General features: G+C 44.2%; 5 protein-coding genes and 1 pseudogene across 6 annotated transcripts in view; 3 read left to right on the forward strand and 3 right to left on the reverse strand.

Annotated features, from left to right (window-relative positions):
• Positions 1-16,750: 16,750 nt before the first annotated feature.
• Positions 16,751-44,777, forward strand: LOC311134801 (G2 and S phase-expressed protein 1-like; annotated as a pseudogene). The gene is made up of 8 exons: positions 16,751-16,849; positions 39,158-39,210; positions 39,406-40,072; positions 40,201-40,460; positions 40,514-40,931; positions 41,072-41,141; positions 42,759-42,878; positions 44,755-44,777. The product of its transcript is annotated as a G2 and S phase-expressed protein 1-like (transcript).
• Positions 44,778-48,606: 3,829 nt separating this feature from the next.
• Positions 48,607-137,821, forward strand: LOC311134578 (cadherin EGF LAG seven-pass G-type receptor 1-like). Its single transcript, XM_084168307.1, has 35 exons — positions 48,607-52,202; positions 95,175-95,846; positions 97,335-97,557; positions 98,646-98,761; positions 99,366-99,454; positions 116,126-116,283; positions 117,407-117,570; positions 117,678-117,803; positions 120,691-120,857; positions 122,336-122,521; positions 122,677-122,790; positions 122,901-123,075; positions 123,194-123,335; positions 123,727-123,847; positions 123,961-124,144; positions 124,247-124,348; positions 125,015-125,109; positions 125,193-125,402; positions 126,394-126,577; positions 126,752-126,901; positions 127,181-127,409; positions 127,925-128,089; positions 128,208-128,334; positions 128,440-128,640; positions 129,141-129,315; positions 130,843-130,955; positions 131,050-131,129; positions 131,228-131,354; positions 131,501-131,626; positions 132,874-133,001; positions 133,294-133,400; positions 133,546-133,689; positions 135,417-135,632; positions 135,857-136,196; positions 136,305-137,821. The coding sequence occupies exons 1-35, from the start codon at positions 48,683-48,685 to the stop codon at positions 136,327-136,329; spliced, it is 9,201 nt and encodes a 3,066-aa protein (XP_084024433.1). The 5' UTR covers positions 48,607-48,682; the 3' UTR covers positions 136,330-137,821.
• A 2,759-nt stretch (positions 137,822-140,580) lies between these two features.
• LOC311134704 (gamma-crystallin M2-like) lies at positions 140,581-141,549 on the reverse strand (the record flags this gene model as incomplete). Its single annotated transcript, XM_084168472.1, has 3 exons — positions 141,442-141,549; positions 141,036-141,275; positions 140,581-140,865 (listed from the first exon to the last, which is right to left on the reverse strand). The coding sequence occupies exons 1-3, from the start codon at positions 141,472-141,474 to the stop codon at positions 140,581-140,583; spliced, it is 558 nt and encodes a 185-aa protein (XP_084024598.1). The 5' UTR covers positions 141,475-141,549.
• A 9,678-nt stretch (positions 141,550-151,227) lies between these two features.
• On the reverse strand, positions 151,228-152,196 carry LOC311135155 (gamma-crystallin M2-like; the record flags this gene model as incomplete). The annotated part of the gene is made up of 3 exons (XM_084169055.1): positions 152,089-152,196; positions 151,683-151,922; positions 151,228-151,512 (listed from the first exon to the last, which is right to left on the reverse strand). The coding sequence occupies exons 1-3, from the start codon at positions 152,119-152,121 to the stop codon at positions 151,228-151,230; spliced, it is 558 nt and encodes a 185-aa protein (XP_084025181.1). The 5' UTR covers positions 152,122-152,196.
• A 2,886-nt stretch (positions 152,197-155,082) lies between these two features.
• On the reverse strand, positions 155,083-217,744 carry LOC311135376 (receptor-type tyrosine-protein phosphatase eta-like; the record flags this gene model as incomplete). The annotated part of the gene is made up of 30 exons (XM_084169315.1): positions 155,083-155,241; positions 155,438-155,573; positions 155,715-155,875; positions 156,315-156,431; positions 158,754-158,888; positions 159,187-159,260; positions 159,537-159,627; positions 159,774-159,864; positions 160,057-160,101; positions 161,890-161,977; positions 162,644-162,797; positions 162,920-163,062; positions 163,364-163,630; positions 163,807-164,079; positions 164,314-164,577; positions 167,993-168,259; positions 168,419-168,685; positions 168,893-169,147; positions 169,618-169,878; positions 170,533-170,796; positions 170,992-171,258; positions 171,619-171,897; positions 172,110-172,370; positions 177,641-177,901; positions 178,567-178,824; positions 179,048-179,306; positions 179,448-179,452; positions 179,604-179,816; positions 180,033-180,048; positions 217,667-217,744. The coding sequence occupies 30 exons, from the start codon at positions 217,742-217,744 to the stop codon at positions 155,083-155,085; spliced, it is 5,409 nt and encodes a 1,802-aa protein (XP_084025441.1).
• Positions 217,745-284,061: 66,317 nt separating this feature from the next.
• The window catches only part of LOC311134764 (tyrosine-protein phosphatase non-receptor type 5-like), a gene marked incomplete at both ends in the record, with an annotated part of 20,948 nt that continues 16,651 nt past the window's right edge, over positions 284,062-288,358 (forward strand). The window contains 3 exons of the mRNA XM_084168542.1: positions 284,062-284,340; positions 285,059-285,181; positions 285,899-285,991. Of these exons, the coding sequence (XP_084024668.1) occupies positions 284,062-284,340; positions 285,059-285,181; positions 285,899-285,991 (495 nt within the window). The remainder of the gene's footprint in view (positions 284,341-285,058; positions 285,182-285,898; positions 285,992-288,358) is intronic.

Here is a 288,358-nt window from a genome sequence, read left to right on the forward strand (position 1 = left end):
ACTGATCATAGGCACTGACCACTGATCCATTGAAAGGCTCATTATGAATCAGGGATAAGATACATACATTACAGAAAAAGAGAGGAGAAACCAGTTACTGTTTCAGATTTTTCTGTGGAGAAAATTGTGTAAAGCCAGTAGATTGTTGGTTTTAAGTCATTTTTAGGATTTAGAAATCCAGAGAACGTTGTCTGATAAAACATAACCTAATTCAAATAATGCTTTTGAAGAACTGGGTGGTATTTCACAAAATAGGATAGCTAACTGAAATAACTTGATTAATTGATACTCATTTCATTTTGATCTCTCTCGTGACCTGGGAGAATTTTATATTTTATAGCTGACTAACATATTGATACTGCTTTGTGAAATACCCTCCAGGAAACAGAAAATACTCAAGACACAGGAGACTTTGGACTCTCAGCACAGAGTACTTTATTGCACTAAACCTCCTTTAGGGAGACTTACATTTTGTAAAATATAGCCTAGCTTTGTGTCTTCTTAGAGAGAACTAAGTAGCTTTCATCCGTCACAAAAGTCAAGGTATCATCAGCTGGGAAAGGATTCAAAACATTTTCCTACAGTCAAAATACCCTCACACTGTCATTGGAAATAGCCTACATGTTTACCAAGTGTATTGCTTTTGTTTGACAGGATCGTAGGGTCCTGTGTCATTGGGTGCTATTAAAAAAAAACACAAAAACCTAAAAACCTGGAATGCTAGAACATAAAAAGTGGTCCTGGGCTGTGGAGAACTGTATTTCAAAAAATGTTTTGTTACATTACAGTCTACAATTGTTCACATTACAGGACCAATGTTATTTTTCTGGAATACAGTTCAGGGTCTCAGTTAATTTGACGACATATTTATTTTGGATTTCTTCACTGTGTTGCAATTACAAACTGCATCTAAAGATAGGCATAAATCCAAAGAAAGTACTTTAGGTGTTTAAAATGGGAGAATGATTCCATAGGTCACTTTTGTGTTTCTCTATAGTTTCATTCCACAATTGGGAATTAATGTTTATTTATCTCTTTATGGATTATACATTTTTATATATCAATATTTGGTAATAAAGTACTTAATGTCTGTTTATTTTGAGCAGTGTAAATGGTTTTTGTGGTCAATATTCATTTTTGAAACTTGAGTAATGTGTATGGTTTTTGAAAATAAAAGATGAATATTTAGCTTACCTAAAAATGGTTTTGAATCTGTCCTCTATTTTTATATATATTTTCTCAACAGTCAGTCATTGTTGCAACATACGCAATTAATTGAAAAATGCTATTGAATTTGGCCATCAGTGCCCTAAGAAATGTAGGTGCAGCAAGACATGTCTCTGAAAAAAGCCACACTATATGTAGACCTATTGGTATGCCAGCATTACAATAGCCTATTTTTGAAATACCCATGTTCATACCTGAGTAAAAGTCCCAAAATAGTTTTTTTTTATGTAGCCTAAATAAAAGTGAATTCTGAAAATCCAAATCCCTTATAATACAATGCAATCTTTATTGGTCCATATAGACATACATTGTTTTTGGTGTCACAGTACCACACGACAGGCTGGAGCAGCACGGTCAGAGCAGCGCCCCTGGAGCATCTTAAGTGTTAAGTGCCTTGCTCATTGGCAAATCGACAGTTACTGGCACAGGAGGTTGGTGACACCTTAATTGGGGAGGACGGGATTGTGGTAATGGCTGGAGCGGAATTGGTGGAATGGTATCAAATACAGTGCATTTTGTTACGTTACACTCTTATTCTAAAAAGGACAAAATTGTCTTGTTTCCTCATCAATCCACACACAATACCCCATAATGGGCAAAAAAATTTGAAATGTTAGTAGAAATAAAAAAATGGAAATATCACATTTACATAAGTATTCAGACCCTTTACTCAGTACTTTGTTGAAGCACTTTTGGCAGTGATTAGAGCCTCAAGTCTTCTTGGGTATGACGTTACAAGCTTGGCACACCTGTATTTGGGGAGTTTCTCCAATTCTTCTCCCCCGATTGCTCAGTTTGGCCAGCTCTAGGAAGAGTATTGGTGGTTCCAAACTTCTTCCATTTAAGAATGATGGAAGCCACTGTGTTCTTGGGGACCTTCAATGATGCAGACATTTTTTGGTACCCTTCCCCAGATCTGTGCCTCTACACAATCCTGTCTCGGAGCTCTACGGACAATTCCTTCGACCTCATGGCTTGGTTTTTGCTCTGACATGTAATGTCAACTGTGGGACCTTATATAGACAGGTGTGTGCCTTTCCAAATCATGTCCAATCAATTGAATTTACCACAGGTGGACTCCAAGTTGTAGAAACATCTCAAGGATGATCAATGGAAACAGGATGCACCTGAGCTCAATTTCGAGTCTCATAGCAAAGGGTCAGAATACTTATGTAAATAAGGTATTTCTGTTTTTATTTTTAATACATTTGCAAAAATGTCTAAAAACCTGTTTTCGCTTTGTCGCTATGGGGTATTGTGTGTATATTGCTGAGGATTTTTATTTATTTAATCCATTTTAGAATTAAGGCTGTAACGTAAGAAAATGTGGAAAAGTCAAGGGGTCTGAATACTATCCGAAGGCACTGTAGGTTCTAATATGGGTTTTTTTCTGGATTGGCTTCCCCTGTGATTTTACGCATCGCTACTGCTGAAATGACAGCAAACTATGTGCATTTTCGTTTGTTTTACCTTCGTTGTTATTGTCAATTCTTTGGATATACACATTATTATAATGATCCTGATAAATTAATTTGCCTGGATCAGAGAAGCTGTCTGTCTCGTCACATTCATATACATGGCACAGTGGAGATGACAAACAAAACAACTGCACCATGTTGCATATGTCTGATTGGCACACAGTGAGGCTTATATTAACCCCTGCTGTACCAAACCAACTGCTTTAGCAAGGCTTGTAGCATGGGGAAGTAATTTTCCAGGGGAGATTAAGTTTACAAATTGACTGGCTGGGCTGTGGGACAGTGGCTGCACATTGATACATCTACCTGAACTGTTAACAGGCATTACCCATGGAATATGGGGATTGTGGTGCTATAACTCCCTGCTATCAACCAATCAGTATCAAGGATCCAAACAACTCATTTTATAACTGTTCTTTTAAATTAAGATGAATGTTTGCCTATGTTATATCTAATGTAATATGTTTTCTCATTCCATAAGGTTGAGGAGTGCCCAGAGTGTCAACTCTACGATAACATGAAAACGTGGTCCCTTGTGATGCATCCTATCGAAGTTAGACAGGCATGGTCTGTCCTGGGCGTTGATCTCATAGGCTCTTTTGAGAAGAGAACCATGGCTGGTAACCAGTATGCCCTAACCATGACTGACCTCTTCAGCAAATGGGTGATTGCTGAACCCTTGGAGGGCAAATCGGGAACAGAGATCGCTTCAATAGTCACAAACAAACTTCTTGATTTTGGACTTGTGGACAACATCATCACTGACCGGGGAGGTGAGTTTGCAAACGATGTACACTATACATACAAAAGTATGTGAACACCCCTTCAAATTAGCTGATTCGGCTATTTCAGCCACACCGTTGCTGACAGGTGTATAAAATTGAGCACACAGCCGTACAACTCCCATAGACAAACAGTAGAATGGCCTTACTGAAGAGCTCAGCGACTTTCAATGTGGCACCGTCAAGTCAGTTCATCAAATTTCTGCCCTGCTAGAGCTGCCAACTTTAAGTGCTGTTATTGTGAAGCGGAAATGTCTATGAGTAAAAATGGCTCAGCCGCGAAGTGGTAGGCCACCCAAGCTCACAGAATGGGACCGCCGAGTGCTGAAGTGCATAGCGCGTAAAAATAGTCTGTCCTCGGTTGCAACACTCACTGCCGAGTTCCAAACCTCCTCTGGAACAATGTCAGCACAATAACTGTTTGTTGGGAGCTTCATGAAATGGGTTTCCATGGCCAAGCAGCCTCACACAAGCCTAAGATCACCATGCGCAATGCCAAGCGTTGGACCATTGGACTCTGGAGCAGTGGAAACATGATCTATGGAGTGATGAATCACCATCACCATCTGGCAGTCCAACGGAGTAATCTGGGTTTGGCAGATGCCAGGAAAACGCTACCTGTCCGAATGCATAGTGCCAACTGTAAAGTTTGGTGGAGGAGGAATAATGGTCTCGGGCTGTTTTTCATGGTTTGGGCTAGGTCCCTTATTTCCAGTGAATGGAAATGTTAGTGCTTCCAACTTTGTGGCAACAGTTTGGAGAAGGCCCTTTACTGTTTCAGCATGACAATGCCCCCGTGCACAAAGCGAGGTCCATACAGAAATGGTTTGTCGAGATCGGTGTGGAAGAACTTGACTGGCCTGCACAGAACCCTGACCTCAACTCCATTGAACACCTTTGGGATGCATTGGAACGCCGACTGCGAGCCAGGCCTAATTTCCCAACATCAGTGCCCAACCTCACTAATGCTCTTGTGGCTGAATGGAAGCAAGTCCCAACAGCAATGTTCCAACATCTAGTGGAAAGCCTTCCCAGAAGAGTGGAGGCTGTTATAGCAGCAAAGGGGGACCAGCTCCATATTAATGCTCATGATTTTGGAATAAGATATTCGACGAGCAGGTGTACACATACTTTTGGTTATATAGTGTACATAGTCTTACTGTCACTGATGTCAAACATTGGTCATTAAAAGACTAACTTTCGAATCATAACCATTCATGTGCTATGTTTGTCACTTTTTATTTTTCTGCTCAACAGATCCATATATAGGCACAAGGTTTGCCACAAGAAAAAGCCATATCTCAGACTGGCCAATAAAAAGAAAAGATTAAGATGGGCAGTCTGAGATATGGCGTTTTCTTTGCAACTCTGCCTAGAAGGTCAGCATCCCGGAGTCACCTCTTCACTGCTGACGTTGAGACTGGTGTTTTGTGGGTACTATTTAATCAAGCTACCAGTTGAGGACCTGTGAGGCGTCTGTTTCTCAAACTACTCTAATGTATTTGTCCTCTTGCTCAGTTGTGCACCGGGGCCTCCCACTCCTCTTTCTATTCTGGTTAGAGCCAGTTTGCGCTGTTCTGTGAAGGGAGTAGTACACAGCGTTGTACGAGATCTTCAGTTTCTTGGCAATTTCCCGCATGGAATAGCCTTCATTTCTCAGAACAAGAATACACTGATGGGTTTCAGAAGAAAGTTATTTGTTTCTGGCCATTTTAAGCCTATAATCGAACCCATCTGATGCTTCAGATACTCAACTAGTCTCAAGAAGGCCCGTTTTATTGCTTCTTTAATCAGCACAACAGTTTTCAGCTGTGCTAACATAATTGCAAAATAGTTTTCTAATGATCAAGTAGCCTTTTAAAATGATAAACTTGGATTAGCAAACACAATGTGCCATTGGAACACAGGACTGATGGTTGCTGATAATGGGCCTCTGTGCGCCTATGTAGATATTCCATTAAAAATATGCTGTTTCCAGCTACAATAGCCATTTACAACATTAACAATGTCTACACTGCATTCCCGATCAATTTGATGTTATTTTAATGGACAAAAAATTATATTTTCTTTCAAAAACAAGGGCATTTCTAAGCGACCCCAAACTTTTGAACGGTAGTGCATATAATAATGTCAGACACACACTGGATACTCTAATCATTTAATGAACATGTCAAACTCTTTCCAAAAAGGGCTGAGTGTCTGCGGGTTTTCATCCTCCCTTGTACTTGATTGATTGAAGGAACTCCCCTCACCTGGTTGTCTAGGTCTTAATTGAAAGGAAAAAACTAAAACCAGCAGACAGTAGGCCCTCCATGGAATGAGTTTGACACCCCTGATTTAATGGAAAGAACCTACATTTCAGCACCTTCTTCAGGGAGGGTTGAGGAAGCCACCTAGGCTGTATTTACACAGGCAGCCAATTCTGATTATCTTCCTACTAATTGGTATTTTGACCAATCTAATACCTTGTGGACAGATTCACATGTTAAATGGAAAGTGACAACTTTTGCAAGAATTTTACTTCTGTGTAACTGAGATTAGACCAATCAAATGAGCTATTTTGCCTATAAGGCAAAATATCAGAATTGGGATGCCTGTGTAAACACTGCCATAGTGCAGAACCTTGGTGCTGAACCTCTATTACACTAAATGGTTGGAAATATACAGACGATAGAATGTATGACTATTTTTGTTTGTCATCTATCTACTCATTTGATTAGTTTTTTAAAGAGTCATAAACACCTGCTATAAGACAGCAGATCGCTGTCTGATATCTGCCAGGGGGGAGGATGATCGTTTTCTTTTGGATAGCCTGTAATGTCTCTTCCCCTCATACCCTGAAATAAAATCTGTTCACTCAAATATTTCACTGTTACATTTCTGTTATCAACCTACTAATTAAGCATAATTATGGGCATAAATGACATCAAGGACTTGCTTTCTCCTTGACAATATTCTGGTGACAGACTTAGAAGACACACTCGCTGTCAGAAAACGGCAACAGTGAAATGCGGTAGGCGAAGTCATACGCAGGACACGGAGCTACTGGAAACCGTACTTTTAATAAACGTCGCCAGTGAAATACACAGTCTCCAAACAACGGAGAAAATGAACGACCTGTACACTGTTGATGACACAAACAATAACACACAATGCACGACAGAGGGTTAAATAGGGAATACAATACAACATAATGGGGAACAGGTGTACACAATCAGACACAACAAGTCAAACACCGAAACATAGATCGGTGGCAGCTAGTACTCCGGGGACAACTCCTTGTGGTGGCTGTGTGGAGATTGGAGTAACAATGGAACTAGTGTTATCATTTGTTTGTGCTTATGACCTGACACATAGCCACATGCACATAATCTCAAGGGTCCTTGGGATTGGCTTAAATGTATGTGGTTGAGAATGGGTTATGGCCATGACATGTTTAAACCATGTTTAAGTATTAATTGATATGTTTTATAATGTGTTATGAAATGATGAAGGTAAAACAGAATGAACATGATTGATACTTTGTACTTCAGATGCATGTCTGGATAGTGAATATAGTCTATACAGAGTGTGATTGTTCTTTAACGTAGGTATGTATATCATTTTTTGAGTCACGCTGTCACGATCGTCGAACAGAGATGAGGACCAAGGCGCAGCGTTGCAGGCAAACATATTTATTGTTAGAGAGTAAACACTCGAACAAAACAACAAACGATACGTGACAGTTCACGGTCTAACATAAACAGACTTGAAACAAGATCCCACAAACACAAATGGGAAACAGACAGTTTAAATATGGCTCCCAATCAGAGACAACCAACGACAGCTGACACTCGTTGCCTCTGATTGGGAGCCACTCAGGCCAACATAGAAATACACATACTAGATAAACAAATTAAATGCACACCCTGGCTCAACATACAAGTGTCCCCAGAGCCAGGGCGTGACAGTACCCCCCCCCTAAAGGCGCGGACTCCGACCGCGCCCACCAAACACCACAGGGGAGGGACCGGGTGGGCACTCCGCTTAGGCGGCGGATCCGGCTCCGGGCCTGATCCCCGCTCCCTCTCCAACCCCCCAAAGTACCCCTGGTCCGGTCTGGCCCCGCTGGCCGGAGCTGGACTGCACACTGGTGGAGCGGATTGCTCTAGCTCCGGCGTGAAGCATCTGACCGGTGCCGGACCAGCCACCGGTGGAACAGGCACGGGCCGTGCCCGAATGACGACGCACACCACTGGCTTGGTGTGGGGAGCAGGAGCGGGCCGCGCCGGGCTGACGAAACGCACCACTGACTTGGTGCGGGGAGCAGGAGCGGGCCGGACCGGGCTGACGAAGCGCACCACTGACTTGGTGCGGGGAGCAGGAACGGGCCGTGCCGGGCTGACGAAGCGCACCACTGACTTGGTGCGGGGAGCAGGAACGGGCCGAGCTGGGCTGACGAAACGCACCACTGACTTGGTGCGGGGAGCAGGAATGGGCCGGACCGGGCTGACGAAACGCACCACTGACTTGGTGCGGGGAGCAGGAACAGGCCGCGCCGGGCTGACGAAACGCACCACTGACTTGGTGCGGGGAGCAGGAGCGGGCCGGACCGGGCTGACGACACGCACCTCTGACTTGGTGCGGGGAGCAGGAACGGGCCGTGCCGGGCTGACGAAGCGCATCACTGACTTGGTGCGAGTGGCAGGAACAGGCCAGACCGTACTGGGAACACACACCACTGGCCCTACGTGGGGATCAGGAACAGGCCGGACCGGACTGGTAACACACGCCAGTACCTCTCGCCGTGCCTCTACATCCTCCTTCCCCCTGGTGACCAGTGACTCCCGTAACCTGGCGGCCTCCTGCTGCCCCGTCGTCCACGGCGTTAGCCCCCCCCCTAAAAAATGTATGGGCTTCACTCCTACCCGTGGACCAGGTCTCCATGTCTCTAGCCAGACATTCACCCCACTGCTCCAAAGTCCAACCTTTCTGCTCTTCACTTGGCTTGGCCCAGTCGAGACTCCTACTCCACTGATCCCAAGTCCTTCCTCTCTCCTCTTCACGCTGCTTGGTCCTGTCTTGGTGGGATCTTCTGTCACGATCGTCGAACAGAGATGAGGCAAACATATTTATTGTTAGAGAGTAAACACTCGAACAAAACAACAAACGATACGTGACAGTTCACGGTCTAACATAAACAGACTTGAAACAAGATCCCACAAACACAAATGGGAAACAGACAGTTTAAATATGGCTCCCAATCAGAGACAACCAACGACAGCTGACACTCGTTGCCTCTGATTGGGAGCCACTCAGGCCAACATAGAAATACACATACTAGATAAACAAATGAAATGCACACCCTGGCTCAACATACAAGTGTCCCCAGAGCCAGGGCGTGACACACGCCACTAATAAGAGACAGAAGCCCCACTTAGAGAAATGCACGTAGCCTCGTGAGTAGCCAATAATAATAATAATAATAATAATAATAATAATATGCCATTTAGCAGACGCTTTTATCCAAGCCAACATGTGATACTGAAAGATGTTATTCATTCACATAGAGAGGAGTAACTATGTATGTTGTATAAGCATGACTATGCATTTGTGTCTGTATAAAAGGAGAGCTCCGGGTCAGGGCAAGCAGTTGTTCCATGGAGTGGCTCGGCTTTGATACGCAATAATAAAGTCTAATTTTTTGATTCACAAGCTCCAGTTTCTTGAGAGATATTTTTGAGTTGACTACTTTTGAGTCAAATATTTCTATGACATAAATGGCGAGCATTGCCAGGAGTTGAAAACAGGGACCAGAGACGGTGGACATCTGCGGCTGTGAAACGGCTTGGACGGACCATACAAACAAAGCGGCCACTTTTAAAAAAGGTAAGCCAAGTTCTTACTTATAGAGTATAAAGTTTGTGTGGTTCGATCCGGGGCCCGGCCTCAGCTGCAGAATACCAAGTAGGTCTCTCCAAATTTAAGAACCAGAAAATTAGAGACTGGGAGCTTTTGGATTTTAAAATGCATGTTAAATGAAAAAGCCTCGAGGGTTGCAATAAATAGGAAATAGCTTAAGTAAGAGTAGATCTGCTCGGTCCGAGTGGGTGGATGGTCTGCTTGGGTCGGTGTGGTTCATTCATTGTGGTTAAGTGGGGTGGGTTATCTGTCTTGTTTGGGTTGATCATTTGGTCAGTGTGATTGCATCCGTTTGACTAATTCGACTGTTTTGTCTGACGCGTCTTGTACCCGTCAAATGTCACTTGGCTGCTCATCTGACGCGTCTGTTCGATTCGGTTGATTCATTTGATTCATCTTGCTGATCATTTTGTCTGGGTCATTTCGGCACGGGCGGCTGTCCATCTGTTTGAACGATCAGAAAATAAATTGGTAGAAGCCCTACAGATACCGCTCTAAATGTGTCTAGGAAGTGTATCATTTAGAGGACTGCTTAGGTAGGCAAAACATCCCGTATAATACCGCTTTTCCTGTGTCGAGGAAGTGAATCAGGAAAAGGGCTGCATTTACAGGTTGCTTAGGAAAGCATAGGTAGAAGTCATGCAATACCACTCTAAATGTGTCGAGGAAGTGTATCATTTAGAGGACTGCTTAGGAAGGCAAAAATCCTGTGCAATACCGCTTTTCTCTGTGTCGAGGAAGTGAATCAGAGAAGAGGGCCGAATTTACAGGTCGCTTAGGAAAGCGTAGGATAGGTAGAAGTCCAGTAAAGGTGTGTCGAGGAAGTGAATCACCTAGAGGGCTATATAGGTAGATAGTAATCCTGTACAAAACTGTTTTTCTTGTGTCGAGGAAGTGTATCAAGAAAGGGGTAAATGTACAGGTAACTTAGATAAGTGTGTGAAAGAGTGAGAGTGCAAGTGAGTGTGAAAGTTTCTGTCCTCAGTGGGGAAAGGTTGACGCACCTTTCCTGGACCGTTGCTTAAGTGTAACCTGGTAGGAAGGACGCACCCGGTCTCACACCAGGAGAGGAAGAGTGAATGGTGTGTGGATGCTCATAGGGGTAGAAACACACATATAGCTGAGGGGTTTCAAGTTAAGAAAAACACTAGCAAGGGAAAGATTCATGAGGTGTTCCACACAAAAGAAAAGTGGACATCAGGAGATATTATATTAGTGTTAAGAAAAACACTAGCAAGGGAAAGATTCATGAGGTGTTCCACACAAAAGAAAAGTGGACATCAGGAGATATTATATTAGTATCATATAAAGAGATTGTCAAATGACCATTAATAATAAATAAGTTCTGACCAAACAATAATTAAAAAAGCACTAATAAGTTTAACAGCAAAAGCGAATACTAATATAAAAATAATTAAGAAGGAGAAATAAATAAATAGGACGAATACTAAAATAGATTAAAAAGAAGTAAAAAAATACAGGCCATAAATATGAATAAAACGGCGGTAGAAATACTGAGTGCTAGGTATCCCTTAGGCAAGGGAGAAATAGCGAAAACATCTGAAAAATGGGAGAAACGCACCAGGAAAATGGGCACCAAATGGCCATTTGGAGGAACGTTTGATGTCACGGTGTGTGAGGAAATGAAAACACTGATAAAGGACCATAAAGCAAAAGACACAGGAAAGAAGAGAAGCGCCAAAAGAGGAAGAGAAAAATAAGTACTCAACATGTTCAAAATGGAAGGAGAATGATTGCTAAAGAACATGCAAGAAGCCAGAAACATGTTGAGAAAAGATGATGAGAAAACAAACAAAAAGAAAGCAGATTGGTCTACGGGGCCCCCACCACATGTTGGTGGACAATATCCCCAGGTGTCCGGAGTAGTATCAATAAAAGGAGAAATAGAAATGGAAGAAGAAAGACCCTTGTTTACATCCTCCCAAAGGATGGAAAAAGACTCAAAGAAAACAGAAGGAATCATGCGAAGGGCAGAAATCAAGCCAAACAGATTGGATTGCTATGGAGAGCTGAGGGAAGCATTGGGAAGAATGAAAATGATGAAAAGAGATGATGGAGAACTCTCAGATGAAGAAATGGCAGATATTGAAGCAACAAACGAACTAATAGAGAAAGAAATGGACAGGATGAGGAGAATATCGAGAGAAAAGGAAGAAGTAGAGAGGGAGCAGAGTGAGGTAAGACAGTGGACAGGCAGAGACCTAGAGGAGGAAGAAGGAGCAGCAGCTGAAATATGGGGAGATTGCAATCAAGGTGTAAGGGAAGAAAGATTCAGGAATTGGAGAACATTGAGAAGACTTGAAAAATACAAGGGACAATATCCAATTCTAATAAAAGGTACCCAGGCTCGCTATGTTCCATGGGGATCACAGGACCTGGAAGGATTGGTTGCCCGTCTGCCAGATTTGCATGATGGGGCAGGAAAATGGATAAGGATTTTTGAGGAACAAACCATGGGGAAACTGCTGGCTGTGGGGGATCTGAAGGCACTGTTGGCAAGGGTGGTTGGAAAGGCAAAAATGGAGGATATACTGGGGAACAGTGACCTGAGGAGAGAAGTGATGTGACCCACAAGGAGATGGGATGGACTTTGATTCACACCGCCCTGAAGTCTGGAGAGCACTGAGACTGGAATATCCGGCAAGAATTGACCCCAAGTCACTGAAAGGGGGGACACTGGGAGAAACTGAGAATCCAGCTGCCTATCTACATGAACAGATGAAACGATGGATACTGGAAACAGAACGAGATCCAGAAGGGGACCCACTGATGACAACTCTATTCCGAAACTCAATAATAGAAGCCATGCCTCAATCAGTGAGAAGCAGGCTGGAGGATGTGGTGGGACTAACCTCAAAGACACACAAAGAATTCTGTGACCATGTGATACATGCAGTAGAAAAACACAGAAAAGATTAACAGAGACTTAAAGAGCAGGGGAAAGACATTCAGAGGAAGCTGACTCAACTCCAATTGGAAGAATTAACAAACAGAGGGAAGAAGAAAATCCAGGCCCCAGTAACAGCACCTATGACTGAAACAGGAATGGTGACTGCAGTCACTCCAGGAGGGCCATATCCGCCTCCCACGCCGCAGGCCCAAGTGCAACCCACATCACCAGTAGTGAATGTGTATGCACAACAACCCCGACAATGGAATAATAATTAAAAAACAGCAACATTTATTGTTCTAGCAGCCCCAGATTACACAAAACCATTCTTGTTGTATGTGGCAAATAGATGTGATAGGTATGCAATGGCGGTACTTATGCAAGAGACGTGCAGTGGAAGACGAAAACAACCCATTGCTTATTATAGTTCTAAACTAGATTCTGTTGCTCAGGGATATCCACCCTGCTATCAAGGTTTAGCTGCATTACAATATGCATATGACAAAGCGTCCACAATTACTATGGGATACCCGGTAACAATACATACCCATCATAAAATAGCGGAACTGATAGAAAAAGGGAAGTTCTTACCAATGCTAGAACTTTAGAATACATGACTCTACTGACCTATCCAGATGTTTCCATTAAACGATGCAGTACAGTATATCCAGCTGAAATAATCCCTTTGGAGTTTGAGGGACAAGCACACGACTGTGTAGCAGACTCATTGACATTTACCCGACTAAGGCCAGACTTAGAGTCAACCCCGTTGTCCAGCCTGGGGGAAGAGTGCATAGAAGAGTATTTTGTGGATGGATCCTGTTATAAAGATCATGTGGGAAATCATGCAGGTTATGCAGTAGTACAAAAGCAAGGAGAGGATTTGAAAGAGGTAATAGCAGAATACTGTCCACAGCCATGCTCAGCCCAATTAGCTGAACTAAAAGCACTCACTGCAGCTTGCATCCTGGGAAAACGAAAAACGGTTAATATCTATACTGATTCAGCATATGCACATGATGTGTGTCACTTATTTGGGGCAGTCTAGAAGCAGCGATGGTTCAGGAAAAGCGATGGTACACCCATACAACACCACGAGCAGATTGTGGAATTAATGACGGCGTTAATGTATCCCACTAAATTGGCGATAGTGAAATGTCAGGCGCATAGGAAAGGAAAAGGATATATAACCAAAGTAAACAATGCAGCTGATGAAGCTGCAAAGAAGGCATCTAGATGCACCGTCCCAGTGTTAACAGCACCAGTGGTCATTATTGAATCCATATCACAACCAGACGATATAATAAGGATGCAGGAAAGAGCAGGACCTTATGAACAGACTATGTGGCACCAAAGAGGGGCCACCAAAGATGTGAAGGGATTATGGAGGTCTCATGAAGGAACCATAGTAGCACCCATTGTGTTGCTCAACTTACTGATAACTGATGTGCATGGTTTTGACAATTGCGCAAGGGGGGAGATAGTAAGGAAAATAAAAAAAACAAGGATACTGGTCTCCATACCTACAGGAAACAATAGATGAGGCATTAGCAAGATGTAAGGTGTGTGCACAAAACAATGTAAGGAAAGGAATAACAACGCCTATAGGGCACATACCAGTTCCTGAAGGACCATTTCGACATTTAGTCATGGACTATGTAGATATGATAAAAAAGGTGAATGGCAAAAGGTACATGCTAGTGATAATAGATAGATTCAGTAGATGGGTAGAAGAGGTACCATCAGCAGATCTAGGATCAGGAGCAGTAATCAAATTTCTAACCAGAGAAGTAATACCCAGATTTGGAATAACAACAGAAATCAGCTCAGACAATGGATCAGCATTTATTCAAAAAACTGTGAAGCAAGTATTACAGCAGCTAAGGATTAAGCAAAGACTAGGGTGTATGTATCATCCGCAATCTCAGGGGATTGTTGAGAGGATTAATGGGACCCTCAAGGCTAAACTGAATATAATCTGTGCCGGTGCAAAGCTCAATTGGGTGGATGCACTACCACTAGCTTTGATGAGTTATCGCATGCAAACTAACAGAAATACGCATCTAACCCCGCATGAAATGCTTACGGGTCGACCCATGCCAGTGCCAGTTCTAAGAGGGCCCTACAAAGGACCCCCATTGGAACAATTATAGATGGAGCTTAAAGCATATGTAAGACAACTACCTGCTATACATAAAGTGATCTATCTCCAGGAAAAAGGGCGAGAACCGGAACCTGGACCAGAGGAGCCAGGGCCGGTGATTCCAGGAGATTGAGTCTACATCCGAGTGTTTCGCAGAAAGTGGAATGAGCCCAGGAGAGAAGGACCATACAAGGTGATCCGAGCGACGCCCATGGCGATACAGGTGGAAGGAAGCACAACGTGGTACCATCTGAACCACTGTACCAGGGTCCCGAGGAGAACTGGCCTGCCGTCAGCGAGTCATGAGGAAGCGGAGGATGTCGAGGCACCAGATGGAGTCCAAAAAGAAGAAGCAAGCACGAGTCCAAGTGCCAACGTCGAAGAACAGCAGGCACTCCCACCTGAAAATCCGGAGAGTCGGGAGGTGGGGTCTGATGGTGTGGGGAATACTACTAATAGGATACCTGCTATGGCAGATGCCCCAAACACAAGCAGCGACCCAGGGAATGGAGAGACAACAGGAGAAGGAGGAGAAAGTGACCTTTCTACCATTGAGGGGGGTGACGTCTCCACCGGTGAAGGAAGAGACTCCTTAGCCGTTGAGGAAGGGGACTTTCCCACAATTGACTTCTCTGCCCTCACATGGTCTCCAACAACTTAAGAACTGTGGAATTGCTTTAACTGTAATAGCAGTTAATCTAGGAGAGATGGTGGTGAGTCTGCCTACAACTATACAATATTCTAGAGATAACCTTACTGAACCTGGAAGAATTGTTGTTGTGAATAAAGAACAAGTATCGTACATAAGATGGCCTAGATTGAGGAAATGTCAGATTGAAGGATATGCAATGTTTAAAATAAAATGCCAAAAAAATCATTGTGTAGAAGTAAATAGACATGGGAAAATAATTGATATAAAACAAGCTAAACATCTCATGATTCCATCAGTGCTTAAGAAATTGGCCCCTAAAGTTAGATTGAAGAATAGAATAGAAAAGCATGTACCATTGGGGATAGCTCGAACTAGTATTTCTATTCCAGCCTAAGAAAGGACAGTTGAAGAAACTCAAAGATCCTTTTCAATATGAAGGGTAAAACCTTTGCCAGAAACAGCACTTTGTGGGTGGGCTAATCATCAAACAATGGGAGAGGTGATCTGGGATGAATATGGATGTCTAATAGAAATTAACAAAGGAAACATTACTTGGGAAATTATCTTAGAGGAATTGACACAAGAAAATTATGCAAAAATATGTTTTGGAATTAGTTAGCACAAAGTGGCCAGAAGGAAATAATTTAACAACAATCAATATTATTTTTGTTCCCACACGTCAAACTAGACAGGAAGGAGAAATAGAGACAGTCAATGTAACTATGGCAATCACTCAAGGACCATCCATTGTTGTAACAACTAAAGCAATGAAGGAAGACTCAGAAACAACAGAATCAACTGGGTTCTTTCAAAATGTATGGGAATCTTTGACTAATTGGGGAAACCAGGAAAATAAACAATCTAGCTCAGCACCAGCAGTAATACCGGAAATAATGAAAGCACCAACAAAACTAAGTAGACTATGGGAGGGAGCATTACAAAATGATTGGTACAGATGGGCACAGTATTCAGCTAAAGTAATTAATAAGAAAACGGATTGTCTAGTATGCTCCCCCTCCCCATTAAAGGAACTGATGGTAATACCAAGTCCACATAGCCACAGGGACTGTGCTGACTTTAAACGAAACTTCTGTCATCTCAAAAGATCAGAGAGACCCTATTGCCCTGCAGAATGCTTATCCTTCTTAGGAAGTCCTGACCATCACAAATACTATAATCAAACAGGATGGGGGTGTCACGGTTTCGGCCGAGGCTGCCTCTCTCCCTTGTTCGGGCAGGCTTCGGCGTTCGTCGTCTCCGGAATTCTAGCTGCCACCGTTCTATGTTCTGTGTTTCCTGTTTGATTAGTTTTGTCTGTTAGCCACACCTGTTTTGTGTTAGGTCTCATTATGCACCCTATTTAGTTCCCTGTTTGTGTGTATAGTGTTGTGTGTAATTGTCGCTTGTCAGATGGTTGCGTAGCTGTGTTGTTTTTCCAGTACGCCAGGATTAGTAGTGTCCTCCTCTGTTTAGGAGAGTTTTGCGCACTGTGTTTTCGTGCGATCGTGTGTTGACGCCTGTGCGCGTCTGTTTGGCATCCTGCCGTTTGTGGATTATTTTTGCATAGTAAAGTCTTGTTGGACTGTACCTCTGCTTCTGCGCCTGATTCCCCACCACACCATCACTACATCGTTGACAGAATTACACACCTTAAACATGGAATCAGCGGGAGCCGAAGCAGCGCCGACGAGATTGGAGGTCCAGGTTCGGGAGCAACAGGAACAGATCCTCCAGATGGGAACCGCCCTGCAGGAGGTAATCACCACGCTCCGAGGCTGGGGCGCACCTCCAACACCTTCCTCACCGCCAGCCCAGCCAGCACCATCGGCCAGCCTGCCCATTCCAGCGCCAGAACACCGAGGGATCCGACTCGCTCTCCCGAGGGCCTACGACGGAACCGCGGCTGGGTGTCAGGGATTCCTCCTCCAGGTGGAGTTGTACCTGGCCACCGTACACCCGGCACCCTCGGGGCATGAGAGCGTGTCTGCCCTGATATCCTGCCTGTCCGGGAAGGCGTTGGAATGGGCCAACGCGGAGTGGAGGAAGATCGACGCCGCGAGTATCACCTACGACGAGTTCTCCCGCCGCTTTAGGGCGGTGTTCGACCATCCCCCGGAGGGGAAAGCGGCGGGGGAGCGTCTGGTCTTCCTCCGGCAGGGGAGGAGGAGTGCTCAGGAATTCGCGCTTGAATTCCGTACTCTAGCGGCTGATGCAGGGTGGAATGAGCGGGCCCTCGTCGATATATATCGATGTAGCCTAAGAGAGGACGTCCGTAGGGAGCTGGCCTGTAGGGACACCAGTCTCTCTTTCGACCAGCTGGTCGACATGTCAATCAGGTTAGATAACCTATTGGCCACCCGCGGACGTCCTGAGGGGGGTCCGTCCATTTCACCCTCCAGCGCATCCGAGCCGTGTCCTATGGAGCTCGGGGGCGCTGGCGCTAGAGATAGGAGGAGTCGGCAGGTGAGGGGGTCCATCCACTGCACCAACTGTGGTCGGGGAGGACACACCGCGGCTAGGTGCTGGGGATGGCCTCCTCGGGGAGATGACGACAGGTCCCGCACTGGGGATTCCCTCCAGGTGAGTAGGCGCCCCACTCACCCAGAGCTCACTGTTGCCCATTTTTGTATGCCTGTGCGTTTTCCGCAGGTGGCACCTCATTCCCAGTATAAGGCGCTGGTAGATTCAGGCGCGGCTGGGAATTTTATTGATAAGAAGTTTTGTTTAGAGTTAGGGTTTCCCCTTCTCCCTGTTGATGTTCCTTTTCCCGTTCACGCCCTAGATAGTCGTCCGTTGGGTACGGGCTTAATCAGGGAGGTCACGGCGCCACTTAGGATGTGTGCGCAGGGGAGTCATCAGGAGATAATTCAACTGTTTCTGATTGACTCTCCTGCGTATCCGGTGGTGCTGGGCATGCCCTGGTTGAGTACCCATAACCCCGTTATTTCGTGGCAGGAGAGGGCTCTGATGGAGTGGTCTGCTCAGTGTGTGGGTAGATGTTTGGGCGTTTCCATAGGGGCTACCTCGGTGGAGAGTCCAAACCAGGTGCCCGCATTGCACATTCCACCTGAGTATGGGGATTTGGCTATTGCGTTTAGTAAGGCGAGGGCGACGCGGTTGCCACCCCATAGGCAGGGGGATTGTGCGATAGACCTTCAGGCAGGAGCTGCGCTCCCACGGAGTCATGTGTATCCTCTGTCTCAGGAGGAGAAGAAAGCTATGGAGGTTTACATAGACGAATCACTGAGACAAGGATACATACGGCCGTCCACTTCCCCCGCGTCCTCGAGTTTCTTTTTCGTGAAGAAAAAGGATGGGGGTTTGCGTCCGTGCATCGATTACCGTGGTCTCAATCAGATTACGGTGAAGTATAGTTATCCACTCCCGCTGATTGCGACCATGACTGAGTCGTTGCATGGGGCGCGTTTCTTCACGAAATTAGATCTCAGGAGCGCGTACAACTTGGTGCGCATCAGGAAGGATGATGAATGGAAAACAGCCTTTAGTACCACCTCGGGCCATTACGAGTATCTAGTCATGCCATACGGGTTGATGAATGCTCCGTCAGTTTTCCAATCATTCGTGGATGAGATCTTCAGGGACATGCAGGGACAGGGAGTCGTGGTGTACATAGATGACATTCTCGTGTACTCACCTACCCGTGTCGAGCATGTGGCCCTGGTGCGCAGGGTGTTGCGGAGGCTGGTGGAGCACGACCTGTATGTGAAGGCAGAGAAGTGTCTGTTTTTCCAGGAGTCGATTTCCTTTTTGGGGTATCAGTTGTCTGCGTCAGGGGTGAAGATGGAGGTAGACCGAGTGTCAGCCGTGCGTAATTGGCAAACACCAACCACTGTGAAAGAGGTGCAGCAGTTTTTGGGGTTTGCGAATTACTACCGGAGATTTATCCGGGGTTTTGGGCAAGTGGCAGCTCCCATCACGTCTCTCTTAAAGGGGGGCCCGGTGCGTCTGCAGTGGTCCGTCGAGGCGGACAGGGCGTTTGAGAAGCTGAAGGACCTGTTCACCTCGGCTCCGGTGCTGGCGCATCCGGATCCCTCTTTACCATTTCAGGTAGAGGTGGACGCGTCTGAGGCCGGTATTGGCGCCGTGCTTTCACAACGGTCAGGCGCGCCACCTAAACTCCGCCCCTGTGCCTTCTATTCCAAGAAGCTCAGCCCGGCGGAGCGAAATTATGACGTAGGAGACAGGGAGCTGTTAGCTGTGGTACAGGCCCTTAAGGTGTGGAGGCACTGGCTTGAGGGGGCTCAACACCCTTTCCTCATTTTGACGGACCACCGTAACCTGGAGTACATCCGGGCAGCGAGGAGGCTGAACCCTCGACAGGCTAGATGGAGTATGTTTTTGACCCGTTTCTCTTTTAAGATCACCTACATCCCTGGGTCACAAAACGGTAAGGCAGATGCGCTGTCTCGGCGGTATGACGGGGAGGAGAGGTCCATGGAGCCCACTCCCATACTGCCGGAGTCGTGTCTAGTGGCACCGGTGGTGTGGGAGCTCGATTCTGAGCTCGAGCGGGCATTACGCACCGACCCTAGTCCACCACAATGCCCGGAGGGTCGGAAGTATGTTCCGCTCGAGTGTCGGGATCGATTGATCTATTGGGCTCACACGTCACCCTCCTCTGGACATCCGGGTATCGGCCGGACAGTGCACTGTCTTAGTGCCAAATATTGGTGGCCCACGTTGGCCAGGGATGTGAGGGTTTATGTTTCCTCCTGCTCGGTGTGCGCCCAGTGTAAGGCGCCTAGACATCTGCCTAGGGGTAAGTTACTGCCCCTGCCCGTTCCACAACGACCATGGTCCCACCTCTCGGTGGATTTTATAACTGACCTTCCCCTCTCTCAAGGGAATACTACACTCCTGGTCGTTGTGGACCGGTTCTCTAAGGCCTGTCGTTTGCTCCCCATGCCGGGTCTTCCTACTGCCCTACAGACCGCCGAAGCACTATTCACTCATGTGTTCCGGCACTACGGGGTGCCCGAGGACATTGTGGCTGACCGGGGTCCCCAATTCACCTCCAGAGTCTGGAGAGCTTTTATGGAGCGGTTGGGGGTCTCGGTGAGCCTCACCTCGGGTTACCACCCGGAGAGTAATGGGCAGGTGGAACGCGTAAACCAGGATGTGGGCAGGTTTCTCAGAACATACTGCCGGGACCGGCCGGAGGAGTGGGCGAGATATGTGCCCTGGGCCGAGATGGCACAGAACTCTCTCCGCCACTCCTCCACCCAACTAACCCCTTTTCAGTGTGTTTTAGGGTACCAGCCGGTTCTGGCACCATGGCATGAGAGCCAGATCGAGGCCCCCGCTGTGGATGAGTGGGTGCGGCGCTCGGAGGAGACGTGGAACGCTGCACACGTCCATCTGCAGCGTGCCATACGTCGACAGAAGACGAGCGCCGACCTACACCGCAGTGAGGGGCCTGTGTACGCACCTGGAGATCGAGTCTGGCTCTCTGCCAGAAACCTGCCCCTCCGCCTGCCCTGTCGGAAACTGGGTCGGCGGTTTGTGGGGCCATTTAAAGTCCTGAGAAGGTTGAACGAGGTATGTTATAGATTACAGTTACCAGTTGAGTATAAGTGTATTAACCCCTCGTTCCATGTGTCCCTTCTCAGGCCGGTGGTAGCAGGCCCGCTCCAAGAACATGAGATCTTGGAGACCCCCCCGCCCCCGTTGGACATCGAGGGGGCACCGGCGTACACCGTGAGATCCATCTTGGATTCTAGACGTCGGAGAGGGGGTCTTCAGTATCTAGTGGAGTGGGAGGGGTACGGTCCGGAGGAGCGGTGCTGGGTGCCGAGGAGAGACATCTTGGACCCGTCGCTCCTGACGGAATTCCATCGGGGGTATCCGACGCGCCCTGCGCCGCGGCCTCCGGGTCGTCCCCAAGGCCGGAGTCGGCGCGCGTCTGGAGCCGCGCGTCAAGGGGGGGGTACTGTCACGGTTTCGGCCGAGGCTGCCTCTCTCCCTTGTTCGGGCAGGCTTCGGCGTTCGTCGTCTCCGGAATTCTAGCTGCCACCGTTCTATGTTCTGTGTTTCCTGTTTGATTAGTTTTGTCTGTTAGCCACACCTGTTTTGTGTTAGGTCTCATTATGCACCCTATTTAGTTCCCTGTTTGTGTGTATAGTGTTGTGTGTAATTGTCGCTTGTCAGATGGTTGCGTAGCTGTGTTGTTTTTCCAGTACGCCAGGATTAGTAGTGTCCTCCTCTGTTTAGGAGAGTTTTGCGCACTGTGTTTTCGTGCGATCGTGTGTTGACGCCTGTGCGCGTCTGTTTGGCATCCTGCCGTTTGTGGATTATTTTTGCATAGTAAAGTCTTGTTGGACTGTACCTCTGCTTCTGCGCCTGATTCCCCACCACACCATCACTACATCGTTGACAGGGGGGAGTGGTGTAAAAAATTAGATGTCAGAATAGAACCCAGAAAAATGGAAGCACCGGAAAGATATCGTATACATTATAATCAAGATTATGAATGCTACAACAAAACAGATGGGGAGCATGATTTGGGAGAATTTAGGGGAAAGTGTGAGACCACATGGCACCTAAATAATGATATGTCTTGGAATGCAGATAATCCACGCAGAGCAGTTTATCAGGCGGTGGGATCGAGCACTGGAGTGATAGCTACTAGTGGAGGGCCTGGTGACCCTGGGGAATGTGAGAAGCAAACACTGGAAATGCCACTGATCTCTCCATATGAGGATCAATCGGTGGCAGTGGCAGATTTATTTTGGATTTGTGGAGGACAAAGAATTAGAGCCACTTTGCCTAAAGGATGGAAGGGAATATGTGCTAGGGTACAAATGCTTCAGGAAGTGGATATATCAGAATGAGAGGTGGAAAAAACAACAAATCAGGACACCCAGGACAATAATAAAAGGGTAAAAAGAGCGTATGAACATGACCCCAATGTATACTTAGATGCAAAAGGTCAACCCAGAGGAATTCCAAATGAATATATGTCACGTACGTTGATGAACGGGACGGACCAAGGCGCAGCGTGATATGCCAACATGTTTATTAAACAAATAAACACAACGACAAAACAATGAACTAACGATACGTGACGTCCTAAGGTACACACAACAAACCTCACACGGAACAAGATCCCACAACCCACTAGTGCCAATAGGCTGCTAAGTATGGTCCCCAATCAGAGACAACGAGCGACAGCTGCCTCTGATTGGGAACCACACCGGCCAACATAGATCTAGACATACTAGATCTCAACATAGAAAATACAACATAGAAAAACACAACAAGGAAAATACACACCCTGACTCAACATATAAGCGTCCTCTGAGTCAGGGCGTGACAATATAAGGCAAGAGATGAAATTAAAGCAGGATTTGAATCAATATTTGTCTGGATATCACCTAACAAAAACCTAGAATGGATCAATTATATTTATTATAATCAACAAAGGTTTATTAATTACACAGACTCTGCGTTAACAGCTCTGGGAGAGCAAGTACAGGCTACAAGTAGAATGACATGGCAGAATAGGCAGGCTTTAAACTGGCTGTTGGCAGAAAAAGATGGAGTTTGTGTTATGTTTGGGGATGAATGTTGTACCTTCATTCCCAATAATACTGCTCCGGATGGTTTATTCACTGAAGCAATGACTAAGCTCAAAGGACTACGAAAAGAAGTTAAGGACAATGCTGGGCATGACGCTCACACTTGGGATTGGATGGACTTAACTTTGGGAAAGTGGGGAGCAATGTTTACAAAAATGGCAATCATGATAGGCATAGCACTTGTAGTAATGGGAACGGTCTTTTGTTGTGTACTGCCTTTGTTGAAATCACTTTTGATCCAAACCACAGTAAAGCAAATGACTGTACAGACAATTGTTAATAAGTCAACCAAAGAAATATACCCTGTTCAGGGAGCTCCAGGACAGTATGTTAATGAATATGGAAAGCCCTGTAACATTAAAGGAGGACCAATGGACTGCCCATTTGGGAATCCTGAATGTCTGTATGGTGTTGTCCCTCGGGGTGGATGGGCCTGTCATGGTTACAAAGTTCAACAGCAACAATTGGAGGTTAGCTTAGAGGGAAACCTTCCGGATTTGTACCCAGTACCCGACTGGGCTCCTTGTCCTCATCGGGATGGGTCAGACAATGAGGAAGATACATTGGTCTGAATATATATTCTTATAAAAATGTAACCACAGATGGCAAGGCTATGAATAAGTATATGCACATGCTTACACTCATTTTATGTTAACTTTTGTTTTATTGGTTGGGACTTAGAAAGTCCCAAAGGGGGGACTATATGGATGATTTTCTAGTACATATGTTGTAGAATTAAACACCTATATGCCTTAAATGCTTATGGATTGAGAACCAGTTGAAGGGTTAAAACAGAGCAGAGACATTTCTTTAGTGCAAACGCTGTGCTTTTGATAACTCCCTGCAGCTGGTCTGGGTATGTCAATGACATGTGATGGAGATACAACTCCTCGTGGTGGCTGTGTGGAGATTGGAGTAACAATGGAACTAGTGTTATCATTTGTTTGTGCTTATGACCTGACACATAGCCACATGCACATAATCTCAAGGGTCCTGGGAGGATGCTTTTTGGGATTGGCTTAAATGTATGTGGTTGAGAATGGGTTATGGCCATGACATGTTTAAACCATGTTTAAGTATTAATTGATATGTTTTATAATGTGTTATGAAATGATGAAGGTAAAACAGAATGAACATGATTGATACTTTGTACTTCAGATGCATGTCTGGATAGTGAATATAGTCAATACAGAGTGTGATTGTTCTTTAACGTAGATATGTATATAATTTTTTGAGTCACGCCACTAATAAGAGACAGAAGCCCCACTTAGAGAAATGCACGTAGCCTCGTGAGTAGCCAACATGTGATACTGAAATATGTTATTCATTCACATAGAGAGGAGTAACTATGTATGTTGTATAAGCATGACTATGCATTTGTGTCTGTATAAAAGGAGAGCTCCGGGTCAGGGCAAGCAGTTGTTCCATGGAGCAAGCTCGGATTTGATACGCAATAATAAAGTCAAATTTTTGGATTCACAAGCTCCAGTTTCTAAAGAGATATTTTTGAGTTGACTACTTTTGAGTCAAATATTTCTACGACAGTTTCTGTGTGTGGCGTAAAGGTGTCCTAGAGTTTTGTTGTCTCTAGTTGCACAGGTGACATGCTGGTAAAAATGTGATTAAACGGATTTCAGTTTCCCTGCATTAAAATCACTGGCCACGAGATGCGCCGCCTCTGGATGTGCATTTTCTTGTTTTCTTATGGCCCTACGCAGCTCGTTGAGTGTGGTCTTAGTGCCAGCATTGGTTTGTGGTGGTAAATAGACCGCTACAAAAAATATAGATGAAAACTCTCTTGGTAAATAGTATGGTCTGCAGCTGGCTGTGTGTCGTTATTTCTTGAATTCAGGCCTGACTGCTTTCAGGCTGAACTGGGGAAAGGTTGTGGGTACCACTTCCGTGATTTTCGTTGAAAACATCACTTTCCCGTGTGGACCTATGCGGCCAGTGGAGTGCTAACGACATCCACATTAGCTAGCAACATTATAATTTAAATGCATTTAATCATAGCTAAATATGACGATGATCATTCGTAATTGCCAGCTATATTTTCCCAATCGTATACCTCCACATGTGTTGTTGTCGTTGTCGGTGCTTAGCATGTTTTTCAGCAAATGGAAAAGCTCATTATTGTGAATAAATTAGTGTAAGGGGTTAGAAGAAGTGAGGCTTGACTAGAGCAGGGGTGTTAACTTACCAATGTTGAGGACGTTTGACGCTTGACTAGTGTAGGGTTGATACTTGACTAGTGGAGGGGTGAGGAAGACGGGTGACATTTGACTAGTGCAGGGTTGATACTTGACTAAGGGGGGGGGGGGGGGTGAGGGTTGAGGAGAAGGGGTGACACTTGACTAGTGCAGGGGTGAGGTCTGAGGAGGAGGAATGGCGGAGTTCCTAATATATGTATTCTGTACAACTGTGTATCATGCTCTGTGCTGATCACAGTGGTCAGGTGATTATGGCTGAGAAAAATATCCTGCTGTAGCCTGCTAAAAATATCCTATGTTTTTTACTTTATTCTCAAAATAGAATTTCGATTTTATTCAGGAAATATTACGACTTTACTTTCTAAACATTGCGACTTTATTAAAAAATTATAATTTGGACTTTATTCTCAAAATATTTTCCACTTTATTCCCTAAATGTCAACTTTATTCTCTGAATTGTGATTTCATTTTCGAAACTTCAACTTCATTCTCGAAGTATTTCGAGTTTTTTTAAAGTACTATCTGTGCCAAAAAAATCTAAGTACAACCACTTTTTTTTTTCTTCACTTGGCCCTTATATTTCTCCATAATAGAGCACGGCAGATTGTAGTCCTAAACACCTGAAATGAGTTACCTCTGGTTTGTTCAGCCATTCCTATAGGGGAATTTAATGCCTAAAGAATGGGGTTTTGGGATAAAACACAGAAAATAAGGAATTGAGGTTAACACAGGCTTAGGAGATTCTGTTCTATGAGATAATATCAGTTTTGATTACATAAATGCTTAAAAAGTCACTAAAAGTGACGTTAGCTGATGAAGATTATCTCATAGAACAAAACGTAAAAGATCTCCTAAGCCTGTGTTTACCACAGACCGGTGTCGTCATTAGGCCACTTTTTTAGTCTGATATGAGTTTCACTTGCGCTATACAGTATAAAAATACAAATAAATCACAGAATAATTTGTATGAAAAAAATAAACAATACAATATACTGCGCTACGCAGTAGCAGGCACTGCAAGAAGCCACTGGAGTGACGCGGTGCCTGCTGTGATTGGTCGAGATTTCACAACGCAGTGGACCGTCACGTCCCTTGACCCCTCCGACACCCTCACAGCACTGGTTAGATGTAAACGTCATCACTCAGCAAAACGCCTGTCACTCAGTGAAGAGTGTGCAGCATAGCACAGAGCAAATATGGATTTTCTGAACTGGAGTGGCAAAAAAGCGAGCAGGTTGAGGCAGCAGTGAATGAAGTGGAGATGGCAGAACAGCCAGCAGCAGCAGCAGTTAGCCACATGTTTGTGCAGGGTTGGTCGTAGCTAACTAGCTAGTCTCCCTCAGTTTAAGGGTTGGCTAATGGTAATAAGCTAGTGTTAGTGATCAGCATCTTTAACCTATTGGGTGTAAGTCAGAGTTATTTAACAGTATATTTAGTGAATGGGCAAGCCAAGGATGTTGATATAAGTCATGATATTAGGAAAAGTGTTTATTTGATGGGTTTTCCTTTCTGCAGCTAGCTTGGCTGGCTAGCCACTTCAGTAGCTACTGGCTGGCTAGATAGCTGAGACTGCCTGTGTAAATGCAGCCATAGTCCTTTATTCCGGCTTCAGTACACTGGCAATGGTGGGCTGGGGAAGCTGAGACTCTTTGTGCTTATGACGATGGGCTTGTCCTGTCTGCGGTGAACGGCCAGCTGGATAAGACTGCCGAAAGTGGTGTAGGGCTTCTTAAACACCAACTGTTTGGTCCTCTTGCAGAAGATTTGCTGGTACTGCACGTCTCCTGGAAAGACATGGTTGTGGCCTTAGCATTTTACTATTTTTGTGGAAGGGACATAGGGCAACACGCTTTTGTTGGTAAAGGTATCAACCGAATGGGACAGGCTAGCGTATTGTTTAGGGACAATGAGGGGACATTGGGAGCTGCTTTTGAGAGGAAAAATCAGTTAACAAAGTGAATGGACTGGGGGGCTAAAGAAGGTGTGAAAAGTCTTAGGAAGGCAGTTCTTACACAGTATGAATTGTTGTGAATGGGAGATTGAGGAGAAATGGCACCTCAATCGCTCTCATACACAACACATTTAATGTGTAAGCACAACCCTGCACAACCAAAACCCCCTTCATCATCTCAAAGTACTGTCTGTAAATTTCCCAAAGCCAATTCACAGATAATTCTTGTCAATAGTAGCCCTTTGCATGGGAATCTTTGTATTGTGTTTTGAGAATCTGCCTAGAGAATAATCCCCTGTAGCTCAGTTGGTAGAGCATGGCGCTTGCAACGCCAGGGTTGTGGGTTCGTTTCCCACGGGGGGCCAGTATGAAAAATGTATGCACTAACTGTAAGTCGCTCTGGATAAGAGCGTCTGCTAAATGACTAAAATGTAAAATAATGAGGTGATTGTGTCATTACTGTTGTAGTCTTACTGGTTTCTGTCCCACAATCTTGTTGTGTTCCATAACCATAAGGTGTGTCCACTCTCTCATGCTTGTGTACCCACAATGCCCTTGCTTTGGGATATTTTTCAGCAGGGCATTGTGGAATGACTCCAGATACAGTGCATTCGGAAAGTATTCAGACCCGTTGACTTTTTCCACATTTTGTTACGTTACAGCCTTATTCTAAAATGTGTTAAATTATTATTTTTTCCTCACAATACCCCATAATGGCAAAGCGAAAACAGGTTTTTAATTTTATTAGCAAATGTATTAAAAATAAAGTATTCAGACCCTTTGCTATGAGACTTGAAATTGAGCTCAGGTGCATCCTTTTTCCATTGATCATCCTTGAGATGTTTCTACAACTTGATTGGAGTCCACCTGTATTCAATTCAATTGATTGGTCATGATTGTGAAAGGCACACACCTGTCTAAATAAGGTCCCACAGTTGACAGTGCACGTCAGAGCAAAAACCAAGCCATGAGGTTGAAAGGAATTGTCTGTTGAGCTCCAAGACACGATTGTGTCAAGGCACAGATCTGGGGAAGGTTACCAAAACATTTCTGCATCATTGAAGGTCCCCAAGAACACAGTGGCCTCCATCATTCTTAAATGGAAAAAGTTTAGAACCACCAAGACTCTTCCTAGAGCTGGCCGCCCGGCCAAACTGAGCAATCGGGGAGAAGGGCCTTGGTCAGCGAGGTGACCAAGAACCTGATGGTCACTCTGACAGAGCTCCAGAGTTCTTCTGTGGAGATGGGAGAACCTTCCAGAAGGACAACCATATCTACAGCACTTCACCAATCAGGCCTTTATTGTAGAGTGGCCAGACGGAAGCCAATCCTCAGTAAAAGTCACATGACAACCCATTTGGAGTTTGCCAAAAGGCACCTAAAGACTTTCAGACCATGAGAAACAAGATTCTCTAGTCTGATCAAACCAAGATTGAACTCTTTGGCCTGAATGCCAAGCGTCACGTCTGGAGGAAACCTAGCACCATCCCTACGGTGAAGCATTGTGGTGGCAGCATCATGCTCTGAGGATGTTTTTCAGCTGCAGGGACTGGGAGACTAGTCAGGATCGAGGCAAAGATTGTCACGATCGTTGAAAGGAGTGGACCAATGCACAGCGTGGAATGCGAACATCTTTTATTTATATTTCACCACACCAACAAAAACAACAAAACGATACGTGAAGTCCTTGGTAACAAACACAAACCAACACGGAACAAGATCCCACAAACACAAATGCCCAAACGGCTGCCTAAGTATGGTTCCCAATCAGAGACAACAAGCAACAGCTGATTCTCGTTGCCTCTGATTGAGAACCACCCCGGCCAACATAGAAACACAATGAACTAGATCCTGAACATAGAAACACAAAACATAGACTCTACACACCCTGGCTCAACATAACAGAGTCCCCAGAGCCAGGGCGTGACAGTACCCCCCCCCCCCAAAGGCGGACTGCGACCGCGCCAAACATAAACCGAACAGGGGAGGGCCGGGTGGGCATTCCTCCTTGGAGGCGGATCCGGCTCCGGGCGTGACCACCACCCTCTAATAACCCCCCCGTAGTGCCCCTGGTCTGGTCCCGCTGGCTGGAGCTGGACTGGACATCAGTGGAGCGGATTGCTTAGGCTCTGGTGTGGAGCAGCTGACCGGTACCTGACCAGGCACCGGTGAACCGGGCACGGGCTGTGCCGGACTGACGACACGCACCCCAGGCTTGGTGCGGGAAGCAGGAATGGGCCAGACCGGGCTGACGACGCGCACCCCTGGCTTGGTGCGGGGAGCAGGAACGGGCCGGACCGGGCTGACGACGCGCACCATTGGCTTGGTGCGGGGAGCAGGAACAGGCCGGGCCGGGCTGGCGACGCGCACCATTGGCTTGGTGCGGGGAGCAGGAACAGGCCGGGCCGGGCTGGCGACGCGCACCATTGGCTTGGTGCGGGGAGCAGGAACAGGCCGGGCCGGGCTGGCGACGCGCACCATTGGCTTGGTGCGGGGAGCAGGAACAGGCCGGGCCGGGCTGGCGACGCGCACCATTGGCTTGGTGCGGGGAGCAGGAACAGGCCGGGCCGGGCTGGCGACGCGCACCATTGGCTTGGTGCGGGGAGCAGGAACAGACCGGGCCGGGCTGGCGACGCGCACCACTGGCCTTACACGGGGATCAGGAACGGGCCGGACCGGACTGGCAACACACCTCAGTACCTCTCGCCGTGCCTCTACACTTTCCTTCCCTCTACTCACCAATGGCTCCCGTAACCCGGTGGCCTTCTCTCCTCGTCCACTAACTCGCCCTTTTTCTGCCTCCAGCAGCCCCATTGGCTTGGTGCGAGGGGCAGGAAAAGGCCGGACCGGGCTGGCGACGCGCATCACAGGCTTGGTGCGAGGGGCAGGAACAGGCCGGACCAGGCTGGCGACGCGCATCACAGGCTTGGTGCGAGGGACAGGAACCGGCCGGACCGGGCTGGTGACGCGCATCACAGGCTTGGTGCGAGGGACAGGAACAAGCCGGACCGCAATGGGAACACACACCACTGGCCTTACACGGGGATCAGGAACGGGCCGGACCGGACTGGCAACACACCTCAGTACCTCTCGCCGTGCCTCTACACTTTCCTTCCCTCTACTCACCAATGGCTCCCGTAACCCGGTGGCCTTCTCTCCTCGTCCACTAACTCACCCTTTTTCTGCCTCCAGCAGCCCCATTGGCTTGGTGCGAGGGGCAGGAAAAGGCCGGACCGGGCTGGCGACGCGCATCACAGGCTTGGTGCGAGGGGCAGGAACAGGCTGGACCAGGCTGGCGACGCGCATCACAGGCTTGGTGCGAGGGACAGGAACCGGCCGGACCGGGCTGGCGACGCGCATCACAGGCTTGGTGCGAGGGACAGGAACAGGCCGGACCGCACTGGGAACACACACCACTGGCCTTACACGGGGATCAGGAACGGGCCGGACCGGACTGGCAACACACCTCAGTACATCTCGCCGTGCCTCTACACTTTCCTTCCCTCTACTCACCAATGGCTCCCGTAACCCGGTGGCCTTCTCTCCTCGTCCACTAACTCGCCCTTTTTCTGCCTCCAGCAGCCCCGTCGCCCATGCCATGTGCCCCCCCCTAAAAATGTATTGGGGGTGCCTCTCGTCTGTCCGACGACGACACTGTTGGCGCAGTACCTCCTCTCTCGCCAGGGCTTTAACCCTTGCCCATGGTCCTCTACCCTCGAACATGTCCTCCCAGGACCACCATTGGCCCACCTGGGCCATCGCCAACTTCTCCAGCTCCCTACCCGGCGTTTGCTCCGACACACGCTGCTTGGTCCAGTTTTGGTGGGATCTTCTGTCACGCTCGTTGAAAGGAGTGGACCAATGCGCAGTGTGGAATTCGAACATCTTTTATTTATATTTCACCACACCAACAAAAACAACAAAACGATACGTGAAGTCCTTGGTAACAAACACAAACCAACACGGAACAAGATCCCACAAACACAAATGCCCAAACGGCTGCCTAAGTATGGTTCCCAATCAGAGACAACAAGCAACAGCTGATTCTCGTTGCCTCTGATTGAGAACCACCCCGGCCAACATAGAAACACAATGAACTAGATCCTGAACATAGAAACACAAAACATAGACTCTACACACCCTGGCTCAACATAACAGAGTCCCCAGAGCCAGGGCGTGACAAAGATGAACAGAGCAAAGTACAGAGAGATCCACAATACTAACCTAACTGACAGAGTGAAAATAAGGAAGCCTGTACAGAATAAAAATATTCCAAAATATGCCTCCTGTTTGCAACAAGTCACTAAAGTTTCTAATTTGATCATTAATAATCAGAATAATTCGAGAGTGCTCTTATTGACCATTGATGGCCTGATAAATCCTACCCCCTCAAACATATATGAACTTTCCTCCACATCTAAATGTGATGACTTTGCGGCATATTTCAGAGATAAGATAACAAACATTAGGCTGTGTATCAGTCAAACAAGACCTGATGAAAGATTGATGATGCAGTGTGTGCCCTAGCCTACCACGCAAAGGCACTATGGATTTATTTTCCCTGGTTGACACAGACATGCTCAGGAAAGTGATATCACAACTTAAGCCTTCTACCTGCCTTCTCGATCATATCCTCACCACCTTCTTCAAAACAGTTTTTAATTGCATATCTGAAGAAGTGCAAGCTATTGTTAATCACTCCCTGTTCACAGGCACTTTCCCCACTGCACTAAAAATTGCTATGATGAAACCCCTTCTGAAGAAAAGTAAACTACATAGATTCTTCAGCTCATAGCCTTTTTCAGCCAATCTCCAACCTTCTATTGTTAAGCAATCTGGTTTTTAGCCCTCCACAACACAGAGACAGCCTTAGTTAAAGTTGTAAATTATCTTAGAGCCAACACAGATGCCAAACAGCTCTCTGTCCTTGTACTCTTGGATTTAAGGGCTACATTCGACACAGTTGACCATGATGTCCTTCTGGACAATTTAACCTTTGGTGAACATAACTCAGAGAAAATACATATCACATGTGGCATTCCACAAGGTTCAATATTGGGTCCGGTACTGTTCAGTTTATATACACTGCTCAAAAAAATAAAGGGAACACTAAAATAACACATCCTAGATCTGAATGAATGAAATAATCTTATTAAATACTTTTTTTCTTTACATAGTTGAATGTGCTGACAACAAAATCACACAAAAATGATCAATGGAAATCAAATGTATCAACCCATGGAGGTCTGGATTTGGAGTCACCCTTAAAATTAAAGTGGAAAACCACACTACAGGCTGATTCAACTTTGATGTAATGTCCTTAAAACAAGTCAAAATGAGGCTCAGTAGTGTGTGTGGCCTTCACGTGCCTGTATGACCTCCCTACAATGCCTGGGCATGCTCCTGATGAGGTGGCGGATGGTCTCCTGAGGGATCTCCTCCCAGACGTGGCATTGGTGGATGGAGCGAGACATGATGTCCCAGATGTGCTCAATTGGATTCAGGTCTGGGGAACGGGCGGGCCAGTCCATAGCATCAATGCCTTCCTCTTGCAGGAACTGCTGACACACTCCAGCCACATGAGGTCTAGCATTGTCTTGCATTAAGAGGAACCCAGGGCCAACCGCACCAGCATATGGTCTCACAAGGGGTCTGAGGATCTCATCTCGGTACCTAATGGCAGTCAGGCTACCTCTGGCGAGCACATGGATGGCTGTGCGACCCCCCAAAGAAATGCCACCCCACACCATGACTGACCCACCGCCAAACCGGTCATGCTGGAGGATGTTGCAGGCAGCAGAACGTTCTCCACCGCGTCTCCAGACTCTGTCATGTCTGTCACATGTGCTCAGTGTGAACCTGCTTTCATCTGTGAAGAGCACAGGGCGCCAGTGGCGAATTTGCCAATCTTGGTGTTCTCTGGCAAATGCCAAACGTCCTGCACAGTGTTGGGCTGTAAGCACAACCCCCACCTGTGGACGTTGGGCCCTCATACCACCCTCATGGAGTCTGTTTCTGACCGTTTGAGCAGACACATGCACATTTGTGGCCTGCTGGAGGTCATTTTGCAGGGCTCTGGCAGTGCTCCTCCTGCTCCTCCTTGCACGAATGCGGAGGTAGCAGTCCTGCTGCTGGGTTGTTGCCCTCCTACGGCCTCCTCCACGTCTCCTGATGTACTGGCCTGTCTCCTGGTAGCGCCTCCATGCTCTGGACACTACGCTGACAGACACAGCAAACCTTCTTGCCACAGCTCGCATTGATGTGCCATCCTGGATGAGCTGCACTACCTGAGCCACTTGTGTGGGTTGTAGACTCCGTCTCATGCTACCACTGGAGTGAAAGCACCGCCAGCATTCAAAAGTGACCAAAACATCAGCCAGGAAGCATAGGAACTGAGAAGTGGTCTGTGGTCACCACCTGCAAAACCAGTCCTTTATTGGGGGTGTCTTGCTAATTGCCTATAATTTCCACCTGTTGTCTATTCCATTTGCACAACAGCATGTGAAATTTATTGTCAATCAGTGTTGCTTCCTAAGTGGACAGTTTGATTTCACAGAAGTGTGATTGACTTGGAGTTACATTGTGTTGTTTAAGTGTTCCCTTTATTTTTTTGAACCATTGGCAGCGTTATCGGAAAGCTCAGCATTGATTTTCACTGCTAAGCAGACGATACACAACTTTACATTTCTGTGTCACCATAGGATTTTAGCTACACGGATAAATTATTGGACTATATTAGTGATTTAAATACTCACAACTTCCTCCAGCTAAATCAAGACATGACGGAGGTATTTATTGTTGGAGCCAAAGCACAGAAACAGAATCTGGCCGCACATTTTAATTCACGGGCAATAAAGATAAAACACCAGGTAAAAAACGTAGGTGTTATTTTAGATTCTGAACTCAATTTCGAATAACTAATTAGGAATGTGACCAAATAGCTTTTTACCCCCTGAGGAACAAGGTGCGGCAGTTTCTCACTCAGACTGATACAGAGAGACTCATCCATGCTTTTATTACAAGCAGGTTTGACTACTGTAATGCGCTCCTGTCTAGTCTACCTAAGAAAGCCATTGGTCAACTGCAAAACAGACAGAATGCTGCAGCACGGGTACTGACCAAGATCAGACGAGGAGCACACATTACATCGGTTTTAAGGTCTCTGCACTGGCTGCCTGTGAGTTTTTGAATTAATTTTAAGATTATTCTATTGGTTTTAAATCATTCCACGATTGTGCACCCCAATACATGTCAGGCATGCTTTTAAGTTATTTACCCTGTAGGTCCCTCAGGTCCTCTGGCACTGGCCTTTTAACTATCCCAAAGCCTAGGACCAAGAGGCATGGAGAGGCAGCCTTTAGTTACTATGCCCCCCAGCCTCTGGAATAGCCTGCCAGAGAACCTGAGGGGGGCCAAAACTGTGGACATTTTTAAAAGAGATCTTAAAACACACCTTTTTAGCTTTGCTTTTCTTTAGGGTGCTTTTTAGTCCTTCAGTTTTTATTGTTATTCTTTTGTTTTTTATCCTCATGTTTGTTGTGTAGTTTTTATTTTCATTGTTTTTCATTGTTTTTTGTCCTGTGAAGCACATTGTGTTGCATTCCATGTCTGAAATGTACTGTATAAATTTGAAATTTGATTTGATATTAAAGTAATACTGCAAAAAAAAATGTGGCAAAGCAATTAACATTTTGTCCTGCATACATTGTTATAAAGTGTTATGTTTGGGGCAAATCCAATATAACACATTACTGAGTACCACTCTACATATTTTCAAGCATAATGGTGGCTGTATCATGTAATGGGTATGCTTGTAATCGTTAAGGACTGGGACGTTTTTCAGGATCAAAAAGAAATGGAGCTAAGAACAGGCAAAATCCTAGAGGAAAACGTGGTTCAGTATGCTTTCCACCAGACACTGGAAAATGAATTCACCTTTCAACAGGACAATAACCTAGAACACAAGGCCAAATCTACACTGGAATTGTTTACCAAGAAGACTGTGAATGTTCCTGAGTGGCCGAGTTACAGTTTTGACTTAAAACTACTTGAAAATATTTGCCATGACCTGAAAATGGTTGTCTAGCAATGATCAACAACCAATTTGACAGAGCTTGAAGAATTTTGAAAAGATGACCTGTATATGACATGTCAGTGTCTGCTGTTGCAGGTGGGAAAGTGCAAATTACCTGAAAAATATCTAATCTCTCAATGTTCTAATCTCTCAATGTTCATCTCAAAGTGCACCAAATACATACATAATGTTTGGGGTCTGGGTATCTGTGTTTTTATATAAATTATATTGATGACTACTTTTCAATGTTACTTTTGACCCCCCTAATTGCTTTGGGCTAATCCCAGAATTTCTTAAAATCCCAGAAATGCCGTTGCCAGAGACCTCATTTTCGGCGTTATCCATTTTACCAATGAACCATGGCGGAGTTAGTGTCTACAAAAAGACGCTATTGCTCTCTATACTCAAATAGGTAGGCTACTCCAACACTCAGGCCTTTTCTCGTTTGGGCAAAAGTCCAGCCTCTGTCCTCTCTCCTCCGTCCTCTTTCATCCATGACCCGGACGACAAGTGGTTGAGTGGTCGAGGAGGGTGTCAATTCGTTAGTAGGCAAACGGAAGACGGTCCTCCCCTCCTCAATAGCCTCCTTTTGACGAGGAAGCACAAGTGTACCCTACCATGGAAGAGTTGATATCTGCCACACCGCCTTTGATTGAGCTGTTGTTTTGTCGGAGGAGAAAAGCATGCACACATTTAAAGACAATATACTACTTATCCTTTTATCTATAAAATATCTTGCACAACTAACGTAATTTGTTTTATCACTTTACACATTTATTTTGCGATCCACCCTGTAAACGTAATTTACCTGATGACGCGCGAGTGGAGAAGGAGCTTCTCATTTCATACAAGCTCATTTTCATCACTCTCCACTGCGCCTCTCCTTGAGTACCTTTGACATTTTTCAAAAGAAGGCGAGAGAGGATGGAGAGAGGACGCAGGAGTTGAGCAAATCGAATTGAGAAAAGGCCTCAGATGCCATTTACCAATGCAGCATTTATGTCAGAGGTGAAACAAAAGGGATCATTGCCATTCTCTTGATTATCGTGTGAATGGGGGCGCCTTCAAGCGGATCACTTTTGTCATTTCGGGGGCCATCGGTCACCGCCTTCCAAATTGTGTTGCATTATGGGGATAAAAATTGTCAGACTTACGCCTACATGACAACTGCATGAACTTAATAAAAAAACATGTGATCAAAGGTCATGAAGTTTTGACTGCAAGTTTCTGCAGTTGCTCTACATCAACTTCATCCTACAGCCAGAACCTGCATTGTGGGAGGCTCAATTGTCAACCAATCATTAGGGTGCTTCTGTTTGACCCACGTGAGCCTGACAAAGACGTGATGAAACAGGAACAAACTTTGCCTTGATTCATGTATAGACTTCAATGTACAAATTAATGTGATATTTGACGCTCTCTCACCAACTAAATTGATAGTACATTGTACACACATACACTCCTGACCAGTTTATTAGGTACATCCATCTAGTACTGGTTCGGACCCTCTTTGTCTCCAGAACAGCCTGAGTTTTTCGGGGCATGGTTTCTACAAGTCGGAAATGTTCCACAGGGATGTTGGTCCATGCTGACGTAATGGCATCACGTTGCTGCAGATTGGACGGTGGTACACCACTGCCACCAGCCTGTACTGTTGACACCAGGTAGGATGGGTCCATGGACTCATGCTGCATAAGCCAAATCCTGACTCTACCATCAGCATGACGCAACAGGAACTGGGATTCGTCGGACCATGCAATGTTTTTCCACTCCTCAATTGTCCAGTGTCCACTGGAGTCACTTCTTGTTGTTTTTAGCTGATAGGAGTGGAACCTGGTGTGGTCTTCTGCTGCAGTAGCCCCACGATGCCGTTCTGCACACCACTGTTGTACTGCGCTGTTATTTGTCTGTTTGTGGCCTGCCTGTTACCTTGCACGATTCTTGCCATTCTCCTTCGACCCCTCTCATCAACAAGCTGTTTTCGCCCACAGGACTGCCACTGACTGGATGTTTTTTGTTTGTCACACTATTCTCTGGAAACCCTAGACACTGTCGTGCGTGAAAAGCCCAGGAGCGCAGCCTTTTCTGAGATACTGGATCCGGTGTGCCTGGCACCGACAATCATACCACGCTCAAAGTCTTGGTCACTAATTTGCCCATTCTAACATTCAATCGAACAGTAACTGAATGCCTCGATGTCTGTCTGCATGCTTTATATAGCAAGCCACGGCCACGTGACTCACTGTCTGTAGGAGTGATCAATTTTCGTGAACACCTAATAAAATGGCCGGTGAGTGTGTGATATGAGGGTTGGAGACATGTTTATTTTGACATTACAAAGAAAAACGTTTATAAACAATGGCAACACTGCAATCTTGCATTGAGCCTTGCTGTTGGAAAACCACGTAAGTTTCCGACTTTAGCTGTCGCAGATGCACCTCCCCCAACTTTACTCCTCGACTTTCGTCTGCAGTCGGTTGCTTAAACCTTACGACTCAAATGAGCCCTGGGACTATTGCTTTCCTACATGAGTATTCCAGGGAAAATAAATGAATGGGAGTAAAAAAAAAAGTTAACATTTTCTTTAGGAATGTAGCTAGTTGAGTAAAACTAAAAGTATTTAAGAGTATAAATACTCAAGTAAAGTACAGATACCCCCCAAAACAAAAGTATTTGTCTTTACTTTATCCCTCTGTTCTTGACCAAGGATACAGCGCAAAATGACTACAGTTCCCATGAGCGCTCTGGTGCTGCTTCCGCCAGACGTTTCAGCCAATGACGATGCAGCCTGCATGTCACATGAACTTGTTTGGGTTTCCGCTAGTTACCACAGCCACAGAGTAAACATTGGCTATATCGTAAACATTTATGAAAACAAAAAAATCATTTTTTGGTCTTAATTTAAGGTTAGGCATAAGGTTAGCAGTGTGGCTAGGATCAAGGTTATGTTTAAAATCACATTTTAAGAAGATAAATTGTAGAAATAGGCAGGGTTTATGACTTTGTGTCTGTGGTAATTAGTGACGACCACTTCTTTGTTTACGAAATTTGAAATATCCACCAAAGCCATGTTTTTTTTTTTTTTGACAGATTTTGAACTGAGTGACATGATTCAGCAGAAGATAGCTAGCTACAACGTGTAGAAATAATACTATCATGTGGGTATTTTGTCTCAAATTGTCTTGAGCAGCTGAAAGACAAACCACACAGACAACCAGTAGAGTAGGTTTAAATGTAATTTTATTAAACATTCTGGCTCATAAGGAATATTTCCACGATTTTGCACACAATGTCTCAGGTTGTATATATCAAATCAAATCAAATGTTATTTGTCACATGCGCAAAATACAACAGGTGTAGACCTTACAGTGAAATGCTTACTTACAAGCCCTTAACCAACAATGCAGTTTAAGAAAGAATACCAAAAACAAATCACCAAAAAATACAAATAGTCTGGGCAGCCATTTGATTAGATGTTCAGGAGTCTTATGGCTTGGGGGTAGAAGCTGTTTAGAAGCCTCTTGGACCTAGACTTGGCGCTTCGTTACCGCTTGCCGTGCAGTAGCAGAGAGAACAATCTGACTAGAGTGGCTTGAGTCTGACAATAGGGGTCCTGGATGGCAGGAAGCTTGCCCCCAGTGATGTACTGGGACGTACGCACTACCCTCTGTAGTGCCTTGCGGTCGGAGGCTGAGCAGTTGCCATACCAGGTAGTGATGCAACCAGTCAGGATGCTCTCGATGGTGCAGCTGTAGACCCTTTTGAGGATCTGAGGACCCATGCCAAATCTTTTCAGTCTCCATAGGGGTAATAGGTTTTGTCATGCCCTCTTCGCGACTGTCTTGGTGTGGTTGGACCATGTTAGTTTGTTGGTGATGTGGACACGAAGGAACTTGAAGCTCTCAACCTGCTCCAATACTGCCCTGTCAATGAGAATAGAGGCGTGCTCGGTCCTCTTCTTTTTCCTGTAGTCCACAATAATCTCCTTTGTCTTGATCACGTTGAGGGAGAGGTTGTTGTCCTGGCACCACACGGCCAGGTCTCAGACCTCCTCCCTATACCAATTAATTGTATATTGCAGCCTGATTAAGCCGACTACTAGCTAGCTAACTATATTATTTGTCATTGATATTTACATTGTCGACTCTTTAGTAGCGAGATAAACACTGTCCTTCCTATCAAATTAATAAATGTTGTATTAATTGACTTGTTCATTTTCCACAATAATTATTCTCATTGGCTGAAAATAAGTTTGATTTTGACGTTTCACTGTCACCTGCCAGGTTGGTGTCATAGCTATCGTTGATTTCCATTTCTTTGTCTTTGGTTTGCATATATTTCTACCTTGAATGCATTGCCATTGAACACAATCTGTCTGTGTACCTGACACTACCATTGTCAATACATTTTTACTTGGGAAATTGTGCTTCACTTACATATGAAAATAACATTGTAAAATAATTCCCCCTTGTTTAAAGCTCAAGAGGCGATGAAGATGATGACGAGGTCTTTGTGGGGCCTGTCCGTCACAAGGGAAGGTGCATGTCGTGTCGTTCGGTCTGGAGACCATTGTCAAGGAAAGCGTTAGCCGTGGGTCTTCAATGGGGGAGTGGCCCAGCTGGAGTCCTTTGGCTGGGGACAAGTTTGAGGAAATCTGCAAGGAAGCCCACCTACTAGCCAGTCAACTAGTAATCAACCAGCAGCACCCAGATGTAGGCGAAACCAATGGTAACCTCACAGTGAGTAAGGAGGAACCGAAAGAGGACTTTGTGCTGGATGCTGGAGCCAAACTGGGCATGTTCAGCAAGCCAGTTGATGCTGTGCTCAGCCCTATCAAAAGGGAGACCTTCTGTGTCCAGGATCGTCCGTTGAAGCAGCTCCCTCCTGCTATTCAGCAGCGGCTTTTAAGGGCTGGTGGGGTTTCTAACTCCACTAAGAGACGTGTTAGCACCTCCAGCCCTGTGAGAGCAGGGACTACAACTCAGCCCAAGATGGTGCTCAGAGGCAGGGAATGCCTGCAACACCAGGGTGCTACCTAGCAAACAACAACCAGCAGCCCGAGTAGCGACCATGAAGACAGCCCTGCATACTGCCAAGACTAGACCACCTGCTGAGAGGACCACCATGCTGCCTCCGCCAAGCAAAGTATGGGCACTAGGGATCTTAGAAGATATCTAGCCAGTAGCCAAATATAGCAAATTTTAATTATCTAGGTTAAGGTCAAATCAATATAGGAGAAAGTTTTCTCATCCTATGTAGTTTGTTTGTTTCAGGGTAACTTGGGATTGAGGCGTAGCCCCGGGTGGTCGTAACTCCAGCAGAGCAGCCTCCAGTGAGGACCTCCTCTCTGACACAGCCAGCGTTGCCTCCGACATCAGCGACACCTCACTCAACTCCAGTCTGCAGGGGAAGAGGACCCTCGTACCCCCTAGCAAGGTAACACGGAGGGATTTGCTAATATATTCAAGAAACTGATGTTTATACAGGATCCTTCATTCATATGTATGACACTTCAGATCAGATGATAAAAGATGTGAATGCCGTCTGATAAAATGGCAGATGTTGAAACATGAATGTCCTGTTCAGATTTTAGGTGAACTCAAAACGTCCCTCAACTCCAGCATGAGTGGCCTTAATGGCCGCCTGCCCACCGGCATGAGCCGACCTGCCACCAAGACCCTCAGGTCCACCCTCATCAGCCGAGCTCCGGAGCCGCCCTCCACCACAGTAGCACGCCGCTCCATCTCAGCCCATGGAAGGAAACCTTCAGAGCCAGATCAGTCTAAACCGGTTCAGGCCACCCCTATGAAGAGTGTTGAACCGGCGGCCACAGCCACCCCCTTATACCAGAACCCAGCCAAGAGGGACATGGAGAGAATGTCCTCTGTGCCCAACATCCCCACCTCAACTTCAGTGAAGACGGAGCACGTCATCAGGGGCAACCCCAAACTCAAGGCGTTCATTGCTCCAACCCCAACTAGTCAGTTCAAGATGAGGTCGGAAGGTGAGGATTGGTCAACTGTTGGCTAACAATGAGCAGCTTCTACAGATCGCTGGCTTGTCTTACTGTATGTACATGGAAAGGCTCAGAATTGTTTGCTCGCAAAAAATGTAAACGTATTTATCTCTGTCTTTCCTACAAAGTGGTTTCATCCCCTGATGCCCCTCAGATCATGAAGCCAACTAGATCGTTGTCTGCTTGCAGTGTGGAAAGGTACTGAAATTGGGATGTACATTTTTATCCTAAGCATCTGGAGTGGGAAATTGTACAACATTGAAGTTGATTAGAATACCAAAGCTGTGTTAATCTTCCTAATCTAGCCCACACTGTACAAATATGATTCAGGGGTGAATTGAAATTGACGAAAAACAACTGCCAACGTATACTTAATAAAAATGAATGCAATGATCCTTTCAATGATTTGTTCATTTCATTTTACAAAAAATTAAGAGTCAATTCAACTTAATATGTTGCTAAAATGTATTTTAAGTGATTTAATTTACTGAATGTAATATTTATATCTACTTAATAATTACATTTCTTGCAACAACTTGCCACGTGGTTCTGTTTTTAGAGGATTGTGGGTAATTCAACACTTTTATACTTTATGATTATTTTACCCAATGTTGTATGCATGTTTGAAGAAAGAAAACTATATTTCTATACTAGTATTAAGCAGCTTGTTGTACCATGAGGTGTAATGGATCATGATGAACGAATATCAAAACCGTCAAGCAAATTTACGTTCAAGACCACCCATTCCCACCATCCCCACTCTTAATGACTGAGACAAATGTAGTGTCCTACAATGCTTGCAATTGTATGGCCATTTACTGCTGGTGGATTGAGCACTGAGCTCAACAATGCCTGCCAAAGTGGGTTAAAATTGCAAATGATCAAATATACATTCAACAATGTTATACATTAAGTGTTTGTGAAACACTAATATGTTGGGTTTACTAAATATTTGAATCATCAATTTATTTAACCATATTATCAGTAAATCCAACAATTGTATGGCTATTATGAATTCCCTGGACTTACTTTATTTGTAAATTCAAACAACTTATTCAAATTTTTGTCAAAAACATAGGGAATTACATCTACTCAATAATATTGTGGCATATCAAGAAGCTGATTAAACAGCATGACCTTACACACGGGCACCTTGTGCTGGGGACAATAAAAGGCCATTCTAAAATGTGCTGTTTTGTCACACAACACAATGCCACAGATGTCTAAAGTTTTGAGAGAGCGTGCAATTGGCATGCTGACTGCAGGAATGTCCACCAGAGCTGTCGCCAGAGAATTGAATGTTAATTTCTCTACCATAAGCCGCCTCCAATGTCGTTTTAGAGAATTTGGCAGTACGTCCAACTGGCCTTACAACTGCAGACCATGTGTATGGCGTTGTGTGGGCAAGCAGTTTGCTGATGTCAACGTTGTGAACAGAGTGCCCCATGGTGGCGGTGGGGTTATGGTATGGGCAGGCATAAGCTATGGACAACGAACACAATTGCATTTTATCGATGGCAATTTGAATGCACAGAAATACCGTGATGAGATCCGAAGGCCCTTTTATTATTTTTTCTTTTTTTTTTTACATCTGTGACCAACAGATGCATATCTGTATTCCCAGTCATGTGAAATCCATAGATTAGGGCCTAATTTATTTATTTCAATTGACTGATTTCCTCATATGAACTGTAACTCAGTAAAAAAATTGAAATTGTTTCATGTTGCGTTTATATTTTTTGGTTCGGTATAGATTCAATACTTCATTTTTTACAGTGCATTAGCATTGAACATGCCCCATCTTCTATCCAACAGTATCCCCCACAAACCAGCGCTTCCAGCTCTAGAGCTTCTCCAAACACCCTCTCCTGGCAGTGCAGCCCAAGATGAGACGCCCATATGCCCAGCCCACCCCTGTGAACTGGAGGATCTCTGGTATAATAATAATAATTATAATAATATAATAATATGCCATTTAGCAGACGCTTTTATCCAAAGCGACTTACAGTCATGTGTGCATACATTTTTACGTATGGGTGGTCCCGGGGATCAAACCTACTACCCTGGCGTTACAAGCGCCATGCTCTACCAATTGAGCTACAGAGGACCACCCCGAAGAGCGTGTCGTGGCCAGGCAGGCCCTCCCTGAGCACTCCTCCATCTGCAGGGCCAGCCACCGGAGGTGAGAATGCAGCTGCCGTACTTGGACCACTACATTGGACTCTGCCTAAAGGGGCCAAGCTAATAGTCTTGCTTGCCATAATTGACATACTGAACCAGGGTTAGGTGTTATAATATAAATAGGCACATTAGCTGTCAGTGGCATTTTTGTTGCTAGATTATGTTTAAACCGTGTGAATTTTGAAAGGAAAAAGCTTGAATGGAATGGCTAGCCAACATGAACAATGACGAGTCAATTAACACAAAGAACCCTACTAGGGTTATTTAACCCCTCTGCAATTTGAAATGAAAGTGAGTCCGAGACTGAGAGAGACTGTGATGGAGAATGTGAAAGAGAATGCAGAGACAGCCAGGGTAGAGAAGAATTCTGCAGCTAATGCTAATGGGCCACAGAAACGGCAAGCGCAATACAGAGAAGAATGGAAGGGAGAATTTAGATGGCTTCACGTGAAGGAAAAGTAGTAGATGGTGTGTCAGGGACACGTATATTTAGCTCTTTATGTGAGAAGTGTGGGGAAAATAATTCATTCACCATTGGCTGCACAACATGTCAGAAAAGTGCATTACAACGCCACACAGAGCAGAGTGACCACTGGGATGCAGTGTTACTTCAGAACTTACAAAATGAAATTTGAGTAACATTGGAAGAGGCAGAAAAGCAAACAAACGACTCCAAAACTGTGTGACTGTATACTGTATGGCAAAAGAGGACATACCAGACAGCAAGTTTCCAGTGTTGAAAGAGTTGCATAAAGAAAAGGGCTGCCCTTCCCTTCAGTCAGGTACCTCCTACACACATCACTCCAGCGTTGCGTAAATGCAGAACGCCATAGGTCAAACACTGACTGAGAAGGACATACCGGAAATAGAACGTAGTCCGTATGTTGGAATAATCATATACGAGTCTGTGACAGTTGCAGTCGAAAAGAAACTTGTGATGTTCGTGAGGTACAGTATGTGCATGAGGGCCAGGCGATGACTGTGTTCTTAGCAAATGTAATGATACCGCATGGAGATGCCGAAACAATCACAAATGCCATTCTAGCAACATTTGAATCAAAGGGTATTGATTTTAAGAATGTGGTGGGCCTGGGCAGCGACAGTGCAAGTGTCATGACTGTTTATGCTAAAATGTTTTTGTTTAAAAGGCAAATTGGTGCATTCTCTGTTCTCTCTTTCCCATGCGCCTCACACACACAAACAAAGACACACACAGCACAGTTTCAACAATTCCTGTTGTAAGTGTTACATCAACATATAGCAATACACATTTTTTGTTTAATGAGCAATTGATGTTTAATAATGTGACTAATATGTGTGACTAATACGTGTTTAATACATGGTTTTGTGCACACACACACACACACACACACACACACACACACACAAAGCCTCCATCCCCTTCCATTGGAGCACAGTTTCCACAGTCCACGTTGTAATTGTTACATCATTTATTAAATGCAGTGATGGCTTCTTGCAATAACAACCCCTTTTTCTTCCCCAGGTGAAACATGTATTAAAACACCAGGGCTACAGAACAATGGCAGAAGCATGCAGGGCTCTCATTCAAGAGTTTGCAGACGTGTTCCCAGCGCACGCTCAGCTCTCTTGTGGTCCTCCCCTTGTCCAGTGTTCCTGCTGAAAGGGGATTAACCTGCCAGAACTGAATTCTGACGAAGAAATGGTCCTGCATAGGCAATGGTCACTTAGACATTAATGACCATTTCGATGGGAGCACCGGAGTCCCGAAAATTTGATTTTGTTAGGGCACGCGCCATTTTTGACCAGGGTGCCAAAGGGAGAAAATAGAGCGCAACTGAGGGAAGTGTGCGCACATTTGCGCAAAATGTATGTCGCCAATGTAATCTGTCAGTTTTCACAGTAGGCTAGTTCGTTTGCTAAAGTTCGAACCAGAATTCGATGTATTTGTCACGTGGTTACAATGAATAATGTAAAAGAATAATCAAATAATGTATGTAGTTCTGTTCTTGTCTATTAATGTTCTGTATTATGTCATGTTTCATGTGGACCCCAGAAAGAGTAGCTGCTGCTTTTGCAACAGCTAATGGGGATCCTAATAAAATACCAAATCCTATTCATAATGAATTAATCGGATGCGTGTTGAGTGCTTGTCATTTTTCCAACGCACCTATAGCGTTCTTATTTCATCAACTCTATCGAGTACAAGCATATTGAGGCTAAAATATCCCTCAGATTAATTATTATTATAATCACATAGGAGTTTTCACATTGTACCCTCTTGAACTGACCTGTATTTCCCTGCATTCTAGAACACTGAGTATGTATTTATTATCAGTTTGTTTAATTAGAACGCAGGTGAAATCTGATAAAACGCAGATTGTTTAGGGTCTGTGTTTTGAAGATGCAGACTTTTGAAAGCTAATGGGACCCCTGGGGATGTGCATCTTTCCCTTTCAATGTGATTCCATTCAGATCTAGATACATGGGCTCTGATACGATACAGGAACGATATGTTTTATTTTGAAACTATCGTTTGATTCGGTTTGATTAGAGGAACGATGCGATTGGGTTCGATGCCTAATGATCCAATGCACTCATATTTGTTGTGTAAATACATACATTTTACATTCTAAATTAAAATCCGTAGCAGATGGAGCTCATGAGCTGGGTCTCTGATTTTTTTTTTTTTCTTGTGTGTAAAATCAAATCAAATCAAATTGTATTGGCCACATGCGCCGAATACAACAGGTGCAGACATTACAGTGAAATGCTTACTTACAGCCCTTAACCAACAGTGCATTTATTTTTAATAAAAAAGTAGAATAAAACAACAAAAAAGTGTTGAGAAAAAAAGAGCCGAAGTAAAATAAAATGGCCCCGAGTGGCGCAGTGGTCTAAGGCACTGCAGCGCAGTGCTAGCTGTGCCACTAGAGATCCTGGTTCGTATCCAGGCTCTGTCGTAACCGGCCGCGACCGGGAGACCCATGGGGCGGCGCACAATTGGCCCAGCGTCGTCCAGGGTAGGGGAGGGAATGGCCGGCAGGGGTGTAGCTCAGTTGGTAGAGCATGGCGTTTGCAACGCCAGGGTTGTGGGTTTGATTCCCACGGGGGACCAGTATAAAAAAATAATGTATGCACTCACTAACTGTAAGTCGCTCTGGATAAGAGCGTCTGCTAAAATGACTAAAATGAAATGAAAATGAAAATAACAGTAGGGAGGCTATATATACAGGGGGGTACCGGTGCAGAGTCAATGTGCGGGGGCACCGGCTCGTTGAGGTAGTTGAAGTAATATGTACATGTGGGTAGAGTTAAAGTGACTAAATGGTGTATGTAAGCCATAAGGGAGAATGGGCATATACCACCCCACTATCAGATTAGGAGGAGCAATCTGACTTTTTGTCCCCCGCTTTTGATCTGAAATCACCATCACCCACTAATTAGTCATTTTTGCAGATTAAAAGTGTTTGAGCTAGTAATATATTTATCTTTAAAAAAGTAGATATGACATGGCTAATGAATATATATAGCACCATTTTGGATTTCAGCCCTGTCTCAAAATCTAATAGTTTTGATGGTGAACATGAACAATCGAAATATAATGTAAGGCCTAATCAGCAGGTAGGCTATAGCAGGATGAGACTCGTCTCCTTTAGCTTAGTTTTATTCTAGTAAAACACAATTTTCAACAGTGCATGTGATAATAACCTAGCAAATTACAGTGGTTGTCATTCAACTAATAAAGCCTAATATTGCGTAAGCCGTTTTACAAACATTTTAATGCTGAAGGCGCACAGATGTGCAAGATCAGTAATAGACCTCTCTTTGGTCAGAGCGCAGTTTGATTAGGCTACTGATATTGTCGGGGGTTGTTCGGCATACAAAATGATTTGTAGATAAATGGCTGTCAACGCATCAGTTGTCACAAAATATTAGGTATTTTCAAATGGTTGAAAGAAAGTAATATGCTAATTTCCTTTAGTGAACCGGCCGATTTTCTGACTGAAGCTTGCTGCATTTTGATAATAATAAATACATTGCCGTAATATCCAGTTGACTCATAACATCATGGTGTCTGACGGTTCTATGGTGAAATATTGTTTTGCATTAAGCATGAATTAATATGATACTTTTTAGATTGTTACATACCGGTTTGAAAATGGTGTGTGAATGCAAATTGCCTACGTCAACTAGTATGTGAATTCAATACTGTTCAGTGGATATGTTGTCAGGATTTAAATGACCACACTGATTACAGGTAATGGTATGTATATTTTTTTCTGCTTACAGACCTGAGCTCTCCCCTGATCAAATGGAGTCAGGAAAATGCCTTAAAGGATGCAACCCTGATCAATTTATCCTTTTCATCAATGTTATTATAGAGCTATATTTGAAATGTTTCTCTACATGTACATTGATTCAAATAGCCTTCCTGCTGACGCTTGTGCGTATACCACACACTAGTTGTATTTATAATGATAAAACTAGGTGTTGATGATCAAGGATTTTAGAAAAAAAGATTGTGATTTAAATCAAGACAGTTAATATAAATACTATGCAAGTAACCAATCTGATTTATTTAAAAGAATGGTACTGTAACTTTTATTTTTGTTTGTTGCCATCTTGCTGCTCTGTGTGATTATTTAAAATGTTGAAATAATTGTTCTTAATTCAATATTACTGTGATGCTGAGTCTTTTATGTAAATGAATGGCCAGAGAGTTGACCTGTCTGCTCACTGCTATCGGAGACGTATACCCCACCATTGTCTCGAAACCCAGACGTTTGACCTCAACTGAAGAACATCTCCTGCCAACAGACAGAGATTTTCTCGTGCTCTCATAATAAGGGATTATACACTTGTACATTTACCAAATACTTGGTATAAGTTTATTGAAAATGTTCATTAATGTGCTCTGTCAAATGTGAGATATATTAAAGTATCCTTGTATATTTGGTTGAGCATCTTATTATATATACTTGTGATCTATCTACCCTGTCTGTACCAAGAATGATCAAAGTCTGATGCATTTTAGAACTGCCAAACATTTGATCATATATAAAGTTAGATCATTTGGAGTGGATAGATACTAAGGCTACATGGTTCTAGATACTGCGTATTGTTAAGTTTGTCCACTAGGTGACAGCATTTATTAAGTTTCAATTTTCTGTGGATTTTCGGGGGATTTTGATACAATGAGCACATGCTTAAAATGTTAATGTAATTGGCAAACCTAAGTCTGAGTCGCCCCAAAAACAATAGACTTGCACAAATAAGAGGTTTTTGAATATCATTACGCGCATCACTTCATGGCACATTGTGGTCAGCTGCGGAGATTTGGGAATCTGCATTTGACTGACAAACAATCACCGGGGAGCAGGGTTGCTTTCAGAGGAGGTGTGGTGAAAGAGCGAGACCACTTTGAATTATTCCATGGGCAAGCTATCCTGCACTAGGATCCTCGCAACATTCTAACTAATCATGGAACGGGACAGGACAGCGAGGCCCCGGGAAAAACCTCAGTGGTCTTTATAGGTGTTCTTGACCGATTCGGTGGATGCCATGTGTTTTAAACCATGGAATTACAAATGCTTTGGCTATGGATATGTTTTCTGTCACACGTTCCAGTATTAGCATTTTTTGATGTACACGTTTCTGATACATTTCAGCCTGGAGTAGTGCTCGGAAATGTATCTCTTGGACGGGGTTGGATCTATCAAATAGACAGGACTTTAACTCCTAAATACGTAAGACACATTTTCAATATTGAGAGACAACACGGAATTGTATATTTCTCAGGAAAAGTGAATTGTGCGCAGTTGCCGAGGAACCCAGCGCCGCTTTACATTCAGATAAAATCAATTACCTCGGAAAACTTTATTTTAATTCACTTCAATACTTTTGTGCATGGACAAAATTGTTTAATTAAATATAGGAGAAAGAGCGCCGAAGGTAACCCCGATATTTACATGAACGTTCTCACAAAAGTAGAGACATCGCCATGCGTCTCCACCAGTATTTTGCTGTTGAACATTTATGAACATTTACCACTATTTACTCGAAAACCTCACTCTTATCGTTCATTATGTAAGGGAGGGAACTGGAAAGTTGTTTTTGATAACGGGAGTTTTTCTCCAAACTGTCTGCAATACAATGAGCGGAACGAGTTGGATTTATTCTGCAGAGTGCAACATCTATGGAATTACACCACTGTCCGTGTGAAAATGCGATTTAATTCTCTACATAGTCATGCCATGTTTACAGACAGGGATTTGGGGAGACTGGATTCATTGACCAAACGTAAAAAAAGAAATGTGAATACTGCTCCCCAGTTTCAACTGCCCAACTATCAGGTGTCTGTCCCGGAGAACGAACCCGCGGGAACTCGCGTAATTACGCTCAAAGCACTGGATACCGACAATGGAGATGCTGGTGAGGTTGAATATGATATGGAAGCTCTGTTCGATAGCCGATCCAATAATTATTTCCAAATAAATTTGCAGACCGGCAGCATCACAACTTTGCAGCATTTAGACAGGGAGGTCAAGGATACACATGTATTCAAAGTTATTGCTACAGACAATGGCATCCCTAAAAGGTCGGCCACTGCTTACCTCACTGTCACTATTAGTGACACTAATGATCATGGGCCTGTGTTTGAGCAGACAGAGTACAGGGTCAGCATTAGGGAGAACGTGGAGGTAGGCTTTGAAGTGTTGACTATAAGGGCAACAGATGGGGATGCCCCATCAAATGCCAACATGATCTATAAGATTGTGAATGAGGAAGAAGATAATGCTGGTTTTGAAATCGACCCTAGAAATGGACTAGTCAAGATTAGGGTTCGGCCTGACAGAGAAACCTTGACCCAGTATCAGCTGATAGTGGAGGCCAATGATCAGGGTAAAGACCCAGGCCCCCGCAGTGCCACAGCTACAGTGTATATCTCTGTGGAGGATGAGAATGATAACTACCCCCAGTTCAGTGAGAAGAGGTATGTAGTCCAGGTGCTTGAGAGTGTGGCAGTGAACACGAAAGTGGCCCAGGTGAAGGCCACAGACAAAGACGAGGGTAACAATGCAAAAGTCCACTACAGCATCATCAGTGGCAACGTGAAGGGCCAGTTCTACATCCATTCCCCTACAGGTGACATTGAAATAATCAACCCCCTAGATTATGAGATAATCAGGGAATATAATTTGAGAATAAAGGCACAGGATGGGGGCAGACCACCTCTGATTAATGGCACAGGGATGGTTGTAGTACAAGTTGTGGATGTCAACGATAACGCACCTATGTTTGTTAGCACACCATTTCAAGCCACAGTATTAGAAAATGTGGCTGTTGGTTATTCTGTGATCCATATTCAGGCTATTGATGCAGACTCCGGTGACAACTCTCATTTGGAGTACAGACTAACAGACATGGCTCCAGGCTTCCCCTTCACCATCAACAACAGCACAGGGTGGATTACAGTCAGTGTAGAGCTGGACAGGGAAACCACTGACTTTTACACTTTTGGCGTAGAAGCAGTGGATCATGGGGTTCCTGCCATGTCTTCCTCGGCCAGCGTCAGTGTGACGGTGCTTGACGTGAACGACAATGTCCCCACTTTCACTCAGAGATTGTATAGCCTGAAAATTAATGAGGATGCTGTGGTTGGTACCAGTGTGCTAGCACTTTCTGCCATTGATCGGGACGCCAACAGTGTGGTAACATACCAGATCTCCAGTGGCAATACGCGGAACAGGTTTGCCATCACCAGTCAGACTGCTGCGGGAGTTATCACCCTGGCACTGCTGCTGGACTATAAACAGGAGCGCCAGTATGTCCTGACGGTGACCGCCTCAGATGGCACACGCTACGACACAGCGCAGGTCTTTATCAACGTCACTGATGCCAACACTCACCGGCCCGTGTTCCAGAGTGCCAACTACCAGGTGATGATCAGCGAGGACCGGCCGGTGGGCTCCACGGTGGTGGTAATCAGTGCCACAGATGAGGACACAGGAGAGAACGCCCGCATCAGCTATGTCATGGAGGATAACGTGCCACAGTTCAAGATCAACCCCGACACAGGCTGCATAACCACGCAGATAGAAATCGACTATGAGGATCAGGCCTCCTACACGCTAGCTATCATTGCCCGCGACAATGGCATCCCCCAGAAATCTGACACCACATATGTGGAGATCATCATTCTGGACGCTAACGATAATGCGCCACAGTTCCTCAGGGACATATACCAGGGGTCCGTGTTTGAGGATGCACCTGTGTACACCAGCGTCCTCCAGATTTCTGCTTCTGACAGGGACTCAGGGTCTAATGGGAGGCTTAGTTACACCTTTCAGGGTGGGGATGATGGAGAGGGGGACTTCATCATTGAGCCGTACTCTGGCATCATTAGAACAGCCAGGAAACTGGACAGGGAGAATGTGCCTGTGTACAACCTGAAGGCCTTTGCTGTGGATAAGGGGGTTCCGCCTCTTAAGGCAGCCGTGGACGTCCATGTATCCATCCTGGACATCAACGACAATGCTCCTGTGTTTGAAAAGGACGAACTGTACGTCTGTGTAGTGGAGAACAGTCCTGTGGGTTCCATCGTAGCCCGCATCACCGCTACAGATCCCGACGAGGGAACCAACGCGCAGATCCTGTTCCAAATAGTGGAAGGGAACGTCCCAGAGGTCTTCCAATTAGACATCTTCAACGGGGATCTAATCGCCCTTACTGATTTAGACTACGAGTCGAAGATGGAGTACACAATCGTCGTCCAGGCAACCTCTGCACCGTTAGTCAGCCGCGCCATCGTGCACATCCGCCTGCTAGACGTCAACGACAATTACCCTGTCCTACGTGACTTTGAGATCATCTTCAACAACTACATCACCAACAGGTCCAACAGCTTTCCGGCTGGGGTGATCGGGAAGGTTCCGGCCCAGGACCCAGATGTCTCAGATAACCTCCACTACAGTTTTGTGGAAGGCAACCAGCTGAGTCTACTCATCCTGAACCAGGACACAGGGGACTTGAGGCTGAGCAGAGACCTGGACAACAACCGGCCCCTTGAGGCCACCATGAAGATATCAGTCACAGGTAATGAAATGCATTAGCCTTTTAAATGCGTCTCCATATGCATGGCAGATATTTGTATATTTTGTTTGTCCTTTCCACCTCCTCTCTTCATTCTTCCATGCGTTTGATGTTGTTGCTGTTGTCTTGCAATGAGACCTCTACTAATTGTGCTAGTTGTAAATCAGTTTTATTGCTTGTACTTGTCTCTACTTTGAAAGGGAGTCTGTTGCATGTAAGACTGGTGTTTGCGCCTAAATCACCACATTGCCCATTACTGGCTGGCTATCTACTAAAAGATCCACAAAATGTTATCCAACAGCATTGTTGCCGTGACAACTACCCCCCTTTGTTCTCTTTGATGTGATTTGCACCCCTATTCTTTGGAACCCCTCTGTCCAAAAAAGGAGGCACAGCAGCATACCCAGGCTTAGCTGGATTCTGTCTGTCTTCTTGTTCAACTTTAACCATATGGCTTGACTTGAAGTATTCAATATCAGTGCTCAGTGCTGTGCTTGTAACAGAAATACAACGGCATTGCATGAAGTTGTCCAAATTATACAGTATCTGGATGTACCCACTTGCAAGACCATACTCAGGCACTGTGCTCTTTAATCTCATGCTATTTCATATCTTGTGACAGTAGTTACCATGTTATTGTTTGCGCGTCTTCTAGAGAAATGGTTTTCCTGAAGTCGTTGACACTAGTTTTTGTTATCCATTTGTTAATTTTTAGTCAATTTTGGCAACTTGTTTATTGTTTTCCCAGAGAGCCCCATGCTATTTATTACTCAAGCTTGTTGTATTGGTACATTTGCAATCTGAAGAACTAAGGTGGGACTCTTTCAAAGTTGATGCACTTGTTACCGGTAGCAGTGCGTGTGTAAAATCACTGGGGAAGCCTATGTGTTGTGATAATTGGTTGTTTGCTCTATAGCTGTTCATTCATATGCCTTGCGACCATGATATACAGTATAGGCCTAAAGGCTGACACAATAAGAAGACACTGTGGCAGAATACATTTAACACACCTTTGTTTTATCACAAAACCGGGTAGCAACCTCTGTCCAGTGAAGTCCACAAAGCATATTGCATGTACAGTAACAGACAGTTACATGACCTACAGCATGGTCAAACAATTTAATGTTTCCGACATTTTCGGACCACTAAACAACTATTGATTTAGAACCACAGAGAATTACCACAAGTTGCAAAGAAAACAGGAGCTGCCTCCACTATACCAGCACCATTTAAACTTCAACATTTTAACATCATCAAATCACCTCTGCTTAGTCTAATACAGTGACAACTAAAAGATACCAAAAACAATTTAGTCCAATCAACACAAGCTAATTATGATGTGGCTGTTCATGGTTATGATGTGTGTGTGTGTGTGTGTGTGTGTGTGTGCGAGTAGAAAACATGTTGACTCACCCAACTTGTAAAGACACGCCAATGCCATCCTCCTCTCTTTCATCACTCTGTCATACAGTACACACTTTTTTTTGTTGTTGTTCTAGGCTACCTGGCTAAAATGCTTGCTCGCTAGCCAAACTTCCATTCTTGGGCAACATTAGCTAGTTAACTTCTACATCTAGCTACATATTGAACTTCCATCCTCTCAGGCCAGGGGCACAATAATGACTGAATTAATGGTTGGATCAGAATCGCCGTTATAGTAATTGGCCAGTACAGAGAATTAAGTGAAACCACAAGTCCAATTTTAGCTAGCTGGATAGCTAGCCACCAGAGGATAACAACACGATTGCAACAATTCCAGTTTTTCTGTCAATTACTTATGCTCTCAATGGGATTTGATAGGAGTGACGCCAAATCCAAGATGGCTTCCCTTGACACTTTTTTTTGGTGCGACGGGACCATTCACAGTTGAGCTCGCTCAGTTTAACTCAACGCTGATTGGCAAATGTTGTATACTTTTTTTGGCAAGGGAGGCCAGATGCTCGCTGGCTTCCTTTGCCTTCAATGCTACGGGCGGTAACAATGTCATACTCGTTTGGACTAGACAGCATCAGATAGATGGCCTACACGTAGAGAAATGGTTTAGACACACCACTGCTTGTACCACAATTCTGTTTTAAAACGCAAACCTAAAAGCTAAACCATTTCAAGACAAGACAGGCGTTGAAGCACATTAGAGCGACTACCCCTAAAAAACATTGAATGGGGCTCAGCTGTTTCATCGCCCCCAACGCATTCAAAGGATCACGTCCGTTTTAGACTGAAAAGCTCTATACGGATTTACCATGCATTGCATGCTTCCAGCAGGATGCACAGCCAACTGGTTTGCATGCCCTGCCGTAGCTAGACCATAGACTGCTGGTTATGTATCAGGTTATGTATATTTTGATAATCATTATCGCTAGCATAGCAGATGTTAGCTAGCTAGTTACCCTAACTAGCTAGCTAGCTGGCTAATATGTAACTCGTTTCAGGAAACTAGGTGTATGTCACACGTCACTACTTCACAGGAGAGCCATTTGAACGTAAACCTTTTTTTAAATCAAAATGCATTTTTTGGCAGAAATGCCTTCTGGAACATGTGAACTTTCATGTGCCTTAATAACAAACATGTATGCCATCTGTAAATATGAATACAATTGTTAAATTACGAGCCTAGTTGGTTTAACCACAGAAAAAAACAGGAACCTTCCCGCTAGCCATGATAGGCTGAGATAATGGACGGGCTGGACATGCCTAGAGATGAATTCAGATTGGTCTGCCATGTATCACGCTTCTGTCTATAACATGAGCTGTTCAGTATGTGTAGGTAATCCTTTCTAATGTGGCTTTAAAAAAAGTTATGACATAGTAGAACTGCAAAAGTGTTGCTCTCCACTTTCTGGAGGACCGACTTTTGAAATCAGTGGATTGCCCGGTGGAATTAGAGTATGATAGTTAAGGAGATGCTGGCGTTTGATTGCAAATATGCAGAGGGAGTCAAAACGAGAACACACAGAAGGCTGTTGTATAAAACACCTGTCTCCGGATTACATCTTCAAACTAAGGGCAACCATGGCATCCGTGACAGAGCGGGAAAAGCATCCATCCATGTATACAGGTAAGAGAGTCTAGCTAACTACATTTTCAGATATTATACGTTTCTAGTTTTGTCAGAAAGTTGTTTTCATTTCAAATTAAAGAATACTGTTAGCTAGCTAGCTAACGTTAGCTGGCTTGCTAGCTAACGTTACGTGTATGATCTGTGTAGTAATAGTACTTGTGTCTGAGCCATTTGCATTGCTAGTTATAGCTTAATGTTAACTAGCTATCTAACATTGAACCTGGTTGGTTAGCTATCTGCAGATTCATGCAGGGTAGTAACATTATGAGTTGGAATAATTGTTCAGCTAGCTACATGTCTAAACAAAAGACTCCACTATGCAAGTAACCATTTCACTACACCTTCTGTATCCTGTGCATGTGACAAATAAACTTTGATTTTATTTGATATAGTATGTGTTTACCAGAGACAGTAATGTGAAGAACATGACCTGCACAATAGTCAAATTAGGATATGATGTTAGGCCAATGAGACAGTGTCCAAGTTCAAACATTCTCTGGTAGAATGCCCTGCTTTTATTTAGTCACACTCACAACCATAAGCTATTTTCTGTAATTGGCTCGCCATTAACTTGTAAATAATGATCTTGTTGTGAGTTTGTTTTCCTGTAATAATGAAGACGTTGTCAGCTATATTATGATATGGTCATTATTTGAACTGGCTAGCCAGTTAACTTAACATTAACTTAGCTAGCTAACAAGTTTGAAACTAACCCAAACATTGTTTAGAAAGTTGCTTTTTGTTTCCTGGTTTACTAGATTGACATATAATTTAATTTTTTTAACGGGTGGGTTGGTTAGTGTTAAAATACACTAGTTATGATATTTTGGACGACCAGACTGCTGTCATGCAGCCTGTTGTTTTTGTGTTTATACTTTTTCATAATGACAACGACAAGTTTGATGTCGGATGACAATAGAATGTTCACGATGTCACTGCGACAACTGTTGATAGACGTTGTATAAACAGCCTTTAGTCTTGAAATCTTTGGTTGTTTAGTACATGGCCTCACATGTGAATCCTTAAAGAGATGGGTGGGGCTAAGGCCTAAGAAGGTGTGAACGATGCTGAATGGGTGTAGACAAAGAAGAGCTCTCCAGTAGGTTTACCAAAACATTCAAGGGCCATTTTCTCAAAAGTTTATCAACTTTCAAAGCAGAATTACTTTCCCATTGTTCCTCAACTGTAGTGTATGATATACAATGTTCTAGCTCGGAGTCTCTACTTTTATCCAATGTAGAAAAAAAAACACAATTTCAAATTTTGCTACATAAGATTGAGCCGGTCGGTCACATATGGCAAAGTTGTTTCCTACTAATTATTTGCCTACTTTAGCAAGTCATCATATTTCCATGCCACTCTAAATTAGTGTAATTTAGACAACAGTCACATTAGCCTCTGAGCTGCAACCCATGTCTAGGGCACAAATAAATATTGGATGCAGCTATGGTTGTACTATCTAACTCATGTCTGACTACAACAGTGTACTAATTAGCAGCAACAAACCAACCCAGGGCGATAGCAAAACATATCACAGTTGGTTGCATACTGTAACGGCGTCACCGGCCTGAATCTAATCTGGGTGCCAGACTGATCCCCTGGTCATGAACGGATGCCGGGACCTTCCAGAAGAAGCGAAGGTGGGTATCATGTAGTGCTGAGTGATTAGTGCTTTTTGAGGTCATTTCAGTTAGATTACTAAAAAATATCACGGTTTTGGGATTTTTAAAATGTAGACATGAAATGCAGTATTCATTATGTGGGTTGAATGCTGTAACAACACAGAATAAAACAATTAATTAAAGTACAAAACAATTAATAGTGACTGCCCATTGCTGCTAATCACTTATTAACCATAATTTATTAACATTTCACATTACTTCAAATATTTGTTTAATTTGATGACTTTGTTTCATTCCAAGTCATCGTCTCATCTCTATAGAGCTGCCTATGCCATCTGGCAAAACCTCTGTTTTACTAGTTCTTCAAAGTAAATAAGGCATGCTTTTAGGACTGCTGAATACCAACTATCAATCACATAGATCATATATTTTCAGGTAGACATACTTTGCAAAACAACTGCTTTCTATCCCTTTTGATCGCACGTTCTCTGTTCTATCAATCTCCGTGGGTCTCAGTGCTCCACACAGACCGGGCAAGTAGTTGGGCACGAAATGGATTATCGTCATTGTTGTTAATTACCACGTTTTCTGCACTAAACTATGTAGAATATTGGCCTGTTGGAAACTACAACTCCGTTAATTGCTCAGCACTAGTATCATAACATGTCCAGCAATGTGATTTGATCTCCAAAAATAATTTAATTCACTGTTCACTTGCTATTTTCACAGCTTGTCAGACCTCAAAAACAAGTACCCTTGTGACACTTCCTTCATTGTTGCCAGAGTCTCCCTCAACTCCTATGAAAAGGACACACCATCATGAAGCCTCTGATAGTGGCCTGTGTTACTGCCCTGATGACACAGATGGCTTCATCGACAACGACAGGTAATGTGTGTTATGTGAAAAGTAGTATTAAAAAAATACCCAGCTTGATAAACTAGTAAGCTAATTCCCCAGCCAAACTAATACAACTCGTTTTCATTTTGGTTGTGAAGTGCATTAGCAAAAAGCTTTGTCCTTTATTTAGAACGAAATGCAATTCACCACTTGGCTGTCTATTATATCACCATGTCACAGGCCCTCCTAGTCAACACCACCTCATAAGATTGCCTGCTGCAGTTGTTCGAGAGATGTCCAGTTTGCAGCTGAAAATGCATAGAAAAGACCAGCAAGGGGGCCGTCATCAGCATCATGCAAACATGACCTCGCTGTGAGCATTCCTATGAATGGAACAGTCAGCCACATGTTGGCAAGTATCCGACCAGCAACATTCACCTGTCAGCAGCAACAGCTTTCACAGGCTCATCGTTTGTACAAATACAGAAAGCAACCCACTTCATTACTTTGATACATTTGATAACCCAATTATTAAACATAATTTATGTCAACTGACATTATGTGTTGCTCATTTTCTACTTCTTAGGTGCATATAATGTCCAGAGCATAACCTAGTAGAACCAACCTGATCACTGTGTTCACCATTCTATTTCACATTTTATGATAACTGAAGTGAAATAGAAAGCTGAATGCAGCAATCAGGTTGTTTCCACCAGGCTAATCATGACCACCATCATTAATAATGTAATCAGTGCTCTGTGTGTGTGTGTGTGACAGACCACTATCTTTGGTGAAGGGCCAGGGACTGATCTACGCTGCCATGCCCATCAATGGGGCGCTGGCAAAGACCTCACCTCCAGCCTCACCTCTTGCCTGCTCACCAACAGAATTAGGTAGGTTTAGTCTGACCCGTAGTATTTATTTGTGTGTCAGATATCACCTATCCCTAACTGACATTGGTAATAGAACAGTGACTGTGTATGTGTTCACAGAAACATGTATGGAGCCAGCACATGGAGAATTGCAAGATGATGTGATGAAGTCCAGACTGACAGACGGGCCTGATTCTGATGTCTCTGAATAGAGAGAGACTTTGCATAAAAGTTTTACTAGACACAACTTTTACTTGTATTGTCTTTTTTTATTATTGAATTGAATGGTATCAGTCAATATGGGGAGGGAGAAACCCTGTGTATTCTGCACCAGGATCAGGGAACTCCTATTGTATATGGGACACCACACTCTGACATGTTTGCCAAGGTAGCCCCATTACCACCAGACAAAATGCAGATAGGCACGGTATCTGTATCGGCTGGGAATGACAATGAAATATGAAATGTGCACATTGTTATATTAGCAGAACACTGATTCTATGGTATTATGTAAAGTTGTCTACATTTGAAATTGATCAAAACCCTGTAAAAACAACACATTTCACTGCACCTATCTGGTGTATGTGACAATAAAACAAGGGCACACCCAAGAAACACCCACATCAAACCACACCCCCAAGCCAACTCACATTTGGCTTCTATAATGGGAGCAAGCCAAAAAACGAGGCCAAATCAGCGGGTGCAGTTCCCCTTTAAAACCAGCATAAACAAGTAATAGCAATGTAGAGAAAATATTTGAACTCTTTTCAGCTAACCAGACGTTCCTTTGAGGCCTACATTGTAGACATGCTCCCTACACAAACGTTGCCCCAAACTCTGGCTTACATCTTCGTTATGAAACAATGATTGATTAGGCCTATGTTACAGGAAGAAATTCAGCTTAATTTATGATTCCTATACACACTCCAGTCTAAGATCAAAGCATGCTGCAACTCGCCCACTCTTGGGTTAATTTGAGTGTCTGGGCATCAGTACTCACACACACATGTGTGCCTTTATTTTTTATTTTTCACAAACATACATAATCACTATCTTTCCCCTTCATCAGAGATCTGTTTCTCCATTAGTGCGAGTCCTGCTACTACTAGATACAAACAAACAATTTTGTCCTGCTCATGTACTCCGTTATCTTCAAAAAATTCTGAGTGGGCGTAGTTATCTTGAATCAGTGGGCATTGCTTCTCTAACCATGAGAATTGGATTAGCCGTCCATGCTTAGCTCAGAATACTTGGCGGGTCTTAGTGTCTGGGTTCACTGGAACTCTCTCTATTAGACCCAATGCCCCCCCCCCCCCCCCAATTCAATTTGGGGAAATTACCAACAGCATGCTCTGCCGCTTAGGACATGGTCCTAATGCAAACCAATGGCCTTCATTTCTAAAAGTGGGTTTGACAGCGATGTGGCATTTAGTGAACCAGGCAAATGTATTTTTTCAGAGTTTGTTTTGCAGACAGAGACAAACTCATGCAACCTCAGGTTGACTTTTAAACTAATGGAGATTATGTTTTGTCTTGCGATGTGGTTTGAGAAAGGGAGCGTTGAGATTGTAGGACCTTAGGCAAGGGAAACATCAAGGCCAGTAAGTAGGGACCTAAACTCAGACTGGGTTGTGCTACTTTTTTCCACTCTACAAAAGGTGTTAGTGGACGTTAGAATATCTTGAGACGATAGCTGTCAGCTACACATTTCTCCTCTGTGACTTCACAGTGAGTGGCAAAGGAAATGTCCCATAGAGAATGATCAATGATGACTGTGTCACTGTTGAAACATTTGTTTACAGTGGAGATTTAATATTTCCTTGATCTTTATTGACAGTCCCTGAAGGCGAGCCAATGACGAAAAGCAGGTAATTGCATATTTGCATAATTTGTCATGCTCTTCCTGTAATGTGAACAATGGTGTACATGCACTGGCCAACAAAAGCATGTCTGTTTGGAATGTACAGATGTCGCCACAGAGGTTAAGTCATTTTGTGGGTGTCATTATGTTGTATGTCATTCTATGATGGAATTTGTTTAATTTGATGTTGGCTGCCCAGAGCGTTAGTCATATTTTATACTCACCAGGATCATTAGCCTAAGTGGAGAACAGTGTCTCTATGTCTTGTTTTGTATGCACATCCTGCCTGCAAACCACATTTTCTGATAGGACAGTAAAGAGTAACAATTTACATTGACTGCAGGGATTCTTCTGCCATTGTAATCACTGGGCAGGTCGCCTAAGTCCAAACAGTGTCATTTTTTAATTATTATTATACATTTTTGTAATTATTATTATACATTTTTGGGATGGAAAAATGATTTAGTGAAAACTAAAACGACTAAAACCAGATATGAAGTATGCAGAAAAGAAAATGGACCTATACACTGAGTGTACAAAACATTAAGGACACCTTCTCTTTCCATGACACAGACTGACCAGGTGAATCCAGGTGAAAGCTATGATCCCTTATTGATGTCACTTGTTAAATCCACTTCAATCAGTGTAGATGAAGGGGAGAAGTTAAAGAAGGATTTTTAAGCCTTGAGACAATTGAGACATGGATTGTGTATGTGTGCCATTCAGAGGGTGAATGGGCAAGACATAAAATGTAAGTGCCTTTGAACGGGGTATGGTAGTAGGTGCCAGGCACACTGGTTTGTGTCAAGAACTGCAATGCTGCTTGGTTTTTCACGCTCAACAGTTTCCCATGTGTATCAAGAATGGTCCACCACCCAAAGGACATCAAGCCAACTTGACACAACTGTGGGAAGCAACTCAATATTATTAAGGTGTTCTTAATGTTTTGTACACTCAGTGTATATTTCTTAATAAAATAATATTTGAGAACCAACAAGCACCAAACTAAAAGCTAGACTGGGAGAATTGAAAATTCAAAAAACAATGAATTAAGCAGTATTATTATGTTTGAGCAAAAGAACACAGCCTTATCCATAGCAAAATGCATAGAATTGAAGGAAACTAGCTTTAAAACTGCAACATTTTCTCTCAACTCCATGGCAAAATGTGACTGATAACCTGCATTCGGTCCTATGTAGCAACATTTTTATTTTTTTAACGTTGGATAAAAGTTGAGGAACAATGGGAAAGTAATTCTGCTTTGAAAGTTAATAAATTTGTAACCCCACTTTTGAGAAAATGTGCCTTGAATGTTTTGGTGCACCTACCCATTCAGCATCGTTCACACCCTCTTAAGCCTTAGCCCCATCCATCTCTTTAAAGATTCACGTGAGGCCATGTGCTAAACAACCAAAGATTTCAAGACTAAATGCTGGTTTATACTACGTCTATCGACATGTCTGTAGACAGTTGTCACAGTGACATCATGAACCTTCTATTGTCGACCTACATCAAACTTGCCGTTGTCGTTATGAAAAAAGTATAAACACGAAAACGACAGGCTGCATGACATCAGCAGCCTGGTGGTCCGAAATAGCGTAATTGGTGTATTTTAACACCAACAATCTGTTTAAAAATGAGTTTAGGATATGTAAATCTAGCAAACCAGGCAACTAAAAGCAACTTTCTAAACCATTTCTGGGTTAGTTTCTAGCTCGTTAGATAGCTAGCTAATGTTAAGTTAGCTGGCTAGCCATTTCAAATAATGACCATATCATAGCAGAAAATCACAGGAAAATAAACTCACAACAAGATCATTGTTTACAAGTTAATGGTGAGCTTATTACAAAAAATACCTTACGGTTGTGAGTGTGATGAAATAAAAGCAGGGCATTCTACCAGAGACTTTTAGAACTTGGACACTGTCTCGTTGGCCTAACTTTATATCCTAATTTGACTTTGGTGCAGGTCATATTGTTCTTCGCATTACTGTCTCTGGTAAACACACACTATATCAAATAAAATCAACAGTTATTTGTCACATGCACAGGATACAGAAGGTGTAAACGGTACAGTGAAATGGTTCCTTGCATAGTGGAGTCTTTTAAACAATGAACCATAATCCCAACTGATAATAATAATATGCCATTTAGCAGACGCTTTTATCCAAAACGACTTACAGTCATGCGTGCATACATGTTTGTGTATGGGTGGTCCCGGGTATCGAACCCACTACCTTGGCGTTACAAGCGCCGTGCTCTACCAGCTGAGCTACAGAGGACCACCCATACTGATAACGTTACTACCATGCATGAATCAGCAGGTAACTATATTTAACCAACTAGGTTCAATGTTAGCTAGCTAGCTAACATTAGGCTTTAACTAGCAATGCAAATTGCTTTCCGAGATACGAATAATATTACTACAAAGATCATACACATAACGTTAACTAGAGAGCCAGCCAGCTAACGTTAGCTAGCTAGCTAACAGTACACTTCAGCTTGCAATGAAAATGACTTGAAACATATAATATCTGAAAATGTAACAAGCTAGACTCTCTTACCAGTATACATGGATGAATGCTTCTCCCTCTCTGTCACTGATGCCATGCATGGTTGCCCTTAGTTTGAAGATGTAATCCAGAGACAGGCATTCTCTTTTCGACTCCCTCTGCATAATATTTGCAATCAAACACCAGAACTTTCTCCATCTACATAGCTATCATACTCCTCTTCCACCGGGCATTCCACTGATTTCATAAGTCGGTCAACTTCTTTGTTGCAGATCTTCGTGATATCTTTCAAAAAAGCCACGTTAGAAAGGATTACCTACACATACTGAGCAGCTCATGTTATAGACAGAAGCATGCTACATGGCAGACCAATCCGAACTCATCTCTCGGCATGTCCAGCCCATCTATTATCTCAGCCAATCATGGCTAGCAGGACGGTTCCTGTCTTTTTCCGTTGCTAAACCAACTAGGCTCATAATTTAACAATTTTATTCGTATTGACAGATGGCATACAAGTTTGTTATTAAGACATATGAAAGTTCACATGTTCCAGAAGGCATTTCTGCCAAAAAATGCATTTTGATAAAACATTTATGTTTATGGTCAAATGCCTCTCCTGTAAAGTAGTGATGTGCGACATATGCCTAGTTTCCTGAAACGATTCACAAATGTGTAGAATTGCAGGAAATCTCCTTTAAAACAGAAAAAAACAGTTCCATGGAGAAATTTGTAGAATTGCAGAAAATTGGCTTAAAAATAAAATGCCAATGTGAGGGCCTCTAAAATGTAGCCATGCCAACGGCTGGCGGCTGCTACGTCCACCACCTAAACCCCTTTTTGATCCAGAAAAAAAAACCTGGAGCGTAGGCCTATATCATAAAGCATAGGCTACATTACACATCTACAAGAACAACATATACATTACATATTGGCAGAAGCTTAATGAGTGTGTGAATAAGAGACACAGTGACATTCTCAGAACTAACTGGACTTGTTTAATGTGAAACGTATTGTATTCAGAGCTTTCAAAGCTTGCTCTTTGTAGCTATAATGACAAGTTTATGAACATTCAGGCACATACAGTTGAAGTCGGAAGTTTACATACACTTAGGTTGGAGTCATTAAAACTTGTTTTTCAACCACTCCACACATTTCTTGTTAACAAACTATAGTTTTGGCAAGTCGGTTACTTTTTGCATGACACAAGTAATTTTTCCAACAATTGTTTACAGACAGATTATTTCACTTATAATTCACTGTATCACAATTGCAGTGGGTCAGAAGTTTACATACACAAAGTGCCTTTAAACAGCTTGGAAAATTCCAGAAAATTATGTCATGGCTTTAGAAGCTTCTGATATCATTTGAGTCAATTGGAGGTGTACCTGTGGATGTATTTCAAGGCCTACCTTCAAACTCAGTGCCTCTTTGCTTGACATCATGGGAAAATCAAAAGAAATCAGCCAAGACCTCAGAAAAACAATTGTAGACCTCCACAAGTCTGGTTCATCCTTGGGAGCAATTTCCAAACGCCTGAAGGTACCACGTTCATCTGTACAAACAATAGTACGCAAGTATAAACACCATGGGACCACGCAGCCGTCATACCGCTCAGGAAGGAGACGCGTTCTGTCTCCTAGAGATGAACGTACTTTGGTGCGAAAAGTGCAAATCAATCCCAGAACAACAGCAAAGGACCTTGTGAAGATGCTGGAGGAAACAGGTACAAAAGTATATATATCCACAGTAAAACAAGTCCTATATCGACATAACCTGAAAGGCCGCTCAGCAAGGAAGAAGCCACCGCTCCAAAACCGCCATAAAAAAGCCAGACTACGGTTTTGTCACGCCCTGGCTCTGGGGACTCTTAAATGTTGAGCCAGGGTGTGGATTTTCATTGTTTAGTTTTCTATGTTTTTGTTCTAGATCGTTTAGATCTATGTTGGCCAGGGTGGTTCCCAATCAGAGGTAGCTGTAGCTTGTTGTCTCTGATTGGGGACCATACTTAGGCAGCCTGTTTTGCACCAGTTAATTGTGGGATCTTGTTCCGAAAGGTTTGTTTTGTATTAACCTAGGACTTCACGTATCGTTTGGTTTGTTGTTTTGTTCGTGTTGTGTACTAAATAAAATGTACGCTTATCACGCTGCGCCTTGGTCCGTGTTGTCTTCCGGTAACGATCGTGACAGAAGATCCCACCTTAAGAGGACCAAGCAGCGTGCACAGGAGGAGAAGATGGCGATGTCCCAGGTGGGGAAATGGTGGTCCGGCCCGGCCCGTTCCGGCTCCCCGCACCAAGCCAGTGGTGCGTGTTCCCAGCCCGGTCCGGCCTGTTCCTGTCCCTCGCACCAAGCCTGTGGTGCGCGTCGCCAGCCCGGTCCAGCCTGTTCCTGTCCCTTGCACCAAGCCTGTGGTGCGCGTCGCCAGCCCGGTCCGGCCTGTTCCTGTCCCTCGCACCAAGCCAGTGGTAAGCGTCGCCAGCCCGGTCCGGCCTGTTCCTGTCTCTCGCACCAAGCCAGTGGTGCGCGTCGCCAGCCCGGTCCGGCCTGTTCCTGTCCCTCGCACCAAGCCAGTGGTGCGCGTCGCCAGCCCGGTCTGGCCTGTTCCTGCTCCTCGCACCAAGCCAGTGGTGCGCGTCACCAGCCCGGTCCGGCCCGTTCCTGTCCCTCGCACCAAGCCAGTGGTGCGCGTCGTCAGCCCGGTCCGGCCCGTTCCTGCTCCCCGCACCAAGCCAGTGGTGCGCGTCGTCAGCCCGGTCCGGCCTGTTCGTGTCCCTCGCACCAAGCCAGTGGTGCGCGTCGTCAGCCCGGTCCGGCCCGTACCTGCTCCCCGCACCAGGCCAGTGGTGCGCGTCGTCAGCCCGGTCCGGCCCGTTCCTGCTCCCCGCACCAAGCCAGTGGTGCATGTCGTCAGCCCAGCACGGCCCGTGCCTGTTCCACCGGTGCCTGGTCCAGCACCGGTCAGCTGCTCCACTCCGGAGCCAGAGCAATCCGCTCCACCGGGGTCCGGTCCAACTCCGGTCAGCGGATCCACTCCGGAGCCAGAGCAATCCGCTCCACCGGTGTCCAGTCCAGCTCCGGCCAGCGGGGCCAGACCAGACCAGGGGCGCAACGGGGGGGTAGAGAGAGAGTGGTGGTCACGCCCGGAGCCGGATCCGCCTCCGAGGCGGAATGCCCACCCGGCCCCTACCCTGTTGTGTTGGTGTGGCGCGGTCGCAGTCCGCGCCTTTGTGGGGGGGGGGGGGGGGGGGGGGTACTGTCACGCCCTGGCTCTGGGGACTCTTAAATGTTGAGCCAGGGTGTGGATTTTCATTGTTTAGTTTTCTATGTTTTTGTTCTAGATCGTTTAGATCTATGTTGGCCAGGGTGGTTCCCAATCAGAGGCAGCTGTAGCTCGTTGTCTCTGATTGGGGACCATACTTAGGCAGCCTGTTTTGCACCAGTTAATTGTGGGATCTTGTTCCGAAAGGTTTGTTTTGTATTAACCTAGGACTTCACGTATCGTTTGTTTTGTTCGTGTTGTGTACTAAATAAAATGTACGCTTATCACGCTGCGCCTTGGTCCGTGTTGTCTTCCGGTAACGATCGTGACAGGTTTGCAACTGCACATGGGGACAAAGATCGTACTTTTTGTAGAAATGTCCTCTGGTCTGATGAAACAAAAATAGAACTGTTTGGCCATAATGACCATCGTTATGTTTGGAGGAAAAAGGGGGTTACTTGCAAGCTGAAGAACACCATCCCAACCGTGAAGCACGGGGGTGGCAGCATCATGATGTGGGGGTGCTTTGCTGCAGGAGGGACTGGTGCACTTCACAAAATAGATGTCTCTACTATTATTCTGACATTTCACATTGTTAAAATAAAGTGGTGATCCTAACTGACCTAAGACAGGGAATTCTTACTAGGATTAAATGTCAGGAATTGTGAAAAACTGAGTTTAAATGTATTTGGCTAAGGTGTATATAAACTTCCGACTTCAACTGTATTTTCCACTAATGCTTACTTAATTTACGACCACCTGGATGAGTTGTATCACAAACATACTAAATCTATTGTGGTTTTGGTGTGTTCTCCTTTGCCTTTGTTAGTCCCAAAATGCCCTTCTCTTTTAAGTATGGGGAGAGAGTGGCTGAGGAGGGAATTCTCTGTAATCTGTCATTCCAATGGGGAGCCAAAGAGACCATACTATTTCAACCTAAGTTTAGTTCTAGAATTAAATTATGAATATCAGTTGAATTGCAGAAGGATATGTTTATATTACGCCTTTATTAAATGAAATATAAATATTATTTAGGATATGCATGGAGGTATAAATATGTTCCTCTTAAGTCACAATGTTCAACTGGAAAGATGTTCCGGGTTGGAGTGATTTTAGATGATGAAAGGTGAGGGCCAATGTAAGGGACCGATGTGTCACTTCCTAACCACAAAAACTGTCATGATAATCAACTGTCATGATAATCAACCAAGCTTCTGCTAAGCCCACTAAATATTCTCAGATCACTCGCTCATTACAAATAAGGATTTTCCCAAGTTTTCTTTAAGGCATTCCCATTCCCTGGGGAAATGGCCTTCTTTATTTGAGCAAGTTTTAGTAAAATCCTAGCCTTTTATTGTAGTGAATGGTACTACGGGATAGTATCACACACTACAGCATGCCAGACTTAGCGCATAGGAAAGATGACATCATCGTGGCTTAAAGTGCTGACAGTTGGTGATTGGGGGAGAATCTCAATTGCATTTCCTTGATTCCTTGCATCCTCTAATTTTAGGATGTGACTCACCTTTTATTTATGGAGCTTTCTATGGCGAAACAACTTATAGCCAACCTTTTTTTTTTTTACTGTAGTTAATGGCCCTTTTTTCAACTCTCTGGACTACCCCAGTGCAAGAAGTGGTTAACCTGGCCGTCCCTCCTAAAGAAACTGTGGGGGAGGTTTCTATCTCCCACTAGACCCAAAGTGTTTCAACCTTGGAGAAAGGGGCAAAGGGGGAATTCAGAGGCTGAGAGGCTTTGGCAATTCGTGGGGTGTCACTATAGCAACCGGAAGCATTCTCGCTCCTTGGGACATTCTTGGGGAGGGGTGGGGGTTCTAAAACGGGTCCCTTTTTTGGGAGTTACAGAGATTGGGACTTCTCAGACCCTTTAGAAGCAGGGCATTGGGAGCTATTGTCCTTATGCAGATTTCTGTCATGCTCACACAAAGCTGTTTGTGGGACAGCAACTCGGAGGAAAGACAATCGCTGAAAGAACGGATTTGTTTTTCTCTTCTTCGTGTCTGGGGCTCAGTCAGACCAGGATCAGACAGTGGGCCTGTCAAAACAGGTGTTTCATCTAACTAGCTCACATTTGCTCATATAGGCTAATTCACACTTGGCTTCAAAGTAAAAGTTCCACTTTCTCTTGTGAGATGCTGAACAGCATTTGGTTTCACTGTTCATCACGAAACTGCAATGTATTGACACCATTGATTCAGAATATATTAGGAAATTATATTTTTTAATGACACGGCATTGGTTGCCTTTTTCAGCTGAGTTGCATCTATTGTTCCCCTTTCCCTCAGCTACCCATTTACCGAAGAGGGGCTTTACTTTCAAATGGAAAAAGGTTGCTGCGGGATACAAAAGGAACAGTTGAAATCTGAGACAGAAAGCATGAGTTCTATGAAGGTATTTCCTATGAGATTACACAAATCGCTGGGGCCAGTAGGGCATCACCCACTGCTGGAACTAAACTCTAATCTCTGAATTCCTCAAACAAAACACAATTGTGGGAAACAAGTCCAGAACATTTAAATTAAACATTTTGGTTGAGGATTTTTAAGAGAAAATTATGCAATTTGTTTCACAATTGCATGTATGACATTCCACAGTAAATTACTAAATGTAATTTTACCTGAGAGATAGATAAGAGAAAATAAAATGCTGATGGTTAACACCCACTCACCCCTCTGTTAAAGTTCAATTCAAATGAATTTTTATTTGTCACATGCGCTGAATACAACAGGTGTAGTAGACCTTACCGTGAAATGCTTACTTACAAGCCCTTAACCAACAATGCAGTTCAAGAAATAGAGTTAGGAAAATATTTATTAAATAACTAAAGTAAAAAATAAAATAAGAAGTAACACAAAATTACATAACATTTTTTTTATTTTACCTTTATTTAACTAGGCAAGTCAGTTAAGAACAAATTCTTATTTACAATGACGGCCTACACCGGCCAATCCCGGATGACGCTGGGCCAATTGTGCACCGCCCTATGGGACTCCCAATCACGGCTGGTTGTGATACAGCCTGGAATCGAACCAGGGGGTCTGTAGTGACGCCTCAAGCACTGAGATGCAGTGCCTTAGACCGCTGCGCCACTCGGGAGCAATAACAAGGCTATATACAGGGGGTACCGGTACCGAGTCATTGTGCGGGGGTACAGGTTAGTCGAGGTAATTTGTACATGTAGGTAGGGGTAAAGTGACTATGCATAGATAATAAACAACGAGTAGCAGCAGTGTAATGGCTTGGGGGTAGAAGCTGTTAAGGAGCCTTTTGGACCTAGACTTGGCGCTCTGGTACCTCTTGCCGTGTGGTAGCAGAGAGAACCGTCTATGACTTGGGTGACTGGAGTCTTGACAATTTTTTGGGCCTTTCTCAGACACCGCCTCTGCTACCAGTCAGGATGCTCTCGATGATGCAGCTGTATAACCTTTTGAGTTCTGGGGAACCATGCCAAATCTTTTCAGTCTCCTGAGGGGGAAGAGGTGTTGTCATGCCCTCTTCACGACTGTCTTGGTGTGTTTGGACCATGATAGTTTGTTGGTGATGTGGACACCAAGGAACTTGAAACTCTCGACCCGCTCCACTACAGCCCTGTCGATGTTAATGGGGGCCTGTTCGGCCCTCCTTTTCCTGTAGTCCACGATCAGCTCCTTTGTCTTGCTCACATTGAGGGAGAGGTTGTTGTCCTGGCACCACACTGCCAGGTCTCTGACCTCCTCCCTATAGGCTGTCTCATCGTTGTCATTGATCAGGCCTACCACTGTTGTGTCGTTAACAAACTTCATGATGGTGTCGTGCTTGGCCACGCAGTCATGGGTGAACAGGGAGTACAGGAGGGGACTAAGCACACACCCCTGAGGGGACCCGTGTTGAGGATCAGCGTGGCAGATGTGTTGTTGCCTACCCTTACCACCTGAGGCGGCCCGTCAGGAAGTCAAGGATCCAGTTACAGAGGGAGCTGTTTAGTCCCAGGGTCCTTAGCTTAGTGATGCGCTTTGTGGGCACTATGGTTTTGAACGCTGAGCTGTAGTCAATGAACAGCATTCTCACATAGGTGTTCCTTTTGTCCAGGTGGGAAAGGGTAGTGTGGAGTGGGATTGAGTTTGCGTCATCTGTGGATCTTACGGGGCGGTATGTGAATTGGAGGGGGTCTAGGGTTTCCAGGATGATGGTGTTGATGTGAGCCATGACCAGCCTTTCAAAGCACTTCATGGCTACCGACGTGAGTGCTACGGGTCGGTAGTAATTTAGGCAGGTTACCTTCGCATTCTTGGGCACAGGGACTATGGTGGTCTGATTGAAACATGTAGGTATTACAGACTCGGTCAGGGAGAGTTTTAAAATGTCAGTGAAGACACTTGCCAGTTGGTCCGTGCATGCTCTGAGTACACGTCCTGGTAATCCGTCTGGCCCCGCGGCCTTGTGAATGTTGACCTGTTTAAAGGTCTTGCTCACATCGGCTAAGCAGAGTGTGATCACACAGTCGTCCAGAACAGCTGGTGCTCTCATGCATGTTTCAGTGTTGCTTGCCTCGAAGCGAGCATAAAAGGCATTTAGCTCGTCTGGTAGGCTCACGTCACTGGGCAGCTCGCGGCTGGGTTACCCATTGTAGCCCGTAATACTTTGCAAGCCCTGCCACATCCGATGAGCATCAGAGTCGGTGTAGTAGGATTCAATCGAAGGCCTGTATTGATGCTTTGCCTGTTTGATGGTTCATCTGAGGGCATAGCGGGATTTCTTATAAGCATCCGGATTAGTGGCAGCTTTAGCCTTTAGTTCTGTGTGGTTGTTGCCTGTAATCCATGGCTTCTGGTTGGGATATGTACGTATGGTCACTGTGGGGACGACGTCGTCGATGCACTTATTGATGAAGCAGGTGACTGAGGTGGTATACTCCTCAATGCCATTGGATGAATCCCGGAACATATTCTAGTCTGTGCTAGCAAAACAGTCCTGTAGCGTAGCATCCGCATCATCTGACCACTTCCGTATTGAGCGAGTCACTGGTACTTCCTGCTTCAGTTTTTGCTTGTAAGCAGGAATCAGGAGGACATAATTGTGGTCAGATTTGTCAAATGGAGGGCGAGGGAGAGCTTTGTATGGGTCTCTGTGTGTGGAGTAAAGGTGGTCTAGAGTTTCTTTCCCTCTGGTTGCACATGTGACATGCTGGTAGAAATTAGGTAAAACTGATTTAAGTTTGCCTGCATTAAAGTCCCTGGCCACTAGGAGCGCAGCTTCTGCATGAGCATTTTCTTGTTTGCTTATGGCCTTATACAGCTCGTTGAGTGCGGTCTTAGTGCCAGCATCGGTTTGTGGTGGTAAATAGACGGCTATGAATAATATAGATAAAAACTTTCTTGGTAGATAATGTGGTCTACAGCTTATCATGAGGTACTCTACCTCAGGCGAGCAATACCTCGAGACTTCTTTAATATTAGACATCGTGCACCAGCTGTTATTGACAAATAGACACACACCCCCGCCCCTCGTCTTACCAGACGTAGCTGCTCTGTCCTGCCGATGCACGGAAAACCCTGCCAGCTCTATATTATCCGTTTTGTCGTTCAGCCAAGACTCGGTGAAACATAAGATATTACAGTTTTTAATGTCCCGTTGGTAGGATAGTCTCGACTGTAGATCCTCCAGTTTGTTTTCCAGTGATTGCACGTTGGCCAGTAGAACGGATGGTAGTGGCGGTTTACTCACTCGCCTATAAATTCTCACAAGGCACCCCGACCTTCTCCCCCTGTATCTCCATCTTTTCTTCATGCGAATGATGGGGATTTGGGCCTGGTCTCCAGGAAGCAGTATATCGGACTCATTAACGAAAAAATCTTTGTCCAGTTCGAGGTGAGTAATCGCTGTTCTGATGTCCAGAAGCTCATTTCGGTCATAAGAGACGGTAGCAGCAACTTCATGTACAAAATAAGTTACAAACAATGTGAAAAAACTAACAAAATAGCACAGTTTGTTAGGAGCCCGTAAAACGGCAGCCATCCCCTCCGACGCCATTCCCTTTCAGTTGTGGAAATCCCCATGCATTTTATTCAACTTTTGGCCATTTGTCATAACCATATGCCAAGTTATACAGTGTACATGCAAACCTAGTCATTTGTAGTAATATGAAGAGTGGTACTCAGTGATGTGTTGTGTTGGATTTGCCCAAAACATAAAGCTTTGTATTAATTTCTTTACCACAATTATTGCAGTTTTACTTTAGTGCCTTGTTGCAAACAGGATGCATGTTTTTGAATATGTTTATTCTGTACAGGCTTCCTTCTTTTCACTCTGTCAATTAGGTTAGTTTTGTGGAGTAACTACAATGTTTTCTCCTATCACAGCCATTAAACTCTGTAACTGTTTTAAAGTCACCATTGGCCTCATGGTGAAATCCCTGAGCGGTTTCCATTCTCTGCGGCAACTGATTTAGGAAGGACGCCTGTATCTTTGTAGTGAATGGGTGTATTGATACACCATCCAAAGTGTAATTAATAACTTTACCATACTCAAATGGATATTCAATGTCTACGCTTTACATTTTTACCCATCTAGGTGCCCTTCTTTGCGAAGCATTGGAAAACCTCCCTGGTCTTTGTGGTTGAATCTGTGTTTGAAATTCACTGCTCGTCTGAGGGACCTTACAGATAATTGTATGTGTGGGGTACAGAGATGAGGTAGTCATTCAAAAATAATGTCAAACACTATTATTGCACACAGAGTGTGTTCATGCAACTTATTCTGTGACTTGTTAAGCACATTTTTACTCCTGAACTTATTTATGCTTGCCATATCAAAGGGGTTGAATACTTATTGACTCAAGACATTTCAGCTTATCACTTATCAAAATAGCTAAAAACATAATTCCACTTTGACATTATGGAGTATTGTGTGTAGGCCAGTGACAAATCTCAATTTAATCCATTTTAAATTCAGGCTGTAACACAACAAAATGTGGAAAAAGTCAAGGGGTGTGAATACTTTCTGAAGGCACTGTTATTTTATTTTATTTTTTTTATTGTTTTTTTTAGGGCACTGTGCTTTGTATTTCCTTTTATTTTTGCAGTTACCAGTATGCCTACATTCCGGAAGGCCACAATTTGGCCAGCACTACAAATTGGATACCACGAAAAAAAAGATTTTTTAAAACACACACAAAAAAAAAATATCTGCCTATGTCTTCTGTCATGTAAATTACGTAGAATTACATGAAATGCGTTTATAAAAGGCCCACATTTCTTCTGACCCTGATTTTAAAAAATCCCCTATGTGTGGACATTCTAAAAATGTCTCTGCTCAACTGCCACATCACAAGTGTTATTATTGCTTGATTATAAAGGGACTTTTTGTTCAACAGTACGTTTACCATGCACCGCTAACGCTACTGTGTTTGCTCTTTAAATACCCACAAAATATCGACATCATAAGTAGTGTAGATCTAGGTCAGGGCTCTCCATCCCTGTTCCTGGAGAGCTACATTTTACATTTTAGTCATTTAGCAGACACTCTTATCCAGAGCAACTTACAGTTAGTGAGTGCATACATTTAATTTTTTTCTCGAGCTACCGTCCTGTTGTCACGATCGTCTATGAAGTAGGACCAAAGCGCAGCGTTGGTAGCGAACATATTGACTTTAATGCAATACACGAGAATACAAAACAAAACACGATCATGAAGTCCTCAGTGACAACGACTGAACATAGAACAAAAACCCACAACCCCAAGGTGAACAATGACAGTTTAAATATGGCTCCCAATCAGAGATAACGAGCCGACAGCTGACACTCGTTACCACTGATTGGGAGTCACTGGACCAAACAATGAAACAACCAATAACAACCCAACTAATCCCCAAACACAACAAAAATGAACACACCCTGGCTCAATAATACAAAGTCCCGGAGCCAGAGCGTGACAGTACCCCCCCCTAAAGGCGCGGACTGCGACCGCGCCTCAAAGAACCCAAATAGGGGAGGGCTGGGTGGGTGTTGCTCCTCGGAGGCGGCTCCGGCTCTGGCTCCGGGCTTGACCACCTTCCTACATCCATCCCCCCGTAATGGCCCCGGTCCGATCCCACCCAGCTGGCTGGATCCGGACTGATGACGCGCACCCCTAGCTTGGCGCGTGAGGCAGGGACGGACCGGACCTGGCTGACGATACGCATCCTCGGCTTGGTGCGTGGAGCCGGAACGGACCTCCTCAGGCTGACGACTCGCCTCCCTGGTTTGGTGCGCGTAGCAGGAATAGGCTGAACCAGGTTGACGACTCGCCCCCTTGGTTTGGTGCGAGTAGCCGGAACGGGCTGACCCAGGTTGACGACTCGCACCCTTAGCCTGGTGCGAGTGGCAGGAACAGTCCGGGTTGGGCCGGCGACGCACACCGTAGTTTTGATGCGTGGAGCAGGAACCGGCCGGGCTGGGCTGGCGACGCACCCCTTTGGCTTGGTGCGTAGAGCAGGGACAGGCCGGGCTGGGCTGGCGACGCGCACCATTGGCTTGGTGCGGGGAGCAGGGACGGGCCGGACAGGGCTGACGAAACGCACCACAGACTTGGTGCGGGGAGCAGGAACAGGTCGAGCTGGCCTAGCGACGCACACCGTTGGCTTGGTGTGGGGAGCAGGCACGGGCCGGACAGGGCCGACGAAACGCACCACAGACTTGGTGCAGGGAGCAGGAACAGACCGAGTCGGGCTGGCGGCGCGCACCACAGGCTCCATGCGAGGAACAGGAACAGACAGGACCGCACTGAGGACACACACCCCTGGCCCTACACGGGGATCAGGAACGGGCCGGACCGGACTGGTAACACACCCCAGTACCCTTCGCCGTGCCTCCACACCTTCCTTCCCCTTCGTGACCAGTGGCCCCCTTAACTTGGCGGCCTTTTCTGCCAACCTACTGCACTCCTCTAACCCGTACTCCTGCTGCCCCGACGTCGTGAGCCCCCCCCTAAAAATATTCTGGGGGTCTCTCCTCTCGGTGGACCAGGCCTCTATAGTCCTCTCCCAACCTTCGCTCTTCTGTCTCCACCACTCGTCATCCAACTCCTGGAAACGCTGCTTGGTCTCGTTGTGGTGGGTTTTTCTGTCACGATCGTCTATGAAGTAGGACCAAAGCGCAGCGTTGGTAGCGAACATATTGACTTTAATGCAATACACGAGAATACAAAACAAAACACGATCATGAAGTCCTCAGTGACAACGACTGAACATAGAACAAAAACCCACAACCCCAAGGTGAACAATGACAGTTTAAATATGGCTCCCAATCAGAGATAACGAGCCGACAGCTGACACTCGTTACCACTGATTGGGAGTCACTGGACCAAACAATGAAACAACCAATAACAACCCAACTAATCCCCAAACACAACAAAAATGAACACACCCTGGCTCAATAATACAAAGTCCCGGAGCCAGAGCGTGACACCTGTAGGTTTCCAACCCTAATCTAGCACACCTGATTCAAATAATTAGCTGGTTAATGGTACCCAAACTATCTGCACTGACCCTACGCACACTCACTAGACTATATATGCAAACCATATACACACTCACCCACACACACTACATTGGCACTCCCACACAAAACCCACACACATTCACATACACTACTTTACTTACACGCTGCTGCTTTGTTCTTTACTTTACTCTATCTATCCTGATGCCTAGTCATTTTAACCTGCCTTCATTAATACTGAACAAAAATATAAACGCAACATGTAAAGTGTTGGTCCCATGTTTTCTATACGCACAAAAAGCTAATTTCTCTCAAATTTTGTGCACAAATTTGTTTACATCCCTGTTAGTGAGCATTTCTCCTTTGCTAAGATAATCCATCCACCTGACAGGTGTGGCATATCAATAAGCTGATTAAACAGCATGATCATTATACAGGTGCACCTTGTGCTGGGGACAATAAAAGGCCACTCTAAAATGTGCAGTTTTGTCACACAACACAATGCCACAGATGTCTCAAGTTTTGAGGGAGCGTAAAATTGGCAAGCTGACTGCAGGAATGTCCACCAGAGCTGTTGCTAGAGAATTGAATGCTCATTTCTCTACCATAAGCCGCCTCCAACATTGTTTTAGAGAATTTGGCTGTACTTCCAACCGGCTTCACAACTGCAGACCACGTGTAACCACGCCTGCCCAGGACGTCCACATCCGGCTTCTTCACCTGCAGGATCGTCTGAGACCAGCCACCCGGACAGCTGATGAAACTGTGGGTTTGCACAACCGAATAATTTCTACACAAACTGTCAGAAACCGTCTCAGGGATGCGTGCTAGTCATCCTCACCAGGGTCTTGACCTGACTGCAGTTCGGCGTTGTAACTGACTTTAGTGGGGAAATGTTCCCCTTCGATGGCCACTGGCATGCTGGGGAAGTGTGCTCTTCATGAATGAATCCCGGTTTCAACTGTACCGGGCAGATGGCATACAGCATGTACGGCGTTGTGTGGGATGTTTGGGATGCTCTGGATCGACGTGTACAACAGTGTGTTCCAGTTCCCGACAATATACAGCAACTTCACACAGCCATTGAAGAGGAGTGGGACACACCAGATACTGACAGGCCAAAATCAACTCGATGCGAAGAAGATGTGTTGCGCTGCATGAGGCAAATTGTGGTCACACCAGATACTGACTGGTTCTGATCCACGCCCCCAAATTTTTTTTAAGCCATCTGTGACAAACAGATGCATATCTGTATTCCCAGTCATGTGAAATCCATAGATTAGGGCCTAATTAACTTATTTACAGTGGGGAAAAAAGTTTTTAGTCAGCCACCAATTGTGCAAGTTCTCCCACTTAAAAAGATGAGAGAGGCCTGTAATTTTCATCATAGGTACACGTCAACTATGACAGACAAAATGAGAATTTTTTTTCCAGAAAATCACATTGTAGGATTTTTTATGAATTTATTTGCAAATTATGGTGGAAAATAAGTATTTGGTCAATAACAAAAGTTTCTCAATACTTTGTTATATACCCTTTGTTGGCAATAACACAGGTCAAACGTTTTCTGTAAGTCTTCAAAAGGTTTTCACACACTGTTGCTGGTATTTTGGCCCATTCCTACATGCAGATCTCCTCTAGAGCAGTGATGTTTTGGGGCTGTCGCTGGGCAACACGGACTTTCAACTCCCTCCAAAGATTATCTATGGGGTTGAGATCTGGAGACTGGCTAGGCCACTCCAGGACCTTGAAATGCTTCTTACGAAGCCACTCCTTCGTTGCCCGGGCGGTGTGTTTGGGATCATTGTCATGCTGAAAGACCCAGCCACGTTTCATCTTCAATGCCCTTGCTGATGGAAGGAGGTTTTCACTCAAAATCTCACGATACATGGCCCCATTCATTATTTCCTTTACACAGATCTGTCGTTCTGGTCCCTTTGCAGAAACACAGCACCAAAGCATGATGTTTCCACCCCCATGCTTCACAGTAGGTATGGTGTTCTTTGGATGCAACTCAGCATTCTTTGTCCTCCAAACACGACGAGTTGAGTTTTTACCAAAAAGTTCTATTTTGGTTTCATCTGACCATATTACATTCTCCCAATCCGCTTCTGGATCATCCAAATGCACTCTAGCAAACTTCAGACGGGCCTGGACATGTACTGGCTTAAGCAGGGGGACACGTCTGGCACTGCAGTATTTGAGTCCCTGGCGGCGTAGTGTGTTACTGATGGTAGGCTTTGTTACTTTGGTCCCAGCTCTCTGCAGGTCATTTACTAGGTCCCCCCGTGTGGTTCTGGGATTTTTGCTCACCGTTCTTGTGATCATTTTGACCCCACGGGGTGAGATCTTGCGTGGAGCCCCAGATCGAGGGAGATTATCAGTGGTCTTGTATGTCTTCAATTTCCTAATAATTGCTCCCACAGTTGATTTCTTCAAACCAAGCTGCTTACCTATTGCAGATTCAGTCTTCCCAGCCTGGTGCAGGTCTACAATTTTGTTTCTGGTGTCCTTTGACAGCTCTTTGGTCTTGGCCATAGTGGAGTTTGGAGTGTGACTGTTTAAGGTTGTGGACAGGTGTCTTTTATACTGATAACAAGTTCAAACAGGTGCCATTAATACAGGTAATGAGTGGAGGACAGAGGTGCCTCTTAAAGAAGAAGTTACAGGTCTGTGAGAGCCAGAAATCTTGCTTGTTTGTAGGTGACCAAATACTTATTTTCCATCATAATTTGCAAATAAATTCATAAAAAATCCTACAATGTGATTTTCTGGAGAAAAAAATTCTCAATTTTTCTGTCATAGTTGACGTGTACCTATAATGAAAATTGCAGGCCTCTCTCATCTTTTTAAGTGGGAGAACTTGCACGATTGGTGGCTGACTAAATACTTTTTTTCCCCACTGTATATTGACCTTTCCCTATATGAACTGTAACTCAGTAAAACCTTTGAAATTGTTGCATGTTGCATTTATATTATTATTCAGTGTACATGTCAAACCTCAGCACATTGCTACTTCCTGTATATAGCTCCATTCTTGTGTATTTTATTTGATTCCTCTTGTGTTACTATTTTATTTATATTTTTAAACTCTGCATTGTTGGGAGGGGCTCGTAAGCAAGCATTTCATGGTAAAGTCTACACCAGTTGTATTCACTGCATGTGACAAATAAGATTTGATTTGGTTGATAAGCTGAATCAGGTTAGTTACTACTGGGGGTTGGAGTGAAAATCTACAGGAGGGTAGCTCTGCAGGAATAGAGTTGGAGAGCCCTGATCTAGGCTATATTATTAAAACTATGCTACTGAGTTTAACCCAGTAGCCATTAGGTCTAATACTGTTTTCTATATCTACCCCTGTCCACGTTATTCCATATAGGCCTAGTGGTTTTATTCACCCGATCCCTGTCTGCAGTAGCATCTTCTTATGACAATGTTGAACAGACATGCCCATAAACTAAAATACGGTGGTTAGTTGAGAGCCACCACATGCTATTCTCACCTGGTGTTTAATACCTTTGCCATGATCAAAGCCTCGACGTTCCCCACCAACGTTGTTTAGAGCCAGAAGCGGTTGAATAGGGAAAGGCTATATGGTCCTTTCCCCTCTCTCCACCCATCTTTCTCTCCTCTCAATTGTCTCTTTTGTTTCTTTCCCCCCATTCTCTTTTCCCTTTCTCCCTCCTGTCCCTTTAACGTAGGGCTCTCCAACCCTTTTCCTGGAGAGTTATCCTCATGTAGGTTTTTACACCAACCCCAGTTGTAATTAACCTGATTCAGCTTATAAACCAGCTAATTATTAGAATCAGGTGCGCTAGATTGGGGTTGGAGCGAAAACCTACAGGACGGTAGCTCTCCATGAACAGGAGAACCCTGCTTTAACATACAGTGAGGGAAAAAAGTTTTTGATCCCCGCTGATTTTGTACGTTTGCCCACTGACAAAGACATGATCAGTCTATAATTTTAATGGTAGGTTTATTTGAACAGTGAGAGACAGAATAGCAACAAAAAAATCCAGAAAAACGCATGTCAAAAATGTTATAAATTGATTTGCATTTAATGAGGGAAATAAGTATTTGACCCCTCTGCAAAACATGACTTAGTACTTGGTGGCAAAACCCTTGTTGGCAATCACAGAGGTCAGACGTTTCTTGTAGTTGGCCACCAGGTTTGCACACATCTCAGGAGGGATTTTGTTCCACTCCTCTTTGCAGATCTTCTCCAAGTCATTAAGGTTTCGAGGCTGACGTTTGGCGACTCGAACCTTCAGCTCCCTCCACAGATTTTCTATGGGATTAAGGTCTGGAGACTGGCTAGCCCACTCCAGGACCTTAATGTGCTTCTTCTTGAGCCACTCCTTTGTTGCCTTGGCCGTGTGTTTTGGGTAATTGTCATTCTGGAATACCCATCCATGACCCATTTTCAATGCCCTGGCTGAGGGAAGGAGGTTCTCACCCAAGATTTTATGGTACATGGCCCCGTCCATCGTCCCTTTGATGCGGTGAAGATGTCCTGTCCCCTTAGCAGAAAAACATCCCCAAAGCATAATGTTTCTACCTCCATGTTTGACGGTGGGGATGGTGTTCTTGGGGTCATAGGCAGCATTCCTCCTCCTCCAAACACGGCGAGTTGAGTTGATGCCAAAGAGCTCGATTTTTGTCTCATCTGACCACAACACTTTCACCCAGTTCTCCTCTGAATCATTCAGATGTTCATTGGCAAACTTCAGACGGCCCTGTATATGTGCTTTCTTGAGCAGGGGGACCTTGCGGGCGCTGCAGGATTTCAGTCCTTCACAGCGTAGTGTGTTACCAATTGTTTTCTTGGTGACTATGGTCCCAGCTGCCTTGAGATCATTGACAAGATCCTCCCGTGTAGTTCTGGGCTGATTCCTCACCGTTCTCGTGATCATTGCAACTCCACGAGGTGAGATCTTGCATGGAGCCCCAGGCCGAGGGAGATTGACAGTTATTTTGTTTCTTCCATTTGCAAATAATAGTACCAACTGTTGTCACCTTCTCACCAAGCTGCGTGGCGATGGTCTTGTAGCCCATTCCAGCCTTGTGTAGGTCTACAATCTTGTCCCTGACATCCTTGGAGAGCTCTTTAGTCTTGGCCATGGTGGAGAGTTTGGAATCTGATTGATTGATTGCTTCTGTGGACAGGTGTCTTTTATACAGGTAACAAACTGAGATTAGGAGCACTCCCTTTAAGAGTGTGCTCCTAATCTCAGCTCGTTACCTGTATAAAAGACACCTGGGAGCCAGAAATCTTTCTGATTGAGAGGGGGTCAAATACTTATTTCCCTCATTAAAATGCAAATCAATTTATAACATTTTTGACATGCGTTTTTCTGGATTATTTTGTTGTTATTCTGTCTCTCACTGTTCAAATAAACCTACCATTAAAATTATAGACTGATCATGTCTTTGTCAGTGGGCAAACGTGCAAAATCAGCGGGGGATCAAATACTTTTTTCCCTCACTGTATAGCCTTCAATTTGTACCTTTTACCTTCTTTATTTCCCACCCTCCTTCTTTTGCCCCTCTTTTCGCTCAGATCTGAATGAAAAGCAGTCGACATGGACAGGTTGACTTCCAATGTGAGCCTCACCCATTCCTGAGTGCCTATAAGACCCTTATCATGAGCTCCTTTCACAGGGCTTTATGGCACAATATGGACACTTTTACTGGTACAGGCTTCATTAATTATAGCGGTGCCTCTCACTGCTTTTATGGCATTCTTCTGGGGTTTTGTTGGGGCGGGTATGACCATGTAAAGTCAGTATTGAGGCAATAGAACTCAGCCCAAACATGCAAGGGAGGTGTGGTCCTCTGTAGCTCAATTGGTAGAACATGGCGCTTGTAACGCCAGGGTAGTGGGTTCGATACCCGGGACCACCCATACGTAAAAATGTATGCGCACATGACTGTAAGTCGCTTTGGATAAAAGCGTCTGCTAAATGGCATATTATTATTATTATTATTATTATTATTATTATTATTATAAGGTAATAGCATAACCACCAGTAGTGTGTCAGCAAATGAAGGGACCTACCCTAAATTAGCCATATTCAATCAAAGCTGATAGTCTTGTTTCCAGGACAAAGCTAAAGACATGTTAGAGCTCTGATGAAGCCAATGCGGCTGAAAGGTTGGCACAAAATAAGAATGTACTTTACAAGCTCAGTGTGTGCGAGCTTCTTTTAATGGAGCTACTGTATGTGTCAACATATCCTAAACATCTCCTGCAATCCCTAGATGTTCTTGATTTTTAGATGTTTGACAAAGGATTCAAGTAAGATGTCAATACTTGTCTCACCCTGTGCTGCTGAAGAAATGTTGTGTCACGGTTTCGGCCGAGGCGGCCCCTTCTCCTTGTTCGGGCAGGCTTCGGCGGTCGTCGTCTCCGGAGTACTTTAGCTGCCACCGTTCGATGTTTCTTGTTTGATTGGTTTTGTCTGTTTGTCACACCTGTTCGTTGTTTAGTTTCATTAGGCACCCTATTTAGTTCCCTTGTGTTAGGTCAGGGGCTGTGTGTAATTGTTCTGCTGTCGTGTGGTTGTTTGGTCCTCTGTATTTTGTTCTCTCTTCTTTTCGGGTTGTAATAGAGAGTCCTGCACGTTGTGCATACTTACTTTGGACTGTCTAGTGTGCTTTTGTTTTCGCCTGTGGCCTGTTGCCGGTTTTGGCGTGCACTACGGACTTCACTAAAGAGCTTTGGATTTATATCTCTGTGTCCTGCGTGTGATTCCACATCCCACTACACTCCACCCCTGACATGTTGCCACATTTATCTCTGACAGGCTGGGTAAAGGCCATGTTTGGGTGCTGCTCTATGCTCAGTGAAATGTGCACTTGGGGAGGCAGATTGGCACACTGACATTTTAGTAATTTAGCAGACATCTTATCCAGGGCGACTTAAAGTCAGTATATTCGTCTTTAGATAGCTAGGTGGGACAACCACATATCACAGTCATAGTAAATACATTTTTCAATAAAGTAGCTTTCAGCAAAGTCACAGTTAGTAAGGAGGAAAAAAGTACAAATGTTAGTTCACAAAAACTTTTTTTTTTGGGTGTGTGGGGGGGGGGGGGTGCTGTGGGATTATTTAAAATACTCTTTGAAGAAGTAGGGTTTCAGATGTTTTCTGAAGATGGGCAGGGACTCTGCTGCCCTAGCTTCAAGGGGAAGCTGGTTCTACCATTAGAGTGCCAGGACAGAGAAGAGCTAGGACTGGGCTAAACGGGAGCTGCCCTCCCGTAGGCGTGGAGACCAGAGACCAGAGGCGACAGAACGGAGTGCTCGGGTTGGTTGTAGGGTTTGAGCATAGCCTGAAGGTGGAAGGTGGGGAGGGGCTGTTCCTCTTGCTGCTCCGTAGGCAAGTGCCATGGTCTTGTAGTGGATGCAAGCTTCGACTGGAAGCCAGTGGGGTGTGCGGAGGAAGGTTGAACAAAAGGCGTGCTGCAAAGTTCTGAATAAGTTGCAGGGGTTTGATGGCACAAGCGGGGAGCCCAGCCAACAGCGAGTTGCAGTAGTCCAGACAGGAGATGACAAGTGCCTGGATTAGGACCTGCACCGCTTCCTGTGTGAGGTATGGTCGTACTCTACGGATGTTGTAGGAGCGAGTCACTGCTTTTATGTTTGCAGAGAACAACAGGGTGTTGTCCAGGGTCATGCCAAGGTTCTTTGAACTCTGGGAGGGAGACATCGTGGAGTTGTCATCTGTGATGGAGAGGTCTATGAAGAGCAGCTCAGTTTTGTCGAGGTTGAGCTTGAGGTGGTGGGATGACATCCAAGCTGAGATATCTGCGTGTCACCACCTGGGTGTCAGAAGGGGGGAATGAAAAAAGTAGTTAAGTGTCATCCGCAAAACAATGATAGGAGAGACCATGTGAGGATATGACGGATGTCGTCAACCTTCTTTTCAAAGGTGTTGACAAAGTTGTCCGCAGAGAGGGAGGAGGGAGGGGGAGGAGGATTATAGAGAGAGGAGAAGGTGGAAAATAGTTTTCTAGTGTTAGGAAATTTGAATTTTAGAGTGATATAAAGTGGCTTTAGCAGTAGATACAGAGGAAGAGAAGGTAGAGAGGAGGGAGTGAAAGGATGATAGGTCCTCCTGAAGTTTTCCTCCATTTTTGCTCAACTTCCCACAGTCCAGTTCTGTAAGCTTGTAATGGGTCACTCAACCACGGAATAGGAAGGGAGGGCCGAGCGAGCCGGGAGGAAAGAGGACAGTGCGAGTTATAGTTTGAGGAAAGGGAAGAGAGTAGGGTCGAAGAGGCAGAGTCAGGAGATGGGAGGGAGAAGGATTTAGCATAAGGGAGAGGATAGGATAGAAGAGGAGAGAGTAGTGGGAGAGCGAGAGCGAAGATTGCGATGGTTCATGACCATCTTGGTAGGGGCTGAGTGGCTATGGTTGGAGGGAAGGGAGACAGAAAAGGAAACAATGTTGTGATCAGAGACTTGAAGGGGGTTTGCAGTGAGATTAGTAGGCGAACAGCCTCTAGTAAAGATGAGGTCAAGCGTATTGCCTGCCTTGTATTTTACTACATTATATACCAGTATTGATGTTTTTACTTTACCTTTTATAACGATATTTCAATGTTTGGTTTGTTAAATGTGATATGCAACTCCGGCGTGTATAATAGTTTTTATAGTTTACTCCGTTTGCTACTTGAGTCATTTCTCCACCTTTCCTTCTGCTGCTGCATGCCGCTAACCACATCAAGTCCTGCCCCCTGTCATTCAAGGAGAGAGCAGTTGCTCCACCACGGAGTCACAAGCACTTTCTTGCTGTTCACTCTGCATGGTCAGATGAATGCAACAATGTTGGTGACATGCTGCTTTCCACAAGCGTTCTATAATTACACTTAGTTTGTGTATTTTACTGTCTGCAAACTACTGTTTGCTAGTTTATTTTCTTAGCAAGGTGTTGCAAAAGCAATTTGTGTTAGCCTCTAATACTAATCACTAGTTAGCTAGCTTGCTAAATGTACTCAGAGTCAGAGCAAATGTAGCTAATACTGTCAGGTACCAGTGCTGGTGTAGGCCTAGACAAGCATTTTTGTTTAACGGTATCTTATCAGAGAAGAATAGGCGAAGCATGAATATGTTGGTTAGCTAGCTACGTGAAGTAAGAAAACATGTAATGTAACATCTAATTAGGGTCACCTGGAAACACTGACCAACACTTTGGTTCCTACCCTGTCAATAATTCCTCACAGGCTTATTAATTCGTTGTCATGCCAAACAACAATTTATTCAAGCTGCTGCCCATTATATTCCAACTATATCATTATTTTTTTGCCCACATGCTGCGTGGCACAGTGTGGAAATTATAATAAAAGTGCAGGAAATGCAGAAATTTATGAAAATGCAGTAAAACATTTTTGGAGTTGGATTGAAAAGTATAGATGGAGAAAGCCCATTGAAATCACTTATAATTTATGTGTTGCCACCCTAGGGTCATAAGATACTCCAAAAGCATATTTAGAACATTTATTATTCAAAAACATAAAATACTATAAAATGTGAAAAATATATATGATATTTTGTCCATATCGCCCAGCCCTAGAAGGGACTGGGAAAAGGTGAGGTCAAAAGAGGCAAGGCGATACCTAGTCAGTTGCACAACTGAATGCATTCAACTGAAATGTGTCTTCTGCATTTAACGCAACCCCTCTGAATCAGAGATATGCGGGGGGCTGCCTTCACCAACATCATTGGTGCCCGGGGGAGCAGTTGTTATTGAGGGTCAAGGGCTGATTTTTCCACCTTGCCGGCATGGGGATTCAAACCAGCAACCTTTATGTTACTGGCCCAACGCTCTTAACCGCTAGGCTACCTGCCTACCTGGAAATAAATTAATCCAAGGCAGATGTTGGGAAGTTGAAGTCGCCTAGTATGTAGAGCGGTGAGCTATCGTCAGGAAATGAGCTTATCAAGGTGTAAAGCTCATTGAGGGAACTCTCTAAGGACACCTGGTGGGCGATAGATGACAATGTTAAGCTTGAGTGGACAAGTGACAGTGACAGCATGGAATTCAAATGAGGAGATGGACCGGTAAGAGAGGGAGAAAAGAGAATCTCCATTTAGGAGAATTGAGTAGCCCTGTGCCACCACAGCGACGATCAGATGCTCTCAGACTTTGAGAGAAAACGTAGTCAGATGAAGAGAAAACAGCTGGGGTAGCAGTGTTCTCTGGGCTGATCCATGTCTCCATCAGGGCCAAAAGGTCAAGGGACTGAAGGGCAGCATAGGCAGTTCCAAACGTTGCCAGAGACCAGGAATTACACATGGGTTGTGTGCACAGGGTACACTCAATTAGAAGGCTTGCAGCCAAGGGATGGGGAGCATCTGTAAAGCCTACAGGGAGAGGAGTGAACAGGTATAGAAAACCCACACATAGTTGCCAAAGCTACAAAAGAGGAACATGAGATCATCTGAAAATAATTAGGTAAGATACTAAAGTGAGAGAGTGGTGTGGAGCCTTCCTCTTATTCGTTCCTCGAATAACTCGGCAGAATGGTCTTAGTTTTGCGACGAGACCGCCGCTGACACGGCCGCCGCTGAGAAAACAGGGGAGGCTGAAGTACTAATACTAATTGCTAATTGCCTTGCAAAGGTGAAGAGCACACCTCCCGGTACTAATTGCTGATTGCCTAGGAGAGGAGAAACCACTCCCCCTCGAATCCAGCCACTGATTACGAAAACAACAACAGTCACATATTGCCCTGCACCTTAATCCTGGTTGATGTGTCAACAATCATCTGCAGGATATGAGCAGTCAGCAGTTCACACACCAAGTAGACTACTGGGAAGACAGGCAGCACTTAAAGTAGATGGCCCTAGCTAGCAGAAAGACAGTACTACACAACAACAAATGAAGACGCAAAATATACTTATCACTCCTGGAGATATCAGGAGTCCTCTAGCTTCCCAGTGCTCTTTGTGCGATGACAGGGCACTGGCCCAGCTCTAATCAGCAAGAGATTATTTGGGTCAACCACCATCAATGCTGTTGCCAATGGCTGTTTTGGGGAGGTAGAACATCTAGTATGTTGTGCTACTGATCCAGAAGACATCATCTTTCTTCAAAAAGAGTGATTGACAGAGCCGCAATGGGAGACACCTGGATGTGTGGAACATTGACCCTGTTATGATGGGAAGTGAATGGATGTAATTTGATTAGCTCCAATTAAGATGCAGAAGGGTACAATGCAGAGACAATCTATTAAGCTGAAAGAGATCTTTGATTTCTCACAGTGTTAGCCTACATCCACCCAAATTACTTTTACGGTATTTTCAAACCTGGGGATTCAATGATGGGTAATGCCATGGATTAGTGTGCTCATATGGGTTACATTCCAACTGTGAGGACTTGAACTTTGAACATTCACAGGGACATTCATTTATAAAAGTATCTCACTCTTCATCTTAAACCCTTACTTTCAACATTGTTTCAACCTAAGCCCTATTATTTATATCAACCGTCTTGCCTGCATGATCAATTGCTATAATAAAACAGACCACAGCTAAAAGCTAAATGAAGTAGCTAACCTCAAGCCTCCCAAGAGTAATTAAATATTGTAGTTAGCCCCTCTGTTCAATAGCTTGTTATTTGGGTGTAACAGTGCGCTGCATGGCTATAACAGAGGTCCTATTCTTCCTTTCATCGCTAAACGAGGGCACGGACCCTTAGGAGCGCTTCCCGTCTGCCTAAATGCAATGCCTAAGCCTGTGAAGGGGAGTAATGGAGTTGATTGTCTCTTAATTGAGTTTTTAGACCCTGAGAAAAACATGCCAAAATTATCAGGTTATTGTATTTGAAAATATTTAACTGTCTCTGCCTGTTGTAAAGACCGGCTTGATAAAAAAAAGTGAATAGGATGTCCAATACATCCCAAGATCCCTGTGCCATTTAAGATGAATTGATTTGTGTTTGAGGTGGTGAATCAAATTTTTATGTTGGGTCTGATGTCTGTCGTTGGAAGCAGAAACACCTTTTTCCAAAGGACATTTCTGTGTGCTAAATTCCATGTTCACAAGGAATAAAGCTATTGTAAGGAGGGACGATGTCTTGTCAGAGAAGAGCTAATGTTGACGTTTGACCCGTCTCCCCCTGCCTGTGGAACTCTCTCTGTCACTCCCCATTCCACAGTGTATAGTAGTCTCTCAATCCCACACACACAACTCACCTTAACCATGGGAGTATGATAACACACAATCTGTATTAATCCTAGCTTGGTAAATGAAATGATCGGGCATCAATCGATCAATGTATTTATTTATTAGCTTTACCTCCAAGACACTAATTTCCAGAATTCCATTTCAAAGGTCTCGATTCTTAAAAGTCTAAGCAGTCGGGTATCAAACAGAATATACAAAAATAATATGATAAAATATTGAATTTGGCCTTTACTACTATAGCCCAGAGAAACACATTGAATAACACATTCATACATGGCAAAAAACAGTCAAAAAATTAATCATAAGAAACAAGGTCTTGAAGTGTTTGTCCTATATCTAGGAGATACAGTGGGGGGGAAAAGTATTTAGTCAGCCACCAATTGTGCAAGTTCTCCCACTTAAAAAGATGAGAGAGGCCTGTAATATTCATCATAGGTACACGTCAACTATGACAGACAAAATGAGAAAAAAAATGCAGAAAATGACATTGTAGGATTTGTAATGAATTTATTTGCAAATTATGGTGGAAAATAAGTATTTGGTCAATAACAAAAGTTTCTCAATACTTTGTTATATACCCTTTGTTGGCAATGACACAGGTCAAACATTTTCTGTAAGTCTTCACAAGGTTTTCACACACTGTTGCTGGTATTTTGGCCCATTCCTCCATGCAGATCTCCTCTAGAGCAGTGATGTTTTGGGGTTGTCGCTGGGCAACACGGACTTTCAACTCCCTCCAAAGATTTTCTATGGGGTTGAGATCTGGAGACTGGCTAGGCCACTCCAGGACCTTGAAATGCTTCTTGCTTGTGTCCAAACTTGGGTAGGCACAAAACTACCTTCATCCTTCCATATAAAAATAAAAAAACGGTACCGGTTACCTTCAGATGAGTCCCATGACACTTGTGTGGAGAACAGCATCATGTTCGTGAGAATCTCCCCTTTCCACAGTGGGGTCACATTAGTTTGTAGCCCAAACCGTACAGACGTTTTCATGAGAAGACCGATTTTCGGGATGTCTCATGGTCTGACAAACACCGTTCTAGCTTTGCCACCTTTCACCGCAGATATCTCTAGCTTAAACTGACAGATTTTGATGGGCATTTTTGTATTATGTTACTTAAATTGACGCACAGGTGCATCAATCGACTCTAGGGGGCTAATTACTGCATTTGATAACTACACATTAATGTTATTAATGTAACTTTAGTTGTTCTACAATCGTTGGGGTATATGTTTAGATTTTTATTACATTCTAAGGCTGCATGATGCGACTTGAAAGGCATGAGCTCTGCTTTGTTTTTTTGCGCAGGCTGTACACACTTCATTAGTCTCTCATTCACAATTTGACAAGCTCTTGATAATGCCTCGAATTCCACTGGCGGCATCCCCTTTGTGGCCATAATGCACCCTAAAAAATCCATGCCCTTCTCCCTGAGTGTGCGCTCCTTCACATGATCAGGTCTTTCTCACAGGCTACAAGTGAAGACAGACACATCGGGGACGCAACTGTGCACGTCCTTATCCAATTCTGAGGTGCATATTGAAGATATTGGAAGAACTGTCCACATTTACTTTTCGTCAGCCAACAAGATGAGTAGACCTAATGAACAGCAAAACACTAGCCTTTGTCAGTTTACTATCCCCCATAGTACAAAAGTCGACCTATTCTATTCTGTGCGAGAAAGAAATATTCCAAACATAGTCTGGGACAGTTGTGTAGTAGATTCCAAATTAATATAATCACTAGCATATATAAAAAATTATTTGATACAACAGATCAGAACGTTTAACTTAACATTTTGATAAACTATTAGGCTATTTCTTCACATTATAAGCGCAGCAATGCGCACATGGCATTAGGCTATAAGCGGCAATGTTCCATTATCAAAAGTGACGCAAATGTGATTACCCATGTAATGCTTTTATTATAAAGGTGCATTTTTATGGTGAAAATTATCTTCCCCAAACTTGAAGCTCACACTTTAGAGCCAGTTATAGCCTTATCAAAATATATAGGCCTATGGGCTAGGCTACATGAGGTGTGTGACTATCATTTGAAAAAGTCTGCAAAAAAAAGCATTTTTCTTATGCTGGGCATCATTCACAAGTGATAATATATAATTCACAAGTGATAGGCTAATATTGTCACCCGTCAGACAATTCTTGATTTAATGTTGTCTTTACATATACTAAATAATATATGTGTGAAATTTGTTTTGATTTAGAATGGACCATTATCATGCACCTGTCTCAAAACAGGGGCAGCGGGAAAAAATACATGTCATCTACGCACTTAAATAGCGGATGGAGGACACTTTTCCCGTGATTCATTTTCATGCCAGCCAGGTAGGCTATACTCCTGTTGTAAAGATAAGCAATGTGCTTAATATTAGGAAAGTTGAGAAATAAATATAGTAGGCCTAGCCTATAGAAAGCTGATGAGATCATCCTCTATTTAATAGAGGCCATCACTCTGTTTTCTCACGCAATTGCATAGCCTAATGAAATGTTGCGCAACATGAGCTCATGGACTCTCATGAAGTGTTTGATTCGATTTTCGATCACATTTGCATTGATGTCAGTGTGATTAGAGGGACAATAGAGTGCTGAGTACCAGGCAGTTAGCAAGTTTGGTAGGCTACTAATGACCATGAGCAGCATCAGAGCGTGGAGAAGCCTAATTACCATGACTAAATGGTTCATGACTCGTGACCGCCGGTGTGGCGGTAATACGGTCACCGCAACAGTCCTAACGCTAGCTAACGTTTCCAAAAGCTAACCAAACAAAAACAACATTACTTTTACAATTAGGTTTGTGTCGTCATGTGCATTAGTAGCACAATTTCTAACTTATTGATGTTCATTTTTACTAACACTTGTACGTTGACTTCTCCATATTGATGTTGGTTTTACGTTTTGGCTGACTTTTCATAGCGGATGTACAATCATTGCGAATTGAATTATGGGGCGTTTCAGGCCCCGGAGTGAACAGAATTGTGCACTCGCAAACTCGATCACAAAGGAGGGCTGAGGGGCTTACTTTACCAACTTCCCTTGCTTGGCTAATGGTTTGGACCGACAACAAAGATGGCCGTGGGGATTCCTCCAAGGGCATAAGGCAAGAATAAGTGGAGGAGGGTGTGTCTTTTATATATATTTTTATTTTATTTTACCTTTATTTAACTAGGTAAGTCAGTTAAGAACAAATTCTTATTTACAATGACGGCCTACACCGGCCAAACCCGGACGACGCTGGTCCAACTGTGCGTCGCCCTATGGGACTCCCAATCACGGCCGGTTGTGATACAGCCTGGAATCGAACCAGGGGGTCTGTAGTGATGCCTCAAGCACTGAGATGCAGTGCCTTAGACCACTGCGCCACTCGTTTGAAACACAGCCACTGTACATTTCGTAAGTAGACTTCACCCTGTTCCCTGCTTTAGCATTTATTTTTAAGTTGTTAGGTGGGGTAGGAACAACATTTGATTTGGACTGAGGAAGAGTTTCCCAGATGTGAGATATTTAATATACACAAATACACATTCATTGTAATTGTGTGGTGCATATCAAGGCCATAAGCACTGAAAATCTCTCTTTTGTCTGCAATCCTTTATGTGCGTCTTGGCATCCTGCTGTCTTTGTATAACCAGCTGCTACTTGAGAACTTTCTCGCTCTTTGTGTGTGTGCGTGTGTATGTGTGTACATATTTTATGCTGCATGTATGTGCATATCAATTATGTGTGAATATATTAATAAGAAAGGGTGTGTGCGTGTGTGTGAGGAGGAGTGGGAGGCTCTTGTTGTGTCTATCCCTGCGTGTCTGGCTGAGTTGACAGTATGTGAGAGGACAGTGTAACAGACTGGAAACCTTGTCCTCTTTGTTTGGTAATTATAACACACTGCGTTCACATGATAGAGGGGCCAAATGTGTAGAGCCATCAGGGGAGAGAGAAAAGAGCATACCAAACAAAGGAAATAATTGTCTTGATCCTCTTCAACCCACTGGTTTTAGGGATAGTCCTTTAACTCTTACCAATAGTACTATGGTATATCTATACATTTACATTTACATTTAAGTCATTTAGCAGATGCTCTTATCCAGAGCGACTTACAAATTGGTGCATTCAACTTAGGATAGCCAGTGGGACAACCACCACTGGGGGAAGGGGGGTACATATGTCTGTCAGATACTCTGACAATGAACACTACACCATGTCATTTATTCATGCACTGTATTGTTAAAGTGCTGCAACAGTGGATTTGTCAGTGCTTCCACCTACTTTGCTATATCCCAAATCCCCAAACTCTCTGTATTAGAGTGAGACAATGCTTTCAGTATTAAGCGTCAGTTGAACACTGTTTGTCAAGATATTGCAGTTTAATACGTTTGATGTCCGCGCCCCTGTGGAAATTGAATTAGCATAATAAACAAATCCCCATACAAATCTGTCAGATTAAGCTAGAGATATCTTTTATGCATTGGCTGCGTCTCAATCCACCGCATCCACCGATGTCACACTTCTGAATCTGCGGTGAAAAGTGACAGAGCTAGAGTGGTGTTTGTCAGACCATGAGACATCCCGAAAATCGGTCTTCTCACAAAATCGTCTGTAGCGTCCGAATGGTTTGGCCTACAAACTATTATGACCCATCTGGAGAAGCTCAGACTCACGAACACGATGGTGTTTCCGTTTTGCTCTACGACCCGCACAAGAGTCTTGGGACTCGTATTAAGTCGGTACAGCCAATCTGCCAACTTCTGTAGCATCCGAACTGTTTGGGTTACACACTAATATGACCCTTTTGTGGAAAGGGGAGACTCACGAACACGTACACATTGCTCTAGAACGCCCACAGGCCTCATAGGACTCGTCTGAAGGTCCCCTGGTACCAGTTGAAGAAATGACTGGAAGGACTGTATACAGTGCATTCGGAAAGTATTCAGACCCCTTCCCTTTTTCCACATTTTGTTACGTTACAGCCTTATTCTAAAATTGATTAAATAGTTTTTTCCCCTCATCAATCTACACACTACACCCCATAATGACAAAGCAAAAACAGGTTTTTATAAGTTGTTACAAAAAAAGAAATAATTAAATTGAAATATAACATTTACATAAGTATTCAGACCCTTTACACAGTACTTTGTTGAAGCACCTTTGGCAGCGATTACAGCCTTGAGTCTTCTTGGGTATGACTACACCACAAAGGCCTGATTGGTGAAGTGCTGCAGAGATGGTTTTCCTTTTGGAAGGTTCTCCCATCTCTGGAGCTCTGTCAGAGTGACCATCGGGTTCTTGGTCACCTCCCTAACCAAGGCCCTTCTCACCCAATTGCTCAGTTCGGCCGGTCGGCCAGCTCTAGGTAGAGTCTTGGTGGTTCCAAACTTCTTCCATTTAAGAATGATGGAGGCCACTGTGTTCTTGGGGACCTTCAATGCTGCAGAAATTTTTTGGTACCCTTCCCCAGATCTGTGCCTCAACACAGTCTACGGACAATTCCTTCAACCTCATGGCTTGGTTTTTGCTCTGAAATGCAATGTCAACTGTGGGACCTTATATAGACAGGTGTGTGCCTTTCCAAATCATGTCCAATCAATTGAATTTACAACAGGTGGACTCCAGTCAAGTTGTAGAAACATCTCAAGGATGATCAATGGAAACAGGATGCACCTGAGCTCAATTTCGAGTCTCATAGCAAAGGGTCTGAATACTTATGTAAATAAGGTATTTCTGTTTTTTATTTGTAATAAATTAGCAAACATTTCTAAAAACCTGTTTTTGCTTTGTCATTATGGGGTATTGTGTGTATTGATGAGGACATTTAATCAATTTTAGAATAAGGCTGTAACGTAACAAAATGTGGAAAAAGGGAAGGACTCTGAATACTTTCCAAATGCACTGTACGTAGCTGATCTCACTCCACTGTTTACTTAGCTGCTGCTCAGTGCTCCGCTGCCGCTTCCCCCTCCTTGATCGGCGATGAACGCCTTTGTCTGGTGTAGCACTTCATGTTGTACACAGAAGACATGGCCGACATGTTCAAACTATTGCAGAAGAGTAGGCTAATAAGCATAATTTTGTGTTCTTTTTTCAGGAGGGGCGATGCAAGTGAACTCGCCCATTGTCAGACTCTGGTTTCCGGTCCGGATTAGAGCCCTGCACGAGCATTAATTTTAAGCCTGAGCCCTACCAATGACCGCGTCATTCAGGCCCTACCCTACCTGGGCCCGATTGCTTCTGCCATATTTAAGACCCGGCCCTGCCAGAAACCAGAAATTAGAAATAAATTAAGAAATAAAGTAAATCTATTAGCTTCTCCTCTCTGTCTGTCACTCTCTCCCTGCGCTCTGCTTGCTCGGCATGCACTCTGCTAATGGCGGCTCTGGGTCTGTGAGTATCCATAGCAACGGCTCCGCTTGGGCTGCTCTGCTCAATGACAAGACATGAGAGAGCAGTTAGCTGTTAGCTACTTTTCGTCACTCTAAACTCTGACAATACTCAAGGAACATTATTATTTTCAGTGAAATAATCTATCCTGTCTTATACTTGACGAGGTTGAAGCACTTCTGACATCATGTTATGATCTAAATCAGATATGACTGTACTGCGCAGCAAAGCACTAGTAAATGGCGCAGATTCAAAATGTTAGTGATCAATTTAGTGATACCTGAGCCCTGCCTGTACCCTAGTTATTGTTGAAAAAACAGGCCCTACCCGGCCCTAACCCGATGTATAATGTCGGGGCCCGTCCGGCTCGGGTCGGGTAGCAGAGTTCTAGTCCGGATACACTCTCGGCACCCTAGAACGTTCGGCTGCCCAGAGGTGGAACAGCTAGGTAGCCTACTTGCATGATCATTAAGAAGCAAAATAGCAGTTGTGTTGTTAAAAGGCAGATGGTTTTTCGCCACAATGCAAAACTTGAGTGGGGAGTTAGTATGCAGCTATTTAGCATATCAAACAAAAGCAAGGCACAGACGCGCAGTCTAATTAGCAATTGAATGTTCTTTTTTCATCATCATTGCATACATTGGCTAAGCAGGAGGCAGACAGGCAGTCAAAGTAATAGTGTTATTTTTCCAGGAACAGTAGCTAGTGGCTACGATTTCGCAGCCACAGCCTTACTTTAAAGCGTAAAAAACCAGCAGAAGTTAAAAGCAGTGCTTTGTTTCTAATTAGGTTTAATATTTTTAAATGTTGAATGACATGACCTTTGTGTCTTTAATGCATCTTGCAAGTGTTATTCTGTGACCCTGGTTGACCCTGGTTGTCTCTGATTCCAGACGGTGTCCACCGCGTCATGGCCCTCTGCACCCTGCGTGTCACCATCATCACCGACGAGATGCTGACCAACAGCATCACTGTGCGCCTGGAAAACATGTCCCAGGAGCGCTTTCTGTCGCCGCTCCTCGCCCACTTCATGGAGGGTGTGGCGGCCGTCCTGTCCACCAGCCGCACCGGTGTCTTCGTCTTTAACATCCAGAACGACACCCACGTCCAGGGGAGCATCCTTAACGTCACCTTCTCCGCCCTGCGCCCTTCTGGGGGAAACAAAGTTGGGGGGTCCGGGGGCACCATCTCCACTGGAAGATTTTTCCCCTCAGAAGCCCTGCAGGAGCAGATTTACCTGAACCGGACTCTGCTCACCCTGGTGTCCAGCCAGCGTGTGCTGCCTTTCGACGATAACATCTGCCTCCGTGAGCCCTGTGAGAACTACATGAAGTGTGTGTCAGTGCTGAGGTTCGACAGCTCGGCGCCCTTCGTGTCCTCGGATACGGTGCTGTTCAGGCCTATTCAACCGGTGACGGGGCTGCGCTGCCGATGCCCAGCAGGCTTCACGGGGGACTACTGTGAGACGGAGATTGACCTGTGCTACTCAGGGCCCTGCCAGAACAACGGCAAGTGCCGGAGCAGGGAAGGCGGGTACCTTTGCGAGTGTCCGGAGGACTTCACAGGTGAGTGTTGTTATCCACTTTTTGGTATCCTACTTGACTCTTTTTCTTTCACGCCATTCTCAACCTGCTATTTTTCACATCAAAATCTTTCACCTTTTACTCTGTGTTCAACTCTTTTCTTTCTTTCCCCTCTCCCTGTCATTAGTACTTAGATAGAAATGTGCCTACCCACATCAGGAACTTTCATCTGCTTTCACAGAACCTCTGTCTATAGGGTTTAATATTCCCACTATATTAAAGACACGGCCCACAGCCAAAACCCTGATTCTGCAGAGAGATTATTACCTGTTAATCAAACTCTAGCCGTCAATGCTTTGAAGGCTCTTGCCCAGCTCCAGGTAATCTCAAGTCATAACGAGGGTGATGATGGTTGACCTGACAGTGCTGGCCTCAGGTTTCTCACACTTTCGGGAAAAAGATCCCTCGTAATTCCCTTCAAACCGGAGATTATCTGTCTTGCAGTTGGGTCATTACCCGCTGGAATTCCTTGCCCTGTAAATCATAGGTGTTCTCTTTATCCAGATCGTGTCAGGATCATTTGCGACACACAACACCCCACACTATGAGCTGGACATAAATATGATAGTGGCACGTTGGAATGCAAAGACCTTGTGGGGTTGACAATTGTTCATTTTGACCAATGGGAAAATCATCTCTTGACTCTTTGGTGCTCTCCTTCATAATATGTATGTTGACCCTTAAAGGGTGACATAATCACACCACACTTTCCACAGACTTTTCTCTAGTCTTCCTGTCTATCTTCTCTGTCTCTTCAATATAAAAGCCTGTTCATGCAAAATATGATTTAACCATACATCATCCTTTCCTTATTTTTTCATCGACAGCTATCTTTCTGCTCAGTATGTGACCCCTTAACGGTCACCCCAAGCTGTTAGGGAAAGCAAATCAGAGTGAAGTCATCACTACTGACATCAGCGTCCATTTGAAAGCTGTCATCACCGGAACACATCTCAGGTCTAGTTAACCAGACAGGACAGTATCAGGGTGGGTGGCTGGTGGGTCGTGACAGGTGTCTTACCACCGAGGTGGCCTGCTGCTTGTCCAAAGACACTCCATTGTCCTGTTGTCATTATGCCACAAGCCGTTTGGTTCCAGTGAAGAGCCAGTGTCAGTGTGGGTCACAGAGCAAAGCTGTGACAATCCACTGTGTTTTGACATGCTTGTGAAGGGGGGTTGAGCCCCCACCGCCCTCTCTCTGAGTCCATTCAGACTAGCTTTTAGGTTGTGTGGTAATGGATTTGAACTTGTGAGAGGGATGTGTCTGTTGTGAACCTGCCTGGTTTCAGCTTGTTCACAAAAAACATATTTGGGGGGCTTTGTCCTGTACACATCATAACATAAAAGCCTGAATGGAGGATTTAAAGGAGAACATGTGTAACTGCTTTCACACCTACCCCAACTTATGTCTCTAGAGGAAATACCCAGCAGATATTTCTGCTCACCTGTACTGTTCTTCCCTTCCTACAGGTGAGCATTGTGAGGTGAACTCACGCTCTGGCCGATGCGTCCCGGGGGTGTGTCAAAACGGGGCCAGGTGTGTGGACCTCCTGGTGGGGGGGTTCGTGTGCCAGTGCCCCCCGGGGGAGTACCAGAAGCCTTACTGTGAGATGAGCACCCGCAGCTTCCCCGGCCAGTCCTTCATCACCTTTAGAGGGCTACGACAGAGGTTCCACTTCACTGTGTCCTTCATGTGAGTACACCTATGTATCTTATAACATGTCTGTATAATAATGTGTGTATGTGTGTATGCGTGACTTTTTCTGGTGGGTGTATATTTGTGTCTTCCTCTGGTTCTCTCACGAACACCTGGAGCTTTTTTGACATAGTACTGAGCCATCTATACACACCCATATCATACACATCTAGCGCCATGTCTGGATACACAAACAACACCTTTGTAATAAGCAGTAATGGCTGTATCCATGGCAACACAAATAAGCAGCGCCCTGTCGTCATTGTCTCACCAACTGGACATGTTTAGGCACATCTGAACCTCAAATCACAGAAGTGCTGAATCACAGGGCTGCTACATCAGCCATGACATTTGCGTTCCGTATCACAAAGGAAGAGCAAGCCATTTGATCCAGTGGTTAGATGCAGATCTGGGTTCAAATAGTATACATTTTCTTTGAAATACTTTGAGAGTTTGATTGCGCCTGCTGCCCTGCCTGGAGTGATGTGGGATATATAAAGGCTGTAGTTAAACATCTCTTTCTAGTGTCCAGCTCACTTTCCCTGGCATAGATAAAAACAGGAAGTGATGCGTGGAGCCAGAGTGCCCTTTGGCTTTGTTGATCATTTTCTTGTCACGCTGCCCTGTGTCATGTTGCTTCTGACTCCTGTGCCCATACCCACTAAGTGTCAGAGGGTTAATGACACACAGCGGCATGGCTTCCAGTACTATCCCTGGTTCTATGTCTGTCCACACCAGTCCTCCTTCCCTCTGTCATTTTCCAAATCCATTTTGCTCCTCTCATTGTCCATAGTCCAATATGATTCTTCTTTCCATTTTCCCTTTTTCTCTCTTATTGTCCCTCATTTCCTAGGTTAATTTGTCTCTCAATGTCTCCCCCACTCCCCCGCCCCGCACACAACTGATATTGTTCTCGCGTTACCTCACGAGATATCTCTACACTCTGTGGACTAATTAAATGGCCATTAAATGGCTCCATTAAATAGCTCTCCTGTGCACATTTCCCTCCTCTTCATAGCCTTCATGTGCTGATAATATACTGTACTGTACAATCAAAGTGACCTTTGGTCCTGTATGACCTGCAGGTTTGCCACCAGAGAGAGGAATGTCCTACTGCTTTATAACGGAAGGTTTAACGAGAAGCACGACTTCATCGCCTTGGAGATCATCGAGGAACAAATCCAGCTCACCTTCTCAGCAGGTGAGGACATAAAGGGTTCAGAGAAGAGATAGCCAGACTTCAATTTCCTCTGTTCCCTTTGCTTCTCTTTGCTTCACTTCTCTCTCCTACCCCCCTCTATGTGAAATACAAAATCTCATTAACAGGGAGGTTCTAACCAACTGAGGGAGGGGTCAAAGTTTATGTAGCCAACCCTCAGATACCTGGGAAAATTGAGGGTAAACAGTGATCATGCAGTTCACCCAGTGTTAGTGTGTTGAGTTTGGCAGGGAATTCATGCCATGGAGGTACTAGCAAAACAATCATTAACTTGCCTTCCATTTAACTATAATTGTGTTCTGGATGAGTAGCATCGATATTGAAAGACCTCCACAGAGGTCCAAAAGGTTGTGTTTTTCTTAGTCTTCCACAGCCCAATCCCTCAGCTTTATACCAAACCAAGTGACAGGGCTGCCATTGGGTGAAACACATACTCAGGGTTTTCACTTTAAAGAAAGAATGAGAAGTGAGATAGAGTGAACTTCCTTAGAGGAGGTATCTATGAAAGTGGCCAAACTCAGTTGGAGTGGATTCCATGTTGATTTAACGCGTTCCTGTTTCCTATATCCTATTTCCTTCCCTGTAGGAGAAGTCAAAACCAAGGTATCACCCTTTGTCCTAGGTGGGGTCAGTGATGGCCAGTGGCATAGAGTACAGCTACACTACTACAACAAGGTAAGCGCGCTTCCTGGATAGGTGGAGTTATCATAACATAATAGAATGATGCATGTCCCTGTCCGAGGGGTAAGTGACGAGGCGTGTGGTGGGGTGGGGGAGAGGGCAGGGGGGTCAATAGTTTGGGCAACAGTAGGATACTAGGGCACCAGTAGGATAAGGATATAATGAACCCAGATGAAGTGCCCTCATAAGCCTCCAGGCCTCAATCTAATAGGTCAAAGGTTATTCAAGTAGGGCACCCATACTATCCCCCCACCCCACTCCAACTCCATACAGAGTTCAGATTTTGAAAGGATTGTCATGGGAACGGACACGCTAGTCTTTGTTTGGGGCGATTTGAAGTTCAGGGATGAGTTGAGTTGAGGCCGTCATATTCACAAAGACAACAGAAGGGATTATTGAGATTCTATTTGAGCATTGTACTATTGTTTTGAAAGACAATCTGGTTTAGGCCTGTGTAACTAAACAGGAAGGTCTCAACATACAATTATTTCTGGACCCAGGGCTTTCTATGCAGGGTTTTTATGTTTATGGGCATTGGAAATTATTGTGGTCACCCACTGAGAGACCTGTTCCTGGAAATATATATTAGTTATTTTTCAGAAAATGTAAAGCTTTGCTAAGCCTTTGAAAACAACACAGTAATGTGACAATGCACTAGGGTACCCCTACTTACAGTGCATTCGGAAAGTATTCAGACCTCTTGACTTTTTCCACATTTTGTTACGTTACAGCCTTATTCTCCCGAGTGGCGCAGCGGTCTAAGGCACTGCATCTCAGTGCTTGAGGCGTCACTACAGACTCCCTGGTTCGATTCCAGGCTGTATCACAACCGGACGTGATTGGGAGTCCCATAGGGCGGCGCACAATTGGCTCAGCGTCGTCCGAGTTTGGCCGGTGTAGGCCGTCATTGTAAATAAGAATTTGTTCTTAACTGACTTGCCTAGTTAAATAAATATATATTTTTTTTAATCTAAAATAGATTAAACAGTTTTTTCCCCTCATCAATCTACACACAATACAAAAGAAAAAACAGGTTTTTATAAATTGTTGCAAATTTGTTATAAATTCAAAAATGAAATATCACATTTACATAAGTATTCAGACCCTTAACTCTGTACTTTGTTGAAGCACCTTTGGCAGCGATTACAGCCTTGAGTCTTCATGGGTATGTCGCTACAAGTTTGGCACATCTGTATTTGGGGAGTTTCTGCCATTCTTCTCTGCAGATCCTCTCAAGCTCTGTCAGGTTGGATGGGGATCGTCGCTGCACAGCTATTTTCAGGTTTCTCCACAGATGTTAGATCGGGTTCAGGTCCGGGCTCTGGCTGGGCCACTCAAGGACATTCAGAGACTTGTCCCGAAGCCACTCCTGCGTTGTCTTGGCTCTGTGCTTAGGGTCGTTGTCCTGTTGAAAGGTGAACCTTCGCCCCAGTCTGAGGTTCTGAGCGCAAGGGAGCAGGTTTTCATCAAGGATCTCTCTGTACTTTGCTCCGTTCATCTTTCCCTCGATCCTGACTAGTCTCCCAGTCCCTGCCGCTGAAAAACATCCCCACAGCATGATTCTTCCACCACCATGCTTCACGGTAGGGATGGTGCCAGGTTTCCTCCAGACGTGACCTTGGCATTCAGGCCAAAGAGTTCAATCTTGGTTTCATCAGATCAGAGAATCTTGTTTCTCATGGTCTGAGAGTCCTTTAGGTGCATTTTGGCAAACTCCAAGCGGGCTGTCATGTGCCTTTTACTGAGGAGTGGCTTCCATCTGGCCACTCTACCATAAAGGCCTGATTGGTGGAGTGCTGCAGCGATGGTTGTCCTTTTGGAAGGTTCTCCCATCTCCACACACAGACGAACTCTGGAGCTCTGTCAGAGTGACCATCGGGTTCTTCTCCCCTTTGACCGGGTGGCCAGCTCTAGCAAAAGTCTTGGTGGTTCCAAACTTCTTCCATTAAAGAATGATGGAGACCACTGTGTTCTTGGGGACCTTCAATGCTGCAGACATTTTTTGGTACCCTTCCTCAGATCTGTGCCGACAGAATCCTGACTCGGAGCTCTACGGACAATTCCTTCGACCTCATGGCTTGGTTTTTGCTCTGACATGCACTGTCAGCTGTGGGACCTTATATAGACAGGTGTGTGCCTTTCCAAATCATGTCAAATCAATTGAATTTACCACAGGTAGACTACAATCAAGTTGTAGAAACATCTCAAGGATGATCAATGGAAACAGGATGCACTTGAGCTCAATTTCGAGTCTCATAGCAAAGGGTCTGTATACTTAATAAACAGTAAATAAGCTATTTCTGTTTTTTATATTTAATACATTTGCTAAAATTTCTAAAAACCTGTTTTCACTTTGTCATTATGGGGTATTGTGTGTAGATTGATGAGATGTTTTATTTATTTAGTCCATTTTAGAATAAGGCTGTAACATAACAAAATGGGAAGGGGTCTGAATACTTTCCGAGTGCACTGTACGTTCATAGTTGGTTATATGCAGACATACTGTATCTGTAAGAGCATGAGCCTGGTCCTGGATACAGCAGGGTTGGGGTCAATTCCATTTCAATTCAGGTCAATTCAGGAAGTATACTGAAATTCCAATTCCAATTCTCTTCAATGCTTTTCAAAATTGGAATTGGAATTTGGTTGACTGGGATTGAAATGGAATTGACTCCAACCCTGTGGCACAGTATCTCAATATGGGTTTCGTCAACTTTACAGACATATCCGGATATCTTTCTACAAACAAATGGCTCAATGTTCGAAGAGGAGTTAAACTAGCCTAACTAGAGCAGTCTGTAGATAACTACCTGACAGAGGCTGTTGGGTGTGAATTTATGTATTGTAGTTATTAATTAACACCCTTCCCCCCTAGCCTGTTTTCTTTCTTTGTTGTCCTGTGACAATGAGGGAAGCTGAGGGAGTACTTCCCCCCCTCTCCTCAATTCATATTCTCCCCCCGTGGAGCCACACAAACAAGCTGGTCCTCCCCTGTGGGGTCATTCTCTTACCGACAATGAATGGCTTGGGGTCCCACTACGACACCAGCGATCACCTACTTACTCTGTCATACACCACCAAGTCCTGGCTGGGTGAATCTACTGCTAGAACTGATATTGTCCCCCCTAAGATTTTGAAATATCATCATTGATCGGGAAAGAGGACTAAATGTGGTTTGGTTTGAAACTTCTGTTGAATACCTTTTTTTAGGCTGTTGATTCAGAGTTTTCTTTGTGACTATCCAGCAGAACTTGAAATATTTTCCCTATCCCCAGCACCCCTTCCTCTCCACATACAGTGCATTCAGAAAGTATTCATACCCCTTCACTTTTTACACATTTTGTTACGTTACAACCTTATTCTAAAATGGATGAAATATTTTTTCCCCTCATCAATCTACACACAATGCCCCATAATGACAAAGAGAAAACAGGTTTTTAGAAATTTTAGCAAATGTATAAGAAAAAAAGAATACATACCTTATTTACATAAGTATTCAGACCCTTTGCTATGAGACTCAAAATTGAGCTCAGGTGCATCCTGTTTCCATTGGTGATCCTTGAGATGTTTCTAAAACTTAATTGGAGTCCACCTGTGGTAAATTCAATTGATTGGACATGATTTGGAAAGGGACACACCTGTCTATATAAGGTTGCATGTCAGAGCAAAAACCAAGCCATGAGGTCAAAGGAATTGTCCGTAGAGCTCCGAGACAGGTTTGTGTCGATGCACAGATCTGGGGAAGGGTACCAAAAATGTTTTACAGCATTGAAGGTCCCCAAGAACACAGTGGACTCCATTATTTTTAAATGGAAGAAGTTTGGAACCACCAAGACTCTTCCTAGAGCTGGCCGCCCGGCTAACCTGAGCAATCGGGGGAGAAGGTCCTTGGTCAGGGAGGTGACCAAGAACCTGAAGGTCACGCTGACAGAGCTCCAGAGTTCCTCTGTGGAGATGGGAGAACCTTCCAGAAGGACATCCATCTCTGCATCACTCCACCAATCAGGCCTTTATGGTAGAGTGGCCAGACGGAAGCCACTCATCAGTAAAAGGTACATGATAGCCCGCTTGGAGTTTGTCAAAAGGCACCTAAAGGACTCTCAGAAACAAGATTCTCTGGTCTGATGAAACTAAGATTGAACTCTTTGGCCTGAATGCTAAGCGTCATGTCTGGAGGAAACCTGGCACCATCCCTACGGTGAAACATGGTGGTGGCAGCATCATGCTGTGAGGATGTTTTTCAGCGGCAGGGACTGGGAGACTAGTCAGGATTGAGGGAAAGATGGGGCCTCCCGAGTGGCGCAGTGGTCTAAGTCACTGCATCGCAGTGCTAGCTGTGCCACTAGAGATCCTGGTTCGAGTCCAGGCTCTGTCGCAGCCGGGCGCGACCGGAAGACCCATGGGGCGGCGCACAATTGTCCCAGCATCGTCCAGGGTAGGGGAGGGTTTGGCCGGCAGGGATGTTCTTGTCCCATCGTGCACTAGCGACTCCTGTGGCGGGCCGGGCACGCTGCACGCTGACTCGGTCGCCAGGTGTACGGTGTTTCCTCCGACACATTGGTGCGGCTGGCTTCCGGGTTAAGTGGGCACTGTGTCAAGAAGCAGCGCGGCGCGGCGCGGCTCGGTTGGGTTGTGTTTCAGAGGATGCACAACTCTCGACCTTCGCCTCTCCCATGTCCGTACGGGAGTTGCAGCGATGGGACAAGACTGTAACTACCAATTGGATAGCACGGAATTGGGGGAGAAAAAGGGGGTAAAAAAAAGGATTGAGGGAAAGATGAACAGAGCAAAGTACAGAGAGATCCTTGATGAAAACCTGCTCCCTTGCGCCCAGGACCTCAGACTGGGGCAAAGGTTCACCTTCCAACAGGACAACGACCCTAAGCACACAGCCAATACAACGCAGGAGTGGCTTCGGGACAAGTCTCTGAATGTCCTTGTGTGGCCCAGCCAGAGCCTGGACTTGAACCTGATCGAACATCTCTGGAGAGACCTGAAAATAGCTGTGCAGCGACGCTCCCCATCCAACCTGACAGAGCTTGAGAGGATCTGCAGAGAAGAATGGGAGAAACTCCCCAAATACAGGTGTGTCAAGCCTGTAGCGTCATACCCAAGAAGACTCGAGGCTGTAATCACTGCCAAAGGTGCTTCAACAAAGTACTGAGTAAAGGGTCTGAATACTTATGTGTGAAATGTACGTTTTTTATTTTTAATACATTAGCAGCGATTTATAAAACCTGTTTTTGCTTTGTCATTATGGGGTATTGTGTGTAGATTGATGAGGGGGAAAAAACAATTTAATCAATAAGGCTGTAACGTAACGAAATGTGGAAAAAGTAAATGGGTCTGAATACTTTCAGAATGCACTGTACATGCACGTGCACACAGACACACATCCCTTTCCCTCATGGCTTGTGGAGGTCATGGTTTCTTGACCTCCATGTTGCAGGCCACCACCCCCCCTTTGCCAGGGTCAAAGGTTGTGCAATCATGTAATGAGTCAAGTACCCCAACAAGTATAACCAGTGATGGTGTTCACAGACAGGAAATCTAAACATATACTTTGTCTCATGTCTGATTGCGCCGCCCCTTAATCTCATAGGTCGTGATATCAATGTCATAGTTTGCAAACTTCATATGTTTTATCAATGAACAATTGCCCACAGCTGTGGTAAGTTAACCTTGACTTACCCTTTGTCACGATCGTCGTATGGAATAGACCAAGGCGCAGCGTGATGAACGAACATGTTTATTTATCTATAGTGATAAATACTGACAATGAACAAAACAACAAACGACTCGTGAAGTCCACGGTACTAAACACAAAACCAACTGGAACAAGAACCCACAAACACAAAGGGAAAAACAGACAGTTTAAATATGGCTCCCAATCAGAGACAACCAGCCACAGCTGACAGTCGTTGCCTCTGATTGGGAGTCACTCCAGCCAACATAGAAATAAACACAACTAGAACTCCCAACATAGAAATACAACACATAGAATGAACACACCCTGGCTCAACATATAGAGTCCCAGAGCCAGGGTGTGACAGTACCCCCCCCTAAAGGCGCGGACTGCGACCGCGCCTCAACTAGAACAAAACAGGGGAGGGCTGGGTGGACATTCCTCCTCGGCGGCGGTTCTGGCTCCGGGCTAGCCCACCACCCTCCAATAATCCCCCCATAACGCCCCTGGTCCGGTCTGGCCCCGCTGGCTGGAGCTGAACTGGACGTAGTAGGAGCGGATAGCTTCAGCTCCGTTGTGGAGCAGTTGAGCGGTACCTGATTAGGCACCAATGACCCAGGCACGGGTTGTGCCGGACTGACGACGCGCACCCCTGGCTTGGTGCGTGAGGCAGGAACGGACCGGACCGGGCTGACGATGCGCACCCCTGGCTTGGTGCGTGGAGCAGCAACGGGCCGGACCGGGCTGACGATACGCACCCCTGGCTTGGTGCGTGGAGCAGGAACGGACCGGACCGGGCTGACGATGCGCACCCCTGGCTTGGTGCGTGGAGCCGGAACGGGCCTCACCGGACTGACGACTCGCACCCCTGGCTTGGTGCGTGGAGCAGCAACGGGCCGGACCGGGCTGACGATGCGCACCCCTGGCTTGGTGCGTGGAGCCGGAACGGGCTTTACCGGGCTGATGACTCGCACCCCTGGCTTGGTGCGTGGAGCAGCAACGGGCTTTACCAGGCTGACGACTCGCACCCCTGGCTTGGTGCGAGTAGCAGGAACGGGCTGGACCAGGCTGACGACTCGCACCCCTGGCTTGGTGCGAGTGGCAGGAACAGGCTGGACCAGGCTGACGACTCGCACCCCTGGCTTGGTGCGAGTGGCAGGAACAGGCCGGGCCGGGCTGGCGACGCACATCGTAGGTTTGGTGCGAGGAGCAGGAACAGGCCGGGCCGGGCTGGCGACGCGCACCGTAGGCTTGGTGCGAGTGGCAGGAACAGGCCGGGCCGGGCTGGCGACGCGCACCGTAGACTTGGTGCGAGTGGCAGGAACAGGCCGGGCCGGGCTGGCGACGCACATCGTAGGTTTGGTGCGAGGAGCAGGAACAGGCCGGGCCGGGCTGGCGACGCGCACCGTAGGCTTGGTGCGAGGGGCAGGAACAGGCCGGGCCGGGCTGTGGAGACGGATAGGAGACCTGGAGTGAAGAGCGGCCACAACCCATCCTGGCTGAATGCCTACCTTCACACACTCTGTGTGAGGCATCCGCACAGGACGTACAGGGCTGTGTACCCGTACTGGCATAACAGCACGTGCCACTGGAGCAGGATATCCGGGACCGCGGAGAGGCATTGGAGACCACGAGCGTTGAGCTGGCACACTCCGTCCTGGCTGCATACCCACCTTCGCACGACACGTGCGGGGTGCTCGCACAGGACGTACCGGACTATGCCGGACCACTCGTGGCACAGTACGCCGCTCCGCATACCGCGGAACCTGCCCCGTTCCATGCTGCCATGCCTGAGTACGGGAAGTTGGTTCCGCTCTCCATCCAGGCTCCGCCAACCTGCCTTCTGGACCCCCAAACCGGGTGGCCTTCTCTCCAAATCGCCCTGTGGCAGCCTCCTGCTGCCCAGTCGCCCATGCCGTGTGCCCCCCCCCTAAAAAATGTTTGGGGTTGCCTCTCGTCCGTCCGACGATGACACTGCTGACGCCGCTGCTCCTCTCTCGCCAGGGCCTTAATCCTAGCCCATGGTCCTTTTCCCCCGAGCATGTCCTCCCAGGACCACACTTTGCCCACCTGGGCCATCGCCAACCTCTCCATCTCCTTTCCCGGCGCTTCCTCCCATGTCCAGTCTGCCTGCTCCTGGACACGCTGCTTGGTCCTTGTATGGTGGGTTCTTCTGTCACGATCGTCGTATGGAATAGACCAAGGCGCAGCGTGATGAATGAACATGTTTATTTATCTATAGTGATAAATACTGACAATGAACAAAACAACAAACGACTCGTGAAGTCCACGGTACAAAACACAAAACCAACTGGAACAAGAACCCACAAACACAAAGGGAAAAACAGACAGTTTAAATATGGCTCCAAATCAGAGACAACCAGCCACAGCTGACAGTCGTTGCCTCTGATTGGGAGTCACTCCAGCCAACATAGAAATAAACACAACTAGAACTCCCAACATAGAAATACAACACATAGAATGAACACACCCTGGCTCAACATATAGAGTCCCAGAGCCAGGGTGTGACAGTACCCCCCCCCTAAAGGCGCAGACTGCGACCGCGCCTCAACTAGAACAAAACAGGGGAGGGCTGGGTGGGCATTCCTCCTCGGCGGCGGTTCTGGCTCCGGGCTAGCCCACCACCCTCCAATAATCCCCCCATAACGCCCCTGGTCCGGTCTGGCCCCGCTGGCTGGAGCTGAACTGGACGTAGTAGGAGCGGATAGCTTCAGCTCCGTTGTGGAGCAGTTGAGCGGTACCTGATTAGGCACCAATGACCCAGGCACGGGTTGTGCCGGACTGACGACGCGCATCCCTGGCTTGGTGCGTGAGGCAGGAACGGACCGGACCGGGCTGACGATGCGCACCCCTGGCTTGGTGCGTGGAGCAGCAACGGGCCGGACCGGGCTGACGATACGCACCCCTGGCTTGGTGCGTGGAGCAGGAACGGACCGGACCGGGCTGACGATGCGCACCCCTGGCTTGGTGCGTGGAGCCGGAACGGGCCTCACCGGACTGACGACTCGCACCCCTGGCTTGGTGCGTGGAGCAGCAACGGGCCGGACCGGGCTGACGATGCGCACCCCTGGCTTGGTGCGTGGAGCCGGAACGGGCTTTACCGGGCTGACGACTCGCACCCCTGGCTTGGTGCGTGGAGCAGCAACGGGCTTTACCAGGCTGACGACTCGCACCCCTGGCTTGGTGCAAGTAGCAGGAACGGGCTGGACCAGGCTGACGACTCGCACCCCTGGCTTGGTGCGAGTGGCAGGAACAGGCTGGACCAGGCTGACGACTCGCACTCCTGGCTTGTTGCGAGTGGCAGGAACAGGCCGGGCCGGGCTGGCGACGCGCACCGTAGCTTTGGTGCGAGTGGCAGGAACAGGCCGGGCCGGGCTGGCGACGCACATCGTAGGTTTGGTGCGAGGAGCAGGAACAGGCCGGGCCGGGCTGGCGACGCGCACCGTAGGCTTGGTGCGAGTGGCAGGAACAGGCCGGGCCGGGCTGGCGACGCGCACCGTAGACTTGGTGCGAGTGGCAGGAACAGGCCGGGCCGGGCTGGCGACGCACATCGTAGGTTTGGTGCGAGGAGCAGGAACAGGCCGGGCCGGGGTGGCGACGCGCACCGTAGGCTTGGTGCGAGTGGCAGGAACAGGCCGGGCCGGGCTGGCGACGCGCACCGTAGGCTTGGTGCGAGGGGCAGGAACAGGCCGGGCCGGGCTGTGGAGACGGATAGGAGACCTGGAGTGAAGAGCGGCCACAACCCGTCCTGGCTGAATGCCTACCTTCACACACTCTGTGTGAGGCATCCGCACAGGACGTACAGGGCTGTGTACCCGTACTGGCATAACAGCACGTGCCACTGGAGCAGGATATCCGGGACCGCGGAGAGGCATTGGAGACCACGAGCGTTGAGCCGGCACACTCCGTCCTGGCTGCATACCCACCTTCGCACGACACGTGCGGGGTGCTCGCACAGGACGTACCGGACTATGCCGGACCACTCGGGGCACAGTACGCCGCTCCGCATACCGCGGAACCTGCCCCGTCCCATGCTGCCATGCCTGAGTACGGGAAGTTGGTTCCGCTCTCCATCCAGGCTCCGCCAACCTGCCTTCTGGCCCCCCAAACCCGGTGGCCTCCTCTCCAAATCGCCCTGTGGCAGCCTCCTGCTGCCCAGTCGCCCATGCCGTGTGCCCCCCCCCTAAAAAATGTTTGGGGTTGCCTCTCGTCCGTCCGACGATGACACTGCTGACGCCGCTGCTCCTCTCTCGCCAGGGCCTTAATCCTAGCCCATGGTCCTTTTCCCCCGAGCATGTCCTCCCAGGACCACACTTTGCCCACCTGGGCCATCGCCAACCTCTCCATCTCCTTTCCCGGCGCTTCCTCCCATGTCCAGTCTGCCTGCTCCTGGACACGCTGCTTGGTCCTTGTATGGTGGGTTCTTCTGTCACGATCGTCGTATGGAATAGACCAAGGCGCAGCGTGATGAACGAACATGTTTATTTATCTATAGTGATAAATACTGACAATGAACAAAACAACAAACGACTCGTGAAGTCCACGGTACAAAACACAAAACCAACTGGAACAAGAACCCACAAACACAAAGGGAAAAACAGACAGTTTAAATATGGCTCCCAATCAGAGACAACCAGCCACAGCTGACACTTGTTGCCTCTGATTGGGAGTCACTCCTTAGTACTAGAGAGGGATATAGCAGCTAGTTGTTTTGTGTACAGTCGTGGTCAAAAGTTTTGAGAATGACACAAGTATTGGTCTTCACAAGGTTTGCTGCTTCAGTGTTTTTAGATATCTTTGTCAGAAGTTACTATGGTGTACTGAAGTATAATTACAAGCATTCCATAAGTGTCAAAGGCTTTTATTGACAATTACATTAAGTTTATGCAAAGAGTCAATATTTGCAATGTTGACCCTTCTTTTTCAAGACCTCTACAATCCGCCCTGGCATGCTGTCAATTAACTTCTGGGCCACATCCTGACTGATGGCAGCCCATTCTTGCATAATCAATGCTTGGAGTTTGTCAGAATTTGTGGGTTTTTGTTTGTCCACCCGCCTCTTGAGGATTGACCACAAGTTCTCAATGGGATTAAGGTCTGGGGAATTTACTGGCCATGGACCCAATATTTCGATGTTTTGTTCCCTGAGCCACTTAGTTATCACTTTTGCCTTATGGTAAGGTGCTCCATCATGCTGGAAAAGGCATTGTTCGTCACCAAACTGTTATTGGATGGTTGGGAGAAGTTGCTCTCAGAGGATGTGTTGGTACCATTCTTTATTCATGGCTGTGTTCTTAGGCAGAATTGTGAGTGAGCCCACTCCCTTGGCTGAGAAGCAACCCCACACATGAATGGTTTCAGGATGCCTTACTGTTGGCATGACACAGGACTGATGGTAGCGCTCACCTTGTCTTCTCCGGACAAGCTTGTTTCCAGATGCCCCAAACTATCGGAAAGGGGATTCATCAGAGAAAATGACTTTACCCCAGTCCTCAGCAGTCCAATCCCTGTACCTTTTGCAGTATATCAGTCTGTCCCTGATGTTTTTCCTGGAGAGAAGTGGCTTCCTCGCTGCCCTTCTTAACACCAGGCCATCCTCCAAAAGTCTTTGCCTAACTGTGTGTGCAGATGCACTCACACCTGTCTGCTGCCATTCCTGAGCAAGCTCTGCACTGGTGGTGCCCCGATCCCGCAGCTGAATCAGCTTTAGGAGACGGTCCTGGCGCTTGCTGGACTTTCTTGGGAACCCTGAAGCCTTCTACATAACAATTTAACCTCTCTCCTTGAAGTTCTTGATGATCCGATAAATGGTTGATTTAGGTGCAATCTTACTAGCAGCAATATCCTTGCCTGTGAAGCCCTTTTTGTGCAAAGCAATGATGATGGCCTGTGTTTCCTTGCAGTTAACCATGGTTAACAGAGGAAGAACAATGATTTCAAGCACCACCCTCCTTTTAAAGCTTCCTGTCTGTTATTCTAACTCAATCAGCATGACAAAGTGATCTCCAGCCTTGTCCTCGTCAACACTCTCACCTGTGTTAACGAGAAAATCACTGACGTTGTCAGCTGGTCCTTTTGTGGCAGGGCTGAAATGCAGTGGAAATGTTTTTTTGGGATTAAGTTTATTTTCATGGCAAAGAGGGACTTTGCAATTCATCTGATCACTCTTCATAACATTCTGGAGTATATGTAAATTGCCATCATAAAAACTGAGGCAGCAGACTTTGTGAAAATTAACATTTGTGTAATTCTCAAAACTTTTGACCATGACTGTAGTTCATCCTGGCCTTCACTGCCTTGGCATGCATCATCTGTGTTACCAGCACACACATGAGTGCACATATGCAGACACATGCACGTGCACACACACACACACTTACATATACACACACAGTTTGGAATTTCCTCATTCAGCTCATTTGCCACATGCTAAAATCATTGTTTTAGTCTTTGTTTTGTACTTTGCTTTCCTAGAGAACAGGAACCTGGAACACACTTGATTTATCTCTGTGGATTTATGAGTGTTTAGATTGTGTGGAAAAGAAAGGGAACAGGTGTCACTGAGTTCCTGTTGTTGACGTTGATATGGTGGCATAATGTGAATAGAATGTGGCCTGAATATGGCAATAACAAGGAGCATCTCGTAATACTCTTTTGGTAGTTTTGCTACACTCTATATACAAAAGTATGTGGACACCCCTTCAAATAAGTGGATTCGGCTATTTTAGCCACACCTGTTGCTGACATGTGTATAAAATCGAGCACACAGCCACACAATCTCCGTAGACAAACATTGGCGGTAGAATGGCCTTACTGAAGAGCTCAGTGACTTTCAACGTGGCACCGTCATAGGATGTCACCTTTCCAACAAGTCAGCTCGTCAAATTTCTGCCCTTGTAGAGCTGCCCCGGTCAACTGTAAGTGCTGTTTTTGTGACGTGGAAATGTCTAGGAGCAACAACGGCTCAGCCGTGAAGTGGTAGGCCACACAAGCTCACAGAACGGGACCGCAGAGTTCTGAAGCACGTAGCGCATAAAAATAATCTGTCCTCGGTTGCAACACTCACTACTGAGTTCCAAACTGCCTCTGGAAGCAACGTCAGCACATTAACTTTTCATCGGAAGCCTCATGAAATGGGTTTCCATGGCGGAGCAGCCGCACACAAGCATAAGATCACCATGCGCAATGCCAAGCATCGGCTGGAGTGGTGTAAAGCTTGCCGCCATTGGACTCTGGAGCAGTGGAAACGCGTTCTCTGGAGTTATGAATCACGCTTCACCATCTGGCAGTCCGACGGACGAATCTGGGTTTGGCGGATGCCAGGAGAACTCTACCTGCCCCAACGCATAGTGCCAACTGTAAAGTTTGGTGGAGGAGGAATAATGGTCTGGTGCTGTTTTTCATGGTTCGGGCTAGGCCCCTTAGTTCCAGTGAAGGGAAATCTTAACGCTACAGCATACAATGTCATTCTAGACAATTCTGTAGTTCCAACTTTGTGGCAACAGTTTGGGGAAGACCCTTTGTTGTTTCAGCATGACAATGCCCCCGTGCACAAAGCGAGGTCCGTACAGAAATGGTTTGTCGAGAACTTGAGTGGCCTGCACAGAGCCCTGACCTCAACCCCATCGAACACCTTTGGGATGAATTGGAACACAGACTGCGAGCCAGGCCTAATCGCCCAAAGTCAGTACTCGACCTCACTAATGCTCTTGTGGCTGAATGGGAGCAAGTCCCTGCATCAATGTTCCAACATCTAGTGGAAAGCCTTCCCAGAAGAGTGGATGCTGTTATAGCAGCAAACGGGCGACCAGCTCTATATTAATGGCCATGATTTTGGAATGAGATGTTCGACGAGAAGGTGTCCACATACTTTTGGCAATGTAGTACATATGCACAAACTCTTTTGAACTGTTTCGGCTGGGAAGCATGCGGACGCCTTTAGCATGAATAATTTCAATGGGGTTTGAAAGGCCAACAGTGGCAAGTCCTCTGTTTTCCATGAACGCAGACTGGAGAGTGATAGCAGGACCAGATCATAGTACTGATATCTGATTCCTCTATTGTTCCCAGAGTCACCCATATCTCAGACAGACAGGCAAATATGTTATCAGGGAAACTGATATGCTCATTTTGTTGAATGTCATCCTTGCTACAGTAATCAGTTGCCTGAAACTCGACTCTCAGCACCTAATAGGCATCCCCCGTTTGACTTGTGACAGCTGGAATGCCGTCATCGATCAGGCCCACGCAGGAGGACTAGAATGTCTCAGAGATTGATTGTAGTCTATGTGAATGCATTGGGGGAAGTGGGTGTGATGGGGATGTGATTAGTGTTTTTGAACTGTGTGGACTGGTGCAGGCAACTCTCCACGCATGGTTACTTGATATTTCTACTAGGGACAGAAGTCATTATAATGAGCCATTCAGTTTGGTTTGTACTAACGTACCAACACGCAGAAACAGCTGTTCCACTATCTCTGCTCCCACAATATTGTACCTCTTCCTGTTGTCACACCTGCAGTGGCATCCACGGGTCATCCTCCCTGCACTATCACATCCCCACAGGAAGGAGATCAAAGGTCCAGACACACACACACACACAAACACCTATGCACACACTGACAGATACACACTCATACAGATGTATTCACATAGGAGCCGATTCCGACCCTAGTTAAGCGTAAAATAACTTAATTCCCTTTTCATGCACTTTTCTCTCTACACTTCCTCTATTCTGACCTTGAACTTAAGCACGGGAATAGCATGCTATTCACCCGCTATTCGTTTGGGGTGGAGATCGAATAACTGAAGGTGTGTCTACAGATACGCCGTATTCTGACCTTGATTTAATTCCCTAATAATTCCACCACTTTTATGCACGAGGAAACCATTAGTAGTGGAAAAAGCATCTACTTTATTTTTAAATAGCACCATTCTCCATGCACTGTAATTTACAACTTGATAAGAGCTATTGATAAGAGCTAGTTAAATTAATATCCGTTTGGATAAGAGAATTGTAAATATACATGAAACTTTTTAGATATATTTTACCTTATAATTGCTGGAGACAAATGTGAAACCAGTCATTTAGCAGCAAACTGAAGCATATTAACATATCAACTTTCCCACAGTAAAGTTAATGAAATGCTGTGCCATTATGCAGAATTTAAAGTGTGCGGCCTTTTAACTTGCAGGGATGAGCACTCTCTAATGTCTTAATTACAGGCTACCCCGACTTCCTCTGTTTCCTTTTTCTATCATGTTAAATATTAGCCACTATCAGTATTGACCGTCAGTAGACCTAACAAAACCACACATATTCAACTACCAATTTACTGTTAGTTCCCTTCAGTTGGTATAGCTTACATCAGGGTTCTTCAATTCCGGTCCTGGAGGGCCGAAACACTTCTGTTTTTTATTTCTACCTGGTAGTTAATTGCACTCACCTGGTGTCCCAGGTCTGAATTAGCCCCTGATTAGAAGGAGAGGATGAAAAACAGAGGTGTTTCGGCCCTCCAGGACCGGAATTGAAGAACCCTGGCTTACATTATCATTCCATTTAATTACATTGTTTAGTTTACCTTCATTTGCTTCCTCTGTAAATGCCGTCACGGCCGTGTGGTTGTTGCTGAGAATCATTAGTAACAGTTGATAATATCGTTATGGTGCTGAGTGCAGACCAAGCCGTAACAGTTTGAACCCGATGCGTGGCGCAATACTTGCGCCATGGTTAGTGCAGTCAATAGACGAGGAAATAGCCAAATATTGAACACTATTCTCCCTATTATAATTATATGTACACTAATCTTCCAACATTAACATGGGTTGAAGAACTGTGGCAATTTTCAGAATGAATCAAAGCCCCGCTTTCTTTCTTGAGTAAAGGCTCTCCAAACCTGTTTATTATGATTCATAAATAATTTCCTAACCCTAAATAATCTACAAGATCAGAGTATTTTTAAATCTACCAATTGGTGCTGAAACAGAGTCAAATATGCATATATTTAGATGGCTTTCTTTCATTGATCCCTAATATTCTGAACCTATTCTCTCAATATATTCTAGTGTCTGTCGACAAAAGTCAAACTAAAAGGTACACCGTATTTAAAGGGATGGCTTGAGATAAATGTACTGAAAACTCTATTGAATGAAAACTCCATGAGAAAACCTGTTGGCCAGCAAGTGGGATGGTTTCAGCGATTGAATGTAGCCACACATGCAGACCGTGTTACGTGACTGAATAAGGTCAGTCTGAATACCAAATACTGAGAAGTGTGTAGTAACGGCATAAATTCCTAAGTCGGAATCGGCCCCATGCAAATTCTGGATCTGCACGCACAGATTCACAGTGAGGGGAAATAAGGTCACTGAACATGACGCCGTTTGGGGACAACTAGGTGGAAAATGTGAATGTGGTGTTAATAGCTTGAACAAGGTCAGAGCCGTGAGATGAGTTGCAGTGGGGTTAACACTAACAGTTGCTGACAATGTCTCCAATTGTTGTTGCCGCTTGGTGGAAACTGTGGTCCCGGGGGTGGGTTTGACACGAAATGTCATCCTCAATCTATGGTATCTCTTCACCCACCAGTGTCCTGCTCCCATAATTCAATTAGGCTCCAACAATCAACGGTACTTCAGTTTCACTGCGCAATAACATCCTCTTCACGCTGGGTTTGAGCCCACAGGTCTGCTATCCCAAATAGGCACCCAAAAATAGTAATGTGCTTTAAAAAAAATAGGAAACTTGTGTGCCTCTGTGATGCACATGAATCTAAATATCAGTCTATCAGACCATGACCTCCTTCATTAGTCATCGAGAAGCTATTCACCTTCCAGGAACTACGGTATGGTTCCTAAATTGTACGGCTGAAAGCCCCAATTTTCTCACTGGATATTCGTACCTTAGTTTAGTAGCTGCTGTCTCCTTAAATGTCATGTGACCTCCCTTCTCTTTCCAGCCCAACATTGGTCGCCTTGGCTTTCCTCACGGACCATCAGGTGAGAAGGTGGCAGTCGTTGCCGTGGACGACTGCGACATCGCCATGGCGATTCGCTTTGGTGGCCAGATCGGGAACTACTCTTGTGCCGCCCAGGGCATGCAGACAGGACAGAAGAAGTGAGTGCAGAGTCTCATAGGGTTTATCCAGCCACCTATCAGGCCAACCTTAGCTTTTCAGTCATCATGCAACCCTGCACTACAAGTAGAAAGTTGTGACAGCAATTGCTATTTGGTTTTCCATGTTACATCTTCGTATACAGCAGACATAAAACCTACATCAGTATAAGTATTCTTAAACGTGTTTATTCTTACGCAAATCCCCATATCTAAATATATTTCTTATTCAAATGTAAAGCTGCCCCCTGCTTTGGACAAGTTTGTTGGCTATTAGTATATCACAAGACTTCACAATAGAGGGTATTTTATTATATGCTTGTGGTGCATTTTTCACAACTTGTGTTGAGTGTCAGTTACGCCAGCACTGGTCACACTAAATCAAGGTTTTAATGCAAGGGTTAAGTAGTTGTAAGAGGCTTGACCAGCCTCTCTCTGTGCCTTTGGTTTTGTGTGTTTATTGTGTGTGGCGGCATATTGTTACAATATGACCACAATGTTACTATGTTAATTTAATGTTCTAGTGTGGCTGTAGCATAATTGCACTGCAATGTCACTCAAATCATGCTCATACCGGGCCTACCGAGTGGCGCAGCGGTCTAAGGCACTGCAGTGCTTGAGGTGTCACTACAGATCCGGGTTCTATCCCGGGCTGTGTCGCAGCCGGCCGCGACCGGGAGACCCATGAGGTGACGCACAATTGGTCCAGCGTCGTCCGGGTTAGTGGAGGGTTTGACCGGCTGGGAAGTCCTTGTCCCATCACGCTCTAGCGACTCCTGTGGCGGGCCGGGTGCATGCACGATGACACAGTCGCCAGTTGTACGGTGTTTCCTCCGACACATTGGTGTGGCTGGCTTCCAGGTTAAGCAAGCAGTGTGTCAAGAAGCAGTGCGGCTTGACAGGGTCGTGTTTCGGAGGATGCATTGCTCTCGACCTTCGCCTCTCCCGAGTCCGTACGGGAGTTGCAGCGATTGGACAAGACTGTAGCTACCAATTGGATATCACGAAATTGGGAGAGAAAGGGGTAAAAAAATTAAATAATAATAAATAGAAATCATGCGCATACCAAATGTCCTTAACTCTCGATCCACCCAGGTGATAGTTGTTCTATGTTGTCCATCTCTAGGTCCCTGGACCTCACCGGTCCCCTACTCCTGGGTGGCGTTCCCAACCTGCCGGAGGATTTCCCTGTCCGGAACCGAGACTTTGTGGGCTGCATGAGAGACCTAACCATAGACAGCAAGACTGTGGACATGGCCAGTTTTGTGGCCAACAACGGCACGGCCGCCGGTCTGTTCTAATACTCACATATGTGATATTAATATTGATATTTCTACATATTATTTTTATATTTTTGTCTCTATTGATGCCTCTGATTATTATATGCCTGTATTCAGGGTGCACAGCGAAGAAGGACTTCTGCACTAAAAGTGTGTGTCTGAACGGAGGAATGTGTGTGAACAAGTGGAGTACGTACTCCTGTGACTGTCCCCTAGGCTACGGAGGGAAGAACTGTGAACAAGGTAAAGGATTTTAGGAAAAGTGCATGTATTGGATATATTTTGGGGGGTTTCCTGTAAGTGTGTGTGTGTGCCCTGTGAGTATGTGTTTTACTCTGTGTCTCATAATTCAAAAATGTTGCAGCCACGCTCCACAAGGCTAGCGGTGAGGAAACAGACAATTGAGGTCAATGTGGCCAAGTTTCCTCTCAATCTCGACATTCCTACATTCCACACACACACTGACCCTAACCCTGGCCCTGTTGGAATACTTTAATAATGCATCCTTCTGTCCCAGCCGGCTTGAGGTAATCACAGATCTCAATTGGCCTGATTGATAGAAGTAATACCTATCCTCAAGGAAACAAGGACGGAAGAAAGGAAGGAAGGATGCATTTCTAAATTATTTACACTTGGTCCAGGGCCACACCACATGACCACTACTACATCTCATTGGTGATCTGATTATTACCCAGAAGCATATGGTGCAGTGGTGCTTGTCAGTTGCAAGGCTTGTTTTTTTATGTCTCTAGTTGAATAGCTCAGTATTATGAGGTAGGAGAGTAGTTCATGGTACAGTATGCATTTGTTGACAAATTTGTGGGGCCAATAGGGCGATTCCGTGCTAGCGTAGCCCGAAAATACTTTTGTTATCTCAGATTGTTCAGGCAATTTTCACATAGAAACTTTATTGGGAGGAAAGATGTTTGAATGCTATTTACATTTGTATCACAAACCATAAAAATATAAAAATCAAATGGAAACAGAAATAGCTTATTTACTGTGCATTAAGTATTCAGACCCTTTGCTATGAGACTGAAAAATTGAGCTCAGGTGCATCCTGTTTCCATTGATCATCCTTGAGATGTTTCTACAACTTGATTGTAGTCTACCTGTGGTAAATTGAATTGATTGGACATGATTTGGAAAGGCACACACCTGTCTATATAAGGTCCCACAGTTGACAGTGCATGTCAGAGCAAAAACCAAGCCATGAGGTCGAAGGAATTGTCCGTAGAGCTCCGAGATAGGATTGTGTAGAGGCACAGATCTGGGGAAGGGTACCAAAAATTTCTGCAGCATTGAAGGTCCCCAAAAACACAGTGGCCTCCATCATTCTTCAATGGAGAAAGTTTGGAACCACCAAGACTCTTCCTAGAGCTGGCCGCCTGGCCAAACTGAGCAATCGGGGGAGAAGGGCCTTGGTCAGGGAGGTGACCAAGAACCCGATGGTCACTCTGACAGAGCTCCAGAGTTCCTCTGTGGAGATTGGAGAACCTTCCAGAAAGACATCCATCTCTGCAGCACTCCACCAATCAGGCCTTTATGGTAGAGTGGCCAGACGGAAGCCACTCCTCAGTAAAAGTCACATGACAGCCGCTTGGAATTTGCCAAAAGGCACCTAAAGACTCTCAGACCATGAGAAACAAGATTATGTGGTCTGATGAAACCAAGATTGAACTCTTTGGCCTGAATGCCAAGCGTCACGTCTGGAGGAAACCTGGCACTATCTCTACCGTGAAGCATGGTGGTGGCAGAATCATGCTGTGGAGATGTTTTTCAGCGGCAGGGACTGGGAGACTAGTCAGGATCGAGATAAAGATGAACGGAGCAAAGTACAGAGAGATCCTTGATGAAATCCTGCTTCAGATCGCTCAGGAACTCAGACTGGGGCAAAGCTTCACCTTCCAACAGGACAACGACACTAAGCACACAGCCAAGACAACTCAGGAGTGGCTTTGGGACAAGTCTCTGAATGTCCTTGAGTGGCCCAGCCAGAGCCCAGACTTTAACCTGATCAAACATCTCTGGAGATACCTGAACATAGCTGTGCAGTGATGCTCTCCATCCAACCTGACAGAGCTTGAGACGATCTGCAGAGAAGAATGGGAGAAACTCCCCAAATACAGGTGTGCCAAGCTTGTAGCGTCATACAAGAAGACTTGAGGCTGTAATCGCTGCCAAAGGTGCTTCAACAAAGTACTAAGTAAAGGGTCTGAATACTGATGCAAATGTAATATTTCAGTTTTTTATTTGTAATAAATTAGCAACATTTCAAAAAACGTGTTTTTGCTTTGTCATTGTGGGGTGTTGTGTGTAGGCTGTAACCTAACAAAGTGTGGAAAAAGTCAAGGGGTCTGAACATTGTATATCAGAAAACACTTCCCCTAGTGGCATACCAGTTGACAGTAAGGCACAATGTGAGCCAATGCTTTCCATTTTTCTAACGCAAGTCATGTTAGCAGGAAAAGGAAATAACATCTCTGATGGCTTTATGTTTTCAGAAAGCTTAGTTTGAACTAATTCATAGAAGTACCTCAAAAAGGGCACAGTGGGTGTAAACGCTGTTGCAACCCATGACCTGGCGGGGTTGTCTCCATATGTCTCAGGCTATGAAATACAGCTAATTACTGAGTGTGCGTGTTTCCCAATCCCACCTAAATGTATGTTCTTACGAGACTGTGATACTGATGATTTGTGTGTATGTACAGTATGTATAATGAACAATAGCATGATTGTGAATCACACCCATATTAATCCCCATTTAAGCACACACACGCACAAGTATTAATCACCATTTCCTGTAGAAGGCTCAGCTGTGATTGTAGGGGAAGCAATAAACAAGTACAGACTCTATCCACAACTTTTACTTCTGAGCTCATCCTCTTCAAGACCAAACACACAGAATAGCTACCTGTAAGGCAATGATAGCCCCTGGATATGTTGCAATGGCTTTGTGGTAAGGGTTTATCCGGATGTTTGGAACAAGGCCTAGAACGGGCCTAGTCATTCTGGCCTCTCATGTGGTATTATCAATGTCATTTTGTGATTAAGTAAAATTGTACTTGCATTCCTTTTAATCTATTTGGTTCTCCAACTGAAATCTCCCTATCTGTTTCCCTTCCTCCAGTCATGCCATCCCCTCAGCACTTTGACGGCCAAGCCCTGGTGTGGTGGCGCGAGCCAGAGGTAACCATCGCCGTGCCCTGGTACATGGGTCTGATGTTCAGGACCAGGCAGAGCTCTGGCACCCTGCTGCAGGCCAACGCTGGAGACTTCTCCAAGATACACATCCTGGTTAGTGGAGCGGGGCAGTACAGTATTTTTTTTTATTTCACCTTTATTTAACCAGGTAAGCCAGTTGAGAACAAGTTCTCATTTACAACTGCGACCTGGCCAAGATAAAGCAAAGCAGTGCGATAAAAAAAACAACGCAGAGTTACATATGGGGTAAAACAAAACATACATAAAGTAAAAAAATACAACATTAAATATATATACAGTGTGTGCAAATGTAGCAAGTTATGGAGGTAAGGCAATAAATAGGCTATAGTGCAAAATAATTACAATTAGTATTAACACTGGAATGATAGATGTGCAAGAGATTATGTGCAAATAGAGATACTGGGGTGCAAATGAGCAAAATAAATAACAATATAGGGATGAGGTAGTTGGGTGGGCTAATTTTAGATGGGCTGTGGACAGGTGCAGTGATCGGTAAAGTGCTCTGACAACTGATGCTTAAAGTTAGTGAGGGGAGATAAGAGTCTCCAGCTTCAGAGATTTTTGCAATTCGTTCCAGTCATTGGCAGCAGAGAACTGGAAGGAATGGCGGCCAAAGGAGGTGTTGGCTTTGGGGATGACCAGTGAGATATACCTGCTGGAGCGCATACTACGGGTGGGTGTTGCTATGGTGACCAGTGAGCTAAGATAAGACGGGGATTTGCCTAGCAGTGATTTATAGATGACCTGGAGCCAGTGGGTTTGGCGACGAATATGTAGTGAGGGCCAGCCAACAAGAGCGTACTGGTCACAATGGTGGGTAGTATATGAGGCTTTGGAGACAAAACGGATGGCACTGTGATAGACTACATCCAATTTGCTGAGTAGAATGTTGGAGGCTATTTTGTAAATTAGGAGGCTTTGTTGCGAAATAGGAAGCCGATTCTGGATTTAACTTTGGATTGGAGATTCTTAATGTGAGTCTGGAAGGAGAGTTTACAGTCTAACCAGACACCTAGGTATTTGTAGTTGTCCACATACTCTAGGTCAGACCCGTCGAGAGTAGTGATTCTAGTCGGGTGGGCGGGTGCCAGCAGCGTTCGATTGAAGAGCATGCATTTAGTTTTACTAGTGTTTAAGAGCAGTTGGAGGCTACTTAAGGAGTGTTGTATGGCATTGAAGCTCGTTTGGAGGTTTGTTAACACAGTGTCCAATGAAGGGCCAGATGTATACAACATGGTGTCGTCTGCGTAGAGGTGGATCTGAGAGTCACCAGCAGCAAGAGCGACATCATTGATATACACAGAGAAAAGAGTCGGCCCATGAATTGAACCCTGTGGCACCCCCATAGGGCCTCCATGTTATCAAAGCTGGGTAAAGGCTAAGCTAATGCTATTATAAGGTTAAGCTAATATGCTGGCATTAAATTACTAAACCTCATGTTCTCTTTCTCTCTCTCTCTTTCTTTTCCCCCACTTTCTCTCCTGCCATCCTCTCTCTTTCTCTTGGTTCTTTGCCTTCCATCTGTTTTTTCCCTCTCTCCCTGACTCCAGATCAGCGGCAAACATGTGCGTTTCCAGGTGTTCCTGGGGGTGAAGCGGGTGGCCCTGCTGGACTTCCCTCAGGTCAGGGTGAACGATGGGGAGTGGCACCACGTCCTGGTGGAGCTGAAGAGTATCAAAGACGGAAAGGACATCAAATACATGGCCCTGGTGTCACTGGACTACGGCATGTTCCAGGTACTCGCTGACTGACTGGCAGCACTGTATTTGTTTATAGTTTTCTGTTCTGTACTTGTGTTTGTGAATGCAATGTATGTATTATCTATTGTAATATGATACACAAATACACATGGTCTCTGTAATAGTGTTTTATGGGTGGGTGCCTTTCACAGAGGTCAGTGGAGATAGGCAATGAGCTGCCAGGCCTCAGGCTGAGGAGTCTGTTTGTGGGGGGCCTGATGAAGAAGGATGGGACGGTCCAGAACGGACTCAAGGGCTGCATGCAGGTGAGCCTCACACACACACACCATTTGTCTATATTATACTCATTTTTGGAAAGCAAAATCATTCTAAGACAATACAACACTGATGGTCCTTCCCTCTCCTGTGTTGCCAGGGCGTGCGGATGGGTGAGACTTCCACCAACCTGGCCAATGTTAACATGCGTCAGGGTCAGAAGATCCGGGTGGAGGAGGGTTGTGAGGTGGCTAACCCCTGCATCGCTAACGCCTGCCCTGAGCACAGCCGCTGCACCGACAACTGGAGCTCATACACCTGTGTGTGCCACCCCGGTAAGCCCCCCAGACAAGACACTTTTCACTACCATTAAAAAATACCTTTAGAAAGCTGCAGCAAGCACACACATTTTCATCAGGAAATGTACCTATTCATGTTATAATTTTTTCCCAGGATACTTCGGGAGTGACTGTGTGGATGCATGTCTCCTGAACCCCTGTCAGCATGTGTCCACCTGCGTCCGCCAGCCCAGCTCCCCCCACGGTTACAGCTGCCAGTGTGGCCACAACTCCTATGGGCAGTACTGCCAGAACAAGTGAGGACCAAAAGCCCTAGAAACTGATCTAACTAGTTTTTAGTTTGGGGCTTTTTTAGTTTCCGTTTATTAACTCACCGTGAGTTGGTGCTGATGTTTGTGCCACGTTCTTGAAACGATCACATTGTTTCCAAACTTAACCCAGTAACCCCACTTAATTCCTACTGTACCACTCAGCACCTTCCATCAACATCTGCAGTAATCTGGTTTTGTAAGTTGTTGCCCCTTGGCTTTGGGATTGGTTGGTGTCAAACAGCTTTATAGTAGTTTTGGCATTGGCTTAACATTTCAAGTCCCTTATGATTTGCTCACGGTTTCCATTCATGCATCCTTGCTTGCTATGATAAACTAGGTTCTATGTGGATTAAAACCTTGTTCTGTTGTTCTCCAGAGCCAACCTACCCTGTGCTCGCGGCTGGTGGGGGAACTCTATCTGTGGCCCATGTAACTGTGATGTCAGCAAAGGGTTCTACCGAGACTGCAACAAGACCACTGGGGAGTGTCGCTGTAAGGTACTGAAAAGTATTTACCATACTTAGTCCTTTCTGTCGAAGTTCAATGTGGGCTAGCTATCCCCATTCCCTCCTGTGTTCTATGCTCAGTTTATGCTCTCTCCTGCCCTCAGGATAACTACTACCGGCCCGGGGGAAGGGACACCTGCTACCCTTGTGAGTGTTTCCAGCTTGGCGCGATGTCCCGCTCCTGCCACCCCCACACGGGCCAGTGCCAGTGCAGGACAGGCGTTATCGGGCGCCAGTGCAATCGTTGTGACAACCCCTTTGCTGAGGTCACCTCCAGCGGGTGCATGGGTAAGGCAATCTATGACCTGTAAGCTCGCATAGCATCTTACTAACTCATTCAATTTCTGATCTAAGATAGTTTATTCTTGGTTGTTCTCATCACTGCACTAGTTGTGTATGAGGGCTGTCCCAAAGCCTTTGATGCAGGGATCTGGTGGCCAACGACCCAGTTTGGACAACCTGCTGCCATGAAGTGTCCCAAAGGATCCACTGGTAAGCACAACAACCCTTTTTAGAAGGGGAAAATGTATTGGAAATACATACATTTTACTGGAATTTTACCAGACTTTATAATGTTTATGCTGTGGTTGTTGTTGTTGATTTCCCCACTGTGACAGCTAAGAGGCAATAGAGTTCAACAGAGAATCTTCACGATCAGTTTACTCCTGTGTCGAGTGATTTTGTAGGAGTCAAGCGCAGGAGGGTAAATCACAGAATAAAAGGGTTTATTCCGAAAACACAGTGGTATGCAGCAATGCGTCAAACACTTCAGTGTATAATCAGGCGCACTGGGAAACAACATGGCACACGGGTGAAATATCCAGGCGAAAACAAAATACAAGGAGCTCCACCGAGCTAAACTAACCTCCACAATAAACAATCACACACAAAGACAAGGGGGCAGAGGGAACACTTATACAGGTACTAATGAGGGGATATGAACCAGGTGTGTGTAATAAACAAGACAAAACAAATGGAGTGATGAGATGAGGAGCGGCAGGGGCTAGAAGGACGGTGACGACGAACGCCGGAGCCTGCCCGAACAAGTCGAGGAGGCAGCTTCGGAGGAAGTCGTGACAACTCCTCTTCCTCACCCTTCTCTCCCCCGTTCTTTTTCCTCCCCTCGATCCCTGTTTTACCCTCGCTCCTCCCCATTAGGCACGGCCATCCGCCACTGCAGCGACGAGAACGGCTGGCTGCCTCCCGATCTCTTCAACTGCACCTCTCTCGCCTTCTCTCAGCTGAAAAAAGAGGTATGCTTTGATTTAACCAAGATTAAAACCCTCCTTTACCATTGAGACACCTGTCTGATCTCTCCCTGACCTCTGACCTTCAGGATGAGGAGCTGCACCTCAATAGCTCCAGGATGGATGGAGAGAGGTCAAAGGGGATGGCCAGCATGCTGAGGAGTGCCACCAACCGCACAGCGGCCCTCCAGGGCAACGACGTGAAGACGGCCTACAGCCTCCTGACCCGCCTGCTGCAGTACGAGAGCCAGCAGCTGGGCTTCGACATGGCCGCCACAAGAGACATCCACTTCCATGAGGTGGGTCGCTGGAAAAATGCTTCAACTAGTGTTGAATGCTAAGTGCCATGTGTTGCACTTCCTCAGCTCTCAAAATGATGTTTGAAGGTGAAATAAGAAGATAGACAGGATAGCAATTCTTTGGCCTCAGCAACCCAACTCTTTTCGATGACATCAGGAACTCATATGAACTCATAGAAATATACCCTCAAATACCCTCAAGTTCTCTATCATACATCCACCCTAATTTTCTCTCACAGCACAGTTTCAGAGACTCTCTCAGAGTTGAAAGAATGACCCACATTGTTCAGTAACATAGCTCAACTGCTTAAGTATCCTGCTAGCTTTAAGTAACTAATAGTTTCCCCAAATCCTGCTTATAGCTGGTACAGGTTTCCTAAGAGCCTGTTTTCCCAGTTGGATATTTCTCTCCCTATAGGGAATGTGATCCGGAGCCTATTATGTATAAGTAATACAGTGCAATGATTAGCATGTTCTCTATTAACTTTATTAAGGCCATGACCATGCTGGGCGCTAATGGCTAACTGTGTGCATTCTTGGCACCAGCCCCAGGGTATTAGTGTGTGTTAGATACCAGAAGGTGCAGCTGGAAGGGTTTAGGGGGTCAAGGACCAATCAGAGTGGAGTTTTCTGAGTGATTGGACCAATGGGTGACTTGGGAGTAGTAGTTCCCCAGGGGTGGCTGGGCGTGGGGCCAGATTGCACAGGTGATGTTAAGAGATAATGTCTGTACAGTGACCCCCCTTCCTTTATAGGGCAGCTCGCCTTTCCTTCTTTTGTTTTCTTTCCTTCTTTCTCTCTGTTCTGTTGGCATTGATTTCACATGCTTAATTTGGGATATATGATACAGATTATGGATTCTGTTTGTCACTGATGTATGCTGGAATGATACCATACTAATCGGTATGGCACGGTATGGCATTGGTGAATACAGAGTTTTGCATAGTATATAATGATGTAGGTGTATGACTAATATGTGTAAATATTCTAGAACATCGTCCGAGCGGGCAGTGCCATCCTGGACCCTGCTAACAGGGGGCACTGGGAGCAGATCCAGCGTTTCGAAGATGGCACGGCCCTACTTCTGCATAGCTTTGAGGAGTACGCCCAAACACTGGCACAAAACATGAGGAAGACCTACCTGAAACCCTTCACTGTTGTCACAGAAAACATGAGTGAGTCCACCTGCAGTGCAATGACACAATTATTTCACTGCAGTAACCTGATTTGCATGACTAATTAATGCAAAGTAATGTTACATTGTGCATATCAAAGACAACCTACTGTACCACTCTTGTGTGTGACAAGCATAATTAACAACCATTCTCCTTCTCTCTCTGTGCTCCCAGTTGTTTCTGTGGATTACTTGGACCCGTCCAATCCAGAATGGACAAACATCCCGCGTTTCCAAGAGATCCAGGCCTATCCCAAAGAGATGGAATCCTCCGTCCGCTTCCCAGAGTTCCCAACACAGCAGGAGCAGCCAGAGGAGGTTAGAGGTAGGCTTAAAGGAGTGGATACGGCACGGACATTGTGTGGTTCATTATGGAGCCTTCATAACGTAAATAGTCCTTGAGTGAAGTCTGAGCTGTTGTACCGCGTAAACAGTTTGTCAAGTTCTTCAACCAGTCTGGTAGTGTTTTTATGTGTGTGTGATTGATTGATTTCATGAATTTATTAATTTATTGTCATGATATCGTTTTCAATCATTACAGCAGTCTCCATAGCACCAACCACAGACGCAACAGCCACAGATGACCCCATAGCAACAGCCACAGACGACCCCATAGCAACAGCCACAGACGACCCCATAGCAACAGCCACAGACGCCTCTCCTGTCCAGAGTCCAGAGTCCACTGAATCCTCCACTGTCGGTCACCAGGCGTCTGCCAAGAAGAAGCGTCACGCTGAGGTCCCAGGCCCTCTCCCTGTTGCTGTGGTGATCATCTATAGGACCCTGGGACAGCTCCTGCCTGAAAACTACGACCTTGATCGTAGGAGCCTGAGGTACTTTTTACATTTCCTCCTCACTCTTACTACATAAAACAAGTTGGTTGTCTTTAACATATAATGTCTAATGTATAATTCAAAGATCTTACACAGTGCCATGTATACAATATGTGATGTGCTTCGCCGTACACATAACATATAAACACCATTTAAATAATTGCCAGTAGTAAATTTATGCACAGGTTGTATGTCCAAATATTTAGGTCTAATATTTCAACTGTTCTCTCTGGGTCTTACAAGATCTTGACAGTTCCCTTGTATAGAATGTGTGTGCATTTATGCGGTTGTGTGTCTACAAGGAGGTTCAATTCTATCATGCTGTTAGTGCTGTTAGTACTGGATGTCCTTTGTTTTGGACTAGTTTTTATTGTGAAAGATGTTTTTATGCTGTTGTCCTGCCTCACTGTTGTAGCTAGGCCCTTATGGTAAGTCACTCTCAATAAGAATGTATTTTGGATGACTACAGTCAATGTAAACTCACGTGTCATCTGTGTATGTGAATGTGTGTTTAGACTCCCCAACCGGCCCATCATCAACACCCCAATTGTGAGCATGGTGGTTTACAATGAGAGGGTGCCCTTGACCACTCTTGCACAACCCATCACACTGGAATACAGACTCCTGGAGACAGAGGAGAGGACCAAACCTGTCTGTGTCTACTGGAATCATTCCATCGCGTAAGGATGAGTATAGCTATCAATACTCTTATTCATATCATAGGTTTAGAATGGGGTTTAGCTAGATTCTGTTGAAAAGGAAATAAATCATACCCAACGATCTCTATTTTGGGTCCAGGGTTCATGGAACTGGAGGCTGGTCTGCCAAGGGGTGTGAGCTTGTGTTCAGGAACAGCACTCACATCAGCTGCCAGTGCAGTCACATGTCCAGCTCTGCTGTGCTCATGGACATCTCCAAGAGAGAGGTACCGCCCTGAGCCCTCTACCACACACACTAGGGCAGCTTTTAGATTGTTATTTTATTACTTTGAATATTTGATCTTACCTCTGGTCTGTGTTTACATCCTCAGCATGGGGAGGTCCTGCCCCTGAAGATCATCACCTACACCACTGTGTCAGCCTCGCTAATGGCACTTCTCATCACCTTCCTCCTGCTGGCCATCCTCCGGAAGCTCCGCTCCAACCTCCACAGCATCCACAAAAACCTGGTGGTGTCCATCTTCCTCTCCGAGCTTGTCTTCCTCTTCGGAATCAACCAGACTGAGAATGTGGTGAGGGCCTAGCACACGACCCTGAGGCACACCCCAAAAACACTATATTTTGTCTTATTGCTTTATTATAGACTCTCTGATATACCTGCAGGCTAAAACGTATTAAAAGTCTCTACTGTAATACATGGGTTTACAGCATTGTGTGGAGGGGAACTTTAATTTGTCGAAAAATTGAGGGATTTCCAAGAGGAAGGCTACAGAGCTAGCCTTGTGGCTCCTCTCCCCTCCACAACTTTGAAATGCATTTGTCTTTTATGGTAGTGAGTAGTGACTGTATTGGCTGTGCCTGACCATCTTAGTGGCTTTATCTTGGATAATAATAGTTCTGTTTCCGTCTGGCAATGTGTGGAATTGGCCTTAGCGATTGCATTGTGTTCTGTTGTTATAGATTAGAAGTTACTGAACCAGACTTACTTCACAGACAGCCCAACTGACAATTAGCACAGTTATCTTTTAAAACGGGGGCTTTAATCATCTTTCCCAACCTCTCTGTCCCTCAGTTCATGTGTACAGTGGTAGCCATCCTGCTGCACTACTCCTACATGTGTACATTTGCCTGGATGTTTGTGGAGGGACTTCACATCTACCGCATGCTGACTGAGGTCCGCAACATCAACCATGGCCACATGAGATTCTACTATGCCATTGGCTGGGGCATTCCTGCCATTATCACCAGTGAGTGAGACACATACACACACTCTCTCTCTCAAACACACTCCTCCCCCCCTCGCCCAACAACACACACACAGATATACATGCATGCAAACAAATACATTCCCGCTCATTTATGCACACAAAGACAGAGAGGGACACAGATGCATGGAAACAACATACAGAAAGAAATCACACCCCTTGACTTTTTCCACATTTTGTTGTGTTACAGCCTGAATTAAACATTGATTAAATTGAGATTTTGTGTCACTGGCCTACACACAATACCCCATAATGAACGGACATTGAATATCCCATTGAGCATGGTGAAGTTATTAATTGCCCTATCAATACACCCAGTCACTACAAAGATACAGGCATCCTTCCTAACTCAGTTGCTGGAGAGGACGTAAACCGCTCAGGGATTTCACCATGAGGCCAATGGTGACTTTAAAACAGTTACAGTTTAATGGCTGTGATAGGAGAAAACTGAGGATGGATCAACAACATTGTAGTTACTCTACAATACTAACTAACCTAAATGACAGAGTGAAAAGAAGGGAGCCTCTACAGAATAAAAAATATTCCAAAACATGCATCCTGTTTGCAATAAGGTACTAAAGTAAAACTGCAAAAAATGTGGCAAAGAAATCATCTCTTTGTCCTGAATACAAAGTGTTTGAGGCAAATCCAACACAACACATCGCTGAGTACCACTACATATTTTCAAGCATGGTGGTGGCTGCATCATGTTATGGGAATGCTTGTCATCGGCAAGGACTAGGGAGTTTTTTAGGATAAAAATTAACGGAATAGAGCTAAGCACATGCAAAATCCTATAGGAAAACCTGGTTCAGTCTGCTTTCCAACATACACTGGGAGACACCTTTCAGCAGACACCTTGCAGCAGGACCATTACCTAAAACAGGCCAAATATACACTGGAGTTACTTACCAAGACGACATTGAATGTTCCTGAGTTGTCTAGTTACAGTTTTGACTTAAATCGGCTTGAAAATCTATGGCAAGACTTGAAAATGGCTGTCTAGCAATAATCAACAACCAACTTGACAGAACTTTAAGAATTGTTTAAAGAATAATGTGCAAATATTGTACAATCCAGGTGTGGAAATCTCTTAGAGACTTACCCAGAAAGACTCACAGCTGTAATCCCTGCCAAAGGTGATTCTAACATGTATTGACTCGGGGGGGGGTGAATACTTATGTAAATAAGATATATTTGTATTTTATTTTCAATAAATCAGCAAAGATTTATGAAAATATGTTTTCACCGTCATTGTGAGGTATTGTGTGTAGATTTAAGAAAAAATAAGTCAAGGGGTATGAATACTTTCTGAAGGCACTGTACTCTGCAAGCCAGGGTTGGTGTCAATTCCATACAAATTCCAGTCAATTCAGAAACTAAAACAAATTCGAATTCCAAATTCTCCTCATTGAAAGCATTGAAGAGAATTGGAATTTCAGTGTACTTCCTGAATTAACAGGAATTCAAATGGAATTGACTAACTGTGTATGTTTTCCTCTCTTGTAGGCCTGGCAGTAGGGTTGGATCCTCAGGGTTATGGTAACCCAGACTTCTGTTGGCTTTCTGTCCACGACACACTCATCTGGAGTATCGCTGGGCCCATCGCTATAGTAGTTCTAGTGAGTGTAGGCACTCTTTATTTGTTGTACTATACTGTATTGGTTATGGCTCGTGGATTCTGTTATTCATCTCCATCTCATGTATCTCCCTTAGGTCAACATTACTTTATTCTTCCTGGCAGCCAAGGCCTCGTGCGGAAAGAGACAGTGGACATTTGAGAAGTCTGGAGCAATGTGAGTACTTCGAAACAGGATAGGGTTAGAAAACAGTTTGCACATAACATAACATGTTGGCTGGATTCCATTAAAAAATAACAACCTCTCCTCTTCAGCTCTTCTCTACGCATAGCCTTCCTCCTCCTGTTACTCATCAGTGCTACCTGGCTGCTGGGCCTCATGGCAGTCAATAGTGATATACTCTCCTTCCACTACCTCTTTGCCATCTTCAGCTGCCTCCAGGTATTTGTGTTTTTGTCTTGTCACAAAAAGTACTTCAAAACCCCTGAGATGTCTCAAATACATCGGCTCTATTTATCTGATTTGCAATTCTCTCTCGCTCTCTCGTTTTGTCGCTCTCTCTCTCTCTCTCCCTCTCTCTCTCTCAGGGTGTGTGCATCTTCTTCTTCCACTGTATTTTCAATAAGGAAGTGAGGATCAACCTGAAGAACGTCCTCACAGGGAAGAAGTCCATAGTGGAAGATTCTACTGCCACCCGCACCACTTTACTCACAGTATGTACACATAAGTCAATATCTAAGTGTACTAAACCTGTGTACATTAAAATCCCCTAGAGTCGATGTCCACACCACCGCAATACTCTAATTAGCATAATACAAATGTCCCATCAAAATCTGTCTGTTTTTTGCACGGGCTGTGTCTCAATCCACCGCATCCACCGATGTCGGCCTCCCACATCCGCGGTGGAAGGTGGCAGAGCTACAGCGGTGTTTGTCAGACCAGGAGACATCCAGAAAATCAGTCTTCTCACGAAAACGTATGTAGCATCCAAATGGTTTGGCCTACAAACTAATACGACCCCTCTATGGAAAGATGAGACTCTCACGAACACGATTGTGTTCTCCGTACTGCCGATCTGCCAACTTCTGTCTGTAGCATCCGAATAGTTTGGTCTACACACTAATATAATACCCCACCATCGAAAGGTGAGACTCCCACGAACACGGACATGTCAGTTGTTTTGCTCTAGGAAGCCCACAAGCCTCACAAGACTCGTCTGAAGGTAGCCCGGTATCAGTTTGAAAAATGAATGACAGTACTGAGTGTACAAAACATTAAGAACACCTGCTCTTTCCATGACATAGACTGACCAGGTGAATCCAGTTCGAAGCTATGGTCCCTTATTGATGTCACTTTCAATTCAATCAGTGGAGATGAAGGGTAGGAGACACGTAAAGAAGGATTTTTAAGCCTTGAGACAATTGAGACATGGATTGTATATGTGTGCCATTCAGAGGGTGAATGGGCTAGACAAAAGATTTACGTGCCTTTGAACGGGGTATGGTAGTAGGTGCCAGGCGCACCGGTTTGTTTCAAGAACTGCAACACTGCTGTCTTTTTCACACTCAACAACAGTTTCCCGTGTGTATCAAGAATGGTCCACCACATCCAGCCAACTTCACAGAACTGTGGGAAGCATTGGAGTCAACATGGGCCAGCATCCCTGTGGAACGCTTTCGACACCTTGTATAGTCCTTCCCCCAATTAATTCAGGCTGTTCTAAGGGCAACAGTTCATACCTACAGGGGTCCTAAAATTCTAAATCAAATAGCTAAATGATCTTTGGTATGACCTTCTTAAAACAATTCCATATGTTAGCTTAGTCGAAACCCAGCCCCGGGCCCTTTGACCTTATGGGGATAGATATTAGATATTAATCCAAAAGGGGATCACATAAACCTTATCTGATGCTGCTGATGGTGACGATGCAATCCACATTCTACCTCTTTGTTGCCCCCAGCGTTCTTTAAACGGTAAGTACTCGTTCACGGAGGAGGACGGTCTGTACCGCACGGCCATTGGAGAGTCCACTGCCTCCCTGGACAGCACGGTCAGATCAGCCCACAGCCTCAGCAGCAGCCAGGCCAGGTAACTCACTGGGTGGCAGTTGGGTTGTACTGAAACTGGGTTTTAATTAGGGTTGCAAAGCTCCAGTAACCTTCCCAAAATTCCCAGCTTTCTAAGAAAGCCCTGTTGAAGGATTCTTGATTTCCTGCTTATTCCCCCCTGATTCCAGGAATATTCCAACCGGTATTTTGGGAAAACCTGGGAATTTTGGGAAGTTTACTGGAATGTTGCAACCTTAGATCTACTGGAACAGAATTGTCATTCATATTCAAATGATTATTTATATACTCATCATGTTTCTTTCTTCGTACAGGAATGACTCAGGGCAAAAGCACACTACATCCTCCCGCTCAGCCAAAAATAGTTACCGTGGAGAGGGAGACTCCTCCATCTTCATCCGCAAGCGTTCCAAGAAAGATAGTATGAGTCTTATGCACAAACCGCATGCAAACTGCATGTAATTTGTTTTAGTCTAATCTCTATACTTGACGTGCCATTGGCTGCTTGGGCCTAGACTTCAGATGTCCAATAGTAAGTAATAGCCCCTGTGTTTCCATGGTGACAGATTCGGATTCGGACAGCGAGCTCTCGGTGGATGAGCACAGTAGCTCCTACGCCTCGTCCCACTCCTCAGACAGTGATGATGACAGAGGGAGCCGCAAGCATAGGTGGAACAACAAGAGACAGCCCCAGCACAGCACACCCAAAGGTAATGGGACTCACGTTCAAACACACACACACACATACGCATATGGATTTCAATAGAACTACAGTGGGGCAAAAAAGTATTTAGTCAGCCACCAATTGTGCAAGTTCTCCCACTTTAAAAGATGAGAGAGGCCTGTAATTTTCATCATAGGTACACGTCAACTATGACAGACAAAATGAGAAAAAAAAATCCAGAAAATCACATTGTAGGATTTTTAATGAATTTATTTGCAAATTATGGTGGAAAATAAGTATTTGGTCACCTACAAACAAGCAAGATTTCTGGCTTTCACAGACCTGTAACTTCTTCTTTAAGAGGCTCCTCTGTCCTCCACTTGTTACCTGTATTAATGGCACCTGTTTGAACTTGTTATCAGTATAAAAGACACCTGTCCACAACCTCAAACAGTCACACTCCAAACTCCACTATGGCCAAGACCAAAGAGCTGTCAAAGGACACCAGAAACAAAATTGTAGACCTGCACCAGGCTGGGAAGACTGAATCTGCAATAGGTAAGCAGCTTGGTTTGAAGAAATCAACTGTGGGAGCAATTATTAGGAAATGGAAGACATACAAGACCACTGATAATCTCCCTCGATCTGGGGCTCCACGCAAGATCTCACCCTGTGGGGTCAAAATGATCACAAGAACGGTGAGCAAAAATCCCAGAACCACACGGGGGGACCTAGTGAATGACCTGCAGAGAGCTGGGACCAAAGTAACAAAGCCTACCATCAGTAACACACTACGCTGCCAGGGACTCAAATCCTGCAGTACCAGACGTGTCCCCCTGCTTAAGCCAGTACATGTCCAGGCCCGTCTGAAGTTTGCTAGAGTGCATTTGGATGATCCAGAAGAGGTTGGGAGAATGTCAGATGAAACCAAAATATAACTTTTTGGTAAAAACTCAACTTGTCGTGTTTGGAGGACAAAGAATGCTCAGTTGCATCCAAAGAACACCATACCTACTGTGAAGCATGGGGGTGGAAACATCATGCTTTGGGGCTGTTTTTCTGCAAAGGGACCAGGACGACTGATCCGTGTAAAGGAAAGAATGAATGGGGCCATGTATCATGAGATTTTGAGTGAAAACCTCCTTCCATCAGCAAGGGCATTGAAGATGAAACGTGGCTGGGTCTTTCAGCATGACAATGATCCCAAACACACCTCCCGGGCAACGAAGGAGTGGCTTCGTAAGAAGCATTTCAAGGTCCTGGAGTGGCCTAGCCAGTCTCCAGATCTCAACCCCATAGAAAATCTTTGGCGGGAGTTGAAAGTCCGTATTGCCCAGTGACAGCCCCAAAACATCACTGCTCTAGAGGAGATCTGCATGGAGGAATGGGCCAAAATACCAGCAACAGTGTGTGAAAACCTTGTGAAGACTTACAGAAAACGTTTGACCTGTGTCATTGCCAACAAAGGGTATATAACAAAGTATTGAGAAACTTTTGTTATTGACCAAATACTTATTTTCCACCATAATTTGCAAATAAATTCATAAAAAATCCTACAATGTGATTTTCTGGAAAAAAAATTCTCATTTTCTCTGTCATAGTTGACGTGTACCTATGATGAAAATTACAGGCCTCTCTCATATTTTTAAGTGGGAGAACTTGCACAATTGGTGGCTGACTAAATACTTTTTTTCCCCACTGTATATGACATAAAATCTATCATTCATTTTTGGGCGAATCTCATATAAACTGTTTATTTTTCTACTTTTGTAGTGGATACGGTGGCCAATCACATGAAGCCTTACTGGCCAGTTGAGCCGCCGACAGTCAGTGAGAGTGAGGAGCCCTGCGGGTTGGAGACGCTACGTATGGAGACCAAGGTCAACGTGAAGCTCCACCAGGACAAAAAAGTCAATGGGCAGTCCCCCTACCAGAACGGTAGTGCCCCTCCCAGCTCACCTGACAGCAACCAGACAGAGAAGAGAAGGGGTGAGAAAGAGAGACAGACTCCAATCTGACCATTCAGGCCCTTTATAATTAACCTTGGTCAGGAATGTCCCAAATCAAATGAAATGTGTGATTGAATCAACATGTCAACATTCTGCGTCATGTTTTGCTATCCAAATAAGTTGCGTGTGTCTCTGTTTGTGTTTGCTTGCATGACTGACTGTGGTTTGCACATTCACCCTCTGTGTGTTTGCATCCTCTGTCAGGCATTCTGAAAAACAAGATCACCTACCGTCCTCCGCTGACTGACAAGAATATGAAGAATCGCCTGCGGGAAAAATTGAGCGACTACAACCCCCCCACCATCTCCCCCAGAACTACCCCAGTCCCTGTCCCCCCATCTCCCGTCGCCCCCCGTCTCTGCACTGTAACCGTGGGAAACGGGGTCCTTATCAAAACCCCACCTCGCCCACCCGTGCCTCCACGTCCTCCGTTGTCTCCACGGGACCTGCGCAATGGGGTTGTCATGACAACGTCGAGGACGACGATGTCGCCATTGGTCAATGGTGTCAACGGGGTTCAACACGCCCAAGACTCGGACTCAGAGTGAGTGGTCACGAGATACTGGCAGCTATGTTGCATGTCTAACAGATATGTTGGATAATATGTCAATCACTTTCTGACTTTAGCAACTCTCTCTGTCTCTCTCAACAGTGGTAGCAACGAAACCTCAATCTGACCTGGATGGAATTCCAGGTAGACAACCAAGGAAGAGAGCTACTGCGCTCATACCATATGTGGGATTCAAGGGTCACTATGACCATCCAATAGGCCACAGGACCCCTAAGCTCATATGGAAATCAGTGTTACCACAGACAGTTGCCTGCCCAAGACAAAAAGGGAAGTGTCAGACTAAATCCCACAGGAGAGGGCCTGAGAACTACATGTCCCAGCACGCAGCAGTGAGTTGGAAAAACAAAACAATGCACTTCACGGCATAGCCACCAAGTGGCGCTGTCTGTAGTTATTCAGTGCAGGTGGCATCAGACAGCAGGTTGGGATTGAAGACTTTTCTATCACCAGATGTGCCATGATGTGACGTTGACCTCATGAATCAGTAAGACCTCACTAAGTGCCCAGCTGTGTTTGCCCACAGAGACAGAAACATCAAAACAAATCAATGCCTTTGGTCCGTGTAATTATCTTGTAGATATTTTGTACTTTTTTGACTTGTTTATAGGACAGGAATAACTAATTTGTACATTGTAAGTATTATTATTGTAATATGATATTTTTGGGACATCATGTGTAGATATGACAGTCAACAAGGTTTTTTACAGATGTTTACGAATTTGGCACCTTTTAAGAAAACAATCCATAGCATGTAAAGTACTCCCAGTCTGAAAATCCTCTGCTGAAAATAATGTGATTTTTAAGTATTAAAACACTCACATAGTAAGTGTAGTTGAACAAAAGCCATCTTAAAATCGTAATCGTAACATAGGGAGGTGCATTCATCTCTGTATTAAAGTGAAGGTCTTGTCCATTCCAATGGGATCTAAATCATGTCCTGATCATTGAATGACTTTGAATGAGGAAAATGCACTGAAACCTTAATACTTGCATTACAAGTTCCAGTCAATATCAGAGTAATATGTAGAAATAAATTGCTACTCTAGAATGATTAGTAGAAGCACGACGGTGTGTGCCTTTTGATTGTTAACCTACCATGTTGTGTCATTGTAAACCTTTTCGCATTTATGCTTCTGGGTTTTTTATATTTGATCATTTTACCTTTCCATCTACATATCTCTGGAGATCCTCAAGATAGAGCTTTCTAAGTGTTCAGCCAGTAACATGTCTGCATTCTGATTTTAAACTCATTAGAATAGTAAGTTACAGTATTATTTCCAAGAAAACAGTATTCATTTTAAGTATCAACTGGGTGCCTTTCTCCCTGCCACCACATAGCATAGTGTCTAAATCCAAGGTAACCAGTAACTATTGCTAGTTTTAGTATACTGACCTTCCCTTTCCATTCCACTCTTGAGCTGTAAAAACCAGTGTACATGATCTACTTTAATGATACGTTCATCTCTCAGTTCTCCTTCCGTTATTTCATGTTTACAGATGAGTCATGTCTCTATAAATCTGTTCACTTTCAAAAACTTGTTTAGATGTATCACATATGGGGATTCACTGGAGGTGGATCACTACGAAGAACCAATCACACAATGCCTGTCGGAGACAGACAGGTCGAGTGGCGAATGAGGTGAGCCCTCCCTCCTTATAAGGCGCCACTCACCGGCCTCTGGTCATTCTGATATCTTAAGTGCTGACAAGAAGCCGGTGTAGAGGAAGAAGAAGAAAGAGAGGGGAGGGGAAATGCAGAGAAGATGGTGGAAACGGAGGTTTTGTTTGAAACTGCTAGTGAGTCGGCCGAAGCTAATAGTACAGAAAGTGAGAATGAGTGGGTTACCGTGGCAAAGAAGAGGGGAAACAGAAGTAAAGCTGTGGTGGAAAATAGCAAACCACTAGACTTGTTTTTAGGGTTTTGGATCAATGTTACTTGGGAAATCCGTTTAACGTCTCGAGTAAAATCTGGAGTGTGTTGGAGGAAAGTGTTGAGTTGGTGAGAGTCACAAGAAGTGGTCTTATTTATATGTTTTGTGTGTCCGCGGAGCAGAAGAAGCGTGTTTTAAGACTAAAAAAGATATCGGAGTGGAATGTTTCCTGTATGGGTTTTCATAGCAGGGCGCCTATCAAGGGAGTTATTTCTGGCGCAATAAATAAAGGCAGTAGATATTACTGATGACATCGATGGAGTGGTTGGTGCACGTTGACTGACCTGTATGGTGGATGGAGAAAATAAATTAACTTCATCCATGCTACTGTTCTTTGATGATATAAAGTTAGGATTCATGAGATACCCTGTAAGAGCTTTTGTGCACAAGCCCCTTCAGTGTCATACATGTAAAATATTTGGTAATGTATCAAGTGTGTACAGAAGAAGTGAAATGCTGCAACTGGAGGTGAACATGCACCTGAATTATTGGACTGCCCTGTTAGGGTGAAGGAGAATCAGGTGGCAAGGGTAAGGAGTGTCCACCATGTCTCCTATCTGGAGGCGGTGAGAAGATTGGAAGGAATCAGTGGCGGGGATGAAACGATGGTAGCAGAGCCACCACGACCAGTGAAGGTTTCCCATCAACCGAGGGATAGTGAAATGTTCCATGCTAAAAAGGTGGACTTTGTATTATTTATTGCAATGGTCATAAACTGTACAGCACACGCAGAGAAGAAGTCTAAGAAAATTGGAATCATTGTGAATGCAGCTGAACGTTTTTTGGGTCTTCGTGATTTTACAGCCGAGGCCGTGCAAGAAATCCTGTCGGTGAATGTTCCGCCATCACAGGCCCCTGAGCCTGCGTAGGGATGTATTTTGGAGTGGACTGTGATTGAAGAAGTGGGATGGGTTTTGTTAGTTGATGTGTTTAATTTTGTATTTTGTATGATCTCGTTTTCCCTCTTTCCCACAATGTTTTTTTTGTTTCTTATTCAAAACCCTGTCCAGCTGGTGGCGGTAATGCATCATTAACATTGGATGCTAACCGCCGTTAAACCCCATCGAAGAAGAACACTGGTCATTTTTACCTCTCTTCATTGCTGAACAATCAGTACGGCTCCTGAAGCTCTCCTCAGCACGAATATAATTCTCTTCCTATTTAACCGTTCTCAGGCGTACCGTGAGGTTAATGCTGCTGAACGTATGACCTCAGCTCCTGTCAATAGTGGTTTTTTACTGCCTCCATTTCTGCCTCCGTTTTTCCTGCCTCCCTTTGGATAGTGGAGGCTTTTATATTGACCTATAATAGCAAGGGTTTATAGCCCCCGGAGGGCCCTCTTCACAGGCACTCTTTGCAAGAGATTTACAGTGCGACATGTCGGGCCGCCCCTCATACGATTATGAGGTTTTACTGACTGGACATCAATGCACCTTCGTTGGCGCATACTATCCACAGTGTCAGAGCCTCTGAGGGGTAATGCAGATGGGATTACCCTGGCCATATCCCCATATGTAATACATCAAAACGGGTATTTGTAACCCCGGTTCTCTGATAATATGAGTGAGATATATCACCGCATTTCCCTGCTTACAAGAGCGCAAGGAATAGTTGACGTGGTCCTCTGTAGCTCAGCTGGTAGAGCACGGCGCTTGTAACGCCAAGGTAGTGGGTTCGATCCCCGGGACCACCCATACACAAAAATGTATGCACGCATGACTGTAAGTCGCTTTGGATAAAAGCGTCTGCTAAATGGCATATTATTATATTATAATAGAGGCATGCTTGAGAATGACCAGAGGGCGGGCGAGTGGCACCTTATAAGGAGGGAGGGCTCATCTCATTTGCCACTCGACCTCTGTCTCTTGTGTGATTAGTTCTTCATAGTGATCCTTCAAAAATAAAAGGAAAGCCGCACACTAGGAGCTCAGATGCAATAATTTAATATCTTAATAACCAACGTTTCGACAGACAAGTTGTCTTCACCAGCACCTCGCCTAAATAGGTGTGCGTTTCTTTCGCCTTTATCTTCATAGTGATCCACCTTCAGCGAATCCCCATATGTGATACATCTCACTCATATTATCAGAGAACCTGGGTTACGAAAGTAACCTTAAGTTATTGGCACAGACACTGGAATCATTATTGTAACATGCATATATTTATTTTTTGTGAAAAGTCACTGGAAATCAGACTTTAGGAACAGTAAAATAAACCACATTTGGATTTTAGTATAATATGTTTTAGTGTTTTATATATTTCTTGGGCCATTAAGAATTGGTAGGTAAATTACATATTTGCATGTTTTCAGTATGGCCTGTCAAGGTGTTTGGGTAAAGAATAAACAAGAAACGTGCAAGAAATGCTTCTTTTTTTAAATACATTTTATTCAATGGCTTCTCTTGTTTACATCAGTAAAGCAATATCTAGTAACAGGACTCGTTGATACGCCTCATGCTCATGAATCTCATGCCCATAGAGCCCATGCTCATCTGATTGAAGTTTCTGTACTCTCCAGGCCTCATGTACATCATCCTGCCTCTGTACTGGGGTTGCTCATACATGAGCCAGTGGCCGTCCATAACGTTGCAGGACATGCAGTTGCTCATGCGGTAACGACCCATGACGTCGTCACAGTCGTCCATCATCTCGTGCATCTGACCTCCGAAGTTCTCCCTCTCGTAGATCCTCATCCTGTAAGGTCCTCTGTGCTGGAATATGATGAACAACATGTTTTAGTGAGACATCTGCACAGCTCAGGAACTTCCTAAAAAATGTGTAATGTAGTATCATAGATTGTAGACATATTGAGGAATGGACACAGGTGTATCTCAAAAATCAACGCTGTAAAAGGCTACAAACTAAATGTTATTGGGTTTACCATGGGGATCATGCGACAGGACCTGATGTCGTTCATTCCCATCATGCGCTGGTAGTCAGAGTACTCTCCCCTTCTCATGAACCACTGGCTTCCCATGTAGTTGGGGCGGTCATAGACCATGAAGCAGCCGCTCTCAACCCTGCAGGACTGGCAGCGGCTCAGGTAGGAGGACATGTCAGGGCAGTTGCTCATACACTCATAGGAACGACCCTGGAAGTTCCTGTCCTCGTAGAAGGTGATCTGAAAATAAGCAGGAATCATTTTTATTAACCATTCAAACTTACAAAAACACATTGCTACATTTTGGGCCCTACCCAATCCGACTAGTAATCAGGTTTCTGCAATTAAGGTTGTCTTGTGCTCTGACACTAGGAAAATGTATGTTTATATTTGCACTAAAATATACTTTGCTGTTCATGTTCATGCCGGTGGAGGTCATTTTGTCTCTCTGTGCTGCTGCTTCTGCTCTTGCTGTGGAACTGATATCCTACCTGTTTAAAACCTTCCTTTTTATACCTGTCGCTACATTGTACTAACCCCTGACTCAGCAACATGGCCTAGAGGCCCATAGAGCACTGAGGTTTGCCCACATGTCCAGGGACATTGCTCCATCAAAATACCTTAAAAATGCTGTTTCTCTCAGAACAAAGTAACAATGAGCCTTTGTGAAAGGGTTAACAATAAACAGTCCTACCCTTGTCCTGTTTTAGCTGATGTTCATGAGGAATTTACAAATGATACTTTCTGGTACTTCAAAGAATTCAACAACAACTAACTACCTGGTTACCAAATGGTACAATTTGTTGCGTGTTTCAATGAATCTTTTGTTGAAGTATTTTATCCCAGTTAGTGTAGCCTAATTGCACAAAGGCTTGGGCTTTTGTCTCAATCAACACTATGGACATGGTGGGCAAATAGTGAAACAGAGAAGCTCACAGACACTTCTAGAGAGAAAAGAGTGCAACATCTTTAATCCCAGTATCGACAGATGGAAGGATACAAATAGTCAATCTTTACCTTTCCCTCCTTTGCATTGTACCAGAAAGCATCACATAGTGTATCACACAGCATTGTAACAAAATTCCTACACCACTCCATAAAACTTCCTGAAACTCTGAGGAAAACTATTTTCGATGTAAGCAATGTACATTATGATACAAAGACAGTACAACAATATCAGGATAGTGGCTTTAAATTAAACCACAGCTGGTCTGTAAATCTATGACCTATATCCAGAAACATCCCTTATTCCCTTGGTCTTTATAGATATTTGTGTAGATTTGGCAAAAATTCCAACTAGCATATCACTATCAGATAATTAGGTAGAGCAACTACCATATTGCTTTTACCAATACAACTCTTTCTGATCTGGTGAGTAGAGGTTGTTTCTGGACGGGGCCCATGAATACAGTATATATAACCACATATTTCCAAAAAGGGCAAATCGCCTCATATAAAACTGCCATCCCAATGACTGCAAACCTTTTCCAGCTCCTATGATAGAAACATCACAGATAGACATTATGACAGCATTACATTAACCACTTTCTATAGAACATACAGTAGGTCAACAACAAACAGTACGGAAACGTTTCATAATGCGTAACCTCTGAGTATTTTAGGGTGAGAGATGAGCTGAGTTTACAGACGGAAGTGTGGTGAATGGTGATTTCGTATTGAATGGTGATTTCGTATTGCACAACATAGCTTTCAACAGTCAGGAGGGCCACAGGCTCACACAGCAGTTTCTCAATCATTTCTCATGATCACCTCAAGAATATGTACACCAACCTTAATTAAACATCAATAGGATAATTTAAAAAGTTACAGTGTAAAAACGTAAATGCATCCGGTGCATTACGCAGAACAGTGCATAAAACCCCAAAGGTTCTCATGAAACTCCTCGTTTTAAACTTGTTTAGATATCCAAATTCTCTGGAGTGAAAGTTTAACATTTGACTTTAGATATCTAATATTAACTAATATTTGTATAGGCCTATTGCCAGTAGTAGTTATCTTTCCTCCTATAAAACGGTGTACTGTAATTGTCCTGTCACTGCACATAAAGAAGAATGTATTTGCACCACCTAGTGGAAACTCTTGGGAGGGCACATCAAGGCAAAGAAGGGAGGAGAGGTTATTTGTTTGTTTAAGATTTTGTTGTGTGGATAATTGTTATGTTGGGTGCTAATCCCTACCTAAAGATGGAGATACATGGCAACACAACATTGGGCCCATTTAACAATACATGAGATCTGCATTTAAATGTATATTTATATATATATATATATATATATATATATATATATATATATATATATATACACTACCAGTCAAAAGTTTGGACACACCTACTCATTCAAGAGTTTTTCTTTATTGTTAGTATTTATTACATTGTAGAATAATAGTGAAGACATCAAAACTATGAAAAAACACATATGGAATCATGTAGTAACCAACAAAGTGTTAAATAAATCAAAATATATTTTATATTTGAGATTCTTCAAATAGCCACCCTTTGCCTTGATGACAGCTTTGCACACTCTTGGCATTCTCTCAACAAGCTTAATGAGGTAGTCACCTGGAATGCATTTCATTTAACAGGTGTGCCGCCTTAAAAGTTAATTTGTGGAATTTCCTTCTTAATGCGTTTGGGCCAATCAGTTGTGTTGTGACAAGGTAGGAGGGGTATACAGAAGATAGCCCTATTTGGTAAAAGACCAAGTCCATATTGTGGCAAGAACAGCTAAAATAAGCAAAGAGAAACGACAGTCCATCATTACTTTAATACATGGTCAGTCAACACTTTTTTGTTACTACATGATTCCATATGTGTTATTTCATAGTTTTGATGTCTTCAATATTATTCTACAATGTAGAAAATAGTAAAAATAAAGAAAAACCCTTGAATGAGTAAGTGTGTCCAAACCTTTGACTGGTTGTATATATCTTTGTATTCATTTACAAAGGCATGGCACTTCTCACATAGTATAACCACACATAATTTCACATATATTACCTGAGCAAGTATTCTTAAAATGTTGGCAATCCTACCACAATCATAATAAGAGAGCAAGCAGATATTCAAAGTATCAGCAATATAAAAATATGGAAATATAAGAATTACATCTCTACAATATAATTTTATGTACATTCCATTGTTGGTCTTTGGATGAAAATTGTGCATTGTTCCTCTGAAAAAACAGTTACCTCCCTTGTTATTTTTCCAACTTCCACAACATGTTTACCAAATAAATACTACAAAAACTAGATCAATAAAAAAAAGTGTAAGGCAACATGATAAAGTAGATCAATAAATACAGTGAGAGACTTAAAAATACTTTCCCTTTTCTAAACTCGTCTCTCCAGGCCTGTCTGCCTGATACTGGAGAAGGGGAGTGGAGGAAGAGTGGGGAGGAATAGAGAGAGGAAAGAGTGGACGTGAGGCCTATGCGTTGTGGTAGCCATTCTTAAATGTATCTTTCCTCGGTTCTACGTTCTCGTAGATGGTGAGTGCAGCTGTGTTCTGGTAGATTAAATCCACGTTGGTTCCAGTTCTGGATCGGATGATGTCCATGGCGCACTGGTTTAGGAACACATACTGCTCCTGTAAGACAATAACACAATGTACTCCAATAGGATGAAGCAAACTGACTGTTCAGATGTCATAACATTTCACCTACTGACCACATAAGCACCTGTAGCATAACTTCCACTTTTAACCACAGTGATGTATTGTACAGCAGGCCTGTAATAAACCCAGAAACATGCTGAAATGTAGACCAGTGTAGGCAGTGACTGACCTCTGTCTGCACCATGAGGGGCCGGTGCATGCGCAGTTCATGGATGGTGCCGTACACGTCCACCATACCCTCCCTCTCTATCTGGAAGATCAGCCGGTCGATGGCAATGAAGGTGCCTGTACGACCCACACCCGCACTGAATGGAGAGAGAGGAGAGAGAGAGCAAGAGGGAGAGGGAGAGAGAAATAATGTTAATTTACTTTCCAAACCAATAACACTTCTTGAAGTTAACTAAGATAAACAATGTTTGTGTGTGTGTGTGTGTGTGTGTGTGTGTGTGTGTGTGTGTGTGTGTGTGTGTGTGTGTGTGTGTGTGTGTGTGTGTGTGTGTGTGTGTGTGTGTGTGTGCGTGTGCGTGTGCATGTACCTGCAGTGGACGACAGTGGGGGAGTGGCGTGAGTACTGGTCCATGTGTTCTCGAACCAGGTGTCTGAAGTTGATGAGCAGTTCGGTGGTCTCGGGGACGCCGTGGTCTGGCCAGGCTGTGAAGTGGAAGTGACGTACCGAGCGTGTCTCTGCCGTCTTCACCTGTCAGCCAATCACAAACACAGGGACACTTACTGATAAGCACTAAGGTATGCATAACATGTAATGAATGAACCCTTCCAGGATCCATAGTCGGATCTGAAAATATCTGCTAAAATTAATTTTCAAAATGCTAGCTATAAGGGATAGTTTTTCCCAGAGCCATGTATATTGCTCTGGTTTTACCCACTAAGCAGCAGAAGAGGAAAATATTTGTCTCCCTCATTATCACACAGTGGAGGCTGAGAGGAGCTATAGGAGGACGGGCTCATTGTTATGGCTGGAATGGAATAAATGGAACGGTATCAAACACATCAAACATGTGGTTTCCATATGTTTGATGTGTTTGATACCGTTCCATTTATTCCATTCCAGCCATAACAATGAGCCTGTCCTCCTATAGCTCTTCCCACCAGCCTCCTCTGTTATCACAGCAACTTACATTTTTTACGTCAAAGTCCCTGATGGTCCAGTCTTCTAGGGGGATCTCAGAGGTGGTTGTCACGGTGATATACTCAAAGTGCTTGGTCTCAGATGAATAGTATTCCTCACATTTGACCTGAGCAGAGAGAGGTGGGTGGGTGAGAGACAGGTGTGTTGTTATGAATTGGGGTAGCTTAGTGTGAGGACATGTGGGTCAGGAGGTCCTCCCATAGAGTTATATAGAGGACTCATCTTTGTATCTTTGCCATTATGGTGTCTGTGACCGCATGGTAAGTGCCATTGAGGCTCTCCCCATTTTAAAGTAGTACATTTTCTTCTTCTTTTGTGGTTGAAAAAAGCGCAACACTAATATTGGTGATATACCTCTTCCTGCAGTGCCGGAGTCCTAAACCAAATTGTGTTTGTCATTCATTTATTGTGGCCACTAGATGATGGTGATATACAGTACCAGTCAAAAGTTTGGACACACCTACACATTCAAGGGTTTTTCTTTATTTTTACTATTTTCTACATTGTAGAATAATAGTGAAGACACCAAACGATGAAATAACACGTATGGAATCATGTAGTAACCAAAAAATATTATCCAAAGTAGCCACCCTGACACACCCTGACCTTGAGAGCCCTGTTTTCTCTAGTTGGTTTGGTCAGGGTGTGAATTCTAGATTTTCTATTTCTATGTTGGCCGGGTGTGGTTCCCAATCAGAGGCAGCTGTCGATCGTTGTCTCTGATTGGGGATCATACTTAGGCAGCCATTTTGCCTACCTTAGTTGTGGGATCTTGTTTCTGTTTTGGCTTGTGTTGGTGTAGCCTGTTGAACTTCATGTTCGTTTGTATTTTGTTGTTTTGATTCTGTATTCAGTTAATAAAGGATTATGTACGCATACCACGCTGCACCTTGGTCTGATCCATCTATCAACGAGAGTGACACACCCTTTGCCTTGATGACAGCTTTGCACACTTTTGCCATTCTCTCAACCAGCTTCATCTGGAACGCTTTTCCAACAGTCTTGAAGAAGTTCCCACATATGCTGCATATGCTAAATATGCATATTTTAATATGTTAACATTTTGTGTGTTGCTACATGATTCCATGTGTTATTTCATAGTTTTGATGTCTTCACTATTATTTTATAATGTAGAAAATAACACAAATAAAGAAACCCTAGAATGAGTACGTGTGTCCAAACTTTTGACTGGTACTGTAGCTTAAAGCCATTTACTAACAATAAGCAACCCAATTTTGAAGAAGAAGACAATGCTCCCTGTTTTTCATCTAGTCGTTCAGTACAGCACAGTTTCCATTTAATTGAACGTTCCACACATTTATTTTCGTACTGAAAGCAGCCCTTGATAATTGATCATTGCACAGGTGTGTTGGTTTGGCACTTAGTGAGAGAGAGGTGGGCAGGTTAGTCTTTCGGCCTGGTGGCCTGCCAGTGTTTGTTTGTGTAAATACTCTTGTCCTTTTGCAATTTCTGTTTGTGTAAATATTTTCATTTTGGTCACCATCCTTGCTTGGGCTTGACGACTGGCGTCGAGACTGATCCGGCCCTGAATCTGGTAGTGTGCTGTCTTGTGTGTGTCTGTTAGATTTGTTTTCAATTAACAAGGAAATTCCCATTGAGACACAGTCTCTTTTACAAGGGAGACCAGACCTGGCCAAGAAGGCAGCAGCAGTCAGTACAACATTACAAAGTATAAAACGTACCGCACAATCAGCACAGCAACACGTCATCATGCCAATCTGAGCCCGATTTCCCAAAAGCATCTTAGGCTAAGTTCCTCGTTAGAACCATAGGTTGTATATGAACACATAAAGTACCAATGTAGTTGTCTGCACATGTAAAGCAAGGTCCAGCCCACCATTTGATAAAAGGTGCAATTGGTGGGTCAGAGACTTGGCATTTGTTACAAAGCGCAAGGATGCATGATAGACTGAGTCCAGTCTCTGTAGCACAGAGGAGACTGCATGCATGTACACCATAATCAATTACTGAAAGAAACATGGCTTGAACAAGCTTCATTCTAGCCTCAAACAGAAAACAAGCCTTGTTGTGAAAAAAACAACACATTTCAGTTTAAGCTTCCTCACAAGACTATCCTTGTGAACTTTGTAGAGAGCTTCTGGTCCAACTATATACCAAAGTATTTGTAGGATGACACCTTTTCAATGGATGTGCCCCCAGATGTGAAAATGCTAACCTTCTCTGGCTGAGATCGGGCTATGGTGAAATTCATGAATTTCATTTTTGGTGCATTCAAGACTAGCTTGACACCATATAGGGAGGTCTGCAGTGACTGAAAGGTAGTCTGGAGCACTTCAACAATCTGAACCAGAGAAGGAGCATTTGAGTAGATGACTATATATTCTGCATGCAGATGGTTACATCCCCTTTCCCACAAACAAAATGGTGTCTGCGTATGTGTACTCACTCGTCCCTGTTCGTTACAGCGTGTCAGCATGACCAGAGTCTGGACGTTCTTCTCCCAGATCATCCTCCAGAACTCGTTGACAGTGCCGGGCAAAGGACCCTGGGCCGCAATAAACTCCTTCCTGGAGTTGTAACCCTGGCAGTGGGAACATATTGACCCAGAACGTAAGCATCTACTACAAGCACTAACTAACTTTTCTAAATATTTTCATTCAACTCTGTATATCCTGGTAATGTGAGACAGATGTGATATAACAGATTAGATACTTCTATAACCTGAAAATAAATACTTATATCTGAGTGTTAATTGAAGTTATCTAGCTATATTGACCTTGCTCTGTGAAATAACCCCAGAGCAGAGCTGAAGCACAGATGGTCAGAGAAAGCTGATTATGATAGCAATGAAAATTATGATGATGGGTCAGTACGCACCGGGATGTATCCCCATATGTGATACATCAAAACGGGTATTTGTAACCCAGGTTCTCTGATAATATGAGTGAGATATATCACCGCATTTCCCTGCTTACAAGAGCGCAAGGAATAGAGGCATGCTTGAGAATGACCAGAGGGCGGGCGAGTGGCGCCTTATAAGTAGGGAGGGCTCATCTCATTTGCCACTCGACCTCTGTCTCTTGTGTGATTAGTTCTTCATAGTGATCCACCTTCAGCTAATCCCTATATGTGATTCATCTCACTCATATTATCAGAGAACCTGGGTTATGAAAGTAACCTTAAGTTATTGGCACAGACACTGGAATCATTATTGTAACTTGCATATATTTATTTTTTGTGAAAAGACACTGGAAATCAGACTTTAGGAACAGTAAATAAACCACATTTGTATTTTAGTATAATATGTTTTAGTGTTTTTTATACACTGCTCAAAAAAATAAAGGGAACACTAAAATAACACATCCTAGATCTGAAAGAATGATATAATCTTATTAAATACTTTACATAGTTGAATGTGCTGACAACAAAATCACACAAAAATCATCAATGGAAATCAAATTTATCAACCCATGGAGGTCTGGATTTGGAATCACCCTCAAAATTAAAGTGGAAAAACACACTACAGGCTGATCCAACTTTGATGTAATGTCCTTAAAACAAGTCAAAATGAGGCTGAGTAGTGTGTGTGGCCTCCACGTGCCTGTATGACCTCCCTACAACGCCTGGGCATGCTCCTGATGAGGTGGCGGATGGTCTCCTGAGGGATCTCCTCCCAGACCTGGACTAAAGCATCCGCCAACTCCTGGACAGTCTGGTGCAACGTGGCGTTGGTGGATGGAGCGAGACATGATGTCCCAGATGTGCTCAATTGGATTCAGGTGTGGGGAACGGGCGGGCCAGTCCATAGCATCAATGCCTTCCTCTCGCAGGAACTGCTGACACACTCCAGCCACATGAGGTCTAGCATTGTCTTGCATTAGGAGGAACCCAGGGCCAACCGCACCAGAATATGGTCTCACAAGGGGTCTGAGGATCTCATCTCGGTACCTAATGGCAGTCAGGCTACCTCTGGCGAGCACATGGAGGGCTGTGTGGCCCCCCAAAGAATTGCCACCCCACACCATGACTGACCCACCGCCAAACCGGTCATGTTGGAGGATGTTGCAGGCAGCAGAACGTTCTCCACCGCGTCTCCAGACTCTGTCACGTCTGTCACATGTGCTCAGTGTGAACCTGCTTTCATCTGTGAAGAGCACTTGGCGCCAGTGGCGAATTTGCCAATCTTGGTGTTCTCTGGCAAATGCCAAACGTCCTGCACGGTGTTGGGCTGTAAGCACAACCCCCACCTGTGGACGTTGGGCCCTCATACCACCCTCATGGAGTCTGTTTCTGACCGTTTGAGCAGACACATGCACATTTGTGGCCTGCTGGAGGTCATTTTGCAGGGCTCTGGCAGTGCTCCTCCTGCTCCTCCTTGCACAAAGGCGGAGGTAGCAGTCCTGCTGCTGGGTTGTTGCCCTCCTACGGCCTCCTCCACTTCTCCTGATGTACTGGCCTGTCTCCTGGTAGCGCCTCCATGCTCTGGACACTACGCTGACAGACACAGCAAACCTTCTTGCCACAGCTCGCATTGATGTGCCATCCTGGATGAGCTGCACTACCTGAGCCACTTGTGTGGGTTGTAGAATCCGTCTTATGCTACCACTGGAGTGAAAGCACCGCAATCATTCAAAAGTGACCAAAACATCAGCCAGGAAGCATAGGAACTGAGAAGTGGTGTAGTGTATGGTTATTGGAAGGTGTTGTCGTCAATCAAGAAGTCTGCTTAGGTTGGATCGGGTTCAAAGGCCTTTATTCAAACCACGAGGTTCCAGCGTAAGTACGGACACAATATCCGGAGAATCAGACCCCAAATAAATCTTGCTGCATTCTAACTCTTCGTCACCGCTCCCCCCTTTATATAGCCTTCCAAGAGTTGAATAGCTCCCTCTACTGTTCAATCCCCGTATCTTACCACCCACTTCCTGTTTGTCATATGTGACGTCACGCTAAAACCTTCCCTCTGGATAACAATAATCAACCTTCCATTTCTTCATGAAAAACCTTTAACAAAGACATAATTTTAATATACTACAGTGGTCTGTGGTCACCACCTGCAAAACCGGTCCTTTATTGGGGGTGTCTTGCTAATTGCCTATAATTTCCACCTGTTGTCTATTCCATTTGCACAACAGCATGTGACATTTATTGTCAATCAGTGTTGCTTCCTAAGTGGACAGTTTGATTTCACAGAAGTGTGATTGACTTGGAGTTACATTGTGTTGTTTAAGTGTTCCCTTTATTTTTTTGAGCAGTGTATATTTCTTGGGCCATTAAGAATTGGTAGGTAAATGACATATTTGCATGTTTTCAGTATGGCCTGTCAAGGTGTTTGAGTAAAGAATAAACAAGAAACGTGCAATAAATGCTTCTTTTTTTAAATACATTTTATTCAATGGCTTCTCTTGTTTACATCAGTAAAGCAATATCTAGTAACAGGACTCGTTGATACGCCTCATGCTCATGAATCTCATGCCCATAGAGCCCATGCTCATCTGATTGAAGTTTCTGTACTCTCCAGGCCACATGTACATCATCCTGCCTCTGTACTGGGGTTGCTCATACATGAGCCAGTGGCCGTCCATAACGTTGCAGGACATGCAGTTGCTCATGCGGTAACGACCCATGACGTCGTCACAGTCGTCCATCATCTCGTGCATCTGACCTCCGAAGTTCTCCCTCTCGTAGATCCTCATCCTGTAAGGTCCTCTGTGCTGTAATATGATGAACAACATGTTTTAGTGAGACATCTGCACAGCTCAGGAACTTCCTAAAAAATTTGTAATGTAGTATCATAGATTGTAGACATATTGAGGAATGGACACAGGTGTATCTCAAAAATCAACGCTGTAAAAGGCTACAAACTAAATGTTATTGGGTTTACCATGGGGATCATGCGACAGGACCTGATGTCGTTCATTCCCATCATGCGCTGGTAGTCAGAGTACTCTCCCCTCCTCATGAACCACTGGCTTCCCATGTAGTTGGGGCGGTCATAGACCATGAAGCAGCCGCTCTCAACCCTGCAGGACTGGCAGCGGCTCAGGTAGGAGGACATGTCAGGGCAGTTGCTCATACACTCATAGGAACGACCCTGGAAGTTCCTGTCCTCGTAGAAGGTGATCTGAAAATAAGCAGGAATCATTTTAATTAACCATTCAAACTTACAAAAAGACATTGCTACATTTTGGGCCCTACCCAATCCCACTAGTAATCAGGTTTCTGCAATTAAGGTTGTCTTGTGCTCTGACACTAGGAAAATTTATGTTTATATTTGCACTAAAATATACTTTGCTGTTCATGTTCATGCCGGTGGAGGTCATTTTGTCTCTCTGTGCTGCTGCTTCTGCTCTTGCTGTGGAACTGATATCCTACCTGTTTAAAACCTTCCTTTTTATACCTGTCGCTACATTGTACTAACCCCTGACTCAGCAACATGGCCTAGAGGCCCATAGAGCACTGAGGTTTGCCCACATGTCCAGGGACATTCCTCCATCAAAATACCTTAAAAATGCTGTTTCTCCCAGAACAAAGTAACAATGAGCCTTTGTGAAAGGGTTAACAATAAACAGTCCTAACCTTGTCCTGTTTTAGCTGATGTTCATTAGGAATTTACAAATGATACTTTCTGGTACTTCAAAGAATTCAACACAGACTAACTAACTACCTGGTTACCAAATGGTACAATTTGTTGCGTGTTTCAATGAATCTTTTGTTGAAGTATTTTATCCCAGTTAGTGTAGCCTAATTGCACAAAGGCTTGGGCTTTTGTCTCAATCAACACTATGGACATGGTGGGCAAATAGTGAAACAGAGAAGCTCACAGACACTTCTAGAGAGAAAAGAGTGCAACATCTTTAATCCCAGTATCGACAGATGGAAGGATACAAATAGTCAATCTTTACCTTTCCCTCCTTTGCATTGTACCAGCAAGCATCGCATAGTGTATCACACAGCATTGTAACAAAATTCCTACACCACTCCATAAAACTTCCTGAAACTCTGAGGAAGACTATTTTCGGTATAAGCATTGTACATTATGATACAAAGACAGTACAACAATATCAGGATAGTGGCTTTAAATTAAATCACAGCTGGTCTTTAAATCTATGACCTATATCCAGAAACATCCCTTATTCCCTTGGTCTTTATAGATATTTGTGTAGATTTGGCAAAAATTCCACCTAGCATATCACTATCAGATAATTAGGTAGAGCAACTACCATATTGCTTTTACCAATACAACTCTTTCTGATCTGGTGAGTAGAGGTTGTTTCTGGACGGGGCCCATGAATACAGTATATATAACCACATATTTCCAAAAAGGGCAAATCGCCTCATATAAAACTGCCATCCCAATGACTGCAAACCTTTTCCAGCTCCTATGATAGAAACATCACAGATAGACATTATGACAGCATTATATTAACCACTTTCTATAGAACATACAGTAGGTCATCAACAAACAGTAGGGAAACGTTTCATAATGCGTAACCTCTGAGTATTTGAGGGTGAGAGATGAGCTGAGTTTACAGACGGAAGTGTGGTGAATGGTGATTTCGTATTGAATGGTGATTTCGTATTGCACAACGTGGGTTTCAACAGTCAGGAGGGCCACAGGCTCACACAGCAGTTTCTCAATCATTTCTCATGATCACCTCAAGAATATGTACACCAACCTTAATTAAACATCAATAGGAAAATTTAAAAAGCTACAGTGTAAAAACGTAAATGCATCCAGTGCATTACGCAGAACAGTGCATAAAATCCCAAAGGTTCCCATGAAACTCCTCATTTTAAACTTGTTTGGATATCCAAATTCTCTGGAGTGAAAGTTTAACATTTGACTTTAGATATCTAATATTAACTAATATTTGTATAGGCCTATTGCCAGTAGTAGTTATCTTTCCTCCTATAAAACGGTGTACTGTAATTGTCCTGTCACTGCACATAAAGAAGAATGTATTTGCACCACCTAGTGGAAACTCTTGGGAGGGCACATCAAGGCAAAGAAGGGAGGAGAGGATATTTGTTTGTTTAAGATTTTTTTGTGTGGATAATTGTTATGTTGGGTGCTAATCCCTACCTAAAGATGGAGATACATGGCAACACAACATTGGGCCCATTTAACAATACACGAGATCTGCATTTAAATGTATATTTATATATATATACACTACCAGTCAAAAGTTTGGACGCACCTACTCATTCAAGAGTTTTTCTTTATTGTTAGTAGTTATTACATTGTAGAATAATAGTGAAGACATCAAAACTATGAAATAACACATATGGAATCATGTAGTAACCAACAAAGTGTTAAATAAATCAAAATATATTTTATATTTGAGATTCTTCAAATAGCCACCCTTTGCCTTGATGACAGCTTTGCACACTCTTGGCATTCTCTCAACCAGCTTCATGAGGTAGTCACCTGGAATGCATTTCAATTAACAGGTGTGCCTTCTTAAAAGTTAATTTGTGGAATTTCCTTCTTAATGCGTTTGGGCCAATCAGTTGGAGGGGTATACAGAAGATCGCCCTATTTGGTAAAAGACCAAGTCCATATTATTGCAAGAACAGCTCAAATAAGCAAAGAGAAACGACAGTCCATCATTACTTTAATACATGGTCAGTCAACACTTTTTTGGTTACTACATGATTCCATATGTGTTATTTCATAGTTTGATGTCTTCAATATTATTCTACAATGTAGAAAATAGTAAAAATAAAGACAAACCCTTGAATGAGTAGGTGTGTCCAAACCTTTGACTGGTGTTGTATATATCTTTGTATTCATTTACAAAGGCATGGCACTTCTCACATAGTATAACCACACATCATTTCACATATATTACCTGAGCAAGTATTCTTAAAATGTTGGCAATCCTACAACAATCATAATAAGAGAGCAAGCAGATATTCAAAGTATCAGCAATATAAAAATATGGAAATATAAGAATTACATCTCTACAATATAATTTTATGTACATTCCATTGTTGGTCTTTGGATGAAAATTGTACATTGTTCCTCTGAAAAAACAGTTACCTCCCTTGTTATTTTTCCAACTTCCACAACATGTTTACCAAATAAATACTACAAAAACTAGATCAATAAAAAAAAGTGTAAGGCAACATGATCAAGTAGATCAATAAATACAGTGAGAGACTTAAAAATACTTTCCCTTTCCTAAACTCGTCTCTCCAGGCCTGTCTGCCTGATAGTGGAGAAGGGGAGTGGAGGAAGAGTGGGGAGGAATAGAGAGAGGAAAGAGTGGACGTGAGGCCTATGCGTTGTGGTAGCCATTCTTAAATGTATCTTTCCTCGGTTCTACGTTCTCGTAGATGGTGAGTGCAGCTGTGTTCTGGTAGATTAAATCCACGTTGGTTCCAGTTCTGGATCGGATGATGTCCATGGCGCACTGGTTTAGGAACACATACTGCTCCTGTAAGACAATAACACAATGTACTCCAATAGGATGAAGCAAACTGACTGTTCAGATGTCATAACATTTCACCTACTGACCACATAAGCACCTGTAGCATAACTTCCACTTTTAACCACAGTGATGTATTGTACAGCAGGCCTGTAATAAACCCAGAAACATGCTGAAATGTAGACCAGTGTAGGCAGTGACTGACCTCTGTCTGCACCATGAGGGGCCGGTGCATGCGCAGTTCATGGATGGTGCCGTACACGTCCACCATACCCTCCCTCTCTATCTGGAAGATCAGCCGGTCGATGGCAATGAAGGTGCCTGTACGACCCACACCCGCACTGAATGGAGAGAGAGGAGAGAGAGAGCAAGAGGGAGAGGGAGAGAGAAATAATGTTAATTTACTTTCCAAACCAATAACACTTCTTGAAGTTAACTAAGATAAACAATGTTTGTGTGTGTGTGTGTGCGTGTGCATGTACCTGCAGTGGACGACAGTGGGGGAGTGGCGTGAGTACTGGTCCATGTGTTCTCGAACCAGGTGTCTGAAGTTGATGAGCAGTTCGGTGGTCTCGGGGACGCCGTGGTCTGGCCAGGCTGTGAAGTGGAAGTGACGTACCGAGCGTGTCTCTGCCGTCTTCACCTGTCAGCCAATCACAAACACAGGGACACTTACTGATAAGCACTAAGGTATGCATAACATGTAATGAATGAACCCTTCCAGGATCCATAGTCGGATCTGAAAATATCTGCTAAAATTAATTTTCAAAATGCTAGCTATAAGGGATAGTTTTTCCCAGAGCCATGTATATTGCTCTGGTTTTACCCACTAAGCAGCAGAAGAGGAAAATATTTGTCTCCCTCATTATCACACAGTGGAGGCTGAGAGGAGCTATAGGAGGACGGGCTCATTGTTATGGCTGGAATGGAATAAATGGAACGGTATCAAACACATCAAACATGTGGTTTCCATATGTTTGATGTGTTTGATACCGTTCCATTTATTCCATTCCAGCCATAACAATGAGCCTGTCCTCCTATAGCTCTTCCCACCAGCCTCCTCTGTTATCACAGCAACTTACATTTTTTACGTCAAAGTCCCTGATGGTCCAGTCTTCTAGGGGGATCTCAGAGGTGGTTGTCACGGTGATATACTCAAAGTGCTTGGTCTCAGATGAATAGTATTCCTCACATTTGACCTGAGCAGAGAGAGGTGGGTGGGTGAGAGACAGGTGTGTTGTTATGAATTGGGGTAGCTTAGTGTGAGGACATGTGGGTCAGGAGGTCCTCCCATAGAGTTATATAGAGGACTCATCTTTGTATCTTTGCCATTATGGTGTCTGTGACCGCATGGGAAGTGCCATTGAGGCTCTCCCCATTTTAAAGTAGTACATTTTCTTCTTCTTTTGTGGTTGAAAAAAGCGCAACACTAATATTGGTGATATACCTCTTCCTGCAGTGCCGGAGTCCTAAACCAAATTGTGTTTGTCATTCATTTATTGTGGCCACTAGATGATGGTGATATACAGTACCAGTCAAAAGTTTGGACACACCTACACATTCAAGGGTTTTTCTTTATTTTTACTATTTTCTACATTGTAGAATAATAGTGAAGACACCAAACGATGAAATAACACGTATGGAATCATGTAGTAACCAAAAAAGATTATCCAAAGTAGCCACCCTGACACACCCTGACCTTGAGAGCCCTGTTTTCTCTAGTTGGTTTGGTCAGGGTGTGAATTCTAGATTTTCTATTTCTATGTTGGCCGGGTGTGGTTCCCAATCAGAGGCAGCTGTCGATCGTTGTCTCTGATTGGGGATCATACTTAGGCAGCCATTTTGCCTACCTTAGTTGTGGGATCTTGTTTCTGTATTGGCTTGTGTTTGTGTAGCCTGTTGAACTTCATGTTCGTTTGTATTTTGTTGTTTTGATTCTGTATTCAGTTAATAAAGGATTATGTACGCATACCACGCTGCACCTTGGTCTGATCCATCTATCAACGAGAGTGACACACCCTTTGCCTTGATGACAGCTTTGCACACTTTTGCCATTCTCTCAACCAGCTTCATCTGGAACGCTTTTCCAACAGTCTTGAAGAAGTTCCCACATATGCTGCATATGCTAAATATGCATATTTTAATATGTTAACATTTTGTGTGTTGCTACATGATTCCATGTGTTATTTCATAGTTTTGATGTCTTCACTATTATTTTATAATGTAGAAAATAACACAAATAAAGAAACCCTAGAATGAGTACGTGTGTCCAAACTTTTGACTGGTACTGTAGCTTAAAGCCATTTACTAACAATAAGCAACCCAATTTTGAAGAAGAAGACAATGCTCCCTGTTTTTCATCTAGTCGTTCAGTACAGCACAGTTTCCATTTAATTGAACGTTCCACACATTTATTTTCGTACTGAAAGCAGCCCTTGATAATTGATCATTGCACAGGTGTGTTGGTTTGGCACTTAGTGAGAGAGAGGTGGGCAGGTTAGTCTTTCGGCCTGGTGGCCTGCCAGTGTTTGTTTGTGTAAATACTCTTGTCCTTTTGCAATTTCTGTTTGTGTAAATATTTTCATTTTGGTCACCATCCTTGCTTGGGCTTGACGACTGGCGTCGAGACTGATCCGGCCCTGAATCTGGTAGTGTGCTGTCTTGTGTGTGTCTGTTAGATTTGTTTTCAATTAACAAGGAAATTCCCATTGAGACACAGTCTCTTTTACAAGGGAGACCAGACCTGGCCAAGAAGGCAGCAGCAGTCAGTACAACATTACAAAGTATAAAACGTACCGTACAATCAGCACAGCAACACGTCATCATGCCAATCTGAGCCCGATTTCCCAAAAGCATCTTAGGCTAAGTTCCTCGTTAGAACCATAGGTTGTATATGAACACATAAAGTACCAATGTAGTTGTCTGCACATGTAAAGCAAGGTCCAGCCCACCATTTGATAAAAGGTGCAATTGGTGGGTCAGAGACTTGGCATTTGTTACAAAGCGCAAGGATGCATGATAGACTGAGTCCAGTCTCTGTAGCACAGAGGAGACTGCATGCATGTACACCATAATCAATTACTGAAAGAAACATGGCTTGAACAAGCTTCATTCTAGCCTCAAACAGAAAACAAGCCTTGTTGTGAAAAAAACAACACATTTCAGTTTAAGCTTCTTCACAAGACTATCCTTGTGAACTTTGTAGAGAGCTTCTGGTCCAACTATATACCAAAGTATTTGTAGGATGACACCTTTTCAATGGATGTGCCCCCAGATGTGAAAATGCTAACCTTCTCTGGCTGAGATCGGGCTATGGTGAAATTCATGAATTTCATTTTTGGTGCATTCAAGACTAGCTTGACACCATATAGGGAGGTCTGCAGTGACTGAAAGGTAGTCTGGAGCACTTAAACAACCTGAACCAGAGAAGGAGCATTTGAATAGATGACTATATATTCTGCATGCAGATGGTTACATCCCCTTTCCCACAAACAAAATGGTGTCTGCGTATGTGTACTCACTCGTCCCTGTTCGTTACAGCGTGTCAGCATGACCAGAGTCTGGACGTTCTTCTCCCAGATCATCCTCCAGAACTCGTTGACAGTGCCGGGCAAAGGACCCTGGGCCGCAATAAACTCCTTCCTGGAGTTGTAACCCTGGCAGTGGGAACATATTGACCCAGAACGTAAGCATCTACTACAAGCACTAACTAACTTTTCTAAATATTTTCATTCAACTCTGTATATCCTGGTAATGTGAGACAGATGTGATATAACAGATTAGATACTTCTATAACCTGAAAATAAATACTTATATCTGAGTGTTAATTGAAGTTATCTAGCTATATATCGATCTTGCTTTGTGAAATAACCCCAGAGCAGAGCTGAAGCACAGACGGTCAGAGAAAGCTGATTATGATAGCAATGAAAATTATGATGATGGGTCAGTACGCACCGGGATGTAGTTAGAATTGATGTAGTCATCGAATGGACTCCCATGGATGGACAGTTTCACTCTTGAGGAATCATCTGGAATGTGGGAAAGAGGAGCAATGAGCAATTGATAGAACTGAAAGATAATTCCTGTCACTCTGCCCAGAGACAGAGCATCATGCTCCCAACCACTCTAGTGTAAACACTTGCTTGAATAAACAGCTAAGCTATTGAATAAACAAAGGAGTTAGTCTGTTCGGCAATGAGGATGGAGGATTAGATATGATAAGCAATGGTAACTATGGTAAGCAGTGGCAGGAGAACAGGGGTTGTTGTCATGGAGACAGGGGTCAGGGGTCATGGTTGACTCACAGGGAAGCACATTGTTGTAGCGGTTCTTGGACTTGTTCTCCATGGCCAAAGCGCTGGTTTTTGCTTGGGCTGTTCCCACTAGCTTCAGGTCCTAGAGGGAGAGGGAGACGTTAGGCCACCAGGCACGAGTAGCTAACAAAGAAACACAGGCATATTTACAGAATACAGAACATCAACTGATGCCTGATGGAACATCCATAATATGTGTATGAACGAATAAATAGCTTTATATTTTACCTCAAACTCCTCGGCAAAGCCACAGTTGGAGTCTGCTCTCTGCTTCTTGTAATACGCTTCATAGTCCTCCACCCTCACAGCCACGGTACTGCTAATAGAGACACAGGAGACAAGCATTAACACAAACACATGAGTGACACCAAGAGACAGTAGCATCATTCAATGTGTCAAGTCTCCTAATAGGTTACCATAAGAGTTGATACTCACACTTTAGCCCTGAAAAAAATGCATTCAATTTCAAACTGAGACGGATCAGAAACAAGTGAAGAATCATCATAATAACCTCATAGAGTGAATCTGGATGTCTGAAGAGTCTTTCTTGGTTTGTCTGTAAAAACAAATGCATACAAAAATCATATGACCATCCCCCAATTTTTTTTTTTAACCATCTAAATTATCGAGTGATGATGAGCACGATGATGATTATGATGATCCTGTATGGCTCAGTTGGTAGAGCATAGTGCTTGCAACACCAGGATTGTGGGTTTGATTCCAGAGGCCACCCATAAGTAAAATGTATGCTTTGGATAAAAGCGTCTGCTAAATGCATATACACTACCGGTCAAAAGTTTTAGAACACCTACTCATTCAAGGGTTTTTCTTTATTTTTACTATTTTCTACATTGTAGAATAATAGTGAAGACATCAAAACTATGAAATAACACATATAGAATCATGTAGTAACCAAAAAAGTGTTAAACAAATCAAAAAATATTTTATATTTGAGATTCTTCAAATAGCCACCCTTTGCCTTGATGACAGCTTTGCACAATCTTGGCATTCTCTCAACCAGCTTCATGAGGTAGTCACCTGGAATGCATTTCAATTAACAGGTGTGCCTTGTTAAAAGTTAATTAGTGGAATTTATTTCCTTCTTAATGTGTTTGAGCCAATCAGTTGTTCTGGAACAAGGTGTGGGGGTGTGGGGGTTTAGGGGGTATACAGACCCATTTGGTAAAAGACCAAGTCCATATTATGGCAAGAACCGCTCAAATAAGCAAAGAGAAACGACAGTCCATCATTACTTTAAGACATGAAGGTCAGTCAATACGGAACTTTTCAATAACTTTGAAAGTTTCTTCAAGTGCAGTCGCAAAAACCATCAAGCGCTATGATGAAACTGGATCTCCACAGGAAAGGAAGACCCAGAGTTACCTCTGCTGCAGAGGATACGTTCATTAGAGTTACCAGCCTCAGAAATTGCAGCCCAAATAAATGCTTCACAGAGTTCAAGTCACAGACACATCTCAACATCAACTGTTCAGAGGAGACTGTGTGAATCAGGCCTTCATGGTCGAATTGCTGCAAATAAACCACTACTAAAGGACACCAATAAGAAGAAGAGACTTGGTTGGGCCAAAGCAATGGACATTAGACCAGTGGAAATTTGTCCTTTGGTCTGGAGTCCAAATTTGAGATTTTTGGTTCCAAGAGCTGTGTCTTTGTGAGACGCTGTGTGGGTGAACGGATGATCTCCGCATGTGTATTTCCCACCGGAAAGCATTAGGAGGAGGTGTTATGGTGAGGGGGTGCTTTGCTGGTGACACTGTCTGTGATTTATTTAGAATTCAAGGCACACTTAACCAGCATGGCTACCACAGTATTCTGCAGCGATACGCCATCCCATCTGGTTTGGGCTTAGTGGGACTATCATTAGTTTTTCAACAGGAAAATGACCCAACACACCTTCAGGCTGTGTAAGGGCTATTTTACCAAGAAGGAGAGTGATGGAGTGCTGCATCAGATTACCTGGCCTCCACAATCCCCCGACCTCAACCAAATTGAGATGGTTTGTGCTCAGGATATGTGAGGACTCCATCAAGACTGTTGGAAAAGCATTCCAGGTGAAGCTGGTTGAGAGAATGCCAAGAGTGTGCAAAGCTGTCACCAAGGCAAAGGGTTGCTATTTGAAGAATCTCAAATATAAAATATATTTTGATTTGTTTAACACATTTTTGGTTACTACATGATTCCATATGTGTTATTTCATAGTTTTGATGTCTTCACTATTATTCTACAATGTAGAAAATAGTAAAAATAAAGAAAAACCCTTGAATGAGTAGGTGTTCTAAAACTTTTGACCAGTAGTGTATGTATTACGACGATGATCTCTCACCTCCTCCAGTAGATGATGAAGCCGGCAGTGATGATGAAGAGGATGGCAAAAACTCCAAGCGTTACCCCGACAGCCACACTGGTGACCACTACATAAGAATGACCAGAGAAGAAGGGAGAGAAATGTAAGAGAAGGCCTTGTGAACGCAATATATTACGAATACATCCATCATTTATTTTATCATCGTAAGACATCTATAAGTACTCATAACAGCTCATAGCACCTTACAGGTGTCTACATACATGACTATGAATCATTGTATAATGTATTAGGTGGTTTATACAGTCAACACATAGTGTAAAAGTGCAATAGCTACCTGGGTCCTGAGGGAGGTACACTGCATTTGGTGTTCTTAATGTTTGGTATACTCTGTGTATGTGAGTTTTATAAAGTATTCTGAAGTTTGTCATTTCCACTTAGAAATGTTTGACTTGATTTTCCCTTACGAAAAAATATTACAACCCTTACAAAAATGTCCATTAATTATAATCCACATAATTCACATTTCCTGTTGCTGCAGGATTATTTTCCTGTCGTAGCAAACTGGCTCAAATGAAGATCCTACATCTTTACACGGGCAACACATATTGTAGAGGTAAAGAAAATCCATGTACAACACATAACGGTTTTAATATTGTCAATGTCATTGTGTGAAAAACATAAATGTTCTAATGGTGAGGGTAATTAAGTTGTGATATCGTATTCCATCAAATTTGAGCCTACATTGCAATTGAACTATGCTTCTATCACATACCAGTAATGCCAGTCTTGCAGGTGAGGCTTTGGACGGTGCTGGTTTCCCCACAGCCCAGAGTGGTCACGGTCAGGGTGTAGTCCGTATTGTGCTTCAGGCCAGGGACTGTGTGACCACAGGCTGGGTTACAGTCGCCACTTGTCTCATTGTGTACCTAAACCAATCAATTAATAAATTAATCAAGCAATCGTTCAGTCATTCATTCAATCAATAAATTTTTTGATTCGGTGACCAATATGTACTGTACTGTTTGAGAAATACATTGTGTAGCCTCACCTGGCCCTGGGGGAGTTGGATGGTTTCATAAGCAGTGATCTGAAAGCCCTGGTTCAGTCCTTTGGGTTTGGTCCAGGACAGAGTCAGCTTGGCGTCGGGGTCGTTAGGAGAGTAACACTTCAAGTTGGACACAGGGCTGGCATCTATGGCACAGTGAGGGAGAGAGAGAGGTTTTCAGGTTTCAGGTTTGATTGTATTACTAGAAAATGTGCAGACCATGGCTGAATGACATTTTTATTTACAAGAGATCAAAACTCAGTTCAAAAATCCTATTTACAAGAGACCAAAACTCAGTTCAATAATACATCTAAAATAGGATCCCTATCTGGATCAGTGTCTGTAGATGATAGTTGCGATAGTACGTCCTTTATAAATCCCTATATGCATTCTTAATGCATCACACACTGGTGGTACAGTATGGTAGTCTACATGCTATTATCTTACTGGTGCAGCTGGAGGTTGAGACTGGAGCGCCCTCTGTTCCATCATCTGTCTGTATTGTTACAGCGAAGTTATACAGACTACCCGGGACCAATCCATTGATGAGCAGGCTTTCCATAGCTGTGGTCGTATTACTGATGATGAACCCAGTGGAGTTTGTCCAGGTCACTCTGTAGCTGTAGCCTGGTTTGTGACCCACAGGCTTGGACCAGGTCAATGTTACGTGCTCCTCTGCTGTCACTGCACTGAGTGACTGGACACTCTCTGGTCCTTGGAAATTCAATCAAAGACAGCATAGAGAGGTTAGTAAAGCAATAGTTATGAATACAGAAAACAAAAGTCTCAGGATTGTATTTGGGTGTATGTGTTTGGAAATGATTGTGTGTGTCGGTTTTCGAATGCTCGCATGTGTATGTACGTGTGTGTGTGTGTGTGTTGACACTCACTGGTTGTGACCAAACTGCTCCAGACCTCCTCACTGTGGAACCATAGCACTCCCACTGTAACCACAGAGATATTGTAGGGTGTTCCAGAGGAAAGGCTTGGCAGTGTGTGACTTGTATTTGTGGTATTGACTGTCTTTTCGTCTGTCTGTGTTGACAGGTACTTCACTAGGTAACTGAAGGTGGTGTTGGCCATCAGAGGAGCTTCACCCCACTCCACAGTGATGGAACTAGTAGTCTTCTCCAGGATCACGATGGGCCCAGGCGGGTTGGGTTCTGAGAGAGACAATTGACAGCAATTTATCTTGAGTTGTAAATAACATCCGTGAATTGAATGTCCTTGCGCAAAGTATCCTGAAAGCTAACTCTGGACTGGTGCGAAATAAACATTGTTCTTTGTCTTAGACTAAACAGTTAAAACAAATGAATGAACTCGGACAGACAAAGGAGGCATGCTACTGTAAGTAGAACTCTGGGCCCTTTTCCCCTTGGCTCCTCCCTTATACTCACGAGTTGCTGTAGTTACAGGTCCTGAGGTTTCATCGAAGGGCCCACTGATAGTGGTCACCACGGCTGTGTACTGTCTCCCAGCTAACAGGTACATGAAGGTGTGTGTCTGCTGGTTGGAATTCAGCCATACGGGGGTAAAGACTTGGTCAGTGCTGTTCAGATGGACCACATACTGCCCCACATTCCCTGGTGGTGCCGCCCAGCTCACCACCATGGTACTGGTGGTACCGTTGTTGGAGATGGATGGCTGGACAGATTCAGGCTCTGGTAGAGAGGAACAGAGATGGGGGCGAAATTAGGTATTGGGTATTGCGCACATTGCGCGCTGCCTGATGACCCTGTCCCAGCTGTAAGCACGCTGTGGGCTACACTGGGAGCAGTGACATCCAAGCAATAAAACCTCAAAAAAGTGTGTGGTGATGCCCAACTATCCGCAGCACAAATATCCACTACAGTCAACCCTTTAAATAACACCCAAGACACTGCCAGACGCCTGGTGGAGTGCCCCTTGCTGCTATATGCCAGGGAGATAGCCTCCACAATCGAGTGGGAGAAATGCTGTTTAGAAAGCGCCCTGCTGCCAGCTGGATTAGCAAAAGAGACAAAAAGCTGGTCACCGGATATCCTGGGTCCGCCCAAGGTACGCATGTAAAGCTCATACTGGAAAGAGGGCATGTAACCTCTGTTGCTCTTCAGAAGAAAAAGGAGGCGAAAAGGGAAATACCTTGAAAGCTAAGGACATAACCATGACTCTCGGGACGAAGGCTGCATTCAGACGTAACGTCACCTTTGAGTCGCCAGGGGTGAAATGAGTACAGGAAGTGTGTATGGATAACGTGTGGAGAACCTAAACGCGTTTAGCCGAGGCCAAAGCCACAAGCAAGGTGGTCTTGTAGGAGAAGATCTTCAGATCCACAGACTCCAGTGGGTCAAAGGGGACTAACCCACAGCATCCAAAACTAAAGCTAAATCCCAAATGGGCGCAATAGGTTTAGAGACCCGTCTGAGACGGCACACACCTTTTAGGAACCGCACCGCCAGGGGATGAGCCTCTGGACTGGCGCCATCAATTCCTACATGACACGCTGAAATAGCCGCCATATACACTTTCAAAGTGGAGAATGAAGCACCCTGCTCAAAATGCTCCTGTAGGAACATTAAAATGTCCCCCAGAGAACTTTGAATAGGAACAATTCCTTTATTTTGGCACCAAAGCTCAAACGCGTGCCACGTATACGTATACAGCCCTCTCGTGGATGGCGCCCTTTTGGACTGAATAGTAGCAATCAAGTTCAGACGTAAACCTCTAGCCGTCAGATTAGACCTCTCTGGGGCCAAGTCCAGAGGTGTAGCCTCCACTCCTGAGGGAGAGAGCCCCACCTGGATAAAATATCTGTACCAGAGTTGAGGCAACCGAGGTATGCATCGCTCGATTCTTTTTCCATTTCCACCTTTGACAACCGTGTGTCTGAACGTGGAGAAGGGGCACTTTTCATTTAACTCACATGCTGGAGACACAACACTTATGACACTCGTGAATACTGTGGACCTCAGGGTTGAAAAAACAGGTACACTCTAGGTACAAGGGCTCCGGTGATCAGTGACGTACCCCGATTGACAGTGCTACTTAGGGGAACTGTTGTCACAACGAGCCTCATTCGGTTTAGGAAGTAAGATGTATTCCGGTAACCGGCTGGCACCCAGTGCTGGACCATACGCATTAAACATAGACCCAAAGAAAAAAAGTTATAATGGAGGTTACCCTACCGACCAGTCATAGGTACTGGCGACAGAGCGCCTTGTAACCTAGCTGAGAATGGGACAGACTGCTCTGAAAAACTGACCCCTTCTGTGTTAACAGACAGGGGCGATTCGGAATTGAATATCATTCACAGGAATGAAAAGCGTTGAGCTGGAGACAGACAGCTCATTTCGGGGTTCATACGAACCACAGAGACTGTGGGATAATAGCATGGTTGTGCCCAAGCCTACTCGTTCCCTCGACTCCGCCACCAACAACTACTTACGGGCACAGGGGGCTCCGGCAATGGCTGATATAGGGGCACTGTTGTCACAATAATGTTTTTGTGGAGGGTCTCAGACCCGTGCAAGGCCACTTACTCCGGGGGTTACTAGGGCCGGGACAATACCAGTATAGCGATACTCATTAGTATCGTGGCAAGGAAACAAAACACAAAGCGGATTTAACTTCTTTAGGAAAAAAGCCCTAATGTTGAAAACAAACATTATGTGTCATCCAGAGACACATTTATTTAAAAAAGACTGTATAAAACAAATAATACAAATACTAAGCTATATTGTATGCTCCAAAACATTTGAATTTATACTAATACAATTGCTTAGAGAAAGGGATTTTTTTTGGAAGTAATACAAAAAAACTAAAAGATACTGTAGGTGTCAAATTTATTGCCAACCTTGTTTTCAATACTCTGGCACCCTCCCCTTGTGAGGATAACAGCACTGAGCATATTTCTAAAATGTTTTATGAGATTGGAGAACACATTGAGAGGGATCTTAGACCATTCCTCCATACAGAATCTTTACAGATCCTTGATATTCTTCGGTTCAATTCAAACCACAGGTTTTCAATGGGGTTCAAGTCCGGAAACTGCAAAATGTTGATTTTGTTGTCAATTAACCATTTCTTTGTGGATTTTTATGTGTGCTTGGGGTTATTGTCTTGCTGAAGATCCATTTACGGCTAAGTTTCAGCTTCCTGGCAAAGGCAACCAGGTATTTGGCTAAAATGACCTGATACTTGGTAGAGTATGTGATGCCGTTGACCTTAACAAGGGCCCCAGGATCAGTGGAACCAAAACCTGCCAATAACATCAAAGATGCACCACCATATTTTACAGTAGGCATGAGGTTATTTTCTGTATATACATCCTTCTTTCGAGGACAAACTCACCACTGGTGTGCATGGCCAAAGAGCTCTTTGCACCGGTTCCATTCCAAGTGCCAATGCTATTTACCAAACTCCAGGTGTTTACATTTGTTGGTTGCTCTCAATAAAGGCTTTTTTCTGGCAACCCTTCCAAATAGCCTATTGGCATGGAGGTGGTGTCTAATTGTAGATTTGGAGACTTGGTGACCCAAAGATGTGACTAAGTTCTGTAATTCTTCCTCACTGTGCATGGGGACAAGATACACTCGTGTCCAATACCAGGCAATTTTTTCACTGTTCCAGTGGTTTTAACTAATTCATTGTTGCCCTAATAGTGGTAAGTGGTACATATTTATATATTTTTGTGATTTTCTTGTACCCATTGCCTGATTTATGAAGGTCAACAACCATTTGTCTCTTTCATTTGTGAGCCGTTTGCCTTTTCCAATGGAGATGGATGACAAAGGGATATTCCATGCGTATTACCAAATGTTATTATATCCCAGTGAAACAGGAAGCCATGCAGATTTATTTTGTTTGATTTTATTTATTAGAATATTTAGGGTTGCCTATAATTTTGACAACCATCTTTTCGAGAATTTTTCAAAAACGTTCTCTAAGCAATTGTATTGTAAAATAACATAATTTCAATTTTAATTTCCCTCGCTTTTCTTTGAGCATATAATTTTTATATAGCCTTTTTTGCTCATATTTATCAACGGTGCCAATCATTTTTGACCATCCTGTAGGTGAAAAGGAAGGAGGTCTCACCTGTGTACTGAAAGATTGAGACGGTGCCTCCCTCTATACCGTCCTGTGCCTTGACGGAAACACTGAAGGTGCAGTTGGTTCCTGGTGTGAGTTCTGTAATGACGGCCACCTCTCCTGTCACTGTGTGGTTTGTGGGAGTAGACACGCACCCCTCGGTCTGGATACGGTATGTGTAACCACTCTGGTACTGAGGTGGCTTGGTCCAGGTCAGATGTACAGCAGTTGTGTTTACTGTCGGGGCCACCAACCCACTAATGGGATATGGTCCTGGATACAAAGGATCTTAGGTTTGACTTGAGTAATACAAAGAGGTGAATACTGTTCAACATATGCTGGTTCCTAATATGTACTCTTATTGACACCAATTTAGAAAGATAAATAACTCTTAAAATGACATTGAGAATTGTTATTGCCATGGGAACATACTTGTGTAATAGAACACTTTCACAGGGGTTGCCATGGTGCCGTCCTCTGTGAGCGTTGTCACGGTAAAGGTGTAGTTGCTCCCCGACTGTAGTCCGGTGACAGTTGTCGTGGTGTTGTTGACAGTGACGGAGATGAAAAGGGACCCGTTGGGGTAGGTTACCTCCACCTTGAAGGAGTAGTCTGCTTTGTTCTCCGGCTGATCCCAGACTAGAGTCACATCGGTGGGGGTGATTCCTGCCTCTGTCAGCCCGCTCACAGAGTCGGGCCCTGGGACAAACGAACAGCAAAGATAATTTATGAACATGTTCAATCTGTGTGTGCGTACATACGAGTGTGTGTATGTAACGGACTAGCTATTCGGCGGCGCAAGTGGGGACACTTCAGGCTGAGAAGTGAGTTTCACACATCCCCATGTGCTGCAGGTACATGCATGTGTAGATACTGTGTAGTTGTGTGTGTTCAGTAGTCACTCACTGGTATAGCTGGTTGTCATCACCACTGTGCTCTGGTAGTCCAACGGCCCTACGGTTACCACAGCAATGTTGTAGAGTGTTCCAGACTGGAGGTTCTCCAGGAGGATCCAGTTGTGTTCTGTCAGGTTCTGCTGGTCCAGGTGGAACACAGAGAACCAGTACTGACCCAGGTCCATGTCCAGGGGCCGGGCCCAGCTGATGTTGATGGAACTAGTGGTCTGGTCCTCCACCGTCTGGGTTCCAGGAGGGTTGGGATCTGGGAACAAACCAGGGAGACTTTAGTTATGGAGGATATTGCAGGTGGAGTGATTCAGGCATTTTTTAAACATTTTTAGTCATTTAGCAGTGAATGCATACATGTGTTTTTTTTTTTTTTTCTTCATACTGGCCCCCCGTGGGAAACGAACCCACATCCCTGCCGGCCAAACCCTCCCCTACCTTGGACGACGCTGGACCAATTGTGCGCCGCCCATGGGTCTCTGGGTCTCGGCCGGCAGCGACAGAGCCTGGACTCGAACCAGGATCTCTAGTGGCACAGCTAGCACTGTGATGCAGTGCCTTAGACCACTGCGCCACATTAGAGAACATTCCATCTAGATTATGATCATGTCTCTGTAATTGTATATGCTCTTCAGAAAAATATCTAATTATCTTTACAGCAGCAGCAACTAAACAAATGGAGTACATCTGGAAAGTTGGACTTTACTAAAACATTGACTGACTTACACGTTGCATTTGTAACATTCAGTGATGCATCAGTGAGCGGTCCACTGTTGGTGACCACTCTGACAACATAGACTTTGCCTGGTTTCAGGTTCTGGAACACTACTTCTAGAGAGTCATTGGAGATGGTGAGGTTGTTTTCCATCACGTTGTCATTGTAGATTGTGACGGTGTAGGAGTCCACCTGTCCCACAGGGGCATCCCATGTCACATTCATTGTGGTTGTTGTTCCTATTGCGGCGATGTTTGTCACCACCCCAGGTGCTAAATGTTGGATACAACAAAAACATTACATTAAAGGCCCAGTGCAGTCAAAAACGTGATTTTCCTGTGTTTTATATATATTTCCACACTGAGGTTGGAATAATACTGTTAAATTGTCAAAATTATGATAATGCCCTTTTAGAGTAAGAGCTGTTTGAACATAGCGCCAGAAAATTCAGCATGTTTTGGTGAGATGGAGTTTTGGCCTACCTAGTGACATCACCAGGTGGTAAATTAGTTAATAGACCAATAAGAAAGACAGTTACAAACCTCTGTTTTCCCCTCCCCACTCAAACCACTCCCAGACAGTCCTAGCAAAATTCTTGCTTGATAACTTGCTCGTTGCATAGAAGCAATTTTTGTTTCTTTTTGACCATTTTGAAACAATCAGAGTAAGGTACTTCATTGTTACCCAGAAATGATTTGCTATTGAGATAAAAACAGCTGCATTGGACCTTTAACATTTCAGATTTTAGTCTAGAGATATAGAGAACTTAAAAGTGTTGTGGTAAATGTTTATTATGAAAATTAGTCTTTAATTTGGTTTAGATGTGAAACACGCACTGTCAGCCATCTTATATTAAATCAACTTTGCTATGTAAAGAAGGGGAAGTGAGAAAGGGACGAGGGGGAGGGGCGTCTTTGGAACCGTACTTGTGTAGCTAGACGTCTCTACTGAGTCAGACTTAATCCCCTGGACGACCGTGACCACAGAGAAGGTGTAACTGTCCCCAGGCTGGAGATGGGTGAAGGTGTAGCTCTCGACCGTGGTTGATACGTTCTCAACCATAGAACCACTCTTGGAGACGGTCACCAGATAGGAGTAGGTGGGTTTGTGGTCATCCTGTTTGGACCAGGAAAGCCTGATAGCGGTTGTGTTCAGATCCTCGATCATGAGGTTACTGACCGCCTTGGGTTCTGAATGGCAAAAAGGGCAGATATTGTATTAATATAATCTGTAAAACAGGATCATTTAGCAGCCGGTGTTATACGCCTCTTAACTATGCAAGAGTAACTGCAGTTTGCTGGATGACTAGAGTGCACTTGGATTACCCTTGCATTACTCTTGGATTACTCTATGACTACCTTTGGAAGTTTAGAATATTGGCTTACTTGTGTAGCTGAACGTGTTTTCTGGAATTCCGTCGCTTCCCGCTGCTGCTACCGTTGTAACCGTGAAGTTATAGCCAGTCCCAGGTTCTAGGCCAGGGACGTCCGTGAAGTTCGTATTGACTGTTTCCTCTTCAACAGGGCCTGTATTGTTGCTGTACTGGACTCTGTAGGAGTAGTAGGACTTAACATCCACAGGGTCAGTCCACTGTAGCTTCACTGAGGAGGTGGACAACGGGCTCGCTGTGAGGTTCACCACTGGTTTGGGCACTAGGAGAAAAAAGTAACCTTAATCAATGATCTTAATAGGATATGAAATTTGGTAAGGCATTTAATCTGAAGTATTTCAAATAATATATAATATAAATAATAGCGTATATGCCATTTAGCAGACGCATTAATCCAAAGCGATTTACAGTCAAGTGTGCATACATTTTATGTATGGGTGGCCCCGGGAATCGAACCCACAACCCTAGGAGTGCAAGCGCCATGCTCTACCAACTGATCCATACAGGACCATGCATCAACCGTGCATAGTATTGGAAAGAATTCAGAAGACTTCTGCAACAATTTCACATCGTCAAAAATGTCACCCTAAGCACACTATGCAGTTGTTACAAGTGTACTTACAAGTATATCCAGATGTATTAACAGGGGCGCTTCCCAGATCCTGTGGTCCCACGGTTATCACTGTGATGGTGTAGAACGTTCCAGAGGACAGAGAGCACAGGTTATGGCTGAGATTAGAGGTAGACTGGGTGCTTGCTCTAATACCAGTCCCAGTAGGCTGGTGGCTAATGTTATAGGAGATGGCTGGAGCTCCAGTCATTAGACCTGGGGTTGTCCATTGTACAGAGAGGGAGCTGGTTGTCCTCTCTGTGATGTTGAGGGGTCCAGGTGGGTTGGGCACTGTGGCGGAGAAATACGAGCGATGTTAGGAAAGTTGCAAAAACAAATTGACATTCACACAAACACACACAAAGTACATTTGCTTTTCCTGAAACACAGAGAGAACCTTCTCACACTCTCTCATACAAACTCTCAGAAACGACAAACTACTATGAAGCCTTCAGAAACTCTACAATAAATGCATAGTATAGCCACCATTAGCCATGACTTACCAGTGGCTAACTGGCCCCTAGCAGACTGGTTACTGAAGGGTCCAGCTACAGCAGTCACTGTGACCTCATAGAGCATCCCTGACTGTAGCCCAGTGAAGCTGGCCATTGTGGTCTGTGTGGTTTGGCTGGATGTATAGCTTAAAGCAGCATTAGAGATATTCACGTTGTATTGGTCCACGCTCCCTCCAGGCAAGGTCCAGGTCACATTCAGCTCACTGGTTCCTCGTCCCATAGTCACAATGTTCACAGGTTGTACAGGCTCTGTCAGGGCACAATCGAGAAGGTTCATTGCAATGACGGAAATATAGACTGTATAGAAAAGACAAAAACAAGGTCAAATTTAGCCCAAGAATGTACTCTTAAGGAGTATAGGCGAGCCTACCGTTCCTCCTTAATGTATAAACAGTGAATACGTACAAAATATACCACAAAATGTGCGTGCACCAGTTTTCACGCAAAAGTTGGCATTTATAAAAATGTCGCTTGACGTGAGAATGTACTCACCTCCCCCCAAACGTTATACCATGTGTACGCACATTTGGTAGTAGTTGAAATATTGTATTGCAAGCTGGTAAGTAATTATTTTGTGAAAATGGCGTATGATGAAAAGCTTATAAAAAAAACAGGAAAACATATTAACAAGAATTCAGCCAGTTGTCATTAGTGAGAAGAGCAAAAATCGGTGTTTTATTTTTAGAATATAAAATAATTAGACATAGGAATCTTTTTCCTATTTTATTTTCATAACCATTGCAGAATAAATACCTCACCGTTTCTGGCCGTGATTGGTTCATATTCCCAAAGTAGGCATACTACCATGCACAGCTCTCATTTAATTGGGCCTAGTAGTCTAGTAAATAGATAGGAAATATGTATTTCAAGTTTTGCAATCCCATAGGTATTCTGACCCCTTGACTTTTTCCACATTTTGTTATGTTACAGCCTTATTCTAAAATTGATTAATTTGAGTTTTTTTCCCTCAACAATACCCCATAATGACAAAGCAAAAACAGGTTAAGAGTTTCTCCCATTCTTCTCTGCAGATCCTCTCAAGCTCTGTCAGGTTGGATGGGGAGTGTCGCTGCACAGCTATTTTCAGGTCTCTCCAGAGATGTTAGATCGGGTTCAAGCCCAGGCTCTAGCTGGGCTACTCAAGGACATTCAGAGACTTGTCCCGAAGCCACTCCTGCTTTGTCTTGGCTGTGTGCTTAGGGTCGTTGTCCTGTTGGAAGGTGAACCTTCGTCCCAGTCTGAGGTCCAGAGCTCTGGAGCAGGTTTTCTCCACGGAGCTCTCTGTACTTTGCTCGGTTCATCTTTCCCTCGATCCTGACTAGTCTCCCAGTCTCTGCTGCTGAAAAACATCCCCACAGCATTAAACTGCCACCACCATGCTTCACCGTAGGGATGGTGTCAGGTTTCCTCCAGACGTGATGCTTGGCATTCAGGCCAAACAGTTCATTGTAGGTTTCATCAGACCAGAGAATCTTGTTTCTCATGGAGTATTTTAGGTGCCTTTTGGCAAACTCCAAGCGGGCTGTCATGTGACTTTTACTGAGGTGTGGCTTCAGTCTGGCCACTCTAGCATAAAGGCCTGATTGGTGGAGTGCTGCAGGTTGGTTGTCATTCTGGAAGGTTCTCCCATCTCCACAGAGGAACTCTGGAGCTCTGTCAGAGTGACCATTGGGTTCTTGGTCACCTCCCTGACCAAGGCCCTTCTCCCTGATTGGTCAGTTTGGCCAGGCGGCCAGCTCTAGGAAGCGTCTTGGTGGTTCCAAACTTCTTCCATTTAAGAATGATGGAGGCCACTGTGTTCTTGGGGACCTTTAATGCTGCAGAAATGTTTTGGTACCCTTCCCCAGATCTGTACCTCGACACAATTGTGTCTCAGAGCTCTATGGACAATTCTGTCGACCTCATGGCTTGGTTTTTGCTCTGACATGCACTGTCAACTGTGGGACCTTATATAGACAGATGTGTGCCTTTTCAAATAATGTCCAATCAATTGAATTTACCACAGGTGGACTCCAATCAAGTTGTAGAAACATCTCAAGGATGATCAATGGAAACAGGATGCACCTGAGCTCATTTTCAAGTCTCATAGCAAAGGGTCTGAATATTTATGTAAATAAGGTATTTCTGTTTTTATTTTTAATACATTTGAAAAACATTCTAAAAACCTGTTTTCACTTTGTCATTATGGGGTATTGTGTGTACATTAATGAGGGAACATATTTATTTAATCAATTTTACAATAAGGCTGCAACATAACAAAATGTGGAAAAAATCAAGGGGTCTGAATACTTTCCGAATGCATTGTATGCTATGGTAATTACTGTAAATTCATTTTTTTTTGTAGCCTGACCTAGACAATGTTTCAGAATTCACGTACAGTCCATCATATTTAGGTTGGGGGAAAAGCAGATGCAAAACATTATTGAAGTGAAACTTTCTGCTGACAGGTCCACAACTATTTACCATTGTTTTCTCTTTCAGAAACGGACACAGTCCTTTTCCAGATACAGCATAAGTTACTGCTAAAGATTAAAACATTCTGCCAACACAGTAAATAGACCAGTAGCTTATGTACACATTTTGACAGTATGGGTAGGCAACAGTATTGCTGTGCGATAGGAGCGCGACATCATTGCCTATTTAGTCTTAGAGCCTATACTAAGGCGGGGCTTTTACAAACTACAAAGGAAAGCACGGCCGCGAGCTGCCCAGTGACACAAGCCTACCAGACGAGCTAAATTACTTCTATGCTCGCTTCGAGGCAAGCAACACTGAAGCATTCGTGAGAGCATTAGCTGTTCCGGACGACTGTGTGATCACGCTCTCCGTAGCTGATGTGAGTAAGACCTTTTAACAGGTCAACATTCACAAGGCCGCAGGGCCAGACGGATTACCAGGACGTGTACTCCGAGCATGCGCTGACCAACTGGCAAGTGACTTCACTGACATTTTCAACCTGTCCCTGACTGAGTCTGTAATACCAACATGTTTCAAGCAGACCACCATAGTCCCTGTGCCCAAGAACACTAAGATAACCTGCCTAAATGACTAACGAACCGTAGCACTCACGTCTGTAGCCATGAAGTGCTTTGAAAGGCTGGTCATGGCTCACATCAACACCATTATCCCAGAAACCCTAGACCCACTCCAATTTGCATACCGCCACAACAGATCCACAGATTATGCAATCTCTATTGCACTCCACACTGCCCTTTCCCACCTGGACAAAAGGAACACCTACGTGAGAATGCTGTTCATTGACTACAGCTCAGCGTTCACACCATAGTGCCCACATAGCCCATCACTAAGGACCCTGGGACTAAACACCTCCCTCTGCAACTGGATCCTGGACGGGCCGCCCCCAGGTGGTAAGGGTAGGTAACAACACTTCTGCCACACTGATCCTCAACACAGGGCCCCCTCAGGGGTGCGTGCTCAGTCCCCTCCTGTATTCCCTGTTCACCCATGACTGCAAGGTCAGGCATGACTCCAACACCATCATTAAGTTTGACGACGACACAACAGTGGTATGCCTGATCACTGACAATGATAAGACAGCCTATAGGGAGGAGGTCAGAGACCTGGCCGTGTGGTGCCAGGATAACAACCTCTCCCTCAACGTGATCAAGACAAAGGAGATGATTGTGGACTACAGGAAAAGGAGGACCGAGCACGGCCCATTCTCATCGACGGGGCTGTAGTGGAGCAGGTTGAGAGCTTCAAGTTCCTTGGTGTCCACATCACCAACAAACTATGATGGTCCAAACACACCAAGACAATCATGAAGAGGGCACAACAAAGCCTATTCCCCCTCAGGACACTGAAAAGATTTGGCATGGGTCCTCAGATCCTCAAAAAGTTATACAGCTGCACCATCGAGAGCATCCTGACTGGTTGCATCACTGCCTGGTATGGCAACTGCTCGGCCTCCGACCGCAAGGCGCTACAGACGGTAGTGCGTATGGCCCAGTACATCACTGGGGCCAAGCTTCCTGCCATCCAGGACCGCTATACCAGGTGGTGTCAGAGGAAGGCCCTAAAAATTGTCAAAGACTCCAGCCACACTAGTCATAGACTGTTCTCTCTGCTACCTCACGGCAAGCGTTACCGGAGCACCAAGTCTAGGTCCAAAAGGCTTCTTAACAGCTTCTACCCTCAAGCCATAAGACTGCTGAACAATTAATCAAATGGCTACCCGGACTATTTGCATTGTCCCCCGCTTTTGCGACTCTCTGTTTATTATCTATGCATAGTCACTTTAACTCTACCTACATGTACATATTACCTCAATTACCTTGACTAACCGGTGCCCCCGCACATTGACTCTGTACCGGTATCCCCTGTATATAGCTTCGCTACTGTTATTTTACTGCTGCTCTTTATTTATTTGTTATTTCTATTTTATTTATCTTATTTTTATTTTTTACTTAACACTTATTTTTCTTACAGCTGCATTGTTGGTTAAGGGCTTGTAAGTAAGCATTTCATTCTATGGTCTACACCTGTTGTATTCGGCACATGTGACAAATACAATTTTATTTTATTTTATTTTATTGATTTGATTTGATAAGGCAGGACATAGAAACCCAATAAACTACTGATAAACTAAATATTGAACAACAATTCGTCTTTTGCATCAAAGTGTGGGCTGTAGCATTTAGTCTACTTTTAAATTGTTTAGAATATACAATAAATCTTGCAGAATGTGTGGACAGGCACTCACTATATGCAGCATGAATGTTCAGTTTGAAAAAGTCACTGCAAAATATAGCTCTACAGAAATGTGATCAAAATTGCCATTTCTCTTTCTTTAAGAAACTGTCGTTGCCGAATGCCAATAGTTATTATACAGCAAATAAAGTACGTTATTGTCACCATAAAAGGTGAATGGAGGGTGATTTCCAGGCAGAGTTTAAATGCTTGATCACGCGAGCACAGTTTTACAACAGGTCTGATTTCAGAAATGTTGCGGTACGGTTCTAGAAACATAAAGACCTTTACTTTCATATCACATCAAAATTATTTTACAAATGCAAAATATACACCTTTTTAACCGGGTTTAACACCATTGCAGCCGACAACACTTTTCTAGCATCCTTCCATCCGTTACACACAGCTGTTCGGAGCAGTCTGTCTTCCGTAAACAAGCACTGTAAGAAGGAAATATGGCCGTGTGGGAACCCTTACCCTATAAAGGTGTGTAGTAATTCAACATTTTTTATAATTTTTTTTCTCGCTAATATGAAAGATAAGGTACTTATGTTTCCAAAACCGTACCGCAAGCGATACATGTTAACGTTCAGACCGAGCGTCGGGGCTCTCAACAAAATCCCTCCGGATGGAAGATACCTTATTGAATAGACGCTAACGTTAGTTACCGTCTATGGATAGGCTAGTCCACAACCAATAAATTGTTTAGTCATTTTCGACAACTACATATTCGCCTTACCTGTGTATCCAAATCCTTGTGTATCCAAATCCTTTGAGTCATTCAATACTCAACTTGAAAGAGGACTTACTTGTAAAAGCGGTTGTTTCACTGCCTTGTCCTACAGTTGTGTTATCTCCAGCCACTGCAGTGACTGTGAAGTTGTACTGCACTCCAGGAGTCAGCCCAGTGATGGTAGTGGAGGTTTCTGTGGTATTCTTACTGCCAATGTCACTGCCATCAGTCCATTCTACTCTATAGAATGAACTGTTTCCCTCTGATTGAGTCCAGCTCAGATAGACAGACGATGTTGTGGATCCAATCACATTGAGGTTGTCGACATCTCTGGGCTCTGTAGAGCAAAATGGAGGAAAAGGGGTCAGAAAAAAACATTTAGCTCTACTTATTAACCAAGATAAAGTAAATATACACTGAGCGTACAAAGAATTAGGAACACCTTCCTAATATTGAGTTGCACCCCCTTTTGCCCTCAGAACAGCCTCAATTCGTCGGCATGGACTCTACAAGGTGTCAAGCGTTCCACGGGGATGCGGGCCCATTTGGACTCTAATGCTTCCCACAGTTGTGTCATTGGCTGGATGTCCTTTGTGTGGTGGACCATTCTTGATACACTCTGGAAACTGTTGAGCGTGAAAAACCAGCGCGCCTGGCACCTACTACCATACCCTGGTCAAAGGCACTTAAATCTTTTGTCTTGCCCATTCACCCTCTGAATGGCACACATACACAATCCATGTCTCAAGGCTTAAAAATCCTTCTTTAACCTGTCTTCTCCCCTTAATCTACACTGATTGAAGTGAATTTAACAAGTGACATCAATAAGGGATCATAGCTTTCACCTGGATTCACCTGGTCAGTCTATGTCATGGAAAGAGCATGTTTTATACAGTCAGTGTATTTGGTATTTAGTGTACTCTATATAGTATGTTTATATTCAACTAAATCATTTTACATTTAGTAATAGACCATTTCGGCATCATTAAGCTTTAGCCGTACTTGTGTATACGTATACTGTGCGAGGGTCGCCTGCTGTTGAGTTGTCCTGAGCGATGGCAAAGACCTGGAGTGTGTACTGGGTCCCTGGGGTCAGGCCCTCTATGATGGCAGAGGTTGTGGATGTAAGTTGTCTCATCACTGTTCCTCCGTTTTGCCACTCCACCCTGTAGCCTGCCGCCTCTCCTGTAGGCTTGGTCCAGCTCAGAGAAAGCGACGTGGTGGTCTGAATGACAGTAGGGGGTGCGATGACAGCAGGTTCTGTTTGTGAAATAGAAGGAGTAAAGGAGGGGGAGAGAAGGAGAAGGGGAGAAAGAGGGGAGCGAAAGAGAAGGATGTCGGTGACAGGAACAATAGAGAAAGGGATGAACGTCAGAGAAGAGTCATCTGATGTTTGAAGAAGAGTCGTCTGATGTTTGAGGTTAGTCTCCAGCTCTGTTTGAGGCAAACAAGTCAGCATAAAGCAACTTTCAGTGAGACTTACTTGTGGCTTGATTTGTTACATAAGCAACTCCTTCAGTCATGTTATCTTCAGCCACTGCAGTGACTCTGAATGTGTACCAAACTCCAGCAGTCAGCTCATTGATGTTGAAGGCTGTCTCATGTGTAGTTGTATTAATAGTTTTACTGCCATCAGTCCACTCTACTCTATAGAAGGAGCTGTTTCCCTCTGGTTCAGTCCAGCTCAGAGACACAGATGATGTTCTGATTTCAGAGACAGTAAGTTTCCTGATGATTGTGGGCTTTGTGCGTGCAAGAGAGGGGCATTTGGGAAAAGATACAGAATTTCAACTGAATCAAGTCCAATATTATCAAGTGAGCCTAAATGAGAGCCATTCAATGTGAAATGCATGAAAACTGCAACAGACATGGCAACTTTTCACATGTTCTTGGATGCGAACAAGTAATACGTTGATGTTCTCACAGTAATTAAACTAGTTGTTTAAGGAGAGCTTGTCAGGATCAATACTGAAAGTTATTTTCATTCCAGGACCAGGCTTAATCTGGGTCAAAACCAGCCCTTAGAGTGAGATACTTACTTGTTATGAAGTCCCTGCAAGAGTTGAATTTTGGGTAATCATTACACAGGACATACACACTGTGTATGGACCCAGGAGACAGTCCAGGCAGGATGGCCGTAGATGAGTTGGAGAAAACTGAAGTATTGCCAGTGCTCACGTTGCAGTTGGCAAGTACCTGAACGGTAATCTCTGTTGCTGTTGCAGTGCCTTTGAAATCAATACCGGAAGTGCCTAAAATGGAAGGAAAGTTCCAGATTGAGGGAAACCAACTCAGAACTTATTTGCACATTAAATACTGTACCTGTTTGAAAAACAATTATGACCTTGACTACATTTCTGGAACTTTAAAATAAAGTATACTTCAAATCAGTCATCATCTATTGAGATAATATATTTACTTCAGATTTATCTTTCATAAATTCTTGAAGTGGAAAAGGCTATACTTACATTGAGCTTGTGAGCCCTGTAAGGAAGACGAATAGGACAGTTAGCAGTCATACCAGTAGAGGTCAGCATTGACTCAGAACAGTGATCAAATTGTTTCCTCCACAAGTCCTGGCCTATTCTAGCAGTCTTATTTTCTAGGGCCACTTAGTACAGTACGTGCCATCGTACATTTTACATGAGGATTCTGTGCAATAATACACAGGACACTTCTCTTGCTCTAGTAGTCTCTACATAAACAGCTTTTCAAACAAAATGGTCCTCTCTAGCTCAGCTGGTAGAGCACGGCGCTTGTAACGCTAAGGTAGTGGGTTCAATCCCCGGGACCACCCATACACAAAAAAATGTTTATGCACGCATGACTGTAAATCGCTTTGGATTAAAGCGTCTGCTAAATGGCATATTATTATTATTAAAATCTGTGGATAAAATTAAGCTACATCCTGATTTGAGTATGTTTAATAGGTGTGCCCCGTGTAGCTCAGTTGGTAGAGCACGGCGCTTGCAACGCCAGGGTTGTGGGTTCGATTCCCACGGGGGGCCAGTATGAAAAAAATATATTTAAAAAATGTATGCACGCATAACTGTAAGTCCCTCTGGATAAGAGTGTCTGCTAAATGACTAAAATGTAAAAAAATAATGTGTGTAGAGAACCCAAATATTGAAGCACCTTTTGTTAGGATCGAAAACCAGATTTAAAAAATCAACAATCATCTGACCATTTTCACAACTTGTTACTTTCATTACCTGACATCAGCTAAAGGTTCTCTAAGGCTATGGGTGGGGAAAGCCTGTTCTCTCCAGAATGATAGCCATGCAGGGCAATAGATTCAGGCCTACCTGTGGCTCCACATTTCTTGCTCCTACAGATGCCACAACCTGGATAAAGTCATTCTACAGTCACATCCAAAATTATTGGCTCCCTTGATAAAGATGAGCAAAAAATAGTATTAATAAAATAAATAATACAAATACTGAGCTATATTGTATGATCAAAACATTTAGAAAATGATATTATTTTATACTTATGCAAAGTTGTAAAAAATCTAAAAATGATAGGTGTCAAAATTATTGATTACTTTAAATTACTTTCATGTTGCGTATATTTTTGTTCTGTGTATACACTGTCTATACACGCCACATACAGTATTTATATTCTGGATTCTGACACATGCTCACTAATATATCGACTAGATTATTAATTGGACCCATTCTGTCTCCTGATTTCTTGTTTAGATTTCTTGTTTAGAAACATACACTGTTGGAGCTAGAAACAAGCATTTCACTGCACCTGCTATAACAACTGCAAATCTGTGTACATGACCAATAACCTTTTATTGGATTTTTAGTAGATTTTTTGTATGATGGTAACTCGCTAGTTTCCTAGTCCAGTCCACCACTCTGTATACCAGACGACTTAACATTACACCCACATTATCCCGTCCCACTGGTGAAGCCCCTGTACAAACCCTGTCCTCTCCCAGACAGCCTCAGCTATACAGTCCAGCAGATGAGGAGATTCATTAACTCCACTTAACATACTGGTTATGGTCTGGTTAGAAAATATCCTTCATTACATTAGCCACAGTTGGGCACACTTAACACACTTACGTTACAACATTGATGAGGAAGTTGACTGAATTGTTGTAATAAAAAGATAGACCTGGACTCAGACCAACACCCAGACCTAGATGGAGAGCAGATCCAGATCTCCAGATAGCAGCCCATCCGTTGTGACATTCAGTTGGGACAGGAAGATGTCCTCTCTAGGCCTACAGTCACCACTGCCTCCCCTGGTACTCCCTGGAGACCCCTCCCCCCTCCTGCCTGCCACCCCTCCCAACCTCCCTCTTCTTTCAATCCCTTTTCTTCTCCTATTCGTCCTAAAGGCCAGGGGTACAACACAGGGTATTTTATTTATTTATTTTATTTATTTATTTCACCTTTATTTAACCAGGTAAGCCAGTTGAGAACAAGTTCTCATTTACAACTGCGACCTGGCCAAGATAAAGCAAAGCAGTGCGATAAAAACAACAACACAGAGTTACATATGGGGTAAAGAAAACATATAAAGTCAAAAAAAAAATACAACAGAAAATATATATACAGTGTGTGCAAATGTAGCAAGTTATGGAGGTAAGGCAATAAATAGGCTATAGTGCAAAATAATTACAATTAGTATTAACACTGGAATGCTAGATGTGCAAGAGATTATGTGCAAATAGAGATACTGGGGTGCAAAATAGCAAAATAAATAACAATATAGGGATGAGGTAGTTGGGTGGGCTAATTTCAGATGGGCTGTGTACATGTGCAGTGATCGGTAAGGTGCTCTGACAACTGATGCTTAAAGTTAGTGAGGGAGATAAGAGTCTCCAGCTTCAGAGATTTTTGCAATTCGTTCCAGTCAATGGCAGCAGAGAACTGGAAGGAATGGTGGCCAAAGGAGGTGTTGGCTTTGGGAATGACCAGTGAGATATACCTGCTGGAGCGCAGACTACAGGTGGGTGCTGCTATGGTGACCAAAGAGCTAAGATAAGGCGGGGATTTGCCTAGCAGTGATTTATAGATGGCCTGGAGCCAGTGGGTTTGACGACGAACATGTAGTGAGGACCAGCCAACAAGAGCGTACAGGTCACAGTGGTGGGTAGTGTATGGGGCTTTGGAGACAAAACGGATGGCACTGTGATAGACTACATCCTATTTGCTGAGTAGAGTGTTGGAGGCTATTTTGTAAATGACATCGCCGAAGTCAAGGATCGGTAGGATAGTCCGTTTTACGAGCTCATGTTTGGCAGCATGAGTGAAGGAGGCTTTGTTGCGAAATAGGAAGCCGATTCTAGATTTAACTTTGGATTGGAGATTCTTAATGTGAGTCTGGAAGGAGAGTTTACAGTCTAACCAGACACCTAGGTATTTGTAGTTGTCCACATACTCTAGGTCAGACCCGTCGAGAGTGGTGATTCTAGTCGGGTGGGCAGGTGCCAGCAGAGTTCGATTGAAGAGCATGCATTTAGTTTTACTAGTGTTTAAGAGCAGTTGGAGGCTACTGAAGGAGTGTTTTATGACATTGAAGCTCGTTTGGAGGTTTGTTAACACAGTGTCCAATGAAGGGCCAGATGTATACAAAATGGTGTCGTCTGCGTAGAGGTGGATCTGAGAGTCACCAGCAGCAAGAGCGACATCATTGATATACACGGAGAAAAGAGTCGGCCCAAGAATTGAACCCTGTGGCACCCCCATAGAGACTGCCATAGGTCCAGACAACAGGCCCTCCGATTTGACACATTGAACTCTATCTGAGAAGTAGTTGGTGAACCAGGCGAGGCAGTCATTTGAGAAACCAAGGCTATTTAGTCTGCCAATAAGAATGCAGTGGTTGACAGAGTCGAAAGCCTTGGCCAGGTCGATGAAGACTGCTGCACAGTACTGTCTATTATCGATTGCGGTTATAATATCGTTTAGGACCTTGAGCGTGGCTGAAGTGCACCCATGACCAGCTCGGAAACCGGATTGCATAGCGGAGAAGGTACGGTGGGATTCGAAATGGTCGGTGATCTGTTTGTTAACTTGGCTTTCAAATACGTTTGAAAGGCAGGGCAGGATGGATATAGGTCTGTAACAGTTTGGATCTAGAGTGTCACCCCCTTTGAAGAGGGGGATGACCGCGGCAGCTTTCCAATCTCTGGGGATCTCAGACGTGACGAAAGAGAGGTTGAACAGGCTAGTAATAGGGGTTGCGACAATTTCGGTGGCTAGTTTTAGAAAGAAAGGGTCCAGATTGTTTAGCCCAGCTGATTTGTAGGGGTCCAGATTTTGCAGCTCTTTCAGAACATCAGCTGTCTGAATTTGTGTGAAGGAGAAGCGGGGGGGGCATGGGCAAGTTGCAGCGGAGGGTGCAGAGTTGGTGGCCGGGGTAGTGGTAGCCAGGTGGAAAGCATGGCCAGCCGTAGCAAAATGCTTGTTGAAATTCTCGATTATTGTAGATTTATCGGTGGTGATAGTGTTTCCTAGCCTCAGTGCAGTGGGCAGTTGGGAGGAAGTGCTCTTATTCTCCATGGACTTTACAGTGTCCCAAAACTTTTTGGAGTTAGTGCTACAGGATGCAAATTTCTGTTTGAAAAAGTTAGCCTTTGCTTTCCTGACTGCTTGTGTATATTGGTTCCTAACTTCCCTGAAAAGTTGCATATCGCGGGGGCTATTTGATGCTAATGCAGTACGCCACAGGATGTTTTTGTGCTGGTCAAGGGCAGTCAAGTCTGAGGAGAACCAGGGGCTATATCTGTTCTTAGTTCTGTATTTTTTGAATGGGGCATGTTTATTTAAGATTGAGAGGAAATTACTTTTAAAGAACAACCAGGCATCCTCTACTGACGGAATGAGATCTATATCCATCCAGGATACCTGGGCCAGGTCAATTAGGAAGGCCTGCTCGCTAAAGTGTTTTAGGGAGCGTTTGACAGTGATGAGGGGTGGTCGTTTGACCGCGGACCCGTTACGGACGCAGGCAATAAGGCAGTGATCGCTGAGATCCTGGTTGAAGACAGCGGAGGTGTATTTAGAGGGTAAGTTAGTCAGGATGATATCTATGAGGGTACCCATGTTTACGGATTTAGGGTTGTACCTGGTAGGTTCGTTGATCATTTGTGTGAGATTGAGGGCATCTAGTTTGGATTGTAGGATGGCCGGGGTGTTAAGCATTTCCCAATTTAGGTCACCAAGCAGTACGAACTCTGAGGATGAATGGGGGGCAATCAATTCACATATGGTGTCCAGTGCACAGCTGGGGGCTGAGGGGGGTCTGTAGCAAGCGGCAACAGTGAGAGACTTATTTCTGGAAAGTCGGATTTTTAGAAGTAGAAGCTCAAACTGTTTGGGCACAGACCTGGATAGTATGATAGAGCTCTGCAGGCTATCTCTACAGTAGATTGCAACTCCACCCTCTTTGGCAGTTCTATCTAGATGGAAAATGTTATAGTTGGGGATGGAAATTTCTGAATTTTTGGTGGCCTTCCTAAGCCAGGATTCAGACACTGCTAGAACATCAGGGTTGGCGGAGTGTGCTAACGCAATGAATAACTCAAACTTAGGAAGTAGACTTCTGATATTTACGTGCAAGAAACCAAGACCTTTGCGATTACAGAAGTCAGCAAATGATAGCGCCTGGGGAGTAGGAGTGATACTGAGGGCTGCAGGGCCTGGGTTAGCCTCTACATCACCAGAGGAACAAAGGAGGACTAGAATAAGGATACGGCTAAAGGCTTTAAGAACTGGTCTTCTAGTGCGTTGGGTACATAGAATAAAGGGGGCAGATTTCCGGGCGTTGTAGAAAAGATTCAGGGCATTATGTACAGACAAGGATATGGAAGGATATGAGTAAAGTGGAGGTAAACCTAAGCGTTGGGTAACAATGAAAGAGATAGCATCACTGGAGGCACCAATTGAGTCGATCTCTGCGTGTATGGGGGGTGGGACAAAGGAGCTATCTAAGGCAGGTTTAGCTGGGCTGGGGGATCTACAGTGAAATAGTACAATTAGAAATAACCGAAACAACAATAAGCTAACCATATTGACAAGGGAGAGAGGCATAAAGCAATCACAGGTGTAATTTGAGAGAGCTAAGACAACAGCTGGTAATGACGACACAGTTTGGGCTGAGGCTAAACAAAAAACAGGATGCAGTACCGTAAAAAGGAACAGTCCAGCAGACATCAGCTGTATAGCTGAGTTATCATAAGGTCCGGTGAAATAGGATAGTTCGGAGGTAGTTCGGGGGCTGCTAAAGCACTAGCGAGCAAGAGGCCACGGCTAGCGTGTGCTAGCGGGCCGGGGCTAGCAGATGGAATCTTCGTGGTCGATGTCATAACGGGAAGCCTGTTGTAACCACATCAGACGATTTCGTCGGCAGACCAGTCGTGTAGGATCGGCGGGGCTCCGTGTCAACACTAGGTGGTCCCGTCCGGTTGACAGAGAGGTAGATAGCCGGGAGATGGGCCTAGCTCAGGATGATTAGCCAGACCACAATGTCCATTTTGTTGCAGCCAGCTGGTAGCGATGAATCCGGAGTTAAAGGTCCAGTGATTCAGTGATTCCGGCAGAAAAACTGATATGTTCTGGGTCGATAACGCGCTGTGCAGACAGTGCAGACTGGCCGAATAATAGTCCAGACTAGAGCTGGCTGGTAGGTGGTGCAGGCCACGGACAATGGTGAAAAACCGCTAACGGTAGCTGATAGCAAGTAGCTAGTTAGCTGGCTACTCCCGTCCGGTAGACCTAGAGGTAGATAGCCGGGATATGAGCCTGGCTCTAGGCTAGCTCGAGGCTAACTGGTGCTTGCATCGGGGGCAGTGGTGATTAGCCAAACAGCAACATCCATTCGGTTGCGGCTAGCTAGTTGCGATCCGGTGATTAATGTCCAGTGATTAAATTATTCCGGCAGAAAAATCCAATGTTCTGGGTGAAACAGCAACTGTGGCTAATAGCAAGTAGCTAGTTAGCTGGCTAGCTAGTTTCAACTGGAGATTCTAGATAAAAGGTAAGTCAATTATAGAATCCGTTCCACATTGAGTGAGGCGGGTTGCAGGAAAGTATATTTTGTAGAAGGATGAAAAGTCTGATAGGAAATATGTACGAAAAATAAAATAAAAAAACAGGGTATTTACAGGCTATTTACAGACACACGACAAAAACAGGACTGCACTACTTCGCCATCTTGGAACCTGGGCTGGGGAGGTTAGGTTCCCTGATGTAATTAAGTTCTGGCAGCGCTTCCATTGTGAGAAAGTGAGGAGTCAGAGTTGCTGGCGACTTGAAATACAGCTATAGATGTTATTCATTAACTGGCATGAACATGACCCAACAATCTATGTTCCCCTGAAATCACAAGTGTTTAATTCTGAGAAACATTTCCATTCCTCATATAGAAGCGAATTTAGAGGGTACAGTAGTCCAAATGGGACTTGAACCCACAACTTTGAGATTGTCAGTCAAAAACTAGTCCCGTGTAGCTCAGTTGGTAGAGCATGGCGTTTGCAACGCCAGAGTTGTGGGTTCAATTCCCACGTGGGGCCAGTATGAAAAATTTATGCACTCACTAACTGTAAGTCGCTCTGGATAAGAGAGTCTGCTAAATGACTAAAATGTAAAAACCTAAGACATATCAAGAGGTCTAAACATCTTCATGGGGTTGTAATAATATGATAAGTATATGTTCCAGATACTTGTGTATCTTGAGATGTAGGAGGAAGTCATCCACTGTAGTTCTGCTCTCTGTCAATTGTTGGGTGACAACATAGTGTGAATACTTTCTGAAGGCACTGTATCTTTAAAGATACTGTTCTGTGAGCCTTTACTGACCACTGAAGGGTTTTTGCTAAACACAAGTGGAAGTGGGAATGAAGAGGAGTTAGAAAGAGATGTGTAATGGGCGAGTGACACACTATCAGGACTTAAAATGTTATGTAGCGCTATTGCATCGGCAGATACAGTGGGGAAAAAAAGTATTTAGTCAGCCACCAATTGTGCAAGTTCTCAAAACTTAAAAAGATGAGAGAGGCCTGTAATTTTCATCATAGGTACACGTCAACTATGACAGACAAAATTAGAAAAGAAATTCCAGAAAATCACATTGTAGGATTTTTAATGAATTTATTTGCAAATTATGGTGGAAAATAAGTATTTGGTCAATAACAAAAGTTTCTCAATACTTTCTTATATACCCTTTGTTGGCAATGACACAGGTCAAACGTTTTCTGTAAGTCTTCACAAGGTTTTCACACACTGTTGCTGGTATTTTGGCCCATTCCTCCATGCAGATCTCCTCTAGAGCAGTGATGTTTTGGGGCTGTCGCTGGGCAACACAGATTTTCAACTCCCTCCAAAGATTTTCTATGGGGTTGAGATCTGGAGACTGGCTAGGCCACTCCAGGACCTTCAAATGCTTCTTACGAAGCCACTCCTTCGTTGCCCGGGCGGTGTGTTTGGGATCATTGTCATGCTGAAAGACCCAGCCACGTTTCATCTTCAATGCCCTTGCTGATGGAAGGAGGTTTTCACTCAAAATCTCACGATATATGGCCCCATTCATTCTTTCCTTTACACGGATCAGTCGTCCTGGTCCCTTTGCAGAAAAACAGCCCCAAAGCATGATGTTTCCACACCCATGCTTCACAGTAGGTATGGTGTTCTTTGGATGCAACTCAGCATTCTTTGTACTCCAAACACGACGAGTTGAGTTTTTACCAAAAAGTTCTATTTTGGTTTCATCTGACCATATGACATTCTCCCAATCCTCTTCTGGATCATCCAAATGCACTCTAGCAAACTTCAGACTGGCCTGGACATGTACTAGCTTAAGCAGGGGGACACAGCAGGATTTGAGTCCCTGGCGGCGTAGTGTGTTACTGATGGTAGGCTTTGTTACTTTGGTCCCAGCTCTCTGCAGGTCATTCACTAGGTCCCCCCGTGTGGTTCTGGGATTTTTTGCTCACCGTTCTTGTGATCATTTTGACTCCACGGGGTGAGATCTTGCGTGGAGCCCCAGATCGAGGGAGATTATCAGTGGTGTTGTATGTCTTCCATTTCCTAATAATTGCTCCCACAGTTGATTTCTTCAAACCAAGCTGCTTACCTATTGCAGATTCAGTCTTCCCAGCCTGGTGTAGGTCTACAATTTTGTTTCTGGTGTCCTTTGACAGCTCTTTGGTCTTGGCCATAGTGGAGTTTGGAGTGTGACTGTTTGAGGTTGTGGACAGGTGTATTTTATACTGATAACAAGTTCAAACAGGTGCCATTAATACAGGTAACGAGGGGAGGACAGAGGAGCCTCTTAAAGAATAAGTTACAGGTCTATGAGAGCCAGAAATCTTGCTTGTTTGTAGGTGACCAAATACTTATTTTCCACCATAATTTGCAAATAAATTCATAAAAAATCCTACAATGTGATTTTCTGGATTTTTTTTCCTCAATTTGTCTGTCATAGTTGACGTGTACCTATGATGAAAATTACAGGCATCTCTCATCTTTTTAAGTGGGAGAACTTGCACAATTGGTGGCTGGCTAAATACTTTTTTTCCCCACTGTAGTTCCTCTTTAAAGGAAGAGAATATGGTCACGTATTACAGTACGTTACTTTCCACACTAATGTCTAAGACTAGCTGGACTGTGAGAATGAGGGACGATAACAATTGTGATTGTTTCTACTATGGCAACCTTTTGCGTTGATATAAATATGAATTGACCTCTGGGGATATGAGACCCAAGAACAACTGACTTGGGCTATTTAGGAGACACTAGCTACTGTACTAGGGAGTGACAGTAGGCCCCTGTAAGGATAGGCTCATGTTTACAATGCCCTGGGAACCTTATTATCCTCTTTACCCCCAGCCCTACTCTACTGTCCCCCTGGGTCTTACTGACCGTTGAATTATGTCCAGACAGACATTTTCCAAGGTCTAACTGCCAATGGGCCAAAAGCTAAAGGCTTAACCCCCTTAGTCTTTCTGTACAAGGGTTGGATGAGAATTTGTGCAGGAGCACTTTCAAACACATTTCTTTAAGATAAATATTTCACTGTGATCTTTTAATACATTTGGCTCAGACTGTGCATGTGACCTCCTTTATGGGGGCACATCAAGCCTGAGGGGGGCTGCTCCGCCCTGCCGCCCTACCCGCTGTCGGGTTTGCTCTCTCTCTCTCTCTCTCTCTCTCTCTCTCTCTCTCTCTCTCTCTCTCTCTCTCTCTCTCTCTCTCTCTCTCTCTCTCTCTCTCTCTCTTGCTCTCTTGCTCTCTCTCTCTCTCTCTCTCTCTCTCTCTCTCTCTCTTGCTCTCTCTCTCTCTCTCTCTCTCTCTCTCTCTTTCTCTCTCTCTCTCTCTCTCTCTCTCTCTCTCTCTCTCTCTTGCTCTCTCTCTCTCTCTCTCTCTCTCTCTCTCGCTCTCTCTCTCTCTCTCTCTCTCTCTGCCTAGCTTCTGATAGCATTTCAGTTCCTTCCTTCATAATAACGGTCCCAGTCGAGAAACAATGAGGAAATCACTTTCGAGACGTTTAATCAACGATCAAACCCACTCAACCCAATTCCTCATGTCTAGATAACATAACAAGAGGGAAAGAACACAGAGGAAAATCGTTTGTTTCTGATTGCATAGAGTGAGTGCCGGCAGGGTCAACGTGGCAGCAGGGTCTATCCTGGGATAGGTGGTGGTGGTGCCCCCATGATTTGTTGTTCCAAGAGCAGCATGTCCAGTCAAGAAAAGTGTTATCCACCGCGTCGGTAAATCTTATCTGGCTCTAATCAAAGTACATTGAGACAGTTGGGGGGCTAGGCCTAGATGGGCTGGGGGCCCGTGGCAGGGGTCTTTGTAGATGACACAAGGCCCCAAACCAACACATCGCCCAATCAGGAAGACATCTTTCGTTGGCCAAGTACAATAAATCTGGCCTTGGATGTCCTCTCTGTTTGTGTGTGTCCATGAATTCTTGTGTGCATTTCACACAGATAATCCAGACCTAGATTGAGCTGTGAAGTTAATATGATTTGAGAAAAAAAAACATTGTCTTAAAAACAAATATATATATATATATATATATATATATATATATATATATATATATATATATATATATACAGTGCATTCGGAAAGTATTCAGACCCCTTTACTTTTTCCACATTTTGTTACGTTACAGCCTTATTCTAAAATGGATTAAATAAATGATTTTTCTTATCAATCTACACACAATACCACATAATGACAAAGCGAAAGCAGGTTTAAAAAATTTTTATTCAGTATTCAGACCCTTTGCTATGAGATTCGAAATTGAACTCAGCTGCATCCTGTTTCTATTGATCATCCTTGAGATGTTTCCTACAACTTGATTGGAGTCCACCTGTGGTAAATTCAATTGATTGGACATGATTTGAAAAGGCACACACCTGTCTATATAAGGTCCCACAGTTGACAGTGCATGTCAAGAGCAAAAACCAAGCCATGAGGTCGATGGAATTGTCCGTAATTGTCCCCAAGAACACAGTGGACTCCATCATTCTCAAATGGAAGAAGTTTGGAACCAACAAGACGCTTCCTAGAGCTGGCCGCCCGGTCAAACTGAGCAATCGGGGGAGAAGGGCCTTGGTCAGGGAGGTGACCAAGAACCCGATGGTCACTGACAGAGTTCCAGAGTTCCTCTTTGGAGATGGGAGAACCTTCCAGAAGGACAACCATCTCTGCAGCACTCCACCAATCAGGCCTTTATGGTAGAGTGGCCAGACTGAAGCCACTCCTCAGTAAAAGGCACATGACAGCCCGCTTGGAGTTTGCCGAAAGGACAACAACCCTAAGCACACAGCCAAGACAATGCAGGAGTGGCTTCGGGACAAGTCTCTGAATGTCCTTGAGTGACCCAGCCAGAGCCCTGACTTGAACCCGATCGAACATCTCTGGAGAGACTTGAAAATAGCTGTGCAGCAACGCTCCCCATCCAACCTGACAGAGCTTGAGAGGATCTGCAGAGAAGAATGGGAGAAACTCCCCAAATACAGCTGTGCTTGAAGCTTGAAGCGTCATACCCAAGAAGACTCAAGTCTGTAATCACTGCCAAAGGTGCTCCAACAAAGTACTAAGTAAAGGGTCTGAATACTTATGCAAATTTTATATTTCAGATGTTTTGTTTAATTATACATTTGCAAAATAATCTAAAAACCTGTTTTTGCTTTGTCATTTTGGGGTATTATGTGTTGTTTGATGAGGGGGGAAAATGGTTTATTCCATTTTAGAATAAGGCTGTAACGTACCAAAATGTGGATAAAGTCAAGGGATCTGAATACCTTCTGAATGCACTGTATATACTTCATTGAGACAGGGGGAAAAAATGCACCTAATATTTTCTAGTATTTTGCCTCCCGAGTGGCGCAGTGGTCTAAGGCACTGCATTGCAGTGCTAGCTGTGCCACTAGAGATCCTGGTTCGAGTCCAGGGTAGGGGAGGGTTTGGATGGCAGGGATGTCCTTGTCCCATTGCGCACTAGCAACTCCTGTGGCGGGCCGGGCGCAGTGCACGCTGACTCGGTCGCCAGGTGTACGGTGTTTCCTCTGACACATTGGTGCGGCTGGCTTCCGGGTTAAGCGGGCACTGTGTCAAGAAGCAGTGCGGCTCGGTTGGGTTGTGTTTCGGGGGACGCACGACTCTCGACCTTCGCCACTCTCCCGCATCTGTACGGGAGTTGCAGCGATGGGACAAGACTGTAACTACCAATTGGATACCACGAAATTGGGGAGAAAAAGGGGGTTAAAACTATTTTCTAGTATTTTATAGATACATTTTAGTATAACTTGGCTGATACTGATTGATGGAGGCCCTGCGAAACACCGGGCTAAGACAGTCTTTGGGGGTTTGCCACTGGGAAAAACGAGATCAGCTGAAAGTGTGTGTGCGTGGACAGAGCATTGGGAGCCAGTCTGATGGTTCTGAAGCTGAAGTTCTGCATTCTACACTGTGGGTGGAAATCATAGGAACAGAATACATACACTGAGAACAGCCTCAATTCGTTGGGGGGTGGACTCTACAAGGTCTCGAAAGTGTTCCACAGTGAGACTGGCCCATGATGACTCCAATGCTTCCCACAGTTGTGTAAAGTTGGCTGGATGGCCTAAAAATCCTTCTTTAACCAGTCTCCTCCCCTACATCTACACTGATTGAAGTAGATTTAACAAGTGACATCAATAAGGGATCATAGCTTTCACCTGGATTCACCTGGCCAGTCTATGTCATGGAAAGAGCAGGTGTTCTTAATGTTTTGTATACGTAGTGTAGATCGCAAAGCACTATCTGTGAACTAGCTAATTGTTTGAAATGCTGGACTTTTCAAGACCTCGTATTTATTCTGGCTGGTCATTGAACCAGCATCATCACCCAGGTACACTTTAGAAAATAGGAGATGGTTTTATGTTGTGTGTTTAGCACTTACAGGAAGCTCTACTGTGCTCCCATGCTATAGAAAACCTCAAACAAATCATTTAGTTTTCACAAAACTCATTCAGAAATATGTTGCACACAATGCAGTTACTGGAAAGAACACTATCTTCCATAGTAGGCTTGGAGCTATCAAGTTGAGAAGGGTGGGCCCACACGTATCTAACTTTAATAGTACTTCCCTTTCAAGAAGGCAGTGTATGTGTCTATGATGTGTGAAGTTCGTGACAAATGTCATTCTGACTTTGTAGAAATTGCACCCCAAAAGAAAATTCACAAGAAGTTAAGTGTTATTACGTGTACCATTTTACTGTGAAGCCAAAAGGCACATTTCCACATGCATTGTGTGGACTTCTCCCAGCCAGCCAGCCAGTCAGTCTCTCTCCTGAGTGACCTAGTCATTGTTTTTAAGCTGAAACAACATCCTGGCACCAACTAACCCACCCTGGCCTGGCCTGAGACACACCCTGATAACAGCATGGAAGAAACACAGGTCCTCTCAGCCATCCATTACACTGGGATGTATAGGTAACTGCCAAAATAAAGGAAATACTTGAGTAAATGAGGGATACAAATAATATTGAAAGCAGGTGCTTCCACACAGGTGTGGTTCCTGAGTTAATTAAGCAATTAACATCCAATCATGCTTAGGGTCATGTATAAAAATGCCCAGTTGCCCATTATTTTGGCTACAATGGCTAGAAGAGATCTCAGTGACATTAAAAGAGGTGTCTCAAAGGAGCATAGGGGGTTTAAAGGGTGTGTGTGTGTGTGTGTGTGTGTGTGTGTGTGTGTGTGTGTGTGTGTGTGTGTGTGTGTGTGTGTGTGTGTGTGTGTGTGTGTGTGTGTGTGTGTGTGTGTGTGTGTGTGTGTGTGTGTGTGTGTGTGTGTGTGTGTGTGTGAGTGAGTGCATGCGTCACCAGATCTCAATCCAATTGAACACCTATGGTATATTCTGGAGCAGTGCCAAGACAACGTTTTCAACCACCATCAACAAAAAAAAACAAATGTTGGAATTTCTCGTGGAAGAATGGTGTCGCATACCTCCAATAGAGTACCAGACACTTCTATGCCAAGGCACATTTATATGTTCTGGTGGCCCAACGGCCTATTAAGACACTTTATGCTGATGTTTCCTTTATTTTGCCAGTTACCTTGTCTTCACCTCTTAAGGCAACTCCTCCAGGAGATGATTCTTGAACTATAAGTTAGACTGAAGCAACTGGCAATTTTTAACCAATTGGAGTGTAATCAATTACTATGCCATGCTGAAATTCTATCAAATGAGTGTGGACATTTTCTCACCATGGATGGTCTCTGTCCCTGATCCAGCCATCCAGTCATTACATCAGCCATGTCAGGTTAGTTCTCTCTGTGGACTGTAACTGTTCATTTGACTTTATGTTTTGTTTTACCCCATATGTAACCCTGTGTTGTTGTTTTTATCGCACTGCTTTGCTTTATCTTGGCCAGGTCGCAGTTGTAAATGAGAACTTGTTCTCAACTGGCTTACCTGGTTAAATAAAGGTTAAATAATAAAATTAAAATTAAAAATTAAAATTAAAATAAAATTAACTGGTAAACAGACATCAATGGCTAATTGAAGTGAACGACGAGGAAGTAAAAACAGTAACTAACCCTGCAGGGGAATGTGGGATGATATCTCCATCCAATGCCATGATAAGATGTACACAAGATAGCCTCTGTCTGTATTATACAGGCTTTGAGCTTACAGGTCTTATTAACAATCTCCGTATGCCAGTCTGTTTCTGCCAGTGCTTTAGGCGGCATTCAGGCAGACATTTCATGCCAAAAATGAATTGCACCCATTGTTTTTCTATGGTAGTCATACGTTGAATGATGATGGACACGACACATTTGCTGATAGCGTACCAATCTAACACAAGCACACCACAACAGCAATCACATTTGAACCATTTACAACCCAAAACCATTTTATAATGGTATTTTTAGCCTCTACGGGATCAGTGTCCCATATACGGGACGGTTGAGCTAACGTGCGCTAATGTGATTAGCATGACTGTTGTAAGTAACAGCAAACTTTCCAGGACATAGACATGTCTTATATGGACAGAAAGCTTAAATTCCTGTTAATCTAACTGCACTGTCCAATTTACAGTAGCTATTACAGTGAAAAAATACCATGCTATTGTTTGAGGAGAGTGCACAACAACAACAAAATTTATCATGGCAACTGGTTTGATACATTCACCTCTGAAGGTAAATATTGTACTTACATTCAGTAATCTTGCTCTGATTTGTCATCCTAAGGGTCCCAGAGATAAAATGTAGCATAGTTTTGTTTGATAAAATCCATTGTTATATTCAAATGTAGGAACTGGGTCCTACAGTTTGAATCCCTGCTGTCTCTGGCTCCACACCCACCCCGCCCGGCAATCTAGATGTGTGAATGTTAGTGTATAAGCTAATGATCCATCATGTGTGACATTCATGGGAGTGTGTAAACTTACATTTTGTATTACCATATAATTTTTGTATGTTCTCTATAGTTATGTACTTGAAAATGTATCAATTGACCAATTCGGCACATTTGGGCAGACTTCTTACAAAATAGTCCAGTATTGCAATGCTTCGCTAGATCAATCTGAAACTTTGCACACACACTGGTGCCATCTAGTGGACAAAATCTAAATTGCGCCTAAACTGCAATATTATATTGTTGTCTCTCTCTTACATTTCAAAGATGATGGAACAAATAACATAATAAAAAACGCATGTTTTTTTGTTTATATTATCTTTTACCAGATCTAATATGCTCCTACATTAATTTCACATTTCCACAAACTTCAGTGTTTCCTTTCAAATGGTATCAAGAAAATGCTTCAGGTCTTGAGCTACAGGCAGTTAGATTTGCGTATGTCATTTTAGGCGAAAATTGAAAAAAAGGGTCCGATCAACGTTCTGAATCAATCATTTTGACTCTGGGCTGTAACTGTGTAGCAGATAAGATAAGGGTTTAAGGAGACCGCTTTTTAACAGAAGAGCCAGTAAGGTTGTCACACCACAGAGAGCTCAAAGCACAGTCTGTTTGATGGCAGGCATTTTCAAATACATTTGCCTCTGGATTTGTATGTTGAGTTTCCTGGAGTCAGTGGCTGGCAGATGTGACAGAGGGATTGTTTTCCAGTTATGGTTTAGCCAGTCACTACTTTGGCCCAAAGTAGTCAATAAAAAGGAAAGTCATTGAAGTTTTGAAAAGAAAAGACAAGCATCTTCAGTGGATTATCTAGTTGTTATCTATGCTTGTCTTCTTTCTGCAATATGATTTATCTGTGTGTATGCATACCTGTGTGTGTGTGTGTGTGTGTGTGTGGGCATGCGCGCAGCCTCGTACATCAAATCAAATCAATCAAATCAAATTGTATTTGTCACATGCGCCGAATACAACAGGTGTAGACCTTACAGTGAAATGCTTACTTACAAACCCTTAACCAACAATGCAGTTTTAAGAAAGAATACCCTAAAAAAAGAAATAAAAGCAACAAATAATTAAAGAGCAGCAGAAAAATAACAATAGGCGGCCTGTAGCTCAGTTGGTAGAGCATGGTGCTTGCAACGCCAGGGTTGTGGGTTCGATTCCCACGGGGGGCCAGTATGAAACATGTATGTACTCGCTAACTGTAAGTCGCTCTGGATAAGAGCGTCTGCTAAATGACTAAAATGTAAATGTAAATATACAGGGGGTACCGGCACAGAGTCAATGTGCGGGGATACCGGTTAGTTGAGGTAATATGTACATGTAGGTAGAGTTATTAAAGTGACTATGCATAGATAATAAACAGAGAGTAGCAGCAGTGTAAAAGAGGGGGGGAGGGGGCAATGCAAATAGTCTGGGTAGCCATTTGATTAGATGTTCAGGAGTCTTATGGCTTGGGGGTCGAAGCTGTTTAGAAGCCTCTTGAACCTAGACTTGGCGCACCGGTACCGCTTGCCGTGCAGTAGCAGAGAAAACAGTCTATGACTAGGGTGGCTGGAGTTCTTAGGGCCTTCCTCTGGCACTGCCTGATATAGAGGTCCTGGATGGTAGGAAGCTTAGCCCCAGTGATGTACTGGGCCGTACGCACTACCCTCTGTAGTGCCTTGCGGTCAGAGGCCGAGCATTTGCCAGACCAGGTGGTGATGCAACCAGTCAGGATGCTCTCGATGGTGCAGCTGTAGAACCTTTTGAGGATCTGAGGACCCATGCCAAATCTTTTCAGTCTCCTGAGGGGGAATAGGTTTTGTCGTGCCCTCTTCACGACTGTCTTGGTGTGCTTGGACCATGTTAGTTTGTTGGTGATGTGGACACCAAAGAACTTGAAGCTCTCAACCTGCTCCACTACAGCCCCGTCGATGGGAATGGGGGTGTGCTCGGTCCTCTTCTTTTTCCTGTAGTCCATAATCATCTCCTTTGTCTTGATAACGTTGAGGGAGAGGTTGTTGTCCTGGCACCACATGGCCAGGTCTCTGACCTCCTCCATTTAGGGCGTCTGTGTACGTACGTGTGTGCAGGTACACTAGTGTCCCACAGCTGCTATCGTGGCTCTGATCGGGAACTATGGAAATCAGCTGAGTGGTATTTAGCGTCCCAGGCCAGCAGTGCTGTAGTGTGCTGTGCTGTGTGGAGATGCCTATCTGGCCTTATTGTATGTCAATCAGCACCACTGCTCCCTGCTCAGGTTACTGCCCTAGCTGCAGCCGCACTCATGCAAAGACACTAGCCAGGCAGCCCAGCAAACAGTGGACAACAGGGTGTGTGTGTTTGTGACACGTGTGTGTGTATAGATAAGGTCAGCAGCCATGCACCACAGCGCAATACCTGGTCCTAGACGGGTATGAGAGCAAACCACCACAGACCCACAGCGTCATAGTGCATGAAGCACGCTAATGGGACTGAAATACTGGGCAGTTTTCCCTTCTTTCATTGTAAGAGAGTAAAGCCAATCGTTGGATCACAAAGATCTTAGATACTGAGAGCTATGTTAAATCCACAGCTGAAGTGTCAATGTTATCATACCAACCATACACAAAATCCCAGTTCAGGGGAAATGATGTAACCTGTCAACTTGTCGACTCTTTAGCTGTGCTAAACTCTCTCTTTATTTTTCTTTCTCTCTCTCTTTCACTCTCTCTCATCAAAGCTTAAACAAGTTTTCTCTGTTACGTTAGATCCCACACACACACTCTCTCTCTCTCCTGTCACAGAGCCAGTTTCCTCATCTTTAAAGGCGAACTCATCCTGATCTTTCCAGTTCAGCCCTCCCCGTCCACCCAGCCCCAAAAAAGAAAATGGCTCATACATTTTGCATCCCGATGTCCAGGCCGTAGCTCCTTCATAGGCAACCAGTGATGGAGGGAACGATAGCCAACTGCTGACAATAAGAGCTTTGAGTCAGTCAGTCAGAGAAGCTTGTCTCTCATTTACATGGGCTGAAGCACTGGGTCTCTTTGTCAGGCCTTATAGACATGCAGAGGAGTCGGAGGCCTGTTCAAAAGGCAACATGTTTGGGTCTGTTAATTTGGAAGTGGCCTGTCTGGATTCTGATGGGGGGATAGGGGGAAGGGGCTGTGCAGCATTCCACAAAAGCACACTTGATATGGCCAGTTGTGTGACCGCAGTACTTTTGACCCGCGATGCACACAGGCATCTCTGTGCTGTTTGAGAGCAGGCTTAATAAGTCCTGATTTCCAAAAGGCAGCATAGGTAGAGGATAAGATGTCAGTTCTATATGTTGCGCAGTGGAGACTCCTCAGAGGAGGAAGGGGAGGACCATCCTCCTCAGTGAATTTAAAATAAAATAAAAAAATATTAAAGATTGAAAAGGTTATCCTTTTTAGATAAAACCATACTAAATATATTCACATTTCACAAAATAATTGATTAAAACACACTGTTTTGCAATGAAGGTCCACAGTAGCCTCAACAACACTCTGTAGGGTAGCACCATGGTGTAGCCGGAGGACAGTTAGCTTCCGTCCTCCTCTTGGTACATTGACTTCAATACAAAACCTAGGAGGCTCTTGGTTCCCACTCTCTTCCATAGACTTACACAGTAATTATGACAACTTCCGGAGGACGTCCTCCAACCTATCAGAGCTCTTGCAGCATGAACTAATCAAAGGGTCAGAGAATGAATCTAGTACTGAAAGCATAAGCTACAGCTAGCTAGCACTGCAGTGCATAACATGTGGTGAGTAGTTGACTCAAAGAGAGAGAAAGACAATAGTTGAATAGTTTTCAACATTTTAATTTCTTCAAAAATGAAGAAGAAGCAAGAGAGAAAGAGATTTCGTCATTTTTTTTCACTTTCAGTTTCACTTACTTAGCTGGGTCATTCTACAGATTCGGTGCCTTTTGTGATTGAGGAGGATGAAACAATGAACATTAAAATCTTAAGCTTTTTTTTATTTGATGTGACAAAGTAATGTGTGTACTTGATAGAAAATACCTTTTCCCATCTCAATGTAGAGTATTAAGTTATTATTCTGTATTATTTTCTCAAACAAGTCCCAATTTAATTCAACCCCGTCACAGTCATTTTGTTATTCAACTATTCATTTTTCCAATAAGCTTGAGATCAGCTTCTGGCATAATCTCACAGTTTAGATGTCCCTTGTAAATAATGGCATATTGTAATTAAAGAGAAAATCAAGAAAAACTGACCAGCACCATCCTTTCCAGTTTACGATGAAGAAATTTCTAATCTAACTCCACATTTTCGCAAGAAATGTGCAAGAATGCTGCGTAATTCCTGACAAAATTGAAATAGCCTTATTTACCCTGATTTAATACACACAATAAAAACACTATTGATGTTATATTTTGTGTATTTAATACAAAAATGTAAAAAAAATAATCTCGTAACAGGGAAGAAATGCACCGCAAAAGGGTTGAAAATCATGTAACAGGGTTGAGTGAAAAGCATCACATGTCATATGTTTTATCTTTTGAGATCACTAACATGTTGCCATTTTTTAAACATTTTAAACATTTTTAAACCTACTGTCAACATAGCTTTTAAAATCTAAAGAATCTAGATGAAAGCTAGACAGAGTAAAACACATTAATGAACTAATAACAGTAACAACATCTGAAATTGTAGGTCAAGGTCAAGTCAATGACCAGTTTACTCTCCAAAACTAATTACTGTATCCTTTTAATCACTATGTAGTAAAATGAACGTGAACTTGCAGATAATACTCCTAAATATGTCAGTACAAACCAGTCGGCTAGTGAACATGAACCCCTCACGCACCAGTTGCCAAGGCAGTATACTGTATGTCTTTTTAGACTAGTCTTCATTTACATTCTCTAGTCTTTTTATGCATTACCAAATTATGCTTTAAAGCAACAAAACTTTATTTTCTGTTGATTGTGTGTCCATGACCACCACCACCTCGTGTCTTAAAGATCTTACATTTCCAGGAGAATTACCTGACCACCGGCGCGCGGATGTCCCTCACCTTCCTCTCTATGTGTGTTTCCTTTCTGCTGCTGTTTTTTCCATTGTTGAATCTGAAATTGTAGGTCAAGGTCAAGTCAATGACCTGCTTACTCTTCAAGACTAAATATTGTATCCTTTTAATCACTATGTAGTAAAATGAACATGAACTTGCAGATAATACTCCTAAATATGTCAATGTATATAGGAGAGAGAACAAATTAATTGTCACTTTTTTAAAGTTATTATTTTCAAAAATTCCTCGTACTTTTAGTTGATACTGTAAAACCGTAAACAACAAACATTCAACAAGAACATATGATTGGTATTAAGCAATATACATTAAATATTGCTAAGATTTAACAGCTATTCAACCCTGTAACAGCCATTCAACCCCGTAACATTGAAAAATGTGATGGGGTTGAATGTGACAGGGTTGAAGATTTTGTGCTAATCTGTTGCTAATTCGGGATGCTAGCAGCTAGCAGTGTGCCACATGGCCTTATTCAACAAAAGACATTGTTATACTTCATAGCTATAAAAAAAATTCTTGGTAAAATCTTAACTATGAATTCCCCCCCCCCCAACAGAGTTGAATACCTGAGATTGACAAAGCCCATATGTGCTTAAAAAACATGAAATATTTATAAAAAGTGAGAGAGCAGCTTACCACTTGTCACACCAGGCTTCTCTGAAGACTTGTATGATGTCACTTCCTCATAAATGATGTCCACAGGATCAAACCATTATTTAATTGTGAGTGGGGGTATTGTTGCATTACGGGGTTGAAAGAAATACAAGGACAGGGGTAAAAGCCTGAATTTCTCAGAAAATAAAATGTCTTATGCTGAGAAAATGGATTATGCATAATAAGGGGGCATATACAATTAATTTAACAAAAAAAAAGCATTATTATTTAACACTGTGTACTCAAAATGAGTCACGCCATTTGCATGATGGTCAATAGGGACAGGCGAAATTCTTAATACTCCTAAGAAAAGCAAACATATAAGTATTGAAATTCATCTCTGTTTAAAATCATATTCTCTACTCCATATTAAAAACATGTAAAACTTTGAAATGTTGTAATTTAAGTGTAGTTTGATAAATGTTCTGACAAGTTATAACACTAGTACATCTTGGGACACTGACAATACTGAAATGTCACCGAATCTGTAGAATGACCCAGCTAGCAAATGCAGCTGGCTAGTTTAGTTACTCAAACACCCGGCTCAAACAGAGGGATGCTATGTTAGCTAGCTGGCTATGACTATCCAACACAACACTGGAACTCTTCCAAGTCAAGGTAAGCTTTTGGTTTTATTAATTTATTGCCACCGGGGACCGCTGGTGTAACTGCTTACTGACTATACACCCTGACGTTACTGCATGATTGTAGCGGGTTTACTAACACATTAGTTCTATTAGCTATGTTGACTATGACTAATATGAGGACATAGTTTGGCTTGGAAAGGTTTTTTCGCCTGGTCACATCGAGCTAATGTGTTGTTCATTGAAGTCCACAAACGAAGGGAAAAGGTGAGAGGGAATACAACGTGGCTGCTATGAAAGTGAACTGTGTTTATGCGTGATCAGCGGTGTATTCATTCCGCCGATTCTGTTGAAAAACGTTTCTTAAATGGAATCAAACGAAACAGGGATAAAAATACCTGAATTTGTCCAATAGAAACTAATTTGCAACTGTTGGACTAATGATTAGATGCAGGCAAGAGTGTGCAAGGCGGTATTGAATGTGTCACTGTCTGTCCATGTGTCACTGTCTGTCATCTCAAAAAAAAATATCTTGGCCTGTGTGCACCTACATTGTAAACTTTCATTTATAGGGTAGGTTGTAGCAACTTCATATTTGGTATAGGGAAAATGTGAGTATCATGTAGTAGCCTAAACCTATCGATGTTACATTGAACTGAGTGAATGGAATATGAATGACAGTCATCCAACATGCGGTAATATAAATAAGGCCGTGCTCATAAAAAACAAATTGTCCTCCTTCATCATAAACGGCACTGACCACTGATATTGCGTGTCACTAAACACGACTTGAAAGTGCTATGATTGTGTTAGTGTAAATGGAGAGACGAATTCAACAGAGTTATTGTGGCACAATTTTGATAAGGGAACAAAGTACAGTAAAGCCGTTACTCACAAGTCTTCTGTGCCCATCTGACCCTTATCTCAGTGTGTGTGTGTGTGTGTGTGTGTGTGTGTGTGTGTGTGTGTGTGTGTGTGTGTGTGTGTGTGTGTGTGTGTGTGTGTGTGTGTGTGTGTGTCCATGCTTTTTATTCCAGGAAAAACCACCTCTAAATATAGATGTGACCGCAACTTGTACACAGCTGCATACGTAACTGATGCCCACTACAAAAGGGGACAGGGGAGAAAAGGACTTGTTTCCTTGTTCCAAGATGGACCCACTGATAGCAACGTCACAATTCCCATCATTAAAGAGTTCACAGGCAAAGAAGTAATTTCACACGCACACACACAGACGAGAGTATTCATTCCATGATAAACTCATGCAAAGCAATGTACTTTTCCTGGGTCTTTAATTGCTGGGTCTCACTCTCCTAACTGTAGATACTGTCTCACCACCCACACTGTACTTAACAAGGCTATTTGTTCTCAGAGGCCGTGTCGATACTGCCGTCTGAAATCCTTTCATGTATACAAATCACATACACATTTCCCTGTTACGAAATAAATAGGGGTGTGATAGTCTATCGCAGGGTTCTTCAATTCCGGTCCTGGAGGGCCGAAACACTTCTGTTTTTTATTTCTACCTGGTAGTTAATTGCACTCACCTGGTGTCCCAGGTCTGAATTAGCCCCTGATTAGAAAGAGAGGATGAAAAACAGAGGTGTTTCGGCCCTCCAGGACCGGAATTGAAGAACCCTGGTCTATCGTGATGCTGCCTTTTTGTTTGGTTGGGTGCTGGAGGTGGCATTCAATACAAATAAATGAATTTAGATGATTGATGGTTGATACTTGAAGGTGAACTAAATTGTGTTCCCTGTTTTTATGTCAACTTCTCTTCTGCTTTAGTACATACACTGAATATACACAACATTAGGATCTTGTCGGGGCATGGACTCTAGCATTCCACAGGGATGCTGGACCATGTTGACTCCAATGCTTCCCACAGTTGTGTCAAGTTGGCTTGATGTCCTTTGGGTGGTGGACCATTGTTGATACACACAGGAAACTGTTGAGCATGAAAAACCCAGCAGTGTTGCAGTTCTTGACACAAACCGGTGAACCTGGCTCCTACTACCATTCCCGGTTCAAAGGCACTTAAATATTTTGTCTTGCCCATTCACCCTCTGAATTGCACACATACACAATCCATGTCTCAATTGCCTCAAGGCTTAAAAATCCTTCTTTAACATGTCTCCTCCCCTTCATCTACACTGATTGAAGTGGATTTAACAAGTCACATCAATAAAGGATCATGGCTTTCACCTGGTTAGTCTATCATGGAAAGAGCAGGTGTTCTTAATGTTTTGTATACTCAGTATTCTGTATTTCAATACAAAAACAGTCTCTCCCGTTTATCTATTATTTTCCATGCCAGACAGTCTCAAAAACACAAAACCCAAAGACCCTATGGGCCAATGGGGAAACTGGATGCTCTTCAGATCCAATGTTAACCTATCAGTTCCATCACTCTCTCAGCTTTTTTGCATGTCCTTCCATTGGGCTCCCAGAGGGGAGCGAGGGCTACAGTGCTGACTCCCGACCCGCACCTGTCACTTGCTGTGGCTGCTTTTCGAAGCATTGTGCGATGCTGCTTTGAGTCCCTCGCAAACTTCCCACAAACAAATTCCTGGTCCCCCTCCTCGCAGGATGTAAGGGCAAGCACAGTGTGACGAAAGATGCTAGCTGAACCAGCAGGCTATAAGACAACATTCACAGCTGGGAAACAGCATAGGCGAAGTAGGTGTCCCGGGGCCCCAGATGTGTTAGTCTAGTATTAGTTGTATTTATTTGCACAGAAGAAAACAAGTGATAGACAACAATACAGATAAAGACCTTTTTTTTTTAACGGTGTACAGTTGTGGTTGGAAGCCCAAGGGCTTATAACGCCAAGGTAGTGGGTTCGATCCCCGGGACCACCCATACACAAAAAAAAATTATGCACGCACGACTGTAAGTAGCTTTGGATAAAAGCATCTGCTAAATGGCATATTATTATTATATTATTATTATTATAAAACCACACCACAAAAAAAACAATATATGATACATAAGTACAAAAATAAAAGGTTTGTTAAAACAGATAACAAAACCTACTAATTATAAATGAATTGATCAGTAATCACACAAAATATATATGTATAATCGTTTTAAATGTATGTGTGTTATGTGAGCGTGTGAGAGTTAGGATATATATATATATACTGTATATATATACAGTGGGGAAAAAAAGTATTTAGTCAGCCACCAATTGTGCAAGTTCTCCCACTTAAAAAGATGAGAGAGGCCTGTCATTTTCATCATAGGTACACGTCAACTATGACAGACAAATTGAGAAAAAAAAATCCTGAAAATCACATTGTAGGATTTTTAATGAATTTATTTGCAAATTATGGTGGAAAATAAGTATTTGGTCACCTACAAACAAGCAAGATTTCTGGCTCTCACAGACCTGTAACTTCTTCTTTAAGAGGCTCCTCTGTCCTCCACTCGTTACCTGTATTAATGGCACCTGTTTGAACTTGTTATCAGTATAAAAGACACCTGTCCACAACCTCAAACAGTCACACTCCAAACTCCACTATGGCCAAGACCAAAGAGCTGTCAAAGGACACCAGAAACAAAATTGTAGACCTGCACCAGGCTGGGAAGACTGAATCTGCAATAGGTAAGCAGCTAGGTTTGAAGAAATCAACTGTGGGAGCAATTATTAGGAAATGGAAGACATACAAGACCACTGATAATCTCCCTCGATCTGGGGCTCCACGCAAGATCTCACCCCGTGGGGTCAAAATGATCACAAGAACGGTGAGCAAAAATCCCAGAACCACACGGGGGGACCTAGTGAATGACCTGCAGAGAGCTGGGACAAAAGTAACAAAGCCTACTATCAGTAACACACTACGCCGCCAGGGACTCAAATCCTGCAGTGGCAGACGTATCCCCCTGCTTAAGCCAGTACATGTCCAGGCCCGTCTGAAGTTTGCTAGAGTGCATTTGGATGATCCAGAAGAGGATTGGGAGAATGTCATATGGTCAGATGACCAAAATAGAACTTTTTGGTAAAAACTCAACTTGTCATGTTTGGAGGACAAAGAATGCTGAGTTGCATCCAAAGAACACCATACCTACTGTGAAGCATGGGGGTGGAAACATCATGCTTTGGGGCTGTTTATCTGCAAAGGGACCAGGACGACTGATCCGTGTAAAGGAAAGAATGAGTGGGGCCATGTATCGTGAGATTTTGAGTGAAAACCTCCTTCCATCAGCAAGGGCATTGAAGATGAAACGTGGCTGGGTCTTTCAGCATGACAATGATCCCAAACACACCGCCCGGGCAACGAAGGAGTGGCTTCGTAAGAAGCATTTCAAGGTCCTGGAGTGGCCTAGCCAGTCTCCAGATCTCAACCCCATAGAAAATCTTTGGAGGGAGTTGAAAGTCTGTGTTGCCCAGCGACAGCCCTAAAACATCACTGCTCTAGAGGAGATCTGCATGGAGGAATGGGCCAAAATACCAGCAACAGTGTGTGAAAACCTTGTGAAGACTTACAGAAAACGTTTGACCTGTGTCATTGCCAACAAATGGTATATAACAAAGTATTGAGAAACTTTTATTATTGACCAAATACTTATTTTCCACCATAATTTGCAAATAAATTCATTAAAAATCCTACAATGTGATTTTCTGGATTTTTTTCCTCATTTTGTCTGTCATAGTTGACGTGTACCTATGATGAAAATTACAGGCCTCTCTCATCTTTTTAAGTGGGAGAACTTGCACAATTGGTGACTGACTAAATACTTTTTTTCCCCACTGTATATTTATTTATTTTTATTTATTTTATTTCACCTTTATTTAACTAGGCAAGTCAGTTAAGAACAAATTCTTATATACAATGATGGCCTACCAAAAGGCAAAAGGCCTCCTGCGGGGACGGGGGCTGGGATTAAAATTAAAAATATAGCACAAAACACACATCATGACAAGACAGACAACACTACATAAAGAGAGACCTAAGACAACAACATAGCATGGCAGCAACACATGACAACACAGCATGGTAGCAACACCACATGGCAGCAGCACAAATGGTAGCAGCACAAAACATGGTCCTAACATTATTGGGCACAGACAACAGCACAAAGGCAAGAAGGTAGAGACAACAATACATCACGCGAAGCAGCCACAAGTGTCCAGTAAGAGTGTCCATGATTGAGTTATTGAATGAAGAGATGGAGATAAAACTGTCCAGTTTGAGTGTTTCTTGCAGCTCATTCCAGTCACTAGCTGCAGCGAACTGAAAAGAGGAGCGACCCAGGGATGTGTGTGCTTTGGGGACCTTTAACAAAATGCGACTGGCAGAATGGGTGTTGTATGTGGAGGATGAGGCCTGCAGTGGGTATCTCAGATAGGGGGGAGTGAGGCCTAAGAGGGTTTTATAAATAAGCATCCACCAGTGGGTCTTGCGACAGGTCAACAGAGATTACCAGTTTACAGAGGAGTATAGAGTGCAGCGATGTGTCCTATAAGTAGCATTGGTGGCAAAACTGATGGCCGAATGGTAAAAAACATATAGCTGCTCGAGAGCACCCTTACCTGCTGATCTATAAATTACATCTCCGCAATCTAGCATGGGTAGGATGGTCATCTGAATCAGGGTTAGTTTGGCAGCTGGGGTGAAAGAGGAGCGATTACGATAGAGGAAACCAAGTCTAGATTTAACCTTAGCCTGCTGCTTTGATATGTGCTGAGAGAAGGACAGTGTACTGTCTAGCCATATTCCCAAGTACTTGTATGAGGTGACTACCTCAACCTCTAAACCCTCAGAGGTAGTAATCACACCGGTGGGGAGAGGGGCATTCTTCTTACCAAACCACATGACCTTTGTTTTGGAGGTGTTCAGAACAAGGTTAAGGGCAGAGAAAGCTTGTTGGACACTAAGAAAGTTTTGTTGTAGAGCGTTTACCACAAAATCTGGGGAGTGGCCAGCTGAGTATAAGACTGTATCATCTGCATATAAATCGATGAGAGAGCTTCCTACTGCCTGAGCTATGTTGTTGACGTAAATATATACAGTGCACAGTGCACAGTGCATATACAGGGGTATTCAGACCCCTTGACTTTTTCTACATTTTGTTACGTTACAGCCTTATTCTGAAATGGAATAAATTATTTTCTTTACTCATCAGTCTACACACAATACCCCATAATGACAAAGAAAAAACAGGTTTTTAGACATTTTAGAAAATGTATTTAAAAAACCCGGAAATATAACATTTACATAAGTATTCAGACCCTTTACTCAGTAATTTCTTGAAGCACCTTTGACAGCTAAAATAAATTTGACAGCAAATTTTGGTTTTTGCTCTAACATGCACCGTCAACTGTGGGACCTTATATAGACAGCTGTGTGCCTTTCCAAATCATGACCAATCAATTTAATTTACCACAGGTGGACTCCAATCAAGTTGTAGAAACATATCAAGGATGATGAATGGAAACAGGATGCACCTGAGCTCAATTTCGAGTCTCATAGCAAAGGGCTGAATACTTACAGTACCAGTCAAAAGTTTGGACACACCTACTCATTCAAGGGTTTTTCTTTATTTCTTACTATTTTTTACATTGTAGAATAATAGTGAAGACATCAAAACTATGAAATAACACATATGGAATCATGTAGTAACCCAAAAAGTGTTTAACAAATCAAAATATATTTTATATTTGAGATTCTTCAAATAGCCACCCTTTGCCTTGATGTCAGCTTTGCACACGCTTGGCATTCTCTCAACCAGCTTCACCTGGAATGCTTTTCCAACAGTCTTGAAGGAGTTCCCACATATGCTGAGCACTTGTTGGCTGCTTTTCCTTCACTCTGCCGTCCGACTCATCTCAAACCACCTCAATTGGGTTGAGGTCGGGGGATTGTGGAGGCCAGGTCAGCTGATGCAGCACTCCATCACTCTACTTCTTGGTAAAATAGCCCTTACACAGCCTGGAGGTGTGTTGGGTCATTGTCCTGTTGAAAAACAAATGATAGTCCCACTAAGCCCAAACCAGATGGTATGGCGTGTCACTGCAGAATACTGTAGTAGCCATGCTGGTTAAGTGTGCTTTGAATTCTAAATAAATGACTGACAGTGTCAGCAGCAAAGCACCCCCACACCATAACACCTCCTCCTCCATGCTTTATGGTGGGAACTACACATGCAGAGATCATCCGTTCACCCACATCGTGTCTCACAAAGACACAACGGTTGGAACCAAAAATCGTCAATTTCGACGCCAGACCAAAGGACACATTTCCACCGGTCTCTTCTTCTTATTGGTGTCCTTTAGTAGTGGTTTCTTTGCAGCAATTCAGTCTCCTCTGAACAGTTGATGTTGAGATGTGTCAGTTACTTGAACTCTGTGAAGCATTTATTTGGGCTGCAATTTCTGAGGCTGGTAACTCTAATGAACTTATCCTCTGCAGCAGTGATAAATCTGGGTCTTCCATTCCTGTGGCGGTCCTCATCATAGCGCTTGATGGTTTTTGCGACTGCACTTGAAGAAACGTTCAAAGTTCTTCAAATGTTCAGTATTGACTGACCTTCATGTCTTAAAGTAATGATGGACTGTCATTTCTCTTTGCTTATTTGAGCTGTTCCTGCCATAATATGGACTCGGTCTTTTACCAAATAGGGCTATCTTCTGTATACCCCCCCCCCCCACACAAACTTTTAAGAAGGCACACCTGTTAGTTGAAATGCATTCCAGGTGACTACCTCATGAAGCTGGTTGAGTGAATGATTCCAAATGTGTTATTTCATAGTTTTGATGTCTTCACTGTTATTCTACAATGTAAAAAATAGTAAAAATGAAGAGAAACCCTTGTATGTGTAGGTGTGTCAAAACTTTTGACTGGTAGTGTATGGAAATAAGGTATTCCTGTTTAGTTTTTTTATACATTTGCAAAAATATCTAAAAACCTGTTTTCACTTTTTCATTATGGGGTATTGTGTGTAGATTGATGAGGAAAATGTTTTATTTAATCAATTTTAGAATAAGGCTGTAATGTAACAAAATGTAGAAAATGGGAAGGGGTGTTTCCGAATGCACTGTATGTATGCTATATAGTCAGGGGTGGTACGAGGAGGGGGTGCATTCTTTATGGTTATCCCGTTGGCTAAAATAATTTTTGGAGCTGCTCCATCGAGTTTAATGTGATGAAAACCCGACACCCCGGCAGGCTAAAAGTAAAAGTATTCACCCCCCTTGGCATTCTTCCTATTTTGTTGCCTGACAACCTGGAATTAAAATGGATTTTTGGGGGGTTTGTATCATTTGATTTACACAACATGCCTACCACTTTGAAGATGCAAAATATGTTTTGTGTGAAACAAACAAGAAATAAGACAAAAAGACTGAACTTGAGCATGTATAACTATTCATCCCCCCCAAAGTCAATACTTTGTAGAGCCACCTTTTGCAGCAATTACAGCTGCAAGTATCTTGGGGTATGTCTCTATAAGCTTGGCACATCTAGCCACTGGGATTTTTGCCCATTCTTCAAGGCAAAATTGCTCCAGCTCCTTCAAGTTGGATGGGTTCCGCTGGTGTACAGCAATCTTTAAGTCATACCACAGATTCTCAATTGGATTGAGGTCTGGGCTTTGACTAGGCCATTCCAATACATTTAAATGTTTCCCCTTAAACCACTCGAGTGATGCTTTAGCAGTATGCTTAGGGTCATTGTCCTGCTGGAAGGTGAACCTCCGTCCCAGTCTCAAATCTCTGGAAGAGTGAAACAGGTTTCCCTCAAGAATTTCCCTATATTTAGCGCCATCCATCATTCCTCAATTCTGACCAGTTTCCCAGTCCCTGCCGATGAAAAACATCCCCACAGCATGATGCTTTCACCACCATGCTTCACTGTGGGGATGGTGTTCTCGGGGTGATGAGAGGTGTTGGGTTTGCGCCAGACATAGCGTTTTCCTTGATGGCCAAAAAGCTCAATTTTAGTCTCATCTGACCAGAGTACCTTCTTCCATATGATTGGGGAGTCTCCCACATGCCTTTTGGCGAACACCAAACGTGTTTGCATATTATTTTCTTTAAGCAATGGCTTTTTTCTGGCCACTCTTCCGTAAAGCCCAGCTCTGTGGAGTGTACGGCTTAAAGGGGTCCTATGGACAGATACTCCAATCTCCGCTGTGGAGCTTTACAGCTCCTTCAGGGTTATCTTTGGTCTCTTTGTTGCCTCTATGATTAATGCCCTCCTTGCCTGGTCCGTGAGTTTTGGTGGGCGGCCCTCTCTTGGCAGGTTTGTTGTGGTGCCATATTCTTTCAATTTTTTAATAATGGATTTAATGGTGCTCTGTGGGATATTTTGTTATAGCCCAATCCTGATCTGTACTTCTCCACAACTTTGTCCCTGACCTGTTTGGAGAGCTCCTTGGTCTTCATGGTGCCGCTTGCTTGGTGGTGTCCCTTGCTTAGTGGTGTTGCAGACTCTGGGGCCTTTCAGAACATGTGTATATATACTGAGATCATGTGACAGATCATGTGACACTTAGATTGCACACAAGTGGACTTTATTTAACTAATTATTTGACTTCTGAAGGTAATTGGTTGCATCAGATCTTATTTAGGGGCTTCATAGCAAAGGGGGTGAATACCTATGCACGCACCAATTTGGACTATCTTGTGTATGTCCATTACATGAAATCCAAATAAAAATATATTTAAATGACAGGTTGTAATGCAACAAAATAGGAAAAACACCAAGGGGGATGAATACTTTTGCAAGGCATTGTACACCAGATAGGTGCAGTGAAATGTGTTGTTTTACAAGGTCAGACATAGTAGTACAGCACCCCTAGAGCAAATTAGGGCTATGTGCCTTGCTCAAGGGCACATCGGCAGATTTTTCACCTTGTCATCTTGGGTATTCGAACAAGCGACCTTTCGGTTACTGGCCCAATGCGCTAACCGCTAGGCTACCTGCCGCCCCAAAACAAAACCACCAAAACAGTACCATGTCGTCGTCTGCGTTTTTGTCATTAGAAGAAAACATTTCCGAATGACAAGTGGATGCTGACAGAATACGGTCGGGAGACAGACTCGGGATCAACATTCAACGACACAAATGTCAGTCTTTGTCTATGGTATATGTTCACACTTAATTATTAGATGTGTATAAAAAATGTGGACTGGGCATAAGGTAGGCGAACTCCAACTATAATAAAACTCTCTTCATCTTTTGTGTCTTTGATATAAATAAATATGCATGTGGCATCATTATAATACAACTGTGTGTTTTCAAAATACCCCTCCATATACCCCTCGAGAGGCATAAGTAATGTCAAACTGTGTAGAATTGCAGGAAATCCATTTTAAACAGTCAAAAAAATCTCTGGAGGAGGACCCCCCCATGCACTGTTCGTCCCCACCAATATCTACACCACAATTTCGCCCTTGGGAAACAGTAGAAGAGAGAGGGCACAGAGAAGGAACAGGGAAAGAAGAGGAAGGGGAAGGATTAGAATGCAGGGAAGAGAGTGAGAGAGATGTAGTCAGCATGGGAGGAGAACATTACATACAAAGGGGGTCGAAAGAGCGAGAAAGAGAGTAAGAGAAAAAGCAAAAGAACGAAAATTAGCGAGCAAGAAGAATAACAGGAAAGAGATTATGTAAAATACTTTAAAGTGCCTTTTCCCTTTTAGACCTCTTGACCCCTGGATCCTTTCAGCTGTGAAACACAAAGCTGCCCTCCTCTGAGATGGGTCTTATCGGTCCCCTACCCACCATCATCATCATAATCACCATCATCTCTCCCTTTGGTGGCACTGCCAGCCACTGTTCAATCATACACACACACACACAACCATGGTTATCAGTACCCGGGAGCTATCAATAGGAACTCGCTCTCAACCACATAAGAATCCTAATCTCAAAGCCTTCCACAGTCCCCCAGGGGCCGGCCTAGAACAAACTGAGTGCTGTTTGAAATGGCTGCAATAAATCAAATCAAATCAAATCAAATTTTATTGGTCACATGCGCCGAATACAACAGGTGCAGACATTACAGTGAAATGCTTACTTACAGCCCTTAACCAACAGTGCATTTATTTTAAACAAAAAAGTAAGAATAAAACAACAACAAAAAAGTGTTGAGAAAAAAAGAGCAGAAGTAAAATAAAGTGACAGTAGGGAGGCTATATATACAGTAAAATAAAGTGACAGTAGGGAGGCTATATATACAGGGGGGTACCGTTGCATAGTCAATGTGCGGGGGCACCGGCTAGTTGAGGTAGTTGAGGTAATATGTACATGTGGGTAGAGTTAAAGTGACTATGCATAAATACTTAACAGAGTAGCAGCAGCGTAAAAAGGATGGGGTGGGGGGGCAGTGCAAATAGTCCGGGTAGCCATGATTAGCTGTTCAGGAGTCTTATGGCTTGGGGGTAGAAGCTGTTGAGAAGTCTTTTGGACCTAGACTTGGCACTCCGGTACCGCTTGCCGTGCGGTAGCAGAGAGAACAGTCTATGACTAGGGTGGCTGGAGTCTTTGACAATTTTGAGGGCCTTCCTCTGACACCGCCTGGTATAGAGGTCCTGGATGGCAGGGAGCTTTGCCCCAGTGATGTACTGGGCCGTACGCACTACCCTCTGTAGTGCCTTGCGGTCAGAGGCCAAGCAGTTGCCATACCAGGCGGTGATGCAACCAGTAAGGATGCTCTCGATGGTGCAGCTGTAGAATTTTTTGAGGATCTGAGGACCCATGCCAAATCTTTTTAGTCTCCTGAGGGGGAATAGGCTTTGTCGTGCCCTCTTCACGACTGTCTTGGTGTGTTTGGACCATGATAGTTCGTTGGTGATGTGGACACCAACCTGTTCCACTACAGCCCCGTCGATGAGAATGGGGGCGTGCTCAGTCCTCTTTTTTTTCCTGTAGTCCACAATCATCTCCTTTTTCTTGGTCACGTTGAGGGAGAGGTTGTTGTCCTGGCACCACACGGCCAGATCTCTGACCTCCTCCCTATAGGCTGTCTCATCGTTGTCGGTGATCAGGCCTACCACTGTTGTGTCGTCGGCAAACTTAATGATGGTGTTGGAGTCGTGCCTGGCCATGCAGTCATGGGTGAACAGAGAGTACAGGAGGGGACTGAGCACGCACCCCTGAGGGGCCTCCGTGTTGAGGATCAGTGTGGCAGATGTGTTGTTACCTACCCTTACACCTGGGGGCGGCCCGTCAGGAAGTCCAGGATCCAGTTGCAGAGGGAGGTGTTTAGTCCCAGGATCCTTAGCTTAGTGATGAGCTTAGAGGGCACTATGGTGTTGAATGCTGAGCTGTAGTCAATGAATAGCATTCTCACGTAGGTGTTCCTCTTGTCCAGGTGGGAAAGGGCAGTGTGGAGTGCGATAGAGATTGCATCATCTGTGGATCTGTTGGGGCGGTATGCAAATTGGAGTGGGTCTAGGGTTTCTGGGATTATGCTGTTGATGTGAGCCATGACCAGTCTTTCAAAGCACTTCATGGCTACAGACGTCAGTGCTACGGGTCGGTAGTCATTTAGGCAGGTTATCTTAGAGTTCTTGGGCACGGGGACTATGGTGGTCTGCTTGAAACATGTTGGTATTACAGACTCAGTCAGGGACATGTTGAAAATGTCAGTGAAGACACTTGCCAGTTGGTCAGCACATGCTCGGAGTACACGTCCTGGTAATCCGTCTGGCCCTGCGGCCTTGTGAATGTTGACCTGCTTAAAAGTCTTACTCACATCGGCTACGGAGAGCGTGATCACATAGTCGTCCGGAACAGCTGGTGCTCTCATGCATGCTTCAGTGTTGCTTGCCTCGAAGCGAGCATAGAAGTGGTTTAGCTCGTCTGGTAGGCTTGTGTCACTGGGCAGCTCGCGGCTGTGCTTTCCTTTGTAGTCTGTAATAGTTTTCAAGCCCTGCCACATCCGACGAGCGTCAGAGCCAGTGTAGTATGATTCAATCTTAGACCTGTATTGACTCTTTGCCTGTTTGATGGTTCGTCGGAGGTCATAGCGGGATTTCTTATAAGCGTCCGGGTTAGAGTCCCGTTCCTTGAAAGCGGCAGCTCTACCCTTTAGCTCAGTGCGGATGTTTCCTGTAATCCATGGCTTCTGGTTGGGGTTGCAATAGTAGACATCTATTTCTCACAGCTTTTCCTTATTTCAAACATTGTTCCTTAATGACTGTAAAAGATCTGAGGCTAACGGTAGAGCGAAACGTGGAGGTTGTGAAGTAATATCAGTGAAGAATTCTGTTAAACATTTTGTTGTTTAAAAATAAAGGTTTCTTATTCTCTAAATCTAATGTGGCCAATCCATATTCCCACTATCCACTTCAGAGGATGACTTTGATATTCAAATAACATGGGGTCATTACAGGATTTTACTTAAATCTTTCCCTTACGTTCCACCCAGTGCTTGTTCACCCTTCTCAGCACTTCCATTTCCCCTTTTTTCTACTGATTGGTTATATATGAATTCAACTAATTAGCACAATGATTATATTGACCAACAGATTCTGCTAACTTCCCTTGTGATATTTATCCTTTAACTATAGCGCAGTTCACCTCAGAGGCCAGACTGTCTCTTCAACCTGTGTTATCGTAACAGGATTAAATGTCAGTTTTGCATATGTACCATGGCTTGTGTACTCTTCATAGAAGTTGGCAAGATAATAAGGCATCGCCTTACCACATCACTACATCACCACTTCCTCATCACCCTTAAGTTACCATTTAGGCTAGGTGGACACAACAAACCAAAGCTTCTCACTGTTTGTGGCACCTTTCATAGGCACAACTCTTCCAGCCAAAAGCTTCCAGCAAAACCCTTCAAATCTACTACCAGTGGAACTACCATTGGAATTACATATGTATTTAACTTGTAACAAGCAAGTCAGCACGTGTTGGATTTGCCCCAAACATAAGGCTTTGCATTCAAGCCCAAAAAAGTATTCCTTAGCTGTGTTTCTTTTGCAGTATTACTTTAGTGCCTTGCTGCATGTTTTGGAGTATTTTTATTCTGTATATTTGGATTCTTCTTTTCACTCTGTCATTTAGGTCATTATTATGGAGTCACTACAATGTTGTTGATCCATCCTCAGTTTTCTCCCATCACAGCCATTGAACTCTGTAGCTGTTTTTTTTTTTTAATCACAGATGGCCTCATGGTGTCACACCAGCCTTTGCTTTGGCTCCCCCTCCTGTCCAGCTCAGGCGTTCGGCGTCGCAGGCCATCTAGCTGCTGCCGAACCTGCTGCTGGCAAACGCCCTTCACTCATCAACCCCGGACTTGTCTCGTCATCATTACACACACCTGGTTCCAATCCCCACTCTATCACTGTATATATACTCCCTCTGTTATTTCCTGAGAGGAATCTCTCCTACTTTTTCCTGAGTACTTTATATTTTCTACTGTGGGTTTCGTCCCGCTTCAAGCTATGGTGCTTTAATAAATTCAGTAGTTCTAAACCTGCGACTGCCTCCTACCTACTCCTCTCTACACTTGTGACACATGGTAACATCCCTGAGCAGTTTTATTCCGGTCCTGCAGCTCAGTTCAGAAGAATAACTATCTTTGATGTGTCTGGGTGGTTTAATACATAATCCACAGCATAATTATTAACTTGACCATGCTTAAAGAGATATTTAATGTCTGATTTGTTATTGTTACCCATCTACCAATCACTGCCCTTCTTTATGAGGCTTTCGAAAAGCTCCCTGGTCTTAGTTGAATCTGTGCTTGAAATTCAGTACTTACAGATGCTGTATGTAAGGGGGACAGAGGAAGGGTTAGTGATTCAAAAATCATGTCAACCCATATTATTTCACAAAGAGTGAGTCCATGTAACTTTTTATGTGATTTGTTAAGCAAAATATGATTCCTGACCTAATTTAGGCTTGCCTAATCAAAGGGGCTGAATACTTATGCAACGACTATATTATATATTATTGTTTATCTTAAAAAGAAAAAGAAATGTTCTTCCACTTTGACATTAGAGTATGTTGTGTTGATTGTTGACAAAAAAATGACAATTAAAACAATTTAAATCCCACTTTGAAACACAATACAATGTGAAAAAATCCAAGCAGTCTGAATACTTTTGCAAGCACTGTATGTGCAAAGTATGTTTCGTGTTGTGTTTATATATATTGTGCCCTATTCCTTGTGAATGAAGTCTCTGTTGGTGTTGTTGGTGCAAAAGCTAACTACTATTACAGATGGGTCTATAGTACTGGCTCTAGTACCTGGCAATAAGCTTGTTATGTAGCCTATTTTACATGTTGAGTTGTCCGTTAAAAGACCCTTTAACAAAATACATATTAATACATATCAAATAGCCTAAAGAGAACCATAAGAATCACACACATAATAGGCCTAAATATTAAATACTGAATACCAGAGTGGCATTTTTGCATTTACTGTATGAAATAATTGTCAAAAATGTGAGGGTATCGGAGAGAAGTTAACAAGGAAGTTCTCTCACACACAACTAAATGCAGACAATACTGGGCCCGCATGCGAATAAATAGCTTGATATTGTTGAAACTAAAGGTCAGTGTATTAATTACTTAGTGACATGAATTGATTATAGTCCTAATTCTAACAATACCTTATTCATCGTACAGTAGAAGCACTGTCATGAACTGAATACGTTCTCCAACCTTTCAAATTGAATGGATTTGACAGAAAATCGAAAAATAAGATTTGTTCCATTATTATTATTATTCAATGACTTTACAAACTCATGTATACAGACTCTCTATACAGACTGATAGTGATATGCCTAAGTCTGAAATTCTGCAGCCACTTGCTACCACAGAGCTGACAAAATAACAGAACTTTACCTGACGCGACAGGTGCAATGTTCGGCATCTTCATTTATGACACAGTATTGTGGCTTTTCTATAGAAATAACGAGACCTAAAACATCTCCAAGTTTTGTTATTTTGTCAAATATAAATCAATCACTTACTTTAAGAAACATATATATGACGAGAGACGTCCTGAGAAGGACACCAAAGCAGGACAGTCGGCTCATGATGCCGAACATCTGGGAGAAACTTCACAAGCGTTTCTTTCCAGTGTGCGCTTGCAATTCCAAACGTTCCTTTTTCTTGAAAAAGTTTAGCCTTGTTGCTGGTGTGGTCCTATAAACTGTTGCGCTGGCTCCGGTCGCAAAATCAATGGTAGTGTTCATAGGACGAAGTTACTTTTCTGTGTCTCCTGTTGTGGGGTGGAGCGGTGGCCAGTGGCGTCACTTTCAGAAGTTATAGTTGTGTGCATGCCTGTGCAGTCAGCTTGGCTATGCGCCTCCTCCTCTCCTTCACTTTCTGGCAATGGTCCCTGTGGTCATTTCATCAATGCTGTTGCTAAAGTTACGCGTTCTCTTCCTCCGCGAGGACTTCAGGGAGGAAGTATTTCATTCAGAAATGTAGCCATCCCACATTCTTGACATAACTCCGCGAAACCGTGTTAAGAAATGCATCCATGACGGGGTCCCTCAACAATACCAAGCACAGCCAAGGCAAATGTTTATGGAAACGAAAATCACAGCTTTCTGTAAGTATGTTCTAAGTTGGCATTAAAATGTGTATGCAAAATATGTGTACATGACCAATAACATTTTATTTGATTTGAAGTCCTATCTCCACATCTAAATAATATAAATATGATTTATATTGTGTATATATATTGAAACTGGTTGTTTACAATGGGCTCAATACACCAGACCTGTGTCATATACCAAATATATTGAACTGGCTTGATTTTGTTTGCCGATATTTGAAGAAAAACATGGAGTAGTCCCAAAAGTGCAATCCCTTATATCAAGAACAGCTTAAATACTAGACCCAATCCACAAGATACAGTGCCCTTATATATATCAGACACCCTCCAAACAAACCCCCAACTCCCTCATCTATGTCTATATGTGACGTTTTTAGTATGATTGACAACTGCCGACATAGTCACTGGTCTCCCCTCATTCTGTTTTCCCCTCATCCTCTGGCAGACAGACATCTGTTCTCAGCCCAGCTTGATTGAATGTGGTTAAAGGGAATTCAGTTTGAAATGACATCTAGTTGATTTCGGCATGCTATTTGGTGTGTGTGTGCGTTTGCAGGGACAAGCTCATCTTCCTCCTGACTGGATGGATGGGTCACAGTAACCGCTGTCCACCCGGATGTCTGACATAAGTTCCATCATTCCCCCCAGATCATCACTGCCCATGTCTCTCTTTCCCTCTATTTCTATCTCCCTCTCTTTCCATTTTCTCCTATTTTTCGCTGCTTCCCTCACACCCTCTCACCCTTCGGGCAGTCAAGTTATTGCTTTAGTGCAGGGTTTCCAAAACTCAGTCCTCAGGACCCCAAGGGGTGCACGTTTTGGTTTTTGCCCTAGCACTACACAGCTGATTCACACCTGAGTGGCGCAGTGGTCTAAGGCACTGCATCGCAGTGCTAACTGTGCCACTAGATCCTGGTTCGAATCCAGGCTCTGTCGCAGCCGGCCGCGACCGGGAGACTCATGGGCGGCGCACAATTGGCCCAGCGTCGTCCAGGGTAGGGGAGGGAATGGCCGGCAGGGATGTAGCTTACTTGATAGAGCATGGCGTTTGCAACGCCAGGGTTGTGGGTTCGATTCCCACGGGGGGCCAGTATAAAAAAATATGTATTCACTAACTGTAAGTCGCTCTGGATAAGAGCGTCTGCTAAATGACTTAAATGTAAATGTAATTTGATCACTTGAATCAGCTGTGTAGTGTTAGGGCAAAAACCTAAATGTGGACCCTTTGGGGTCCCCAGGACTGAGTTTGGGAAACGCTGCTTAAGTGCTTGACCGTGGCATTTTGTGATTTACATTATCATGGGCTAAGCATGCCAAATCAATGGACTAATAAGGAAAATTGGGTAATCTGCATTCATAGCTGTGTTTTCTGGACTATAGTTCAGTGGCATACTTCCCAATGACCACTCACACAGAAAAGTGTCCAGCCATCATAATGACATAGATGCTTTACAAACCTCTTATGTTCTGCTCATATGAACATATGTCAAAAACCAAGGTTCTTTCAGATCCCATAACCACAGACACCGACTGGCAGGAGGCAGACAGTCAATAATGATTATTTAATTATCTTCTTAAAAAGGGGGATAACAACATATTAAAACAACACAGAACAAAACACAAGGACAAGCCCTGGCACACACTCACGCCAGAGTTCGTCTTTGGTTGAACGCCAGCCTGGTCCGAGAGCAGTTGTCGTCGTGGTCTCATCCATGGCGCACCAAATTTTTCCACTGGAGAGAGAGAAGCTGGATCATTAACACGGTCATTCGAAAACGTAGCAGTACTTCATTCACGCAGAGCAGATGGTGACGTTGTTTGTTCGTCTCTCACCGAACATGGTCATTTGGCTCTTCACGAGCAGGGCAGAAGTCTCTCCCGGTAGCAGCTCCTATCTCCCCAGGGGTAGCAGCAGCGGTAGTCAGCTTAGTGGTTAAGAGCGTTGTGCCAGTAACCAAAAGGTTGCTGGTTCTAATCCCTGAGCCGACTAGGTAAGAAATCTGTCGATGTGCCCTTGAGCAAGGCACTTAACCCTAATTGCTCCTGTAAGGCGATCTGGATAAGAGCGTCTGCTAAATGACTAAAATCTAAATGTAAAATTGTGACTTGAGTGAGGCCTGTCTTCCATCGTTTGTCTGTGCAGTGTTGTTTGGCTCCCACCTCAGCCCTGACTGGGAGCTTCCTTTATGCAGGTGGCAGGCAGCTCGTTAGCCCAATGTTCAGATTCAGAGTGTTTAATAGTCACATGTACAGGGTTGCAGGTGTGATTGCAGGGTACAGTGAAAATCTTAGGCTCCAAGCTCCAACATGCAGGACTAAGTGAAATAAAATAATGAAAGTGGAATTTTTTTTTTTTTATACAATGGAAATAGCAGTATATACATCATCACTGTAGCAGTGATGAATAAATAAATGTCCATTGGGGTGGAGGCAGAGTAAAGACTGTTAGGGGGGGTGACCATAGGGGGAGCAGCATGACCATTGAGGGAGTGTGGCGACCAAGTGAAATAAAAACAATAACAATTATAATATTTAAAAAAATATCTACAATATACATATACAACTGCAACAGTGATGAATGTTGTTGGGGAGGGGGCAGGTAGCTGACTAGTGGTGGCTATTCAGCAGCCTGATGGTCTAAGGGTAAAAACTATTGGCCAGTCTTTCAGTTTTTGCCATGATGCTTCTGTACTGCCTGCGTCTGAGTGATTGAAGCAGAGAGAACAGGGCATGGCTTGGGTGGTTGGGGTCCCTGATGATCTTCTTGGCCTTCCTGCGACACCTGGTGTTGTAGGTGTTGTCGTGACGTGACTTTCATTATTGTGATGACTATTATTTATCGAATAATTACCTACTATGTTTAATTGTTACTAGATTAAATTGATCATGTAACAATTAACTCATTAGGAATTTGGGGCACCATGGGAAAAATTGTTTAACGAGTTACCGTTTCCCGAATGAACTCTAAAGATATCTAGATATCTCCTGTCATTTATTAACAATTTACCTCATATCTGTCTCATTCTGAAAGTCGTAGACTCTTGACGTCTGCACGAACCCGGGTCTTACAGATTATTCTGTACCACACAAATTGATTTAATTATTTATTGATAACACAAGATACAAACACATACATGGTATAGGTAGCGATTAGAAACTTAATATAATGAAAATGGGTCCCTAGCGGACTAACACAATATGACACTTGTTACAAAAGATGGCGAGTTAAAGAGAGAGATAGCGAGAGAAAAAACACTTAGATATACATGGACCTACGCTCACAGTAATCCTAATAACGCCCATGTGGTAATACCCCCGAACTGCCGCCCGTGTGGTAAGAAGTAATGCATGTATTTACGTGTTGGAGGACCCAGTGGTTTGTGGGAAGGGGTCGATTGGGCCTTCTCTTTTGGATGGCCTTTTAGATGTAAGGCTCAGATTGTCCACAAGAGGTCACACTGTCCTTCTTCTTAGTTGTCTGTTTACTTTCACTCATTCTGGAAGTGGTCTTCTGAGGACGGCTAATCAGCCGTGTCGATGATCCCCTGTGGGGTAATGAGAGCAGTGTAGTAGACGATGGTTTGAAGAGAGTAACAGGATGGTCCCACTTAAATTCACCTTCTTAGATACAGTACTTAGAACAGCTACTCAGCCGTAACATTGATTGTTAGTGGAGGCAACTTTGTCGTCTTCACCTTGTGTTGATTTTCAGGGTCGGGACCAATATGGACCTTGCTGCAGCTTGAGGTCCGTCTAGTCTGATCTGATAATTCTTAACTAAATATTTTATACACTCTGGTAAAGAGGGGCGTTTCCGTCATACTGACACGCTCTCTGAGCTCCCTCGGGCGTGGCTAGTTACGAGGCAAAAGTTTTATCATCACTATGACCTTGTTAGAAAGCTAAAATCACATTCCTATCTTTACGAAAACAGTGTCTTCCTCCTTGATATTTTCTACCCAAGGTAAAGGATGTAATCCTGATATACACAGTGTAAAAGCTCTTCAAGTTCCAATGTTTAGGTTATAACACCGTTATACAAGTTTTAATGACATCACAAAATATACATTAATTTACCATATTCAATTTGTCATCATTCCCAACATTTGGATGTTGAAATATATTGTCCCAATGTTCATTGTTGGATGTTGAAGTTTTTGGGTGGCAAAAAGTATCTGAAACAAAGGCATTCCTTTCACCATACTAGAGGGCCAGAGATAGATTATCCTCCTCTCTAATGTATGGCAGTGTTAAGGTGTCAAGACCGGCACAGCCATTGGACTTGGGGCTCTGCTGGGAGTTGACCTCATTAGATTTTTTATTCTGCTTTGCCACTAAAATCATAATAAACACTGAGAACTAAAATATTGTGTTATTGTTGTTATTGTTATGCATATTATTATTAATAATAATAATAATAAGGGAGTGGGGTAGTTCAAAAATTAACCCCAAAAGGTTCTTCAAAAGATCAAAGGATCCTTCAGGGGTTCTTCAAATTGAAACTGTGGGGGACCCCTGTAAGTTCTTCGAATAACTCTTTAAAATGGTTATTCAAAGAACCCCTTTTAATGGATCTTCTAATAACCTTTCGAATAACCTTTTGGGGTTAGTTTTTGAAACACGCCCCCCCCCCCCCCCCCCCCCTATTAATATTCTTAATAATAATATGCTTAACAATAACAACAGTAGCACAATATTTTAGTTGTCAGTGTTTATTATGATTTTAAAAAATCGAAATATGAGGTAAACTCCCAGCAGAGCCCCAAGTCCAATGGGTATATTCTCTGGCATGTTGATGATAATGTGTTGATGTTCTCCATATCCATAGCCAGAATGATTTTGCAGTGCATGGTGATCGAACAGGTTTCCTGTTATATTCATTCATCAGAGGTGTAGGGAGGGTGAAGTCTGTGAATCCAAAAAATTTTAGTTATACAGATGATTAACAAAACATGCACACAACAGTATTCATACCTTGGTTTCTGTGGTGAATGTGAATTTTAAAAACTGTTTTAATAATGGTTTTCATACGCATACCTTGTCCATAATGTTGAGGCCTATGGGATATTCATTGATGAGGTAAGGAAGGAGGATGGTAAATCTGTTCTGCATAACATACCAATACCAATTGACATACCTTTGTATGCCTCCTTGTCTGTATACCTGCAGATAGACACAAAAGTGAGCAGTTCAGTCATCTGCACCCAATACAGCTAGCCTTCAACATATTCTTATAGCCTACAGTACATATTCTTACTTCTTTGTTGATTGATATCCATTGAATTGTGTCAATTTTCTATTTTAGAAAGATTTGCACAAATATGAAAAGATGGATAGTGTCATCAGAAAAACAATATCAAATTAGATCATACAAGGGACAAACCTTACCTTAAATTGAGGAGATATTTGCATTTTTTCAGTTAAGTGCCTGCACCTGCTTTCCTTTCAAATTCAAATCCAAATGTTTCAGTTGGGCAGTTAGGTTCCTGCAAGAACCCCGACCAACTAAGGAGGTTCCTCGATGAACCCCACCTCCTATGGGGTTCTTGGAAGAACCTTTTAGGGGCCATTTTCAGTGCCAAGAACCCTAAGGTTCTTCGAAGAACTTTGAGTATCTTAGAAGAACCCTTGTTGAACCCCTAATTTTTTGAGTGTAGGTAGCTCTTTGCAGAGGGTTCTACCTATAACACTCTATCTAGGGTTCTTCATAAAACCCCTTGTAAATGGTTCTACCTAGAACACTCTATGAAGGGTTCTGCCTAGAACCCTCTATGAACGATTCTACCAATAACTCTTTTATCCTCTAAAAGTTATACTGATAACCCTTTTATCTTTGAAGGGTTCTTCCTAGAACCTTTAAAATTAAACTCTTTCTGACAATACATTACATACTGTATATCATAAGGCCTTTCTTTGAGGGCCTAGTTATCATAGAATTAGGAATTAGAATACTAAAATGGAAATGAACCTTCTTATGATGGTCTAAAGGTCAGCCATTTAAAGGTCAGCCACCATAGGTGTTGCAAATTCTTAAATTAACCCTTTATTAGAGCTGATACTGTTACACTTTCTCAGTGTTAGGGAATTAACTCCTGTGGTGTTACCTAACTCGTTTTGGGGTGTTGTTTTAACACTAGGGTATAGCCTTATTTGCATATTTATTTCCCAGGGTGCCTTTTGAGATTTTTTTTTAGGTACATGAATGTTTGCCCTCCTTCAAAGAAGAAGGAAGGTAAGGAAACAAAAGCACTTAGGTTCCAGCCATGGCAAATACTGAAGACAATGGACTTTCCTAATTAAGGAAAAGTGGTTATTTTTTTATTTTATTTTTCACCTTTATTTAACCAGGTAAACCAGTTGAGAACAAGTTCTCATTTACAACTGCGACCTGGCCAAGATAAAGCAAAGCAGTGCGATAAAAACAACAACACAGAGTTACATATGGGGTAAAACAAAACAAAGTCAAAAATACAACATAAATAAATATATATACAGTGTGTGCAAATGTAGCAAGTTATGGAGGTAAGGCAATAAATAGGCTATAGTGCAAAATAATTACAATTAGTGTTAACACTGGAATGATAGATGTGCAAGAGATGATGTGCAAATAGAGATACTGGGGTACAAATGTGCAAAATAAATAACAATATAGGGATGAGGTAGTTGGGGGGGCTAATTTCAGATGGGCTGTGTACAGGTGCAGTGATCGGTAAGGTGCTCTGACAACTGATGCTTAAAGTTAGTGAGGGAGATAAGTGTCTCCAGCTTCAGAGATTTTTGCAATTTGTTCCAGTCATTGGCAGCAGAGAACTGGAAGGAATGGCGGCCAAAGGAGGTGTTGGCTTTGGGGATGACCAGTGAGATATACCTGCTGGAGCGCAGACTACGGGTGGGTGTTGCTATGGTGACCAATGAGCTAAGATAAGGCAGGGATTTGCCTAGCAGTGATTTATAGATGGCCTGGAGCCAGTGGGTTTGGCAACGAATATGTAGTGAGGACCAGCCAACAAGAGCGTACAGGTCACAGTGGTGGGTAGTATATGGGGCTTTGGAGACAAAACGGATGGCACTGTGATAGACTACATCCAATTTGCTGAGTAGAGTGTTGGAGGCTATTTTGTAAATGACATCGCTGAAGTCAAGGATCGGTAGGATAGTCAGTTTTACGAGGGCATGTTTGGCAGCATGAGTGAAGGAGGCTTTGTTGCGAAATAGGAAACCGATTCTAGATTTAACTTTGGATTGGAGATTCTTAATGTGAGTCTGGAAGGAGAGGTTACAGTCTAACCAGACACCTAGATATTTGTAGTTGTCCACATACTCTAGGTCAGACCCGTCGAGAGTAGTGATGCATTTAGTTTTACTAGTGTTTAAGAGCAGTTGGAGGCTACTGAAGGAGTGTTGTATGGCATTGAAGCTCGTTTGGAGGTTTGTTAACACAGTGTCCAATGAAGGGCCAGATGTATACAAAATGGTGTCGTCTGCGTAGAGGTGGATCTGAGAGTCACCAGCAGCAAGAGCGACGTCATTGATGTACACAGAGAAAAGAGTTGGCCCAAGAATTGAACCCTGTGGCACCCCCATAGAGACTGCCATAGGTCCAGACAACAGGCCCTCCGATTTGACACATTGAACTCTATCTGAGAAGTAGTTGGTGAACCAGGCGAGGCAGTCATTTGAGAAACCAAGGCTATTTAGTCTGCCAATAAGAATGCGGTGGTTGACAGAGTCGAAAGCCTTGGCCAGGTCAATGAAAACGGCTGCACAGTTGATAGATTAATTATTAATGACTAATTATTACACCCTGAAACTGTGTATAATGTGTTAGAAATGTGTGAGTGTAGGACCAGTAAAGGCTATGGCATTGAGCCACTATTTAGCAATGTGAGTAAGAGTTAGGCCAGACAACAAAGACAACTGAGAAACTAAGATAAAGAGGCCTCCCAATTTAGGGAGGGGTGAAACTGTTATGAAAACATGGTGCAGAATATTGTGAGAACGGCAATAACTGAGTAATGCAGGGAGTAGGATATGTGTGTGTGTGTTTGTATGTATGTGTGTATGCATGTGTGTATATGTGTGTGTGTGTGAACTGAAGGTCAGTAGAGCAGTTTTAGAGTGGAAAACTACAGCCCGGCTACAGAGGGGAGGGATTTCTTTTTGTATGAGTATAAAAGATGGACTCTGAAATTGTGATGGCAGAATTCTCAATGAATAAATATCTCTGACTATGCAGACCGGGACTCTGGCCGTTACTTAAATCCCAAAAGACTTACAACCTTTTGGGAGACGCACAGAGACACTAAAATAGTTTGTTAAATAATTCACTTAACAGCTTGGTCCTCCTGAGCTGGACTCCAATACCCTGTTTCTGTCATTCCAGGTAACTCTGAAAACCGTCGACGGGCGAATGATACATTCGTAAATAGAAAGTCCTGCCCTTTGACATTAAGGGTTAAAACAGGCCAGAGGACACCTGATTAATGACAGAGACGGTGACGGAATCCAAACCTACATTGAATCCCGGCTGCAAGGATAAGGTCAGTAGTCTTTATTCATTAACTTGGTGAAATTGATTTGAGGACTTGCTAAAATATTGAAAAGTAGCAAATTGATCAATGCGTAGCCATTTTAAGTGAAATGTGGGGTTGACTGTCAGGAATTATCAAGATTACATTGTGAGGATAGACTCCTCCGTAGAGTAGGAGATAATTCTGGGGGACTAGTCAACCTGGTGGTGGGTCCGTAATGATTCACGGTAATAGGCCATTACCAAAAGAAACTACCCGGTGTTGAAATAGAAGGAACTATTAAAAGTACACCTATGGGATGTAACCTGTAAGAGATTATTGAACAGTCAACAAATAATCCGGGTTAAACAAAAACAAAAAGTACACCAGAAGGAATTAAAGTAGCATGTGTGAGAAATAGAATATTAGTAAAGTCAAAAGTCACAAACAACTGTAGATTTTGCTGTAACTCTATCCGTTCTGGAGCCTTATAAACTCCAGGTTACCGATACAACACCAATAATCATGTAAGGTTGTATACGTGTGAGACCTAATGTTTGCTCAAAAGTCACATGAATAATTCCAGGAACCCATTCCAGAACCCATTCCTGTTGTATGAGACTGTCAGGAATTATCAAGATTACATTGTGGGGATCAATCCCTCTGTAAAAGTATGAGATAATTTTGGGGGACTAGTCAAGACTACATATACAGGGAGAGGTGGTTGTATAGAGGAGGGAGAACCCATTCCTGTTGTATGAGACTGTCAGGAATTATCAAGATTACATTGTGGGGATCAATCCCTCTGTAAAAGTATGAGATAATTCTGGGGGACTAGTCAAGATTACATATACAGGAAGGGGTGATTCAAGGTGTTGTTGTGTGAAGCTATTTTGAATTACTTGTTAAATTGACTTGTTATATAGAAGAGGTGGCTAAGGGATTTTTAACAGTACCAACCATGGGGGGGCAAATCCTCACAAGAGGTCCCAGAATTTACTGGGGACGAGAAATGCTTGATGTAATTAAAATGGAATCCAGGGATAGAAGAAATCTCCATTATGTAACCAGGTGGAGGGAGAGGTATGGTTTTGAGGGACGTCTAGAAGCAGATAAACTCGAATCCATGCTTAAACAGATACATAAGGTGTGTAAAGGAGAAATAAGCAGTGAGAGAGAGAGAGTGAGTAGGAGGGGGCCAGTACCCACTGATAGCCTTACCTAATCTATTGGCGGGGAATGAAAGGGGCCCCAGCAACCTTAGATGTATACAGTAATAATAATATGCCATTTAGCAGACAGGCCATGAACACAGAGGACGTGGCCAGAGCGGTAGAAGGAATGACCCACCCCAAAACAGGAATAGTAAGGTTTGGGCTGCCGTTAGAGGGCAGTGGGTTTCAGGGGATGCCCAGAGGACACTTTTGCCATGGGCCGATCACGGAGAGTATGTTGGGAAAATAACTGAATTGTGTAATAGCCTCAGAGAGACATGCAATCCATCATGAGCAGAATAACAGACAGGACAGAGCCAAGAAAGAAGGCAGGAAGAAAAGAGAAGTGAGTGAGAGGGAAAGAGAAGTGAAGGTTGAGGTCTCCGTGCCTCCCCCAGAGCAGAGGGCAGAAAGGTTATATCCAAACTTGGCAGACCAGGCATGGAGAGAAAATCCAGATGATGAATACGTAGGGAGGAGAAGGAGAGTGCAGGGGAATAATGTTGCCCCCCCACCGGCCCCACCTCCCTATGAGGAAGAAGGGGCTGGAGGAGGAAGGGAAGATGAAGGTGAGGAAGAGCCAGAGGTAGAGGAGTACAGGACAAGGGCAGAGAAAGTCAGACAGGAGAGAAAAGAGAGAAAAGAGAGAAAAGAGAGAAGAGAGAGAGAGAAGTCCATCCCCCAGCTTTGAGCGTGAGGAAGAGGAAGATAAGGCGTGACTAGTCCTTGAGGGAGAAATAGTAGACTCTAGTGGGGGGAAGACTAAGGAACCCTTTGATCCAAATTGTGAGGTGTTTGAATTGGCTACTATTGACTTAGCACTTCAACAGGAACAGAAACCTTATTTGACATTGACAGTAATGGGTAAGAAAATTAAAATTCCTTTGTGATACGGGAGCCTGCAGGACAGCAACCTGTGCAACAGACAAGCCAGATGGAGTCAGGATTGATGGGGAGAAAATCATAGTGCGATCTGCCTCTGGTCATCAATTTATTGAAAGGTTATCAGCCCCAATAACCCTAAAACATGACCAATCAGGAGGAGAGGCAACCATACCCATCCTGATATCTAAGCTGTGTCGGGTAAATTTACTAGGACGTGATGTAATGACTAAATTGAATGTGGCTGTCATTTCCGCTGAGAGGGGAATGAAAGTACACATAGTCAGAGACAATATGGTGGTCTGTGGGGAAGAGGAGCCATGTTATTGGTGTAGGCAAGATTTGTTAAGGGGGGGGAAACTGATATTCCCCGAACCTTGATGGAACTTGCTGATGATGTAGTACCAGGCCCCACTAAAATGTCCCCCGATGACCTACACTGTACTCTCTGGTATAACAAACACCCAGGTCCAGATGCAATATATGAGGAAGCATTATTTTAAACCACAGAAAGGACTATAGCCTTGAAATGGTTTCACTATGACAACACCCACGCAGTAGTGGAGGTGGAACTAGGGCCCCAAATCAGAGACTGTTCAGGGAAATATGGAGCCCACATGTGTCCCTAGCAAAGGAGCCAGCAGAGGACTGGAAAGACATGGGCCAGTGGGTATCCAAGGGTAAGAGGATCACTGATTGGGTCAATATTGTGAGTGGCGATCAACACAGCCCATCCACAGATAGTACATTTAGATGAGAATAGCAGATGCTGAGGAGAGGAATACCTGTTGACAGAACAACACGAGTCAGATTTAAAAGAAGTTCCAGAGCATTTGTGGTCCCGGGGTCCAGCAGACGTAGGATTAATAAAAGGGGTAATTCCAGTACAGGTGATACCCAAATCTAATCATAGGCCATATCAGAAGCAACACCCTATGAAACCAGAAGCAATAAAAGGTTTGCAGCTTACCAAGAGCAGATTGGGAGGGACCTTGAGGGAGGGCCAATTCCCGGGGAGATAGTGAGGCCAGAAACAAAGGTGCAGTGTCCTGGAAATCACAGTCTGTTTTGGGTTTTTTTCAGTTCTGCTGGGAGTACATTGGATGATGGGGTTTTGTGTTGAATTAGAGACAGTGAGACTATTAGTCAATACCTAGGAGAGAAGAGAGGTTACGGTAGCAAAGACAGACAAGAAGGAAATGGTAATAGTGGAGACAGGAGTGAGTGGAAGTTTTACAATTGTGACAAAACGGGACATTTTGCTAGAGAATGTGAAGAACCGTGTAGTTACTGTGCAAGGAAAGGGCACCAGTTAAGAAACTGTAGGCAGAAGGGGAAGAGAGAAATCAGGAGTCCTCATGACCTGGCTGTTTGGTTGTTGTTTTTTAATTGGGGTTTTCAAATAAAAAACAACACACCTAGTATGATGTTTATAAAGCCTTGTTGTTTCAATTTTGGGGTTTTTTCAGCAGGTCAAGGGTGATAGGTCTTAGAGGAGCACACAGTGAATTTTATGGAGTTTTTTAGGTTTTGGCTGAGTTTGGGGTATATATGATTTCTTATGAGAATGAATGTCATGAGGATTAATGAACACTTGGGATAAGTAACATTTATTAAATATTTAGAATAATGGTAATGTTTGGTATACTATGGGATGGAATTTCAATTGCCTCTGAACTCTGTTTTAACTTTCTGGTGTTAATTAATCATCCACACTGGTAAATTCTAAAGGCATGAGAGGAGGACTTTAAGATAGTTTATTTTACCAATAAATAAAAATAAGGGATGGAAATTGGATGATAAATTACCAATATTACCTAAGTGATTGTTAGGTAGGTGATAATATTGACACATGGGCAGTGACATGTGTCAAAAGGAGGGATGGATGGTAGAACAGATTCGACAACACTTTGTTGCACATGGAATTACTAATTATAAAAAAAAGATGTTTTATCTGTGCTCAAAATAATCACCAGGGCAGACAAAGGGCACCTCAGGGTGAGTATCCTCCGGCTAAGTACCCTTTCCAGCAATTGGAAATGGATTTTATAGAGTTATCACGGAGTGAAGGGAAGAAATTTAGAGTAACCCCAGATGAAGATGGGTTATCCCCCTTTGAGAAAGTGTTTGGAAGACCTTACAGAATGCCACAGTTGGCAGGACCAGACAGGCAGACATAGAACTAGAGAGCACCCTAGCAGAACACGTGAGAAGGTAGTTTATTAACCACACCTGTATGTCAGAGGTTTTGTGCCCCACAGGTGAACTAAAGGAGAAGGTGACCCACTCTATCTAACCAGGAGACTAGGTGTGGATCCAGTCCCTAAAGAAGAAAAACTGGAAGCAGGCCTGTTGGGAAGGGCCCTACCAAGTCCTATTAGATCCACCTGGGTGCATGTCACACACGGCAAAAAGGTAAACCCAGTTACACCTGACGAACAAACACAGAGTTAGGAGAAAGAACCGATCACCACTAGAGCTCGGGGGTTGGCTCCTTAACGAAGATTCCCTTACCCTGTCTGATCATCCCTGTGTGAGTTCGATAGAAGGTGAAGCAATGGCATGTTCTCAGGGCGAGGGTGGGGATTCACAGGTCTCCCGACGGTAGGTAGCTGTCTGATTGTGGGGGCCATATTCCTAACACACACGGACCCTCCTGTTTCAGCCAGAAGTGGTAGTTAACCTAACACAAGTTGAAAAGGCATAGGAGACAGCTAGACGTAGGGAAAGGGGAAGTACTAGGGACTTTAGGGAAGGACATCACCAATCTCCATACACAGTTTAGGGACAGGTGTAGTATTGTGAAAGTAGGGAATTATCAGAAATGGCAGTGCGACCCATATGAGGGTAGGTACTGTCTGAAAGTCTAAATTATGCTAAAACAGATTACAGACCTGACAAGTGAGATATCTTCTTCAACTGGGGCACCCTATAGAGTAAACCTCTCTGAGGGAGGTAGTGAGACAGTGCAAACCATAGACATGAAGGAAGTAGTACAGATGGAGACGGAGTAAATAGATTTTAACCTGTGGTTGGAATGGATTCAGTATACGGTCTAAAGAGGACTGTTATGCCTGTAGGACAGCCAAACCAATGTTAACAACTACTCTGTTCCCCTTGACAGGCTTTAACTCTGTGTCAGGTTTATCCTCCATGCAAGCCACCTGGGAATGTGGTGAAAGAGTCTTGTAGTAACTTGCATTTTCTGTATCCCCTGATAACAAAGTCACCCCGACCTAGGTTGCCTCCGTTTGAAGTCTCAGGGGATTCTTATTATTGTTTTTCTAGGACTAGTAAGGATAGGATACAGGGTAGGGCATCTTAGCTCCTGCTCCCACACAGAGAATGTCACACCTAAAGAGACCATGACTAATCTCTCCTCTTTGTTGCAGCCAGAGGATTTTAGGAACCAAAACCAGGCCCGTGCTGACATCTGATGGTTGTGTGGTGATAACAGATTGTGAACTCACCTACATATGCAAAAAATCTAACGTGTCAGAGACTGGTGAGTTGTCACGTAGAAAGTAGGACCTCCTCCTGGGATCCTTTGATGAAAGGATATATATTGATGGGATAGCAGTACCTCGAGGGGTTCCACAACAATTTAAAGCTAGGAATCAGATCGCAGCTGGGTTTGAATCAAATATTTTCTGGTGGTCAACAATTAATAAAAACGTAGATTGGATGAATTATGTTTACTATAACCAGCAAAGATTTATAAACCACACTCGTGATGCAATAAAGGGATTAGCTGAGCAGACAGCGGCAACTAGCTTAATGACATGGCAGAATAGAATAGCTTTAGATAGGCTTTTGGCTGAGCGGGATGGAGTTTGTGTTCTGTTTGGATCTATGTGCTGTACTTTCATCCCCAAACAATACAGCACCGGACGGGTCCGTGACCAAAGCGCTTCAGGGACTCAGCACGCTGGCGAACGAACTGGCTGAGAACTCTGGTATTGATAGCTCCCTAAACGGTTAGTTTGATAACATATTTGGTAAATGGAAAACTATTGTTGTAACTATTCTGGGTGAAGTTATAGCTTCTATGGGTATACTTGTTCTTTGTGGATGTTGTCTTATTCCCTGTGTCTGAGGGTTGGTGAGCAAGGCGGTTTCCCAACAGATGGTGAGATACGGCCCAATCCCGGACTCCGACCTAAGGAATGAAGGATATGACCTACCAGGCTTGGTGGAGGACGACGACGATCCAGATAATTTGAGACTGGATGTTTTCCTAGAACTATAAATCTCTAGTTTAAAAGTTATTGTAATGATCTTTTGTGTATTAAAGTCTCATTTTAAGTATGATGTACTAGTTACCATTGCTAAAAAGTAACGTTATGCTTTTAATCATGGGGTAACCCTGATGAACCTGTAATGTTTTTATATGCAAACCAACTTATATACTTTAATGAGTGTGATTCATTTCTATAGCAACATATATTTTGTATGTGTGTAATATTTAGTCAAAGGGTGGAATTGATAGATTAATTATTAATGACTAATTATTACACCCTGAAACTGTGTATAATGTGTTAGAAATGTGTGAGTGTAGGACCAGTAAAGGCTATGGCATTGAGCCACTATTTAGCAATGTGAGTAAGAGTTAGGCCAGACAACAAAGACAACTGAGAAACTAAGATAAAGAGGCCTCCCAATTTAGGGAGGGGAGAAACTGTTATGAAAACATGGTGCAGAATATTGTGAGAACGGCAATAACTGAGTAATGCAGGGAATAGGATATGTGTGTGTGTGTGTGTATGTATGTGTGTATGCATGTGTGTATATGTGTGTGTGTGTGTGAACTGAAGGTCAGTAGAGCAGTTTTAGAGTGGAAAACTACAGCCCGGCTACAAAGGGGAGGGATTTCTTTTTGTATGACGTATGAGTATAAAAGATGGACTCTGAAATTGTGATGGCAGAATTCTCAATGAATAAATATCTCTGACTATGCAGACCGGGACTCTGGCCGTTACTTAAATCCCAAAAGACTTACAACCTTTTGGGAGACGCACAGAGACACTAAAATAGTTTGTTAAATAATTCACATAACAACAGTACTGTCTATTATCGATCGCGGTTATAATATCGTTTAGGACCTTGAGCGTGGCTGAAGTGCACCCATGACCAGCTCGGAAACCGGATTGCATAGCGGAGAAGGTACGGTGGGATTCGAAATGGTCGGTGATCTGTTTGTTGACTTGGCTTTCAAAAACTTTTGAAAGGCAGGGCAGGATGGATATGGGTCTGTAACAGTTTGGATCTAGAGTGTCACCCCCTTTGAAGAGGGGGATGACCGCGGCAGCTTTCCAATCTCTGGGGATCTCAGACGTTATGAAAGAGAGGTTGAACAGGCTAGTAATAGGGGTTGCGACAATTTCGGTGGCTAGTTTTAGAAAGAAAGGGTCCAGATTGTCTAGCCCAGCTGATTTGTAGGGGTCCAGATTTTGCTGCTCTTTCAGAACATCAGCTGTCTGGATTTGTGTGAAGGAGAAGCGGGGGGGGCATGGGCAAGTTGCAGCGGAGGGTGCAGAGCTGGTGGCCGGGGTAGTGGTAGCCAGGTGGAAAGCATGGCCAGCCGTAGCAAAATGCTTGTTGAAATTCTCGATTATTGTAGATTTATTGGTGGTGATAGTGTTTCCTAGCCTCAGTGCAGTGGGCAGCTGGGAGGAAGTGCTCTTATTTTCCATGGACTTTACAGTGTCCCAAAACTTTTTGAGTTAGTGCTACAGGATGCAAATTTCTGTTTGAAAAAGTTAGCCTTTGCTTTCCTAACTGCTTGTGTGTATTGGTTCCTAACTTCCCTGAAAAGTTGCATATCGCGGGGGCTATTTGATGCTAATGCAGTATGCCACAGGATGTTTTTGTGCTGGTCAAGGGCAGTCAAGTCTGAGGAGAACCAGGGGCTATATCTGTTCTTAATTCTGTATTTTTTGAATGGGGCATGTTTATTTAAGATTGAGAGGAAATTACTTTTAAAGAACAACCAGGCATCCTCTACTGACGGAATGAGATCTATATCCATCCAGGATACCTGGGCCAGGTCAATTAGGAAGGCCTGCTCGCTGAAGTGTTTTTGGGAGCGTTTGACAGTGATGAGGGGTGGTCGTTTGACCGCGGACCCATTACGGACGCAGGCAATAAGGCAGTGATCGCTGAGATCCTGGTTGAAGACAGCGGAGGTGTATTTAGAGGGTAAGTTAGTCAGGATGATATCTATGAGGGTACCCATGTTTACGGATTTAGGGTTGTACCTGGTAGGTTCGTTGATAATTTGTGTGAGATTGAGGGCATCTAGTTTAGATTGTAGGATGGCCGGGGTGTTAAGCATATCCCAATTTAGGTCACCAAGCAGTACGAACTCTGAGGATAGATGGGGGGCAATCAATTCACATATGGTGTCCAGGGCACAGCTGGGGGCTGAGGGGGGTCTGTAGCAAGCGGCAACAGTGAGAGATTTATTTCTGGAAAGGTGGATTTTTAGAAGTAGAAGCTCAAACAGTTTGGGCACAGACCTGGATAGTGTGATAGAGCTCTGCAGGCTATCTCTACAGTAGATTGCAACTCCACCCCCTTTGGCAGTTCTATCTAGACGGAAAATGTTATAGTTGGGGATGGAAATTTCAGAATTTTTGGTGGCCTTCCTAAGCCAGGATTCAGACACTGCTAGAACATCAGGGTTGGTGGAGTGTGCTAACGCAGTGAATAACTCAAATTTAGGAAGGAGGCTTCTGATATTTACGTGCAGAAAACCAAGACTTTTACGGTTACAGAAGTCAACAAATGATAGCTCCTGGGGAGTAGGAGTGATACTGGGGGCTGCAGGGCCTGGGTTAGCCTCTACATCATCAGAGGAACAGAGGAGGACTAGAATAAGGATACGACTAAAGGCTTTAAGAACTGGTCTTCTAGTGCGTTGGGTACGTAGAATAAAGGGGGCAGTTCTCCGGGCGTTGTAGAAAAGATTCAGGGCATTATGTACAGAAAAGGATATGGAAGGATATGAGTACAGTTCAGGTAACCCTAAGCGTTGGGTAACAATGAAAGAGATAGCATCACTGGAGGCACCGATTGAGCCGGTCTCGGCGTGTATGGGGGGTGGAACAAAGGAACTATTTGAGGCAGTTTGAGAGGGACTAGGGGTTCTACAGTGAAATTGTATAATAAGAACTAACCCAAACAGCAATAGGCAAGGCATAATTGACATGGGAGAGAGGCATAAAGCAGTCACAGGTGTTATTAGAGAGAGCTAAGACAACAACTGGTAATAGCGATAACGTTTGGGCTAAGGCTAAACAGAATAAACAGGACAGGGTACCGTGTAATGGAACAGTCCAGCAGGCATCAGCTGTGCAGCTGAGTGATCATAAGGTCCAGTGAACAGCAATATGTGAGTCCGAGAGCAGTTCAAATTGGTGCTTCAGCACAGCTAGCAGGGAGCACAGTTGTAGTTTGCGTGTGCTAGCGGGCCGGGGCTGGCAGATGGATCTTCATGGTCGTCGCAACGGGAAGCCTGTTGAAACCACGTCAGACGATTTCGTCTGCAAACCAGTCGTGTTGGATCGGCGGGGCTCAGTGTCAACACTAGGAGGTCCCGTCCGGTTGACAGAGAGGTAGATAGCCGGGAGATGGGCCTGAGGCTAGCTCAAGGCTAACTGGTGCTTGCTATAGGGCAATGGTAATTAGCCAACAACAGGTTGCAGCTAGCTAGCTGGTTGCGATGATCCGGCGCTAGGGTCCAGTGATTCCGGCAGAAAGTCCAATAAGCTCTGGGTCGATAGCACGCTGTGCAGACTGGCCGACGAATTGTCCAGGCTAGAGCTAGAGCTGGCTGGTGGATAGTGTAGGCCACGGACAATGGTGAAGACGCTAACGGTGACTAATAGCAAGTAGCCATTCAGTTGCAGCTACACTAGTTTCAGCTTAAGGTTCTTGATGAAAGTTATAAAGAAATAATAGAATCCTTTCCACGTTGGGTGAGGCGGGTTGCAGGAAAGTATATTTAGTTAAAGAATGAAAAGTAAAAATTGAGAAATATATACAAAATAGACAAAAAAAAACAAGAAACGGGATATTTACACAAGGACAATGAATAAAAGCGACCGCACTGCTTCGCCATCTTGGATGTTATATATACTGGCTGCTGGCTGCTGGCCACAGGTGTCTTTAAAGGGCTTTAAGGTTGAATTATAATCCAAAAACCTTGCTGCCTTTCTACCTTCCTTCTACCCTCGTTGACTCCCTCTTTTTAGATCTGCGAGAATTGGGTGTCTTTTTCGGTAGTACAGTTGAAGTCGGAAGTTTACATACACTTAGGTTGGAGTCATTAAAACTCATTTTTCAACCACTCCACACATTTCTTGATAACAAACTATAGTTTTGGCAAGTCGGTTAGGACATCTACTTTGTGCATGACACAAGTAATTTTTCCAACAATTGTTTACAGACAGATTATTTCACTTATAATTCACTGTATCACAATTTCAGTGGGTCAGAAGTTTACATACACTAAGTTGACTGTGCCTTTAAACAGCTTGGAAAATTCTAGAAAATGATGTCATGGCTTTAGAAGCTTCTGATAGGCTAATTGACATCATTTGAGTCAATTGGAGGTGTACCTGTGGATGTATTTCCAGGCCTACCTTCAAACTCAGTGCCTCTTTGATTGACATCATGGGAAAATCAAAAGAAATCAGCCAAGACCTCAGAAAATAAATTGTAGACCTCCACAAGTCTGGTTCATCCTTGGGAGCAATTTCCAAATGCCTGAAGGTACCACGTTCATCTGTACAAACAATAGTACACAAGTATAAACACCATGGGACCACGCAGCCATCATACCGCTCAGGAAGGAGACACGTTCTGTCTCCTAGAGATGAACGTACTTTTGTGCGAAAAGTGCAAATCAATCCCAGAACAACAGCAAAGGACCTTGTGAAGATGCTGGAGGAAACAGGTACAAAAGTATCTATATCCACATTAAAATGAGTCCTATATCGACATAATCTGAAAGGCCGCTCAGCAAGGAAGAAGCCACTGCTCCAAAACCGCCATAAAAACTATGGTTTGCAACTGCACATGGGAACAAAGATCTTACTTTTTGGAGAAATGTCCTCTGGTCTGATGAAACACAAATAGAACTGTTTGGCCATAATGACCATTGTTATGTTTGGAGGAAAAAGGGTAGTTACTTGCAAGCCGAAGAACACCATCCCTACCGTGAAGCACGGGGGTTGCAGCATCATTCTGTGGGGGTGCTTTCCTGAAGGAGGGACTGGTGCACTTCACAAAATAGATGGCATCATGAGGAAGGAAAATTATGTGGATATATTGAAGCAACATCTCAAGACATCAGTCAGGAAGTTAAAGCTTGGTCGCAAATGGGTCTTCCAAATGGACAATGACCCCAAGCATACTTCCAAAGTTGTGGCAAAATGGCTTAAGGACAACAAAGTCAAGGTATTGGAGTGGCCGTCACAAAGCCCTGACCTCAATCCTATAGAACATTTGTGGGCAGAACTGAAAAAGCGTGTGCGAGCAAGGAGGCCTACAAACCTGACTCAGTTACACCAGCTCTGTCAGGAGGAATGGGCCAAAATCCACCCAACTTCATAGTTAAAAGCTTGTGGAAGGCTACCCAAAACGTTTGACCCAAGTTAAACAATTAAAAGGCAATGCTCCCAAATACTAATTGAGTGTATGTAAACTTCTGACCCACTGGGAATGTGATGAAATAAATAAAAGCTGAAATAAATCATTCTCTCTACTATTATTCTGACATTTCACATTGTTAAAATAAAGTGGTGATCCTAACTGACCTAAGACAGGGAATTATTACTAGGATTAAATGTCAGGAATTGTGAAAAACTGAGTTTAAATGTATTTGGCTAAGGTGTATGTAAACCTCCGACTTCAACTGTAGGTCAGCACATCAACTATCTTTTTATTTTAGATCATGTGAGTGTCAACCAGCATAGAATGATACTGTAAGAGTAAGGGTCCGTTTTGGGGGGGGACTGGAAATCTACTGGGTATGCAAGAGTTTGCCACAGCTCTAACAAACTTGATTCTGCTAATCAGCTACCCATCAGGACATTAATTAGCTGGATCAGATGTGTTAGAGCACAGCTGGAGCAAAAGCCTGGAAGCAAAGTAGGTCTCCAGGAGGAGAGCTACTTTGCTCCAAGACTTAGAGAGGTTGAATCTGTCTCTCACAGGGAGATTGAAAGTTGAGCATGTGTCAACAATAGAGGTTGAGTCTGTCTGTATCACACCTTTACACCGGATAGGCAGACAGGATTTTCATCAAGTTTTCCCCCCGCCACGATTCCACTGGAGTTTAATTAAAATAAATAGAAGATAATTATGGGAGGATGTTTTTAAAACGGTCAGATCCAAATGGGCCTCGCCTTTCCTCTGTCGTATAGTCTAGTGAACTAAGATTGTTCCCTCTGCACTATTCACTGCTCTCGGCCTCTCTGGTTTGGAGAGAAAAATGTTATGAAAACAAATGTGTGTGATGCTTGTGTCAGCATTTCATGTTAGATATTCCCTCAGGAGCCCCATGAAGGAAATACCCATTTAAGTCACTATGGGACCTAAAGTAAACTGGGAATATTTCTTATTCACTTCCAGGAATATCAACTGTGCTTGTGAGTTTAACGATGTCTTACTCTTAAATCTGTATGAAACTATCATTTTCCACTATCTACCACACTGAGAATACTCTCTCTCTCTCTCTCTCTCTATCTCTCTCTCTCTCTCTCTCTCTCTCTCTCTCTCTCTCTCTCTCTCTCTCTCTCTCTCTCTCTCTCTCTCTCTCTCTCTCTCTCTCTCTCTCTCTCTCTCTCTCTCTCTCTCTCTCTCTCTCGTTTGTCAAATGGTCATAATTGCCATCATGACCAGTGACTGTGGATGTTCACGTCTTTACTGCCAAAACCATGTTACAGTTCATATCCACCTTGTTTAGTTTGGACAATCTGAATATGCAGGGCTCATAATCTCTCATTTCTGTAAAGATAATTATGTTTTTGAGGGGTTATCAGGGTTATCAGACCCACTCCACTGTCCTCTCCTCTGAAAACTTCCACAGGACACTGATGTAAATGACAGTGTTCTCAGTCAACTTGCATCATAATATGAAAGTACACATTGCTACTTGTAGTGATGACATTATTACCATTATTTAACACTTTACTTGACACCCACTGTCATAACACGTTATGACAAGATCATAACCATGTCATAATGTCATAACAGCTGACATAACTTGTCGTAACCTGTCATAATATGGTCATAACACTATCATGACCCATATATTTACACCTGTTGTGACATATATTACATTATCTTATGGCTGGTTATGACACCTAGTGTACCTACGAGTCAAAACCTACATTTATTCAATTTAGTTTTTTTAGTTTCCTTTCGTTTTCTTAAATCCTTTGTTGTTGTAATTAATTCTTTATAGTCATGTTTTTTTCATCATATTTTAAATAACTTGTAGAAAATACACTTTATGACACTGTTATGAAGCATTATACAATGGGTGGGTCTAATCCTGAATGCTGATTGGTTAATACCGCATTCCAGCCGGTGTCTATTCCATAAGTTACCACCGGCTAAATCGACGATGTTAAAATGCCTATTTACTCTGTTCCATCTAACTGCGCAATCCACTGTCTCATCAGCCCAGCCAAGCAATTTATAAACTTGATCTCCACTATAAAAAGCATCTAGACATTATCTCACATTTCTTTTAGACTAACATTTAGTTTTCAACAGTGGAGATTTGTATAAACCTTGCTGTCTGTCTCCGACATTTGCAACATTGTTTCACAATTCAAATTCGATCTCCAGCTGTCCCATAGTAATGAATGTGTCGGGACGAAACAGACAGGCTGGCAGCGTTTCTCAAACAGTTAAAATCATGAATCAGCTGGCATCATTTTTTTAGATACATGCAAAGAAATGTCTATTAAAAAAAAGTAAAACAAAACTAATTGCAGCTAGTTTGCAGTCTTTCCAGATTCAGTTTGAATTGATTGTGTTAGCTGTGTTGTTGTTGGCTAGCTCCTCTGAACAACAGTGTCCTAATGAGTGAGCAAATGTTCAATGCCAGGCGAAATCGCGCCTCATTAGCATTGTTATGGATGTATCCAAATAAATGGCACTAGAAAACAGCTTAAACAAATGCAAATGCGGCTACTTTGCTGTTATTCTGGCTGCAACTACGGCTAACGTGTGCGACCTGTGTGCACCTACGTTGTAAACTTTCATTCATAGGCTAGGTTGTAGCAACCTCATGATGGGTATAGGGAAAATTTGAGTATCATGTAGTAGCCTAAACCTATCGATGTTACATTGAACTGGGTGAATGGAATATGAATGACAGTCATTCAACATGCTGTAATAGAAATAAGGCCATGTGCATGAAAAAAAAAATGAATCCTCCCTCATCATAAATGGCACTGACCGCCACTGATATGAATGACAGTCATCCAACATGCTGTAATAGAAATTTTAAAAAATGGTCCTCCTTCATCATAAACGGCACTGACCGCCACTGATGTGTAGATATTGTGTGTAGATATATGGTGATTCTAACATGTATTGACTCAGTGGGTTGGATACGTATGTAATCAAGATATATTAGTGTTTTATTTTTCATTTGACAAATGTTAGATTTTGTCATCCACTTTGACATTACAGTGTATTTTCTGTAGATCGTTGACAAAAACGTACAATTAAATCAAGGGGTGTGAATCGTTTCTGAAGGCACTGTAATGCTATCGTTAGATTCCTTTGAGTACAAACAATCAGAATACAGCAGATGTTAGCTAGCTAGGTAAGTAGCCATGTTAGCTACTTACCTAGCATTAAGAGTTTTCTACTCTTAATGATCGGCTATGAAAAGCCAACTGAGAGACCTGAGCCCTAGGACCATACGTCGGGACTACCGGCCGTGGTGACTCCTTGCTGTCCCCAGTCCGCCTGGCCTTGCTGCTATTCCAGTTTCAACTGTTCTGCCTGCGGTTATGGAACCCCTACCTGTCCCAGACCTGCTGTTTTCAACTCTTAATGATCGGCTATGAAAAGCCAACTGAGATTTATTCCTGATTATTATTTGACCATGCTTGTCACTTATGAACATTTTTGAACATCTTGGCATGGTTCTGTTATAATCTTCACCCGGCACAGCCAGAAGAGGACTGGCCACCCCTCATAGCCTGGTTCCTCTCTAGGTTTCTTCCTAGGTTTTCGCCTTTCTAGGGAGTTTTTCCTAGCCACCGTGCTTCTACACCTGCATTACTAGCTGTTTGGGGTTTTAGGCTGGGTTTCTGTACAGCACTTCGAGATATTAGCTGATGTAAGAAGGGCTATATAAAATAAAATTGATTGATTGATTGATTGAACATTGAACACACTAAGGTTACTAGCTTGCAGGTAAAAAATGCAACCCAACACTTACTTAATGTTACCAGTCCATGAGAACTCTTCCACCTTTCAAATTAATTCCAATGTTTATGCGGTTTCTGGATTGGTCATGAGCAGTCTTTTTCTCACTTCTTTTTCTCTTTTGGGGTCGAGTTGATTCAGATCCAAGAATAGAGAATGATGTTTGTTGATTTCGTCTGCTCTGTTTGTTTCTGGTGGCTGTAACGTGGAGGCTGCTGAGGGAGGACGACTCATAGTAATGTCTGGAACGGAACAAATGGAATAGCATCAAACACATGGAAACCATGTTTTTGATGTATTGGATACCATTCCACCTATTCTGCTCCAGCCATTACCATGAGCCCTTCCTCTCCAATTAAGGTGCCTCCTATGCTTCACAATAATTGAAGGGTTTCTTTGCAGTCTGTGTCCACTGAAGAGAGTCTAGAAAAGTTCAATGCCACGTGCAAGTTCATGTCGCAATTAAATCGACAATTGGAATTGACTGATACGCATTTTGAGCCAGAGAAACTGTTTGAATTTTAATGGTTGCTTATGTTCGCAGCTATGGCCCCATAGTCATTAAAGGTAAACTTAGCAATATGATGTAGGTGGACAAAGTTAACAGCATAGTGGGTCAATTTCCGCAACAACTAAGAGCATTGAAGCGTGAGGCTAAACTCCCCCACTGTTTTGGTCCCATACCTACCAAGCTCTAACAGCGTGACGTGAACCCATGCACATAGATACTGTGTGGAAGCAAAGTCTTGCATCTTGCTCATCACATTATCTGCAGTGCTGCTCGTGGCAACTTCATTTCACTGAGTCTACCTTTAACCCATCCAATCACACACTTCCCACTGGGCACACACTGGTTGAATTAATGTTGTTTCAATGTAATCTTTCAACATATTGTGACGTGGAATCAACGTGGATAAAACATTGGATTTGAAAAAAGTCAGCAACATCTAATTTCAACCAACATTGTGAACATCGAAATTAAGGTAAAACTTCAACTAAATACAATGACTTAACCTGACAAACAGGTTGTTACATCAATCTAATTTCAGCAATCATCAGAACTATGTTTACGTTGAAATTGCTTGAGAAATCAAATCAAATCACATTTTATTTGCCACATGCGCCGAATACAACAGTTGTAGACCATACAGTGAAATGCTTACTTACAAGCCCTTAACCAACAATGCAGCTTTTTAAGAAAAGAAAAGTTAAGTAAAAAATAGATAAGTAAAAAATAGAAAATAGAAAATAATTAAAGAGCAGCAGTAAAATAAAATAACAGTAGGTAGTCTATATACAGGGGGTACCGGTACAGAGTCAATGTGCGGGGGCACCGGTTAGTTGAGGTAATTGAGGTAATATGTACATGTGGGTAGTGTTGTACATGTGGGTAGTGTTAAAGCAACTATGCATTAATAATAAACAGAGTAGCAGCAGCGTAAAAGGGTGGGGTGGGGGGGAATTGCAAATAGTCTGGGTAGCCATGATTAGCTGTTCAGGAGTCTTATGGCTTGGTGGTAGAAGCTGTAAAGAAGCCTTTTGGACCTAGACTTGGCGCTCCGGTACCGCTTGCCGTGCGGTAGCAGAGAGAACAGTCTATGACTAGGGTGGCTGGAGTCCTTGACAATTTATAGGTCCTTCCTCTGACACCGCCTGGTATAGAGGTCCTGGATGACAGGACGTTTGGCCCCAGTGATGTACTGGGCCGTACGCACTACCCTCTGTAGTGCCTTGCGGTCGGAGGACGAGCAGTTGCCATACCAGGCAGTGATGCAACCAGTCAGGATGCTCTCGATGGTGCAGCTGTAGAACTTTTTGAGGATCTGAGGACCCATGCCAAATCTTTTCAGTCTCCTGAGGGGGAAAAGGCTTTGTCGTGCCCTCTTCACGACTGTCTTGGTGTGTTTGGACCATGATAGTTTGTTGGTGATGTGGACACCAAGGAACTTGAAGTGCTCAGTCCTCTTTTTTTCACTGTAGTCCACAATCATCTCCTTTGTCTTGATCACGTTGAGGGTGAGGTTGTTATCCTGGCACCACACGGCCAGGTCTCTGACCTCCACCCTATAGGCTGTCTCATCGTTGTCAGTGATCAAGCCTATCACTGATGTGTCGTCGGCAAACTTAATGATGGTGTTGGAGTCGTGCCTGGCCTTGCAGTCATGGGTGAACAGGGAGTAAAGGAGGGGACTGAGCATGCTTGAAGCGAGTATAGAAGTGATTTAGCTCGTCTGGTAGGCTTGTGTCACTGGGAAGCTCGTGGCTGTGCTTTCCTTTGTAGTCTGTAATAGTTTTCAAGCCCTGCCACATCCGACGAGCGTCAGAGCCGGTGTAGTACGATTCAATCTTAGTCCTGTATTGGCTCTTTGCCTGTTTGATGGTTCATCAGAGGGCATAGCGGGATTTCTTATAAGCGTCCGGGTTAGAGTCCCGCTCCTTGAAAGTGGCAGCTCTACCCTTTAGCTCAGTATGGATGTTGCCTGCAATCCATGGCTTCTGGTTGGGGTATGTACGTACGGTCACTGTGGGGACAATGTCATCGATGCACTTATTGATGAAGCCAGTGACTGATGTGGTGTATTCCTCAATGCTATCGTAAGAATCCCGGAACATATTCCAGTCTGTGCTTGCAAAACAGTCCTGTAGCTTAGCATCTGCGTCATCTGACCACTTCCTAATTGACCGAGTCACTGTTACTTCCTGCTTTAGTTTTTGCTTATAAGCAGGAATCAGGAGGATAGAGTTATGGTCAGATTTGCCAAATGGAAGGCGAGGAAGAGCTTTGTACGCGTCTCTGTGTGTGGAGTAAAGGTGGTCTAGAGTTATTTTTCCTCTGGTTGCACATTTAACATGCTGGTAGAAATTAGGTAGAACTGATGTAAGTTTCCCTGTATTAAAGTCCCCGTAGAAATGGGGACTTTAATGCACGTAGAAACGTAAAAAATATTTTTCATCCTAGATTCAATATGTATTGGGTGGTTGAAATGTTGAATTTCATATTTGATTAGACATATTTGATTTGCACTTGTTTCAATGTTGATAGTAAAATGTTATGTTTGAGGGGTAATGCACTTCAGTGAGAACAAGTCTACTATCCAGATGCCTATCTCTATGTACCCTGCTTAGCTTTGGAAACAAGCTGTGTTTGATTCAGCTAAGCTATCAGGTCAACACATTTAGACATTGATCAGCGTCCATACTGATTTGTGTAGACTACCTATAGTTGAAAATAACTCCTCTAACTTTTCCTACCCAAGCTGTATGTGAAAGTAAATTCAACGTGAGGTTAGGTTTATGTAGGCTACATTGACATCTGATTTGCACAAAGGACACAATAATTTCAATGTGAAGCTGGTATACTATTATTCGTCCATGGTTGATTGGATCTTTGGAATTTTAGAAGTAGTCACCATTAGTCACTCTATCAGTCCTTTTCCTTAGTGATCCAATTGACATTTTAGTCTTTTTTTCACCTTTATTTAACCAGGTAAGCCAGTTGAGAACAAGTTCTCATTTACAACTGCGACCTGGCCAAGAAAAAGCAAAGCAGTGCGATAAAAACAACAACACACAGTTACATATGGGGTAAACAAAACATAAAGTCAAAAATACAACAGAAAATATATATACAGTGAGTGCAAATGTAGCAAGTTATGGAGGTAAGGCAATAAATAGGCCATAGTGCAAAATAATTACAATTAGTATTAACACTGGAATGATAGATGTGCAAGAGATGATGTGCAAATAGAGATACTGGGGTGCAAATGAGCAAAATAAATAACAATATGGGGATGAGGTAGTTGAGTGGGCTAATTTCAGAAGGGCTCTGTACAGGTGCAGTGATCGGTAAGGTGCTCTGACAACTGATGCTTAAAGTTAGTGAGGGAGATAAGAGTCTCCTGCTTCAGAGATTTTTGCATTTCATTCCAGTCATTGGCAGCAGAGAACTGGAAGGAATGGTGGCCAAATGAGTTGTTGGCTTTGGGGATGACCAGTGAGATATACCTGCTGGAGCGCATACTACGGGTGGGTGTTGCTATGGTGACCAATTAGCTAAGATAAGGTGGAGATTTGCCTAGCAGTGATTTATAGATGGCCTGGAGCCAGTGGGTTTGGCGACTAATATCTAGTGAGGACCAGCCAACAAGAGCGTACAGGTCACAGTGGTGGGTAGTATATGGGGCTTTGGTGACAAAACGGATGGCACTGTGATAGACTACATCCAATTTGCTGAGTAGAGTGTTGGAGGCTATTTTGTAAATGACATTGCCGAAGTCAAGGATCGGTAGGATAGTCCGTTTTACGAGGGCATGTTTGGCAGCATGAGTGAAGGAGGCTTTGTTTCAAAATAGGAAGCCGATTCTAGATTTAACTATGGATTGGAGATGCTTAATGTGAGTCTGGAAGGAGAGTTTACAGTCTAACCAGACACCTAGGTATTTGTAGTTGTCCACATACTCTAGGTCAGACCCGTCGAGAGTAGTGATTCTAGTCGGGTGGGCGGGTGCCAGCAGCGTTTGATTGAAGAGCATGCATTTAGTTTTACTAGTGTTTAAGAGCAGTTGGAGGCTACGGAAGGAGTGTTGTATGGCATTGAAGCTCGTTTGGAGGTTTGTTAACATAGTGTCCAATGAAGGGCCAGATGTATACAAAATGGTGTCGTCTGCGTAGAGGTGGATCTAAGAGTCACCAGCAGCAAGAGCGACATCATTGATATACACGGAGAAAAGAGTCAGCCCAAGAATTGAACCCTGTGTCACCCCCATAGAGACTGCCATAGGTCCAGACAACAGGCCCTCCGATTTGACACATTGAACTCTATCTGAGAAGTAGTTGGTGAACCAGGTGAGGCAGTCATTTGAGAAACCAAGGCTATTTAGTCTGCCAATAAGAATGCAGTGGTTGACAGAGTCGAAAGCCTTGGCCAGGTCAATGAAGACGGCTGCACAGTACTGTCTATTATCGATTGCGGTTATAATATCGTTTAGGACCTTGAGCGCGGCTGAGGTGCACCCATGACCAGCTCGGAAACCGGATTGCATAGCGGAGAAGGTACGGTGTGATTCGAAATGGTCGGTGATCTGTTTGTTAACTTGGCTTTCAAAAACGTTCGAAAGGCAGGGCAGGATGGATATAGGTCTGTAACAGTTTGGATCTAGAGTTTCACCCCCTTTGAAGAGGGGGATGACCGCGGCAGCTTTCCAATCTCTGGGGATCTCAGACTTTACAAAAGAGAGGTTGAACAGGCTAGTAATAGGGGTTGCAACAATTTCGGCGGCTAATTTTAGAAAGAAAGGGTCCAGATTGTCTAGCCCAGATGATTTGTAGGGGTCCAGATTTTGCAGCTCTTTCAGAACATCAGCTGTCTGAATTTGTGTGAAGGAGAAGTGGGGGGGGCATGGGCAAGTTGCAGCGGAGGGTGCAGAGCTGGTGGCCGGGGTAGTGGTAGCCAGCTGGAAAGCATGGCCAGCCGTAGTAAAATGCTTGTTGAAATTCTCGATTATTGTAGATTTATCGGTGGTGAAAGTGTTTCCTAGCCTCAGTGCAGTGGGCAGCTGGGAGGAGGTGCTTTTATTCTCCATGGACTTTACAGTGTCCCAAAACGTTTGAAAAAGCTAGCCTTTGCTTTCCTAACTGCTTGTGTATATTGGTTCCTAACTTCCCTGAAAAGTTGCATATCGCGGGGGCTATTCGATGCTAATACAGTACGCCACAGGATGTTTTTGTGCTGGTCAAGGGCAGTCAAGTCTGAGGAGAACCAGGGGCTATATCTGTTCTTAGTTCTGAATTTTTGAATGGGGCATCCTTATTTAAGATTGAGAGGAAAGCACTTTTAAAGAACAACCAGGCATCCTCTACTGACGGAATGAGATCGATATCCATCCAGTATACCTGGGCCAGGTCAATTAGGAAGGCCTGCTCGCTAAAGTGTTTTAGGGAGCATTTGACAGTGATGAGGGGTGGTCGTTTGACTGCGGACCCGTTACGGACGCAGGCAATAAGGCAGTGATCGCTGAGATCCTGGTTGGAGACAGCGGAGGTGTATTTAGAGGGTAAGTTAGTCAGGATGATATTGTAGTATCTGAACAATTTATAATTTTGGCTGAGGTTTGCAAATGGTGTGTTAGATGAACTTTACTCTGCTTTGCTGAAACATCTGGAAAGTATTACTTTAGGGGCACCCTGAAACAGAGGACACTTGGATATGTGGAGGCCAGGGATTGGTCTATCCAAAACACCCATCTTATGTTACATAGGATATATACCAGGTTTTGAACAAAGGACGGGGAGAATAATCATATTTGAGATTGGGTTAGTTGTTCTCCAGATTCTGCAGAAATCTGTAAATTGATGCTGAAATCCTTGATGTAATAAAAGTTATAATCAAGTACAGTGTCAGCGGATTCCTTGTCAACACAGCAACACAACATTACAGCATCGTTGTCTCGACACCACAGAAATTGGCGACGAGGATTTTGGGACGTGTTGCGTCTATTTCAGCTTTGCATCATGGGCTCCGAACTGACTCCCGCTACAGATGCCGGCAGATAAGGTGAGCTTTCTCACAACTTTGGGCGCTGGTCAGTTCGTGTGGCTGTGTGTACATTGGGGGATGCACCGTTAAGAACTTGTGTGTGCGCCTTGCTGTTATTTGCTGTGGGATGAGAATCTATTCTAAATTTCTAAAGTTGTTTGCGTTGGAAACAACGCAAACAGGGGGGAGTGTCTATAGGAATTGATAAAACTGGGCCCAGGGATATTTGGCTTGAATAAAATTAAAGGGAAAAGGAATAAAATAACAGAATAGAATGGAAAAGGAACTAAGGAAAAATGTATACTGTTAGGACGTTGCTGATCTACGGAAGCCCTCAAACGAGGCGATCATTAGATGGGCCACAAATCCACTAGGTGGATTTTCGGGTCAGTTCAAGGAACTGGAGATTGTAGAATATACATTCAATTGTATGTTACCTCTCGGTATATAGTTGACGAGGTATATGTCCGAAGTAGCCTCTCATTGAATATCTGCAACTCAAGGTAGCAAACATTTCTGAAGGAAAAATGAGAAAAAGGAGCGACGGAAGCATGCTTTAGATATTGTATGAATGGATGCATTCTTGTTGATTATGTGTGTGTGAGAGAAAGAGAGTGTGTGTTTGTGCAAATAAAGAGGTCTCTGCTGTGTTTCAGCTGTGTGTCGACTCATACTATGATAAGATTTATGTTAGAGATATATACATATATATGTTTTGGTTGAGAACAGGGGTTTTAGTTTTTGTAAGGAAATATGTTAATTACGGTTAAAACCTTATGAGTCTCCATTTGAGAGAACATTTTCAAAATTGTTAAAATCTATGAGCCCCCGGGAGGACGTTATGATTGTATAGAGAGGATTCGTTTTCAACATTGTTAAAATCTATGAGCCCCCGGGAGGACGTTATGATTGTATAGAGAGGATTCTTTTTCAAAATTGTTAAAATCTATGAGCCCCCGGGAGGACGTTATGATTGTATAGAGAGGATTTGTAATGGATAAGAAAATAACTATAAATCTACAGATTAGAGTAAAATAAGTGAAAAAAGAAGAGAGAGAAAATAGACTATAGTTACGTTAAGAAACTTCGAAGTAGGATTTGTGTTCTATGTTTTGTGTTGGTTTTGTTCAGTGTTACTGTTTGTCTGTGTTGGAAAAAACGGAGGGACAGCTGGTCTGTCTGCTGTTTGACTTAGAGAAAAGTTACTTGCAGGAGAGCTCCTCTCACTCTGAAATCGCACTAGTAAATGAGCTGCGCATGTGTGGGATTTTATGAGTTTAGAGTTGCGCGGAGCGAATGTGCCACTCCCCTGCCTGCACTGAGCTGCTATGACACGCAGACAGGTTTACCCTCTGCCCTAAGGCAGCAGCAGCCTGAGACAAAATTATGCACACACCTACAGCCAATAGGAGTACAGGTGTCCCTATAAGAGGGGATGCCTCCCCTCAATCAGCCTCCCGAGATATTTTTCTTCAGCGAGACTAGAGAGGGTCGGCAGGGCCTTAAGTCCTATGGGGCTCCGCTCCACTCATAGAACTGGAGTTACACTCCGGTAACTAATCGTTCTATATCGTGGAGCTCCGCCCCATAGGGGAGCTCTGCTCCTAGTGGTTTAAGGCGGAGCGTAGCGCTCCAAAATGTACTCCCTGCCGAGCCTAACACTTCCCATCGAAACGAGAAAGTCAGGCCTAGCAATGGCTGCAACCGAGTCCCGCAGTACTGCAACTAAAAAACCCTACGGGCGTCACAATATACCGCGTCATCGGTTAAAAACCCGCCACACCTAGTCCAATGGAAAAATAAGAAAGGGGGAGACTTACAAATAAATAAAGTATTCTGTTTGTTAAGTGGCTGTTGCTTAACTATGAAACTATTTGATTGAGATCCATTGAATTTATAAATGAGAGCTATGTTGAAGGATTAAAAATAAAATTAAAATAAATAAATAAAATAACATGTTATTGCGCTATTTATAATACTCCTGAGTTAAGCTGCTTGCTTATTTCTTAGCGCGAATGTGAACATAGGTATGTCTAAAAGGGTATTGTGTGGTTGAAATAACCCAGTGAGTACATAAAATACTAAATTGTTGTCTGTTTCTTTTGTTCTCCTGTGATGTGAGAGACGAGAAGGAGGAGAGAGAGAGAGAGGAGGTGCTGACCAGTGCGTCACGCGACAGCGTGTGCTGTCCCGGATCCAGTCCAATTAAGGCCAGTACTGTTCTATCCACAAAACGTACTTTCCCTTACAGGATATTATAGATGAAGGGCATTTATCTGTTTGTGTATGCCTAAAATATTTAATGTTGTGACCATTTAGCAGGGACTTGGCAACAGACTGATCAATTGATGTAATTGAGAATTGCACATTTAAGTTTTTTTTGTGCATGGGTTGTTTTGATTAGAGTTGTGTTGGAAATCCAGCACTGAGATTATTCTTTAAAATTAAGGTGATTGGGTGCTTATTAAGCAATTGGTTTGTGGGTGCTGTAGTGTTGCTGGATTACAGGTATTTTTTGATTGCTCTGAAGTTGACTAGTTTCCTTTACTTTTCCTGATCGGATGTGGTAAGATTGCCACTAATCAATAATTTGATTAGTGACAAAATAAAAATAAAAAATAAGAATAAAAATAAGGAGGGAAAGATAAGCTACATAGCTTAAAGTATTTTTTGGTTTACAAATTAATTAGTTTAAAATAATAATAATAATAAAATAATTCACAATAAAGGAATATAAAAGAGTTGTTACAATGAGGAAAAAGGACATCAAAACTACGAAAGTAATTACTCCTGTTGATGTAGTACAAAATAGTAACCCTTTAGTTTATGGTATTGCAAAGTTATCTGGAAAATGGAATAAACGTTGGCCTGACATTGAACAACCATGGCCAGTGGAAGGGACTCTTAACCCAGAAGTAATTAAGATAATGCAAGTGCTTGTGTCGACATATAAGGCAGATCAAAAGAAGGGGGAAAAGGGGGAACAACGTAAAGAAAAGAGCTAGGTGTTCTTAAGTTGTTTGAAAATGAGGGACAAAAACTGATAAAAGATACAAAAGATAAAAGAGACAGAGGTATAGAGAAAATGGCAAAAGAGGCGAAGGTAACAGAAAAACTAATAGAGAGAGGACAAGCAGAAACGACCATAAAGATGAATCCGAACTCCAAAAGTAAGAAGAAAACGACATGACTGGAAACTAAGGGTAGAGTGATGTTCAGGAGGATGGAATTTGAAGATGATGATGATGATGATCAGAGTGATTCAGAAGAGATCATGGGTGGATATGAACCTGTGATCAGAAAGAGGTTGGCCAGAGCGGAAAGAAGGGGTGATGGAAGTTGGAAAAAGAAGGATACAAGAGATCCGACTTCTGATGAAAGTGAAGATGGAGACAGCGATGAAGATTTGGAGATTAAAGGTGCTTCATGTTCAAGAGGATTTTATCCTACAATGACTAGCACAGAATAAATAGAAAGAGATATGGATCGATGCATATCATGCTTGGATAAGGCGAATAATTTAGAAGAAGTAAGAGAATTGGAAGAACAACTCAAGAGGTTGAAGATACAGAAGGAAAAACTACTGAAAAAATAATCCCAAAAATTGGAGAGGAAGTATACATTGCGGACAAGAAAAGGGAGCACAAGTAAGAAGTTGATGCCAGTGATAATTCGAGGACAGAACCTGTAGTATAAGCCTTTTCAGAATACTGATATGTCATATATACACTGCTCAAAAAGATAAAGGGAACACTTAAACAACACAATGTAACTCCAAGTCAATCACACTTCTGTGAAATCAAACTGTCCACTTAGGAAGCAACACTGATTGACAATACATTTCACATGCTGTTGTGCAAATGGAATAGACAACAGGTGGAAATTATAGGCAATTAGCAAGACACCCCCAATAAAGAAGTGGTTCTGCAGGTGGTGACCACAGACCACTTCTCAGGTCCTATGCTTCCTGGCTGATGTTTTGGTCACTTTTGAATGCTGGCGGTGCTTTCACTCCAGTGGTAGCATGAGACGGAGTCTACAACCCACACAAGTGGCTCAGGTAGTGCAGCTCATCCAGGATGGCACATCAATGTGAGCTGTGGCAAGAAGGTTTGCTGTGTCTGTCAGCGTAGTGTCCAGAGCATGGAGGCGCTACCAGGAGACAGGCCAGTACATCAGGAGACGTGGAGGAGGCCGTAGGAGGGCAACAACCCAGCAGCAGGACCGCTACCTCCGTCTTTGTGCAAGGAGGAGCAGGAGGAGCACTGCCAGAGCCCTGCGAAATGACCTCCAGCAGGCCACAAATGTGCATGTGTCTGCTCAAACGGTCAGAAACAGACTCCATGAGGGTGGTATGAGGGCCCGACATCCACAGGTGGGGGTTGTGCTTACAGCCCAACACCGTGCAGGACGTTTGGCATTTGCCAGAGAACACCAAGATTGGCAAATTCGCCACTGGCGCCCTGTGCTCTTCACAGATGAAAGCAGGTTCACACTGAGCACATGTGACAGACGTGACAGTGTCTGGAGACGCCGTGGAGAACGTTCTGCTGCCTGCAACATCCTCCAGCATGACCGGTTTGGCGGTGGGTCAGTCATGGTGTGGGGTGGCATTTCTTTGGGGGGCCGCACAGCCCTCCATGTGCTCGCCAGAGGTAGCCTGACTGCCATTAGGTACCGAGATGAGATCCTCAGACCCCTTGTGAGACCATATGCTGGTGCGGTTGGCCCTGGGTTCCTCCTAATGCAAGACAATGCTAGACCTCATGTGGCTGGAGTGTGTCAGCAGTTCCTGCAAGAGGAAGGCATTGATGCTATGGACTGGCCCGCCCGTTCCCCAGACCTGAATCCAACTGAGCACATCTGGGACATCACGTCTCGCTCCATCCACCAACGCTACGTTGCACCACAGACTGTCCAGGAGTTGGCGGATGCTTTAGTCCAGGTCTGGGAGGAGATCCCTCAGGAGACCATCCGCCACCTCATCAGGAGCATGCCCAGGCATTGTAGGGAGGTCATACAGGCACGTGGAGGCCACACACACTACTGAGCCTCATTTTGACTTGTTTTAAGGACATTACATCAAAGTTGGATCAGCCTGAAGTGTGGTTTTCTACTTTAATTTTGAGGGTGACTCCAAATCCAGACCTCCATGGGTTGATAAATTTGATTTCCATTGATCATTTTTGTGTGATTTTGTTGTCAGCACATTCAACTATGTAAAGAAAAAAGTATTTAATAAGATTATTTCATTCATTCAGATCTAGGATGTGTTGTTTAAGTGTTCCCTTAATATTTTTGAGCAGTGTACTTGAGAAGCTGCTTACTCTTCAAGATGGAGCATATCCTTGGATTTCTAAGTTGGAAGAAATTACTGTGGGAACACAATCTGCCATAGGAGACATTAAGAGACTTTTGGCTAATCTCCTTGGGATTCCAGGTATGGAAGACATTTTCAGAGAGCTGGACTTAATCGATATGTGGGGACTGCGGTGAATGATCCTGAGTTGTTAGCTGCAAGTAGAAATAGGCTGTGGAGAGCACTGAAAGATACGTTTCCAACAAATGTGCATCCTGACAACATTCTGATTGACCCACTAGGACAACAAGAAAATCCGAGAGCCTATGTGTCAAGAGCTCATCAAGTGTGGAGAAATATTACTGGAAATGATCCAGATGTGAGTTAAATTGAGCAGTCAATTTTGCGAGCTAAATTGCAGATGGGGCTGCATGGCAAAAGGTGTCTATACAGATCATATAGCCCATCAAGTGGATCTATACTGGAAAAAGGAACACAACCAGAAAGAACAGGACCAAGAAACTCTCAGAAAACTCAATCAAATACAACTGGTGGAGAATAAGAAGAAGGAGAAGAAACAGGCTTTGGTTATGCAGAATCAGTGTTCACCAAATCAACAATCACTGCTACAGCTTCAACCGAACCAGGTCCAACCGCAATTGTCCCAGTCACCACTAGTGGGACCAGTTGTTTCATATCCATAGCCAGTTTCTGGACAGACACAGAATTGGAGGACGAGAATGTTTAGGAAGAGGAAGAGGAGGAAGATTTAATCCATACTTCCAGCAATCTTCAGAAGTGTGTTATAATTGTGGACAGGTTGGTCACTTTGCCCGTGAGTGTAATGGGCCAGGAGGAAACACCAGAGGAAATTTCAGAGGAAGATACAGGGGCCAGTCAAGATCATTTGGAGGACAGGTGAACCCTTATAGGGGCCCGGAGCCAGGATTCTAGAGGTGCCCAGAAGATCCGAAAGGGGGGTGTCAGCTGGTAGCATCAGGACCGGAAAAATATCCAACAATTGAGGTGAAAGTTGAACTTCGACCAGGAGCCAGACCTGCTTGGAAGAATCAGTATCCATTGAAAGATGAAGCAATCCAAGGGATCGAACCACAAATTGAAGGACTTTCGAAAGCAGGTGTTTTGAAGACAATAAAAAATCCTCAGAGTAACACACCTTTGTTGCCTTTGAAGAAACCCGATGAGACTTATCGTATGGTTCATGATTTGAGAGCAGTGAATGAAGTAGGGACCTTTGAGAGCTATGGTTAAAGATACTGGGAGTGGTCAACTCCATAGCAATCTTTCCTGGACACAAGAAGGCCTTGTGGTATTTGAAACGATCAAACAGAGGCTACAGGAGGCACCTGCACTCACACTACCAGACTACTCTAAGAATGTCTTGCTATATGTGTCTACTTCTACTTGAAGTAAATATGCATGTGCAGTTCTTTGTCAGCCGACAGGTACAGGGACGAATCCTCAACCTATTTCCTACTACTCTACTGCCTATTCAGAAGTAGAACTAGGGCTACCACTGTGCTACAGAGCAATGGTGGGAGTATATTCAATGTATGACAAAGCATCATCTGTTACGATGGGTTACGCAGGAACAATTCTTACCCATGATAGTCTCAGAAATCTTCTGAACTATGGAAAATATACATTGACTATGCCTAGGCTCAGAGACTATCATAGGCTCTTAGAGCAAGAAGATGTCACCCTAGTGAGGTGTGATAAGGTGAATCCAGCCGAGAATTTGCCAACTTCAGAGGATGGTGAGCCACATGATTGTGTTCAAGAAGCAGAGAAATACTTGAGGCTTAGATCAGATTTGCAAGCCTTTCCATTACGTGAGGCAGACCTGGAGTATTGGACTGATGGGTCTTGTTATCGTGTGGGAGATAAATTGTGTGCTGGCTATGCAGTAGTTAAAGCCCAAGGAACTGGATTTGTTGTTGAAAAGGCTGAAGTAATACCACAGCCTGCGTCCGCACAACTTGCTGAACTTGTGGGGCTAACAGAAGTGTGTTTGTTAGCAGAAGGAAAGCGAGTGACGATATATACTGATTCTGCATATGCACATAGTGTATGTCATTTGTTTGGAGCAGTATGGAAAGGTAGAGGGTTTAAGAAAACTGATGGTTTTCCAATACAACATCATGCGCAAATAATGAAACTGTTGCATGCTATGATGAAGCCTAAAGAGATAGCGATAACTAAGTGTGCAGCTCATAAAACAGATGTGTCAAAAGTCACACAAGGGAACAAAGCTGCTGATGAAGCTGCAAAAGCTGTCACAGGAGCGGACAAATTGGGCAAGGTTTTTCTGGTCACTCATGGAGTGGACTTGGAAGACAAAATTACGCTTAAGGATGTGATTTTGATGCAGGAAGCTGCTTCTACAATTGACAAACAGTTATGGCTAGACCGAGGTGCCGTCAAAGATGCTACTGGTCTTTGGAGAAACCATGAGGGGTTGATAGTAGCACCTCTAGACCTATTAGGCCTGATGATTCAGGAAGCACATGGGTTAGCTCATGTTGCAAGGGGGGAGTTTAGGAGAAAGATCACAAAGGAGTACGGTTTTTGGGCACTGTCACGGATTCTGCCGAGGCTGCTCCTCCTCCTGGTTCGGGCAGGCTTCGGCGTTCGTCGTCCCCGGAGTACTAGCTGCCACCGTTGAATGTTTCTATGTGTGATTGCTTTTGTCTGTCTGTCACACCTGTGTCCGGTTGTGTCTGATTACGTGTTCTATAAGTTGCCTGTGTTGTATTGGTTAGGTTGTGTGTTGTTTTCCGCCTGTCCGTAGTGCTGCGTGTTTTGTATTTGTTTTCTTGTTTATTTGTTATACGCATGGTTTGCGTATTGCTCGCCTCGGTTTTGTTGTTGAGGCCATTTACTGTATTTTTGCCCAGTGGTTTTCACAGTAAACTTTGTTGGACTAAACTTCGGTGTCCTGCGCCTGACTTCCACACTCCATACACCTCAGCCCTTGACAGAACAACACACCACTATGGAGTCAGCAGGAGCAGTGGCGGCACCCAAGTCGCTGGAGGATCGGATCAGCGACCAAGACACCATGATCCGGCGACTTGGGGCCGCCATGAACGAGGTGTCCAACACTCTGCGCCGGTTGGTTACTGGAGAGGTGCCCACGCCTTCTCACACCATCCCATCACCAACGGCCAGTCCTCCTCTCTCAGCACCGGAACCCAGTGGCGTTCGGCTCTCGCTCCCGAGGGCATATGACGGTTCTGCAGCAGGGTGTCAGGGGTTCCTCCTGCAGGTGGAACTCTACCTGGCTACCATACACCCAGCGCCCTCGGGATACGAGAGCGTCTCCGCCCTCATCTCCTGTCTATCCGGCAAGGCGTTGGAGTGGGCCAACGCCGAATGGAGGGGAATAGACGCAGCTACCATCACCTACGCGGAGTTCTCCCGCCGCTTCAGGGCTGTCTTCGATCACCCACCTGAGGGGAAGGCGGCGGGGGAGCGTCTGTTCCACCTCCGACAGGGGAAGAGGAGCGCACAGGAGTTCTCCCTGGAGTTCCGGACTCTAGCGGCGGATGCGGGGTGGAATGCGAGGGCCCTCATCGACCATTACCGGTGTAGCCTACGAGAGGACGTTCGTCGTGAGCTGGCCTGCAGGGACACCAACCTAGCCTTCGACCAGTTGGTGGACATCTCCATCCGGCTCGACACCCTGCTGGCTACCCGCGGACGTCCCGAGTGGGGGTCGTCCATTCCACCCTCCAGCACCTCCGAGCCGATTCCCATGGAGCTCGGGGGTGCTGGCGCTAGAGAGAGGAGGAGAGAGAACCCGAGGGGGGCCATCCCCTGCACCAACTGTGGCCGTGGAGGACACACCGCGGCCAGGTGCTGGGGAGGGTCTCCTGGGAGAGGGGACAACAGGTCACGCACTAGGGAGTCATTTCAGGTGAGTAGGCGCCCCACTTACCCAGAGCTCTCTGTTGGTCACATGAGTATACCTGTGAGATTTCCACAGGTGGCACCTCATTCCCAGCATAAGGCGCTAGTAGATTCAGGCGCAGCTGGGAATTTTGTTGATCGTGCATTTTGTATTAGGTTAGGAATTCCCCTTCGGCCGGTAGAAGCCCCCTTTCCTGTTCACGCCCTAGACAGCCGGCCGTTGGGGTCGGGGCTGATCAGAGAAGTCACAGCACCACTTAAGATGACGACGCAGGGGGGTCATGAGGAGATCATTCAGTTTTATCTGATTGACTCTCCTGCGTATCCCGTGGTGTTGGGGTTTCCCTGGTTAAGCGCCCATGATCCTACCATTGCGTGGCAACAGAGGGCTCTTATGGAGTGGTCTGCCCAGTGTGTAAGGAGATGTCTAGGTGTTTCCTTAGGGGCGACCTCGGTAGAGAGTCCGAACCAAGTGCCCGCAATGCGCATTCCCCCTGAGTATGAGGATTTAGCACTTGTGTTCAGCAAAACGAGGGCAACACGGCTACCACCTCATAGACAGGGGGATTGTGCGATAAATCTCCAAACAGGAGCGGCACTTCCGCGGAGCCGTGTGTATCCCCTGTCTCAAGAGGAGACAGCGGCTATGGAGACTTACATAGCCGAGTCCTTGGCACAGGGATACATACGGTCCTCCACTTCCCCGGTTTCCTCGAGTTTCTTCTTTGTGAAGAAGAAGGACGGGGGTTTGCGCCCGTGTATTGATTACCGTAGTCTCAATCAGATCACGGTTAAGTACAGTTACCCTCTTCCACTGATTGCGACTATGACAGAATCATTACGCGGAGCGCGGTTCTTCACAAAGTTGGATCTCAGGAGCGCGTACAATCTGGTGCGCATTAGGGAGGGGGATGAATGGAAAACTGCATTTAGCACCACCTCGGGTCATTACGAGTATCTCGTCATGCCTTACGGGTTAATGAATGCTCCTTCAGTCTTCCAATCCTTTGTTGACGAGATTTTCCGGGACATGCATGGGCAGGGTGTGGTAGTATACATCGACGACATCCTAGTGTACTCTTCTACACGAGCCGAGCATGTAGCCCTGGTGCGCCGAGTGTTGAGAAGACTGTTGGAGCATGACTTGTATGTCAAGGCAGAGAAATGCCTGTTCTTCCAGGAGTCCGTCTCCTTTTTGGGTTATCGGTTGTCCGCGTCTGGTGTGGAGATAGAGGTAGACCGTGTGTCGGCCGTGCGTAATTGGCAAACTCCAACCACTGTAAAAGAGGTGCAGCAGTTCTTGGGTTTTGCTAATTACTACCGGAGGTTTATCCGGGGCTTTGGACAGGTTGCAGCTCCCATTACGTCCCTGCTAAAGGGGGGTCCGGTTCGTTTGCAGTGGTCAGCTGAGGCGGACAGGGCATTTGTCAAACTGAAGAACCTGTTCACCTCGGCCCCGGTGCTGGCGCATCCGGATCCCTCTTTACCATTCCAAGTAGAGGTAGACGCGTCCGAGGCCGGCATTGGGGCAGTCCTGTCGCAACGGTCCGGCACGCCACCTAAGCTCCGCCCCTGTGCATTCTACTCTAAGAAGCTCAGCTCGGCGGAGCGTAATTATGACGTTGGGGACAGGGAGCTGTTAGCTGTAGTCCAGGCCCTAAAGGTGTGGAGGCATTGGCTTGAGGGGGCTCAACACCCTTTCCTCATTCTGACTGATCACCGTAACCTGGAGTACATCCGGGCAGCTAGGAGATTGAACCCTCGTCAGGCTAGGTGGAACATGTTCCTGACCCGGTTTGTTTTTAAGATCACATACATCCCAGGGTCCCAGAACGGTAAGGCAGACGCCCTGTCCCGGCGGTATGACACAGAGGAGAGGTCCATTGAGCCTACTCCCATACTGCCGGAGTCTTGTCTGGTGGCTCCGGTGGTGTGGGAGGTCGATGCGGAGATCGAGCGGGCACTGCGTACCGACCCTACTCCCCCCGAGTGTCCGGTGGGGCGGACGTACGTTCCGCTCGAGGTTCGTGATCGCCTTATTTATTGGGCTCATACATCACCCTCCTCTGGACATCCAGGTATTGGCCGGACAGTGCACTGCCTTAGCGTGAAATACTGGTGGCCAACGTTAGCTAGGGATGTGAGGGTTTATGTCTCCTCCTGCTCGGTGTGCGCCCAGTGTAAGGCGCCTAGACATTTGCCCAGGGGAAAGTTACATCCCCTGCCCGTTCCACAACGACCATGGTCCCACCTCTCGGTGGATTTTGTGACCGACCTACCCCCCTCCCAGGGGAATACCACCATTTTGGTCGTTGTGGATCGGTTTTCCAAGGCCTGTCGTCTCCTCCCAATGCCGGGTCTCCCTACTGCCCTACAGACCGCTGAGGCCCTATTTACCCACGTGTTCCGGCACTATGGGGTCCCCGAGGATATAGTGTCTGACCGAGGTCCCCAGTTCACCTCCAGAGTCTGGGGGGCGTTCATGGAACACTTGGGGGTCTCGGTGAGCCTTACCTCGGGGTACCACCCAGAAAGCAATGGGCAGGTTGAACGAGTCAACCAGGATGTGGGTAGGTTTCTGAGGTCCTATTGCCAGGACCGGCCGGAGGAGTGGTCTACGTATATCCCCTGGGCAGAGATGGCCCAGAACTCTCTCCGCCACTCCTCCACCAATTTAACACCTTTCCAGTGTGTTTTAGGTTATCAGCCGGTCCTGGCACCATGGCACAAGAGCCAGATCGAGGCCCCTGCGGTGGACGAGTGGATTCGGCGCTCGGAGGAGACGTGGGACGCTGCCCATGTCCATCTGCAGCGGGCCATCCGTCAACAAAAGGCGAGCGCCGATCGCCACCGCAGTGAGGGACCGGTATACGCACCGGGAGATCGAGTCTGGCTCTCGACTCGAAACCTGCCCCTCCGCCTGCCCTGCCGGAAGCTGGGTCGGCGGTTTGTGGGGCCCTTTAAAGTCCTGAGAATATTGAACGAGGTGTGTTACAGGTTACAATTGCCTATTGAGTACAAGAATATTAACCCCTCGTTCCATGTGTCTCTTCTCAGGCCGGTGGTAGCTGGCCCACTCCAAGAACATGAGATAGGAGAGACCCCTCCGCCCCCTTTGGACATCGAGGGGGTCCCGGCGTACAGAGTCCGGACCATCTTGGACTCGAGGCGCCGGATGGGTGGTCTCCAGTATCTCGTGGAGTGGGAGGGGTACGGTCCGGAGGAACGGTGCTGGGTGCCTAGGAGGGACATCCTAGATCCATCCCTCCTGACGGAGTTCCACCGTGGGCATCCCACGCGCCCGGGTCCGCGTCCTCCTGGCCGTCCCCGAGGCCGAGGTCGGCGCACGGCTGGAGCCGCGCGTCAAGGGGGGGGGTACTGTCACGGATTCTGCCGAGGCTGCTCCTCCTCCTGGTTCGGGCAGGCTTCGGCGTTCGTCGTCCCCGGAGTACTAGCTGCCACCGTTGAATGTTTCTATGTGTGATTGCTTTTGTCTGTCTGTCACACCTGTGTCCGGTTGTGTCTGATTACGTGTTCTATAAGTTGCCTGTGTTAGGTTGTGTGTTTTTTTCCGCCTCTCCGTAGTGCTGCGTGTTTTGTATTTGTTTTCTTGTTTATTTGTTATACGCATGGTTTGCGTATTGCTCGCCTCGGTTTTGTTGTTGAGGCCGTTTACTGTATTTTTGCCCAGTGGTTTTCAAAGTAAACTTTGTTGGACTAAACTTCGGTGTCCTGCGCCTGACTTCCACACTCCATACACCTCAGCCCTTGACAGGCACCATATTTGCTTGGAAAGGTTGACTATGTCATAGGCAGGTGCACAATCTGTCTGGAAAATAATGTTCGCAGGGGTGTGACTGTTCTTCCTGGTTACATTCCAACACTGAGAGGTCCTATGCGTGAGTTGGTTATCGACTTTGTTGATATGATAAAACCAGTTGAAGGGAAAATATATATTCTGGTGGTTGTAGATAGATTTTCACGATGGCAGGAGGCATGTCCAACCAAGCGAAAAGAAGCTCAGTCGGTTGCAAAGTTCTTGTGTAAAGAAGTCATAAGCAGGTGGGGATTTCCCGATCGAGACTTATGTAGTATCTGAACAATTTATAATTTTGGCTGAGGTTTGCAAATGGTGTGTTAGATTAATTTTACTCTGCTTTGCTGAAACATCTGGAAAGTATTACTGTAGGGGCCACCTGAAACAGAGGACACTTGGATATGTGGAGGCCAGGGATTGGTCTATCCAAAACACCCATCTTATGTTACATAGGATATATACCAGGTTTTGAACAAAGGACGGGGAGAATAATCATATTTGAGATTGGGTTAGTTGTTCTCCAGATTCTGCAGAAATCTGTAAATTGATGCTGAAATCCTTGATGTAATAAAAATTATAATCAAGTACAGTGTCAGCGGATTCCTTGTCAACACAGCATTACAGCATCGTTGTCTCGACACCACAATATCTATGAGGGTGCCCATGTTTACGGATTTAGGGTTGTACCTGGTAGGTTCCTTGATAATTTGTGTGAGATTGAGGGCATCGAGTTTGGATTGTAGGATGGCCGGGGTGTTAAGCATATCCCAGTTTAGGTCACCAAGCAGTACGAACTCTGAGGATAGATGGGGGGCAATCAATTCACATATGGTGTCCAGGGCACAGCTGGGGGCTGAGGGGGGTCTGTAGCAAGCGGCAACAGTGAGAGACTTATTTCTGGAAAGGTGGATTTTTAGAAGTAGGAGCTCAAACTGTTTGGGCACAGACCTGGATAGTATGATAGAGCTCTACAGGCAATCTCTACAGTAGATTGCAACTCCACCCCCTTTGGCAGTTCTATCAAGACGGAAAATGTTGTAGTTGGGGATGGACATTTCTGAATTTTTGGTGGCCTTCCTAAGCCAGGATTCAGACACTGCTAGAACATCAGGGTTGGCGGAGTGTGCTAACGCAGTGAATAACTCAAACTTAGGAAGGAGGCTTCTGATGTTAACGTGCAGAAAACCAAGGCTTTTATGGTTACAGAAGTCAACAAATGATAACTCCTCGGGAGTAGGAGTGATACTGGGGGCTGCAGGGCCTGGGTTAGCCTCTACATCACCAGAGGAACAGAGGAGGACTAGAATAAGGATACGGCTAAAGGCTTTAAGAACTGGTCTTCTAGTGCGTTGGGTACAGAGAATAAAGGGGGCAGATTTCCGGCCGTTGTAGAATAGATTCAGGGCATTATGTACAGACAAGGATATGGAAGGATATGAGTACAGTGGAGGTAAACCTAAGCGTTGGGTAACAATGAAAGAGATAGCATCACTGGAGGCACCAATTGAGCCGGTCTCGGCGTGTATGGGGGATGGAACAAAGGAGCTATTTGAGGCAGTTTGAGAATGACTTGGGGTTCTATATTGAAATTGTATAATAAGAACTAACTGTAACAGCAATAGGCAAGGCATATTGACATGGGAGAGAGGCATAAAGCAATCACAGGTGTTATTATAGAGAGCTAAGACAACAACTGGTAATGGCGATGAAAGTTTGGGCTGAGGCTAAACAGATAAACAGTACAGGGTACCGTGTAAAGGAACAGTCCAGCAGGCATCAGCTGTGCAGCTGAGTGATCATAAGGTCCAGTGAACAGCAATATGTGAGTCAGAGAGCAGTTCAAATTGGTGCTAAAGCACAGCGAGCAGGAAGCACGGCTGTTGTTTGCGTGTGCTAGCGGGCCGGGGCTAGCAGATGGATCTTCGTGGTCGTCGCAACGGGAGGCCTGTTGAAACCACAGACGATTACGTCGGCAGACCAGTCGTGATGGATCGGCGGGGCTCTGTGTCGACTCTAGGAGGTCCCGTCCGGTTGACAGAGAGGTAGATAGCCGGGAGATGTGCCTGACTCGAGGCTAGCTCAAGGCTGATTAGCCAACAACAACATCCATTTGGTTGCAGCTAGCTAGTTGTGATGATCAGTTGTTAAAGGTCCAGTGATTTAGTGACTCCGGCAGAAAATCCGATATGTTCTGGGTCCATAACGCGCTGTGCAGACAGTGCAGACTGGCCGATAATAGTCCAGGCTAGAGCTGGCTGGTAGGTAGTGCAGGCCATGGACAATGGTGAAAAACCGCTAACGGTGGCTAATAGCAAGTAGCTAGTTAGCTGGCTACTCCCGTCCGGTAGACAAAGAGGTAGATAGCCGGGATATGGGCCTGGCTCAAGGCTAACTGGTGCTTGCTTCGGGGCAGTGGTGATTAGCCTACAGCAACATCAATTCGGTTGCGGCTAGCTAGTTGCGATCCGGTGTTAGGGTCCAGTGATTCAGTTATTCCGGCAGAAAATCCGATGTTCTGGGTGAAAACCGCTAACGGTGGCTAATAGCAAGTAGCTAGTTAGCTGGCTAGCTAGTTTCAACTGGAGATTCTAGATAAAGGTGAGTAAAAAGGAGGCAGCCTCGGCCAAAGTCGTGACAGTACCCTCTCCCTGACGCGCAGCTCCAGCAGCGCACCGACCCCGGCCTCGGGGATGGCCAGGAGGACTCGGAGTAGGGCGAGCCGGATGGCGACGGTGGAAATCCCTTAACAGGGAGGGATCGAGGATATCCCTCACCGGGACCCAGTACCATTCCTCCGGACCGTGCCCCTCCAACTCCACGAGGTACTGAAGGTCCCCCACCCGACGCCTCGAATCCAGAATGGCACGGACAGAGCACGCCGGGGCCCCCTCGATGTCCACAGTAGGTGGAGGAACCTCCCGCACCTCAGATGCCTGGAGCGGACCAACCTACACCGTCCTGAGGAGAGACACATGAAACGAGGGGTTAATTCGGTAATCAGGGGGGAGTAACAACCTATACGTAACCTTGTTGATTCTCCTCAGGACTTTGAACGACCCCACAAACCGCGGGCTTAGCTTCCGGCAGGGCAGGCAGAGGGGCAGATTCCGGGTCGAGAGCCAGATCCGATCCCCCGGTACGAAGACCGGGGCCTCCCTGCGGTGACGGTCAGCGTTGGCCTTATGATGATGCAAGGCGCACTGGAGGTGAACGTGGGCAGGGTCCCACGTCTCCTCCGCGCGCCGAAACCAGTCATCCACTGCAGGAGCCTCGGTCTGGCTCTGGTGCCACGGTGCCAGAACCGGTTGGTAACCTAAAACACATTGGAATGGTGTTAGGTTAGTAGAGGAGTGGCGGAGAGAGTTCTGGGCATATTCTGCCCCCAGCCGGTCCTGGCAGTAGGACCACAGGAACCTACCCACAGCCTGACTTACTAATTCCACCTGCCCATTTGACTCGGGGTGGAACCGAGACCCCCAGACATTCCATGAACGCCTTCCAAACCTTGGATGTGAACTGGGGACCTTGGTCGGACACTATATCCTCTGGAACCCCGTAATGCCGGAATACGTGAGTAAACAGGGCCTCCGCAGTCTGCAGGGCCGTGGGGAGACCGGGCAGAGGAAGGAGGCGGCATGACTTGGAGAAGTGGTCCACAACGACCAGGATGGTGGTGTTACCTTGGGAGAGGAGAAGATCAGTCAGAAAATCAATACTAAGATGAGACCATGGTCGTTGTGGAACTGGTAATGGTTGTAGCTTACCCGCTGGGAGGTGCCTAGGTGCCTTACTCTGGGCACACACCGAGCAGGAGGAGACGTACACCCTCACGTCCTTAGCCAAGGTAGGCCACCAGTACTTTCCGCTCAAGCAGCGCACTGTATGGACGATACCTGGGTGACCAGAGGAGGGTGACGTGTGTGTCTATAAGATCAGACGATCACGGATAAGAGCAGGCACGTACCGCAGCGGAGATGGATCTGTGCATAATGCCTGCTCTATATCCGCGTCCATTGCCCATACTACCGGCGCCACAATGAATGTGGCCGGGAGTATGGGGGTGTTTTCTCTGGGCCTCTCGTCTGTGTCATACACCTGGGACAGTGAAACTGCCTTCACGTTCTTCATACCCGGAATGTACGACAATGTAAAATCAAACCGGGTGAAGAATAGGGCCCACCTGGCCTGGCGAAGATTCAGCCTCCTCGCTGCCCTGATGTACTCCAGGTTACGGTGGTCCGTCCAGACGAGGAAAGGGTGTTTCAACCCTTCGAGCCAATGCCTCCACACGGTCAAGGCTTGGACAACAGCCATCAGCTCCCGATCACCAACGTCGTTGTTCTGCTCCGCCGGGCTGAGCTTCTTAGAGAAGAAGGCACAGGGGCGGAGCTTGGGTGACGTGCCTATCCCTACCTCGGACGCATCCACCTCCACTACGAACGTTAGTGATGGATCAGGGTGGGCCAGTACCGGAGCTGAGGTGAACAGACCCTGCAGTCTCCTGAAGGCCAGGTCAGCTTCAGCAGACCAGCGGAGCCGGGACGGCGCACCCTTCAACAGGGATGTAATGGGAGCTGCCACCTTGCCAAAGCCCCAGATAAACCTCCGATAGTAGTTGGCAAAGCCAAGGAAGCGCTGCACCTCCTTCACCGTGGTTGGAGTCGGCCAATTACGCACACCTGAAATGCGATCTCCCTCCATCTCCATACCTGAGGTGGAAATGCGGTATCCAAGGAAGGAGCCGGACTGCTGGAAAAACATACACTTCTCTGCCTTAGCATAAAGGTCATTTTCCAACAGTCGGGCCAGCACCTTGCGAACCAGGGACACATGCTCGGCGCGCGTAGCGGAATACACCAGGATGTCATCGATGTAGACCACTACACCGCGACCAAGCATGTCCCGAAACACCTCGTTCACAAAGGACTGGAAAACTGAGGGAGCATTCATCAAACCATCACCAGGTATTCATAATGCACCGTGGTTGTGCTGAATGCTGTCTTCCACTCATCTCCCTCTCGGATACGCACCAGGTTGTACGCACTCCTGAGATCTAATTTGGTGAAGAAGCGCGCCCCATGCATTGATTCAATCACAGAAGGAATGAGGGGGGGAGGATAACTAAATCTTATCGTCTCCCTGGTCAGTGGTCGATAATCAATGCACGGGCGCAGACCTCCGTCCTTCTTCTTCACAAAGAAGAAACTGTATGGGACGCCTTTAAATGTGTCTTTAGAGGCCATGCAATTCAGTACTCATCTCGAAAACAAAAGCAATTTAGGTCAAAAGAGTTTATACCAACAAAGGAAATAGAAGGTCTAACAGAACAGATAGATGGCAATAAAAACTAACATAGAGGCTCAGAATAAATTAGAGGAAAAACGAAAATAAATGGAGAAACTTATTCAAGAAAGATCAAGTGTAATATATTATAAAAAATTAAGCAAACTGGATGGAATATGGGGAAAAATGCACCAAATTATTTTTTTATCTTCAACATAGGAATGCTACCAAAAATAATTTTATGAAACTGGTTACAATTGACGGAGTCACCCATGATTCACCAAATTATATTTTTAAGGAGGAAACAAAGTACTTTAAGCATATGTTTTCGTCGCCTCCATCTCCTCTAACTGAAGCTAATTGTAAAGATTTTTTTTCTATTGATAATGTAAAATTAACAGCCATACAGAAAGACTCATGTGAAGGCGAAATTACATAGGAGGAACTTCTGTATGCAATTAAAGACTTTAAGTCTGGGAAAACACCAGGGTTGGATGGCATACCAGTCGAGGTATACCAAACCTTTTTGATATACTAAGAGGACCGTTATTAGCATGTTTTAACCACTCCTATGTAAATGGTAGATTATCAGACACTCAAGAAGAAGGTCTGATTTCATTATTACTGAAACAGGATACAAGTGGAAAATATAAAGATCCAGTCCATTTAAAAAATTGGAGGCCCCTTACACTTCAGTGTTGTGATGCAAAAATTCTAGAAAAATGTATAGCGCATAGAATTAAAAAGGTATTGTCGGACATTATTCATTCTAATCAGACAGGTTTTTTACATGGAAGATACATTGGAGATAATATAAGGCAAGTACTGGAAACAATAGAACACTATGGAAAATCTGGGAAACCAGGCCTGCTATTCATAACAGACTTCAAAGACCGCCCGAAAGAGGAGAGCGAACTCCCTGTAGTCCTCCAGTGCGGCTCCTCCTTCGTTCCACACCGCATTGGCCCACTCCAGGGCTTATCCACAGAGGCAGGAAATGAGGACAGACACCTTCTCCCGCTCCGATGGTTCCGGCCTGATGCTGGCGAAGTAAAGCTCCAATTGGAGGAGGAATCCCTGGCACAGAGCCGTCGTCCCATCAAACGCCCGTGGTCGGGATATCTAGATCCTTCCGGGTGCTGGGGTGTAGGTAGCTGGATCCGGTGGGCCAGCTGGTCTCGACAGATCGGGTTCTCCCCTCTCCAGGCGTTGGACGACCTGAAGAACACGATCCATCGCTTCGCCAAAGCTGGCCAGCATCGTGGAATGCACCTGGACCTGTACCACGACTCCAGTTATGCGCTCTTCTCCCGCTGACTCCATATTCAGGGTGGGTGATTCTGTGATAAGGTGGTGTTGAAGGAGTCAGGCGCAGGAGGGTAAATCACAGAAACAGGCTTTAATCCGAAAAATACAGGTTTACGCAGAAATGCGTCAAACACACTCCAGGGCACAAAACAGGTGCACTGGAAAATATAAGGCACACGGGAAAATACTCCCGTCGATACAAAATACACGCGCTTCACTAACCTCTGTGGTGTCCGAGACAACGATGCTGATATGCTGTGTAGACAAGGAATCCGCTGACACTGTACTTTGATTATAAAGGTTTATTACATCAAAGATTACAGCATCAATTTACAGACTTCTGCAGAGTCTGGAGAACAACAAACCCAATCTCAAATATGATTATTCTCCCCGTCCTTTGTTCAAACATGGTATTTATATCCTATGTAACATAAGATGGGTGGTTTTAGATAGACCAATCCCTGGCCTTTACACATCAGAATCTCCTCTGTCTTAGGGGGTTCCTATAGTAATACTTTCCAGATGTTTCAGCAAAGTAGAAGTAAGTTCATCTAACACACCATTTGCAAACGTCAGCCAAAATGATAAACTGTTCAGATACTACACCTCCACAACAAACAATCACCCACAAGGACAAGGGGGCAGAGGGAACACTTATAATAATAATAATAATATGCCATTTAGCAGACGCTTTTATCCAAAGCGACTTACAGTCATGCGTGCATACATCTTTGTGTATTGGTGGTCCCGGGGATCGAACCTACTACCTTGGCGTTACAAGCGCTGTGCTCTACCAGCTGAGCTACAGAGCCTGCATCCTGTGCACGTGATGAATAAACTTTGATTTGATGATTAACTCACCATTCCTATCAGCTAACATAGTCATTAGAATAGGCGACTGACTTGACCACCACTACCTAGTCATCATCGACATTGAGATGAACTACCTCAAACGTAATTCCATCATGATCATAATTTAAGGACACTAACCAAGTGTATTGACTTTGTGTACTTTTCTTTACAACCACAGGGGGTGCACCGTTCCTGGAGGTACTGCAATACCAGGTCGATGCGTGGAGTGGACGGAGCAAGCCCCTATTCCATCTCCCTATTCCAAAAATCAATTTAATATATGGTCCCCAGATAGGGGACGTATCAGATATTAAACTGATAAGAACAGACTTTTTTTTTTTTTTTGGAAAAATAATTTTTATTTTCATTTCACATTCAAATACAAGTACAAATTCAGTGCATAACGTTGTACATAACATGGATTTACAAAAAACAGTACCTTAACTGTATAAAAATAGCAAAACTCCTAAAAAAAAGTGCTGTTCTGAGGAACCTGACCAGCTAAAAGGCCTACATTCAAGAGAAGCATGTAAACAATTGCCTCTAACAATCTCCCAAAGCTGATCTTTCAAAGGAATAAAAACTATTATAGAAATAAAATCATACACATATACCAAAGGGAACTCTGAATAAACCTCAGTGTATATCAAATATTTACAAAGGCTTAGCCTACATTTCAATTTACATGACAGAATACAGTTATACATAGGCCTATATATAGGCTACAAAAAAAACATTTACAAAGAAGGGTATATCCCTTTCCATCTATGTTTAACAGATGTGATGCCCCACTTATCTATTTCGAATTGTATTTTTTTCCAAATTTCTTGTTTTATAAATTTAACCAATCCCGTCGGTGACCACTTGAGGGTGTCATTGACCGCACCACATCTGGCCTCCCAAAGTTTAGTCTTGATAAGGGACACCAGAGTCACTAATTCTAATAATTGCACCTTTTCCACATTTTTTAGTTCAAATTTGGCTACCCCTTCATAATCAATGTTTTTTAAAATATTAAAATCTATTTTAATTTTCTTCCAAACTATTTGGGCAAAAGAGCATTCCCATAAAACATGGGGAATTGTTTCAATTGCGAAACAGTTGTCCCTGGGACAAAATTTATTCAGGGTCAAATTATGATCATATAATGTTGAACGGACCGGAAGACGTCTGTGTAAAACAAGCCAATTAAAATCTTTCAGTCTGTTGTCTAAACCTTTTAATTGTGCCCGTAGCCAGGTGGAAGGTGATATTGGTAATCGGTCTCTAGGACGACAATTTTCTATTAATTTCACATATAGCAGTCTGTGGTTGATTACATTTTCTTTTACTTTGCAGACTGGGTTTTTCCTTGCCCATTCAACAATTTTCTTAAAATGTAATGGGATAATTTCAGCTTTTGGCTTACTGTTATCCCACTCCACCATAAACCTTAACGGTATGGACAGCCAGAATTTGATTAATATATTACATTTGTGTACAGAAGACGACAAAAGACAACAAACGTTTGAGTAGAACAACGCATCTAGTTTGAGAGGAATATGAGGGAAATCCCTTCCACCAGCCTCTATAGGCTGGTACATCCGATCTCTTCGGATGTACTCATATCCCCCCCAAAAGAAATTAAACAGTACACGTATGAACATTTTCCTTAGAGACACCGGCATGGGAAACACATATGCAAGGTGGAGTAATGAAGGCAGAATGTCCGCCTTCAGCACTAACACCTTGCCACTAAAAGATAGTCGCCTCACTTTCCACAGTCCCAATCTTTTATTAAGCGAAAGTAGTTTTTCTTTCCAATTAACCATGTCATCTTTAATTTGATTTCCGAAAGATATCCCGAGCACTACCATTGGTCCTGTGCACACAGTCAAACCACATAACTGATCAGATCTCCATTTCCACTGTCCCATATATTTTATTTCTGTTTTATTCTTGTTAATCCTAGACCCGGAGGCAACAGAGAACTCATCAATGACTTTGATAACCTCTTTCAAGCTCAGGTCGTCTTGTAAATATAAAATGGTGTCGTCTGCGTATTGTGAAATTTTTAGAATATCCCCTCCAGGTAATATAATGCCTTTGATGTTGTAATTTGTCCTAATTGCACATGCGAAAGGTTCAATATATAAAACATACAATAGCGCAGAGAGAGGGTCCCCCTGTCTGACACCTCGTAATTGCTTGATTACATTTCCAATATTCCCATTAATATTTACTCTGCTTCCCACATTACTATAAAGAATTTTTACCCATTTCATAAAATTATTTCCAAAACCACATTTTTTCAGAACTCTAAACAAAAACTCATGGTTTACCATGTCAAAGGCTTTTTCCTGGTCCAAATTTACAGTAATAGCTGGCAGGTGCCTTTCCTCTAAATATGCTTGAACGTCTCTGTGCAATTGCAAGTTCCAGGTTAACTTTCTCCCTACCACACCACATGTTTGGTCTAAACCAACAACATATGCCATGGCAGAAGACAGACGATTAGTTATGGCTTTACTTAATACTTTATAGTCTACACACAACATTGTTAAAGGTCTCCAATTTGCTAGTGTCTTGGGGTCTCCCTTTTTGTAAAGTAGCGAGATTACCCCCTCGCACATTGAACCTCCCATATGCTCCAAACCAAAAATAACTCTAAATACTTCCAAAAGATGACATCCAATTAAATCCCAAAAAACTATGTAAAACTCTTTAGAGAGCCCATCCACTCCTGGTACTTTGTTATCTTTCATGCTCTTCAGTGCCATATATATTTCATCTAAATTCAATTCCCCTTCTAATTGGTCTCTAATATCTAAAGGTATCTGCACATCCACACATTTTAAAAAAGTAGTCCCCTTCTCATAATTAATTGTTTGCTTTTGGAATAGCTGAGAAAAGTGCTGGGTAGCGACACCGAGCATGCCATCTCCATCCTCAACCGTCTCCCCGTCTTGATTCAATAAAGCCGAAATGGTCCTCCTCTTTCCCCGTGACTTAATTTGTTTGAAAAAATATGCAGAGCACTTCTCATCATTATCCCATTTATCTTGTTGACTTTTAAACATGAAATCTCGAGCTTTCTTTTCAAAAAAGGCCTGCTGCTTTTTCTGCAGGTTACACAATGTGTCTTTATCTAAACCACCACCATTCAAATTACCTTGGATGTGCAGATCTTCTAGTTTGTTCTGCAACTTATAAAAATCTTTGTACTTATTACGTGCTTTATCTTTACAATAATTCTGAATAAAAATCTTGATTCGTAATTTTGTGCTCTCCCACCAGTCTATGACAGTAGAATAAAATGATTTCATGGTTACACAGCCCTGGAAAAAATACCTAAATCTAGTCTCAAATGTTTTGTCATGTAAAATACCATTATTAATTTTCCAATATCCTTTTCCAAATTCAATTGTTTTTAATTCTACTGTCACAGACAGGCAACTGTGGTCAGAATAAAAAACCGGAGTGACGCGTGCAGAGGACACACCGAGTCCACGCGGAACAAACACATAATCTATGCGGCTCCTCGCGCCCCTGCTGTTTCCCCAGGTGAAACCGGGATCATTTGCATGCGCCACTCTATAAGTATCCACCAAATTATATTTCTCTATTAGGTTTTTTACAAGATGCCCGCCCAGATTACCCCGGTCATATGATACATTAAAATCTCCCCCCATTATAACCTGTCTGTTTGTCATAAAAATAGCGTCTAGGTTGTTCAGCATTTCCCTCCTTTCCTTGGGTGTCGATGGTGCATATACATTAATTAACCGAAGACATTTGCCCCTCCAATCAATATCTACTATTAAAACCCTCCCGTTTACTGCCGAAAAACTTCCCACTATTTTTAAATCCCTATTTCCACATAGGACACCAACCCCTGTAGAATGCACCCCGCCAACACTCCACCTTGACTCTCCCTGAACCCATTCCCTCGTAAATCTCTCCACATCATTTTGATCTTTTAAATGTACTTCTTGTAAAAAACACACAGAGAAGCAAATGGAGGACAAATGGGAAAAAACAGTCGCCCTTTTAACGGGGTTCCTAAGCCCTCTAGCGTTTATGCTAGCTATGTTAAAAAGGGACGACATGGGGAAAGGAGGGAAGCAGACAACTATCTAAATATGACATGAATTTCCAGACTCACTTTAAGTACAGTTCCTCGTTAGGAGGCCTGTCTGGGAAACGGTGGTCCCCAGGGGGAGGACTGTCCACAAAGATAGGGGTCGGGAAAACACTTTCCTCCTCAGTCAGTGTGGGTGCTGGAACACCACTGGGTGCGAGACCGCTGCTGTCGGTAGAGCTCGCGCCTGACAGGGAAAGCAGAGTCTCCTCTGCGCTGCCCGGGTTTCCCGCGCTTTTCTCCTCAGACTCCCCGCTTGCAAAACAACTGAAACGATTCCCCCCCAGGGCGGACTCCTCCGTCGCCTCCATGCGGATGAGTGGGGAAACAGGGCTCATCTGCTTCCTCTTGACAGAGCACTTCCTCCTCTCTCCCACCGTGGTCCAGCTCTCCGGAGCGGAGGGCGCGGTGGGCTCTCCCGTAGCCTCCTCCATTTGCTTGCTCCAGCTCCTGTCTCCCGCTCCGCTCTCCTCATGAGGTGATGATGGCGCCTCACTCCCGCTCTCCTCAGACTCTCGCAGTTCTCTCTCCATCACTAGCTCCTTCACGACCTCCTCAATAGCGCGTAGCTCTATAACTTTTCCCTCATCTGCTCTTTTCCCGCTCACCGCTCTGGCGTAGGAGGGGGCTGCCTTTGGGCAGTGACGGAACAGGTGCTCCTCTGAGCTGCACAGACTGCAGCGCTTAGGCACGGTGCAATCCCTCATTACATGGCCGAGGGCCCCACAGTTTCTGCACCTTGTCTGGGTGCAGGCATCAGCAAGGTGCCCGTACGTGCTGCACTTCCTGCAAAAACGAGGCTGCCCAGCATACATGAGGTAACCCCTGTCTGCACCGATAGAAAAAGACGCGGGAGGATGGAGGTAGCCATCATGGCCGCTCTCGTCTTCCTTTAGCAGGACGCGAAACTGCCTCTTCCCTGTCCAGATGCCTAGGGCGTCCTTAATGTCTCTCACTCCTGGCAAGATGGTCACATACCGGCTGAGGTAGCACACTAGCGTTTCTTCTGTGACCCAGGGGTTGAACATGTGCACCGTTAGCACCCTCAGATTGTGCCTGCACAGGGACTCAACTTGAAAGCTACTGAGGGCGGGTGCTGTCGAGTTCGCTCGGAAGAGCCCTCTCACCTCCTCCAGCCTGGTGATGGTGTAGAACGACACATCATAAAACTTCTCCGGTGTGTTTTGTTGCAGACAGTGCACATCGTCTGCTGTCAGGCGTAGAGGTCCAAAAAGAACGTCCTTTCCAAAAATAACTCTTTCCATCAACTTTTCTTTTCCAGTCCATTGAAAACGCAGCGTGTTCTTCAGTCCGGCGGCTGCCGACTGTGACGTGGACGATGACGACATCGCTCCACCTTCAGGATCTCCTTGGTACTGCAACTTGATCTTGATCTTAGCCAAAAGGCCGAGAAGCGATACCGTAATGCTTTCGGAAGGAAGGTGCCGTTCTCCGACACGACAAATTCATTGACGGTTACACCAAAATGAGCTCTGTAAACTGTCCACCAAATATCAAAGATGATGTTTTTTTTAAATGGTTGCATAGATTGGGAGTTGATCAACCTCGGAAATAGCCACTTTTGACTGTTACAATGTAACAAATTGGTAGGTTTTATAGTCACGTGGACATCCGCCGTCCAATCGGAAACGAGAGAAGACCTTGTCGAATTAAAACCAGATTAACAGCTAAATTGGAATAATAATCTATCAAATACGGGTGGGGAAAATAATTTGGAGATAACATTATTGACATAACATTTGATTTTATATCAAATATCTCTGGTAGCAATACTGCCACAAGGGAACTGAGGTATTGTCCACTTGGTGGCGCCAGAGTTCCACCGTCGCCTTGTCCAAGCTGTACTATGTGGTCAATCAAAATGCATTTGAATGTTGAACCACTTGACTTCAATACATACAGCACATCATCAACGCTAATAATGTATACAATAAAAAAAGCCTATGTGTTTTTAAATCAGTCTGTAGAGCCTTGTATGATATGGCCATTGTGAGGAGGCCTTCATAAAGTCGTCCTCCTAAGTTACTAGAGGCCAAACTTCCACGATGTGCATGGCACTGGACTGTAATGATAGCTTGGTCTACATTTTAGGTCATTTAGCAGACGCTCCCATCCAGAGCGACCCACATTATCTTTTTATTTTATATAGAAACAGGCTTATACACAGACTAATTAGGGGATTAGAACCAGGTGTGTGTGATAACGAGACAAGACAATTGTGATGATGATTGGGGCAGCAGTGGTTAGTACTCCGACGACGAACGCCGAAGCCTGCCCGAACAAGGAGGGGAGGCAGCCTCGGCCGAAGTCGTGACACTAATGCAAATCCACTGGTAGATATGTTAGCATCCCTGGCTGTCAGCCACGTGTTTTATGGCAGAGACACTGATAGACAGGGAGGCTGCTGAAAAAACCTGTTTGATAGAGGTCAAAGTTAAATCTGACATACTGATTTGACTATAAACTATAGGGTTGTCCATAGGGCTGCAGGAAGACAATGTATTGTTCCGTTTTTTGGTTTGATCCTGTTTACATATACATTTACCATTGAAGGATACGAGCCATGTTAATGAACATGCAATTACTGATCCAATAAGGTCTGGATATTCAGCTGAATAAAATATATCAAACCTGATGGTATTAAACAGGCCTGTGTTCATGGTAGGCAAAAAATTATGCTTCTGCAGTGACAGATATTTACCACTAGATGTCCTACCTTTTCACTAGAGGAACACCTCACCATGTTTTGACCAGGAAATCTTCATACATTTGAGTAGACTGTTGCACAGTATTAGAGCCTACATTACTTTCACTTTTACCCCCATAGTAATTTGTCCCCCGGGAAATACATATTAGGTTGTAAATCAGTTAGAGAGCAGTGCACTGTTTGAATATTCAAGGCTTGTCATTTCTAAATGTCCAGCTATGTTATTGGTGAAGAATTTAGTGGACATGATAACATCTCCATCATGGCACAGTGATGTAAGAATTCCAACATGGCGACCATGGAGCCTGTCAACTCAAGGCTGCTGGGTATTAGGCCTTTCCCAGTATCATTAACCTGTAGTCTGTTTGCCCTGCCCGCAAATGACCTCTAGGGAAAAATGTGTGTTTGCCTGTGCGTGTGTGTGCATGTGTGTGTGCAAATGACCGCCCGGTGTTCAAACCCAGTTACGTGCGTCACAATACCGCAGTATCCCGCTGAGCTAAAGCCCGCTAAGAGAGAGCATGTGTTTTACTGTATTATTATTTAACTGTTTTGGTGTTAATGAGAATGGGGACATACACAGAGACAGAGGGAGAGGGAGAGCATGTGTTGTAGTGTATTTATGTTGATGCCTTATGGACTCTGTTTCTCCTGGTCAGTTCAGAGGGCGGCCAGAGAAAAGCTACCATATGTATTATATCATATATAGCTAGAGAGAGATGGGGAGGAATAAAGAGAGAGATAGCTGGAGAGAGAGAGCGAAAGGGAAAGAGTGCGATGGTGAGCGTAGGAGAAAGCGAGGGGATGACATAAAGAGAAGGAGAGAGGTAGAGGGAAGGAATGGGTGATGATGTAGTATAGACCGGCTGGAGGGAGAAAGAAAGGAAGGATGAGAGAGGGAAAAGACAGGGAAAGGGAGAGGTGGGTGGCAAAGCCTACAGCTTGGAATGAGAGGGGACAGTGGGGGTGCTCACTGATCAGCGATGTGTTATGATTCTTCCCTCCTCCCTACTCCCTCTCTCGCTCTCTATCCCTCCCTCTCCCTCTCCCTCATTCTGGTTCTGTTGCCAAGGCTACCATATAGCCTCTTGCTGCATATACCTAGACGAGGCTGTCGCTTGTGGATCTATCGCTCTCCTCCTGGAAACAAACAAAAGAAAAACCGTCACACACTCGCTCTCACACACACACTGATAAAGGAATAACAATTGTCTTTTCAGATTGTGTTGTGTCAAAGGGTTGAGCTGAGAGGGTGGAAGGATGGTAATGTGAAGAGAAGCACACCCAGGTAAGAAAGCTCTGCCAGACTAGACCATACGACTGGGTAATGACTGCCTAGTGCTGCCCCTACTCTCTCTCTCTCTCTCTCTCTCTCCTCTCTCTCTCTCTCTCTCTCTCTCTCTCTCTCTCTCTCTCTCTCTCTCTCTCTCCTTCTCTTCCTCCTCTTTGCACGACAACATGGAGTGAATATCAATGTTTACAGCTGGCTGCTGCGCTACTGACCGTAAAAGGTAGGGAGGGAGTTGTATTGTGTGCGTGTGTGCGAGTGCATGTGTATATGTGTGTTTTCTCTCAGTACTTATGCTTTGTTGCCTTCCATTATAAGTATTGAATCTAGTACTGTTTTCATCGTATAATCTAGTGTGTTTGTCTCAGTAACTGCATTGTTTGGGTATGTGCATATCTTTTCATACACGAAAATATGCGAGTTACCATAGAGAGATGCAACAGCTCCCATCCCTGTGGGATTCATTACGGATGCTTTCATGCAGCTCTCTCTGTACAGTTTGATCTCTCTGGCTCACCGTAGCGCTGTACGTGATATTAATGGTGTTCTGTCTCAGTATGAATGACTACCAAAGAATGAAAATATTCTGTATACTTTGTAGTGGTTAGATGTAGGCCTAATGTTGATGCAATCTTTCCTCATTGGGAAAGTAGGAGGTTGTAAATAAGGATGTTTTATTTTCTGAGATGGTGAAGGATGATACTTGGCTGCATACATCTCCGCAGTGTTGATTATTTTATTTTGTTTACTAACAAACCTTCCTTGGGGGAATTCATTTTATGTTTATTTATTGATCAATATTTTAATACGCTGTTGTTAAAGGGAATCAAGTGTGTGTGTGTGTGTGTGTGTGTGTGTGTGTGTGTGCTTGCGTGCATGTGAGGGATTTAAGCTGCTGAGGGAGGCATGTCTCTGTCTCTCGTGACCATGTCTCCTGTTACCGTCCTATCATCACTTTCAGTAAGAGCTTCCTCCTCCTGCCTGCCGTGTGAGCATTAACACAACACTGTTCGATACCTCCCGACCTCTAACCTCCTCACCCACTGTCTCAGCTAGAAGAAAACAACAATGTGACAGGCAATTTCCTTATTTCCTATTTTATTTTCTCAGAAATTACTTTAAAACATAATTTTGTTCTTCTCTTGCATGCCATCTGCTGTTTTCACTAGTTCAGATGTTGGCACCTCCGCCCACAGAATTAAATTGAGTTAGCTAGCTAGTGCACATAAGATTTGGTTCTGAGTTGTGCGATTATCCTTCTCCTAAACTACATTTTACCTTTAGTTCTTACCTTGCACGCCGTAGTCTCTTTTAAAAAGAACAGGTACAAAACTTTCCCAAGTGTGAGAGGCTTAGTTAATCTGGTCCTTGGAGAGCTCTTGGGCCTGTATTCATAAGGCGTCTCATGCCTTATTCATACTAGAGCCAACCTGAACCATACTGAGCTGGTTTGGATATTTTCTTTTCACATTGTCCTATCCAGCATGGTTCCAGCATCTATGGTGGATGCATAACCAGGCATGCCCAGTACAGCTCAGCTTGGCTTGGCTCGGTTTGACCCTGTAGTGCGAATCAGGCATCAGAGTAGGGGTGCTGATCTGGGATCAGGTCCCCCCTGTCCATATCATCTTATTCATTATGATGTTAAAGGGCAAAACTGATTCTAGATCAGCACTCCTACTCTGAGACGATTTGTGAATACAGGCCCGGTCTTCTCTCCTGGGACAGGGACTGTGTGAAGTCTCATACGGTGACATGTATTTTGTATTTTATGTGGGAGGCTCATGGAGGGCTGGCTTTGATATCTGTCTCTTTGTCTCATAATCAGATGTTATTAGGTGTATTGTATTATGTGATAGACAAGAGCAGGAAGCCCACACAGCATCCATTCTAAAATATTATTTTTATGAACATACTGTAAAAACACATTATTCAAGAACCATCTTTGAGGGGGTCATTTTCAACCATCTGAATTGTGATCATAGAACGCTTAGCCATAATGGCTGTAATGTTCCACTGGGTTTTTCTCCTACTCACACAAATTATCTCTACTGTAATTTGTTTGTTTGTTTCAGTGTTTTTCGGGCTCAGAATGCATTAACTGTGGATGATAAATTGTTCATCGATCCATTAACCTGGCGTGTTCTAAAGATGGTCAGCCCTTCCATTGCTGTCCTCCGTTTTTGTTGGTCTATTTTATAGAATGATCTCAATCAAAAAGTTTGATTTCCCAAAAATAAAAATAAAAAATGTTACCTGGATACTTCATGTCTGAGGGTCTTTACCTGTGTACCAAAACCAAAGAGCAAGAGGAACATGTCCGACTTATCGAAATGAATCACACAACATATGCTTAGCCTTGTAGAGTGGATACCCAGTGCTGTTGCTACACATGGCTTGCTTATTGGGGTGTAGACTACTGATGGTAGCCTGGGTCACTTGCCAAATAGAGAAACAAGTAACATTGTTTAAAGCAGCAACCATTAGATTACCAGGCTATACTGGGGCTCTTGTGCTTAGTGCTGTATACTCTACTTTCTGATCAACACTATGTACTGTAGTCTTGAACTGAGATGAGTGACTGAGCAAGTGTTGCCTTTAGGACCTAAAGAGGAGGGTGCTCTCACTGTTTGGACCATCATTAACACACTGAACAAAAATGTAAACACAACATGCAACAATTTTAAAGACTTTACTGAGATACAGTTCATATAAGGAAATCAGTCAATTTAAATACATTCATTAGACCCTAATTTATGGATTTCACATGACTGGGAATAAAGATATGCATCTGTTGGTCACAGGTACCTTAAAAAATAAAATAGAGGCATGGTTCAGAAAACCAGTCAGTATATGGTGTGACCACCATTTGCCTCATGCAGCGCGACACATCTCCTTCACATAGAGTTGATCAGACTATTGATTGTGGCCTGTGGAATGTTGTCCCACTCCTCTTCAATGGCTGTGTGAAGTTGCTGGATATTGGCGGGAACTGGACCACGCTGTCGTACACGTCGATCCAGAGCATCCCAAACATGCTCAATGGGTGACATGTCTGGTGAGTATGCATGCCATGGAAGAACTGGGACATTTTCAGCTTCCAGGGATTGTATAGAGATCCTTGTGAAATGGGGCCGTGCATTATCATGCTGAAACGTGAGGTGATGGCGGCGGATGAATGGCACAATGGGCCTCAGGATCTCATCACGGTATCTCTGTGCATTCAAATTGCCATCGATAAAATGCAATTGTGTTCGTTGTCCGTAGCTTGTGCCTGCCCATACCATAACCCCACCGCCACCATGGGGCCCTCTGTTAACAATGTTGACATCAGTCTGCCATCTGCCTGGTACAATTTAAACCAGGATTCATCTGTGAAGAGCACACTTCTCCAGCATGCCAGTGGCCATCGAAGGTGAGCATTTGCCCACTGAAGTCAGTTACGACGCCAAACTGCAGTCAGGTCAAGACCCTGGTGAGGATGACGAGCACACAGATGAGCTTCCCTGAGAAGGTTTCGACAGTTTGTGCAGAAATTATTTGGTGTCCAGGTGGCTGGTCTCAAACGATCCCGCAGGTGAAGAAACCGGATGTGGAGGTCCTGGGATGGCGTGGTTACACGTGGTCTGCGGTTGTGAGGCCGGTTGGACGTATTGCCAAATTCTCTAAAACGACATTGGAGGCGACTTATGGTAGAGAAATGAACATTACATTCTCTGATAACAGCTCTGGTGGACATTCCTGCAGTCAGCATGCCAATTGCACACTCCCTCAAATCATGAGACATCTGTGGCATTGTGTTTTGTGACAAAACAGTTTAGAGTGGCCGATTATTGTCCCCAGCACAAGGTGCACCTGTGTAATGATAATCTGTTTAATCATCTTCTTGATATGCCACACTGGTCAGGTGGATGGATTATCTTGGCAAATGAGAAATGCTCACTAACAGGGATGTAAATAAATTTGTGCACAGAAAATGAAAGAAATAAGCTTTTGTGCGTATGGAACATTTCTGTGATCTTTTATTTCAGCTCATGAAACATCGGACCAATACTTTACGCGTTGCATTTGTATTTTTGTGCAGTATACATACTATTGTCTCAGTGGCATACTGTATACCTTGCGCTAAGCTTTGATACGGGTGTGTGTGTTCTGTATGCTCGTCATTACCATGGTTACTGAAATGCCAGCTGTACAGTGGCAGCTCATCAAACAACCTTCACACAAAATAGTGCTGCTCACCTCCTATTCATCCATCCATCCCCTCGTCTGTCCATCCACACATCTGTACTTCCACTCATTCATACGTCCTTCTGCTCATCCATCCATCCATTGAGAGGAAGGATCTCTGTGAGCTTAAACCATCGCTTTCGATTATAAAACACTCAATGCTGCAATGTGTGTGTGCGTGTGTGTGTGTGTGGTGTGTACGTACGTTGCCATGGCTACTGGCCAGCCCGACTGGCGTCATCACTTCAAACCCACCTTCGCAGCGAGCGGAGAGAGAAAAGGACTCAAAGCAGCATCCCTCTGTTCAACACTCGCGCTCACACACACACACACACACACTGTGTGGTCTCATATTCCGCTGAGTTCACCACATTCATTCAGCAGTACAGTAAAGGAGGAGAGGAAAGGAGAAGGAGAAGAGGAATAAAGAGAGAGAAAAAAGAGAGGGAGAGAGAAATAGGGAGGAGAAAGAGACAGACAGAGTCAAAGACAGACACAGTGAGACAGGGAGGGACAGAGGAAAAAGAGCTGAAACATGCGTGGCCTACAGATTGGACTGGGTCGGTCTGACTGTTTGACAGTCGGTCTGACTGTTTTACTAAGTCTGACTGTTTTCATGTGTCTAACTCCATTTGAGTGTTTTTGTCTGTGACTGACTGACTGGTATGGTGAGAGAGAGAGAGAGAGAGAGAGAGAGAGAGAGAGAGAGAGAGAGAGAGAGAGAGAGAGAGAGAGAGAGAGAGAGAGAGAGAGAGAGAGAGAGAGAGAGAGAGAGAGAGAGACAGAGAGAGAGAATTTAGTTTAGTTTACTGGTTCACCGTCCATCTCCATCCTCTTCTAATCACATCCCAGTTGGTTACTGGCCAAAATGATACTCTGGTACATCTCTAGATTACACTGGATTACTAATCTCCTCTTCAGAATGACCACTTTATTTTACTGCCTGGTATATATTTTTGCGGATGGTTTTTGGATCAGACTCATTCACAGATTAGAAATATCTGTGTAACTGAGTAAAACATTTTATCTTCTTCCAGGACTGATTCTGTCATACAACATGGCCGACAACTGGTGGTTGCCACGGGATACAGAATTTGACTTGATCATGTGATCTGTCTTCCTTCCTGTACCCTTAGACCTTCCATAGGTAAGTCACCTGACCTCCTCAGACTTCCTCATTGGCTGGATGGACTCTGCGATTCAATAAATCAGCTGAAAAGTAAACAATGTCAAACTGTAAAGAGAATATATTAAATAACAGAATGGTTGCATTAGTGTCGGTAAGTATCAGAAGTAAAATAGGCTACAACCGGAAATCAACCTGGATTCTGACATTCTCAAACCTGGTTTAATGCTACTGTACATTTTGTGAGAATCTTAGTTTCAATTAGGAATATTTTGTTCTATAGGAGAACAGGGTGTACCATACAGAGAGATCCTATTAAATCAGGTTTTCTAATATGTCATTATGTGGTACCATAGACATCCAGTCAGAGAGCTGTACACTGTGTGAGGACTGCATGGCTCAGACTGCCTGTAGCTCAGTTGGTAGAGCATGGCACTTGCAACGCCAGGGTTGTGGGTTCGATTCCCACGGGGGGCCAGTCTGAAAAATGTATGCACTCACTAACTGTAAGTTGCTCTGGATACGCGCGTCTGCTAAATGACTAAAATGTTACTCCATATGATAATGAATATTGTTATTTAGAGCGTGACATAAAGCTCTGAGACGGGTGAAAATGTGCCATAGACACACAAAACACAAACCACACACACACACAATTAAGCGAATGAGCAGCACCCTTACTAATGGGGAAAGACAAAACAGTGGTACAGAAAAGGACTCTGAATAGACTACTGATTGAGAGAAAGAAAGAGATGCATGCTGTACACGTGTGTGTGTTTGTGTGTTGTCAGTGGATGATTATGCCTGGGAGGGATGAGAGCACTCTGTTGCCATGGAGATGGACAGAGCTGTAAACTCTCCCCCTGACTCATCCCTCTCTCTACAATAGAGCCCAGACACACACACTCACACACAAACAAGAGCACAATCTCAGTAAGACAAGAGGATTCGGAGATGCGAGCCACTCAAACCTGAATAGGTCAGAAGAATAGACCCAACACACCAAGCACTTCAGGCTGAGTTCAATGCGAGTAACACACACACACACACCACATTATTGAGCTGCAACAGGCTCATTTTCTGGATGGAGGTTTCGCTGAGAGTATTCATTTGCATTTGTCCAGATAATGGCGCCCATCATATTACTGTATTGTTGACCTACCTGCTCCCCTCCCCTACCTGCCCCCCTCCCCTCCTGGTTTGTCTCAGGGGCATCATGACCAGACGACTGAGGAGCTCGACCCGTTCCCAGACGGAGGACTCCATCTTCCTAAAGCCAGACGAGGATCCCATATGGCTGGATGACCCCCCAACGACAGACATCGACCCCTCTCAACCAGGAGATGGCCCCCCGGGCCCTGATGGCCCCCCAGGACAAGGGACAGGCCCCCCAGGGCCCCAGAGACATCCAGAGGAACTGTGGAGGGACAAGTTTTACACCATTGCCATGGGGATGCACTGGTGTGCCGTGCTCTGCACAATCTCCCAAATCACGGTGGGTCAGCTGAGATGCTGCCAGGTTCCGACAGGCACTAAGGCAAAGGATGTTGTAGAAAGATTGTTCATAAATGCAAGTAGATGTGCAACCACAGTTCGAAAAGGCCTAGCTGTGAAAGTACCTGTTCTTGTCAGAAACAAAAAATAATTTTCAACTTCATTGCCTTTATCTACTGGTCTTATGTATTGTTCACTACATTTAGGAGCAGGTCAACTGAAGCTTTTCCTCTGATGGAATATTCCCTGTCTTGTCTGAAAAGTGAATGAACAAGAAAATATTCTGGCCTTTTTGTAGGATACTGTCCGTTTATGATGTATTCATGCTGGAAAAAGAGACAGGTGTGAAATTAGCACTTGTGCAAACGTCTTTGTGAATGAGGCCCTTATTATGATATCAGACTGAAGTTGGTCACGCTACATATTTTCTATGTTATTAAGACTTCCCTCCTCGTGTGTGTGTGTGTGTGTGTGTGTTTGTGTGTGTGTGTGTGTGTGTGGGGGGGGGGGGGGTCTAACCCCCTCTCCCCTGCTCTCTTCCTGCCCTCTCTACCTCTCCTCTCCACTGCTGCTTAAAATTGCACTTAGCCTACTTTGCTTGTAAATATCCCTTGCTATCTGTTGTTGTTTTTAAATATGTGATTTTGTTTGTATGTATTGTGGTTGCTGCAAAATGAATGGCCTCATTGAAAACAATCTGAATCCTCTCCTCCTCTAAGGGTTATTGGGCCTTCTTCATGGTGGATGGTAATGGGCTTTTCTCAGCCTTCTACAAAGCCCTGCAGCTCCTGGACTTCTACCTTGGCGTCCTCCTGTCATTCAACCCTGTGTTTGGAGTGGACGTGAGTAATTGGACACACCTCTACACTGACATTGCAACACAACACAAGCCTATATGGTGGTGGCATATATAGGAACGTTTGATAAAGAATCAAACTGTAGTTGACATTACGCATAGTGTTTTTTTGACTTGCCAGTTCATAGTGTTTAAAAAAAAACATCCTGGCCAGGTCACAAAGTTAGGACAGTCCCTCATAGCATTCAGTCATTTCCACATGTAAAGCAGAGACCCTGTGATTTATTGCAAACTCTAATGCTTGACCAGTGGAGGCTGCTGAGTGGAGGACGGCTCATAATAATGGCTGGAATGGAGCGAATGGAATGGCATCAAACACATGGAAACCATGTGTTCAATGTGTTTGTTACCATTCCACTCATTCTGCTCCGGCCATTACCACGAGCCTGTCCTCCCCTATTAAGCTGCCACCAGCCTCCTGTGGGCTTTACATATTGCTCTCTGATGTTTTTCTGGCTTCAGTGGGATGTGTTGTGTTCGTTATTGACGTGCTGCTTATTGTATTAATATACTTTTAGTCTGGTTGATGTCATGTGCCTGTTTGTCTGATACTGATGTGTTGATGCTTCTGTCTTGGTCCAGGTCTCTCTTGAAAAATATATTTTTATCTCAACGAGACTAAAGGTTAAAATAAAAAATATATGGAAATAAATGTCACCAGTATGTATGTCCCACATCGTCTCTCTGTGTGTCTGTTAAACAGTCCCTGTGCGTGATGGTGGAGGTGGAGAAAACCAAGAACTACTGGGTCCTCCAGGCCACCGAAGGCATTGGCATGGCTATCATTGTCTTCATGGTAGGTCCCTCTCACACACACTCTGATGAACGCTGCTGTGTGCTTTGCAAGTGTTCATTTTACGTGTACATTTTGGTCATTTAGCAGATGCTCTTGTCTTACAGTCATTGCATTAAACTAAGGTTGGTTTATAAAAAACATGTCACAGCAAGTAAAACATTTCTGTAACCGTTACTGAGAATGTTGTTGTAGTTAAGGATATGTTAGTCTTCAAGGCATTTTGTATTTGTAACAAGATACCCTTTGATGTATCTTTGCCCAATTCTGGCAAGTGCCAAGTACTTCACTGTAATATTCACAGTAACTTACCACCAGCTTCCTGTAAATTACTGTAATATCAGAGCAACGATACAGTGCAATAGTGTAACATTTGCCTACTATACTGTAAGATAGTAAATGCTACTGTAATCATAACATTTTTATTTTACAGTATTTTACTGTAATTACATGGGATTGGTGCAAGCAGGTTGGCTGTTAGGTATTTGTATATTACAGTACATTTATTAATATGTTGTGTTTTATATCACTTGCACTTCTAGAGGCCTAAACAAAGGCTTCCAAACTGGCCATGATTACAGAGCAAAACAGACAAAAAGGACTTGGCAAAACACTCAACCAGTAAAGGTTTAAAGGTCCTGAACAGTCATTCTGAAAAGTACTTTTTCTCTCTTGGCTAACTACCAGAAAGTTTGAAAAGACAGGCTGAGTGGGCGGGGAGCTTATATTCATGAGCTTGCCTTGACTGACAGCACTTTCAAACGCCTATGTCAAGCAACTTGGATGCAGTGAGCAATGTTGTAGTAAAATTATCTCAAGCTAATTTGGTGATACACAAAGCAACTCAAACAACATTGCCTGTTTGGCATTTCTCTTGTGATACGGTTCACAGGAGCACTGACGGCTGTGTTGACTTGACAACTGTCAGAGTTTTGAACGACCCTTCCCCCCCTTTGGTTCCATGCTGTCTGAAGACCTATAATAATAATATGCCATTTAGCAGACGCTTTTATCCAAAGCGACTTACAGTCATGCGTGCATACATTTTTGTGTATGGGTGGTCCCGGGGATCGAACCCACTACCTTGGCGTTACAAGCGCCGTGCTCTACCAGCTGAGCTACAGAGGACCACACTAGCTAGCTAGTAACTAGCTAACACATATGTAGCTAACACCAGACACAGATGAAAGGGGAAACATATGTATCTTTGCCATAGATGAATAGTGTGAAGTTTTAATTATATTAGCTTACAGTCACATTTTGCCACCATTAAAGTAGCTATCTAGCTATATAAACTACATCCCTCTGCAAAAACGCCTTCTCCGATGTTGGTTACAAGGCGGTACTTATTTAAATTAGGTAAGAGATTTTGGTGTATTAAAATGAGAGTTAAGGTGATGTCACCTTGTCCCCTTAATAATTCATCAAAGTGTTTGACATGGGGGAGGGGACGAGTAACTTTATGATACAATTTTATCAATGTAGAAGCAACAGTCATTTTTCATACTTTGGTCATCATACTTTGATCTGGTTTCCTTCAAATATCTTCAAATTTAATGAGAAACATGATTTTGACTGTTCATGACCTTTAAGACTTGCTGCCACTGATCTGTCCAGAATCATGATTCTCGAGTCAGTAAAAAGAGTCAGGAATCGTTCTCTAACTGAACATCACTAATCATCACATCTATGCGCTCTCCTCCTCTCACATTTTCAACAGCTGTTTTTGTCCTGACAAAAATAATCTCTCCAAGCAAAACCTTCATACCATAACCGCTAACCAGTACACACTGCCTACATCATTGTCACCATATTAGCTAACTCCGTAGTCAACATACAGTACCAGTCAAAAGTTTGGACACACCTACTCATTCAAGGGTTTTTCTTTATTTTTACTATTTTTTACATTGTAGAATATATATAATAATATATATATATATAGCAATCTCTTTTTTAAGAAATTAATATTGTCTTTCTCTGTCTTTGAGTCAACTACTCACCACATGTTATGCACTGCAGTGCTAGCTAGCTGTAGGTTAGGCTTTCAGCACTAGATTTATTCTCTGATCCTATGATTAGATGGACAACATGTCAGTTCATGCAGCAAGAGTTCTGATAGGGTTGGAAGACGTTGTCATAATTACTGTGTAAGTCTATAGAAGAGGGTGAGAACCATGAGCCTCCTAGGTTTTGTATTGAAGTCAGTGTACTCAGAGGAGGACGGAAAATAGCAGTCCTCCGGCTACACCATGGTGCTACCCAACAGAGTGCTGTTGAGGCTACTATATACCTTCATTGCAAAACAGTGTGTTTTAATCAGCTATTTAGTGATGTGAATATACACTGAGTGAACAAAACATTAGGAACACC

Source organism: Coregonus lavaretus (genome assembly GCF_964263955.1).
Source record: "Coregonus lavaretus genome assembly, chromosome: 9".
Lineage (NCBI taxonomy): Eukaryota > Metazoa > Chordata > Actinopteri > Salmoniformes > Salmonidae > Coregonus > Coregonus lavaretus.

Bases quoted from the DNA above. Each gene is read 5' to 3' on its own strand.
- LOC311134578 (XM_084168307.1), top strand. From the start codon at position 48,683: ATGGAATTACAAATGCTTTGGCTATGGATATGTTTTCTGTCACACGTT. The intron at 98,762-99,365 runs GTGAGGACATAA...CCTTCCCTGTAG, and splicing joins CCAGCTCACCTTCTCAGCAG to GAGAAGTCAAAACCAAGGTA. The intron at 125,403-126,393 runs GTGGGTCGCTGG...TAAATATTCTAG, and splicing joins GAGACATCCACTTCCATGAG to AACATCGTCCGAGCGGGCAG.